Here is a 288,358-nt window from a genome sequence, read left to right as displayed (position 1 = left end):
ACCAAAATATGTTCCAATTGAGGGAAATATGTAAAAATTCATATACACAAGAACATGTGTCCACACAACACTGACACTTTCATTCCCAATGTTTAAACGCACCATACAATTGGGGTAAAACCATCATAGGCGGGGCTTAAAAATCTAAATATATATGTACCAAAGCAACAACAACTTCCTCATTGGTCTTCTTCATATCTTCCGTCTCAATGCCTGACTTAAAAGAACCAAAAACCAGTTTTCATAGGGCGTTAAAATCAAGGCCCTGTACAGCCTTTTCATTTCCATTTACTAACTGAAAGTCAAAATAGTCTGTACATAAATAATTTTCAGGACAAAAGCATATAATGTTAAGCAGCAGGTTTTATATAATCTTGTTTCCTAGAAGGATATTACATATTTATACTACAATTGCTTTATTTTATCATTCACATTGCCTTGACTGTTACAACACCTATTATCACAAGAGTTGACACACTGAAATGTCTCGCCTGTTTTAGTGTTCTCAATTGAATTTATGTTGATAGTAAACAAGTTTTTTTTTACAAGCATTTCATTAAATTAAAATTTACATGATCAATGTACACGAGTTCAAGGTAAAATAAACCTTTTCACACAGACATGTAGGAGATACAATCATTCCAAACACCAAATTTAGTTTGCCTTTTGCTAAAAGTATCTCAGAAACAAAGATAAAAAAAATGAACTTTGACCAATGAACCATGAAATGAGGTCAAGGTAAGATGACACATGCCACACAGATATTTATCAGCTGCCGGATCACTATCCCTTAGTCTGGTTTTCAGTGTGACAAAATTATGACAGTGTAATTTTTTTACTTTTAACTGCTGTCTTGGTGTTTGGTATAAGTCATATGTGTTAACATGTTTTATTGTAAATATAAAAAATCTATACATGTTGAGAATTTAAATAATGTAAATATTAAACACATACATGTAACTAAAAGGGTTACTAAAGGCCAATTGTAACCTTGCTGTGAAATTTAAATTTTACTGAAGTGTATATATACTGCTGTAAGGTGTCCAATTTTAAGAAACAATGGTTGCTCATGTCTAATAACAAATATAATTTCACAGAAAATATTATAGAATAGCTAAGCCATTGACTATGTGATTGAAAGTTACTTTTATTCCTAACTGGTTATGCCAGTTGGTGAATTGATGGGATGCAAACATTTTATCATGTTTACTCCCTCCACTTCACAACCAGCTTCTTCTAAAGGCGTCCTGCCCTTTTCCTATAATAATAAAAAAAGAAGTTTTATTATTAGTATATTGACTTGACATATGACAATAATATAAGGATGAGGCTTCAAACAGGAAAAATTTGCGGCTCAGTTGCGCATCAACTTTCTGTTAAAGGTAAAGACATTGATAGTGTATAGAGCAGTTTTTCCATGCAGTAAACAGGTATTTGCGACCATCAAAGTACCAATTGATGCCGTCGGAGCTTGAAATACAATATTGTTATCTCCATTCTAATGAAACCAACAGAAAACAACGTCAAATCATACATTTAAAATCTGTCATACTTCGTTTACGCTTACGCGTACTTTTCTTGGCATCAAAGTGTGAATTGATGCCATAAGAATTGGTGACGTTATCCAATGAAAATGAACTTTACAAACGATATTGCATTAGAATGCATGATAGTCGGGTTTCAAACTTAAAGGACCGCGGGCCCGCGATGTATAATTTTTGAGAGTGGTGCTATCGGTCTTACCGCGATGTTTAATTTTTGTCTGTTGTGCTAAGATTTTCACTGAAAAAATCGTTATCAGTTAAGTTTTGACCAGTTCAACCCAGATTATTAACACCTAGTGATCTATATACCTTATGAGATTAACCTTGTTGATTGGATTTAAATGATGTAGTTAACACTTGTTATGAGATCTTTTGTGTTTTCATTAAGAGATCATAACTATGATCATAGATAATTATCTTATGGCTTCAAACACAACCCAAGTGCTGACCTGTGACAAAGTCGGCAAATACTTTGTACACAAACAGTGTCGATATGATACTGGCAATTGTTGTACAAACGCCAGTATATTTGTTGTACATAATAAAGTTGGCTCATTACATATATAATTGACAATTATATATGTAATATATATATAATATATATAATAATAATACGTGTATCTGTACTTTAAACCTTCCGCCATTGTGTTAGTGTTCTATCATGATTTTTGCATACTTTGAACGACAAAATTATTTTATATCTCTACCTGTGTGACGTTTACATTCTGACGTCAAACACGCGACTTTAAGCCAAAGTTAATGTTAAAATTACGTTTCGGTCCCAGTGCTTAAAATCCCTCGATCCTTTATGAGCAGAAAGTTGATGAACCAGGGGTATGTCAAAGAACGTCTCGTCCTTTTTCTTAAAAAAAGTTCATCGGAAGGTACCAAGACCTTGTTGATAAATATTCCGTATCAACTTCACAAATAATACATGATGGTCTTGAAGTATAGATTCTGCATACTGACGTTGTTTATCATCTTAACAACGTGTAATATTGTTCTTTCATTTGTCTTTGTTCTATTATTAATATTACTTTTACTGTTTGGTTTGTTTTCTGTGATATCCATTTGACGTGGCTAGGTACTTATACATCCCGTCAATGTGTTTGTATTATCTTTCATTTTTACTGGTGTGTTTTGTATATGCGACTTTTTGTGTTTCTGTGGTTCTTATAACGTGACTCTGTACTTTAAAAGATCCCGTCATTATGTTATTGTTCTATTATATGTCATTATGTTATTGTTCTATTATAAATTTGAAAATACTTTGAACGACAAACGACAAATTTATTTTACTCGCGTAGTGGTATTTACCATATGTGGATTCTTAAGGGTTCTGAAGAACTTCCGGACAATTTTAAATCTCGGTCTATTTCTGAAATTAATTCTAACATAACTTTTGATTTTTTAACCCTGTATACCAACATTCCCCATGTGAAATTATAAAATTGTTTTGAATAGACATTGAATGACAAACTTTTTTCTTATGTGACGTTTACATTTTCTGACGTCAGACACGCGAAGCAATGAATGTGGTTTTTAATTTGATAGATGCTTTTGTGCTTTTTTTGTAAATAATTGTTTGTTTTGATATTGTAACACAGTGATGACTGCTGTACCCATATTTTGACTATTTTATTTATAATGTCTGTTTTGTTCACGCATCGTTGTAAATATAACGGAATTTGATAAGACTGTCGTACAAGTGAGAGGTTTAGCGCTATAAAACCAGGTTCAATCCACCATTTTCTACATTTGAAAATGCCTGTACCAAGTCAGGAATATGACAGTTGTTGTCCATTCGTTTGATGTGTTTTGTCATTTGATTTTGCCATGTGATTAGGGACTTTCCGATTGAATTTTCCTCGGAGTTCAGTATTTTAGTGATTTTACTTTTTATGGGTTGATTTGGCATACATAAATAAAATACAAAAATAAGTAAGCAATGAACGAGGTTGTTAAATGTGATATATGCTTTTTTGTGCTTCTTTGTTAAATGTTTGTTTGTTTTTGTTGTGATTAAGATTGTGACACGGTGTTGACTGTTGTACCCCTATTTTGACATTTTTACCTATTATGTCTGTTTGTTTTATTCACGCATCGTTGTCAATATAATAGAATTTGATGCGACTGTCATACAAGTGAGAGGTTTAGCGCTATAACAAAAGGTTCAATCCACCATTTTCTACATAAGAAAATGCCTCTACCAAGTCAGGAATATGACAGTTGTTGTCCATTCGTTTGATGTGTTTGTGCTTTTGATTTTGCCATTTGATTAGGAACTTTCCGTTTTGAATTTTCCTCGGAGTTCAGTATTGTGATTTAACTTTTTGTACATTTCTCAATTCTTAAATTATAGTATTATATGTCTCTGATTAAACCATGGCCAAAATTATCTATAATTATGACATAGTTATTTAGGAGATAACTGTATTGAATTTTAAGCTCAGTCGGCATCAATTGGTGATTTGGTGGTCACAAATTAAGTTTACTGGCGACGCGTAAAAGGAGCCAGTAAACGGGTATTTGCGAACATCAAATCACCAATTGATGCCGTCGGAGCTTGAAATACAATATTGTTATCTCCATTCTAATGAAACCAACAGAAAACAACGTCAAATCATACATTTAAAATCTGTCATACTTCGTTTACGCTTGCGCGTACTATTCATGGCATCAAAATGTGAATTGATGCCATGAGAATTGGTGACGTTATCCAATCAAAATGAACTTTACAAACGATGTTGCATTAGAATGCATGATAGTCGGGTTTCAAACTATAGTAACTGTCAACAAGTAATTCAAAGGGGACGGACATCTGTACATATCACATGACCCAGTAGAATATTCAAGTTTATTTACAATTAATTGCAATTTATTTAATAAATAAAATGCATGACTGTACCTTCAAACTAGATATCTTTATTCATAATTAATGAATAACAGAAGTAAAATTTTATCCATAAGCACATGACATATTAAATCTATTTCCTGTCATTTAAGCGGGAAAATAGGGAGACTTTGATGTTGACATTGAATATGGTTATTTATACATGTAGATCTTTATAGATTTAGGAATTCTTTTTAAATGGATCATGAAAAATAAAGATTTAGATTTCAGTGCAGTATTAAGTCTGTATCTATAGATATAAGAAGATGTGGTATGAGTGCCAATGAGACAACTCTCCATCCAAGTCAAAATTTATAAAAGTAAACCTTTATAGGTCAAAGTACGGTCTTTCTATGTTTGATTATTACAAAAGACAAGAAAGGTTAATGTTTACATTACATATTGCAAAATGTTCTAAAATTTATGACAAATTTCTTTTGATTAAAATTTAAGATAGAAACTGGTTCAAATAATAAAACAACATTTGTTCTTGTTAATATTATATCTCCTTATGCCAGGAATCCTTTCAAATACAACATCTTTCTTTCTAGAGTAGAAACTAGAAAGTTTTTTAAATTGAACAATGTTGTTCTCTTTTGAATGATATTGCATTTTTATAGATCATGGATTATATAAAAGATTTAACAAGTGAAACTGTGAGCTACTGCTCACTGATGCTACCCCCGCCTAAATACTTGACGATAAACAGGAAGTTGTTGAGTGATGAATCTGAAAACACATCACACGGTATAGCTGACTTATATAAACCCTGAAATCAAATTTCATAAATCCTTTTAATATAGTTCCTGAGAAAAATGTGACGAAAAATTTTCAAATTGGATGTCATTTGTACAATGATGTAAGTGTTCGGTAAACAGGAAGTTGTTGAGTGATGAATCTGAAAACGCATCACACGGTATAGCTGACTTATATAAACCCGAAAACCAAATTTCAGAAATCCTTGTCATGTAGTTCCTGAGAAAAATGTGACGAAAATTTTCAATTTGGATGCCATTTGTAAAATGGTGTAAGTGTTCGGTAAACAGGAGGTTGTTGAGTGATGAATCTGAAAACGCATCACACGGTATAGCTGACTTATATAAAGCCTAAAACCAAATTTCATAAATCCTTTTAATATAGTTCCTGAGAAAAATGTGACGAAAAATTTTCAACTTGGATGTCATTTGTACAATGATGTAAGTGTTCGGTAAACAGGAAGTTGTTGAGTGATGAATCTGAAAACGCATCACACGGTATAGCCGACTTATATAAACCCGAAAACCAAATTTCAGAAATCCTTGTAATGTAGTTCCTGAGAAAAATGCGACGAAAAATATTCATGGGACGGAGGGACAGACGGATGAACTGACGGAGGGACGGATGGACAGACAGAGGTAAAACAGTATACCCCCACTTTTTTAAAGCAGGGTATAATAATGATAATTACTTTAAATTTAGATGAATATTTTGTAATGAACCATGTTTTATTTATTTTTAAAAAATATTAAAGTATACAAACTGTTTATTGATTTACTTCTTTTTTCCCACACGTTTGTGACTTAATGTCTACATTTCACAGTACCACAGTATTAAAACAAAACAAGAGACATAAAATCTACAGTAACTAGAAATATAGCTAAGTGACGTGACGCGACACAACTGATTGTATGAATTATTTCACCAAGATGTCCACACACGTTACCCTGGTGCTATCCAAAATTCCTGGGAAGAACACTGACATGTTTCATGCCAGTTCCTTATATTGTTTTATGTCAGGTCAATACACTATTATTGTCCAATGCATGTAATTTCACCTATATTTATAAGTAAATAATAATTAAAATTTAGTGGTTTTAACAGAACGCAATAATTATATCTTGAGATCTTCATCCTCTTCCACTATCCAAGGGTAAGTGTAAAACGTACCCTTCAGATATGCAAGGTAAGGCTTCTGAAAGTAAAAAAGACATTCAAGTATAAATCTTTGTTTCAATAGGGTTAGTTCCAATGGTTGATAACACTTGTATTTCATTTGGTATTGGTGCAAAAGGTCTATCAGTATACATGAGACTATGACCTATGTAAATCTGATCGGTTCTGTTGATTTTTTGTGAATTTTGTAATACAATCTTAAGAAAAATTTGAAGAATCATGAATTTTGTCCTGTTATTGCCAAAACCCAATTTCTTTGACTGATAAGGTCAAGGTCAGATGACATCTTCCAGACAGAAATATACGCCTTACTATTGTTTATTTTAAAGGTTATTATTGTGTAAACTCGGTCGAGTAAATCACAATGAGTTTAATCCTTATAATTCTAATCCAAACATTATTATTGCTTTTAATTTAACTTTCATTTCTCCTCCGAATTCCATGTATGTTTCATGCTTAAATACATGTACATTTCAAAGTCAAATCAATCGTTCAACTTTAGGCAGTTTAATATTGTCTTAATTCTTTGTAACAATTAAATAGTTAAAGAAAATGCACAGGTCTGAATACTGGTTTAATTCACAAGAACTTACTAGTCAGTACAAATTTAAATCACAATTAATGCTTTCAGATACAAATCTTTTGCTCTTGAAGTTGAAAATTAATTTACCTTGATGCTTGAACTATCTAGATCAAGAGCAACATTATTTAGTTTTTTAATGCTGCTCTTGATCTCTGTGACGGAATTATTCATTTCGTCTACTTTCTTTACAAGGCCCTTCAGTTCCTTCACTACAGATAAAGAAAATCAATTATTTTTAATACCCTAATACACCACTGTCTCAGGTTAGGGTAAAGGTTTGTGCGCCTGTTAAAACCTGCTGCATTTTATATACACCTATCCTAAGTCAGGAGCCTGTTGTTCAGTGGTTGTCGTTTGTTGGTGTAGTAAATAGGGTTTTTTTTTCGTGTTTTGTATAGTAATTTTAATGAGAGCGTTGGTTTTCCTGTTTTAATTGTTTTACACTAGTCATTTTGGGGCCCTTTATAGCTTGTTGTTAGGTTGGAGGCCAAGGCTTTGTGTTGAAGGCTGTAGTGAAACCTATAATTGCTTTCTTTAACTCCATTGTGTCTTGGATGGAGAGTTGTCTCATTGGCACTCATACCTTATCATCTTATTCATATTAATTAAATTAGCCTTCAATGAGCATGTTAATATCTAATTAATCAACATCTTCTCTCTATTTATGCAACAAATACTCGCATTTTGGTAAAAACCGAATGAAAGATTAATGCTTCAGTCAATTTGTCAGTTATTCAAAACTTGTTTAAACCTGCTGCATTTTTACAACTGTCCAAAGTAAGAAACCTCAAGTCTTGTATGTCTTTGTTAGTCTTGTATGTTTTTAATTTTGGTCCAACTGAATGTTTCTAAGTGTAGAGTGGTGTCCATTTTGCTGAACTAGAATGTTTCATTTTCTCGATATTTGTTATACGTTATATTGATTGGCTAACAACAATCTCGCGTCATTCTTCATTTCAAAATGAATTGCACGAATTGTAACATACATGATGACACACTTTTCCACAATAAAGTCCACAGGTAAATAAAAACCAAACTTGATCATAGCGAAAAAATGTTATTATAAGTATTGAATGCTTCTTTTAGTAATTTCATAGGGTTGTAAAAGCGTTGACCGTGCGTACATGTTTAAAATGAAGCGCTTCATAAAAAATGTACTTCGGTCTACGCTTTTACATTCCAATGAGTTTACAAAAAGAAGCATTCAATTCTTAGATAAAAGAACGGAGCTTCATAATATACCCCACCTAGCACATATTTCAATAGTAAAAGGTAATATATTCCAATATTTGTTTTTAAGTAAGTCGATAGGCATTGATTTTCTAACTTGTCCGTGACATTGCTAATGTAAACCTATGATGTAAGTTTCATTAATGTCGGTCAAGATTTGTACATAGTGAGCGCTAATGATTCCATTTTTCATATAATTAATATTTCCAAGGGGCGTAACTCTTTAAAAATATATCAATGTACTCAAAAACTGTTGCTATTAAAGTACAATTTCAAACATATGTAACCTAGCTGTTCCAAAGTATTTATATTTTGCAGCTTTTCTGACATATCAATAATTAAACATGTATAGTTGTCACCGTATTTCATGATGGTTAAATGAAGTTTCATCTAATTTCAATGTGATCAGGTACACATTTTTATTTGAAAATAATTTTATATTTCTAATTGTAAAATAACATACAAACATATCATCTTGGGAAGAATATAAACCTGCCATCAACCTCTTAAAAAAGATTCTTGAAATAAACTGGAAATGTTAGAATGAAACGAAATAAGTAAAGCAAATGTTTGGCATACAGTATATCAAGCAATAAGTAATATTATAAATAGCACGAATGGCCCTGTTAGCAAAAGTCTAAAGCCTGTATCATTATTTTACTAAGAATTACCTCGATATGTAGTTATTTATGATTGTTTCACATACAACAATAATGTGTCCATAGTACACGGATGCCCCACTCGCACTATCATATTCTATGTTCAGTAGACCGTGAAATTGGTGTCAAAACTCTCATTTGGCATTACAATTAAAAAGATCATATCATAGGAAACAAGTTTCAAGTTGATTGGACTTCAACTTCATCAAAAACTACCATGACCAAAAACTTTAACCTTGAAGCAGGACAGACGGACGAACGGACGAACAGACAAACGGACGAACGAACGAACGAACGAAGGCACAGACCAGAAAACATACTGCCCCTCTACTGTCGTAGGTGGATCGTAGGTGGGGCATAAAAATTTAAAATTTTAAGATCAATATTTGAAGGTATCTAAAAGTATAAAAGTATAATTTAGTGACAAGAAAACAAATTTAGCGTAAAAAATCTAAATATCAATTATTCTAAATAAATAAATTTTGAAATATAAATTAAATTGTTTTTCTTTTTATAGACGGGTTTATCTGTAATTGACCTAGAAAACATGGGCGCATCCATTAACCTCTCACGTGACCGATCCGCCATTACAACCGTGAAAAATAACGCACGTGTATTGATCAAAACATTATCGATTTTCTGTTTACATTTGTATTTCTTTCATTTTCTGATTTATTTTAGTATGGATGCTGCCGAAAGTTATAAAAAACATGGAAGCATTTCTTGTGCAGTTGATAGTTGAACAAATAATCGTAAAAAACTTCAGGTGTGGAAAAAATCAATATGCGAATTACACAACGAGTTGCACAATGACTGCCCTCGTTTGATTCCATATACGTCTTATGTGATGCCTTCAGACGAGCCAACAAACCTGAGTGGATCAAAGCCGTATAAACATAAAAAAAACTTTGCATAAACAGGTTTTTGTATGGTCCTGACATTTTTTTTGGATGATGCGCCACTGCACACAATCCGTTTTTTTTTTTTAAATAAAACTTGTTATGAAAGTAAAATAATACTGGCCGACGAATGTTTACACGTTGTAAAACGACTGTTAAAAACTTAGATTAATCTATAAAATTTAATCTGATGACTACAGTGCATCTGCCTCTTTTTGTATAGAAGATCCACCGCGACATCAGATGCGGATCCAGTATTTTGAAAAAAAGAGGGGAGGGCGCGTGCCCCCAAACTTTTGTAGTGGAAGCGGTAAAATGTCTGGATTAACCATAAATGAAGCTAATAACAATGTAAGCTACCCCGAGGCTACATGTAGTTATAATTGCAAGCAAATCAACCCAGTGTGAAAAGACGAACTTTTTTCATTCATGACGACTTCTATAGTATCTTTATGCTGCAAAATGGACAGACATTCCGACAATATTGACTCAGACAAAAATATTGTTAACAGAGGAGTAAGGAGTTAAAAATTAAATAAAAAGGGGGGGGGGGGAACCTCATCAGCCGTTTAAGAAATATTATGAATGACAGTTACGCCTTATTGTATACTTATGTAACTAAGTTTTCTTTACTTTAGTGGAATTACTACACAATTTAATTTTCAACTACGATATTGCAGATCAGCTGATATTTGGTTATTTGGGACGGCGCTTTAATATTTCGAAAAGTAAGGCTTGTAAAATGTTTTATTCCTGGGTGCAGTTCTTGCTGAAAAACTTAAAGGTTTTATATATATATGTAGGTCTGTGTGCTTATAGTATATATTCACTTTATTTTCTTTATAAGACGTATCAAGGACGTATACTAACATGGACGTATACAGTTACTTCTTTTGATTTGAACTTTCCTCAATAGATTATTCTGTGCAATGAACTCTAAAATTTAATACATTAGAAAGGATTTTTCAAAGGGGTAACTCTTGGTAATCAAATAGTTTACTAGAACCTATGTAACGAAAGCGTAGCTATAATCCGACAACCCGAAATTCCGACAGTTCAGTAGTCCGACGGTCCGATATACCCCTAATTTTATATTGTAATACTGTATTTCACTGTATTATATACATCGGGGACTTATATAAGAGTCTAATACGGATTAAGGATGAAAATCTACGAGACCTCTGTTTTGGAGTGGTTGGGAGGGGAGTTGGCAAAACACTAAATGACGCTTCTAAAACATAACTAATCATCGCTTTGAATTTACATGTTGGAGTCACTGTCTCTGGTGGTTTAATGGCATTCATTTATATTAAGCACGGGCTGGATCATGATGTTATATACTATATATATATATATACATACTATAGTAGTTGTATGTCGAGTAATTTTCTGCAAAAGAAATTGGAATCGAACACATAATAACTATAGGAATACATGGGCCGTGAAAGTTCAAAACTTCTCAAGCCCGTATTCTAATCGCAAAGTTATATCTACATATGGCCCGACGCATCGATAGCATATAGCGCAATTCATGCGGACACCAAAGTAATACGAAAATGTCACTCAATTTTAAGCATTATACGTGAGTCAGGCAAAAAGCACAAAACTCTCGTCTCTGTAGGACCGTCTGATTAGTGGATTGTTAAATTTTAGGACTGTACATGTCTCATTATAGGTCTGACCACAGAAATTTCTATGATTTGATAAAATTGCACCCTGGTTTTTCTGATATATCACATTCGACCGGTCAAGACTATTTATCTTTTTATTTATGTATGCGTTATAATAATTAATATTATGATTACCAAAACGATTATAATAGACATGTGACCTGGGATTAGTATTCGTATAAAATTTATTATGTTCCGCGTGTAACATATCAAATACAGTTATATTTTAAGGACACGACACCTGACCTGCAATACACTTAGAATCTTTATCTAATTACTTTATTATTTATAGCACATATAATTTTGCCGAGGTCAAGTACGACTTCACATTCTTGTGTTTACATTTAATTATATGCGGTCAGGGCATATAGATCTATATCTTGTATCCATTATACTGATTTTTTCACGGTTGTAATGGCGATCGTACTACGACGACGCCTAGGAGTCGCGTCACAAACTAAGGCAGATAATCGGAAAAACCTGTCTATATGCAAGAAACAAGAGAATTTTTTTTTTCATTAATGTATCAAGGATATGTTTATTGACTCAAACATAATATACCTTCAGTTGACAGCGTAGTGTTCCAATTAATTGTAAGTTTTAAATGTCTTCCACATATATTTAGCACATACTTACAACTTCTCGTCCAATCAAATTGCTTATATTTGCCTTCTAATTTTCATAGTACATACTTTTCCCGTGTACTAAGTAACTACGCATGAATGACCACAAGGGTAAGATTTCATTGTATCGTAATCAAGATATTTAAAACAAAAATTGCCACTGGCTATTTTGAAATAAAATGCTGTGTTCCAAATTAGATTAAATAGTTTGTAATTAGTTTTCACGTTGATTTTTAAATATCCTATTAAAATCTTTGGATCTAAAAAATGTTTTTGACAATTGCAAATTTCTTTCATTTAAGTAAAGGGTAATACATATGGTTCTTTATACCTTGATTAGAGTACAACGATATCTTAAAATTATGATAATGTATCATCCATGCAATTACTTTGTACACAAAAAGTGTGTACTATGAAACCTTGTGAAGGGGAAATTAAAGCAACTTGGTGATAATTTTTTAAACTTTCTTAAGGAAGGTGATCTATTTCGTCATGAATTGATTGATTTATTGATTATCGGTTGCTTAATTTCCAGTGGCAAATATTTCATGCATGTTCAGGACGATGTCATGAATTGAAAAACTGTGATTATGTCTGAAGATAATGTGCCAATTATATATATATATATATATATATAAACATATTCTGATAAATCTTTTAGTTTTTACTTTGAAATAATAGTAAAAAAAAACACAAAAAAAAAACACAAAACCTAACCTGATCTATTGGTAGTTGCTTTTTTATGCCTATCTGCTAGACTATATCTATGGGGACAAACTATCTATATGTTTCAAATTTATTATAGCTTTAGTTTTACTGTGAAATTAAAAAATGTTTTCAAAACATGTAAAGCTTCCACTGCAATTTAATTATTGCCTGCTTTTGGTCAATTTATTTGGTCATCTTACCATGTAAGAAGAACATGCATAGTAAAACACCGCTTTATATCAATATACATACTTACACAAGCAGCTACCATCTTTTCATTCTGGAGTCAAGGGCCTTTTGAAATCACATATTTTACAATGATACTAGTGAGTAGATTTACAAAACTTCGTTAATGAGCTCCGTTTTACAAACACCTGTGATACAAGTAGTCAGCCAAAATAAACTATCAATAGACCAATTAAAAGATTACTTGAGTTGTAAATATGTGCTAAATTGGATAGTCTATGAAAAGGTATATACTATGAAATTAAGAGCTCGGGGCAAGCCCCTCGCTCTAAATTTCATAGTATATACCTTTTTATAGACTAACCTAGACATATATCACACTCTTCCATTTTAAGAATATTTATTAACTGAGAAAAACTGTTCACTTTAATACTATATAATTATTTATGAAACTTCTGAGTAGTAATCAATCTATTCACTAATTGTGATAATTTCCGTGTATATTTCACGTTTCATTCCCGATCCAATAGCATTTGTGATGTGGGGACGCGTAGCCTACGATTGCCAATTTGGCTACTTGTTCCCGCATGCAGGGTTGCGCAGACACTGCCTTAAAAAAGGGGATTCATTTCTTAAATTTTTCTCTATTCTTTATGGATCCTTAGTATAATCAGATGATTTATTTTCTATAAATCTATTGTTTTAATAGTAAATAAACTGTCTTGTCTCTATTTTTTCTTCTTGTCGCTAATGAGTGAGACCGGTGCAAGGTGACTCAAGGTTTTTTAATTGAAAAAATTATAAATAATGCTTTAAAGTCTTCTGTTCAAACATTGGACAAAAAAATCCCAAAAGGGACATAAGGGTGGAGAGGCTACTCTAATATTGTCTTTGATATTATTTTATCATCTTACAAGAGGTTCACATGGTTACAGGAATCTTGGGAGCAGGAGTAAAAGAGGGTAGCGGTAGTCATGAACTTGAGAAGAGGGGAGACAAAAATAGAAGATTGAAAAATAGGAATCATAAATGTATGTTTGCTAAAAATTAACGATTCTAAGTGGGGTTGGGAGTTTATGGGTAAATGGGAATCAGGGAGGATGGAAGTGCAATATTCCATAAGGAAAAGGAAGATTGGGGCACAGGGGTTTGTTACTATTTGTCGGGTTTACTATCCATGGGAACCCCGAAAAAATAATCCAGATTTTTTTCGGGGTTCCGATGGATAGTAAACCCGGCAAATAGTAACAAACAACTTTTTCGTGGTGATTTTTTCGGGGTTACAATGGATAGTAAATAAACTTGAAAACAATAGAAATTTCAACTGTGATATGTAAGACACAATTTATAAAATTTTTAAAATTGATTTACAACTTTCGCATTAACATTTTTAAGTACCTTACGGTTCACAAAAAGGCAAACATAATTACCACCCTTTGTAGTACGTCTGTCAACATCGGTTTGTTTTTAAAATTTTAAAAAACCAGTAATTACTCGGCTGAAATTCGTCCGCTGATTTGACTGGAAAGGTAAAAGAATATAATATATAAATTTGTCTCGGAAGTCTAATTTAGTGCCAGATTCTGTCGATTCTTTTGATTGTTAAAAGGCAACTTACAAGAGGCAAAGTTTTTGTGTATGAAAAAGTAGCTATTGTGGTATTTAAAACTATACAATGTGGTGAACGAATTTTGAAAATTCCTTTGGTCAAAATAGATGATTCTATTTTATGTCCCGTTACTGCTTACAGTAGAATGTGCCGCATGATTCCTGCTTATGAAGAATCTTCTGCATTTGTTATCAAGAGAAATGCTGGTCTTAAAACAGTAACTTACACACAGTTTCAATCTACTCTAAAGCGTATCATTTCATTGACTGGTAGAGATCAATTCAATTATTCTACACGTTCTTTTAGACGGGGAGGTGCGTCATTTGCTTTCCAGGCTAGAGTCCGTAGCGAACTTATTCAGCTTCACGGTGACTGGGCAAGTGATGCATATAAGCTGTATTTAAACTTTACAATGCAGGACAAAATATCTGTTGCAGAGTCCATGGCCAAACTTTTATGATATATTTTCAGACAAAAACAACAAGCATGTGCTGGTGTTATCACATTCAATCTGTAAACATTTGTCTGATATTTCTAACATGGACCTTCAAGTTTACAGTGGGGCTCGTATTTCTACTTTGAAGAAGAAACTGGATCAGGGAGAAATTAACTTGAGTAAATATTCTTATTGTATAATTCATGTTGGCACTAACGACGTAAGAGATTTTTCTGTGGATCGAATCATTGCTGATTTTAGAGAGTTAATTGTTAAATTTAAATCTTTGTCTCCGCATATTAAGCTGTATATCTCTTCTATTTTACCAAGACCTGTAGATTTAAGTGTGCTAATATTAATAGGCAGTTACTTGTTGTATGACAATAACGAGCAGAACGTTGGTAGTTCTCCTTTACATGACCATGAGCCGGTCAGTCTAGAAGAGATACACAATAGGTATACCGATGAACCACTCCATGTAGACAGTGATACTGGTAGTGGTACATGGGCTCCCTTGTCATCTAAGGTGGAGATGCTGTTGTATATTTTGATACACTAAAGGCTCATAAAGTGGTAGTTTTTTTTTAATTTAAATTCTTTAGCATCAACAACAATGGTTTATGGTTTCACAAGTGTGTTTGGTTTTTGGGGTATTTTTTTTTGGTGGTGGTGGAAAAAGTGGGGGGGATTATTTGAAAAATTTGAACTATTAACCACAATGATATTATGTCTAATAAACTCATAAACTCATTATCATTGTAGAAATTTATGGAATATATTAGTTATTCATTTCAATATATTATCGCTGATTATCTGTTTTTATAACTTTTTATATCTTTTGACACCAATCCTAATTAATTTTATTCATTTGTTTCAGTATAATTAAATCTACATATTGATTTCTGATTTTGAATAGTCTTGAAAGACAACTGCAAGTATGTTGTACTATTTATTTTAGCTAGTAATGCAGTATCAATCTTCTTTTTATTAATAGATTGATGAAACAGCAAAATGTATATGGTTCATCATGAAAGAATGTGGTGTAGATGTGCCACCATTCCTCATAGTAAAAAACCTTTCCTTTGGGGGAATGAATGCTGACAGTTTTGTTGAAAAGGTATGTACTAACCATGCTAACATAGTAAGGCTTTCATTATAAATACAAATTGTACAATATATTTAAAATCAGATTAAATGTTGTTACCGGTATATATTTATGTGAAAGCAATAAAAGGTACAGTCTTCTCATTTTTATTCCTGTTAGGGTATTGACATCCCCATATATGTTTTTATCAGAGTTTAATGAATTAGAAAAAAAAACTACATTTGAGCACGCTAAAATTATCTGAATCATTGCAACAACTGCAACTGCTTAGAATGGCTTTATGAATGTATAGGATGTGTTACTTACGGTAAAATAACCTTTTTAATTTCTATTTTAAAAATGTAGCTAATATTTGGTAAAAATGAAATTCATCATGTTATTTTAACCCATGTTTCTCATATGAATGTTTGTTTGTATTGCAATAACAAACATTCACAGCACTCACATTTTATATATTACGTTAAATGTTGTTGAGCAAGATAATACCAGTGTTTTTGGTCATCTTTGCAGTCAGAGTACATTGTCACAGTGAAAAGAAATACCTTAAAAGTTGTTTCACGTCAGGTGCCAAATTGTTTATATTCCTAAGTTATATTAGACTTTTCATGATGGTTGAACTGTTTAATATTTTTTTAAATGTTAAAGAATTAGATTAAACAAATGAACCATAAGAAATTATAATATGGTAAAATTTCACTAAACATTCAATTGCCTCAATGTCCCTTAACTTTTTAATTGGTTGTTATTGACAGGAGGAGCAAGTAGGCTTGTTCAAGTATGCTTTAAAGGTCTTAACAACATTAGGCCAGCAAATAGAAGTAGTGAAGATCCAAAAAAAAACAGAAAAAGACCCTACTGGTGCTAGTTTGATTGGTGTTCCATGTGAAGTAGTGTGTGCATGTCCATATTTTGTTTATGTTCCATCAGCGTCTGTATTACAAACAATTTGTCTTGTTCATGTTTGTGATAGAAGTTCCTGTAAAATGAACGATAGTGTTGTTAATGTACGTGTAGATCAAGAATTAAAACAAGTTAGGAAGAAAGTGTGGGCACATTCTAATCAGCTTATTTTTCATGTGAACAGATTTAGCTTTGTTCATAAGAAGCAAAAATAATTGCTTGAATTCTATAATGTATGAGTTTACGTCGATTGCTATGATTAATAACCTGCCAGTTTTACTAACCTCTAGCTGATTCATATTTTTTCTTGTTCTTATCCTCAATATTGGAATTAATTAAACTTTATTTATTCAGAGTTTTATGATAACGAAAAAGTACAATTAATGCAAATGAAAAGCTTTCTATGACAAATTTTCCATCCTTTGTTTCAACTGTTCCATCTTAACATTCATGTGTGGGATCATAGTATATGTAAGAGAATGATAATCCCTTTCTTCATGATTAAGTACGAGCGTTAGCGAGTACTTATCATGAAGTAAGGGATTATCATTCTCTTACAAACTTAGAATATTGAAAAGTGCTCAAGGCTTAAATGATCTCTTGATTGGTTGTATTCAAGAATTAGTTTCATTGTCAGTGCAATGTTTGTAATTAATACATGACTTCCTTTTTAGGCATGATATCATTTATGGATTAGTTTTAGTGATGTAAGGACCTTCTTATAATTTTGGAAAATATAATAAATTATGTTTTATACATTATATGACACAACAGTACAATGAAATGGTAAGAAATGTTTCCTGAATGTGAGTATAAATGTAAATCATGTAATATTTTAGCGAGGAATTATCTTTTTGTTTATTTCCATTTCAAATCAATAAATTCAAATTTTGAGTTACAAATAAATTTTATTTTACAGCCAATATTTTAGTCCAGTCCTTTACATCAAATACTACTTCAATATGTCAGGGAAATGTTCAAATACAATGCCTTTAAAATAGTTTAAAATATATTCAAAAGTTAAACTAAATTCTTTTTTTTAGAATTTTATCAGAATATTGGAAATTACTATTCTCACCAACCGCGGATCCAGTAACTAATGTTACTGCACAAGTAAACTTCATCTTATTTTGATTTTTTCTTTGTTTGTTTCAAAATTCAACTTTTAGTCAGTTTTAATCACAAATTCTTTCAAGCTAATAAATGTGCTTCAGGGCATTTGTAACTCATTTATAGAAACTCTTTGTTTTGAACTGTAAGTAGGCCTAAACAATAGGATAATCCCTTACTAAGAACATGATTTCATTCATTCTCCACAATTAAGAAACACCAAATCCTACAATTTCATTGGTCGAGAGCACTTTGCTATATTCTAAGCTTAACAGTTATATGTAGATGATAGTGGTTGATTAAATTTAGAAGTACAATCAACATTGAGTGGTTTAATGATTAGTTAAAAACATGTGTTCAATTCTTTATACAATTAGGATTAAAACAGGAGAAATTGATCACCAAAAAGATAACTACAATTCATACGAAGTTCAAGTTAGAATAAATTGGTAAAAAATGTCGGAACGATAACATTTTATGAAATTACATTAACGGTACCAATTTTACTGCACCAGATGTGCATTTTGTAAATAAATGTCTCTTCAGTGATGATTGAGGCCGAAATATTTGAAAATACAAAACCTAACATAAAAATATTGAAGAGCTGACAATCCCAAAATGACCTAACGTATATTCAAATCCGGAAAAGTTTTTAAGAACTTGAGATGAGGAAGCTATATTTCTTAATTTAAAATGATTTCCAATATTTTATAACAGCAAATTTTGATTAATTTTTATTAAAGATTATCCGTATTTTCATGCCATACCAAAGTAAAACCTACTGCCCTGGTGATATCTTCCGGTGCCGACCAAGTTGTAGTAACAATTTTATATTTTACTGCACCTGATGCGCATTTTGACCAATAATATCTCTGCAGTGATGCTCGAGAACGAAATATTTCAAATTCCAGAACCAAATTAAACCTTTGAAGATCTGATCAAACTAAAAAGAACCTGGTATAATTTCATTATGAATGATTGTTTTTGTTAGATATACGTGTTTATATAAAACATCAAGTTGTTTTTCTGCCATTGCATGTTTTTGCCGTTATTTGTCTTCGTCACAACAGATAATGATAGATGTCACGGGTCAAATATAACTTATATTATAAGTCAAATTGCGGAAAATTGAGGTGAAACATAGTAGATGTGGTAATAAATACTACCGATGTCAAACAAGTTTTTTTATTATGAGACTTCATCAAAATTATTAGGATTGTTGTTTCTTATTATTTTTGTATCCAACAAACAGCTGTAACTACTTAAGCTAGCTCATTGTAGTAGCCGGTACATTTTGGTTTCAAAATTATGTGCTGTTTAAGTTACTTTGTTCAGGTAAGTGGTCATCTTGCTGCATTGTGCATGTTTTGGTTTATGATAGAGGGCCTAAATTAGTAAAGGGAGAGATACAACTGGTTTAACCCAATCGCATTCCGTACTTGAACAATGTCAGACTATCTGGACAATGTGTTATGTGTGTTGTTTGTCTTTGTTTTTTATGTGTGTTATTTGTTTGGAGGAGGAGTCTGGCGTTGGTTGTTAGTTTCTGGGGTTTCCATATAAGGTGTTTGTACTGAAAATTACAGTAGAAATAAGACAACACGTATTTCAAAACGAGACTAGTTGATAAAAAAATATCTTTTTCTGTTTAACTCTGTTTGTTAATTGAGGAATATTAAAACCATATCTGTAAATTGTAGAACTATTGAGAGTCGTTCTATTTCCATAATGAAGTTTTCTTTCAAATCAAAATTGTTTTTACATCTATATCTGCATTAATTTATTTGCTTACCGTAAGTAGGTTCACAAAGCTTCTGTTTATTTGTTTTAAGAAAAAAATTGCATCCGTACGCTTAAAAAATTAAATTCATCAGAACAAGAAAAAAAATAGCATCTAGTGTATACTTCATGTTTAGTCTGAAAGAAGATTATTTTATGTATTCCACAAACGAGGATGTCATTTCTAAGTATAATCGTTTTGTAAACTACGCTTTAAATCAAATCAAAAGCAAAAGTCATAGTAAATAAAAAACTTATAAACATTGAAACATTATCGAGACAAGGAAAGAAAGATTTAGGTTAACCATAACATATTTCATGATACAATTGCTCTACACTCAGAATAACAATTTCATTATTACCTTAGTTAACATATGAGCTGCGTCGAATAGAAATCGACCTTACGCAAGGGCACGTATACATGTACATGTATAAAACTTTGATTGATTTTGGAACATTTAGATACGAAATGAAAGATGAATTTTGGTCTGTTTTGTAGAGTTCTTATAATAACTAAATTTTAAAACAGTTACATACTTTACGTAGAAATGTTTTCAACCCAAAATAGGTTAACAAGACGCATCGATATTCATTTGCATAAGGTCGATTTCTATCCGACGCAGCTCATATCTTAAAAAGTCAACGAAGGTTTGACTCATTATAACGAGGTCAAATCCTGCCTACATTACAATACGAATTACAACAGATGATTTCAGGTATATATGTTTATGTCAATAAAACATAAGCAAAACAAATCAAAGATATTTCAAGACATTTAGAAGTTCCGCTTCCAGAGCTCATGAGATTACCCCAGTTTTTTGTTAGGTTGCTTTTTGACTAATATTCTGTGTTTTAATGAGTTTTTGGACTGTTGTTTGTCTTTTGTCTTTTTCCTGTGTTATTGCAACGTGGTATGTTCTGTCTTTCTTTTTATTATGAGCACGTAGTATCCGTAAAGCCTGTCCTATATAGAGCAACATCCTAATCGAATGCTTCTAGTAAAATAAAACAGTTATCTTACCTTTTGAAAGAAGAAATTATTTCAATGAATTCATTTAAAAATGGAAAACAACACGTTTATTAATTTATTTCGTCCGAAGCGCTTTTCTGGATTTACCTTCATCAGGAACGCTCAAAGCCAAACATTTGAAATCCGAAGATGGATAAGTACCGAAAATCGTTGAAGAGCTATATGTCAAATATATCTAAAATAAATAGCCAAATTCATCTAAAGCCAACTTTGCCTGAGGGAGTTGAAACCTTAGTTTTATAATAATTTCAAAATTTATAAACGGACAATTTAGTAAAGCTTGTTAAATCATGTCAGTACCGAAGCACTGACTACTGAGCTGATGATACCCTCGGGGACTTATAGTCCACCAGCAGAGGTATCGACCTAGTGATGTAAAAAATGGAAAACAACACGTTTATTAATTGATTACAAATGAACAGGATATTGTAATATTTCCTCCCCATCCTCCTTTACTGTTAACAAGCTTTAGACGACGTAGTTCCTTTACTATGAATTAATTCTTGTCAAAAATACATTATTTGTCAGATGCATTTGTTATTTACAATAAAACATCTTTTAGAAATATGAAGGTGTCTAGTAAAACCTAAAGGTTATTTCCAGATTTAATGATGTCCTAATGATTGTAAAAGTCGTCTATCTTATTTGTTCTACATCTGATATGTACAAGTATATGTCACAAGAAATAAAATGTATTACATTTATAGTGAAATATCAAAACAAATACACTTTTCTTTCATATATTTATTATTCACTGCCAATATTTAATAACTCTCCTGATCATTTCTAATCAAAGCTTATCTAAAAAAGAATATCAGACGGAAACAAAAAGCTAAATTTCACTTAGGCATAAATAAGCCTAAAAAAAACACTTCGATAAATTTATGACATAAGTAACTAAATGTGTTAAACACATGATTGGTACAGATAAAGAAACTTCCTAATATATTTTACTACCTAATGAACCTTTAGACGATTTCAACAAGTAAAACGGTTTATATGATATAGGTTTTAACATAACTTTCAGAATATGAGACAAAAGAGAATTACCACAAAGAATATTCATTTTCCCCCTAAAATGATGTAAGTTTTATAAACAAAAATAAATTTCGAGTTTTCTGCAAGATGGTCTTGTTATGGTATTCACAATAAGTAGACGAAACTTTTATGCTAAATTGTGATAAGTTAAGTATAATATATATACAATATTATGTCAATATCAGCAAAATATCTACTTCTTGTATGATGCTTAGAACTAGGGAAAGATGTGATTTGATGAATTATTGAAGACAAATATAATATTGACTCCAACTCTGACATAAACATATAATTTACCAACATTTATTATAGCGATGTTTCAAGAATGGACACCGGTGTTAATATGTCTTTTGATTGAGTTAAGCCATTTCAATTGATATTTTAAAGTGTGTTTTTTCTATGTTGTGATGTTACACTATTGGTTCAGATAAGGGTGAAGGTTTGGTAACTATTTGTTTGGGTAGGGATTTATTTCATATCTGAATACTTGTGACACAATTTTTAAAAAGGTGGTTTATTCAGGGGTTTATTAAAAACAAGTAGAAGGTGAACTAAATCAATATGTAAGCAATTTAGTAATAAGTCTGTCAAAATTTAATTTATTAAAATCCTTTCCTGGAAATAAGTGTTAGATGCTCGAGACAGCTGTAGTTATATTAAGATTGCCTTTGCTGGTTTACATAAAAAGCTACTATATTCTACGAATAAGAACTCCAAATATATAACATGTATAACTTGAATACCAAAAAATAACGGTGAACTCATATGCCCAGGAAGGATCAGCAGTTTATGCTCCACTAGTGTCACCCGTCGAGTTTGTCATTGTCAATATAATTTTAAATCATTCATGCAAGCCATACATTTGTTAAGAATTTTAACATGGCTTGTTAGTGATATCCGATTTTATCCTTAAAAATAAAATAACAAAAATACCGAACTCCAAGGAAAATTCAAAACGGAAAGTCCTTTATCAAATGGCAAAATCAAGATCTCAAACACATCAAACGAATGGAAAACAACTGTCATATTCCTGACTTGGTACAGGCATTTCCTTATATAGAAAATGGTGGATTAAACCTGGTTTTATAGCTAGTAAAACCTCTCAATTGTGTGACAGTCGCATTAAAATTCCACTATATTGACAACGATAACAATGTGTGAACAAAACAAACAAACATAATAGTGTTTGTCGCGTTAATTCATGTCTGTCATATTTGGTTTTCTTTAATTGTTTTGTTATAAATTAGGCCGTTAGTTTTCTCAATTCAATTGTTTCATTTTTATCATGTCGGGGCCTTTTATAGCCAACTATACGGTATGGATTTTTCTCATTGTTGAAGGCCGTACGGTTGCCTATAAATGCTAATATCCATTTTATTTGAACTTTGGTGGATAGTTGTTTCATTGACAATCATATCTCATCTTCTTATTTTTATATAATAGGTAAAAATGTCAAAAATAGGAGTAAAGCAGTCAACATTGTATTATAATCCTAATCACTATAAAACAAACAAATATGTCAACAAGGAAAAACAAAATTGTATATAGACAAAATACATAAGCAAAAATGAAAGAGACAAGAATTCGGTGTTGACATGAATATCAATTATATGGTCATTTTTATAAATTTCCTGTTACATAACTTTGAATTTTTCGATAAACTAAGGATTTTCTTATCCCAGGAATAGATTACCTTAGCCGTATTTGGCACAACTTTATGGAATTTTAGGTCCTCAATGCTCTTCAACTTTGTATTTGTTTGGCTTTATAACTATTTTGATCTGAGCGTCACTGATGAGTCTTATGTAGACGAAACGCGCGTCTAGCGTATTAAATTATAATCCTGGTACCTTTGATAACTATTGCAAGAAATATCACTGGAAAGCTCTAGTAGGCCAATTTTGATCTGCAGCGGTGTGTGTGATCTGAATAGCTCGTGAAAGACTGAACAATTATTGATATAGTGATTTCAAGTCTTTCAGACACTTTTCGTACTTCTCAACTGCGGTAAATTAAGACAATTCGCTTGCAGTCAATCAACTAATTGTTATATCAGTTACAGATGAGCACGGATATGTACAGATTGCCCCAGCCATAATTCCATCATCTTTTCATTTATTGTGATAATGCTACTTACAATAGAAATTATAATAGGACATGCTGCTTTTGCTTTGTAAACAACAGCATAATATAATGCTTGATATCTCAATTTGGAGCAGACTTACAATGCACACAAAATGATGTATGGATGTACATATTTATGGCTGTTTCAGGTTACCTCCCTGGTAAGTGCACATGTATTGGAACCTATGTAAAAACATTATGTCGAGTTTTCTGTGCTAAATTTTGAAAACATACAGAACTGCAATGCATAACAAAAAAAATTATAGCTTGGAAAATATATAAAATTATAATAAAAATTAGTTTTTTAAGAAATTTTATGAATGATCTTTGTGCATTAATATCATGTCAAAGCATAACGTCATAAAAAAAGAAAATTCTTAAACTGAAGATTATTCCGTTCCTTGTATACTCAAAATTTTGGATAATATCTTAAAAATATAAGTCTTGATTCCCTTTTTTTTCTATTGCAATATTAGCACGTTGATTGGTTTCAGCAAGTCAACATGGCGTTTTTTTCCCAGTTTTTTAAATTATCGTTATGATTCTATTAGAATCTTCATAATTCATGCAAGTCATGTATTTGTTATCATTTTCATATTGTTTGCGTCGTTATTTTTTATTTAAGTTTAAGATGCTAAGACCTTGATGATAAATATTTTGTATCAACTTCACAAATAAAAAATAATGGTCATGAAGTATATATTCTTTGTACTGATATTGTTTATCATCCTAATTACGTGTTAAAGTGTTCTTGTATTTTTCTTTGTAACAGAGGGACGAAAGATACCAGAGGGACAGTCAAACGCATAGATCGAAAACAAACTGACAACGCCATGGCCAAAAATAAAAAGACAAATAGACAAATAATAGTACAGATGACACAACATAGAAAACTAAAGACTAAGCAACAACACGAACCCAACCAAAAACTGGGGGTGATCTCAGGTGCTCCGGAAGGGTAAGCAGATCCTGCTCCACATGTGGCACCCGTCGTGTCCCAATTGTGAACTTCCATTTCTATGTAGCAACATTCCAGCAGCGCCTGCATACGGAGTATGTATCTCCCAATTATTACGATATTTCCGGGCTTGTGTTTCCTATCATGATGTCCTTGATAGAGGATTGCTGCTCACAAGGAAGCTATTAAGCCAAGAGTTCCAAATGATGAAGTTGAAATCATCCCTTCGTAAATTTTACGGACGCCATCACGAGTTGGTTGACCGTTATGGAATAACCGTTTCACAGATGATATCGGATATTTTCCTTATGTCGTAACTACAATACCCTTCCCTTTTAACGAATGTGACCTACCGAATTAGACTATTTACCGGATTTGTAATGGGAAGGAAATATTACAATATCCTGTTCATTTGTAATCAATTAAATGAATTCATTGAAATAATTTCTTCTTCCAAAAGGTAAGATAACTGTTTTACTATACTAGAAACATTCGATTAGAATGTTGCTCTATATAGGACATGCTTTACGGATACTACCTGCTCATAATAAAAAGAAAGACAGAACATACCACGTTGCAATAACACAGGAAAATGACAAACAACAGTCCAAAAACTCATTAAAACACAGAATATTAGTCAAAAAGCAACCTAACAAAAAAAACTGGGGGTAATCTCTTGAGCTCTGGAAGTGGAACTTCTAAATGTCTTGAAATATCTTTAATTTGTTTTGCTTATGTTTTATTGACATAAACCTATATACCTGAAATCATCTGTTGTAATTCGTATCGTAATGTAGGCAGGATTTAACCTCGTTATAATGAGTCAAACCTTCGTCGACTTTTAAAGATATGTCAACTGAAGTAATAATGGAATTGTAATTCTGAGTGTTGAGTAATTGCATCATGAAATATGTTATGATTAACCTAAATCTTTCTTTCCTTGTCTCGAAAATGTTTCAATGTTTATAAGTTTTTTATTTACTATGACTTTTGCTTTTGATCTGATTTAAAGCGTAGTTTACAAAACGATTATACTTAGAAATGACATCCTCGTTTGTGGAATACATAAAATAATCTTCTTTCAGACTAAACATGAAGTATACACTAGATGTTTTTTTTTCTTGTGCTGATGAATTTCATTTTTTAAGCGTACGGATGTAATTTTTTTCTTAAAACAAATAAACAGAAGCTTTGTGAACCTACTTACGGTAAGCAAATACATTAATGCAGATCTAGATGTTAAAACAATTTTGATTTGAAAGAAAACTTCATTATGGAAATAGAACGACTCTCAATAGTTCTACAATTTACACATATGGTTTTAATTTTCCTCAATTAACAAACAGAATGAAACAAAAATAGATATTTTTTTATTAACTAGTCTCGTTTTGAAATACGTGTTGTCTTATTTCTACTGTAATTTTCAGTACAAACACCTTATATGGAAACCTCAGAAACTAACAAGCAACGCCAGACTCCTCCTCCAAACAAATAACAGACATAAAAAAACAAAGACAAACAATACATATAACACATTGTCCAGATAGTCTGACATTGTTCAAGTACGGAATGCGATTGGCTTAAACCAGTTGTATCTCTCCCTTTACTAATATAGGCCCACTATCATAAACCAAAACATAATGTATAAAAACATGCACAATGCAGAAAGATGATCACTTACCTGAACAAAGTAACGTAAACAGCACATAATTTGGAAACCAAAATTGCCGGCTACTACAATAAACTATCTAACGTAGTTACAGCTGTTTGTTGGATAAAAAATAATAAGAACAACAATCCTAATAATTTTGATGAAGTCTCATAATAAAAAAACTTGTTTGACATCGGTAGTATTTATTACCACATCTACTACGTTTCACCTCAATTTTCCGCAATTTGACTTATAATATAAGTTATATTTGATCCGTGACATCTATCATTATCTGTTGTGACGAAGACAAATAACGGCAAAAACATGCAATGGCAGAAACAAAACTTGATGTTTTATGTAAACACGTAAACCTAACGAAAACAATCATTTATAATGAAATTATACCAGGTTCTTTTTAGTTTGATCAGATCTTCAAAGGTTTAAATAGGTTCTAGAATTTGAAATATTTCGTTCTCGAGCATCACTGCAGAGATATTATTGGTCAAAATGCACATTAGGTGCACTAAAATATAAAATTGTTCTTATTAATGTCATTACTACAACTTGGTCGGTACCGGAAGATATCACCAGGGCAGTAGGTATTACTTTAATTTGGTACTGGCATGAAAATACGGATATTTTTTAATCAAAATTAATCAAAATTTGCTGTTATAAAATTTTGGAAATCATTTTAAATTAAGAAATATAGCTTCCTCATCCCAAGCTCTGAAAAACTTTTCCGGATTTGAATACAGGTTAGGTCATTTTGGGTTTGTCAGCTCTTCAATATTTTTATGTTAGGTTTTGTATTTTCAAATATTTCAGCCTCAATCATCACTGAAGAGACATTTATTTACAAAATGCACATCTGGTGCAGTAAAATTGGTACCGTTAATGTAATTTCATAAAATGGTATCATTCCGACATTTTTTACCAATTTATTCTAACTTGAACTTCGCATGAATTGTAGTTATCTTTTTGGTGATCAATTTCTCCTGTTTTAATCTTAATTGTATAAAGAATTGAACACATTTTTTTAACTAATCACTAAACCACTCAATGTTGATTGTATTTCTAAATTTAATCAACCACTATCATCTACATAAAACTGTTAATCTATGATCCCATACATGAATGTTTAGACGGAACAGTTGAAACAAAGGATGGAAAATTTGTCATAAAAAGCTTTTCATTTGCATTAATTGTACTTTTTCGTTATCATAAAACTCTGAATAAATCAGAATATTTAGTCCTGTTTAATTTTATAATGAAAAATAAGGTTAACTTATATTTCTGAGCTTTTTATTAATTCTGCTATCGCTGTCATATGTATGTGCACACAATGAATTCTTGCCGAAATCACCCGTTACCCGAGAAAAAGTCACAAGCAGGAATTTTTTTAAACAGACATCAAATTGAATACACAGTGAAAGTCACTGGGGATGATCTCAGGTTCTCCGGAAGGGTTAGTAGATCCTGCTTCATATTCTATCACTGATATTGTGATCAAATATCTAGCAAACAAATCTTTGCAGACGCAAAGTGTTTAACTCATTAAGAAACTATCAAGGTTCCAGTTACAATATTGAAGTTTGATAGTGATTTGTTACGATAAAAAGATAAGATAAAAACCATGTATTTTTAATTTCATTATTCCTATATTTGTTTTCTTCTTGTAAAATTACAGATCAAAGTGAATGATATAAGGAACCGACATTAACTAGATATTCCTAAAGACACACAAACAGCACTAGAAACGAAAAATGCTGCTTAATGTTCATCGTTATGAGCACTTAATTTGTTTAGTAACTGTAAGTTGCAGCGACTACTTTGTTATAAATGCAAAATGAATACATCACCCAAAAGTATAACTGATTTCAAATATCCGGTAATTTTCGACTTGGACGTTCCTTTGGTATCCTTTGCTTCACTTCAAATTCAACCAAATTCAAACTGCAATGTAATTCGAAAAGGTATGACATGCTACTCCGATCATTTGTTTTATTAATCAAATGCAATTGAATAGATACAGGAATATGTTGGATAAACTGGGTGAAAAAAAGTCAAACAAATCAAAACAGTTAATGTTTATATGAGCGCTGGTGAGTTCGTAACAGTTTCCGAGATTGAGAAAAGAAAAAAATACATAATGAATTCATGAATTTAATGGCACTGTGCAATATTCAAATAGCAGAATTAAGTTTTTCTGACAATCATTTTGTGTACCAGTGTCATGTAATAGAAGTTCCTACGTAATATAAGTTCCACTTCCACTGTAACAAATATTACAGCATTTGTTCCAAACTGAATAAAGGGTATAGGAGATGGACGAAAGATACCAGAGGGACAGTCAAACTCATAGATCGAAAACAAACTGACAACGCCATGGCCAAAAATAAAAAGACAAACAGACAAATAATAGTACAGATGACACAACATAGAAAACTAAAGACTAAGCAACACGAACCCCACCAAAAACTGGGGGTGATCTCAGGTGCCCAGGAAGGATAAGCAGATAATGTTCCACATGTGGCATAGTATATATTCCGACTGGAACAGACAATATGCCATTGATTATACAAAAGGTTCACAGGAACGTCTGTTAGTCGGATCAAATATGCGTTGACACCAGAATTCTTTTAGTTTAATTTTATAAATATATAAAATGACAAATATAATAGAAGTTTTTAAAACAAATACATGAAATAATTTAGAATCAAAAAGACGTAAAAAAACTGTTCAACGCTATCCAATAATACGTTTGTATATGTCGTTTTAGTTTTTGAGGCGTCGACAGACACTTGCGCATTTTGGATGATTGGTGGTACCTTCATCACTCTGTGGGTATTTAATATTTTATAAATAAACGACCTCGTAACATTTGACTAAGGTGAATTTCATTTTAATAATAGTAATATAACGATTGAGGCTAATGTTTTACCGTGTGCATCAACAGAGTATGCGTAACATGATAAGCATGCATCACCCGCCATGCAAATTCAGGATCAATAAAAATTGTATGATAAGAAATAAAATCAATTACCTCGTGAGTTGGGACACATGCACATAGCATTTGTCAACCAGTTTGCAGTGGTGACTTTGAAATGTGTATCAGGTCGAATTAATAGGTCTTCCGTATGTCATATTTAGAATATGTAAAGGAGAAATTACAGAATTAGGGAAGATATTTTGTTAACTTTAGAGGTTTTGCATGATTTGTGCTTCATATCAATACAAAACAAGTCGGCAAGTAGGAGAATACAATAAGTACAAATATAAAGTCGATCAAAAGGTCCAGCATTTTGATGATTTCATCTAGCAAAAAGTATTGTTTGGCAGCATTGTCGCACACGACTTAGTCTATCGCGATAGATACTATTGTAAAACGTCACATTCCAAAACACATGACTCATTAAACAATATATAAAAGGGGCAATTTAAAATCATAAATGGATGAAGATTTACTTACACCATTACAACACCAAGACAACAGTCCACGAAAAACAAACATGCAATTAAATATCAAAGAACGAACCCTCAAACAAAATCGAGGTTTTTAGGTATTTATTTGACTGTTTTTCGTAGACTGTTGTGTTGGTGTTGTTATGGTGCTTTTACTGTTAGAGATCTGATCGTTCCCGTTGTAGGCTAATCAAAATTTCCTCATTGGAAGCAGCTTCCAAAATTATAAGTGTTATTTTCATTCATAATTATGTTTATTGGTCCAAAATGTCGTTCCCACTCTAGAATCTAAAATTAAAAGACTTTTCGAAAGAAATGTGTCATTGTACTAAGTTTTGCAAATCAATTAAAATGCTAAAAACGAGACTCTTTTAAACTGAGTTTTACTGTGCGTATTGCTATGTGTTTCTTTATTCTACATTGGCTAGAGGTATAGGGGAGGGTTGAGATCTCACAAAACATGTTTAACCCGGCTGCATTTTTGCGCCTGTCCCAAGTCAGGAGCCTGTGGCCTTTGTTAATCTTGTATGTTTTTTAATTTCAGTTCATTTATATGTTTTGGAGTTTAGTGTGAGGTCCATTTTCACTGAACTAGTACACAATTTTATGTAGGGGCCAGCTGAGGACCACCTCCGGGTGCGGGGTTTTCTCGCTGCGTTGAAGACCCATTGGCGGACTTCGGCTGTTGTCTGCTCTTTGGTCGGGTTGTTGTCTCTTTGACATATTCCCCCATTTCCATTCTCAATTTTATTTACATACACTCACAATAATGTATGTACAATGTTAACAAATGCATACAGTAATGTCACGTAAATTATTTATATGTTACAGTGCATTTGTATAATTAGTGATTATGTATAATCCCTGAAATTGTGAGGGATTATTCATAACCACTAGTAACTTAAGCTTAATTTTTTAGGAATAATTCATACTCACTAGAAAAAATGTCAGGCATAATTCATGATAACTGGAAGGAAGAGACACTGATTAAAAATGTTAAATAGTTTATTCTATTAAACATCTTAAGAAACATAAATATTAAAAGGGTTAAGCATCATATTCATAATTCAAATCATTTCTTTTGTTCAAACTATATTTTAAACTTGATTGACATCTACTATTGGGGTTTGCTCTGCTTCTATGGATTTTTATAACAACATCTACATTAACAAAACCTTGTCCCTCACCTATTGAATCTGCTTTTTTTAGAACGTTGAAGAGAAATAAAGTGTTCATAAGAAACATCTGAAGTTGCCATAAAAGTGAATCAACCACCTTAATTTGATTTTTTGTCTAGAATCTGAGGCAAATTCCATGTTTCGTAGGCAATATCCTTTTCAGTCCTTTTATGAAGGATAGTCTTCTCCAAGTTGTATTCGATCTGTCAAACATGCCGTCTGTTTTTCTCTACGTTTGCTATGTTTGAATTTCTTGTTCATTACAACATATAGAACATAAAACTGATTTTCAACAATTGTTGTCGTCATTTGATTTACAACCTATTACATGCACTGTGCATATAGATTCAGTCCATGAATGTGCATTTGACTCTGATTTCTGGCAAACCATATGATTCATGGCATACATGCATACTGTTATTACTATCATTGAGAATGTTGGTATATTCATTTCAATTTAAAATACTTTTTTGTTTTTGAATTAATGAGGTTTAACACTGTACAATAACATATCACCGAAAAATCTGTTCAGTTTAGACAGGGAATGAAAACTGTCCCCTTAAACCTTTAAGGGGTAAGGAAACAGATGATTTATTTATCTATTTTTATCTTTTTATCAAACAATGCCCTCTGCATTACTGATAAACACTGAATCATATCAGGGAATTGTAAAAATAATTTTTAAAATTGTCAGTGATTACATAAAATCGCATGTAATTTTTAGGGATTATACATAATCACTATTGATTTTAGTGCTCATGCAAAATGCCAGAAATCAAAATTCTAAACTTTTGTTACGAAATATTAATCAAAGATAGAAAACTATTGAGATGAAACTGAACATCTTCAAGAGCTAAATAAAACTCACTCAAATGTTACTCAAACCAAGAATATACCTTGCAAATCCCGTTCAATTTTAATTCTAATGAATAGATTAATAGCAACTTTCCCTCCGGATTAAAATATAGAATACCATACATATAAATTATAAATATTCTTCATATTTTGACTAACATAAAAAAAGGTAAGCATTAAGGATTGTTTGAGAACTTAACATTGCAATCTAATTCACCTTCCCCATTGTGAAATCTCCATTCCTATGTAGCAACATTTCAGCAATTATTATCGTTTGAGAACTTATTTTGCGACAAGAGAGGTTAATTCGCATTTCCCATTGTGAACTTTTAATTTCTATATAATGATATTTAAGTAACGCTTGAAAATGGGGTCCATATATCCAAGTTAATATTATATCTTAGAGCTTGTGTATCCTATCATAATTTTTGAGATAGAGGGTTGCTGCTGTCAAACAAGCATTTGAACAAGGGCATCACTTCAATACTTCCATCATCATTTGGTTGAAACCGAATATCATCGATTTTTTTACTTGTAGCACCACAGGTTCCAACAGTGAAGCAGGATAAGCCAACCCTTCAAAAGGTAGCACTTTGTAAATACAGCTGTTTCACAAACCGCGCCCCATTTGGGAAGATATGTGATATTCATAGATATTTTGTTTTGTTTACGTAGTGGTTCCCAGATATGATCCGTATGTTCTATCTCATCGAGACATGAATTGGGATTGTAACCAGTATAAATACACATGGATAGCGGTCAAATTAAATTCTGAGGAAGACCCAAAGTGAAGAGAGGGTAGTACAGAACTAAAGTATAGGTTAAAACTCTCTCTGGGCATAAAAATATGTCACACAGCTTTATATTTTGACCTTTGAAAAAATTAGAAGTGCATATGAACTTTTCATTTTAGGATAATTTTTTTCGAAACTCCATACTAAAAGTGGCACAGTTTTTGCCGTAAAAGGAGTTCCTACGGGAAATTGCATTGTCTATATTCACAGAAGTGCAACTTGAAGCACCTGTGATCCTCTTATTTTAGCTTTTCCATAACTTTTCGTCCGTAGTCTGTCGTCCGTTAAATTTTACGAACATCTTCTCTGAAACTGTTTGGTCAATTGAAACCAAACTAAGCCGAATTCATCATTAGTGTATCTAGTTTACAAAATGTGTCCAATGACCTCGCCTGCGAACAGAGATGGCCGACATGGCTAAACGTGGAACATAGGGATGAAGTGCAAGTTTTTCAAATATTTTGAAACCCGCTATAAATAGAGAAAACCTTACTGTGGCAGAAATTTTCAGACTTTTGAGCTGTTCCTATTGTATATTAGGGTATAAACTCTCAGACGACATCTATTACTGTGGATTTATTTATTTTCATAGGTTCCAATTTTTGTAGATTGAGGAAAATTTGCATTTTTGTGGATATTTAATTTGGTGTTTTTGGCAAAGCATGCATGCATGCCTTTAGGAAATTTGTAATTCGTTGGACATTTAATTTCGTGGTTCCCCTGTACCCACGAAATGCACAAGAATTGGTATCCAACGAAAATTAATGAATCCACAGTAAGAGTTATTGCCCTTCAATGACAAAATTTAACATATTTTTAAATTTTTGCCTATAATCTTGAAACCTATTATAAATAGAAATAACTTTTTAAAGAACAAATGATCAGCAAAACAAATCTACAAACCTACAAATAAGTCAAATGATCTAAATCGTCAGACTTTCCTTATAAGAGTTGTTGTCCTTTAATGACGAGTTTACCAATGTTTGCCTTATATCTTAAATACTACAAAAGATAGATAAAAACTTAAAAATGCAAAATTTATCATGAGGACCAGATCTATAAATAAGTAGGATGACCGAATTTTTCAGTCGACTTGTTACTGGAGTTAATGCTCTTTAATGATAAAATTTGCCAATATTTAGTGTGTTCACCTATCATCTTGATATATAACTATAATATATAGAGAGATACATTAAATAGCTAAAATGATCAGCAAGATAAGGTATACAAATAAGTCAAATGGGTGAGATCGTTAGTCAACTCGTTATTAAAGTTCTTGCTTTTAATGAAGTTTTTTATTAAGTTTAGCGTTTTTGCCTATTTTCTTGAAATAATACAAGATAGATAAAAACTTTTAAAACAAAAATGATCAGCAAGACAAAATCTACAAACAACTCAAATTTTGCCGAAAAGTAAACAAAATCAACAAAATAGATATGTTTGTCTTGAATTCTAAAATTCTATTCTAGTCTACAATATTGAAGATGCACATAGACCTAGGTGAGCGACGCATGTTAAGAGCCTTTAGTTTAATGCATGAGGTTACTCAGATATTATTGTAAGACATGGTTCAGAGACGTATATAATTTAAGATGATAGTCTATATATTAAACAACATACATTAGTCAGAATAATTTATTTCAGAATAACCATGAAGCTTATACTGGTGACCATCGTTTGTGTTGTGCTGATAAATTTTATTTCCGAGGACTATGGATGTACGCGTCTTTCTATAACAGATCAAGAAAGGTTCTGTACCGCTACATTTAGTAATATCCGTATATATTTTCAGATATAAAAGAGATTTCGATTTTATGAATTCCTTAACTTTTACATATATTGAATATCTATAATTGTAAAAGACACTAGATAATAACTATTCAGTTGGGAAACGGAAATCTATAATACTTAGTTTTTCTCTTTTTAACATAAGGGTCGTCTTATACATTATGCATATTACTTGCACACTGCATCAATACAAGATGAATATTTCCTAAAACTATTGAATCACGGTATTTTGTTTTATTTCGGGACAAACCAGCAAGATTTAGATTAGATTAATTCGGCTATTCTGTTTAAGTGCTTTATGGCCATAACGCTCCTAATGTTTCATCGCATTAAAGCTTTCCTGAGTTTCAAATGTCTAGGTTTGAATATCCTGTTGACAAGCGCTTCCGAAGCACAAAATAATTTAAGTGTTTTTTGGGGTTTTTTTCATATACATTCTTTTTCACTGTTTCATCGTCAAGATATTGGTATATGGTTCTGATTTTATGAATTATGAATTATTCTAAATACTAAATATGTTTTTATCTCTGACAGAAAACCTAGCCGTATTTGGCACAACTTTTTGGAATTTTGGGTCATCAATGCTCTTCATCTTTAGGCCTGGCACCTTTGATAATTATTAGCTTGTCGTAATGTTCTATTGTAGTGTATATTTGTGTGTTTCTCTGTCCTTTATGTTCTTCCATTTATTTCTATTGTAGTCCTGTCATGTTATGTTGTCATTTTAATGTTATATTTAACATTGCCATTAAAGCGGGAGGTTTGGCTAATCACAAAACCAGGTTCAACCCACCATTTTTTTCTTAAAATGTCCCGTACCAAGTCAGGAAAATGGCCATTGTTATATTATAGTTCGTTTCTGTGTGTGTTACATTTTAATGTTGTGTTTCTCCTCTTATATTTAATGTGTTTCCCTCAGTTTTAGTTTGTAACCCGGATTTGTTTTTTTCTCAATCGATTTATGAATTTCGAACAGCGGTATACTACTGTTGCCTTTATTTATCAATGATTATGAATAATTTATTATTATATAAATCTAAATCATACAAAGCACTTAACATTTCTGCAACACTGCAAAGAATATATAGTTTATCCTGCCGTTTACACTCCATTTCAAATATTTCTTGAAATTTTTATTTGACAATGAAAATAGTAATGACAGGTTTTGATGTTTGTTTCATGTTTGTGTCAAGTAACATTCTTTGGAACAGATACCAATGCAAGAAAAAAATTGTTGATGTTTTAATGTTTTAATTTAAAAGTTTGAGCTTCCAAATCAAAATTAATAAGTCTGAAATGTACTAACTTATATCGTATTTCTCAGTAACTGCCAGTCCTCTTAGATCGGTACTTTGTGTCTTTTGTATCCTTTGTTTTGTGCGTAGATAGTACCTATTGAATTATTCAAGCCTTTTGCCATATATGTGTGTTGTTACAACACTGTTCAATATAAGGGGAAGGTTTGATCGCTCAAAAATATGTTTAACCCCACCACAAAAACCAAAAGTGGTTGTCTGTAATTGCCGTCTGTCACGATTGTTTTTCATTTTATGTTATTGCTTAAATCAGTTTTCTCTGTTGTAATGATTCCGATTTTTTCCGATTTCGATTCCTCGAAAAAAGCAGACATAAAAGGAATGTGTTAACATAAAGGGATGTGAAATCCAGTCATTTGTTTCAATTTAAAAACAGTATCTGGCAGAAATTTGTTAACTGGATTCTTAAGGTGGTACCTAACACTACAGGGAGATAACTCTGTAAAAATCAGCTAAACGTTTTAATTACGTTGTATTGTTAAAGAAATATTAAGCTTCGCAATGATCAAAATTAGCGTTTGTCAAACTGCTATATAACCAACGAAATTTTTCTGATAAAGTGGTTGGTTCAAATTTTTTGAAATTTTTATATTTTTGTCAAAGGGTCAAAGTTAACATTTTGTCAAAATTTTATGAAAATTAAACGAGCCAAATTGATATAAGTCAAGGTGTTGGGTACCACCTTAATGCACAATTGGAATCATAAGATTTATTGATTGTTGTTTGTTCTCCGTCCAGTGAAAACTTTTTATGCATATTCAGGACGACACAACATATAAAAATTCCGTTTTAACAATACACCAAAACATTTATTTATCATCTATTAATATACATGATGATATAATCCAATATGAATTAAATTATAATCTTCATTTCACCGAGTGCAGCAGATCTTTCTCTGTTATAAAACGGATGTTTCTTCAGTTTGGGAAATAAGACTTCAAAGCTGGAATGAGATTTTGTAATGCTCTTTAATAAAAAAAAAAAAAAAACTTCAAAATATAATATATTGATGGACTAACGATCGTTACGAAACATGAATTCATATTTAACCAAATAAATTACAACAGAATCCAAATAAAAATAGAATTTTGCCCCATATTTAAAAGTATTTACAGTAAGAATCAATGTCAGTTTTCTACATCATATATAAATAATGAGGTTAAATAATACAAAATTTACCCCCTGATGTTTCTGTGCAACAAGATTCGTCTTCTGTCTCTGAACTGCTGGAGTGTTCTGACGCCCGTCTGTTCAAACCATCAACATTCCGTAACCAATATGTCCTACCTGTCATTCCAGGAAAAGCGTTAAGAATTTCTCTCTGAAAGAATACTGTGATGTATATTATAAAATTGAAAACAAGTGAATTAGGTTTTACACACAGATTAATATATAGTTCATTTTTTAAAAGAAATGTTTATGCTGTAAAATATTATAGAAACCCTCAACTCGGCGAAGGAAATACCGCTGAAACTATTCATCGTTGCCTCTTCTGTTAAGCCAAAACGGGACGCTCATAAATATATGTTATTATTATATTCTATTGTATTACCAGAAAAGCGACAATGATGCACTAAATGATTCAAATAACTATGTAATTGATTCAGACAATTCAAGTTAACTTATTTATTTTTTCATTAAAGTTTTTTCAGTTGACATTTTTCCACTTATTTACTTCTCGATAAGTATAGTACACCCAATTAAAAGTAAATAAAAGTATGGACAAATAGTTAATTCTTATAAAGAACTTTTATAGCTTGCCAAGCGGTATGGGTTTTGCTCATTGTTAAAGGCCGAATGGTGACCTATAGTTTCTAACTTCTACTTCTAACGTCATTTGGTCTCTGGTGGAGATTTTTCTCATTGGCAATCATGCCAAATCTTCTTTTTATATAAAGACAGAGAATTTATAATGATTATTGTGTCCATCCGTTTGTCAATATCGATGTATAATAGGATCGGAGAGCGGGGTTTAGATTTGTGATATCTGCTGACAGTCTAATTTCATCCCTATATACTCATGTGAACTCATCTTACTTACCCTGACTACATCATTTTCTCTTTCTTCCATGTCAAATCCACCGATAGCGAGGAGTAGATCTCGTGTAGCTTGGCTTATCTGTATCCTATTTGCTTAAAAACATAAAACAATTAATTAAACTAACTGCAATATACAGATATTGGGGATTATCTGATGAAGATATTTCCTCAGAAATAAATAAAATCTTAGACCTCCACAAAACCATTATATTGTATTCTTATTCGTGACCTCTTGTTACTATAATAAATTACTTTGGAAAGACTAAAAATCAAAATTACAGATTTAAGGCATGGAAATGTATGGTGATCTAAACAGGGAAGATTTCAATAAGACTATTTTATATGAAGGTTGCGGAATATTGTATTTTCGAGTTTTTCCCTGCGAATAAAAAGCTTATCGAAATAGTGAGTTTTGATTAATTTTAGTAGTTCAGCATTTCTAGTCCGTTCCACCTATTTCACAATCCTTCTTTAACCATATATATATTTGTGTACAGACGAAGTATAATCTATTGTCAGATATCGCACATTACTCTAAGCTTGCCTAGCATGCTTTGTTTTTTTTTACATTAAAAGTTTAGTGAAGATGAGTTTAGATGAATATAAGCAGACAATATCATATATTTCGTATATATGTATACGAAAATACCGAATAAGGCAAAATCAAAAGCTCAAACACATCAAACGAATTGAAAACAACTGTCATATTCCTGACTTGGTACAGGAATTTCCTTATGTAGAAAATTGTGGATTAAACCTGGTTTTATAGCTAATTAAACCTCTCAGTTGTATGACAGTCGAATAAAATTCCATTATATTGACAATAATATTTGAGCAAAATAAACAAACATAATAGGTAAAAATGTCAAAAATTGGGGTACAGCAGTCAACATTGTGTTATAATCTTCATAACTATGAAAACAAACAACTATGTCAACAAAGAAAAACAAAATGACATGTAGACACTCCATAGAGAAAGCACATAAGTACAAATGAAAGTCAAGAATACATAAAATAACCATAGCACAATAACACAATAGCGGAATATATAGATACCGAGCCACGCGGAAAGGATATTACCAAAAATGGACTAAACAGCAAAGGTTAAAACTATACAAAGACAAATAAAAAGAACACTACAACACGTAATTAAGATGATAAACAACCTCAGTACCTGGAACCTATACTTCAAGACCATCATGTATTATTTGTGCAGTTGATACTGAATATTTATCAACAAGACCTTGTTGATACTGAATATTTATCAACAAGGTCTTGGTATCTTCCGATGAACTTTTAAAGAAAAAGGACGAGACGTTCTTTGGCATAACCCTGGTTCATCAACTTTCTGCTTAGACACTGGTGACGTTTTATAAAGTCTAAGTAGCAGCGGCTAGCTCTTGAATACCCAAAGAGTTGGGAAATGTACATCCCATATGCAGGTGAATGTGGTATGTTGTTGATAAGGTGGGGGGAATTTATAATTTCAAAATTAAACTCGTCTCGTTTTTCATAGATTCTCTTATTTTTACAATATATATTTGATGCACATACGAAATCAAAATTATTGTCAGCTACCACACACTACACTTTTAAACAGATAATGCGTTCCTACGTTATTCTATTTAAAACGAGACATACTTTCCTAATTGATTACATTTCAATCCATTCATTATTTTTAGCAAACCATATATATCCATCACGTATTTCAAAATTATATGGATCACGCGAATATTTTTTCATGTTATAACATTTTATATAAACATTTCGTACATGATTCCATAATCAATTAGACCTATATGTACCATGGGGTTCAATTGTGAAGGAGACCTAAACTTCCAACTGTTTCCATTATAAACAGAAATTAAGTTACCAAAGTGATTAGAAAACAAAAACATAAGAATCATTCCTATGTGGTTTCATTTTGAAAGAGAAATACCTATTCCAAGGGATTCCAATATAAACATTCTTTTCACACGTGTTTCCATTATAAAAGAGAAAAATATTTCCCACGTCAATTTTAAACATGACATACTTTGAAAATGATTATATTGGTATCCAAACACGTTTCAAAAGTTTTTTAGTTTTGAACGACACATACCTATCTCATGTGATTCCTTGAAAAAAGAAAATTACCTTTCCCCCATGATTTCATAATTTAAGATTGTTAACTTTCCATCTTCTAGTAAACGAAACTCTCATTTCCCAAGTGATTCCATTTTCAAAACGATACACTTCAATCGTACGGTTTAATTTTGAAGAAGACATTCCTTCCTCAAGTGAATTCATAATAAACGATACATAGCTTTCCCACATGATTACATTTTGGATGGTCCATATTTTTCCAATTTGAATCAATTTAAAACGAGGCTTACCTTTTGCCATGAGATTCCATTTAAAATGGAAGATTTTTTACCTTTCCGATGTGTTTATTGTTTAAACTCCACTTATTCCATTATAAAAGAGACATACCAATTCAGTGTTGTTCCTCTTGAAAGGAATTCACCTTTCTTTGTCACGCGTTTCAACTTAAAATGAGACATATCATACCCGCGTAATTCTATTTTAAAACGATGCAAACCCTTCACGTGATTCATTTTTAACGAATTAAATTTTCCATGTGACTCCATTAAAAATAAGACATACCTTTCCCGCGTGATTCCATCTTTGACGCAATACGGACTGTTTCCCCAAATAAACAGAACCGTGGCATTTTTGTTCCAATAACTCCAGCAACAGTAGGACCTACAAAATATATGATTGTGTTTTTAAATAATCTTAATGGACGAGTCGAGCAGTAACCTTAGTTCAAGTAGAAATTGCAAATTTGTAAACTGATTATAGAATATTTGCATTACATAAATTATATAAATCATGTCTAACAATCGATCAGTTTTATTTATGTGTCAGTTTTACTCAGAGAGGTCCTTCAGAGGATATGTAAACGTAGTGTTTTATTGATTGTTATTCCAAATCAAGACAGAACGATTTGCAGTTATGTAAACATCCCTTCGACCTTTTAATGAAGTCATTTATCGATTATATTGGATCTTAAAATGGTGCAATACCTGAATGTATGCCTATCCGTATCTTTAGTCTTATACCAGGCAGATGTGATATTTCAATTCTCTTGACATTTCTCAGAAGATCTAAAGACATTGTGGCAATTTCTGATGCGTGCCGTTTACCATTACGCTTTGGTACACCTAAATAGAAATTGAAATGATACGCATAAATTTAAAAATGATAGCATAGCCTCATTTGAAACTACTGGCTATGATTGCAATTATTTTTTGAAAACAAGTAATTAGCATAATTGGAAATGATAAATCAATGTTTTAAATAATAAGTATGTGTGTTAAATAAATACGACAATGTTCATACCAAATGCAAAAATTAAAAATGTATATTTATATATAAAAAACAAAAATGTGCATGAATATTACAGAGTACATACCAGACACAATAACTTTAAAAATGATATTTTCAATGAACTAAAACAATAAAAGGATGTTTTAGATAAATACAACAATGTTCATACCAGACACGACCATGTACGCATCTCCTATAGTTTCTACTTTGTAAACGTCATGTACGTCAATCCTCTCATCAAAGGTTGTGTAGACATTACCGAGCAGATCAATAACTTGAAGTGGTGAACTCTGTGCGCATATTGCTGTGAACCCTACAATGTCACTAAGGAATATGGTTGATTCATTGTATTGTTCGGCATCTACTTGTTCACGTCTTTTCAGCATCTCTGCTATAGACTTCGGTAACATCTGGTAAAGTAGCATGTCTGTGCGTTGTTTTTCTTTGTTAAGAGCTTTCGTGCTATATTGAATAAATGTATCAAATTTAAAGAATATATTTTTCTAAATTAATTTACGTAAATGATAATACTGATACATATAAGTAAATTCATTTCACATCGCCTATTTAAGTCAATCATTTGTTATTTAGGCACGTGTTATTGTCTAAATTGTAGAACCGAATATGTATGATTTAAAGTAACATTGTATATGTGAACGGAAAATTTGATAACATTCATAAATAAAAGCAGTCTTTTAATACGGACTAAAATGTCTAAAAAGACAATGTGTCCTTATTTTCACTATTTGGATGTTTTTTTTTAAACTGAAATGGCTCATTTAAGATCAGACTTAGAAGTTTGGTAAATTGTCTATCTTTTTCTCTAATAAAACGTTTAAATAATAGCAATAATATTACACGGCACTATTGGTTATATTTTCAAGTTCCCTTGACCATATGATACGCAAATGTTCAATTTAATAGACCAAACATATTGTCTGTATATATTACAAATTGATTCTGCCAACAGAAAATGAAAGAAATATGTTTTTTTGAAGAGTGTCAGAGAATATCCTAACCTAAAATAGAAAACTATTGTTAAACAGCAAAAATGAAATCTATAAATCATAGATAACATTGCATTTAACTGGTTTATTTTGACATCGTACATATATTGGAAAAATAACACGCATTCTTTTTATTTAGAGGAATTTATTTTTAAGCATTAATTAAGGGCATCATATTTGTCTGGTTCTATATCATGTGGTTTGCTTCAAGTTCCTTTTTGGTGGGTTTCGGGATCTTCGATCTTTAGTTGTTTGAGTAGTTTTGTGAACTGTTGTCCAGGGTGTTGTCTACTTTTTCTTCGACTTTTTAGATTGCGCCCTTGGTATTTTAGCATGGATATGAATTCATACTTGGTTGTTCAATCTTAGTATGCATGTTTTGAGGGTAAAAATGTCAATGAGAAAATAACCTTACAAAACAAAAACAAAATAAAACGCCATCTACAGATCAACATACGATCTTCGACAATCGACAATATACAAGTAGGAAGGATCTTAAAAAACCCGAGTCAAGAAAATTATTGCATAAATGATCCATTAAGAGGCTATCAAAGATCTACCATCGTTACCAAAATCTCCAGATCACTAAATTCAAATTTGACTAAAAACATTTACGAAGCCTCTGATCAAGAAATTAATTGGGAATGTAAAGGAATCGCTAATCTCAATCCGTAAAATGACGATATGTGCTTATCGGAACGTACAATAAATATTCCTTAATAAAAGCCCAAATCCTTTATAATGTCGATTAAATAAACAGTAAAAACACTGGTACATTTCAAACAATAATAAATAAAACAATATCAATGTATGTCTGCAGTCCTGATAGCTCAACGTACCATATCTGCTAACATGAAATTGCGTCATCCTAAACACTTACATCGAAAATTTCTGCATTAGTACTTGACAAACAGTAAAATAATAAAGAGTATAGCAATGAAGGATCTTATACAATGCCAAACGTAGATACAGTTTTCAATGATGATAAGATTTAAGAAATGCGTGCCTTGTATTAAAAAATAAAAAAGAGAATGAATACCTTAAAATACCAGATACAACGATTGATTTAAAAACAGATACCGATAACCTTTAACAAAAGCGTTACTATGCCCAAAAAAATCTAAAGAGCACTTCATACACTTGCTTTCTTAATATCTATCTTCGTTTTTCGATCCGGTTCTTCTCTTTAAACAAGTGTTAATATTTAAGTATTTACCTATTTGCTATGGATATGGAATACTTCTGGATATCGGACGTTAAACTGTAAACTGCAAAAACAACTAATGGGCAAACAATAAGGATTACCCCAAAGACAATACATATCGTTATAACGCTTTTAAGTTCTTCTTGGGACTCCTTTGCTAAACTTTTATCAATTGTTAGTGCCAGAGCATTTTGTGTCCGAGTTAAGACACCTTGGTAGATAGTCATGTTATCAAACCATAGCTCCGCTTCTTTGATGGACGCAGATTCTCGTGAATAGTTATTTGCCTTTATTCTGTTTCGGAATTCTTCAATACGTTCGCTTACATTTGGATTTTTTGCTAATTCTGCATTGTAAATGTCGAAGGCTATTTGCGAATAAAACCGCGCTGATTCAAAAGTTACATTAGCTCTGTCTTGATTTTCAATGAATAAAAGATACTTTTCTCGAGATGCAAATCCACCAGTGGCATAAAATGAGACACCTAAAGCGCGTTCTCTCCCAAACAACTCACTGGCTACAATGATTTCCTGATAGGCTACAACGTCTTTCCATACGGAACCTGTGCTAGATTCACTCACTGAGTCGTAAAGCCATTTAAGCAAAACAAGAATAATATTTGAGTAAAAATTCAACTCGGCTTCTACGGACTGATTGTATACGTCTAACTGATACCTGTGTTTATTTAGATACGACAGAAACCTTTCTGGTGTTTCCATATCCGATATGATGTCATCCCCCTTCGGCCAGTTGGATAAATTTTGAACTGCTAGGTCAGTATCTGGATAACGCTGAAGCAAGAAATCTTTTGTTTCTGGTTTGATGTTGCTTACATATAAAGCGCTCATATCGCGCTCAAACTGAATAGAACGCAACAATGCGCCTAACTCTATGCTAAAGACAAGTAATTGACGGACGTTAGATGAACTTATGTAATTACCGACAGCTATAGCAAATGTATTAGCTGTCATTCCTGTGATGACTAGCACGGGCAACATTACTACTGATAACATCTTTATCATCTGTTTACGCTTTCCAGCGTCCGTGATTGGATTTCCTGCAAGAACATAATCATGTTTGCATGAGTACTGCGGGATTAATAATTGCGATTTTAGTCAAATCTGCATAAAGATGTATGTATTAGATATCAAAATGCAAGTTCTTATCATTACGACGCTCGCATTAATTAAAAACCTCGCAATATTTTTTTGAATTTCCAGTATGTAAGTGTTGCAGTTGTTATGTATTTTTATGTTTAAGACGGAATGAAATCAATGTTTCAGTATAGCAATTTTTATACAAATTTGACAGAAACATATTCAAGAAATAAATAAAAAGTGTAAAATGAATTCTAGTATATATCAGCATTTAGCCTCACTGTTGATGTAATTGTTACGTTTATTTTATTCAAATTGATGATGAAAATTTAAAAAGAAGAGGTACAATTAAGACCATTTTCCAAAACTGGAATAGCAAAAAACGAAATTTCTTCAATCCATTAAAAAATATGTAGTGCGCAAATTCCTGATGTGATGTTACAATGAAATTAAAAATTGACATATTGGACTTCAAGTAGCAATTTTCACCTAGTTTGTGGAAAAGCAATGAGACACGAAAAACCCAAAAATATAGTTTACTCTCGTTAAAACGTCTTTGAATTGTACATCTTTTAGTGTAAGGTTGTGACTCATTTTTTAAATATTGATATTTCAAAAAAAAATTACGTTGGCTTGTTTTGCAGTTTTGGACCAAATGCTAGAAAAGACAAGCTGCACTTTATGCCAAATATGACCTTACATTTCAACTAAATCATAAAACTTCAAAATGTTCATAATTTGGTTCTTAAATGGATGTTTTTCAAAAGCCTTACTACTAGTCTAAACGTCTAAACAAGTTTTTTCATTAGAGAACATTCTATCTGTTTATGTAGTTCATACGTGTTTCTCGTTTCTCGTTTTTATATAGATTAGACCGTTGGTTTTTCCGTTTGAATGGTTTTACACTAGTAATTTTTATGGGCCCTTTATAGCTTGCTGTTCGGTGTGAGCCAATGCACCGTGTTGAAGGCCGTACCTTGACCTATAATGGTTTACTTTTATAAATTGTAACTTGGATATATTGTCAAAAAACGAAGATTTTGTGCATTTTTTTTACCTAAAAGCTTGAGGAAACCCATGGCCCAACCTAGCATCCAAAATGATCTGAAGCCAAAAGTAGTAAATAATGATATTGAATCCTAAGGCACAAAAACTTTGTGCATCATGGGTGGCAGCCAAAGTAAATTATATTAAAACTATTAATAATTAATGAAAATTTTACCCAAACTGACGTTACAACACAAATAATGCATACTTACGGGGTCATTTCTTCGTCATTTGTAATGTGATGTGCCACAAAGAAGTTTTTTTTGTATTAATAGTTATCTCACAACTATTTTTAAGCGACATTTGTAGTATTTTGGCCTGATTAAAAAAAAACATCAAATTCTAAGGGCCATTTTTGACCTTTCGTGAGCTTGCATATATGACAAAATTCAAAATAAAGATGCTGATGACTGGCATATTAAGTAAACTAATGAAAGACTTTATTGGATAGATTTATCATTATTTTTCATTTTATTAAATCAAGGGGCAAAAGGTGGGGTTACCATACCTTCTATATTAGGCTAAGTAAAGCAGTTATTTTGGAGTGTGGCCAATCATATATAACAAAATCATCAAATTTGGAGGAGGAGTCACGTGGAAAATATTTAACTATATTATAACATGCCAACTTACACATTATGGTATCGTTAAAAAGGTTGTGTTTTTATTTTAATCGAATCGATATTGATTCTTTACTTCAAATTCACTTTCTTTATTCATGCTTACTAAAAGAGTAAAACATATTTTATAGTGTTGCAAGTTCAGTGTGATGAATAGGAAATAAACTCAAATGTTGATTTCTACTACGAATAATTTCGTTGTTCATATGATGGTGCATTAAGAAGTATAAATTCTATACATACCTCTGCAGAGAATATCGCATTTGGTTGGTGTCTGTCTGACATTCAGCATATCCATAATGGCCACGTTCAGTTCCGACGGGGACTGTGATAGTATTGATGCCTTAGAATTTGATCTTCCAACAATGCCTTCAGCATCGGAAGGGTGAACTCTTTTACATGAATTCATTTTTTATATGGATTGGTAAATCTGGAGAAAAAAATCATTTGAGAAAAACAAAATATTTTGCTCTGTATAATTGACCTTGGAGTCGCTGTCTATAGTCTACGATGTATATTAAAATGAATGATAAATTGTATTCGTACATGCCATATATATGACCAACAGAGTATTAATAGTCTGTTTAAAATTGTAAGCCTCGTGTACATTCGATTTGTGGACTTGCAGCTAATACGTCAAAGAGCACGTGCCTAATCAAAGTAAGATATCTCATCAGCGGTAATCATTGTTTCTTCATGCTATTTTGGAAAATTCGCCTTTTCGGAATGGGCAGCATTTGGGCAATATTTGTTAGAGTGTACACCAAAACGTGATGATTGATAAACTACGTCCACCAAAATGTTATGATTATGTTTACAACATCCTCCAAGACATGATGGTAAACAAAATCAACCAGGACGTGGTGATGGGTTGACTAACATCTTTCTCAATAAGGATTTTCAGACAATTACGCAATTATTAAAAAGTTAAAATTTTGGAGTAAAAACAAAGATATTATTAGAATTCATTAAATGTTTAGATTTCGAGTAAATGTCAGTAATAAAATTTCAAAGTAATCTCTTTGATTTAAACTTTTACATAACGTGTCAGTAGATCCATCGAACTAAAGAGTCCTGACGGAAAGCGCACGGAAACTCACTAGATATAAGCGAAACAACATTTATTATTTACTAATGAAATTGAACAAACTATGACAAATTAAAATACATATAATTAATTCTAAAACGCTTGGTATAAATGAGTGATGTCTCAACATTATATATATATATATATATATATTCATTTACTAACACAGGCTCAATAATACTGCTGGTGTACTGTTAGTCCCAGATTGTATTATCAGCTCGGTGATCAGTACTTCGGTACTGGCATGATTCATAACAAATTTCCCCGTTGATGAATTACGTATATTACGAAGATACTAACGTTCCAACTCTCTCTTGAAAAGTTTAATTTAAATGAATTTGAATATTTTTGTTATATCACTTTTTGGTCATATAGCTCCTAATGTTTTACAAATGTTTAGATTTGAGCGTTCCTTGTGAAGGTAAATCTAGAAAAGCGCTTCGGACGCAATGAATTTTTAAAGTGTTGTTTTTATATTATAGATCATTTATCTTTACCTGTTTAGAATGTACTATACTTATTATGAGTCTAACTAATCAAATACAATACTTAAGTTCTGTTTTTTTTTCTCGTATTTGGTGTAGATAAATAACAACTCACCTCTTCTACCATTTAACATATACATGAAAACGGTATGATATTTCCGTATCCATGGAAACGGTTTCTATGGACATTTATTGATTGAAAAGGATGGCCTAGTAGTGTGAATTGGTGTTTGCCTCAAGACAGTATTTGACCTCTAAATGTGTTAAAATAGCAGCTGATATTTCTTTTACGTAAATTATTGTAACGGTATTAGATTGTCTTCCTGTTAAAAAATGATGAAAACGAAACAAACACTAAATTATATAAAATATTAAGGACGAGATATTATAAGAGTCAGCATTAAGGACCTGAAATAACAAAAAATAGTAACATTTTTTAATATTTTAGAAACTATGTTAATTTTATATATAAATGCAGGAGGTAATATAATCTGGACACTTCAGCTTAGAAAAGTCTGTTGTGACGAAGGTATGACCCATAAACATGTTGAAACTGACGTATTTGACACAAAAATGCCATTTCACACATAGTTCCTAGTAAAATTAGTTATGAGTGAAGGCTTTACCAAAAGAAATTAACCATATTTACTTCTCTGTATATGACTTATTTTTGCAAACCATTTATTATATAAGCATTGGCTCCTATAATTAGTGATTTGACTTCAAAATGAGGCTATGTTGGCAGATTTTGCAGTTTTGCATGAAATGCAAGAAATTTGAAGCCTAAAAGCAAACATATGATATATCACAACATATGATATACTAAAGTATTTTTAACATATGAAGGTTGTTATTTGATAGATTTGTGAAACCTTTCGATTTTTTTATTTCAACGGGCCAAAACAAAACAAGTGCCTTATCATAAATTCTTTCATATTGTAAAATCAAGTGAGGGGTGAAGCACTAATTACTGGGCTGAAAATGCCCTCGGGGAATAACAGTCCACTAGCAGCGGTATCCAACTAGTGCTTGAAATTGAAAATAACATTTTATAAATGTGGAGCATCTGAAGCGCTTTTCGTAACTTGGGCTGATGATACCCTCGAGGACTACCATTCAACATGCAGCGGTTATAGTTGCGCTTGTAGTATCAGACAACCTACTGTCACTTCACGTCGATATCAAAATTTGCACGTGCATTATGCATAATAATAATATTATTTTGTAAGAAAGTGTGAAGAAAATAAAATATGTTCAATTAGACAACAACTCAATAACACAAACAAAATATCTAGAGGTCAACATCGGTTGTTATCAATACGATACTATATAAATAACACATAGCTGAGAGGATGATAGAGCAGATTGTTACCCCGAGAAAACATTGTCAACTGAGGCGAAGCCAAGGTTGACAATGTCTTTTCGAGGGGTAACAATCTGCTCTATCACCCTCTCAGATATATGTTATTTAATTTAATTTATTATATTGAATGTTCTGTTATTACTGACTATTAAATTTCAAATTCAAAATAATAAACTATGTCGTACGTCTTGTACATAACAATCATCAGTATTTATTAAAGCGCGCACTTGAGCAAGCGTCTCCGTGAAGGGTAATAGAGTATTTTCCATGGGATAGAGTGAATTGTCTCCCTCGTATTAACCAATCAAAATCTGGCATTTTGACATGAAGTATAATAAAATTGTTTATACAATATCATCCAATGAAGAAAATTGAGGAATAAATTTAGCAGATATTAACAAATATCTGCTATAAATACAAAATTCCATAATTGGCAAAACATTAAGTTATATAACTAATTAACCCATTTCTCTGACGTCAGTCTATTGTTCTTACAGTAGATTATTTTTCAAGAATTTTTATAACTTTAAACTTTTAACTTACGATTTTTTATCCTCTCAAAAACGAGTGTCATATGAAGGGTTCGAACTCGCACGTATTTTATTCATAATCAGTAGAGTCTTCAGTCTATGCATGATACCACTATACCACGAGTGCAGCAATATTTAAATAACACTCTTAAAGCGCATAACTGCCAATACATGTCAATAAACTGTATGTCTGTCTCAGAGATAATTCGCTTTTGTTATCTAATAAAATATATATACTATGTTTGGATTTGTTCATGTTCTTTTCAAATTTATTCAAATTGTTTTATTTATGGCGTTATTTTTTAAGGAAGATTATGTTCTACATTTGAACGTTCTTGATTATAGTTATATAGCAGTATGGAAATATCTTAAAAAAGAGTTTATTCACGATGTCAGGTTTGAACATTGATCGATTTTCAACATCGTTATAATGAACCGATGGGTCTTTATACGATTGTGGCTATAACAGACTAGTTCTAAACACTAGAGAATCAATGAATTGTATACATTAGTACAATTCCTTGATAAAATAAACATTCATATGCCCATTACAATTGTCACTTTTAACGTACAAGGATTTTTCCTTTTCATCATAGCAAATACTTACTTATGGTTTTAGTCTTATAATGATATCGCACTATCTATAATATTTTCTTTGTTTGATTATAAATGGTCCAAATATACATCACGTCAACATTGAACGGACTTGAATTTGAATAAAGTGTGATATATAACTACTTCTTTGACTGTAAAACCAGAAACAAAATCATAGCCTTTAAATGAAAATGAAGTATATAATACCTCTAAGATTAAAACAATATTTTTGTAGAGAAAAAAATTACGATGAAAAATTTTCAATTCGGGTACATGGTTTGAATTTGGCACTGTTAATATCACAGTTATGTCTATCGGTACCAACGACTAGACGATCACGGCTATGAACAGCTTGAATGTAAAAGTAAAAAATTGACATACTTATACATTGTACATCTGTAGCAAGAGCAATTCTGCTGGAGATTCAGAATGCGTACCACAGATAATACTAGTTTATTGACTGGTTTACGATGGATGCCAAATGTAATAACGTTAAAAATAATCTAACTTAATGAAAGGGAAACAGTTTAAACAAAATTCATGTATAATTGTTCAAAAAAGACCTTAAGCAATTATTTTATTCATTTCGGAAAGCATCATTAACCGGAGCTTCATGATATTGCAATTATGGCAACTACGCTAATTATATGTATTTGCTTAATACGGTTAAATTGTAGACAATCCTTAATCAGCTGTAAACAATCACACATTGCTTAATACTATACATGTAAATTTCAAAGGTTTCTAAATTTTGGTAATAACAATTTTTTAACTATTCAAAAAAAGATAAATGAATTCTTTATATTTATATATGTCTTTTTGAATAAATCATAAATACCAAAATCTATATAATTTAAATATTTTGTAATGATAAAACATTAAATGAAATATAAATATACAAGTATGAAATAAAAGGGGAGCTAACAACCCATTTAAGTTATATTCAACTTATGTTAACTTAAATATAGACGTGAACCGTGTGGATATAATCATTTCCAGCTATTAAAGAATAAAAAAGACAAAATACGAAATTATTTGTATGAAATTCAGTTGATTCATTGTCAAAACATAAAACAGACAGTCTTTTTTTATTTAGAAATGGGTTAAGCTAGAGAATTGATAAGAAGTAGTGGATTCGGAAACGATAATCAACTTGCGACTAAAGTCGCTCGTTGATTATCGTTTACGAATCCACTACTTCTTATCAATTCTCTACTACATAAAGCTACTTGCAATGTTCCTGACTTGGAACAAGAACATGTATAAATGACGGGGTTAATTTTTTTATTATTATTCAATCCTCCTTCTATTGAATCCAGATCATTTGAATGGCAAATAAAAAGTAAAGCAACCGTAATACAGAAAGCTTGTAGTCACTGAAAGCAAGCTTTAAGTACTTACCCTGCTGATATAAAATCATGCCATTAAAAACTCTGATATTGGCAACTATACTTCGCAGTAGAATTCATATATCAACGTCAAGAAGATTCGTGCATTTTGAAAGGGAATAAGTTCAAATTTCAATATAGAAAAAATAAAACTTATTTTTCTTGCATTTTGGTCCACAATATATATCTTTGGTGTTGCAAGAGGGACAATATATATCTTTGGTGTTACAAGAGGGACAATATATATCTTTGGTGTTGCAAGATGGACAATATATGTCTTCTTTCCACTAAATACATTTAAACTCAACTATTTAAAATAAAACAACACAAACTTATATTTGTTGACTAGCTCGTGTACTGCATACCCAGAATATATATCTTTGGTGTTGCAAGAGGGACAATATATATCTTTGGTGTTGCAAGCCTGACTAAGGAACTAGAGATAAAGGTCAAAAGTAGATCCAAGCCTGACTAAGGAACTAGAGATAAAGGTCAAAAGTAGAACCAACCCAGACTAAGGAACTAGAAATAAAGGTCAAAAGTAGAAACAACCCAGACTAAGAAACTAGAGATAAAGGTCAAAAGTAGATCCAAGCCTGACTAAGAAACTAGAGATAAAGGTCAAAAGTAGAACCATCCCAGACTAAGGAACTAGAGATAAAGGTCAAAAGTAGATCCAAGCCTGACTAAGGAACTAGAGATAAAGGTCAAAAGTAGATCCAAGCCTGACTAAGGAACTAGAGATAAAGGTCAAAAGTAGAACCAACCCAGACTAAGGAACTAGAGATAAAGGTCAAAAGTAGAACCAACCCAGACTAAGGAACTAGAGATAAAGGTCAAAAGTAGAACCAACCCAGACTAAGGAACTAGAGATAAAGGTCAAAAGTAGATCCAACCCAGACTAAGGAACTAGTGATAAAGGTCAAAAGTAGAACCAACCCAGACTAAGGAACTAGAAATAAAGGTCAAAAGTAGAACCATCCCAGACTAAGGAACTAGAGATAAAGGTCAAAAGTAGATCCAAGCCTGACTAAGGAACTAGAGATAAAGGTCAAAAAAAGATCCAAGCCTGACTAAGGAACTAGAGATAAAGGTCAAAAGAAGATCCAATCCTGACTAAGGAACTAGAGATAAAGGTCAAAAGTAGATCCAAGCCTGACTAGGGAACTAGTGATAAAGGTCAAAAGTAGAGCACACCCAGACTAAGGAACTAGAGATAAAGGTCAAAAGTAGAACCAGCCAGACTAAGGAACTAGAGATAAAGGTCAAAAGTAGAACCAACCCAGACTAAGGAACTAGAGATAAAGGTCAAAAGTAGAACCAACCCAGACTAAGGAACTAGAGATAAAGGTCAAAAGAAGAACCAACCAGACTAAGGAACTAGAGATAAAGGTCAAAAGTAGATCCAAGCCTGACTAAGAAACTACAGATAAAGGTCAAAAGTAGAACCAACCCAGACTAAGGAACTAGAGATAAAGGTCAAAAGTAGAACCATCCCAGACTAAGGAACTAGAGATAAAGGTCAAAACTAGATCCAAGCCTGACTAAGGAACTAGAGATAAAGGACAAAAGTAGAACCAACCCAGACTTAGGAACTAGAGATAAAGGTCAAAAGTAGAACCAACCCAGACTAAGGAACTAGAGATAAAGGTCAAAAGTAGAACCAACCTAGACTAAGGAACTAGAGATAAAGGTCAAAAGTAGATCCAAGCCTGACTAAGGAACTAGAGATACAGGTCAAAAGTAGATCCAAGCCTGACTAAGGAACTAGAGATAAAGGTCAAAAGTAGATCCAAGCCTGACTAAAAAACTAGAGATAAAGGTCAAAAGTAGAACCAATCCAGACTAAGGAACTAGAGATAAAGGTCAAAAGTAGATCCAAGCCTGACAAAAGAACTAGAGATAAAGGTCAAAAGTAGATCCAAGCCTGACTAAGGAACTAGAGATAAAGGTCAAAAGAAGATCCAATCCTGACTAAGGAACTAGAGATAAAGGTCAAAAGTAGATCCAAGCCTGACTAGGGAACTAGTGATAAAGGTCAAAAGTAGAGCCAACCCAGACTAAGGAACTAGAGATAAAGGTCAAAAGTAGAACCAGCCAGACTAAGGAACTAGAGATAAAGGTCAAAAGTAGAACCAGCCCAGACTAAGGAACTAGAGATAAAGGTCAAAAGTAGAACCAACCCAGACTAAGGAACTAGAGATAAAGGTCAAAAGTAGAACCAACCAGACTAAGGAACTAGAGATAAAGGTCAAAAGTAGATCCAAGCCTGACTAAGAAACTAGAGATAAAGGTCAAAAGTAGAACCAACCCAGACTAAGGAACTAGAGATAAAGGTTAAAAGTAGAACCAACCCAGACTAAGGAACTAGAAATTAAGGTCAAAAGTAGAACCAACCCAGAAAACTAAGGAACTAGAAATAAAGGTCAAAAGTAGAACCAACCCAGACTAAGGAACTAGAAATAAAGGTCAAAAGTAGTACCAACCCAGACTAAGGAACTAGAGATAAAGGTCAAAAGTAGAACCAACCCAGACTAAGGAACCAGAACAAAGGTCAGAAGTAGAGCTTAACAAAACTAAGGAACCTGAACTAGTGGCTAAAAATTGCAATAATCATGACGAAGGATTAGAGCTAAGTCTCAATAATAGATCCCAACCAGACAACCCGACAATGCATCCCGGACTGTGAATCAAAAAGATGATGAAATTCTACAATGTGTTCACTGCATATGTCTCTTTGCTTTACGGAGCTACTTTGTCGGTAATACCCTCTGTGTTTAACAGTCCATCATCAACTAATCAGAGGGGCGGAAGGACCTTTTTCGAGACGTCGGGATTGGAACTTTATTTTTTGCGGGAATTTTGGGATTTGGCCTTTATTTTCGCGGGTATTCGGGATTTACAGCTATCGGGACTCGGGAATTAATGATTAATTTTTTGGGATCCGGGAAAGAATATTTTATTTTTTCCGGATTCGGGATGACACCCCCTCCTACCGCCACTCTAATCAGTATTAAATATAACAGTAGTATCATAGGAAACTGGTTAATGCATTAGGTGCAAATAAAGTTTCATCTGTGAGGAACGAAGTTCAAAATTTGGGTATCCGAAAATTGAGAACACACGTCAAAGGGTTGTAATAACCGAAAAGAACCAAAATTATTGATTCAACATTCGGAACAACAACAATTCGCTAGGCTGGTTCTCTCCCTTTCAACATACGGGTATCTGAGTCACCCTTGTTGTCAGAGCCAAACCGATAAAGGACGGGGAACCAGTCGACAACAATTCGTTTTAAAAGTGATGGTGTATATTGTTCAGTAGTCCTGCATTCGATGTTGTCTGTCCTTCCTGTATGTTTCTGTTCATTTTATTACAAATGGTTGTGGTCTTGTAGTGTCCTCGGAGTCTTTTCATGACTTTTTCATCAATAATGAAGATAGGAGCAATTCGATGTTACAGATCTAATTTAATGCATTCCAGATGAATATTGGTGTTTTAATCAAAGGATTACACCAAAACGTTGTGATTGATAAAACAAAGTCCTAAACAATTTTACACGAAAGATAGATGTGGTATCGTTTAAGACTATTCTAATATAGAAATTGAGCGATCGTTTTACTGGTTTTGATTGAAGAATATAAAAGAATGAAAATATTTGATTATATCTGTCAAGGTTCGGGTTCTGTCAGACACAAAGGTCAATAAAATTTATAAATAGAGGAAAGACAGACAACACTACAATCTCTGGCGCAGAATTCATATCCGTTCCATTCCATGATGCGCACTCTAGACAAATCAGTTGAAATAGGATTTTATCTATCCTGTAACTCATCAGATCGATACAAAACAGAAAAACAACTAACAAAAACACAGTCCGGACGTGGCAGGGAATTTATACATCCCTCACAAAAAAAAATGACACAAAGTACAGATCTAAGTGTACTCGCAGTTACTGACAGCTAGTTCAAAGCTAACAACAACCAATATAAAAAATCATGTCACTTAGTCTTAAATATCAATCAGCAGCCGGTTGTACGAACGTTTATGATGCATTAGGCTAATGAAGACTTAATGACTCATTAGCTGCAGTATATGTATATATTACATTCAACGGATTAAGTGTAAAGACGTCATTAACCATCAGAGAAAAACACGACCTAGTGCATTTTAAAGCCTACTTTACAATAGGGGTTTTGCTCAATGTTTAAGGCTGTATGTTGACTGTTATTGTTTTAATCTTTGTCCTCTGGGTCTTTAATGGATATCTCTATCAATCATACAACTTCTCCTTATTTTAATATTTCTGACAGAACTTTATCAAATACGTTTGAGACAAAATGCTTAGGGTGTCAAATAATTTAAACGTTTTGGAGCATTAAAACAAAGCAGAGCCTGAGCGAATCATCCGAAATTCTATGACAGTCTTTAATGTTAGGAAATGTGATATTAAAGACATTATATTTAGTATTCCAAGTGAATTTACCGTATTTTCTTTTTTGTTGTTCATGTTTGAGGGGTTCAGAATCCGCTTCTTCCATCTTATATCAGAAGCAATGCTATTAGTGAAGCTGTGTATAAAAATAATATGATGTGGTATGACTGCTAAAGAGACAACTATCCACCAAAGTTCAAATGGCTTTATGAAGCGGATGTAAGCAATCATAGGCAACCGTATGGCCTTCAACAACGAGAAAAACTCATACCGTATAGTCAACTATAAAAGGACCCGACATGAAAAATATGAAACAATTAAATTGAGAAAACTAACGGCCTAATTTATAAAAAAAAAAACAATTTACGATGAACAAATATGACAGACATGAACCAACGACAACCAATGAACTACATACAGGCTCCTGACTTGGGACAGGCACATAAAGAATGTGACAGGGTTTAACATGTTTAGTGGCGCCAAACCCTCCTCTAACCTTGAATATGGGTGTAACAGTACAATATCTATATCGTGAATGTAACCTTTATTGTTTAATGCTGCTGCTTAACTTCCAATGGCAATTATTACATGTGTGTACCCTTAATAAAACATTGGTATAGTGTTCTCTCTGTGTATATTGTTTGAAACCTTCACTGTGCAAAATAAATTTTAAAGCTCGGTGAAGATTTACCACTAATTTTATTTGACAATGCTAAAACGCAGTATGCAGATTCCTATAAAACTAGGACAGAATTGGAATAATGTAAATAAGCTATACTTATATTAAAAATAATAAACATATTTTTGTCGAGAAAAAAAAGTCTTTCAAATTCATAGATAATTGATATAGCTACAAAACAAACGTATGAATACCAATCCGTACTCAAGTCACGTGTTTCAGGAATAACATTCAAAAGGTACGCACGACATGCCTTTCTAACAAAACCTCCCAAAAGCGGTTCAAAAAGTTTGGAAATAAAAAAAAATACATAAAACATTTTAGAGCGTAAACATTCCATCAATTATCAACTCTAATCAAGGAAACTGGGACCTTATTTTTAATAAGATTACACAAGGTATTTACTGGAAATGTTTGAAAATGTAGCATTAAAATCATACTATGCAGTACCGAAGCACTAGTTCCAAGGTGGATGGTACCTTCTGGCAGCAGCAGTACCGACCAAGTCATAAAAAACGTAAGATACTGATGTCCATGTGTATTACACGTGTTTCAGGAATACTTTTAATCAGTTATGCACATGATCAAGAGTTCAGATGGCCAAAATATATACGGCTTTACGAAATGGAATAACAGAACTTTCATTGAAGGCATCGAACCGACCGTGCGGGGCCAGTATAGTCAAGGTCGTTTTAAACACAACCATCATCATCATAACCGATTCTCAGTTTAAGCCAATTAATTAGCTAAATATTGCATCTTCAGAAGAAGAAGTTTAATAACAAAAAAGATATGAACAGTAATATGAAATTCAGAACATTATATAACATACTTTTATGAATGTGTGTGCAGGTTAAGATGAAAAATACTTGTCTTGAAGTAAAATATACTTGTACAAGAGACTTAGGGTGCACTTGCATTCATAATATATTGCTATAATAATTCGTTTTGATGATATATTACATCATTAATTGTGACTATTTTTGTGCTATATTGTATATACATGTTGAATATATTAGTAAAGATAACCCACATGGGAATTTTATACTTATTTTAAATACAATACTGTTCAAAAGATACATGAGTATATGTGTGCATGTACCATAATTTTCGTAACCCAGATAGTAACAATTATATGCAATATGTCAATGTAACTACATGTATATGATTCAATTACACTCTCAACTCAGTAAGCATGAAATCCACGCTCCCCTATCTTTTCCAGAAGAAGAAAAGTAGATGCTGTGATACAATAAAAAATAATAACAACTGAGAAATCAACAGAATTTCGACATGTTTACATGTGAAGCATCAATAGCATAGACGTGCATGTGGTACTGAAATATTTCATAATCAGCCAATCGGAAACCTCAATTAAAACCTTAATGTGACTGTGTAGTTTAAATTGCTTCTATGGACTAGTCTGTTCAAAAGAATATTCATCAATGTTATTCTTTAAATAACCCCCACCTTAGAACCACTTCAGGATCATTTCGTCCAAGCATTCATATATATAAATTACAAGGCCCACCATATGTGTTTAACCTCTATAGTCGATCTTGGAAACAGAGATGGCGTTTGAGGTTATCAATCATAAGTTCAAATGGCGATTATAATTCCATCATAATATCTCTTTAAGTTTGATAACAATTTGTCCCACTTAGGATTTTTCGTCATAATTTAAAAAATATTTAGGGCGCATTTTCTATTAAGTGTAAAGATGTCGGCCATGTTTGGTGGCAGTTTAAACTACAAGTCTAAAAGAGAGTCACTAGTGATTAATTTCCCACCAGTAAAGTTTCAATTGGTTCTTCTTCATATTTTGTAAAAGATTTCTAGTAATGATGGCAACCAAGGCTGATGGTAGCTAGAGAAAATAATTTCTAGTTGAGATTAGAAATGTTAACTTTTCCCCAAAGTATTCAGAAATGTGTCCTTCGCTGGATATTTTCAAAAAGATATTGATTGTTTGTTGTTTTTTTCTATTTTAGTAAAGGTAGGCACAATTCTATATGGCGGTTGCTGTTAGCAATCATACCCTTCAAAACGATACACAAGTGGGTATAATTTTGCCTGAGCTAAATTGAAGATAGTTCTTCATAGAATTTGCAAAGACCATGCTCGGGTTCAACAGAATAAAAACCATGTATAATAGGGCTTATAAGGTTTCGATTACCATAAGGGTAGCTGCAATTAGTCATTTACCTGATTTTTCACAATGTTTATACAAGAAAGGATATGTGACATTTAAGTTATGAGGACACATAAAAAAAACATATAAGAATAAAATACTAATGCTTTAGAAAAAATGTATGTTATTGTCGGTCGTCCAAATGGTGGAAAAAAGCTGGACTGGAAGTGTTGCATTTTTTGTAAGAAAAACCTATTTACTGCAATAACAATTGTATTTTGTCTGAATTATAAAATTCCTTTGGAGTCTACAATTGACTGATATCAGCAAAAACTTTTTTAAATGGACGAAAGCTTTGTCTTTGCGTTGAAATAACTACCAATGATGATGCTTCTATATTGGAACTGAAATCTTCGTAATGTCAATAGCAGGTATGTATCATAAGTGTTGTTAGTGAGGAAAGTAGGACTTTAATCCTGAAATAAAAAAAGAATAAATATAAACGATTTAAAAATACTGTAACCACATTTAATAACACCAAAAAAACAAAAAATATGCATATTGGCAGAAGAGGTCTTACTTAACATTCTTCAAGGTGCAAGGGGGTTTAAAGTTTTAAAAAAAACTTTTAACATTTTATTTCAATTGTCCAGTTTTAACATATAAAAACTATATTTCATATAATTCATTTGTATTCAATGTTTTTTCAATATTTTATTAACAGATTTTGCGTTTATGGATGTTCGCCAGTCTTGTTTTTGACTTTGTGTCAGATATTCGGAATCATCTGGTGTTATCCATGTAGTGCCATTAAAAATGTGCCCGCTAACCCCTACTTTCCTTTTCATAATTTAATTACATATAGTTTAAAAAGCCATTTTTGAAATTCTTACAAAATCTTTGTTATTTTTTCATATTGAAAGAAAAAAGGAGCCAATGTTTAATGTATGAAAATTCTAGAGAAATCATTTCCCGCCAAATTCTTAATGGCTTATATCTCAAAAACAAGGTCATGGACCTACCCACGTGATTTTCGTTTTTGACTGATAACCGAACGCAAAATAACATTCCTTATCGCTTGTTATATATCAACTTCATCAATAAATATTCATGAAAATAATTTTTAAGAACACAGATAAATGATATAAAAATGTTTTGTCGTGAGAAATATATATATATCAATAATTAATCAAGAATACCAAAAATTTGTGTTAACGCATGCGGAAGAATATCTCAAGAACGTTTTGCGGGAAAATATGAATGCCTACTCAAATCCAATCTACTAGAAAAATCGAATTATTACAGAAGAGTGTCCACCATGCACTTGCACTGCACTATTATTACGAATAGTAGAATAGAATGCTATACAAATGGATGAAAATTATATATACATGTAACTGTTATATACAAATATTAATATTATATATAACAACAAACCAGAGTATACTGATTTGTATCGCTACAATATAATAGTTATTACGGCGAGGTTGAATTCCATGTCATTTATTCATCATCCACGCACGAACTTGTCTCAGAAAAAAATATATATAGGTACCTAAACCTCACTTTCAGGTATAGAGATGTGATTTTTTTCTGAGACAAGTGCTTGTGACCATCCACAAGAACTTGCGGTCATCCGATGTTCAGTACTTCAGTACTTTGATTAAGTTCCGTTATTCATTTCATATACTATCAATTTATAGCAGTCTTTTGAAATTATATTTATTTTGAAAGAGCATCCTTAAAAGTATTGTGATGATTACCTCCGGACTTTTCTGTCGAGATAATATCATCCTCGTTTTCAGAATTGTTCACTTCCATTCCTCCTTTATATTGAAATCCTTCCACACGATTTAACCAGTATGTTCTACCATTTGTCCCGGGAAAGGAAGTCATAAGTTCCTTCTGAAAAAAAAATCGTCGACAAACGTTATGGCATCTTATTTGTACATTACAAGCTGGATCAATTGTATTCATTAAAATGTGTTGAATACAGTTTCTTCGGGTTTCTAGAAAGTAATCGTCAACAAAAGTTACGATACCTTAGTTGTACAATACAAACTGCGTCTATTCATCAATATGTCGAAAACAGTTTCTTCGAGTTTCTAGAAAGTAATCGTCAACAAACGTCATGATATCTTATGTGTACAGTATCATTAATGTGTCGAATACAGATTCTTTGAGTTTCTAGAAAGTAATCGTCAACAAACGTCATGATATCTTATGTGTACAGTATCATTAATGGGACGAATACAGTTTCTTCGAGTTTCTAGAAAGTAATCGTCAACAAACGTCATGATATCTTATGTGTACAGTATCATTAATGTGTCGAATACAGATTCTTTGAGTTTCTAGAAAGTAATCGTCAACAAACGTCATGATATCTTATGTGTACAGTATCATTAATGTGTCGAATAAAGTTTCTTTGAGTTTCTAGAAAGTAATCATATACAAACGTCATGATATCTTATGTGTACAGTATCATTAATGTGTCGAATAAAGTTTCTTTGAGTTTCTAGAAAGTAATCGTCAACAAACGTCATGATATCCTATGTGTACAGTATCATTAATGTGTCGAATAAAGTTTCTTTGAGTTTCTAGAAAGTAATCGTCAACAAACGTCATGATATCTTATGTGTACAGTATCATTAATGTGTCGAATAAAGTTTCTTTGAGTTTCTAGAAAGTAATCGTCAACAAACGTCATGATATCTTATGTGTACAGTATCATTAATGTGTCGAATAAAGTTTCTTTGAGTTTCTAGAAAGTAATCGTCAACAAACGTCATGATATCTTATGTGTACAGTATCATTAATGTGTCGAATAAAGTTTCTTTGAGTTTCTAGAAAGTAATCATATACAAACGTCATGATATCTTATGTGTACAGTATCATTAATGTGTCGAATACAGTTTCTTTGGGTTTTCAGAAAGTAATCGTCAACAAACGTCATGATATCTTATGTGTACAGTATCATTAATATGTCGAATACAGTTTCTTCGAGTTTCTAGAAAGTAATCGTCAACAAACGTCATGATACTGGTATCATATGTGTACAGTATCATTAATGTGTCGAATACAGGTTCTTCGAGTTTCTAGAAAGTAATAGTCAACAAACGTCATGATATCTTATGTGTACAGTATCATTAATGTGTCGAATAAAGTTTCTTTGAGTTTCTGGAAAGTAATCATATACAAACGTTACGATACCTTATTTGTACATTAAAAGCTGCATCAATTTTATTCATTAATGTGTCGAATATATAAACTCACCATAGATACCAGTATTAAAATTGTATAAGCTAAAAGCGCGTTTCGTCTACAAAAGACTCAACAGACTCAATAGTGACGCTCGAATAAAAAAGTTAATAAGGCAAAATAAAGTACGTTGAAGAGCACTGAGTACAGTTTCTTTGAGTTTCTAGAAAATTGTCGAATTTTCGAAAAATGGTGTTTATTAGTTTCGGCTTTAAGATACTCAATATTAAATAATTATTGCTCATATTCCACATGTGAACGGTAAGCTACGATGGTAACACCTGAATAATAGTTTATGCTTCTGTGTTGACATATTCTTATAAAAAATAAGGAGACGTGGTATGATTGCCAATAAGACATCTAAATAAAAAAATAAGGAGTAAGACATCTATCCACAAAAGTCCAAAGGACGTTGATGTAGGTAGCTATAGGTCACCAAAAAGCATTAAACAATGAGCAAAACAAATCCCGTATAGTCAGCTATAAAAGGACCCGACATGACAATATGTTAAACAATTCAAACATTTATGACAAATCAGTAAATGAAAAACAAATCTATATTTCCAATAAACATTTACAGTTTATATAGTTTTTTTAACTGAGGTAAATTGATGTATATCTCCAAAATATATCATCCTCACTTTTTTACACCGCCTCGGTGGTCTTGTGGCAGCGTGTTTGCCTTGAGTGCGGGAGGTCGTGGGTTTAAACTCCGGCCGGGTCAAACCAAAGACGGTAAAATTGGTTATTTGCTGCGCCACTAAGCACGCTGCATTAAGGAGTAAAAGAAAAATTTAAAGACTGGTTGGTTCGGAGTAACAATAATGTGTCCTGATAGGGTGACATGTCTTCCTTCGGACTGTTACCTTATCAACTAGCACGTTTAAAATCCGACTCAGCGTGTCGGTGTAGTACAACATATCGCACAAACATGTTCTCGTCCTGCATATAAACATCAATCCATCACATTTTTACTTGCTACAAAATTTTATGAATTCCTTGATTTGCCCTTTATGATATGATTATATATGCCAATTGCAAAGCAGGATATCCTTACCCTTCTAGAGTACTGGTATCTGATATCATTTCCGAATTTATTGGATGTTTTTTTTCGTGTAATCTGTTGTTTAAAAGAGCTTGCTAGTGTCTTTTTGATTACTTGTGTTTTGCATTGCAGCCCTTTCTTATTGATCAATGATTGATTGATTGTTGGTTGCTTAATGTCCAGTGGCAAATATTTCATGCATGTTCAGGACAAGAACAAATTAACAATAAATACAGTAGGTAGTCCTGTAATAGAGACCAATGAACTGATTCCTATAAAAAGTTTCTGTTTTCTTCCTTCTGGCCAGTGACTGTCTTTGCTTGTCTGCCAACTGTTTTTGTTATGGGCGTATCTGATGTTTTTGTTATGGGCGTATCTAATGAATGGTAAGCTGCATTTTTTAAACTGTATTTTGCAGACGTGTCTATATAAAACAAAGCGCAGCATTTACGCTTCTGAATTGTAATTGATAATTGATATGAATATTTACTCTTATTTCAGCATTTTGTCTCTCCTCCATTTCAAATCCACGAATGACAAGCAGAAGATCTCTTGTCGACTGGCTAAGCTGAATCTTGTTAGCTGAAAAAAAAGTTTTATTTGCAATGGATAACCATTATGATTAGAGTGAAATGAAGTTAAAATTAATAATGAATGATTGAATATCGATTTCTATCTTTCGATTTAATACTGTGGTTAAATCTTTAAAAATTAATTCTTCATCGGTACTAACATTTATTTTGTTTGGGTTTTTTATAAATCAAAATATAACTATAAGAATATGCGTGGCTATACAGTTGGCAACACTTTTGGTTCTGCGTCCTGCCTATACATCAAGTGCACAAGTTCATGGTTTCTCAAATTGTTTATCGTCTTTGCACTAAATCCATTTGATGTTTACTGATTGACATTATAGTCTTGGAAAACCTGCTTTATTTATAGTTAGAATTGGCTTTGAACTATTTCACTAATTATGAGTATTCGAAGACTGGTAGATTGTGTTTTCATCGTGTTATTTTTTTTTTTCCTTTTAGTTGGATTTTTTTTTTGTATGATTATTGTCGATCTGATGAGTCAAGCCTTTTCCGACTGATTTTTATAGTTTATTATTGTGTTGTGCTGTGACATCACTGTAATAAAAGGTTTTAACACTCAAAAACACATGTTTAGCCCACCACTTTCTTTATGTGACCGTAACAAGCCAGGAGCCTGTAATTCAGTGGTTGTCGTTGGTTGCTGTTTATATAAAAATAAGTAGATGAGGTATGATTGCCAATGAAACAACTCTCCACCAGCGAGTCTTGTTTGTTTAACGTCTGTTGTTTGTACATGTTGCATTAAACAGGCCGTTGGTTTTCTTTTTATAATTTTATCTCGTTTTTACATTCCGGTGACTTTTTATAGCTTTCTATATTGTATGGGTTTTGCTCATTGTTGAAGGCCAATCATTGTACTTAAGTTATTCACATCCTCATGATTTTGTCTTTGGTGAATAGTTGTGTCATTGGTAATCATATAACATCTCTTTATTTTTATATACATGTAGGTATCATAATGGAATTGCTTTTATTTCGCTTAATATGAAAAAGAAACTATTCACAGAATTATGTTTAAAACATTTTAACCTTGCATAAAAAGAAGAAATTACCTTTTCCGCATGATTCCATCTTAGATGCGATGCTTACTGCCTGCCCAAACAAACAGAATCGTGGCATCTTCGTTCCCACGACACCAGCTACGACATGACCTTTGAAAAAAATCATAAAATGTATTATACCTTTATGGAATATTTCACCTTTTTCGGAAACAACAGCTCATGGAATATTAAATTTGTCGGCTAAAACAATTTTATTATTGGTTAAATGATGATTTTCCAGTATATTTATCTCTACCTTTCACGATGGTATGAGGCTGAAGGCTATTCTTCAAATTTGTAAGCACAACTGCTCCCTCCAACAATACAAACTGAAAGCAACGAAATAGCCAATAGTGCTGAAAGTGGCGTTAAATACCAATCAATCAATCAATTTTTTAATGTTATTATAAAAACTGAAACTTCTTTAAATGCGTGTATTCGTTGTACAAGCATGTTAAGTAGTGTTCTGTTCAAGATTTTAAACATTTCGAAAACACCCATCTTCAACTTAAGGAGAACTCATTACATCAGTATATAGTTGAGATGAAGATCAGATTACGGATATGGATATGGTGATCAAATAGGAAATGCCTATGATTAAGGATAGGATATATATAAACCATAGAAGCCCACCCATATCAGGGTTATACGTCCGTCAGTTGCAAATCGAACGTCCAGAAAACATAATAAAGCTTCCAATTTGATTTATATCTCTTTAGTTTTTCCATAATGGCATCTAAATAGAGGCGCGAAGCTCGAGATCGAACTCATACCATGAATTGTAACTGTCAGTAGTACAAAGTATTACAGATTACACCCAACTTAATTTAACTTGATCAACTGGTCATGTTGCAGGGAAAACAGTTCTAATCTGAATGGCACAATGTTTGCTTTAAGGGAACGACCATTTAACTTCAAGGGGGGGGGGGGGGGGGGGGGGGGGGGGGGGTTATGTTTTTTTTTCTAAAAAAATATTCTGATCCCCAATTTAATGAAAAAAATATTCTGGTTAAACAGATGGCAAAAAAAAAATATTCTGAATCCAGATTTTCCCCATACCTTATAGTGTTAAATATAAAAAAAAATGATTTGATTGATAGCGTTGAAAAACTAAATAAAAAATTTCTGACTCAGACAAAAAACCATAGCCCCCCCCCCCCCCGCCCTTGAAATTAAATGGTTGCTCCCTAAATGATTTTTAATTCTGATGGTGTTAATTATTTCTTTTTAAGTTGATTTTAAACCATTTGCAATTTCTTTTGCCTCAGTTCTGGATTAATTTTTAATCTAATTTTACCCGAGTGAATTCCAATTCGAATTTTTAGTTTGATTCCAGGAAGATGAGGCACCTCTAGACATTTAACATGGCTGAGTAAGTCCACGGCCATAGTTGCAATTTCTGAAGCATGACGTCTGCCATTACACTTTGGAACACCTATAATGTAAAGCTTAAAGTTAATCAGGTCGTCTTTCCTATTTATAAAATAGTTATTCTTATGTGTCTTTCAGTAATAGTCAGCATTCGTGGATACGGTGTTATTTGTAATTGTTAACATACTCACCCCTTTTCGTCCAATGGAACTTCTATTTTCAATGTACATGGTTTTCCATGCACTATAAAATGCTATACTTGAATGATTTTTCATTGTAGATTTATTATTACAGGGAACTCTAAATAACACAACTTACGAAGTGAACAATCCCCCCGATGCAATTTCTTTAGGAAAAGCGCATTAGAAAAAATTTCATGAGTACTGTTGTTTAGCTAATTACGCAGAGAAAAGAATCATAAAAACATTAAAGCTGAGTTTTGAAGACTGCAAACGTTATATTATGGGTTAGTTATGGAGGGGGAAACGAATAATAAACACACTGAGATTAAGAAAACATAAAAAAAAAAAACACGCACTGACAGTTATAGATAACACGTTGAGATATAGAAAAAAAACATATTGCAATAATACACACTCAGAATTAAATATTACACAATGAGAATAAACAAATATACAATGAGAATAAAACATTACACAATGAGAACGAAAAAATACACACGCTAAGTTGTAGCGTATGTTTTTAATTATTTCTTAATCTAAGAATGTGAACTTTACGAAATGTGACTTAAACATAGTTTTGACGAGAATGGTTGCCATAAAGATCATTGCCATAAAGATCAGAGCTTTTTAAAACTGTTTCTGTTGTTTTTCTTTTGTGAAACTGTTTACACTGATCGAGATTCTAATGGAAATAGGGAATGGGGAGGGGTCGGGGGTGTTAAAAAGATGGGTCAACCCCGCAATATGTTCATGTGTTGGTCAAAAGTATATGAACATGAATATCTTACTGTTTTTGTCTTTTATGGAATTTGGCGTTGATTAAAGATATGTAATAGTCTGTGTTAAATTTGTTAATTTATTCACTATTCAATTGTAAAAATATGTTCATGCCAAATTGTGGATATTATTTTTCTAGAAGTTGATTGATAAAATATGTCTACAATAAATTTATACACAGTTTTCCTAGGGTGATTAGAGCTGGACGTATTGCATAGACACGTGTCTGTTATTGAAGACCTTATATAGATATAGGAAGATGTGGTATGAGTTCAAATGAGACAACTCTCCATCCAAGTTACAATTTATAAAAGTAAACCATTATAGGTCAAGGTACGGCCTTCAACACGGAGCATTGGCTCACACCGAACAGCAAGGGCCCTAAAAAATTACTAGTGTAAAACCATTCAAACGGAAAAACCAACAGTCTAATCTATATAAAAACGAAAAACGAAAAACGAGAAACGAGAAACTTATGTTGACTTTTGATGCTTCGTTGGGTTCTGTCTCATTGACGTATATAACGTAACTCGTTTTATTCATGCTAATTATAGACCATCTTGAGGTTGCGGAGCCTTGTTGGTCTCATACAGATAAAGAGTTGTGAGGTTTTTTTTAAGTCAAACGCTGGAGGTGTAATCTAGCTTACTAGATTTGGAGTCAAGCGCTGGAGGTGTAGTCTAGCTTACTAGATTTGGAGTCAAGCGCTGGAGGTGTAGTCTAGCTTACTAGATTTGGAGTCAAGCGCTAGAGGGGTAGTCTAGCTTACTAGATTTGGAGTCAAGCGCTGGAGGTGTAGTCTAGCTTACTAGATTTGGAGTCAAGCGCTGGAGGTGTAGTCTAGCCTACTTGATTTGGAGTCAAGCGCTGGAGGTGTAGTCTAGCTTACTAGATTTGGAGTCAAGCGCTGGAGGTGTAGTCTAGCTTACTAGATTTGGAGTCAAGCGCTGGAGTTGAATAGTCTATTGGTGGATATCCAAAGTCCAGCGCTGGAGATATAAATTCCAGCGTTGTCCACCATTAGCGCTTGACTTTACATATACAGTACTAGACTTTAAATCTCCAGTCCTTGACTTAAAAAAAAGAAATCTTCGTATGTATGAGACCAATGGGGCTTCATATGATGTCATTTCCTTAGATTGGTGATAATTAAGACTTCTAACAACATTTACTTTTGAATGCCTATAACTTATAAGCAATACGATTGAAAATTCATTATATGATTACATATCCCAGCTTGTGGTTTTTATTTTTTGCCTCGCTTTCCAATTATCAGATTGTTGAAGTTCGTTGTTGATCGTACTGGATTTCCACGTGTTATGGCTAGCTGAATGTCAGTGACAGAGATCTGGTTATTAAAAGGCAAAGATGCCAAGAAAAAACTAAAGACTGGGCAACAAGACAACAACCAAACCCTGGGGGAACTCTAGGGGTATCAGAGTTTCCTACTCCACTAGTTTTATCAAAACAACCTATTTATCAAATAATTAGATGGATATGTTTTAAATCCGATATATGCATATCTTGTTGTATAATTTCATCGGAAATATGAATACGGTAATCGTCATTTAGAACCCAATGATAGTGATGTAAACATACCCGACACAACCATGTAAGCATCGCCAATGGTTTCTACTTTATATACGTCATAAATGTCTATCCTCTCATCAAAACATAAATACAATGAATTCAACATGTCGACAACTTGTAGGGGTGAACTCGCTGCAGATATGGATGTGAATCCCACTACGTCACTGAAAAACATAGTGGACTCGTTGTACTGTTCAGCATCCACTTGTTCGCCTTTCTTCAACATTTCTGCTACAGATTGTGGTAACAGTTGGTAGAGTAGCATGTCTGTTCTTTTCTTTTCTTTATTCAAAGCTTTTGTTCTATATAATAGAGAAGAAGTAATAAGTTATAATTACTTCATGTTACAAAATTCAATTAGAGAAAACTCATAAAAGGTAACTTTTTAAATGCAAACTTGTAGTTTTGATGATTGGGATATAGAAATCCTTTTCGTTTCCTTTCTTTTTAATAGAAAGATATATAAAGACTCGCGTGATTCACAAGCACGTGCTATTTCTATCTCACTTTTCAAATGCGTAATTAATCTATCTTGAGGTAATGCAATGTGCTTTCATACAATTACGGAATCAAATAATATCTAGGGGAAAAAATAAAGCTAATTTACCTATTTGCAATGGATATTGAATATTTTTGAATTTCAGATGTCAGATTGTAAACTGCAAACACAATCAACGGACAGACAATAAGGATGATCCCAAAGACAATACAAATGGTAATAACACTTTTGAGTTCTTCCTCGGACTCTTTGGCTAAGCTTTGATCAACCGTCAACGCTAGTGCGTTCTGTGTTCGCGTTAGGACTCCCTGATATATAGTCATATTGTCAAACCACATTTCTGCTTCCTGAATGGACGCAGACTCCCTGGAAAAGTTGTTTGCCTTAATTCTGTTTCTGAACTCTTCAATTCTTACACTGACATTTGGGTTCTTGGCCAACTCAGCGTTATAAATGTCAAATGCAATTTGTGAATAAAACCTTGCTGATTCGAATGTAACATTAGCTCTATCTTGGTTTTCTATAAACAGAAGATACTCTTCTCTCGATTCAAATCCACCTGTTGCATAGAACGAGACACCTAACGCACGTTCCCGTCCAAAGAGCTCACTGGCTACGATGATTTCCTGGTATGCCACGACATCTTTCCATACGGAACCAGTACTTGATTCACTCACGGAGTCGTAGAGCCATTTCAACAGAACTAGAATTATGTTCGAATAAAAATTTAATTCTCTTTCAACCGAAGGCATATGGACATCTAATTGGTACCTATGTTCGTTCAAATAAGACAAGAACCGCTCTGGAGTTTCCATGTCAGATATGATGTCATCTCCCTTAGGCCAGTTTGATAAATTTTGAATTGCTAAATCTGTATCAGGGTAACGTTGTAACAAGAAATCCTTGGTCACTGGTTTTATATTGCTGACATATAATGCGCTCATATCGCGTTCAAACTGAATTGTACGCAACAACGCCCCTAATTCTATACTAAACACGAGTAACTGCCGAACATTGGACGAGCTTATATAGTTACCAACTGCGATAGCAAATGTGTTCGCCGTCATTCCTGTGATAACCAATACTGGTATCAGCACAACAGACAACATCTTTATCATCTGTTTTCGTTTTCCAGCATCAGTTATAGGGTTTCCTGAAACAATAAATTATACTCTTGTCCAATATGTCCTTTGTATCAATTTGAAGGAATGTATGATTAAAAACTAATAAAAGCAACGAACCTTTTTTATATAATCAAAAGAATCCATTACTTTGAGTATCTTATGATCTTGGCATTGGTTATTTTCAGTTCTTTGATTTTTCAAGAATCTAAAACTGTTCTGATCCTGCAGTTGTGTATTTTTTTTTTCATAATTGCACACGTTGATTGAATTGTTGTCGTTAATTTCCGTCCAAATCTGTTCGGAATTACGGGGTTAATTTCATCCCATTTACGACATCTGTCCCCCTCAAAAGTTAAATTTTAAAATTATAAAAAAAAAATAATGCTCTATACGCCGCGGCATTGTAAAGTTTGAAAAAGTTAGTGCATGTCTTACCACACATATTTTACAACAGTTATTAAAGCATACATTGTGCCTTTAGATACGAGTTAACTTAATACATCTTGTAGGTATAGTGCGAACGAAAGATTTTCGTCCATTCTCAAAATAAGTAATTTTGACAGTTATGAGGTATTTGCATAAAACAAAACACCCAATAAATCACAAAACCACAAAAATATGAAAGTTTCATTTGTCTCATAAACCTGTTTTGTTTTAGGTCGAAAGAATGGATATGGAGTGAAAGTACAAATGATAAGAGTCTTATGAAAAGACCATGATGGTCGGTAGCTTTGAAGTACGTGTAATTTTTTAATTCATAGTATCAAAACTTACTTCTCAAAGTCCAAATTATGATGAAATTTTGATAGAAAATAGACCTACCTCTGCAAACGGCATCACATTTGGTGGCAGCTTGTCTTGCATTTATCATCTCCATAATATGGTCGTTCAGTTCAGATGGCGACAGGGATAGATTGGATGCATTAGACAATGACCTTCCGACACGAACATCACCAGGATGAATTTTCTTACAGGCATTCATAGTTTATGATTATCTGAAATATACATCAGTATACAAGTATTGTTCATCGTTTGGACGATAGTATTCAAATAGATATAAATAATTTCAAAAATATTGAGAGAATCATATGATATTTCAATAGATCTTATTTCCATTAAACAAAGTTTCCAATCTCTGGTTTTACATGTATTACATGTTTCTATGTGCGCATTTCTCGTCTGTGGTTATTAAAACTATGAATAAAATCTTAAAACGATAAAGAGGGACCAATTTTCCTGAATTTGTTTCACTCACATGGTCAAAATTTGAAAAAGAGGGGCGAAAGATGCCAAAGGGGCATTCAAAGTCATAAGTCGAAAACAAACTAAAAAAATATATACAAGTAGTATAACAAGTAATCCTTAACCATCCAACCTATTGTATTAATTGTCAATCTGTTCTCGACCTGAACATACATGAAATATTTGCCACTGGTCATAAAGCAAACAACGATCAATAAATCAATCATTAACAAAATTTTGCAGTTTCGATCGAGCCATCTTTGGGCATTTATAATTTGTTCACATGTTCGAAAATACACCAATGTCCCTGTTGTGAACTACACTCATCAAAAATTAGTCCTATCTCTTATATGTGCATCTATACTGGTGGAGAATTGGTAGAAACACTTAAAATAAAAAAAATACAATCATCTTACCTTCGTCTTTATATTAAATCTAAGGACATCTTGTTTAACAAATTGTCACCTAATAAACGTTACCATAGCAACCTAAATAACTATGAAAATCTTTGCTGAATGATTATTAACACCTTATGTCTTCACTAGCTAGCAACAACACCTGTAATCAACTTTATACAACCTGTTTCACATACTGTTCTTGGTTAAATACAAATTTTAAAAAGAGGGACCAATTTCCCCGGAATTTATTTCACACAAGGGCCATTTTCTTAAAGTCTTTCAATCTTTACTAATATTTAAACTACACGTGTATGACAGCTTCATGTATCTACTTGAGGGTCTGACACCATTGTGGAATATTGCTGGACGCGTAACCAAATGTTGCATACCTAATAATTGGCATAATTGGCAAAAAATACAATTGGGTAGATTTGGGCAATTTTTAGTAAAATTCACAAAAATGATTACGCAGGATAGTCTTAACCAACAAAGCCTTGTTTTGACTTTCATATACAAATTATTTCATGTTGGTAAAGAATGTATTACAGTTTATTCCGTTGGGGTACCATATGGAACTCTTTCCCTTTTGAACCCGCAAATATAGCATGCATGTACCAACAAATAAATTACCACAATGTTTGTAAATATATACAACACCTTTCATGTAGATATTTGTGTGGTACTTGAATGCGATCAATATTTCCCACTAATATGTGTGAAAATAAGCATATTTTGTCTTTGTTTGTAGAAAAATTGTAATTTTGCAATCTTTCGACTCTAAAATCTCCGTAAATAATTATAATTTTTCACAGTTTTAACGTTGCACATACTTAAAATCCTCTTGATTTCTAATCTTCATATTTTGTAGGCCGTAAGGGGCTCTCATCTTACCTTCTATATAAAAAAATGCAAAAATTTGCAACTTTGTATAAAGACTGTCTTTAACAAACAATTATAGCACCGACCAACGTTTATAGATATGTGTAAAAATTGTTGTAAAATCAATGTGTATTATTTAGAGTCATGAAATTGTAATCTCTGCTAAATATTCGCATCTTCTTAGACTTTGGCCGATTTAGAGCTTGACACATTGTACAAGTCATTTGAGACCGTATGTTGATTTTGAGATTTGTTTTTGTGTCATTGGTGTGCTGTCTCTTTGAGTTTATACCACATCTCATTTCATTCATAGTTGTAACAGAAGATAACAAAAAGGATTTCAAATAGGAATTTTTAACATTTTTTCAAACTTTTTCAAACCATAAAATACTTTGGAAAAGTAAATATAGGACATATCTTAGTGATCAGGAGACAGTGTGCAGGGACATTCCGACAGGAATCTCCTACCCGCCAGAAGAAAAAGAAAAAAAAAGAAGAAGAAGAGATGCAACATATAACTAAATACTAGACAACTCTTTGTAACTGATTAGTACAAAATAGAAACGTTTTGTAAAGCGTCTACGTATCATTAATCGCACAAAATATTTGGTTTTGCAGCTCAAAATATACATTATAAATTTAATTCAAGAACTAACTGTCTCTCTTGGCTATGTTGTTTGATTGGACTGAACTCGTTGAACTAAATGAGTGAACTTATATATGTTATATTAAAATTTAGTTTTTGGCAATTCGTAATTTTACTAAATTGTGATAAAGCATATATATATATATACAGGATCAAAAATGTTTCTCGTTGGATTCAATGTGATCCTATGTGGCACCATTCCCGACAGACTAAACAAGATGGCTTCTGTAAGATTTTGCTTTCCTTGAGCTTGTTGGTTTTGGGAATCGTTCTTAGCGTTGTGTGACTCTCATGGTGTGTTCTTAGTAATCATTCGTATTTAAATTTTGGATATTATATAAAGTTCTATTTCTATTTCTACGATATGAAATCTTGTTCGTCTACATCTCGAGTTATTGTGGCTGTTCGACCTTTCGTTGTCTTTACTGGATCAAATTTAATGACTGTTTTGTGGACTGAGTTTACTCTGTTTTTAGTCACTTGATTGCGGCTTTGTTAACGTATATATTCCTTCTTTTTTGTCTTAATCCAGTCTAGGCTGGTAAAATATAACAAATCATCAAAAAACTGGAAGCTAAATTAGTTATTTTAATACTTTAACATAAACAACTCACCTTTTAACTTCTTTTTAATAAAACTAAATGCGTGCGCAACTTAACTGAATGTCATCATATGTTCCCATGGAAACATTATCATAGGCATATTTGAACATATAATTCCAATCAGAAGAAAAAGACCATACCAACAACAACAGTCATTGTGTATAGATTTTCAAACCATAAAAACAGATATTACATTCCAATCTCTAAAATAAACAAGACAACCAACCATTCCAGAAACCAGCAAGCTCATCAAAATCAGATACTAGTAAGGTACTTACAGGAACAATTTTTAGTCTGATCAGATACAGTGGTCAGGCACACAAGGTGGACTTAATAGGAAAGGGGGTATTTGGTAAAATTGGAATGCATAACAACAGTTTTTGTTGATACATTTTGTTTATGAATCCCATATATCTTCGTAAAATATACTGGTCAGGAGTGAAATATCCCGGTTATTTAGTGGTTACCTTGACAGAAAATATGAGCTCATATCCCCTGTGAACAAAAACGAAGATCACATTGGTAAATACTGTTAAAGGTACTCAAGTATAATATATTTGTTATCAAGGCTTCACATGAGATGAGGGCTCATATTCCCTCTCTGTTCCCTATATCATCTTCGCCTCATGACTTGCGGGGATATAAAACACTGGCAGGGAGCCCTTATTCCCTATAAAGATCGCAAATAACATATCCATGCAAGTCACTTTATCTCTATCTACTAGTAAATGAAGCCGGTCTGGACGAATAAGTATAGTTCATGCCTTCTTACAGTCTTTCATTTCAGCTGTTGAATTTATTCACAATTTGTGTAGACTGGGAAGAATTTCGATTTTTTCATCAGGGAGCTTCACATGGTAATTAGTAACAACAATATTAACGGTTCCAATTTTTCTGAACCAGACACGCATTTCGACAGTAAATGTTTCTTTGATAATCGAGGCCAAAACCTATCAAAAATTGATAATGTTTATGGATGACTGTTTAAAGTCCAGCGGCAAATTAAATGCATATTCAGGTTGGGAACATGGTAATATAATATGAATATTAACCATGCTTTTACTAGATCGACACGCTGGGCCGTATTCTTAACGTACTAGTTTGCAGGAAGACATGTCAACCTACCCGGACACATTATTCTGCAGTCTTTGCTCTTACTCCTGAATTCCGCGTGCTTAGCGGTGAAGCAGTATATACCAATTTTAAAGTCTTCGGTATGACCTGGCCGGGGTTCGAACCCACGACCACCTGCACTTAAAGCAAACATGCTACCACGAGACCACCGAGGCGGTTTAAGAAATTGACGACCTGATAAACCAAAAAGGACAAATTATCTGGTGTTTTGTTTTTGTTTTCTTCCTTTTCTTGATAAGTAAACTTTATTTAAAGCCGACACGTTTGTTCCAATCAAGTTTTGTCAAGTTATCTGTCAATGTGAATAAAAATCAATTGTGTATTCTTTATTATTGTCAGAGATGTGTGTGAATTATTTTTTACAGTTATTTTAAACGAAAGCAATTGATATGGCAGCAAGGTTTTTTTAGACTGCAATGACATTCTCACATTATTTTTTTTTTCAATCGCAATCCGAAAGTTGTTCTAACCTTCTAGACATGCATCGGTCATCTTCGCTAGCGAAGATGTGCATCGGCATACTTTGTAAAAAAACACTCGGATTAAAAAAAAAATCTATGAGTCTGACATCATCAGTGTGCTTGTTTTTTTTTTTTATTGGCAACATATTTGTTACGTTGAGGGGAAGTGTATTTCGATAAACAATCGGCATTCTTATGGGAACTAACTGTGCCCCTTTTCTTGCTGACTTGTTCTTTTCTCAAATGAGGCAAATTTATACAGGAGCTTCCAAAAAATTAATGAGAAAAGCTAGCATTATCCATAAACTTCACGTTCCGTTATATAAATTATGTCTTGTCACTAAATAAATCAATGTTTTCGTGTATTTATATATCATTGGTTCTAAAAATTTTTGGCCTTGCGCATTTCTGATGAAGGTCAATCCAGAAAAGCTCTTCGGAAACAACAAATTTATAAAGTGTTATTTTCATTTACATCTAGAAATTGACAATCAAATGAAAACTTTACGACGAAAAGGGATGATTTCAGCTTTCCAATTGTGAACTTTTTATTTCTATGTTGCATCATTACAGCAGAGCTTGCATATGGGGAACATATTTCCCGGTTGAAACGATATTCAAGAACTTACGTTTCCTACCAAAGGTTCCAAATGGAAAAGTTGAAGTAATCTCTTAGAAAGTTTAAAAAACGCTATCACGAGTTGGTTGATAATTATGGAATAGCTGTGTTACAGATGACTACGGATATGTTCCAATTGTCGTAACCACAGTCCCATCCTTTTTTTCATTGATTGTGACATTACCGAATGAGACTCATCACCGAATGTGTACATACCATGGGTAACACGATGGGTGCCACTGGTGATGCAGGATTTGCTTACCTTTCCCGTGAAGCACCTGAGATCTCCCCAAGTCTTCGTTGAGGTTTTTGTTGCTAAGTCTTTAATTCTTGTTTGCTTTTATGAGATATCTTATTAACTATATAGGATATCTTATAAACTATATAAGATATAATATTATTAGATATCTTTAAGTTGGAATAAATAATAAAACTGCTTGCCATAATTTTTTTCTGTTAAAGTGTTTCAGCATTTTCTCTCGTTTCGCAAAAATTGATAAAAATCAATAGCCTGACTATTTCATTCAAAGTAGACAGTATGTAGATCTTGACATTCTGAACATGTTTGCACTTGTCTGGTTTTTTTCTACCTATTAGGGTATTCAAAATAATACACAATACTTGCATTTTCCCCTTAATTATGTTGATCTTCAGCCGTGGCAGCCATGTTGGTTGGCCAGTGGAACCCCAAGGATGATCGTAAATAGCTTGGTTTAATTTAGCCCAGTAGTTTGAGCGCAAATGACTTTTGTATAAGTTAATGGACGTCAAACAACTTATGCAAAGTGCTCCGAAAAAAAATAAGGAGATGTGGTTTGATTTTCAATGAGACAATTAACTATCAACCAGAGACCAAAGTATGAGGATGTAAACAACTAATGTAGGGACTACATCATGTAGCATACCCATACTGTTATTTATCAATGGCATGTGATTCAATTCAAGAGAAAGCTAATGGCATGATTCCAGGGTTTTTCCTCAAAACATTATAGTAACTATGTAATCACCATTTTAATCGGAGTCCACATAACTATAACATCTTGGAGGGTTATCTTTTATTTTTTGCTTGAATGCATCAAAGGCCTCGGCAAAAGAAAATATACGAAAAGCCTTATGGACAATTTATTTCAAATTGCTGGAATCACAAAGTTTGTCCTTCAGTCCGTTAAATGCTGCTGTATAAAAAAGGATTCCTTTCATCGAAGGAAATTTATCTACTAAAGATTGGGAATGAACTGATGTATGGCTGAAAAGAATTATTGTCTTGAAAATAGATTTCACCAACTTTTAGTGCATTTATTGCGACTTGACCTTTAACCATCTGACTAAAAAAATAGGATCTTCTTTTTTCCAAGTGGCATTCTCCAGCTAAGTTTGATGAAGGATGGACAAATGGTTCAAAAGATAACATCCAAAAACCATATTTAATAAATTTTGATAGAATTTGGACATCTGGTTCGATAGACCATAAGTGGAAACCAATATTTTCCCCAAAACTTCATTCTATCAATACTTGCCTAAACCTTCAACATGTTGGCCCTAAATTCAATAGAGATCTTCTCCAGCCCATTAGGCATTTACAAACCAATTTAAGTTATAATTGGACAATCATATGGTTAACAAGAATGTGTCCATAGTACACGGATGCCCCATTCGCACTATCATTTTCTATGTTCAGTGGACCGTGAAATTGGGGTCAAAACTCTAATTTGGCATTAAAATTAGAAAGATTATATCGTAGGAAACATGTGTACTAAGTTTCAAGTTGATTGGATTTCAACTTCATCAACAACTACCTTGACCAAAAACTTTAACCTGAAGCGGGACAGACGGACGGACGGATGAACGGACGGACGACGGAACGAACGCACAGACCAGAAATCATAATGCCCCTACTACTATAGTAGGTGGGGCATAAAAATAACATTAAGAAATCGTTCCATTCATACAAAAGGTGACCTTAAACTTTAACATGTTGACAACAAAATCAATATGAACCATCTCCAGCCAATGAGGCATTAACAAACCAATTTTAGTAATAGTTGAAAATATGATTTTTTAAAGATAACATTCAGAAACCAAAGTTGTTTTCAAATTTCATTAAATTAATAGCTGCTGTGACTTTGACATTTGAGTCAAAAATAAAAAGGTCTTCTTCACGTTATGGAGAATAATAGACCATTTTTGACTTTCAGTTCAAAGGATAACAAAATAATTTATCAATATCTGTTGTGATCTTGACTCTAACATTTGATCCAAAAATTAACAGGGGTCTTCCCTGATTGCATAGGGCATCACTGAACTAAGTTTAGTACAATTTGGATATATAACATCAGGAATATAAAATTTGCCAATATCTGATATGACCTTGACCTTTGATCTATGAACCCATATATAATAAGAGGTTTTCCACACTCAATGGGGCATTATCTAACTTACTTCGGAAAAAGTTGAACATATTGTGCAAAAACATACATCTGGAAACCAAAATTTTGCCCAAATTTTGGCCTATTAATAGCTGTGTGACCATCACTTTTGACCCATTGACATAAAATTCATTAGGGGTTTTCCTATGGGGCATTATCAAACCGCCAATTTTGGTTGATATTCCTAATGGCTAAAACATTTTTTTTCTGGAAACCAAAATTTTGACACCCTGCACACAAACTGACATTCTTCAAAATTTATTACGGGGGCCTCGGTGGTGGGCGTATTACGTTTCCGCATTTTTAGCAAAAATCCAGTTTCACGTTTCCGTATTTTCGTGCATTACTTTTCCGAGATAAATACATACAACCTTTCCACATTTTTACCTGTATTTCACCTGTAAAAATGGTAATAATGATATATAAGACTTTATTTTATTATAGTATACTTGTGTAATTTGGTCTCTTGTGGAGAGTTGGCTCATTGACATCATACCAAATCTTTGTTTTTATATCAACCCTGTCATATGCTTAACTGTGTATAATTTGACCGTTAGTTTTTTCGTTTGAATTGTTTCACACTTTTCATGTCAGGCCTTTTCTTGACGACTTTACAGTATCGGGTTTTGTCATTGTTGAATGTCTTAAAGTTGCCTATGATTGCTTACATCCACTTCACACTGATTTGAACCCCGGTGGATCACAACTCTTCGTTTTTATATTATAAACCTGACTTTTAAACTCGTGTTTGCCTGATCATGCATGAAATAGTTGTCACTGGGCATAAAAAATAGCAACAAACAATCCATCAATTTACACTTGTGTTAAATAAGAGGGAAACCATTTGACATTTGTTTCACACTTTTCATGTCGGGCCTTTTCTAGACGACTTTACAGTATCGGGTTTTGTCATTGTTGAAGGCCTTAATGTTGCCTATAATTGCTTACATCCACTTCACACCGATTTGAACTCTGGTGGATCACAACTCTTCGTTTTTATATTATAAACCTGACTTTTAAACTTGTGTTTGCCTGAACATGCATGAAATATTTGTCATTTAGCAACAAACAATCAATCAATTTACACTTGTGTCAAATAAGAGGGAAACCATTTGACAAACAGAAGTGGCATACATCAAAAATTAAAATGCGGAATCGTAAATAACCTTTAACAAAATCAATGTAAAAACAATGCGAAAAAGAGTACTATAAAAATGCGGAAACGTAGGAAATTTAATGCGGAAACGTAGTGCCAAAATGCGGAAACGTAAAACGCCGTCGGTGGTCTAATTAGTCCAACTACTGAATCGCTAGCCTATCAACACTGAGGTTATGGTTCGAACACCCCATGTGGCAGGTGCACTCAGCTCCAATCTTAATTGACAAGGATTGTCAGTTTTCCTGACGAAGGTCAAGGTTCTCTACGGCTTCCTCCGCCAATTAAAATGGACCCCCACAAAATAGCCAAAAGCATTGAAAGTGGCATTAAACACCAATCAATCCTTCAATCAATAATATTAATAGCCAAGTTTGACTTCATCTCAACTCTGCTAATAATAGTAGTTGAATTTAACCTTGAAGCAGCCTTTCTTGAAATCCAAAATGAATGGATTATAAAGGCAATTATCTTTACGACAAAATAGAAAGATAAAACTGGACTTATCGATCTGATGAGTAAAGCATGTTTCACCTGTTTTTTATACTTTGTTCTTATGTTGTGCTGTTACACTACTGTACCAGGTTAGGTAAGGTTGGGCGACTGCCAACATGTTCAACCCCGCCACATTCTGTATGTGCCTGTCCCAAGTCAGGAGCCTATAATTTAGTGGTTGTTGTATGTTGTTGTGGATCAGTTTTTTTTACATAAATCAGGCTGTTAGTTTTCATGTTTATATTGTTTTAGATTTGTCATTTTCGGGCCTTTTACAGCTTGCTGTGCTGTATGGGTTTTGCTCATTGTAAAAGGCCATTTGTAAACAATAGTTGATATGTGTACATCATTTGGACTGTGGTGTAGAGCTGTCTCATTGGTAATCATATCACATCTTATTTTAGTGTAAACAATATTTTGTTTAGAAACAGATAAATAAATACCTACATCAATACAATACATGGATTGGAAAACAAGTGACAAGTCACTTATACAAATTCCTCTCCTTTTGAACGGCAAAATTAATTACAATGGACAGAAAATGTACAATCATATAACATAATGTCATATGAAAAGAAAACAAATGTAATGGAAATTAACATCTAATGCAGATAGTATTTTTTTAATATTGGGTGACAAGAATTATTTTGTGCATCTCTTAGTTTTCAATATATAGTCTTGGACAATAAGAAAGTTGTTTTTATTGTCTTTATTTGTAATGTTCGGATCACAATAATACATCTTATTTTAATAATGATATAGAAACCATGTGTTTCAGATATTCCATGGACAGTTATCATCATTTGATTCTCGTTGTTTACAAATAGTCCCTAGTGTGGACAGTGTATAACTTGCAAATTTTTTTTATGCACCTTTCAAATTTATTTCTTTATATTCTATGCAATAAAATAATAAGTAGGGTGTGAAATTACATGTAAATAAATTTGGAACATGAATATTTGGCTAAATCAGTGATTTGGTCCAGTTAGAAAACGTCAAAAATTAGTTTGTCTGAAGCTGTCAAACTGAATTAAAGACCCCCTTAACATAAAATTGCTAATATTTTGAGTTAGAGGCGATAGACTTTTCTATAATTTTGATATAATTTGTCCAAAAAGTAGTACACTACACTGTAAATATCTTTTTCGGATAGAGCGAGTGCGATTTTTTTAATTTGCATTTTTTGCCTAAAAGAAATGCACTACGAAATAACTCGGGCCAGATGAACAGACAGATGAATGAGACTGCAATTAATTTCAGGAGAATGTTATCCATAAAAATAACAAACTTAAAAATAAAATAAAAAATATCATTTAGAAAATTTTTTATTGCATTGTATTTCGTTTGATGTCAGCAAAAGCATAAAGTGACTAAAGTCTTAAAATGTAACATATTGGGTTCAAATGCAACTACAAAACAAACAAACAAACAAACCACATTTTTAAATGAAATGCTAAGTACAATAAAAATATGCAATCTTTTTTTTGTCAGATCAAGACACAAGTTAAGTTGTCAATAATTTAAGTAAAATCTTGTTTGAAAAAAGGATTTAAATTACATATATCAATTAAAAAAAAACCTGGTATTTGATATTGTGGTTCAAATGAACAAAAATTTAAGCAAAACTTGATCCAATCACAACTTCAGATGTGTACTAAATATCTAATTGATATCTATTAAATAAATATATTATATAATTTGCTTTAAAAATCTGAATCCTTCTGATGTTTGTAAATGTGGTGATTGTGAAGCATTGCAGCAGTAGACAGAAAGATTCTTGCTGAGGAAGTCCTGTGAGACTGAAGCATTGCAGCAGTAGACAGAAAGATTCTTGCTGAGGAAGTCCTGTGAGACTGGAGCATTGCAGCAGAAGACAGAAAGATTCTTGCTGAGGAAGTCCTGTGAGACTGAAGCATTGCAGCAGTAGACAGAAAGATTCTTGCTGAGGAAGTCCTGTGAGACTGAAGCATTGCAGCAGTAGACAGAAAGATTCTTGCTAAGGAAGTCCTGTGAGACTGACACATAGGGACCTAACTTTATAACTTAACAAATTGTGGAAAATATTTTTATAATTAATTTTTTTTTGCAAAATATTAACATTGTATAGAATATAGTAAAATTATGGAAAACATTATAATGATGTAGAAAATGTCTTTTGATTTACATTTCAATAAATAATAATAGTTAAAATTGGACATTTTAAAAATCATAAATAAATACATGTAAAATGAGATCAACAAACAAAAACATGTCAGCAATTTTAAAAAGATACAGACAAGCAAACAAATAAATTAACTGTCGGATTTCACATAAATTTTAAAGCATCTCCAAAAGAAATAATCAATATATTCTTATATTTTAATTTGTTGTGATGTATTCCGATAAAAAGATTACCATATTACATAGACATTTTTTTTCTATTATGAAATCAAATATTAACTGCGTCACTGTAGTTTAACAATAACATCACCACTGTTTTAGTTTCATGTGTAGCAGTAAGTTCAAAGATAATTATGGATCAATTGACAACAGGCAAGATCTGGTATTTGAGACAACATTAAGCTTCAATCTGAACACTTAGTGTCAAAAGTTTTATTTAAAGTCAGCATGTCACAAAACAATAACATTTGAGCTTTTATAACCAACTTAAATTGTCTGCATATCCCTCTTCTGTTGAACATTAAACAAGTTTGTGAAAATTCAGTTTTTACAATGACATACCTCTCAACGGACCCATATTCTGCAGGTGAAACCCGTAAATTTCACGTCTAACTCGGGACTTTTAAAATACCCGCCAGGTTGTTAAATAAACCAGGAATTAGACATTTTACCCCTTTTCACCCATATTCTTATGCCAGGAGACTTTTTTGCGTATGAAATGATAAGTTTTCACAAGTGATTTTCCTCTGAAATACATTGTGTACTACCAAATCAAAATCTATATTATTATGTAAAAATTTAATAAATTCTATAATTGACAGGGCTCTAAGTGGGTATAAAAAATATTTTCCTTACTAATGCAGTCAATCAAATAACAGTACTTATAATAAAAATACAGACAAACTGATATAGTTAATGCTGAACAGTTACTGTATTCTAAATTTCAACTTATATGTTTTTTTGCCACCATGCCAAGAAAAAATGCCTTTTTTTAGCATAATTGTTACATATTATATATATTCACCAACAGAAAACTTTAGTCATAATCATATATGACACTCTAATCATGCTATAGTAAATATTTAAATTACCTGAAAAATACAGCCCATATACTAATATTCCAATAACCTCCATTTTCAAAATTATGAAATTATGATACATGTATACAATGAAAAAACATCAACCCAACTGTACAGCATACCATGATATGTCTATAATATGTTGGGATAACCACTTTAAAATAAAGTTCTTACGAAGATCTATGAATGCAAAGTTCATAGTTCAGGTCCTTTTGGTTATATAGCTCTTCAATAGTTTCAGTTTTTATACATCCTTGGCTTTCAAATATTCGTCTTTGAGCGTTCCTGATGAAGGTAAATCCAGAAAAACGCTTTGGACGAATGTATTTATGAAGTGTTGTTTTCATTTTTTTATTATTGATTTATGATTTAATCTTCAAATACTAAAGAAATGTTATATTCTTTTTTATGCAGTTGTTTCTGTTTTTTTATAAGATTTTTACACAAAATGTTGAAATAATATGATGTTCTTTCCCTGGGATGTTTTTTTTTTTTTTTTTTTTGTTGTTTATTTTCTTAAACATGGTCAACTTTTTTCGAGCCGTTACAATCGCAAAATCCTAAAAAAAGCCCAGAAATTTGAAGAAAAAAAAATGAGAAAGCATCCACACAAATACTGTACATAATAAACAGCTGCGCCATGAGCGCATGATACGCTGGTCGTCTTGTGTGTGAATTTTTATGCAATAAGCATAAATAGTTTCTGACATACGGCGTGACATGCGAAAACCCCCTTTTTTTTTACAAAAAACTCAATATCTCTAAAAAAAATAAAATTTTGAATCAAAACCAAAAAGTATACAGATCTTTAGATTAATATAACTAAGAAGTGTGTAAAATTTTAAGCAATAATCATAAATCGTTTTTGAGATACGGCGCGACATGTGAAAACCCCCCCTTTAAAAAAAAAAAAATCAATATCTCAAAAATAAAATTTTGAATCAAAACCAATAAACTGCTTCGCTGAGCGTAGCTGGATACGCCCGCAGAGGTCTAACCCTGAACAGTTGGGGCAAAAATGGACACAATATTCAAGCTTGATACAGGTCTGAATTTGGATTGTAATTAAATATTTGACATACATCTATTATAGGTTTCTGAATAAATGTAGTCAAAGAACTTGAAGTTGGTTATATGAATTGAATTTATATTCAATTAAAGATTTCTTGCTGTTGTGCAATACACTGTGCTGTTGCGCAATACTTAGTAAATCTGTTGTCAGACTATAAACAAATAAAATTTATAAAATTCTAAAGGGAGCTTACATCAATAGATATAAACAGTTCACCAAAGTTTCATACGAATTGCTGAAAGCATTTTTGAGTTTTTGTCTGAAAACTGGAAAATCCCCCTTTTTTAATGAATAAACCCCATAATTCGGAAATGTAAAATCTAAAATTTATAAAATTCTAAAGGGAGCTTACATCAATAGATATCAACAATTCATCAAAGTTTCATGAGAACTGCTGAAAGCATTTTTGAGTTATTATCCGAAAACTGGAAAATCCCCCTTTTTTTTATGAATAAAACCCCACAACTCGGAAACGTAAAATCTAAAATTTATAAAAATCAAAAGGGAACTCATGTCAATAGATATAAACAATTAACCAAAATTTCTTGCAAGTTGGTGAAAGCATTCTTGAGTTATTGTCCAAAAACTGGAAAATCCCCCTTTTTTTAATGAATAAAACCCCATAACTCGGAAACGTAAAATCTAAAATTTATAAAAAACGAAAGGGAGCTCACATCAATAGATATAAACAATTCACCAAAGTTTTAAGCAAATTGGTTAAAGCGTTTTTGAGTTAATGTCCGACATGTTGACAACGGACGGACAGACGGACGTACAACGGTATACCATAATACGTCCCGTAAACGGGCGTATAAAAAGTATACAGATCTTTAGATTAATATAACTAAGAAGTGTGGAAAATTTCAAGCAATAATAATAAATCGTTTTTGAGATACGGTGCGACATGTGAAAAACCCCTCCCCCTTTTTTTACAAAATACTCAATAACTCAAAAATAAAAATTTGAATCATCACCAAAAAGTATACAGATCTTAAGGTTAATATAAATAAGAAGTGTGTAAAGTTTTAAGCAATAATCATAAACTGTTTTTGAGATACGGCAGGACATGTGAAAAACCCCTCCCCCTTTTTTACAAAATACTCAATATCTCTAAAATAAAATTTTGAATCATCACCAAAAAGTATACAGATCTTAAGATTAATATAACTAAGAAGTGTGTAAAGTTTTAAGCATTAATCATAAATTGTTTTTGAGATACGGCGTGACATGTGAAAAAAAACACACACCTGTTTTAGTTACTAAGTCCCGTAACTCAAAAAGTTTTAATCTTATTTTCACCAAAAAGTATACAGACCGTTTGACCATCATAAGAAACAACTATGTTAAGTTTCATGAAATTTGGATAAGTCATTCTCAAGTTACAGTGCGACAGGTTTACGCCGGACAGACAAACGGACGGACGCCGGACATTTGTATACCATAATATGTCCCGTCAAAAATTTATCGGGCGTATAAAAATGAAGCAAACAATTGGATAAGATATAAAATGACAAAAATTCAAAGAAACAATATTAATAAAATTTAGACTTTAGCTATCGGCACATATTATAAATATATACATTACAGAATAAATAAATCAATAAATACAAACACCATTCTTCACACATAAGGCACTTCAACTACTTTGGTTTTAACTGCAAGTTGGCACTTCAAACATCGTTCAGTTACCTCCCTTTAAAAAAAAGGTTGACTAGTTTACCTTTAATAATTTTCTCTTTAACATGTTCAAAATTGATGAAGAATAATTTTGAACAAGGCATACAGAAATCTATATCTTGGCAAACTGAAAATTCAATCTGAAGAAAGTTTAAGATTTTACCTTCCAGGCATTTTTCCACCTCAGGTAATGAGAATCTTATAGTTATTTGAAAAATGCATTGAGAAATCTAAACGTTCTCAAATCTTACTGGATTTTTAATTGTAAGAATCTTTATCATATACTTATTATGTTTTCAATGGTTTTACACATTTAATTAAAATCAAGGTATATGTTGCTGTTAAAGGCATATATAAACAAGAGGCTCTCAAGGGCCTGAATCGCTCACCTGTAATTTTTTGCTTAAATCTTTCAACAATGATTATTTTTGCTTTTCAATATATATTAATGAATGGCTTAAAACTTCCATTGAAATGTTCTTTGTATCTCATATTAATTCAAAATCAAAGAAATGCATTTAACCCCTATGTTTCATTTTAGCCATAGTGGCTATGTTTCTTGACGTACAAGAAAATAAAACCCAAAATTTATACTAGATACTCTGAAACTCATTCAGTCCAAGTTTGGCTGAAATTGATTCAGCAGTTTCAAAGGAAAAGATTTTTTAAAGTAAGCAAACTAAATGAACAAATTGTGAAAAAATGATTTTAAAGGGCAATAACTCCTTAAGGGGACAATTGACGATTTTGGAAATACAAAACTTATTTGTAGATCTTACTTTGCTGAACATTTTTGCTGTTTACAATTTATCTTTATCAACTGAAAATTTCAGGGCTGATAGAACTTCACCTAATGAACACTTTAACCCCATGTCAGAATTGCTCTTAATGCTTTGGTTTTTGAGATGTAAGCCAAAAACTGCATTTTACCCCTATGTTCAATTTTTAGCCATGGCAGCCATGTTATTTGACGAAACAGTAAATAAAACATAAATTTAATCCAGATACCCTAAGCATCATTCAGCTTAAGTTTGGTTGGAATAAGTTCAGCAGTTTCAGAGGAGAAGATATTTTTCAGAACAGTGAGCTGAAAACTAGCAAATTTTCCATTCCTTTTTTATAATTTGGAATCAAAGGAGGCTGCTAACTAAAATGAATTAACCCATACAAGAAAGATAAATATATCTCTACCTCATACACAAATTTGGTGTTGTCAATGATATCCTTCTTGAACATTTTTTGGAATAAATACACATCAAAACTTGTAAAAATTGTGGTTTGGTCTATCTTCAATCTTTTATAACACAGTGATTTGATTAGAAATAACCTATACTATTGTTAGTACCGGTACACACTATGAGCTACAATACTATGAATTTAAGCACAAATTTAAAAACATTTTGAAAATGGCCCTTGTATGTTAAATTTTGTATGGCAGAAATGTTGAAAATCACTGGACCTTGTAAACAGATAGTGTCATTTCCTTAATCAGAAACAAGATATGAAAGGTTAATATGAGATTCATTTTCTAATAAAAATAACAAGTATAGGGAAGAAAACCACTATTAAACAACTAGAAGTTTCAAAGAGCCTGAATCACAAATTTTGCTAAACTACCCCTTCATTTCTGAAGAGAGTACTAACTTCAGATGAAACAAGAGGTACTGTTATTGACCCAACAAATGATATTCATTCATAATGCTTAATTATGGCAAACACCAAATGTAAATTTGATTACTAATGACACATAAACTCAATGTCTGAGATTGTATAAGATCTGTAAAGTTAACTTAAAGGGGCATTAGCTACGAGATATACAAAAAAAAAAAATTATTGAAAGTGAAATAGTCAAATAATAATTTGCTTTTAGCAGTCAGTTTGGTTCAATTTTGTCAAAATAAGCTAAGAAACATCACTAATGAATTATTCAAATGCAAGTGAATAATTCTACCTCATTGAATCCGTATTCATATGACCTTCTATTTCATCCCTTAGCTAGAGATGGGTTATGCATGAACTAGGCGTGCTCAGCTTTTAAAGGGGAAAAGAATGTCAACATTGAAAGTGAAACAACGGTAAACCATTTGGTTGACTGATTAAATCCACAAAAACTCATTCTTAAACAGGTAAAAACAATGATTAACATACTTGTTTAACCTATAATATGAAATCAAAAAGGCCTACAAAAATCCAATTGCACATTTTCGCTTTCTATTTATACATATATTTATGTTTATATCAGGTTATATGACCGTCGGCAGTCTTCTGAGGTCACCTCAATGGTTAATTAGATGACGTCTAGACTAAAATACACACGAAATCTGGATATATATTATTGAGTCCATGAATTGCTAGTTGTTCATTTTAGACTTTGTGCAAGTTGGATATACATTTAAGTAGGTTATAAATGAAATATGAAAATTTGAGTCAAATTGATGAATATGAATTTGACAGATAATGCCCCTTTAAAGCAACATGTACACTTACAATTAATGCAAGGTTGACCATTTTGCTTATATTAAGTAATACTGTAAAGTGTGTAATTCTGGCAAGGGGTTTATTTATAAAGCTCATTTCATGATTAAGATAAAAAGGTGAAAATAGCCACTAGTATATATTTTATCTTGAAGAAGATTGAAACCAGTTTGTGAGTTGTTTTTTTTTTCTCTCCTGTCTTTGGTATTCCTGAATTCTTCTGATCTTAATTCAAATCAAATTCATGCAAGAGGATATTTTCCCAATTTAATCTCTTTATACGAATAAATTCATAATTTCCAACCTTGCAATATTATAAACAAGAGATTCTCTTAAGCTTTGGATTTCAATAAGTGAAATGAATGCCTATATATAATAAAGCTAGTGCTAGCTATCCAACAAAGCAACATCATCATCAGAATTTGATTCTATTCTAAGCACCAAAGTTTTAGTTTCTTTAATATTGTCTCCCTTGTAACATTTCTTCAAGGAGGAGGAAGACTTATTAAGGCTTATTTCTGAACCGGATTCTGTATCCAATAGAAGTTCAGCAGTCTCACTTTCAGGTAAACTATCCATTCTGAGGTAACCATTAGACCTGGAGCACTCTCTACTAATGGGAGGTGGCCAATCTGGAGAGGTTTTCATTTCATGTTCAATTGTACTATATTCACTAGACCATCCTGGTAAAATCTTTTCTGCCATTGCATGTAGTTTTCGCCTGGTGTAAATATTGTCTAAGAAATATGTCTGAAAAGAGCAAATGGTACAATTTTCATAACTTTTCAGTAGAGAGTTTTTAGCAATCATACCATATCTCCTATTCTTATATTATAGAGTTTGATCAGTGGAAGATGAAATCATGTATCCTTACAGTTAAGAATTTTTAAATTAAAAATTGCTCATTCCAATTTTTTTTACTATTCAGTTTAAAGTAACAAATTAAACTAGAAATGTGAGTAGACTTACAAAAGAAAACCACCTGCTCTGAAACACTATTAGTATATTTAAGTAATTAAATTCAATCATATCCCCTTTTACATATTGGGCAGCGATTATACTCCTTAATGCATTTTCTCATGTAGAATTCAACTATGGTGTAAAGTTTCATCAATATCTGTTTTCTTTAGAAGTTGCACTGACAAGATACATGGACAGACTTTCAGACAGACAGATTGACAGGGTGAATACTATATACCCCTAAAACTATGATTCTGGAGATTCATTATTATTCATGGGATACCAATTTCATTGATTCTGTTGTTACAGGTTAACCATGAATTCAAATGTTGAACAAACAATTTTCTATAGGCTTGTATGCAGACTTTTGTAGAACCAAGAAATCAAATTTCCACAAATATATATTTTCTTTTAATCCATGAAAATGTGTACTCATGAAAATAACTGAATCCACAGTACCCCCTGAAAAACTTACTTAGCAGGGGAAAGAAAAAATGAAATACAAATATGAGGGATTGTTTGTATTACTGTGCCCCCCCCCCCCCCCCCAACACCTAAATAATGTATTTGAAATCAATCACTTTTTTACATTAATGGATGTAAATGAGGACACTAATAACCACTGTTTGAAGGGCCCTAGTTCTTGTGTCAGTCTTTGAATTTATCATGGCATTTTGTAATTTTATTTTTTTTTGTCGATTTGACATTAGAAATTAGAAATTCCAAATTATATACTTTCACTACTAGAATAAAGAAATAAATCCCAAAGAATACACATATTGGTGGATTGAGGAAACTTATCCCCAAGATCAAAATGTACTTGACAAATGGATACAAATCATCAATATTTACTAACCTCTAATGAAACACAGAGTAAAAAGTTGATACCAGCCACACCTACATACAGCAATCTGTAAGTTATCTCTGGTGGTGGTTTTAACTGTAAAAAAAAAGATATTCTTTAAACAAATGTGAAATACAACTATATCACTTATAGTCTTTATTTTCAATAGATGACCTTACACCATTTCATAGCTTTGTTTTAAAGACTAGTATGTTTTCTGTATGTTAGTAGATGTTGGCCCTCTATCTGAAACACTTCAAAACTATGACATTGTATACCCTCGAAATGTTCAACAATAATTTTTGTCATTTTGTTATTTACATTTGTTTGTACTGACTGGTTTTTTTAATGTATATTTTGTTTTACTGCTTTAGAGCATTTTATCTATTTTGTTACCAGTAATGGGACAAGTACTGTACACCCTTAGGTCACAAGGTCACATTTAAAATTGCCTCAGGTCACTTTTAAGCTAACTATAAAGTTGTCAACTGATCTGATTCTTGGTTTTGAACTTATTTAAAGATCACAGGTCCTTTTACATGAGTCATCAGGTCGCAAGGGCACCAACCAAATCAGCCCAAGGTCTCTGGTCGGATTTGACCATGTTGGAACCAAAGTAATCAAAGTTCTTCAGTGTAGTAATGATGAGCAAAAGCAATACTGCAAAAATTTGGAATGGAAAAATATTTATTCAATCCTGCCATATTGTTTCCTGCCTTAAAACAATTTTATACAAGAGGCTCTCAAGAGCCTGAATCACTCACCTGTATTTCAGAGGAGAAGATTTTTAAATGTTAGCAAACTTGATGAACAAATTGTGTAAAATGGTCTTTAAAGGGCAATAACTCCTTAAGGGGTCAATTGACAACTATGGTCATATTAACTTTTTTGTAGATCTTACTTTGCTGAACATAATTGCTGCTTACAGTTTATATATATCTATAATAATATTCAAAATAATAACAAATAAACTGCTTTGCTGAGCGCAGCTAGATACGCCCGCAGAGGTCCAACCCTGAACAGTTGGGGTAAAAATGGACACAATATTCAAGCTTGATTCAGGTCTGAATTTGGATTGTAATTAAATATTTGACATACTATAGGTTTCTGAATAAATGTAGTCAAAGAACTTGAAATTGGTTATATGAATTGAATTTATATTCAATTAAAGATTTCTTGCTGTTGTGCAATACTTAGTAAATCTGTTGTCAGACTATAAACAAATAAAGTTCAATTAATTCTCAATCTCATATTAGAAATTTATGAAAATAAAAAGGGAGCTTACATCAATAGATATAAACAATTCACCAAAGTTTCATGAGAATTTGTGACAGCATTTTTGAGTTATTGTCTGAAAACTGGAAAATCACCCCTTTTTTTAATGAATAAAACCCCATAACTCAGAAATGTAAAATGTAAAATTTATAAAATTCTAAAGGGAGCTTACATCAATACATACAAACAATTCACCAAAGTTTCATAAGAATTGCTGAAAGCATTTTTGAGTTTTTGTCTGAAAACTGGAAAATCCCCCCTTTTTTATGAATAAAACACTGTAACTCAGAAACGTAAAATCTAAAATTTATTAAAATCAAAAGGGAGCTCATGTCAATAGATATAAACAATTCACCACAATTTCTTGCAAGTTGGTGAAAGCATTCTTGACTTATAGTCCTAAAACTGGAAAATCCCCCTTTTTTAATGAATAAAACCCCATAACTCGGAAACGTAAAATCTAAATTTTATAAAAAACGAAAGGGAGCTCACGTCAATAGATATAAACAATTCACCAAAGTTTTATGCAAATTGGTTAAAGCATTTTTGAGTTAATGTTCGACATGTTGACGACGGACAGACAGACGGACGGACGGACAACGGTATACCATAATACGTCCCGTAAACGGGCGTATAAAAACTGCAAAATTTTGTTAAAACTACCAATTCGGTGGCAGCAACCCAACAATGGGTTGTTCGATTCGTCTGAAAATTTCAGAGCTGATAGATCTTGACCAATTGAACAATTTTACCATGTCATATTTGCTCTAAAAGCTTTAGTTTTTGAGATATAAGCCAAAAACTGCATTTGAACCCTATGTTCTATTTTTAGCCATGGTAGCCATGTTTGTCGATGGATCAAAACTTCAGATACAATTTATAAACTAGATACCCTAAGGAACATTTAGTTAAAGTTTGAAGGTATTTGGCCCAGTAGTTTCAGAGGAGAAGATTTTTGAAATAGTTTACGACGACAGACGACAGATGACGGACGACGACGGACGCCAAGTGATGGCATAAGCTCACATGGGGCCCTTCGGGCCCCGGTGAGCTAAAAAGTGGTGAACAATCCTTTGTTGCCATGAGGTTTTTTAATTTATGGGTAGGTTGTCATTAATATGATTATCTCTTTTCTTAAGAGCCAATCCGCCAGAAAACCATGCAATATTCAGAAAATCGTCCAAATCGACAATCACAACTTGACAAATTTTTATACATCATCTTAATCCTTGACATAAAATAAAAGAATTTGACCACTTAATTTTTCCCAGAATCGTATCTATTTTTAGCAACAGCCTCATTTGCATAATTCTGTAAATTCATAATGAAACCAAGGAAAAATCCAACTTTTTTATGCCTTTTAAGAATGACCCAGAAGCATATTAAATGGGGTAGTTGAGTTTTTAGAGTAATGTCAGCTGAAACTCATCCATTTTACTATGTTATGACCAATACAAATGAAAATTTGAACGATTTGGCACATTGCCAGGAGCAGGGAGACAAAGGCGGGGTTTTTCATACATGAATTTACGTGGTTTTTATTCGCTTCTATCTTGCAAGACCCATTCCGGATTTGTTTGCAACTTATATCGGTTTTAACTATGGGGTATGTTTTATATCAAAACAAAATATTAAGCTTGGTAAATGACTATTATATGTTAATTTATGCCTTGGAAGAATGGTGATTTTAGTCCCAAATTGACACATTTTGATTTTGATTTTAATTAAATTCTAAACACAATTGGTACTTAAATGGCTCATAAAATCATTCGAACAAGTAAAATCAATTTGTCTGAAAAATGAAATAAGACGTATTTGTACTGCAAGTCCAAAAATCAATAAATTGTCTGAAACCAGGGAGTCCATCTTTTATGCTCTTCCATTGACTTATCTCCCTTAGGTAAGATCTCAAACATGTCAGCTCCCAGTGATGGTTTGGTAGACAAATGTTTACAGTGAAGTTTGTGACTTTAAAATTCTAGGATGAGCATGTGGGCTATCCCAGCCTTATACATCTACATATTACAAACTATTTAAGATATCTGAATGCACTAAAGACCAAAATAGCATTTCTGTCAGTGTCAACAACAACTGAACTTTCACAGCAGTCAACATCAGATTGGGAGACTGATAATGCTTCTAACAGAAACAATTTCAACCAACCAAACAAGCAACAGAAACTTTCCAACTTTAAAACATCAGTTAAATCTTCCATGGGATGATGTCTCAAAAAATAACAGTTCATCATTTATGGAGATTTTAATGTTATGGTTTTTCTTTTACAAGAAAGTTAATGTACACTTGTTTTATAGTAAAACCTATAGCCGTTCAAGTTTAAAAAAACACATTCAACTTTAATGAAATTTGAAGATTCATATGACTTATTTTAATTCTGTTATCTCCGAGGATGTGATGTAGAGCATTATAGGTACAGTAATCTTAACAGCTATCCAATTTCATTCAAAATTCTTTATAAATTTTGCACTGGTAAATATAGACTAAGTAATTTGTTTTTCGTCTAGTTATGGGATTTTTTTTAGAAGCATTTATGATTTTCATGTTTGTATTGACCACATTGCAGCAACATAGATATAGGTACCTGGCAAATCTTGCCTTGTTAGCATACTAGGCTCAAAGGGGCATAAAAAAATTTCCATCAACAAGTGTCTGTTAAAATCATCTGTTTACAGTTTTCACTTTTAAACCATCATCTTAATAACTTTAGAAGAAGTGTCATACATATATATATGTATACAAATTTTAAAAACTTTTCAATATATATATATATATATATATTGATAAAAACTATCAACATGACAAGATCTAAATACCCAACATTTTTCTTAAAAATTGGACATAACATCTATGAGCTATTGTCCCTGAAATGTGTAAATTTACAAATTTTCACAGTTTTCTGCTACTATCCGACAACTATATCAATATATTATAAGAATAAATTGCAAAAGTGGTCAGAAGAAACTTTTTTTTTACAGTCTGAACTTATTCTGAATTGTTTAACTTCTAATTTAAATTGATTGCATTTGAAATATGTGTTTTTTATCGTTTTAGGTGCACAATTTGTCAATACGATCTATTTCGGCTCCTGGGAGCCTCTAGATTTATAATGAATAATTTGTATTTATGTATGATTATTTTCTTAATGTTAAAATGAAACATTAATTATTCTTTTCCATTTGTTGTTATACTTATTTATAAGTCCAGATCCTATCATATGTCAGTAGTTACAAATTAGACGGCAAAATTGAGAAAATTTGAATATGCAGGTTACCCCATTTTGTTGTGGCATATACCAGACACCAACATTATTTGCCGAGCTTGATATTTTTTTTGATTGGGTATATATAGTTATACTTTGCAAGTAGATATGTTGTTTTACAATAATAAACGGGTCTTGGAGTATTTTGGCTCTGAAAGATGACCAAAATCAGCCATTTTGGACATGTAGCTAAATAAGACATATTGAAACAGTTAGATTATACATACACATAATAGACAGCATTGTTAATTCTATGCATTCTTACACTTAAAGTGATGTATTACTAGGAACAACTATCAAAAAATTATAAATGTTACCATATTTTTTTATTTAAACCAGCGAAATATGTCAAAAAAGGCTTATTTTTGCTGTTTTCGAGCAATTTCATCTGTTAAAACATGGCGCTCAAAAAATATCCAGATCGGTTCAATATTTTCCCAAAAAAATTTGTGTGGTTATTTACATTACTAAGGTGCACCAATATGCCAAATATGAACTCATTTGGAAAAAGTGACATTCGGACGGTTTTGCATGGTTTTCTGGCAGATTGGCTCTTAAGCAGTGAAAGTGCAACATTTCTCAAATAATCAAGGTAAAAATTAATATTGAGTATAATTTAGATCTTAAAATATTAATAACCTGTTTAAACTAGAATAGATGTATCAAAATACATGTAAGGCTGTATATGAACTCTATTCGCTGCATATAATCAGTAAGCAGAAAAAACAGAACTCTGAAGTCACACAATTTTTTTTTATATAAAATTCCACATGCAAATATCATCAATCATCTGAAAATGTGTTTTATATTAATGTACCTCAATGAACTCCAGAATCGCTGGCGGTGGATAAATGGTAATCCAAAGTGTAACACCTAAACATATCACAAGGTTAGCCAGGAACCAGTCTGAAAGAATTGTAGAAAATAATTCAATTGTTCAAGTCTTCCTTTAAAAATATTAAACAGAAATAAATTCATTTATAGTTATTTACTCATTGATATTAAAATTTAAAATCTCCAAATAAACACGAAAGATTTCAACAAAATCATAATAACAAAGAAAAGGAACTGTACCATATTTAATTCATATGAAAGCATCAGTGCCCATTTTAGTTTTTTGATAATTCAACATTACTGCATATTCGTAAGCTTGCTAGTACATATGATACTAGTAAATAAATTTTAGTGTTAAACCGTTATTTCAATCTTAACATCATCTGAAAAAAATAATAATAATTCAGAATTGTTCAGTCTTTCAGTCAATTTTCAGATTTTTCCAATGCGGTTAACTAAGTACTGTTCAGACTATTTGCTTTCAATCAATTCAGTACTGTTCAGTAGCATTTCAGAAAATTCATTATGATGTAGATGTGTTTAGGTAAAAAACAACTACTGAACAGTCTAAACAGGCCTTAATTAACTGAAAGCAGTGCCAGTGGGTAAGGCTAAAAATTAACTGACTGAACATGACTTAATAAATTATTGTTCAGTCTTTTAAAAGCTGTTCAGATCAAAATAACCGTTTCATGTCAAAATGACCATTTCAGATCAAAATTGGTTTACTGGTGTAATACTTACAATTAGAAAACATAGACTTCCTATATGGAGAACCTTTGGCAAAAGTGACAGCTAATGTCATAAACTGATAGGTTGATACATAAAATACTGCTGAATTCTCATAGGAAGCGTAATTATCGTCTTCATTTGGCACATGTGGAGTGAACCTAGAAAAATTTACACATTTGTTAATTAAGTAGACATGTGATTCTTGTTCACAATAAAATCTTTGAAAGAACAGTAAATTTTCTTAAATCTTAGAGCTATTTTCCTAATGCTTGTAGTTTAAAGGTTTGGTTGGCTTGCTTGCTGTGTTGGTATTAATGTTTGCTCATGCATTGCAGATGTCAATCTTAATAACAATGCTTGAGCAAACATTTATACAAACAAAGTAAGCAAGCCAACCAAACCTTTAAAACTACAAGAATTAGGAAAAATTGCTCTAAAGGTGTCCTGTGTTTTTTATATGAAGTAAGGTATATTCCGTAAAATTTAAATGGGAGGGTATGAAGGCACTCCATATCAATAATACAAGAATAATAGGGTCGTTGCAAATAGAAACACTAAAATACAAGCTTATTTCTAATTGAAATTTGATTTGGTAATGGGTCTTTGAAAAAAGTGCCTTCTGACCCCCTTACATTGTTTTCCTAGAAAAAAAATTAAGTGACCTCCTTCCATAAATCAAAGACATTCAGTATTGTCAACAAAGCAGAGAGAAATCCAGCAATATGATAAATCCACATACAAACAAGCGTCTATACTATTTGTCAATCTTTTAGTAGTCCATATCTATACAAGTTGTGAAAGACTCAATCTGTTATAAAACGAAGTATAAAACAAGAAATGATTGTAACAGGATGCTGTTACGAAGTCTCCCAAACGAAGCTCCCATAATTCGTAATTCCCAGGGTCGCCTGACATTGGGCAAAGTCCAGTGAAAATTGGTTTGGTCCAGTAAAGTTATATGCATTAGTGATGCCTGGGGACTAACCCTGTATATCATTCAAATCATCTTGGCATGACAAACCAGAATATATATGGTTTAGGGGTGGGGATCTCGACCATTTACAAGATACTAATACATTGGGGTGGAGGGAACCCCTGGGGACTGACCCTATACGTCATTCAAATGTTTGAGACATGACGAACAGAAATATATATGGCTTAGGGGTGGGGATCTCGACCATTTACAAGATATTAGAACATTGGGGGTGGGGGGAACCCTGGGGACTGACAGTATATGTCATTCAAATGTTAGAGACATGACGAACAGGAATATATATGGTTTAGGGGTGGGGATCTCGACCATTTACAAGATATTAGAACTTTCTCAAATGGCAGGGGGTCGGGATGACCCCTGGGGACTAACCCTGTATATCATTCAAACCATCTTCACATGACAAACCAGAATATATATGGTTTAGGGGAGGGGATCTTGACCACTTACAAGATATAAGAACTTTCTTGAATGGCATGGGGTGGGGGGTGACCCCTGGGGACTAACCCTGTATTTCATTTGATGTGCTTTATCATGACAAACCAGAATATATATGGTTTAGGGGTGGGGATCTCGACCATTTACAAGATATTAGAACTTTCTCAAATGGCAGAGGGTCGGGATGACCCCTGGGGACTAACCCTGTATATCATTCAAACCATCTTAGCATGACAAACCAGAATATATATGGTTTAGGGGTGGGGATCTCGACCATTTACAAGATATTAAAACTTTCTCAAATGGCATGGGGTCGGGATGACCCCTGGGGACTAACCCTTGTATATCATTCAAACTATCTTAGCATGACAAACTAGAATATATATGGTTTAGGGGTGGGGATCTTCACCACTTACAAGGTAAATAGAACTTTCTTAAATGGCAGGGGGTGTGGGTGACCCCTGGGGACTAACCCTGTATTTCATTTAATGGGCTTTATCATTTAAAACATTTTCAATTAAAAAGATTGTGTCTATCACAAACGGTTTTCAATTTATAATCATTTGAAAATTTTAAAAAATAAAATCCCATAGGGTTTTATAGTAAAACCCTCTTTTCTTTTTGCCCCTCAAAGTACCCCTTTATAAACCCCATTGCACAAACAAAACCCTGATTGCACCACTAGACATGTTAGTCTAACATATTCTGAAAACCCTAGGTTAATCCGACAAGCGGTTTTGGAGAACGGGTGCGGACAAGTTCAAATTTAAAAGCGGCGGAAGAGGAAGAAGAAGAAGAAGAAGAAGAATAATAACTAGATTTGCCATTGCAAGCAATGGCGGATGTCACCCTTCCCCCATTGCCACTAAGCGGCGGCAATTTTGAAAATTTTAAACAGGGAATGTACATATATGCATGGCTATACATCTTTCCGTAATGTTTCAAACATTTAGAGCATTTTTGATCTTTTAAAAACTTTTGACTGTTTTGCAGTTTCCATGGCAACTGTGGCTATTTTGGAAATTCCAAAGTCGAAAGTCTCATCGAGACTTGCCAGTTAACAATCACATTAAGTTTCATTAGATTTGAAGCATTTTAAAAATTTTGAAATTTTTGACATTTTTGCTGGTTCCTATGGTAACAGAGACCATTCCCAAAATCTAATGACAGATGCCACATTGGTACATGGGAGGGAACATACCATCAAAGTTTCAATGGATTTGACCTACCATTTTAAGAAAGTAAATGCTACTCTAAGGTTTTTGAAGCATTTTGACCTTTTTTGCATTGTTTCCATGGTAACGGCAGCCATTTTGGAAATTCCAATGCCAAATTCCATATCTACAAATGTTGCTCATCGTTACTGTGAAGTTTCATAAAATATGGAGCATTTTGATATTTTTGAAATTTTTGGTGTAGTTTCCATGGCAACATAGTAGTTCCAATGATTGTCAAAATCAGCCAAAACCTGTATATAGTGGACAACTACATTGTATTAAAATTTAATAATTTTAAGTTTAAGCATTCTCAAATTATTAACCAAACTCAAAATTTTTATTTTTTCCCCTTTTTTCAGTTTCCATGGTGATGGCAGCCATTTTTTAGTTCCAAAGTTGCACTGCAACTCAGATGTCAGGGTTCCTTGTTATAGTCAACCATCATTTAGATTGGTTCCTTTGGCTCTGAGAAAACGGGCAGACAAAATTAGGTGGAAGAAAAATAATAATAATAATAATAGGGAAAAAGAAACAGAGGAAAAGCAATATGTCACCCGACATTGTCGATCGGGTGACATAATAATAATAAGAACTGAGCAAAAACAATAAGTCTTCCAAAACTTCGTTTGGGAGACTTAATAAACTGATGACAAATAAAAAATCATAGATTTGTCTTGCCGGCAATTTCAGAAGTGTGATGCAAAAGTTTCAAAGTCAATAGACTATGAAGGAGCAGGGTGCTTATAATCTTCATAGAAATTAGATGTGCCATTTGTAATACAACTGCATACTAACTATCATTGAATTGTCATTAGTGGTTTCCCTTAGACTGACCTAATCACAAACTTTGACAAATCTGACACAACAGTACATCAAAGTCTTGTATCTGTAACTTGGTTGAGGAGAGGCAATAAGTTGATATAAATAAATACAGTGCTAAACATTAAACTAAGTCAAATTCAAATTGGAAAAAAGTTATAAGAGGTGGACTGTAAAATACACAAGACAAAACCTTATGAATTACAAGGAAATAGCTAATACTCTATTACTGTCTTTCATCTGATTACTGCAAGATCTTCAATCCTGTGCTAAAAAAATCACATCTTACAGGAAGATCAAGCTGTACTCAACCACATTAAGCGAGGTCTTCTTATGAACTCATATGATTTTTTAACATAAAAGATTAGGAACCTACAACAAAATTAGATAAAATCGATGAATACATACCATGGTTGTTGCCTTACATGTACAAAACTGAATATTTGTACCGCTACTTGTATAGTCATGTGTAATACAATGGAGGTAATCGGCAGGAGACTGGTCAGACTAAAAGCTGGAGGATCCTTTGCCAACTCTGGGTATGCATCTGTCCTACCAACTATAACATAATAAGCATGGAATCTAAAATTCTGTTAAAAAGATACTAAGTCAATGTAAACATTGATATTTTAGCCCATTGTTAATTTTGCGATTCCAATGCCTAAGCTATTCTGCAGATCAATATGTTCTACCTGTACATCAATATAATTGCTTTCTACAACCATTTGTGGGAGGGATATTGTGTGCATTTTATCTGATCATGAAATAAATTAATGTAACCCTGGCACAAACATATTCGTATTTATACAGTCAATTGTTCCTGAGAGAACCTGATTTCATTATATAGATAAATCACTAATTTTAACAAATATTAGTCAAATAAATCAATCTTTTGTCTTTTATCTCTCAAAATAGCTACTCAAAGTAAAACAGTGCTCAAACTTCAGAGCTCCCAAAGCCTTCCTACAGTAATATGGTACAATTTTCTTATGAGTTTCAAATTAATAGTTAAAGCACAACTGAAGAATAAATTGAGATTGTTTGGGGAAAAAACCACATTTATAGGCATTCAAGACTCCATTAAATATTGATATATAGTATGTGCAGGCTAAATTCACGAACTCTATTTAACTCTCCCAACTCTTGCAGTCAGAGGAGAGGCTCCTCTGTGTTTCTTTTCTTTATATTCTAGGATTTTTTAGTTTAATTTATTAATAGAATAATTATTTATACTTACATGTAATATATTTATACTTACATATAATATATTTATACTTGCATGTAATATATTTATACTTACATGTAATACTGAGGGAAGCCAATAAAAATAAATCCACATATAAGAACTCAAAGTCGGTCAGGTTTATTCCAATCTGAAGAAAAAAATGATTGAAGTAATGAGTACAAAGTTCAACCACAATGGATCAGTCTTCCAAGGAAGATGCAGGGTTCGACATTTACTTTTATACCAACTTGTCCAGTTGGGCAAGTGCCCTATTACTTTTACTTGTCCGAAAGTGAAATCTACATGCTATTTTTGTGGTTGTAATGTAATACATGCAGACTGGGAGTCAGATTTCCTTTTTTGAGGAATTCCACTGAAAAAACTTGCCAGGGTTGATTATTGTGCCATGATGGCAGCAACTAGACTTGACCACTGAGATACTATGAGGCATGCATATATGAGCCGAGGAGGGAAGGAAAAGATCGACGAATATACGGGAATTGGATCATTTACATAGAGATACTCATTTCATAATAATTTATCTAAGAAATGCCATTTCAAAAAACCCATTTTGATAAACTGACAAATTTGTAAAAGTTTAATTTCATTTTCTCTTTCAAGCTTTTACGTTTTTCATCTTAGGGAAATACACATCCGATGTCAAATTCTAAAGTTAGAACAACGAAAATAGACCTCCGCTTTCCATTGGTCAGTGGGAATAACACGTGCGTCGGAAACGCCCGAGTGGTGTCCCGATTGATAACGATAATGATGAAGCAACGCCGCGGTCGCCTGATTGGCCAATATTTTTAAACGTGATCTATTTTTGCGAACAAATGACGAAATATACGCATTGAAGGGGGGTTAAGACCACTTTACTCTACCGTGCGGTGTTATTACTGAGTAATCTTTGGACAAAACAACAGACATTATTGATTTTGTGAAATTTTAATCATATAACACTTTTTTCTTCACTTGCCCAATCGGACAACCAAGATGATGTTTTTACTTGTCCGAATACAACATTAACTTGCCCCGGGCAATCGGACAACCGTAAGTGTCGGACCCTGCGATGCTTGGTGTCTGCTTTCAAATAATATAAGCAGAATGGGCAATGATCATGTTTTGGTATGGGAAACCCCAAAATTCACACATTTCACAAATTAAAACTAGAGGCTCTAAAGAGCCTGTGTCGCTCACCTTGGTCTATGTGCATATCAAACAAAGGACACAGATGGATTCATGACAAAATTGTGTTTTGGTGATGGTGATGTGTTTGTAGATCTTACTTTACTGAACATTCTTGCTCCTTACTATTATCTCTATCTATAATGAACTTGGCCCGGTAGTTACAGTGGAAAATATTTTGTAAAAATTTACAAAAATTTATAAAATTTATGAAAATTGTTAAAAATTGACTATAAAGGGCAATTACTCCTTAAGGGGTCAATTGAAAATTTTGGTCATGTTGGCTTATTTGTAGATCTAACTTTGCTGTACATTATTGCTGTTTACAGTTTATCTCTATCTATAATAATATTCAAGACTAGAGGCTCTAAAGAGCCTGTGTCGCTCACCTTGGTCTATGTGCATATTAAACAAAGGACACAGATGGATTCATGACAAAATTGTGTTTTGGTGAAGGTGATGTGTTTGTAGATCTTACTTTACTGAACATTCTTGCTCCTTACTATTATCTCTATCTATAATGAACTTGGCCCAGTAGTTACAGTGGAAAATATTTTGTAAAAATTTACAAAAATTTACAAAATTTATGAAAATTATAAAAAATTGACTATAAAGGGCAATAACTCCTTTAGGGGTCAATTGACAATTTTGGTCATGTTGACTTATTTGTATATCTTACTTTGCTGTACATTATTGCTGTTTACAGTTTATCTCTATCTATAATAATATTCAAGATAATAACCAAAAGCTGCAAAATTTTCTTAAAATTACCAATTCAGGCGCAGCAACCCAACAACGTGTTGCCTGATTGGTCTGAAAATTTCAGGGCAGATAGATCTTGACCTAATGAACAATTTTATTCTTGCCAGATTTGCTCTAAATGCTTTGGTTTCAGAGATACGAGCCAAAAACTGCATTTTACCCTATGTACTATTTTTTAGCCATGTCAGCCATCTTGGTTTGCAGGCGGGGTCATCGGACACATTTTTTAAACTAGATACCCTAATGATGATTGTGGACAAGTTTGGTTAAATTTGTCTAAGTAGTTTCAGAGGAGAAGATTTTTTTAAAAGATTACAAAAATTTACGAAAAATGGTTAAAAATTGACTATAAAGGGCAATAACTCCTTCAGGGGTCAACTGACCATTTTGGTCAAGTTGACTTATTTGTAGATCTTACTTTGCTGAACATTATTGCTGTTTACAATTAATCTCTATCTATAATAATATTCAAGATAATTACCAAAAACGGCAAAATTTCCTTAAAATTACCAATTCAGGGGCAGCAACCCAACAACGGGTTGTCCGATTCATCTGAAAATTTCAGGGCAGATAGATCTTGGCCTGATAAACAATTTAACCCCATGTCAGATTTGCTCTAAATGCTTTGGTTTCAGAGATATAAGCCAAAATCTACATTTTACCCCTATGTTCTATTTTTAGCCATGGCGGCCATCTTGGTTGGTTGGCCGGGTCACCGGACACATTTTTTAAACTAGATACCCCAATGATGATTGTGGCCAAGTTTGGTCAAATTTGGCCCAGTAGTTTCAGAGGAGAAGATTTTTGTAAAAGTTTACGGACGACGGACGCAAAGTGATGAGAAAAGCTCACTTGACCTTTCAGGTCAGGTGAGCTAATAATATGTTTTAGAAAGTTGAATTATGTCCAGCTGTTTTCAAGGAGTTGCAGATGATCAAACTGTGAATCAGATAAGCAGACACAGGAAGTCAGAAGTGATCCCTATGTGTTTCCCCAGCTGAAAGTTTAAGGGACACCATTTTAAACTAGTTTGTGTTTAATGGGATTCTTCATAAAACATGAATTTTATTGTATGTTCTTTTATGTAGCTTTAGTTCACTGATCAAGATTAAAATGGAGAGGGTTGAGATATCATAGAACTGGTTCTTAAACTATTAAATCCCATCACATGCTCATGTGCCTATCTCAAGACTGGAACCTAAACATTGGTTGTCTTGTGTCATATCTTTATGTTTTAGTGATCTTAAATATGTGTTGATGTCAGGAAATTTGGAAGTTACTGCTTAATTTATTTAAAATTTTTATACACATATGATGAATTAAAGTTCAACTATTGTATCTGACAACACATGTCAAAGATTGAAACTTTTTATTTGGTTGCCGTATTATTTGTAACAGACAAACATCAGGTATAAAAATTGTTGACACACAGATATGTTTTCGCCAGCGTAATATTTGAACTGTGCAAAAAAGTTTCAAAGTCAATGGATCCCGACTAAGGAGAGGGGTCAAATAATCTCTATTGTGATGAGATGTGTAAATGCATGGTTAAACATCTGTAAAATAACACTTTTTTTTTATATAACTAACAATATTGAAATGAAATGTGAAACAAAATGATTATCAATGTTTAAATTATGTAAAGTAAAATACATACCCAGTATAAGATACAGACAGATGTAAACTGTGTCAAACTGTAACAGGCCATGTATTTGAATATTCCAAATGATGTAACTAAGGCAGCTCTTCCTTGTCTGAAATATATCACAAATCAAATTCAGATCCTGGTGTGTTGCAAAGAATGATGATCAGGAAAAAATAAAATCTGATGACTTTTTTTTTAACTTTTCTACAAGGCACACATGTTTTTCATTCTCAAATTACTAGTTTACAACACAAGGATGATGATGCTACCTTAGATGAATAAATACTTACTTGCATGTTGTAATTTCCAAGCATTCTAAGGGAGAAAACAATTTGTATTTATTTGACGATTAAACTGATTGGAGTAAGGTTATCCCAAAACGTTTCTAATGCAAATTCTTATAAATGTGCGAGGCATTGTTCGTTGTATCATGCGGCTTGACAGGTACAAAATGCCAATCCGATTAAACATTTTGCAAAAAAACCCTCCACATGAAAGAAATAAACTTTGAAGTCTAATGCAGTTTTGAAAGGTCACATTAAAACTTACTTGATTATGTTGGAACATATGTGATATTTGGTGTCTTTGTGGTGAATGGTGAGGCTACTTACTTGATAAAGTTAGGAACACATGTAATATTTGGTGTCTTTGATGTGAATGGTGAGGCTACTTACTTGATTAAGTTAGGAACATATATGATATTTGGTGTCTTTGATGTAAATGGTGATGATACTTACTTGATTAAGTTAGGAACACATGTGATATTTGGTGTCTTTGATGTGAATGGTGAGGCTACTTACTTGATTAAGTTAGGAACAAATGTAATATTTGGTGGCTTTGATGTAAATGGTGAGGCTACTTACTTGATGAAGTTAGGAACACGTGATATTTGGTGTCTTTGATGTGAATGGTGAAGAAACTTACTTAAGATAGGAACACATGTGATATTTAGTGTCTTTGATGTAAATGGTGAGGCTACTTACTTAATTAAGAAAGGAACACATGTAATATTTGGTGTCTTTGATGTGAATGGTGATGCTACTTACTTGATTAAGTTAGGAACACATTTAATATTTGGTGTCTTTGATGTGAATGGTGATGCTACTTACTTGATTAAGTTAGGAACGCATTTAATATTTGGTGTCTTTGATGTGAATGGTGAGGCTACTTACTTGATTAAAATAGGAACACATGTAATATTTGGTGGCTTTGATGTGAATGGTGATGCTACTTACTTGATTAAGTTAGGAACACATGTAATATTTGGTGTCTTTGATGTGAATGGTGAGGCTACTTACTTGATTAAGTTAGGAACACATGTAATATTTGGTGTCTTTGATGTGAATGGTGATGCTACAGAGGCCTCAGCTTCTGACAATGATACACCAGAATGTGCCATCTTCAATGCTCCACAATCATTAGCACCATCTCCACACATAGCCACATAATATCTGTTAATAATATTATAACAATTTAATAGCATGGTCTTACATTACATTACATTACATTACATTACATTACATTACATTACATTACATTACATTACATTACATTACATTACATTACATTACATTACATTACATTACATTACATTACATTACATTACATTACATTACATTACATTACATTACATTACATTACATTACATTACATTACATTACATTACATTACATTACATTACATTACATTACATTACATTACATTACATTACATTACATTACATTACATTACATTACATTACATTACATTACATTACATTACATTACATATTACATTACATTACATTACATTACATTACATTACATTACATTACATTACATTACATTACATTACATATTACATTACATTACATTACATTACATTACATTACATTACATTACATTACATTACATTACATTACATTACATTACATTACATATTACATTACATTACATTACATATTACATTACATTACATTACATTACATTACATTACATTACATTACATTACATTACATTACATTACATTACATTACTATTTGTGGGATACCAACTTTTGGAGGATTTTGTGGGTAAAGGTGAACCATTAATTTAAATGTTCAACGAAGCACAAATGTTCTGAAGGCTTGTGTGCAGACTTTTACAGAACCAAGAAATCAAATATTCACATAAATACATGTTTTTCCTCAATCCATGAAAATTGATACCCACGAAAAATATATGAATCTACAGTATATGTCCTTTAATTTTTGTATTGACAATTTAAATAATCAATAACTACCATTCTTGAAAACTGCAAAATTACACTTTAATACCAGAGTAATTTCAAAGTCATCAAGCGAACAAATTAGTTCAATCTAATATATATACAATTTAAAATCAAAATAACAGTTTTTAAATTTGGTGTGTCCAAAGCACTTTTCTGGATTTACCTTCATTAGGAATGCTCAAACCCAGGGAATAAGATTAACAGGGCCCAGTAGCCAATGCTACTGGAAATTTGGCTGGGCCCTAACTTTTTAACAGAATATTCCCATATGGTCAATACAAAATTTTCACATTTTGTCAGTTGGGCCCCTGGAGTGAAATTTTAAAGCTTATTCCCTGAAACCCAAAATAAAATATAAAGCCAAGGATGTATAAATACCTGAATATGATATGATCGAAAAAACCTAAAAGAATAAGACTATTAAATTGTTCTAAGGTCAACTTGTCTGAGGGAGTTGGAACCTTAGTTTCTTAATCATTTTTTAATTTAAATAATGTCAGTATCTGTAAGTTTCTTTTCAAGGGAAAACAAACCTTTTTTTATTTCATCTGGGACATTATACAGATTGATCACTTAAAGTACAGGTGCCATATTCAAAATGTTGGTAAATATGCTTACCCTATTTGCTGAAGGATCTCCACTAACTGAGCTTTCTGGTCTGGTGACATTCTAGCAAAGACTGTACCTCTAACAACAATCTGTTAAAATATGCACACAATACTATAATACGTGATTTAAAGTAGAAGTATTCAATTTCATTTCTTTCAAACTTTTTTTTTATTGAGCATTACAACAGTTTTAAAGAAACACTTATCATTTCAAGTTTTGACATTCAATAAAAACCATATCTTAATCTAATTTGTCCATACAAACAAACTGACATTTTAATGGATTATTTAATATTTTTCTGCAAACAAATTTGATTTTTGTAATTGATAAGTCCCTGGAACAAACCTTGGACAAAGTATCTGGGAAATGTTGTCTGAGAATTGAAAATGATTTTCCTGTGACAGCAAAATGGAACATTTCACCTCCAACTTCCTCTATCTGGATCTTCATGTCCTGGAAAGCATAAATATATATATTCTAATCTCCTTTGGAGAGCCTAGTATTTTATATTAACTCTTGAAACAAAATCTAACTTTGATATTTATTTTAGGCAATATATTGAATCTGTGGTTCTTCATGTATCTCATTTAGCTTTAACATAAAGATTTGTCTGAAAAACATGTCTTTCTTCAATTGTATATAATGGTAATAAACAAAGTTGAACTATGCCAATTTTATCCTAATCTTCGGTTTACCCAAATTCAAATGCTTTTTCAAGTAGGGATTAAGAAAAGAATGTTCTTGGTGGCTTGAAATATAACTAATCATAATAACTTCTTACGTGCAACAAACCCTATCTATTGCTGATATCTTTTATATATCAACCATGTACTTGTATGGAATTCTATAGATTCTAAAATAACCCTTCATACTACAGAAGTTCTTGCAAGGCAGATAATTTGTTGCTGAAACTTAAGCACCTATCAGCATGTAATGATACCCTGTTTTAAGGATGAAGTAACCAGGAAGTTGATAATCAATGAATCTGAAAATGCATCATTCAGTAAAGCATGTTCACATGAAGCCAGATAAAAAATTTTAAGAAGCGCTTGTTGTGAATATTGTGGATTCATTATTATTCAGTGGATACCAATTTTCGTTGGTTTCATGGAAACAGGTGAACCACGAATTCAAATGTCCACTAATAACAAATTTTCTATAGGCTTTTTGTATGCAGAAATTGGCAAAACCACAAAATCAAATATTTACGAAAATGAAAATTTTCCTCAATCCACGAAAATTGACACCCATGAAAATAAACGAATCTACAGTAATTTATTTATAATTTGTGATTTTATGCATTTCCAAACATGTGCAAATCCAAAATAGTTTTCAATTTTCTTGGGGCAAAAAAGCAGGCCCTAATGCCCTTACTATTTCCAAAAGCTTGGTTTCCTAGCAAATGAAGACATACCAAATCAGTAGATATTTCTTCAACAGGTTTATTCCTATCTTCAGCATAAACAAATTCCATTGCTGGCTGACTTTCTTCAGCCAGACCAGAGTTCATAAAACATTCCACCATAATAATATGATCTGGTTTGTTCACCATTCCACACTCCCTAGCCACACTTAGGGCCGTTAACATGTTGTCACCTGTAAAAGAAGGTAAAAAATGTCGGTTAGGTATTTATACATTTTAATATACAGCAATTTCAGAAATTATTGCAAGGTTTTTAGTAATCCGAAAAATGCGACTACTTAAGTATCTCAATAATGAGAACTCGCATTCTGCTATCTGATACACATATCTGTATGCAGCTTTTCTGAAAATTGCAATTATTAAACTCACATTTTTGTTCATTCTTAAAAAATCGCATTAATAAATGCATGCAATAATTTCTGAATTTACAGTAATTAAATCACTGTAAGGTAGGCATAGATAAGACAGCAACTAAAAAGAGATCAAAATGAGATAAAATTACTAATTAATTGTGATTAGCTGATCATCCAATTGGACAGAACAGACATCTAGAAGTCAACATATGGTCTTAAACAACAGATAAAGGTCAATACCATAATAAATCATTTTAACAAGCAAATAAAACTGTACATTGTTAAGTTTTGTTCGTCTGAAAGGTCATTTAAGAAATTTTCTACTAAACTTCAATGTCAACATTACCTTCTTCAGCTTTTTACACTAAAGCAAATTCTTCTGTTTTAAGGAGTTTTTGTTAAGACAAGTTTTATTGTGCCATTATGCAATCAAGATAGTAAACCAGCCTGCTTCTTTCCTCTTTTGACATTACCTGTTACCATTATGGTCCTCATGTCTGCATCTCTAAGTTCCTGAATGACAGCTGTTGTTTCTGGTTTAAGTTTATTCTCCATTACCAGAAATCCAAGGAATGTTAGGTCTCTTTCTACTTGTTCCCTATAAACAAATTTGCGAGAAAGACTCTTTAAAAGCTAGTAATATAAAAAAAAAGTGTTCCAATGTCCCCTGTAGTTGCACATATTTTATTGAAAATTTAAAACTAAAATTTGGCAAATAGAATGCAGACTAGCAAAAAATCTGAAAATTAGTCACATTGCATAGCTTTCCCATTAAAAATCAAGAAACTAAACAGTTGGTGAGAAAAATGCCACAGTTGGTAGCACAGACAGACAATAAATCTCTAAGTACAGAATAGAGCTGAGGTATAAATAAATGCTCTGTGTCACCATTGATGTATAAACATTTTCTAATAACTTTAATCTTTAACCAAAAGTGTCAGGATCTACAAATCGACATTAACTCACAAGCCTTATTTAGTTCAAGGGAAACAGTTATAATTTAAAATCAAAGAAAAACTTAGTAATAAGGACAAACAAGATACTAAGAAAAATTGCAATGAAACTTAAATGATGACAATAATACCTTAATAAAACATCCTACTTTGCATTTGTATACAAATATTCTATATCTTATAAGAGATGTGGGATACATATCTCTCTATTCATGTCAATAAACACTAAAATATTTGGTGATATCTTTACCTTTGAACTCGTTGAACCTTGACAAAGTTCATTTTACTAGATAATGGTTTCCATCCCATAGCAATGACTCTATAACCATGCTGGGTGTAGGATGATAGTTTCGACTGAAAGTCTTCTGGAACTGAAAGTCAATGGTAGAATAATTTATAAAGATTTCAGCTGTGGTTTTATATATTTCTGTATGTTACTTTTTTAGATTACTTTATTCCTGTTTTGCATATATAAGGTGTTATTAAGGGGATATACCTAGGTTAGGGGAGATTACTCTATTAATCAGAACAAGTTTGTATATTTGCTTTTTTTTTTAAGTATTCTAATGATACAGATTTTAATAATGTGTATTACTTAAAAGCATAAGATATATTTATGAAAATGATTGAAACAAACATACCAATAATTATAGGTTTCATTACGCTAGAGAATTGGATATCACTTGATATCAACTTGAGTTGTTTAATTTCAATATAAAAAATAAACGAGCCTTTGGCTCGTTTATTATTACTATTTAAATTAAATAACGAGAGTTGATATCAAGCCATATCCAATTCTCACGAGTTGTTAAACCTATTTCTCTTATAGTCAACACTTTTATTGAGTTGAATTAAAAATTCTGTGAATCGTTGATCAAATCTTTCGCACATACCAGCATGACATCATATGTCCTGTTCTGGCATCAAACTTCAACATCAGACATTTTATAACTTTTTGTACGCTTCAGAATGTAATAAATTTGTTAAAAAGAAGATTTCAAAGTGAAAAGTGTGAGTGTTTTGCATATTATTAAAGAAATCCTTTATGCCCATTGCCATGGACGAAATGTACATCGTCTTAACCTCTAAAAGTTATCAATGACTTAAAGAATAGCCAATGGAAATGTCGTAATATCGTCTCATGATGCTGGATAGGCCAATCAAATTAATGCAGTTTTTGTATCACTTTTTCGTATCACACTATGCAGTGTGATACAAGAAATATCTCTTCATTCAAGAAATAGATAACATGCCACACCTATAAGAGAATTCTAAGATTTATGTCCCTTGACGTAGGTCAACCTCCTTCAATAGTTGTTAGCATGAAACTGTCCTAAATTGGATTTACTTTTTCTCTCTCTCTGTTTTTCTGTCTTTTTACAATAGTGCCAAAATGTATCTGTTGGATGTGTACTGATTGATACTTTTTTAATTTTGTATTTTAATTTTGTATAATTTATTTTTTGTTATTTGTTCTGTCAAAAATCAGGCTGTTGGTTTTTCACCAGGGTATTTTATAGCAAACTATACAGCATGGGTTTTGCTCATTGTTGAAGCTGTTCAGTGACTATAATTGCTTAATTCTACACCATTTTGACTCTTTTTGACAGTTGTGCAATCAGACCACAACTCCCCTTTCTATATACATATAATTGAAAACTAACATTTTTAATTTTATTTTGAAAAATGTATTTTAATATCAACATTGTCATAAAATTCATAGATTTCTACATGTCAGTTGTTTATTTAACCATAGTCCTTAGATCCATAACCAGAACAAATCTGTTTGGATCAAAGAATTTTTGAGTGTACATTATACAAGAGAGCTGATTTTAGTGTTAGTTATAATCTTAAAAGTGTATTTTAATTCTCAAGAAGGAAACATCATTCTACAACAGAGATTCTGTTATTTGTTCTCATTATGAAACTTATATCAAAATTTCCAGATAAGCTGGACTAAAATATTTGGTTTGAATTGAATAACCAAAACTGATAATTATATACCTGTTTGTGGATTACATAAAGATGCAATCATTTCTGGAGCACCTTTACAGTACAATTCAAAATGGTCATCTATAAGATTTCTGACGATAACAGACATTCTCTGTAGGGAGGACGTGAAGGTGAATTGTCTAACTACACCTATTTGTACATTGTTACTACCCTGTAAAAGAAAACATATGGCTATAACAGACTATTTCTGAAGAGCTGACTTAAATCACCTCAGGCTTTCTTTACAATTTTGGGTATTGAGTTAAATTTGCTCGGAATTACCCTATATCTAGCTCTGAATAACCTTCTGATGTCATACAACGATCAGTTTTTAACTATGCATTAAATGTTTAATTTGTGATGCTTATTTTGCAGGGAAATATGTGACTTGGAGTAATGGCAGACAAATTTGCAAACAAGTGTAATGTAATACATCTATACTTTCTCTAGACCAGAATTTCTTTTTTGTTGGTTTGTTTATTTGGTTTCATTAATGCTTTACAAAACTTAAAGAATGCCATGTTTCCTTATTATCAAAGCAGCAGATCTTCTTCAAGAAACGAAGGTACTTTTTTGTTTTAACTTAGGTGTGAAAGTATATTCATTTAAGAATAAGTTGTAGTTTTCTTGAACTTATCATATAAATACTGAAATGATTTCATCTGCCTGTTTGAAATGATCAAAATTCTAGCAAAGATGTTGTTCTGCATTGCTCCTATTGACATTAACATTAAATTCAACTTCCCTTTGCTTTTCTTTGAGCCCTGTGATGGGACAGTAGAATTTCCTTAAGCAAAGGAAAATTTGACATAAATAAGAACTTACAAATTTGTAGTTTTTTTCAGCTTACAAAATGCATAATGAATACTGGAAATTCAGATATTTTTGTGCCCTTTTTATCATAGTGATCATTGCGGAAAAGGTTTTGCAAAAATAGAAAATTTGCATTTAAAATTTTGATTTGTATGCAGCATTTCAAGAAATCGCAATCATAAATGCAGGCAAAAATTGGAATTTATAGTAACTTATTTATGTTTAATGATATCTTTTTCAATTTGAAAAACAAAAGTCAAATCTAATGCACTGTTTTAAATGTAACATACAGGATGATGTTGAGATGAAGGGAAAACCACAGTAGGAACCATCATATCAAATCTACATAATGATTTCAATGTAACTTACAGGGTGATGTTTAGAGGATGGGAAAACCACAGTAGGAACCATCATATCAAATCTACACTCTTCCTGTCCTGGCTCTTCTAAGTCCTACAAATTATAAAGCATAGAAAAATTAAAATATTTTCTTGAGCTCTATAGTCTTTTTCAATACTTCTGACTTTAAATGATAGTATATGGACTCTTCATTATTCAAGGGATATCAATTTTTGTGGATTTCTTTGGTACAGGTTTGCCACAAATTTAAATGTTAAATGAAATAAAAATTATCTATAGGCTTGTATGCAGGCTTTGGCAAAGTCATGAAACCAAATGTCCACAAAAATGCAAGTTTTCCTCAATCCACGAAAACTGGTACCCATGAAAATAAAGGAATCAACATTACTATTGTTTACATTAGAAAAAAAACAAACAAAAAAACACAGATCTTGATTTTCCAGTGTTGAAGTTAAGAAACAATAAAGACTCTGTGTATATATCTTTAAATCATAATTTAAAATCAACAATTTATTTACTGAAATAGCTACACTGCAGGAGTAAACCTTGATTTCTTTATTGACAAATTTGACATAAAAAAAGGAGAGAAAAAAGTAATAAAAAAAACGACCTACCCATCCAATGGCCTCAAACATGATAAGATCCAAAGGATCACCACTGAGGTTCCCATCAATTATGGTCAGAGAATGACAAGTGGCCATATTATATACTAATGGTCCATTTCTCAATAACATAGCATCCTCATCTTCCTGAAATCTACAGTAGTAGTTATCGTATATAATTTGGTGAAAATACATTTCAAGAGATCCGTTTCAATGTCCTCCATGTTGCACATATTTTATCTGTCCAGGGGCAATAACTAGAAATCTTACAGAAATGAAGGCTTGAGAGAGAGCAAATGCAATGCAATTTCTGATATAATCAATATTTCCAAGGGGCATAACTCTTTTAAATATAATTGAATGGCAACTTATTTTCCAACTTGTCCAAGCAATTGCTGCTATAAACATACAATAAAAGTTTCATAAAAATCAGGCAAGAATTGTTCACATGAGAGCAATGCAATTTTCCATATAATTAATATTCCCAAGGGGCATGACTCTTTAAAAAAAATAGTTGATCGGCACTGATTTTTGAACTTGTCTGAGACATTGCTGATATATATAATTTTAGATAAGATCGAACAGACAGACACCGGGTATTTCTATGTACCCAGCAATGTGTGGCGCCTGGGACAAAAATCATTAATTTTTTTGTATTTAAGTACATGTAATTCTGCCTAAAATGGGCCATTCTTGGAAATAAATACTTTATTATTTCATTTTTAAGGTGAATATCTGATAATTATTCTAAACTCTGTCTTACTGCTTATTTTCAGCTTGAACAACACATTTCATCATTAATCCATCTTCTGTTAATGTTCCAGTCTAAAAAAAAATCATATATTAAAAATCAACATGGCAATATTGAAATTGATACTTTAGAAATCTTAAAATTTGACTTTCATAATTTTTTGGGTCATGTTTTCATTCTAGAGGGTATAAAAATGTAACACTCTGGCATAAAGTTCATCTTTCTTTCATTAAGAAATTTCAAACATCTTTATAAATACCCTTCTACATGACATCTTTTTTATTTTATGTTGTGTATCTCTTATTATTTTTGTACCAATGAAAGATTGACGCTTTTCTCGTTAATTTTTTTTTCTAATCTGCAATTTATAATATATGTTGAATTTTTTAATATTTTTTTTGCATTTAGTACAGCATAACTTAAATTCATGTCTTTTCTGAATTTTTTGTATTATTGTGTTGCTGTATCATTGACATTTTTTTTTTCAAAACAAAAGTTCATATATCTAACCGGACACCTGTGCATCAATTCCTGTCAGGGAATCATACCTTGTCAAAACAAACAGCATTAATACTGCCGCATACATTTATGGCTTTGGGACTGATACAGTATATTTTTAATGTTTTAAGTCTGTGTTGGGCAAAAACAATGCCCACAGCCAGGGCAGCCGGTAAGGCAGGAGGCACAGTTATAGTAATTAGATCTAGGCAGCGTAATATCATCTGGCTTGCTGTCTTCCCATTTCTGATCTAAAGAGAACAAAAAAATCAGAAGTTAAAATGTTTAAATTTTTTTTTAGATTAAACTTGGTGCATGCATTAAAACAATAAAATAATTTGTAAAGTTTCTGCCTTTTGTTTATGTAATATTAATAAACTGAGGTTGTGTACAATGCTTATTTTGTGTTTTTGAAGTTTTGCAATATTATTTTTTTTTCCTTTCCTGCAACAATATTTTGTTGATAAGGGTTATTGCATAAAGATAAGTTAAAGGGTAGCAAGAAGTGATATTTTTACATGGTTGTAGGTAATTTGTATTTGTACATGTATGTCTATTTGTTTTATGCAAAATTACCCAAGAAAGTATGTTGGCTGGAGCATGATTATGAAATCCATTTCTATACTCCAACATCTATTTTAATGGTATAGCCCTAATCCAAATCGTAAATAACAATTAATTTTTTAAATTGCATTGTTTAAAGTTACACATTTTGAATATAAATAGACAGAGCAACATTAATTCTATAATTTTTTCCCTGCACTAACCTCCATTATAACTGTATATATAAATCCTAAGCAAGCAATCAATGCCAGTACACCCACAAATTTGTATGTATCTCTCTCAAACTTAAAGTCCACTGGTTTTGGGAATAATATAGATTTGACTAATTCTCCTTTAGCTGTGTAAAATCCTGTTTAAATAAAGAAATAAGTTATTGCAAAAAAAATAAAACCTTTCCCCACATGTTGGTGTTTACCTGGCCATTTAAATTTTTGTAAATTGAACTGTTTAATTGAATAAATACAACAGATATAGTTTTCTGTGGAGTTCATTTAATGGGAACTTTAAAATTCTCCTTGAAAAATCAATCATTACCAAATATCATTGACTTGCCATAATTGATTCCCCTTGAATTCATCTAATCACAAAATTTAATTATTGTTGACACCACAGATGCCAGAAACAGCATACCAAAGTATGGCCTCTGAAACTTTGTTGAGGCAAGACAAACACTTGAGCTTTATTGATGCTCTTTTCCATTATTAATAAAACAAACCTGTTCTAACAACGACAGCTTTCACTTTTTGTGTTCCATAGTAACGTGTCTGTATAACATGTGTACCACAAAACAGAGTATGTCTGGCATGGTCTTTAATATCATACTGGATGTCTTTACTACCATCGTTTGTTTGAAGTTTAGGATTAGGTAATGGGGTCTTTGTTACTGGAACACTTTCACCTACAAACCAATTAATAGAATATTTATATTTATAGGTGAAAATGTGAGAATTTAAGATAAACTGGAGATTTGTTTTCTAAACCAACCATATAAAGTTTACAATATTTGATGTGCCTATCTGAAGTCAAGAACTGAGTGAGTGGTTGTCTTTTGTCATATCTTAATGTTTTTGTCATTTGGTGAATATTGTGTTGATGACAGATCTCTAATGGTCTGTTAAATTTAGTCCAAAGTTTTTAGAATTTGGATGCTTTCAAGCCTGACATATTTTATAACCACTAGGAAATGTCTGTACCAAGTCAGGAATTTGAATTGTTTTCCATTTGTTTGATGTGTTTGAGTTTTTGATTTTGCCATTTAATTAGGGACTTTCCGTTTTGAATTTTCCTTGGAGTTTGGTATTTTTGTAATTTGACTTTTTTCTATTGTTTACCTCTAGATCTTTTGGTGATTTGTATCTTTGGGTTGCTATCTCACTGATGAAATTTCAGAAATCTTTGCAATGTTTTATTTTTTACAAGCATACAAAATAAACAGATAGGTATCATACTTTTTATTATAATTTCAACTAAAAGTTATACATAAGAAGACTGTAATTAAATACACTTTACCAGTAAGCATGCTTTCATTAACAATACAATTTCCAGTAACAAGGACAGCATCACACTGCATAAAACATCCACGTCTTGGTATTTCTATGACATCTCCTGGTACTAAATCTTCTGATGGAATGTCTTCATATTCTACAATCGTCATTAATATAAGTTTTAAATAGATGAATTTATAATCTGTTTATAACATAAAAGACCTAAAATTTGAGGAAATATTTTATCTACTGTTTAACTGATCCCTGAAAAGTTGTTTTCATTTAACTTTCTGTACTGTAAACAAGTAGGAATAAAAATGTGTAATGAACCTTTAAAAATTTCCAAGTCTTAAATAGTTATTATAATCTGTGAATTTGTAAAGCTGTATATAAACTGTACATTTATTGAGATGCATATAAACTGTACATCTATTGAGATGCATATAAACTGTACATCTATTGAGATGTATATAAACTGTACATCTATTGAGATGCATATAAATTTATTGTACATCTATAACCTTCAGATGTATATAATATGTACATCTGTAAAGATATATATTAAATGTTTAAATATAAAAATAATAAGATGTGGTATGATTGCTAATGGGACAACTCTCCATCAGAGACCAAATGATGTAGAAATTTTCAACACAAGGTCACTGTACATGTATATACATATATATGCATCTTTACAGATATACAGTTTATATATATTTTCACCAATGTACAGTTTATATGCATCTGAAACAGCATACAGTTTATAAATGTTCATTAAGATTGCTTATACATACTAGAGTAGCTGTTTAAGAATACACCTTATCGCTATTTGTCCGCCATTACTGGACATCACAAAAGTTCCTGTAAAATTTTGACGTCATAATAGAAAATATCTGACGCCACAATGGAAAAGTGATTGTTGTATGACGTCAAAAGTTCAAACGGGACGGATTCTCGGGTCAAGCGGGACAGATTTCCAAATAGCGATAAGGTGTATTGAATTCAGTTTTTTTAATATTCATTTGAAATGAATGCAAGTAACAAATCGAATATTGCATGAAGCATAGGGATTCAATTCATACATTTCCACTACTGATCTATACAATACATACTTTCATCTCCTTTACACACAGTGACCACTGTAGATGACTGAATTGTATTCCTTAATGCTCGCTGTGCCTGAAAATTAAAAAATAAACTTCAAATCTGTGATCATTTTAACTATTTTTTGCATGCATAAGCCCCATTTTTACTCCTAAATTCAAACTGCTAGGAGTGCGAATTAAAAAGTATTTCAAGCAAAAAATAAGACAAAAACTTGATTTTGCGATTCCGCCATGTTTGTTCTTGAAATAGTTGAGGGAGCCCTTATTCCTTTTCAAATTCCAATTACTTTCTGAAAAATATAAAAATATAATGCTTCACTACAAATTTCTTCTTTTTATTCATAGCATTGCATAACCATATAGAAACTGCAAAATGTATCCAATTATTCATTGGATTTGGTGTTTCAGACTGCTGCCACTGTTTTGTTTTGTTTTGGCTAAAGGTCCTAGACACAAGTGATCAATTAATTTAACAGTATTTTACTAAATGCCAGCATGGTTTTACTTTCAAAGTCATATTCTTTTGTAATTTCCATTAAGTACTGGATTTCTGCACACTCTCAGCGAATTTGTTTGCAATTTACACATACTTTTCCAATTTCCAGTTAATGACAAACACAAATTTTCCCAATTTTTTTTGGGGGGGTCATTTTGGCTTCCATTAATGTTTTTTACATTTTATAAAATTGTAAACCAATCTCAAGAAAAATTAAAAGTCTTTAGCAATTATATGTTACTGAATGTTGATAATTTAGCCTATATGTTAAGGAACATGATCATTAAAATTGAATTTAAATAGCTTATCATCAATTGCGACATAAAGATATCACTGTATTTACATACTTACCTTTCTAATTTGATAAATTGTCATGGCAAGGGAGCCTACTGAGATTACAATGATACAAGCAGCATATATCTCATACTCATCAGAGAACCATACTGATACACTGAATGCTTGGAACACATAAAATGGAGATAATGCCTGAAATTATACAAGCAGCATATATCTCATACTCATCAGAGAACCATACTGATACATTGAATGCTTAGAACACATAAAATGGAGATAATGCCTGAAATTATACAAGCAGTATATATCTCATACTCATCAGAGAACCATACTGATACACTGAATGCTTGGAACACATAAAATGGAGATGATGCCTGAAATTATACAAGCAGCATATATCTCATACTCATCAGAGAACCATACTGATACACTGAATGCTTGGAACACATAAAATGGAGATAATGCCTGAAATTATACAAGCAGTATATATCTCATACTCATCAGAGAACCATACCGATACACTGAATGCTTGGAACACATAAAATGGAGATAATGCCTGAAATTATACAAGCAGCACATATCTCATACTCAGTGTTCTCCCCAGGGCCTTAAAGGACTACGGGCCCGCGATGTATAATTTTTTACCGTGGTGGTATCGTTCTTACCGCGATGTATTATATTTCTCCGTGGTGCTAAAATTTTTAGTTAAAAAATTGAAAATCGGTAAAGTTTTAAACGACTTGTTAAATCTTTTCCGTGCGGTATGAAATTCCAGGTGAAATTTTACCAGTTCAACCCAGTTCAGATTGTTTACACCACGTGATCGATTTACCTTTATGAAGTTAACCTTTGTTGATTGGATTAAATCGATGTAATTAACACTTGGAAAATGATTCTTTTGTGTTTTAATTAAGAGATCATAACTTTATGATCGTTGATAACTATTTTATGGCTCCACTCACCACCTGACAAGTCGGCAAATACTTTGTTCACAAACCGTGTTGACCTGATAGTTGTACACACGACGGTACACATTTTGTACATTATAAAGTTGGCTCATTATGTATAATTGACCATTATACACTTCTCAATACTTATATAATAGTATTATATGTCTCTGATTAAATCATAGCCAAATTATCTTTAATTTTGACATAGTTTATATTGCATGATATTCCGATAGTATCTGTCAACAAGTAGTTCAAAGGGGACGGATCACATGACCCAGTTAGTTCACATAGAATACCCAAGATTATTTACAATTAACTGCAATCTATTCTATTTTATAAATAAAATGCATGACCGTACCTTCAAACTGGATATCTATATCCATATGATAATTAATGAATAACAGAAGTAATTTGCAAATTTTATCCATAAGCACATGTTAAATCTATTTATATCTACTTCCTGTCATTTAGGCGGGAAAATAGGGAGACTTAGTTGTTGACATTGAATAGGGTTACTTATAGATCTATAGAACTAGGATAAATTTATAGATTAAGGAATTCTTTTTAAATGGATCATGACAAAAAAAGATTTAGATTTCAGTGCAGTATTAAGTCTGTATCTATGTTTGATTATCACTAAAGACAAGAAAAGTTAATATTTACATGAAATCTAAGGCAAAATGTTTTGAAATTTATGAAAAATTTCTTTTTATTAAAATTTAAGATAGAAACTGGTTCAAATAATAATACAATATTTATTCTTGTTAATTTTATATCTCCTTATGACAGGAATCCTTTCACAATACAACATCTTTCATTCTAGAAATAAGAAAGTTTTTTAAATTGAACATTTTTGTTTTCTTTTGAATGATATTTTATTCTTATTGATCATTGATTTTATAAAAGATTTAATAACTTTAAATTTAGATGAATATTTTGTAATGTATCATGTTTTATTTATTTTTAAAAAATATTAAAGTATACATGTCAAACTGTTTATTAATTTACTTCTTTTTTACCAATAGTTTTCAATGTCTACATAACACAGTACCACAGCATTAAAACAAAACAGGAGACATAAAAACTAGTTACTAGAAATATAGCTAAGCAATGCGACGCGACGCGACACAACTGATTGTATGAATCATTTCACCAAGCAGCCACACGCATTACCCTGGTGCTATCCAAAAATCCTGGGGAGAACACTGATACTCATCAGAGAACCATACTGATACACTGAATGCTTGGAACACATAAAATGGAGATAATGCCTGAAACTATACAAGCAGCATATATCTTATTTCATAAGAAAACTTGTTGCATAAAACACAAAAAATTCAGACAATACCTGAAATGATACAAGTTCTTTATTTCATTATTTCATAAGAAAACTTGTTTTTTGGAGCACAAAAATTGGGACAATGCCTGAAATTATACAAACAGCATGTATCTCATTTCATTAGAAAACCTGAAATTGAGACAAACATCTCATGATAAAAATTGGAACACAAAAAAATGGAGTAAATGCCTGAAACTATAACAGCATAAATCTCATTTCATAAGAAAACATGAACACTTAGAACACATAAAATGGTACAATGCTTGAAATGATACAAATAGCATATAGCTCATATTCTTAAAGGACCAATACTAAAACACTGAACGTTTGGAGAAATGAAGACAATGGTGAAAATTATAAAATCAAGATTTTACTTCAATATCTTCAAGTAAAGTTTTCTGTTTATGTGTTGAAATGGAAAGTCTGCAACATACAATTACATTTAGGTTCTTTTTAGAATACAATTTAGAAGCTGGTAGTTAATCAACCAATAACTAACTTAATAGTCTGCTTTCTTCAAAACAATTTCTTTCTTTCTGGTATAAATAATTAACTATTACATGATGCATTAGCAACTGTTTGCTTATTTAGTTTAAGCACTCACCTCTTTAAATAGTAAAACAACAATTGGACTAACATGTATAGCAATGGAATTAGTTCCATAAACTACCCTCCTGAAAAAATACATTTCTTTAAGTAGTTAAAATCTTATTTCTTTCAAAACAGTTGTTTTCAAATATGTTGCTCTCACTTATTTTTTCTTCATTTTGCTTGGAAATAAAAGAACACAATTTTGGTTGAGATTGTCGGTTTTTTCTTTTGCTTCTGCAAAATGACCAGGAGTGACCATTGTTGAAGACCACACTGTGACCAATAGTTGCTTACATCTATGTCATTGGACTCTGGTGGATAGTTGTCTCAATGGCAATTATACCACATCTCCTTATTTTTATTTATATATATTTTTTTTTTAATTCTATTTTTGAAAAATTGATTTTAATTGAACAAAGCATTGCTATTTCATTGCATCAATTTCCATAATGATGGCATTTAATTATATTGCATGTGTCTGTCATTATTTCCAGTAAGCGAAAAATAGCTCTACTGTATTAAACTCTTAAGTTGATTAAAAAAATCTCTAACATAACAAAAATCATCTTTTGACTATTTTTTAATTAAATTGGTCTTATAATTATATAAAATGAAATATCATTCCTGTAGCATTGCAAGTGCATCTAAGTTTTGTCTCCTATTCAATTTGTTGGCAGTCCTTTATAAATGAATTTTACAATGTGTTAAGATATGCAAGACAATGCAAAAAATAAGTTCAAATTTATATTTCCATATACATTAATTTTAATATTGTGCAAAAATAATTGTCATCTTTACATGTACTGTTTGTAACTGGAGAAGATGGTGGAATAGAATCTAATATAAGCCAACCAAATGTAGATAGCTAAATTATTGTCTCTTTCTTATTTTAACAGTCTTTAGATATAGTGCAGCTATTTTATTTCTCATCTATAGGTCTTGGATTAATAGTTGTATAAATGGCAATCATAACACATCTAATTTCATGGATGATTTTCCTCACAAAAATATAAAGTGGAAACAGCTGAAAAGAAGCCCATCACTTTGTATAATCAAAAAATCTTTTAATTCTTGTCCTGTTGTCACTTTTGGATAGTTGTTTCGTTGGCAAACACACCCCATCTCCCTATTTTATATAATAAATAAATCCCTATTGACCATAGCAGAAAGCAGAATAGAATCATCCTTGTTATTTATAAACAGAACTTTTATTATTTCCCACAACTACAGAAGTAAGAATAAAATCATTTCCCACTCAGACCTCCAGGCTTTCCTACCACAACCTGTGAAAAGATTTAAGCTAGTAATAATAACTTACCTTTTGATTTGGTCAGTATAACTGAGTCCCTGAGATTCATGGAAGAATGAACACATATTTTCATCTAGTCCTCTATAATTAATACAAAATATTTTAGTTAAATACGAAGACATTTATCTTTCAACATTACTTTTGTTACCACAATAGTCAAAACAGATATTCATCCTGCAACTGTGCTATTTGCTTGGGCCAAATGCATTGACCATATAAACTTCTGCTTTTTACAGTCACTGATTGTTTAAAGCCTTGTTTATAATAAGTTTCTGTAGAGTTTTATCTACATGTATAATGCCATGAAAGAATGCAGGTTCATTTAATTTTTTTCATCCTTTGATTCAAATTCAAAATTGATTTCTACACAAAATATTTTATTTGGAACAATTTAAAAATTGCAGTATAAATATCAATCGTACATTGTCTAAAAACAATAATATTTGCACATGTTGTCATGTTGTACTTGGATTGAAACAGGATAGAAATGCTTGGCAATAATTTTATATCTTGAGAAAATGTAAAGTTATTCTATATGCCAAAGTTATAAAGGAATGAAAGGTTTTTGCAATTCAACTACCAATGTGTTTTAGACATATGCTTTGATATTATTGAACCACATAATCTGAAATCTCATTGATAATAGACATTTTCCCCTATAGCTTATAAGGGATATTTAAAAAAAAACTTGCACCTAAGAAATATGGTTGAAAACAATACTTTTGTAGAATTCTTCATGTCTCCTTAATTTTAGGGAAACAATATTATTTACTTCAATTTTACTAAAATAATAATTTGAAGGAATTTTCAAATTTCATTCCCGATTCAATTACTACAAAACAGTACAGAAATTTATGATAACTTGATACTAAAAAAGAAACAAAAATTTTAACTAACATTTTCTTTATATAGTTATAATTGTCCTTCTTGAAAATTATGTTATTTAGGAGATACCCATTGTATTTATAAGTTTTTTTGATGTTCAATCAGAATTAAAAAAAAAATTGAAGACTTTGGCACACAAACATTCAGAAACTGCATGATAATTCATAAATATTCAGTGTAAAATGTATAACTCTGACCAAAGATGTTGTTTGCCTTCATGTATGCTTCAGATAGGGACAATATCATGAAAAAGAGTATAGAGGGTTGACGTTTTTTCTAATTTGTCTTCTATTGGACATATCTGGTATTTTCAAATATGGAGAATATAATAGGGTTCCATAATATTGTTCAGAGAAACATGAAATATTCTTAACCAAATCTCTACTTAGTTTCTTTAATGATTTTTATAAATACACTTGCACAAAAAAACCTTCACAGGTTAAAGTTTTATATTTAAAAAAATATAGCCTTAAACTCCATATTACAAAACCAGTGTTGGTAAACATTCTATGAATATATACTTACTTTAACTTTAAAAAATCTGATTTCTCGGTATTCCAGACATATTTGACCTTCTTAACCATAAAATATTTCACTAAACTATCATCCTTCTGAAAACAAATATAGAAATATAAATTTTGCATAAAGTAAAAATTCAAGAAATGAAATATATACGGTAGAACTTCAATCTCAATGCATCATATATAGATAAATATTTGTTCACACTGTGTTCTTTAGTAAATGTATTTCAGATAAGCACTTGAAAAGTGAACAGAATTCCTCCAGGAGGTTGCTAGAATTCAGTTAAGCTGTTTCGAAGGAATTGCAGATAAACTTTAAATGTCAAGCCATACTAAAATGTCCCTATACTACCATAAATTCACAACAATTAATATTGTTATATCTATTATAAATTTGAAATTTCTACGATCACAGATAAAGTTAGATACAGGCTGCCAATAAAGAACACACTTCACATTTTACCTAGCATACATCAATAAAATTGCATTAGGGCTATGTCAAAATCATATGTATAGGGTTTGGGGTGGGCGTAGAAAGGTATTTCTCTCCCCAACCCATACAATTTTATATAAGGTGCCTTTCAACCAAACCCTGCATACAGTAAATTCTGGAATAGCCATTATCATAGGATTGAACGTCTTTTTAAAGGAATTTGTTGGTGTATAAACTGGAACAAGTCACTCACAAACATATCATAAAAGCCCTTCGAACTGGACAAAGTCACTCACAAACACATAAAAGGCTGAAGGACTTTAATGATATATTTGTGAGTGACTTGTTCCAGTTTATACACCAATATATTTCTTTAAAAATGTGTTTAATCCTTACAGTTCTTTAAAATCGGAGATACGGAATTTAGTTTACTCACTCGCAACCTTTATCACACTTAACTTGTATACTAGTGTCATTGAATTGGCCTGGCGCATGCATATTTATTGGTTAACGCAAAAAAATGTACTCCATGAAATTTGCGATCTGATAAAAAATTAACTACAAAAATGTCTTATTATCATTCAAATGAATGTTTTGTGTTTATCATTTTTAACATGTTAACGATGTACACAAAGTGAAAATAATAATTTTTTAACATCGAGCCGGTTTGTGTTATTATCACCGCCATATTGTTCGGTTGCAAAAACTAGTTCTGTCAACGTCCTCTATCCAAAAATAAATAACTTCAAGAGCCACTACAGAAAGCCCTCTCAACCAATCATATAAATGTGTTCCCAAATATGCAAATCATATAAGAATTATTTAATATTTAAAATACTTCAGTAAAATTAGGATACACATTTCCAAACTTATTTCGTTGTTTTTGTTTGTTACACTAATATATGTTCCCTGTCTAACTATACTCACAGAACTGTAATTACAAGAGTTCTCATAAGTTTCTGTTGTTTCCTGAAAATAACAATAAAACACAATCAAAGAGCTGAAAGCTCTGAGGAAAAATGACGCCACTGTCTCTAATATTGTGATATTTTTTATGCAAGTCTTGATTTTCACATACCGTAATTAGTTTAACATTCCAACATGTCTCATAAGCATATAATTGATATTCGTATATGTGTGTGTTATGTGAAGATGACAACTGGCTGTTTTTTTAGTACAAATGTATAGGTCAAGACTACCTGAATGATCTACAGTATCCAATGACTACTGGCTGTTTTTTTCTATAAATAAATAGGTCAAGACTACCACAATGATCTACAATATCCAATGACTACTGGCTGTTCTTTTGTACTAATAAATAGGTCAAGACTATTTGAATGATCTACAATATCCAATGACTACTGGCTGTTCTTTTGTACATATAAATAAAGACTACCTGAATGATCTAAAGTATTCTAAGTAATGTGATTTTTGTCTTGCAATTACATTTTTCTAAATCAAGAATATAGACTATAGTATCCTTTTCAAACCAAATGATTATGAAGAGCCTGTTGTTATCAAGCTCTTATACCCCACATACTCATTAAATAAGTTACTAGTGACCTAGTTATTTCTGTTACTTGAAGCAAATTATATTTCTGTAGATTTAGACAATAGTATAATATTGTATTACTAGTTTTATTTCACCTTGAAGATTAGACAAATAGGGATTCTCCTTTGATTTTTTATTTCATGTCAGTCAGGTCGCTTTATATGAAACTTGAAACCACTTCTCTGCCATATTGTTATTTCATAACAACTCTGCCCTTGACCATGTTGACCCATGTAATTGATATTCATTCTTTAACCATATATTATAGTCAGTTAGTTTTTGATTTCGCACTCCCACACCACCTTTCAGGTCAAATGTCTGTCTCCATTTAAGTTAATGACATTGAACAATCATGGTATTAAACACAATTCCAATAGTGATAATGCTGTTCTAGTAGGTCACCATATATTCAACTCGGGTAGCATTCCAGTTATTGAAATTTGTGTCAGATTAGAACAATGATCTAGACCTTTAGGAATGGATCTTACAATTTAATATGGAGCCATAGTATGGGACCCCTACACGGTAACAAAAAAAAAAAACAAGCTTGAAAAGATACAACGTCAAGCGGCAAAATCTATCACCAGAAATTACAAGTCAAGAGAGGATGGATGGGATACGTCTCTAAAATGCTTGCCCAATTGGAACTACAACAAGATCTCCAGACAAGACGAACAAGGAGTTGAAGCCAGAAGTTAATATTTATGTAAAAAGTAGTTGAGGGGCTGATTCCCGCTATTGAACCATACTGTCATTCTATAATATTATTGCGTAAGTATTTCTGTATTGTCCTTGTTATTGGTCCATGTCTTGGTGTATTGGTCCGAGGCGAAGCCGAAGGCCAATACTGCTGGCCGAGGACCAACAATAAGGCCAATACAGAAATACATGTAATAGTATCTTTATTAATTAACTACAGTGTTACAATATTTTTTTATTTCATTTCACAAGAGATAAACATTTTTACCTTGAAGTGGAACTATCCAAATCTCAGTTTCTTTTTATAAGATGCAATATCTAATGATTTGGTGCCATTTCCATGCATCTTCAGCCTTTTCTCATCTGATGAATTTTTCTACCCTTTCCAGTCACTATAAAGTGTTACAACTTTAATTTAGACACAACACATAAATAGTAATTGGAAAGGTACTGCCATTGCATGTGTTATGCAAATATATTTAAAAAAAAAATAATGTAAGAGTTGAAATTGATACAACTATCCATAAGCCAATTGACCAAAGAACGAAGATTTGCGCAATTACAGAATGCATATGCCTGGTTCGGGTTTAAAAATAAAAGACCGTTTACAAAACATGAGAAGCGAAAGTGAACAGTAAAAATCGACATGATGAAATTATGAGGTCGTCAAGAAATGAACTTTGTGATAATTTACTCGTTCCCTAAACCTGAAATATTTCCATCGTCTACTTTCAAAATGCTTTTCAAATGAATGGGACCGTCTTTAACCTAAAATATATGCCATACTGAACGTTTCAGCTTGTTTATGGTGAGTAAATAAAAACTGCGTCGTACAAACAACTGTTTACTTTCAGTTTGAGTTTATCGTGACTTACGATCTAAAAACTAGAGACGTTCCGAAATCCAGTTTTGGCCGGATCAGAACTCGGCCAATACGGAAAAAAAATCTGTATTGGCCGAGTTGACATCTTATATTGCATATGCAGTTTTCATCATTTTAAGTACAATAACAGTGTAGTTAATTAATAATGATACAGTTACAGACTCTGCTGCTATAACTTTGTGAACAAAGATTCATACGCACCGCGTGGGTATAACCGTATTACCAGAGACATATAATACGTCTCTGGTATTACTAATTTCCGATTATTAAAATCTTCGTAAATCTTGATAAAGACCAGTTTCTATCCAATGGATATCAAAATGATTCCGATTATTACTTTTTAAACTTTTTAAAACAAGTTGAAATGGCACGAATAAATATATATGAAAAATATAACAAAGGGATAGCTCCAAATACCATTTAATAACAAAAAACATATGGACAGGTCAAGATATCTTTTTGGTAAATAAAATAACATATGTAAACTGGTTCCCGTCCGACTACAACACTTTAACAAAGACTTTGTTCGAGTGTAGCGTAATACAAGCAGATTCCAGTTAGTATGTAAAATAGTAAATATGAAACCGAGTGCGGTAGGCGGAGGCATAATCAACTTCCGTTAGTTCTGGTCAATGGTATCGGAAACATGCCGCTGATAGCGTCATTTTCCAAAAATGTTACAAATAATGTGTTGAAATAAGCTAAAACTTGGTGTGAATAAATTCAGGAGTAGAAGAAAATGTCAATGAGACAGAAACCTAAATACACAAACTGATCAAAGATAAATACCAAGAGATCATAACATTGCCTCAATAAGTAGATGAGCATACTGACTGCTGGAAAGCTCCAACTTGCCAAAAATATCTAGCAAGTTTTTTACAATAGTGTTCTCCCAAGGGCCTAATAATACTAACTATGGTACCATGAGGCTATATATTTTTCTTTGGTCTATCTGAATAGATTTTATATTAGAATGCTTTATAAATATTGTGATATAATCTTAAGGAAACAGTACTTTTTCTAATCCTATAGTGTCAGTGATATCTGAAATTACTTTGGACAACATAGCACATTCAGTATATTTTCTGCATCTCGGTGCGGTCATAAGATCATATATATTTTTGTATTAGTTTTATGGTTTGTTTTTTTAGGATATAAAAATAATGTGATGTGGTACTTTTGCCAATGAGACAACTCTCCACCAGAAACCAAATGACATATAAGTTTAAAAATAGTAAAGGCCTTCAACAATGAGCAAAACCCATACCACATGTTTCTTTCTGATAATCACTGAAAAGATTGAGATCATATGTATAAAATTAAATGAAAATATTTAACTAATTTATCAAGCCTAAATTCCTATTTATTGGCCTAAGGAATATGATTCTTCAGTCAACTGTATTATTTTGATTTTCTAAATAAACTTTAAGGTAATATGTATATATGGCTGTTCTTATTGTATTCTTTCATATACTGACCTATAATACATGTAATATATTATAATAAATTTTTGATATCTTTAATTCTATTTAGGGTATGTAGGGCCAAAAACTTCAGTATTAAAGTGGTCTTTCTGATTTGGAAATGAACAGCCCAAAATATGACATTTTGAACTTTGAATTATATTTGATATTTTAAGACTGGTGTATATTATGGAGAAAGGTTACCTTGTATTGCCCAAATAGAAAAGTTTTCTCTGAAGTGTATTGGATCATGTTGATACTTTGCATATTGATTGGTGTATTTTGAAGAGATATGTTACCTTATTAGAACCAAGCATTAAAATGTTCACTCATAAAATGAGAACAACACTTAATAAATTTGCTAAGAAGTGCTTTTCTGGATTTACTTTCATCATGAAGCTCAAACCCCAAAATTTAAAAGCCATGTGTGTGCAAGTATCTGAATAGGTCAGAAGTTATTTAATTAAAGGGGACCTAAAAAGATATTTAAATCCATCTAAGGTTAGCTTTGTCTGATTGAGTTGTAACCTTAGTTTCTTTAAAATTATTTCAAAATTCATCAAACGAGAATTTTAGGAATGAATGTTATAAGTGACTTGATCATGTTGAAACATTTTACTAGTGTATGTTGATTAGATAAACTACCTTGTATCTTGACATGTTTTCTAATTCCCTGTCTCTTTGTTTAGGTCTAAAGATTAGGGATGCTGATGGCTTGACAATCTTAACACAGGTTCCATCTTTTGTTGTGATGATAACTCTAGAAACAAACCACTGTAAATATTGGTCCTGCAAAAAAGAATCATTATTGTTTTAAATTATAACACAATTTCTATCAGTAACAGCTGATGTAATAGCCTTTTTTAACAATTAGTGTTAACATCATATAAATGAGCATTTAAAATTATATGTCAAATATGTGTATAATTCGTCACCAAACCAATAAAACATATGGGTACATTTTTATCCATCCACAAATGTTTTATGATCAGTTGAATATACTGCTACATATAATATTGATAACCAGACTATATCTGATATTCTGGCAATAGCAATCTGTTTTCAGCATTTAAGTCAGCATCATGATCAGCAAAATGTTATGTGTTGTAAAAAAAAAATAGCTATATCTGAAATAAGTTTGTAAAAGTAGTTGTTTTTCATTTGTTTCATATTTTTGTTCGCTTTGTAAAATTAAATTTTGTCACCTAGAAAGGAAACAATCAAACCAGAAACTTAGATCAGATTTTTCGGATAATTCTTCTAGTTCCTTTGTACATGTAAAGATGTCAATTGTTAATTTTCTCTTTTTTCAAAACAAGAAAATCTATAATATGAGCATATCAAATTTGCCAAATTTGATTTATAGGTAATCACAGACAGAAGACTTGTATTTCTGATCATAAACTAAGTATAATGAGTTGGCAATTGTTTTGTCCATTTCCTGACATGACCTAGATATAATACCTACCTGTAATAATACAGAGTCTGCCTGATGTAGGAAGCACTTGTCATGAGTAAATTTAAGTAACCAGTGCGGTAACCAGTAGAAAACCAGTCGTAACAATCCACCAGTCAGTATGTATAAAAAGTATGCAATAGCTAGTTTCCATCTATTCTTTTTGTACCCCTCTATTGACTGAAAATATATTTAAAAAGAATGGTGTAAATAATATGTACATTGTATCTAGTAACACAACTTTCATTTTGTTCATCATATTGATCATAAGTTGGTAAGGGAGATAATTCAATTGAAAAGTATAAAAAAAAAAAATTGTGACATGGTTATCTCCAATTTTACTATTTAACAGAAACAGCACCCTTAAGCCCTGCTTTTTTACTCTGTCAAAGTGAGACAATAAGATAGATCTTTATCTTATAGAAAGGAGAAATATGTCCTGTCTGTAGACAAAATTCATAGAAAAATGAATAAGAGTTTGAACTGAGTTTATTCTACAACTATTCATACAAAAATTAAAAAAAACTTTAAACCATAAGAAATGAAATTGAAAATACTTTCTAATAAATTAAAGTTTTAGTTTTTCTAACTATGCTTTTAATTGAATGAGAACATTTGAAACACGCCAAATACAAAAGAGAGTAGGCAAAATCTTGACAAAATCAATATTTTCAGAAGGATTTTGATGCCAACAATGATACATTTAACAATATTTTTATTGCAATATGCTTCAGTTATGGGAAATGAAATTGCTGCAAGTTGAGCTAAAAATGTTAGTGAAGGAAAGCTCTGTCTCATGCATCTTTTCCTATAAAGATAGTAAAGGAGTAGGTCTGGTAAGGGCCGTTTTTGGCCTCAAAATTCAGGTTCATCTGATGAAAGATTTTGGACACTTTTTAAACACTTAAGTGTCTACTTCAGTCGATTCGATTAGTTTATGTGAAAGATTTGAACTGATTTAGTCATTAACGACGCTCAAATTCAAGCTTAAATATGAAAAATCTATCAAGTATGCCATAATATGTCACTTTTCAGATGGTTTTTGTCAAAAATGAAAGTGGCCGCATCCGTGTTCATTCTCAACCTTTATATATGTTATGTATTATCATCAAATACAACTTGCATTTAAATATTAAGAATGAACACAAATGCGGCCACTTCCATTTAAGACGGAAACCGTCTAAAAATTAACCAAAATGCTAAAATTTCAAAGATTTCAGTAATTTAGCATGACTTAATGATGCTAATACCCGATACATGTGCATTGTATTGTCAAAAACAGCCCATATTTAAGTAACAGAAGTATTCTTCTTTCCAATAAATAGCTAAAAATTTACATTTTAACAATTTTGTAAAACTGCTATATTTTGGGGCCAAAAAGGGGTCTTACTGGGCCTTCTCCTTTATGATATTATTCTAAAAACTGCTCAAAGACAGTAATCAAAGTGCTTGTAAGCACTGAAGGGTAAAGATTGCTTTAATTTATCAGTGGGAAGTAAAATTAAATATAGCATTGTATAAAGCATCGGTTGTAGTTGATTCAACTACAATTCTGGACAATGAAGATAACTCCAATTTTTAAGGATGACTTTAACAATGACATCAATGATATTTTTAGAAAAGATATTAGATTCCTGCACCTTGCAAAAGTTAAGTAATTTTCTTGACAAGTATAACTTCATTTTGTGACTTGAATATCTGAGCATATATTTCATTGATACATTTCTGGATAGGATGTATAGAATGTTATGATCAATGCACTATATTTTGTGTATCTCAAAGGTAGTGATAAACCTTGGAAGATTTAGATATCAGTCAGTACTATAGGGTTTTGATTGCAATTTCATGCAATCTTAACCCAAAAATGTATGTAATTTTCATATATTATCATCATTTGTGTGTCATAAAATGACATTACCATTTGTCTGTAATAAACTTAAATTAATACCCCTTGTGAAACACCCTTTGGGCATCTGATTGTGATATAGCTAATAGAAAAGCATATTCCCTTGATATTTTTAGGTAACCCTTTACAATTTAGGAAACACTTTACAGGCAGCAATAGTAATCATGGCATTGGCTAATGATAATCAAATGTATGTCAATTAAGTACTGGTACAATCAAAGCAAATATGACCTAATCAGACAAGTTTTAAGGGAAACAAGTCATATGATTACTTTTCATGCTTTTCAAGACCAATGAGAAAGGAAATTTTACAAAATGTGAAAATCAACAAAGAAGATTTATATTTCATATTTTTCATTGTTTCCCCATCAAGTTTCACTGGTTTTTTTTGTTATACAGGTAACTTATTTTCCATTCGTTCTGTTGGTTGATATAAGTCCAACGTTCCATTTTGTCAGTTTTTATGGACTTCCCCTTTTTGAATTTACCTTGGAGTACGGTATTTTTGTTAGTCTTTTTTGTTAATACAGGTTCTACTTTTTTCAAGAGAAAGTAACAGCAGTAATTCAGTGTAAGCTTTATCATAAAAAACAAACATTTTCTTCATCATTACACCAGATGCACATTTCAATAATTAATATTTTTTCAGTCATGCTCGAGGTCAAAATTTTTGAAAATATTTTTTACTACCTGCACTATTTTATTTGTTTTATCTTCATAATAAGTGTAAAACTTATGTTGTCATTTCGGAAACCATGCAAATAGCTATAGATAGTAAACAGGAAGAATACAAACCACAAGAATGTAACTTATAAATCTCATTATGATCATAATAACATGTACATCTTAAATCCATGTATCATGTGTATACAACCATTTTATTCATATTACAAATGTGCTAATAAGTAATGATTAAATGTAGATCAGTTCTTTCAACAAATGTCATCAAGGTCATTATATTCGAAGGTCATTATACTTCATCTTATGTATTTATATAGATATCAACATTTCTTATTACTTAGAATTCTGAGCACAATACTCAATTTGTACATAACATCTAAAATCTTTGTATTCAACCATTTTATTCATATTACAAATACACTGATGTGCAAAAGATCAATTCTTTGAACAAAACGTCATCAAATTCCATCTTAATATATGTATTTAAATATATCAACAATCTTTCTTACTAAGAAATCTCAGCACAGTACTCAATTGTTTTCCCTTTGGAAAAGAAAAAAAATAACATTTTAATGACAATGGGACTCCTGCTTGTGTTGAGAGATTCAATGTGAATTAAGGTTCCAACTCCCTATTGTCCTAATTGACCTTAGATGACTTTGGCTGTTCCTCTTACATTGAAGGTCCTTTTTGGTCATAAATGTAGCTACTAAAGTTTCTACATATTTCTACATTTTGTAAATCCCAGGCTTTCAAATTTTTGGGATTGAGCGTTCCTTATGGAGGTTGATCATCTTCAGATGCACAGAATTTATAAAGCGTTATTTTTAATTGATATATACTTACCATCTGGTCTTCGGTTCCAGGGTTGACATATCTCTTGGAAGGATTCATTGGAGGGGGACCTGTGACCCATGCTGATCTCTTTACCATTGCTGAAAACATGGAGATTTATATATTTTAAAAGAAGACAAATATGGAAAGTACAATGAAGCACACAAGATAGTATCTTCTGGAAAACATAATATCTATATACAGAAACAAGAAGTGAATATCCCCCTCTTTTTGCTAAGCGTGGTGATCTCTGCATGTTCATTATACATGTACATGATACATGTATAAGGGGGGGGGGGGGGGGGGGGGGGTGGAATACTTGTAAAAGTTTCTGTTGGTATATACATTGTATCTTATCAACATAAGGGATAAATGAGTGAGGCAACATGTTATGATGTCCATAATTTTAACACTTTTTGTAATCAAACAAGCTTAGAAAAATCACAACATATAGGGCCATATAAATTGCAATACACATCTATAGAGTTAACTCTACAGTGATTTTGTTTGCCTTATTTTATACCCAATTTAATGACTTTTCCCCTTGAAAAACTGACGTATGTTTTTAAAAAAAATCAATCAATGTAAAGTTTAAGGATATCTTATATGAACAACAAATTGTTATCTCAGAAGGTCTTTAATCAACATGATCAATATAAATCTAATTTACAACATCTGGTGTATTATCTGTCAACAATCAATTCAGACTGATAAAAGTACTTAAAATAAATTTCGAGGGCAAATCTGAGATTCAAATCTTTGCTTATTACTTAATCCATGTTAGCAGGACTGATATCTATTTAGACTCTAAATAAAATTTACTTACTGCATTTGTACTTAACTGATGGTCCTTTAGTGAGTAAACTTCATTTGTACTTCAAAACAGTTAATAAAAAGAAGAGAAAAGAAAAAATCCATTTCCAGACTGAAAAGCTTCTGCAGATTTGTGGCTCAGCAATACATGTAGCTACAATATTTTTGGCTGCTAGAATTGCCTTACTTTACGTTTACAATCTTTTTGGCAGGGTTAGGGGAAACAAACAATCTCTTTAGCATGACCTTAGCAGCAAGCCATAGGCTGTATGCAAATTTTTTTGGAAAATTTTATAAACATAATGCTTTTGGCCTGTAGTAAAAATTCTTACAGGCCTATAAGAATTTTTACAAGCCTGGGCTGGTGGGCCTGTGTCCAACCTTGAAGCCTCAGTTTATAGATTTTTGTACCAACCATCATGTTTATGGTTCATGTGTACAAACATTTAGGTTTACCGGGTCACCATGAGGTATTGACTATGGCTGTGTTAATAAATGTGTTTATACCACAAAATTTACAATGAAATCAAACAAACCTTGTTTGAAAATTTTCTAGGGTGCAGGTTTGCCTGTACTCTCATTGAATAAATATTAATCAAAATGATTATTTAAAATCAGCAAGACCAAGAAAAACCATCACAGCTAAAATGTTAATTACTTTCAATCATCCAAAGTTTTTATTTTTATCACTGAAAAGCGATACCTCTTTTAGGGTATAATTCATATACCTTGGGGTAATACCCATTCATGAGGATTTAATCCAACGGTTGAACCTACATAACAGTTAATACTGGAAATAAAACTCGAAATAAATTATAAGAGAGTTAAACTTATCCGTTGTGCGACCAACAAGAATAGAGAGCTTTAAATCTGCTCTCGCGGACCGTCAATAAATTGACAGCGCCTTCATCTCGTTTTATTTAAGCCAGTTTTGGTTACTACGACGTATTCATAAAAATACTGATATACGGCCATATTTGTCAAATAAAATTCTTCATTTACGCGCTTTGACGTTTGGGTATGGTGGATATGAAAATAAATTTCTGAAACTGTTTTTGAGGGCCTCAAACTAATTCTAACTTCTTTTTTTCGATAACCTTTCATTCCATATATTTGTAATCACCTTGAATTTACAAAATACGATGTTTCTTTACAAGATTTTTTAAAAGTTCATGTTACACATGTTATTGTATTTCCGGAAGTTGTCAAATACAGAGAATGACAAAACCCCAAAATGTTGCAAAGCACAACGACGTCCTCCAATAAAACTGTCCCAAAATTTATCTGTTGACTCTGGTGTATTTCCAGATCGACGAAAGGAGGCACAAGTCACCCCACTTCATAAGAAAAATGACATAACCAGAAATTAGTAGTACTTTTGCTAATTAATATTCATAATATGTAAATGAAAATTGTACCACGTGATAATAGTTTGAACGGGACTGGCTTGATATCATTAAAATGGAAGCAAGACAACTCGCCCCACTGCCAAATCGCTTCACCAAATCGCCCCACTGCCAAATCGCTTCACCAAATCGCCCCACTTTTTAAAAAATCGCCCCTCTTGTTTACCAACTCGCCCCACTTTCTATAAATATTCTGAAAAACTAGAATTTTAGTCTTGTTTGTATTTACACTCAACTGCCATTTAATGCAATATTTATTAGTGTGTCTAACGCATTTTGAAGCCCCTGGTGTGTCTCAGACAGTAACACTAAATCATCTGCGTAACTGAGAGTTTGGATACTTGAAGTATCAAGAACTGGAGGGTTTATACAAGTTTCATCAAAAATTGAATGTAAACCATTAATATAACAATTAAACAAAGTAGGACTTAAACTGTCCCCTTGTCTTACACCTTTAATAAGATCAAGGATTTGTATGGTCTTACTATACAAATCCTTGATAAGATATAATGACAAAAAAAGTATATATAATTATAGCCCAGTTAGTGTTCTACTTTTCCCAAGTTTTATGAATAGGTATTAGAAACTCAACTGTCTGATTTATTTTTTATCAAATCTTTAATCCATATGTGTGTGCATTTAGAGGAGGTCATGTACGTCAGACCATACTACTTAGTCGTTTAGAGGATTGGAAAGAGGCCCATGATAATAATCATTACATAGCCGCAGTTTTTACTGGGCCGTGCCTCTCCAAATCTTTTGATTGCATTTCTAATGTTATTTTACTTGACAAACTTTCCTTTTGCAGTGTTTATTCTCATTCAATGTTCCTTTTAAGTTCATATCTATCAAATAAAATAGAACAAATAAAAGTGCCCGGGCAACATTCCGCTAAATTGTTGGAACGGTTTTATAAACAATAGTTTTTTTTATTTTATTAAACAGAGGACATTGTCATGAAAACTACCGCAGATGCCAACACATAATCGTTATATAGTCCTGATTTTGACAAGCTAATATCTACACTAGACGATACGAAAGTTTTATTTTGATTCGTTTCACATATATCATTACGAATCTAAGCTCTTGAGAGCTTTTTACCGAATATAAATAACACATGCATAAATTAACATTTATTCAAAAGCAGAAAGCATGCAGATAAGATATATAAAGATATATATAAGAATATATATCCTAACAATTAATTGACTGGTTTGGATTTAATAAAATGCAAGCTAATCTTGACAAATTCCATTTGGATATTTATTTCACCACTTTTCCCTTGAGCTGAACCATTTAACGAATCTAACTTAAGCTTGAGCCTCGGTATTTTGGACCGACCATATAAAGTAATTTAGATCTTAAAACAATCAGATCAGTGAAGTCTATACTATATGTTTGGTTAATATATAATATTGGTTGATTGATTGTTGGTGTTTAACGCCACTTTTAGCACACTTGGCTAAATCATAGTGACCAGTTTTAATAGGCTGAGGAAGTCGGCCAGTACACGGAGAGAACTGTTACAACCGACCTTCAATAAGAAAACTGGCAATCATAGTCAATGAAATTGGAAGCGAACGCACCTTGCCAGGAACGGGATTCGAGTTCACATAAGTGCTTACAAGCTAGTGTAGATGAACTACTTATACATGTACCACTCGGGCACCGTTTATTTTGTAGGTTATACTATTGTACGTTTTCATTTTCAATATTAAGTGAAAATTAATCTTTTATGTTATAAAAACAAAGGATATGGGGTATCAATCCAAGACACACAATCACTACATGCACAGCAAGAAACACACAAACGGCAATAAAGGAACAGCGCTTTTTTTGCTGTTCTTCATGTCTAAGTCACAATGAGGCCTTCAACACGGAGCAAAAAACCTCTCACCTCACTGCAAGTTTGAAGTCGGCCCCTTGCACCTGCTTGAGCGGAATTCTTTTCAAAAATAATTCGGATAGATTTTTCAGTGGCGGATCCAGAACTTTTCATAAGGGGGGGGGGGGGGGCGCTGACTGACCTAAGGGGGGCCGCTCCAGTCATGTTTCAGTGATTCCCTATATAATCAACCAAATTTTTCCCACGAAGGGGGGGGGGGGGGGAGGCGTGCCCCCAGATCCCCCCTGGGTCCGCCTATGTTTTGTAAGACGTAACACCAACAAATCAGGCCCGGTCAAAAAGAACATACTGGAAAGCAGTATATATTTAAAAAAAAATGGTTCAGGCCTACGCATAGGTGTTAATATCAAACTATGTATCTATCTTACCTTTTAGAACAAATGCCATCTTCAACTAATCTAAATCAACAATATTTATAGATTATTAATCCTATATTTCAAAATACTTCATTTATTCCATTTTCACCACTTCTTCGTCGACATTCTACACAATGTCAAATAATTTTAAAATATATATATTCAATCTATCACGTTTACTGATTACAGCACATATTCGTATGTTTTTGACCATTTATTACATTCACACTTTTACATATACATTTGTATGATATTTTTATTCGTCAACAACACACATATATCATATCAATATTCATTTTTCGTGCTTTAAACATCACATGTATATTGGGGATATCGCATCGTTCAGATGTATCATATATAATATGCTCAACAGTAACGTCTTAACATGCATGTATTTGAGGGATAAATCCTTTCCGGGAAGGAAATGTTACTTTCACTTTAATCCATTTATTTCTGTAATATATTTATTGTAATACGATAGTGGTATTTTGTGATCTGCTTTTGAAAAGAGATTTGGAACAGTAGCAAAAATTAGTCTACAATTAGTCGTTATGAATTCTTAATAACTTACAAATATTTTTTCTCGAAAGATTTGTTTGTGATATTCACTGTCGTATTCACTATTGTACAATGGCATGACAAATTTAACCCATAAAAGTGTTATTGTCTGTCAATGCATAAGCCAGAGTATCTTTCTGTAACATTGTGAGAGTTGATTGTCATTGTATATGCATTAAAACCCGCCACATTCTATGTGTGCCTGTGACACGTCAAACAACAGTCCACAAAACAATACACAAGACTTAAGTCAGAAGCCTGTATAATTCCAATCACATCACATTCCTCCGCTTGCCGTCGTCGAGTTCGCCTCGTTCGTGCCGATATCAAGCTAATACAGGAGAAGATTACGGTCTGTTGAGTTTAATTGTTTAATTAGCACATAAATAATTTTTGATTTATATAATTTATCTTTCTTTTTAGTAAGTTTATAATTTTCTGTTAGTTTAATTAAATAGGTGTTTATTTTAAGTTAAACAACAATAAGTAGCTACATGCTTTGATACAATATCTGCCCTTGAATTTATACTTGATAACATTTTTGTTCGCTTTGGAGATTCCGTATATCGTCAAGTTATCGGAATTCCAATGGGGACTAACTGTGCACCACTTATTGCGGACCTGTTTTTGTATTGTTATGAGTTACAATTTATGACTAAAATCAGCAAAGACCCATCGAAACAACATCTGATACAAAAAATTAACAATACTTTTAGATATTTGGATGATATATTGGCTCTCAATAATGACGACTTCAGTATGTATACTACAGAAATTTATCCTGTCGAACTTACTTTGAATAAAGCTAATACTAACAATGACCACTGTCCTTTCCTCGATCTTGATATCTATATCATTAACGGGAAGCTTAATACAAAAAATTATGATAAAAGAGATGATTTTTCATTTCCTATCGTTAATTATCCATTTTTAGATGGTGACGTTCCCTTGTCACCATCTTATGGTGTTTATATATCTCAACTTGTACGATTCGCTCGTGTATATAACAACGTATTAGATTTTAGCGAGAGAAATTTATGTACTACTGAAAAATTATTACACCAGGGTTTTCGATATCATAAACTAGTCAAAACATTTACTAAATTTTATCATCGGTATAAGGACATCATTCGTAAATATAACTCAACATGCAGACATCTTATACGTTCGGGTACTTCACATCCAATCTTTTATGGTAATATTTTTTACAAAGCACAAACATGTCAGTATTCACCTCAAAAGCTAACAATACCTTTAAACAGACTTATTAAGAAGGGATATAGTTACGATACTGTTGTCAGGTCATTAAAGATTGCATATTTTGGCTTTAATATTGATTCACTTATAGGGTCTTTGCATCGGAATTAAACATATTTATTCTAAAACCAGTTGCTGGCATTACACGGGTTATGTTCTTCTCATATATTTTATGATGGTATAATACTAAACCCCTAACAGGAGGGATTGTGCAGGATATTCATATGATGAAGACATAATCTTTCGATCGGTTTAATTGAGGTCTGGAGCTGGCATGTCAGTAACTGCTAGTAGTCTGTTGTTATTTATGTATTATTGTCATTTTGTTTATTTTCTTGTTTCCTATTCTGAACTCGGACTTCTCTTAAACTGAGTTTTACTGTGCGTACTGTTGTACGTTTTTTTTTCTACATTGGCTAGAGGTATAGGGGGAGGGTTGAGATCTCAAAAAACATGTTTAGCCCCGCCGAATTTTTGCGCCTGTCCCAAGTCAGGAGCCTCTGGCCTTTGTTAGTCTTGTATCATTTTTAATTTTAGTTTCTTGTGTATAATTTGGTGTTTAGTATGACGTCCATTATCACTGAACTAGTATACATATTTGTTTAGGGGCCAGCTGAAGGACGCCTCCGGGTGCGGTAGTTTCTCGCTGCATTGAAGACCCATTGGTGGCCTTCGGCTGTTGTCTGCTCTATGGTCGGGTTGTTGTCTCTTTGACACATTCCCCATTTCCATTCTCAATTTTAAATCTTAATTCGCGTTTTAAACATAATAAATAAAAAAAAGTAATATAATTATTACCATGAACAAAATGGGTAATAACAAAAGGAAAATTGACTCAAGAAGTCCACAACAAGGGGAATCGCCTGATTCCAAAGCGTACAAACCAAGTCAAGGTACTTCACCTCCAAAACAACAACTGTACGCAAAAAAAGCAAGGGCAAGGGCTTAGCCCAAATACAACTAAAGTAAAAAGCCCGGAATCATCAAATGATTTTCAAACAAAAGGTGTTTCCTCCTAATGAAACACTTATTATCAAATCAAGGGCAAAACAGTTTCTGTTGCTGACACTAAATTCGCTACACTATCTGTTAATAACAATGATAGGTAGTGTCAATAACCAAGCCATAGAGATCAAACCACTTAAGAACAGTGTGCTGGTTTACGCTCCATCAGAATCAATTAGACGCAAAATGTTAGGCTTAAATAAACTTGGTAAATTCCAAATAAATGTGACTAAATTTGATACGGAACATAAAAGAAAAAAACAAGTCAAGCAGCAAATAATAAAGAAAAAACTGAAAATAAGGCCAATGAGGTTAATAAAATTAGAGTCTATAAAGTTATACCTAAACCTGTTGATACGGAAATCATAAACATTAAAAAGCTTCAAATCTTCAGTGTTCAGACAACAGCTAGGTTGTTCAGAAGGAGAACTAATGGTGAGTTCAAATATTATATATATTTTATGTGTCTTAACATGCTCCTTAATTTTGTCCCCTTAACTTTTATTTCAATTAAAAAAAACACACGATGAAATCAGTTTTGAAATTTTCCTTAAGTTTAACAGTTGTATTCCTTTCTTTAAGTATAGATAGGTAGATCAGATAAGATAAGGTAAGATATATTTAGGGCCCACAAGTGCTAAAGATAATACAAGTATAAGGAAAAAGAAGATAAATTAGAATAGATACATAGAATATACATACATAATTACGATACAATTAGACCCTTGGTTTATAGTATATAATGTATTTATATGAGAAATAAATATATATCTAACTCATATTGGTTTGAATAAATAAAGCAGCCTTAAGAACTTGATTGTCTTCACAGCTTAATAAATATATGAGTTTTTGCTGATTGTATAGTAAAGTAAAGTTAGGTATTTTATGGCAAACGAAGTCAAAGAGAGCATCTCTATCCGATTTAAATTTTTCACATGAAATTAAAAAAAGAAGGATACATGACGAACATTCTCATGGTTATATTTCGGGGGTGCCTATATCACGTGGTGGTGCTGTAAAGTGTATAAAAGTACAAATACTTTATGTTTGTAAATAGTTTATACCTTTTGTCTGGCAAATTTCCTATGTATTTAAAACAAAGGATTTTACATGAGGATCTTCCTTATTAATTCAATGGAAATAAAATTATAAAAAATACTATTCATTTTAGGGCATGTAATTGTAAGAGATAAATTTGTCCCACTAAAATATGTCCGGGCGGACACATATTACTAGTATATTTAGTTCATGGTTACAGAATTTACTAGTATATTTAGTTCATGGTTACAGAATTTACTAGTATATTTAGTCCCATGTTAGTAATTCATGTCCACAGACAAATTTTCCTAGGAATTCAAGTCCATGTCATTAATATTCCTAGGTAAAAACGTCCATGTCGTTTTTTTATAGGAAAATATTAATGAATCAAATCATTTAAATTTAAACAATGGAAATTGAAATGGTAAGTTTTATTATTGTTTAAGAGTTGTGTATTTATATCTTTAATAAAAGGTATGTCCCCAAAAAAATGTCCTATTAAAACATGTCCATGTCCTTTATTTTAAAAGGAAAATTTTAACGAAATAATTTATTTACATGTAAGCAATGGAAATTCATTTTTAGCTCACCGTTCAAAAGGAACGGTGAGCTTTAGCCATCACTTGGCGTCCGTCGTCGTCGTCCGTCTGGTGTAAACTATTTCAAACATCTTCTCCTCTGAAACTACTGAACGAATTCCAACCGGCCAAACTAAAGCTGAATGATCCTTAGGGTATCTAGAATAAAGTTTGTGTTTTATTTTCTGTTTCGTCAAAAAAACATGGCCGCCATGGCTAAAAATAGAACATAGGGGTAAAATGCAGTTTTTGGCTTATATCTCAAAAACCAAAGCAGTTGGAGCAAATCTGACAGGGGTTAAAGTGTTCATAAGGTAAAGTTCTATCAGCCCTGAAATTTTCAGATGAATCTAATCACCCATTGTTGGGTTGCTGCCACTAAATTGGTAATTTTAAGGAAATTTTGTAGTTTTTGGTTATTATCTTGAATTTTTTTGGTCTATTGCTCTCTATTATTATATATTTTTTCTTTTATTCTGTATCTATTGCTCAATATTCTCTATTTGGTAAACCCCATCCAGACCTTCATATACACCTGTGACAATTATTTTTGGTTTTTCAGCTTTTTTTCGCTTTTCAATTGTGCGAGGAAATCGTCTTTTTCATCACTTCAGAACTTTATACCACTGTATGATAAATAACAAAACCAGAAAAAATGTAACCTATAGAATTGATGGCTCGCCTCGGTCAAACTTCATACACAGAACAACGATACAAAGATGTTATGTAACACAATTTAAAGTCCTCTTACCTTTCAGGAAATGGTGAACAATGCATGTCAAAGAACTTTGGTAAATACTCCATTTTCCTTTTATAGAATCAACTGAATGAAATTCTTCCATTATAGCGGGGCTTGAATAATTCTATATTCAATTAATACATGAAGTACAAGTCACTATATACGATGTATATAACCAGCCGGCCACTTCTCTTAGATAAAGGTCGTGTTGGTTGTAAGAAGTAAGATTACATTAAGGTGAACATGCAACACATATTTAACCAGGTGTTTGTCAACTTTATTTGGAAGACTATTTCGGTATGTGCTATCATTCGCTCTTCATCTAAACACAGCTTTGTGACTGTTCTGCAAATTATGGATAGTGTAGTGTGAATGATGTTTGGTAAAAAGTGTTGATCAATTTGCCTTTATAGAAACAGTAGTCGTAAGGACAAAATTTAGGAAAATAAGGACGTAAAGAAAAGGGGACAGATTTCCTATGACACTCTTACGCAATCAACTGTAATGTATGTTTTATTGGGGTTTTTATGTAGCTATAGGTTTGGGCTAAAATCTTTTCGGCAAAAAGTGCACTTAACATTAATTCGTTTCCTTACTTATGTTAGTTTACGTAGACACCAAATAGACTCATATAACTTTTATGAAAGGCGACCCTTTACATTTAAGACATTTTTTTCCATGAAAAATTCTATTAAGAATAGAAGAAGTAGTGATAGGCGAGCAGTACGACCCTCAAACCTCGGACGCCGGAAGCCGACGACATATTTGGGCCTGGACGCCGACGCCATATCTGGGCCTGTACGCCGACGCCATATTTGGGCCTGGACGCGGACGCCATATTTGGACCTGAAATCGGGACGCGAACCTAAGGTTGGACCATGTGACTCGGACCTGGATGCGGACGCCATATTTGGACCTGAAATCGGGACGCGAACCTAGGGTTGGACCATGTGACTCGGACCTAGACGCCGACGCCATATTTGGGCTTAAACCCTGGACCCCATACCCTAGTGTTGAATCAGGCTACCCTCCAAGGTGGACACTATTAGTGACTCTAGAAAGTGGTTTTCGGATAAATCTCTCTCAAACTACCAGATACAAGATCTGGTTCAGGACTTGAGACTTGCTACACAACCATGTAGGTGGCTTAAGATTTTTTTCTTTTCTTTTTTGTTAATTCTTATTTTTTATCATTATTTTTGTTTAACCAAATATGGCTACGAGTTTGCTGTCATTCTTAATCAAGTCACTTGGTGAAAAGTTGTGTATAATGTCCTTCATCTCGAGTCCCCGACATCTCAATTTGACGTAATAAATACAATACAGGCCACAGGTATCTGAATCATCGGTTTAAATGATTGCCGACAACACAGTATTCCGGTCCATTCAAGATGAGTACATTTCTAAAATAGCGTTGGTACGTTTCCGGTAATCGTCCTAAGGAGTCGAAAAATTCGGGTGGACCCGATGCGGAAAAATAAAAAGCAACCCAATGACTATCCTTTTGATCACAGTTGTCCGTATTGACCACAAACGTTCTAGGCCTGTCGCTCACATAGCTAGGCAAGTCTTCTGCACGGCAAACGGTCACAGGCAGTCCGCTTAAAGCATCCTCTACATCCTTCCCGGTCATCGGAAGAGCAATGGCGTTTTTCTTCCCACACCCTTGCTGACTATGGGCTTCCAATCCACGAATGTGAGCAAACACTACTCCACAATCCCGACAGGCTATGATATCTTCTCGTCTCTCATCATCTTCCGACGATGCGTTGGTTGTCTCGTCGGTAATGTCTTCTTCTGACGATACCGATATATTGTCTTCAAATGTATCGGAGAGACGGTTATCCTCCCTCTTTCCGTTATGTGTCGCGGAAATTGCATCGACAGATCTGCAAGACCTCTGTCCGCAATCTGGATGGTTCTAGCTTTCAGGTCAACAAGAAGGTATCCGAAAGGTTTCCTCGTTGCCTCTTCGAATTTCCGGATAAAGAAGTCCGCTCGAAAAGGATACATCTGTCGGCCAAGAGTCATGATTGGCTGTCGATCAATTGGGTTATTAAGGAGAACGAGATAATGACACTTTCGTCTCTGGCTTGGGTCTTTGCCAAAATATAAATTCTGGTTTAAAACGACTACCGATAAATTTCTATGATGACTCCCTTCCGTAAACAAATCATTTATTCTCGAGTCTTTGGCCGATGTCGACATGAGGTCATCTAATAGGATCATGTTTCGAATGTTGTGATAGAAAAAAATCATCACTTTCGAGATCAAAAGGAATTCCACGAATGAATTCAACGCGTGGAAGCACTGTTCATTGTATTTCCTCGTAGAGAGGTTGCCACCTTTTATACAACCAAACGATCCTTTCTGGACAAGGACTACACAGCCTTTTTATATGTTGAAGCATAGTTTTCATAAAATGAGTTTTCCGCAACAAGTTGGACCAGACGCAATCATGGTAAAAGGGTGTCTAAACACGAAAGCCTCCTGCTTTTGCTGCTGCTGCTGTTGCTGCTGCTGCTGGGTTAGATCTGGGTGGTATAGTTGCTCACCTGAAGAATGCTTACTTCTTATATGTCTTCGAAGATCGTGCAGCCACACATACTCTTTACGACAAAGATTGCAGTTATACATATTCATAATGTCCCTAATGAGAGTGTGTAGTTGTCTCTTATAGATTTTTGACTTTCCTTCGAAAGTTGAGCAAGAGAAATACGTGGTCATCTTTTAGACTACATATTTGCAGATGATCGTCTCTTAAAACAGATTCGATGTGATACAATTCGTTCCTGGTTACCGTAAAATAGATTGGTTTATCAAACGTCACGTCCGTAATATTTTCATTTAATAATCTTATCGACTGGAGAATAGGGAGAGCCGTTTCCCTAACGTACGACTGTGCACGAAATCTGAACAGAAGTAAAAGCGTCTCGTTGAGGCTTCTAATTCCGGTATGAACGACACCTCCAATACTACACATTCCCACGATCCATCCAAAGTATACCGTTTTGACAGGCGCACTTTGAAATTGCCACCTACGTTATTTGCAAACGTTGAAAGTGAGTCTTATCTATTAATAAATAAGCAAAACTCGTTCATAGTGTTCATTCCAGCTTAACCTTTAGTTTTCTCTTATAGCTTTATTATACAAAACCGTATCTAAGAAATAAACGTTAATAGTAATTGATTGATTGATTGCTTAACGTCCAGTGGCTAATATTTCAACTATTTGAACTACCACTGGAAAATGAGGGTATATTGCATAGGGACATTGCCTTGCAACAGGCTAAATAGTGTTGTGTATAAATCTATTAGTACAGTAGACGAAATAGTCTTCTGTACGGCTCGGTTGAAATAATTATTATAACTCAATTTGTGGTCAATACAACTTTTGTCGTTTCTGTATAATGAATGAATCTTTCTGAACTATCTCTGTCCCTTAAGAGTTTAGTTAGGTTCATAGTTGTTCAACTATATAAGCCTATCATGTTGACTTTTGAAGAATTATTTTATGTATAGGAATATATATAGACAAACAAACTTGTATGCTATTATCACGGCTAAGAGCCGCCCACATACCGAGTCAGTATCGTCTCATTTAAACCGGTTCTTGTTTTTCTACACAGAAATAATTCCTTCACGTGCAAAACAATTAAATAAACGGAGGATTAAAAAAAAATAATGTTATTGCAATTATATATATTTATATTTGTTTGTATTCCTCTATTTTTTATAGTATAGCAGCCCATAGTTCTTTATTCTTTATATAAAAGAAGCCTATATATATATATGTTTGTGCTGTATTTAGACCCCTCTAACAGGAAATTTGTTTTGCATGCACACGTATAAAAATTGCGGTTTTTATCCAACGCAATCATAGGTTTGAACGTTGTTTTCAATTTAGACTTGTTTATATTTTTTCGTTTGGGCTTGTATTGTATTTGCCTTCGGGTTTATATGATCCGTTCATCCTATTTTGACTCCTCAAAATTCAAGAGTCTATCCTAAATTGAGGTAAATTGTATGGCTTTCCAAATACCGTTTCGATTCCTAACATCACTGAAGAGACATTAATTGTCGAAATCCGGATATGGTGTGCAAAAACCTTTGCACCTTTTGTTTGCGGTATACCATCTTTTCCGCAAGTTTATTGTTTTCTGTTTATTATTAAATTTATAATTAAGATCCATTTATTACATCGGTGATCCGTTTATTTGGCAATCGCCAATGGCAGTCAGCAGGGTTTAAGAACATTTGTTGTTCGACCTGTTAGTCAAATGCGTTTTGTTAAAATATACTTTTTCACTTTTTTGGTCTTTTGGAAAATGTTGTTTGTGCTGTATTTAGACCCCTCTACCAAGAAATTTGTTTTGCATGCACACGTATAAAAATTGCGGTTTTTATCCAACGCAATCATAGGTTTGAACGTTGTTTTCAATTTAGAATTGTTTATATTTATATATAGACTTCTAATATAAAGAATAAAGAACTATGGGCTGCTAAACTATAAGAAAATAGAGGAATACAAACAAATATGAATATATATAATTGATCATAATTGCAATAACATTATTTTTGTTTCAATCCTCAGTTTATTTAATTGTTTTGCACGTGAAGGAATTATTTCTGTGTAGAGAAACAAGAACCGGTTTAAATGAGACGATACTGACTCGGTATGTGGGCGGCTCTTAGCCGTGATAGTATCATACAGTCCAATCAAACAAGTTTTTTTGTCTATATATATTCCTATAGATAAAATAATTCTTCAAAAGTCAACATGATAGGCTTATATAGTTGAACAACTGTGAACCTAACTAAACGCTTAAGGGACAGAGATAGTTCAGAAAGATTCATTCATTATACAGAAACGACAAAAGTTGTATTGACCACAAATTGAGTTATAATAATTATTTCAACCGAGCCGTACAGAAGATCATTTCGTCTACTGTACTAATAGATTTATACACAACACTATTTAGCCTGTTGCAAGGCAATGTTCCTATGCAATATACCCTCATTTTCCAGTGGTAGTTCAAATAGTTGAAATATTAGCCACTGGACGTTAAGTAATCAATCAATCAATTACTATTTACGCTTATTTTTTAGATACGGTTTTGTATAATAAAGCTATAAGAGAAAAATAAATGTTAAGCTGGAATGAACACTATGGACGAGTTTTGCCCATTAATTAATAGCGAAGACTCACTTTTAACGTTTGCAAATAACGTAGGTGGCAATTTCAAAGTGCGCCTGCCAAAACCGTCCAAGTGAGCTTTTCTCATCAGTTGGCGTCTGTCGTCCGTCGACGTCTGTTAACTTTTACAAAAATCTTCTCCTCCGAAACTACTGGGCCAAATTTAACCAAACTTGGTCATAATCATTATTAGGGTGGTATCTAGTGTTAAAAATGTGTCCGTTGACTTCGCCTGTCAACCAAGATGGCCTACATGGCTAAAAATAGAACACAGGGGTAAAATGCAAGTTTTGCCTATTATTTCGAAAACCGCTATATATAGAGAAAATCTGACAGGAACAAAAACATTCAAAATGTTGATCTCTCTTATTGTTCATTTACGTCAAAACTGTCAGATAACATCTTATTGGAGTTATTGTCCTCACATAACGAATTTTTACCATTTTAAAAACAATTTTCCTCTTATCTTGAAAATAATAATAGACGGACAGAAACTTTAAAAAGCAAAAATGATCAGCAAGACAAGATCAACAAATGAATCAGACGACTCCTTATTTCTTTAAAACTATAATAGATAGATACAATTTAAAAAGAGCAAAAATGAGCAGCCTATAAGAATGCACCTAGTGTAAAGGTATAAGAATGTACCTAGTGAAATGCTATAGGAATGTATCTAGTGTAAAGCTATAAGAATGTACCCAGTGTAATGGTATAAGAATGTAAATCATGTAATGTTTTAAGAATGCACCTAGTGTAAAAGTATAAGAATGCACCTAGTGTAAAGGTATAAGAATGTACCTAGTGAAACGCTATAGGAATGTACCTAGTGTAAAGCTATAAGAATGTGCCCAGTGTAATGGTATAAGAATGTAAATAGTGTAATGCTTTAAGAATGTACCTAGTGTAAAAGTATTAGAATGTACCTAGTGTAAAGGTATTAGAATGTCTTTGTACCTAGAGTAATGCTATAAGAATGTACCCAGTGTAAAGCTATAAGAAAATGCACCTAGTGTAACAGTATAAGACTGTACCTAGTGTGATGCTATAAGAATACACCTAGTGTAAAGCTATAAGAATGTGCCTAGTGTAAAGCTATAAGAATGTGCCTAGTGTAATGCTATAAGAATTTACCTAGAGTAATGCTGTAAGAATGCATCTAGTGTAAGGCTATAAGAATACACCTAGTGTCTTGCTGTCATAATGTACCTAGTATTTTGCTATATGAATGTATCTACATCTTGATGAAATAATCTACCTAGTGAAATACTATAAAAATATACTTATTGAAATGCCATGAAAATGAATCTGGTGAAATGCTATAAGAATGAACCTAATATAATTTTATAAGAATGTACAAAGTTAAATGCTATAAAAATTGAAAAAAAATATGTTCATGATTTGTATTCTTGTATTTATTGCCTTTTTAATAATATGAATGGTATTTGGATATCTGGTTAGGATCATAATTTTTTTAATAAGGAATGATCACCCTTTTTTATAAAAATCAGTAACTTATTTTTTTTTTTGTATTTTCAGTTCACTTTTCGGAGAACTATGAATCCAAATTCAATAAAACAATGATGCACTAAACCGGTGTTTGACCATAAATGGCAGAATAATCAGAAATGACGGCGGCTACTAAACGGCAGCGAAAGACAGAAGGCAGTACTACGTCACCGTTTGAAGTATCAATTTCCCAGCTTGATAAAAAAAAATCATAATGGCAAATTGCCATGAAATAGAAGATTTAGAAACAAGACAACTTCTAAAACTAAAATACTTGCACTGAAATTGAAAAATTCTCCAACTTAAGATACCAGAATAACAACTTTATAATAAGGGTATGGAAATAAAAATGACTCCATGTCGCCCTACACCCATTCAATTCAATGTCATATATATTTTTTTCTACATCTCAGAGGAGTCGCGATCGGAAAAGTAGTAAAGCCATGTTTGAACAGAGAAATACACCCAAAACAGCCATCTACATTTAACTTTGGAGAGACAATGATATTGAAAAATAATCTTGGTTTCATGTCCCTGTAGCGGTCCCAAATAAGACGAGGACTTATGAACTGTATAGCGGATAAACGCTGCAACTATCTTTTAATGGAGGCTAAAAAAAGGTGAAGCTTTGTCAAAAAAAGGTCTCCACATGATTCATTGTGACACATACATGTGTGTTCAATGATTTGGATCTTCTTTCATTTTGTATGTATATTAGGTAATTGTCTCTCTTGACAAAAGTGCAAAAGTTGTGTCCTCATCGCTGAAAACTTATCCCAGTAAAAATGAATATGTTGTTTTATATTGCAGTTTGTTCTACTAGTTACGTTCGTCTTCTTCTTTTTTATAATTCAGCATTTCATCAGCATACTGATGATAACGTGCCGGGCACTGGTGTTATTATGCCGCACGAGCGTTGGATCTAATTTCTATTTGCTGTTAGATATGGTCCGTTAAATATATACAAAATAAAGTAAACAGTTCAACATAATGGTCTTAAAGACCAATATAAAACACATGTTTGTACAGTTTCAGTTTCATGTTTATTATATTTAATACAAATGTATTATTATTATTATTATTATTATTATTATTATTTTCAGGTATGAAATCGGATAGTTGGCCATAAGATTTTTTTTTCAAATTGACTTACTTCAAGGCATAATGCAATCTTGTCCTTTTGTCATTCTCCTCAGTAGTTTTAAATTATCCACAATGAAATGTGATGATTCTACTTCACTGATTTCAGATACAGAAAACCATTTAACTTCCATATAAATGACCAGCATTACAAAAACTATTATTATGATTAAAATGTCAATTTGTAACTTTCCTTGTCTTACAAGAACTTGAAACACCATAAAGTTTTAAATGTAAATTTCAATTATTTCTTTATTTCTTTTATTTAATCGCACCAGAGACCGTGGTTATGTTCGAAAAGGACTAGGCCTAATACGTAAGAATTTTTTTTACTCAGGACTATAGTTCTTCAGAAAATAAAGCATGAGTTATCTCGCATTACACAATAAAAAGAAGAATACAATTCAATATTCTCTCCTTCTATTAATTTATTTATTCTTTTATTTGTTTTGTTGAATCAAAGTCAAATATATATCTAGATCCTGGAAGTAAATTTTAGCGGACCGGAAGACCATTTTAGCGGGAACAAATCTGACATTTTAGCGCCTTTGTATAACTTGTTTTTAGCTCCAGATTTGTTCAGTAAGAAGTCAGAAAAGACCAGAAGTAGTGCGATGAACATATCATCGGATTATTGGCTTGTTTAAAAATATCGTAAAATATTAACCGCACGACACAATGTAAAGCTTTTTTGCTCGTTCGCTGCGCTTGCTCGACAAAAAAAGGTTCACATTGTGGCTCGCGGCTGATAATTTAAGATATCGATATGACAACACGATAATCTATACTGAAATGACGCCATTCAATGTTCCAAGCATGGTACTAATAGTAAGCTACTGTCAAGGGTCGACATAGAAAATATATACTTTTATAACATTGGTTATAATGATATACTGTGATTTCCCAGTGAAATGAAAACCGGTAATTTCACATGTGACACAATGTATGTTGTCAAGACGAAAAATATATAGTTTCTTGCATTTTCTACTTATTTCCATAAAAATTCATGGTATTAAAATAAGTATTTTTTATATATCTAAAAACTGAGTGAGCAACAGCTTAACCCGTCAATAGTCATCATTGTTTGAAAGAACAACATCTAAACCATTCGATATTCATCATTGCCTGAGTGAACAATCTAATAGGTATACCCGTCTATAGTCTTCATTGTCTGAGTGAACCACAGCTTAATCATTCTATAGTTATCATTGTCGAAGTGAGCAACAGCTTAATCCGTCTATAGTTATCATTGCCTGAGTGAGCAACATCTAAATCTGTCTATAGTTATTATTGCCTGAGTGAGCAGCAGCTAAACCCGTCAATAGTTATCATTGCCAGAGTGAACAACAGCTTAATCCGCTATAGTTATCATTGCCTGAGTGAGCAACATCTAAACCTGTCTAAAGTCATCATTGCCTGAGTGAGTAACAGTTAAACCCATCTATAGTTATCATTGCCTGATTGAACAACTAAACCCGTCCATAGTTATCATTGCCTGAGTGAGCAACAGCTTAACCTGTATATAGTAATCATTGCCTACTTGAGCAACAGCTAAACCCGTATATAGTCATTATTGGCTGCAGGAGCAACAGCTAAAATCGTCTATAGCTATCATCACCTGTGAGTAACAACTAAACCCGTCTATAGTCATCATTGTCTGAGTGAACAACAACTTAACCGCCGTCTATAGTCATCGTTGTCAGAGTGAGCAACTAATCCCGTCTATAGTTATCATTATCTGACTGAGTAACAGCTTAACCCATCTATAGTTCTCGTTGCCTGAGTGTGCAACAGCTAAACCCTTCTAAAGTTTTCTTTTCTTGAGTAAGCAACAGCTAAACCCGTCTATAGTTATCATTGCCTGAGTGAACAACAGCTTAATCCGTCTATAGTTATCATTGTCGGAGTGAGCAACAGCTTAATCCGTCTATAGTTATCATTGCCTGAGTGAGCAACATCTAAACCTGTCTATAGTCATCATTACCTGAGTGAGTAACAGCTTGGTCCGTCTATAGTCATCATTGCTTGAGTGAACAACAACTAAACCCGTCTATAGTCATCGCTGTCAGAGTGAGCAGCACTTTAACCCGTCTCTAGACCATTGTCTGACTGAGTACTAGTAACAGCTAAACCCATCTATAGTCCTTGTTGCCTGAGTGCAACAGCTAAACCCATCTGTAGTCATCATTGCCGGATTGAGCAACAGCATTGTTGCTGGAGTGAGCTACAGCTAAACCAGTCTACAGTCACCATTGTGCAAGTGAGCAAAAGCAAAACCTGTATATAATCATTATTGCCTGAGTAATAGCTAAACCAGTATATAGTCATCTTTGATTTGCTTGAGTGAGTTACAGCTAAACCCATCTATAACTATCATTGACAGAGTGAGTAACAACTCAACCCATCTATAGCCATCATTGACCTAGTAAGTCCCTTAATGAGTAACAGCTAAACCAGTCTATAATCACCATTGTGCAAGTGAGCAAAAGTTAAACCTGTATATAATCACCATTGCTTGAGTGCACAACAGCTAAACCTGTCTTTAATCATCATTGCCTGAGTGAGCAACAACTAAACCCGTCTATAGTCATCGCTGTTAGAGTGAGCAGCACTTTAACCCGTCTATAGACCATTGTCTGACTGAGTACTAGTAACAGCTAAACCCATCTATAGTCCTTGTTGCCTGAGTGCAACAGCTAAATCCATCTGAATCATCTTCGCACAGTTAGTAACAGCTAAACCCAACTATAGGTGCCATTGCCTGAGAGAGCAAAATATAAACCCGTATTTAGTCATCTTTGTCAGAGTGAGCTACAACTAAACCCGTCTATAGTCATCATTGTTTGAGTGAGTCACAGCTTAACCCTTTGATGGTCATCATTGCTGGATCGAGTTACAGCTGAACCCGTCCATATCTATCATTGACTTAGTAAGTAGCTTAACCCGTCTATAGCCATCATTGACTTAGTGAGTCCTTGTATGAGTGAGAAACATCTTAAACAGTCTATAGTCACCATTGTCTGAGTGAGTAACAGCTAAACCTGTATATAATCACCATTGCATGAGTAAACAGCAATTAAATCCATCTATAGTCATCATTGCCTAAGTGAGCAACAGCTAAACCCGTCTATGGTTGTCATTGCCTGAGTGAGTAACAGCTAAACCCGTATATAGTAATTATTACCCGAGTGAGTGACAGCTTAACCCGTCTATAGTCACCATTGCCTGAGTGAGTAACAGCTAAACCGTCTATAGTCACAATTGCCTGAGTGAGTAACAGCTAAACCCGTATATAGTTATTATTACCTGAGTGAGCAACAGCATAACCCGTCTATAGTCACTATTGCTGGAGTGAGTTTCAGCTGAACCCGTCCATAATTATCATTGTTAAAATGAGTCACAACTTAACCTGTGTATAGCCATCATTGACTAAGTGAGTCCCTACATGAGTGCGTAACATCTAAACCAGTCTATAGTCACAATTCTCTGAGTGAGTAACTGCTTAACCTGTATATAATCACCATTGCCTGAGTGAACAACAGCTTAACCCATCTATAGTCATCATTGCCTGAGTGAGCAACAAACAGCTAAACCCATCTTTAGTCATCATTGCCTGAGTGAGCAACAGCTAAACCCATATATAGGCATCATTGCCGGAGTGATCAACAGCTAAACCCATCTATAGTCATCATTGCCTGAGTGAGCAACAGCTAAACCCATCTATAGTCATCATTGCCGGAGTGAGCAACAGCTTAACCCATCTATAGTCATCATTGCCTGAGTGAGCAACAGCTTAACCCATATATAGTCATCATTGCCGGATAGAGCAACAGCTTAACCCATCTATAGTCATTGTTGCTGGAGTGAGCTACAACTAAACCAGTCTACAGTTACCATTGTGAAAGTGAGCAAAAGCTAAACCTGTATATAATCATCATTGCCTGAGTAATAGCTAAACCAGTATATAGTCATCTTTGCCTGAGTGAGTTACAGCTAAACCCATCTATAACTATCATTGACTGAGTGAGTAACAACTCAACCCATCTATAGCCATCATTGACCTAGTAAATCCCTTAATGAGTAACAGCTAAACCAGTATATAATCACCATTGCCTGAGTGAACATTATTACCTGAGTGAGCAACAGCATAACCCGTCTATAGTCATTCTATTGCTGGAGTGAGTTTCAGCTGAACCCGTCCATAATTATCATTGTTAAAATGAGTCACAACTCAACCTGTCTATAGCCATCATTGACTAGTGAGTCCCTGCATGAGTGAGTTACATCTAAACCAGTCTATAGCCATCATTGACCTAGTCAGTCCCTTAATGAGTAACAGCTAAACCAGTCTATAATCACCATTGCCTGAGGGAATAACAGCTCAACCTGTATATAATCACCGTTGCCTGAGTGCACAACAGCTAAACCTGTCTTTAATCATCATTGCCCGAGTGAGCAAAAAATAAACCCGTATTTAGTCATCTTTGTCAGAGTGAGCAACAACTAAAACCGTCTATAGTCATCATTGTTTGAGTGAGTCACAGCTAAACCCTTTGATGGTCATCATTGCTGGATCGAGTTACAGCTGAACCCGTCCATATCTATCATTGACTAAGTAAGTAGCTTAACCCGTCTATAGCCATCATTGACTTAGTGAGTCCTTGTATGAGTGAGAAACATCTAAAACAGTCTATAGTCACCATTGTCTGAGTGAGTAACAGCTAAACCTGTATATAATCACCATTGCATGAGTAAACAGCAATTAAATCCATCTATAGTCATCATTGCCTAAGTGAGCAACAGCTAAACCCGTCTATGGTTGTCATTGCCTGAGTGAGTAACAGCTAAACCCGTATATAGTAATTATTACCCGAGTGAGTGACAGCTAAACCCGTCTATAGTCACTATTGCCTGAGTGAGTAACAGCTAAACCGTCTATAGTCACAATTGCCTGAGTGAGTAACAGCTAAACCCGTATATAGTAATTATTACCTGAGTGAGCAACAGCATAACCCGTCTATAGTCACTCTATTGCTGGAGTGAGTTTCAGCTAAACCCGTCCATAATTATCATAGTTAAAATGAGTCACAACTTAACCTGTCTATATCCATCATTGACTGAGTCCCTGCATGAGTGAGTAACATCTAAACCAGTCTATAGCCATCATTGACCTAGTCAGTCCCTTAATGAGTAACAGCTAAACCAGTCTATAATCACCATTGCCTGAGGGAATAACAGCTCAACCTGTATTTAATCACCATTGCCTGAGTGAACAACAGCTAAACCTGTCTTTAATCATCATTGCCTGAGTGAGCAACAGCTAAACCCGTCTATTGTTGTCATTGTCCGAGTGAGTAACAGCTTAACCTGTCTAGTCATCATTGCCCCTCATTTATATTTGCTATGCATGTTTTTTAGAATTTGTACAGGCGATTTTTAAGGCACATGCTGCCTCACCTGCTCTGTTATGGTTCATGGATTAAAATATTTTACACAGTTTTACAGATAAATATTTTTTGTGGTTCTTAGTTAACATTTATTTCATTTTGTCTGGTCTTGTGATTGTCTCCATTGTGTAAATGCTTATGAATTTTTATGTTTTCATTTTCTTTATAACATATGCAATTCAGATTTGTTTTATCTCTACTTTCTTGACAAAACTTTCCTTTTATTTGACTTCAATTTGTTCACCTGTTCTAAGGATGATTCAAAATTACAACTAATAAAAGATTCATGTCTCCCATTACTCAATCAAAAACATATACATATAACATAACATTTTACTACTACCAAATATAGAATTTTAGGGAATTTGGGGTCAAGTGAAAGTTACTGGGAGTATGAGATACTTGATTGATTGATTGATTGATTGGGGATTAACACCTCTTTCAGCCTTATTGGCAATTTCATGGCAGCCAGTTTTCAATGGTGGAGGAAGATGGAGTGCCAGGAGAGACCTTCGGTAGGAAAACGTACAATCCTAGTCAATTTAGATTGGAGTCGAAAGCACCTGCAAAGTGCAGACTCAAACTCACAACCTCACTGTTGACAGGCTAGTGATACAGTAGTTAAACTGTTTAGATCACTTAGCAACTGAGGTCCCATGAGATACTTAAGATTAACATTGGATTCAAATGCAATGGGTATGATGAGGTCAATTTTCAGCTCCTAAAAGTAAGGAGATTAGTTATTCACTGCAATTTGTTGTTTTAATTACAGATTTCCCTTTATGTCTGAACCAAATTTGACATTATCAAAGATTGAAAACATATAATTCGAAATAAAATTAAGAGGACTTCACAAAAAATCCTCATATAAGAATTATAAGAGTATTAGTAGATTTTTGCAGCTCATCACTAATCAGTGTTTATTTATTAGAAAACAAAGACCGATGTGAAATCAGCTAGTTCAACCCCTCCACATTCTGTATGTGCCTGTCCCAAGTCAGGAACCGGTAAATCAGTGATTCTTGTTTGTTGCTGAATATCATATTTGTTTTTCGTTTATTTTTTTTGTATATAAATCAGGCTGTTATTTTTTTCATTTGAATTGTTTGACATTTGTTATTTCAGGGCCATTAATAGCTTTCTATGTGGTATGGGTTTTGATCATTCTTGAAGACCGTACAGTGACCTATAGTTCCTTACTTCTACATCATTTGGTCTCTGGTGGAGAGTTGTCTCATTGTCAATCATACATTTTTCTTATTATATAGATAATAAGCTTTTGATGCATCAACTTCTCTCAAGAGAAGAAATACCTTTCTGACCTATCATTATTTAATAAGGCAAATTCTTTTTGATATTTTATTTTTTCTTCTCTCCATGTGTCAATATTCCTGAAAATGTTGGTTTTAATGCATCCGATAGTCCACTTTCTTCATTTCTTTGTTTGGCAAATGTAGTTAAGCTCTGAAAAAATATATTGAAAGGAGTTTCAATCTTAGGTTCTTAGGATGTGTACTTATATAATGACTACAGATGTCTCAATTCATGTTTGGTAGTCCAATATTTGGACCATGCTTAGAATCATTTTAACAGCCCCTTTGCATATTCATCAATGTTCAACGTGCATTCAACTCTACAAAGTAGTTTCATTTACCCCAAAATATGATTTCAGAGAATATTAAAGAACCTTTGTGAGCACGCTCACATACCCCACACCCCCACATTGTCACTGGGCAATAAAAAATCTCACCAGATTCCTAAGTTTAAAGACTCAAACCTCCTACAGAAGTCAACTGATAAAAATTTCTTGTGGATATGCACATCTACATATTATGTCTTTATTATCTACAAAGTTTCATGAAATTCTGTTGTGTGGAGACAGAGGAGTTGCGATGACTAACTCTTACAGTCGTATATTTAGGCAAAAATTCTAAGTTCAAAGGAGCACAACTACTAGAATAAAAATTGAATCGTAATTTCCAGTCGATATACATATCTTCAAAATATGTCCTAGCTATCTACAAAGTTTCATGAAATTCTGTTGTGTGGTGACAGAGGAGTTGTGATGACAAACTGTTGCAGTAGTATATTAAGGCCAAAATTCTAAGATCAAAGGGCATAACTCCTAGAATAAAAATTGAATAGTAATTTCCTGTCGATATGCACATCTACATAGTATTTCCTTATTATCTACAAAGTTTCATGAAATTCTGTTGTGTGGTTTCAGAGGAGTTGAGACGACAAAAATAGGAATGACAGATGGATGGACAGACAGACAGACTGGCAGACAGCTCAAAAACATTATACCCTATAGAACATTGTTCCGTGGGGTATAATTACAGAGAGGATTTTGTTTGCCATGAAAAGGAGAAGTATGATAAGAGCTATTACTTGGAACCTGAAATTGAAAACAGTTATATTCTTCAATCCTTTTAAAATCATGTTAATTCTGCTTATGAATGAATAGTGATATAATCAGGGCACTTCAGTTCAGAAAAACAAGTTATGATATCACTATGTTGTTATAAACATGTTGAAATTGACGTATTTTACAAGACCATTTTACACATATATTTTGGTAAAATTAGTGATGATCCATAGCCTTAACCAAAAAAGATCATTTTACACACATTAACATCTTTGTATCAGACATCTTGTAGCAAAATATATTTTAGGGTAAACCCTTGGCCCATATCTAAATATATTTGTAATTTACAGAAATATCAGTGATATCTGATCCTCATGTTGAGCATGACAAAGGTTATCTCCATTTCATATCAAGTGTTTAACAAGTTTCATAAAGTTTATGATTTAAGTTTTCACATCAAAGTCATAAAGAATTGTGCCTGATATTCATTTTTTTTCAAACTTATAACAGAAAGTCTACCATTGGTATTGGATGGTAAGAATATTTTCTTGAAATTGCACTTGTGGCATACTAACAACCTTATTCTAGCTATGATCTGAAATTTTAACAGTGAACAGTTTGAAAAGATAAATTTGAACTGTAGCTTGCTATTCAATTTGGCTCATTGGAAAATTTACAGAGCAACCATTTAAAAAAACTTACCTGAAATGATCTTGGTTCATATATACTTAAATCTGTCAGTACTTTTCTGTTTAATGGGATATTGGCCTGAAATGAACATTTCAAAATAACTGATATTTGGAACACATTTTGGGTTACATATATATACAACAGAATATATGAAAATGAGGTCAAGGACAGATGATACTTGCAAGTCAGACATATACACCTTAAAATCATTCCATACACCAAATATTGTTGACCTATTGCTTAGAGTATCTGAGATACAGACTTAACCACAAAAACTTAACCTTGATCACTGATCCCTGAAATGAGGTCGAGGTCAAGTGAACCATGTCTGATGGACATGCAGACCTTGCAAGGATCCCATATACTAAATATAGTTATCCTATTACTCATAATAATTGAGAATTTTACATGACAAAAAAACTATAATTTTTTTTTTTAAACAGTCAAGGACAATGGACATATGACAGAGGGAAACTTCATAACATAAGGCATGTGCATACAAATCTTCTACCTTCTGAAATACAGAGCTTCAAACAAAAATTTACGTCGTTGCCATGAGATAGTAAGCCTTATGTGTTGCATTAAGTGACAAAAGTCAAGGAGAGAAGAAAACCAGTCAATTATTTGAACAAATGATTTTAATTAAAACGACAAAGTGTGCCGTCGCCCAGGTTTTCCTCTGAGTTCAGTATTTTTGTGATTTAACTTTTTATTATACTCCTTTTTCAGCATTTTTACATTTTATACATTTTTTTTTAAATGAATTAAGGCTTTTTTTTAAATGCTTAACCCAAGTTCATAAGATTTTTCCTACCAAAACCAGTATTTTTTTCTGAACACTAACATTTCAGGTTTCAGATTATGCAATAACAAAGTAGTGTTCTCTGTATCAAGGTTAGTGTTTTCAGGTGGTAGAAATAGAACGGTCAGCTGGAAAAATAATATAAAAGTAGAAAATGACCTAACTACTCAAACAAGTGATTTTTACATAAAGATAACACTAAATGTTTTACATGTGTAATGATATTATCAGATTATTACATGGCATTTTTCATATCAGATTTATTATCAGTCCAAGAGCCAAAGGCTTAAGGGCTGATAATACATCTGATATGAAAAATGACATGTTATGATCTTTTTATCATATGCTTCAACAATGGAGAAAAATAACAGTTAAATATATTGATTCTTTTAAGTTGGTTCTCAAGTAGAAGTTCAAAAAGTGAAAAGTTTACGGACGACGGACGCCAAATGTAATACATCAGATATGAAATCTTTCTATCATATGCCTCAACAGGGGAGAAAAACAACACTATAATATATTTTTATATGGACGATAAAAAAAAATAAATAGGGAATGTGTCCATGGGACACAGATGATGCCCCCGCTTGCATATAACATTATAAAGTGACGCTACTCAAATTTGTACTTGATCTGAGTTTTGTGGAAATAAGCATTGTTTATAAGTTTCATAACATTTCTTTGGGGCAAACTAAAGTTAGAGAACTGATACGAAAAATTCAGCAATTTTTCCATTTGTAAAGGGGCATAATTCTAGAACGGTAAAAGTGACACCACCAAAATTCGAACTTGAACTGTGTTTTGTGGTAATTAGCATTGTGCATAAGTTTCATAACATTTGGTTGAGGCAAACTAAAGTAAGAGAACAGAAACGATATTTCAGCAACTTTTCCATTTGTAATGGGGCATAACTCTAGAATGGTAAAAGTGACACCACCAAAATTCAAACTGGATCTGTTTTTTGTGGTAATTAGCATCATGTATAAGTTTCATATCATTTGGTTGAGGCAAACTAAAGTTAGAGAATGGAAACGAAAAATTCAGCAATTTTTCCATTTTTAAAGGGGCATAACTCTAGAACAGTAAAAGTGACGCCACCAAAATTCAAACTCGATCTATGTTTTGTGGTAATAAGCATTGTGTATAAGTTTCATATCATTTGGTTGAGGCAAACTAAAGTTAGAGAACAGAAACCAATTTTGGGACGTATGGACGTACGGACGTACGGACATATGTACAGACGGACAAGGGTAAAACTTAATGCCCCTCCGCTAAGACGGGGGCATAACAACAAAACATAATGAACATTGTTTGGAAAAGTCAACATTTGTAAAGTAACTTGCTACATTATGCTGGAAACTTTGAAAAATGCATTAATTGTATCATTTGTTTTGCATAATATATTTTCCTGTTTCCTTATATTTGTTTTGTACCGTACTTTTTAATGTTTTTCACTAAAAACATATCATTGAGGTGTAATTTCTGGAATTTGCGGAGTAACGTCGGAATGCCATGCAATTGCACTACAGAAAGGCGATTATAGCCGGAAGCAGTTCATAAGTTTTTCATGTCAGCCCGCTAAGCACCATTTCCGAAAATATGGAATACATGTAAATTTAATGCTATTATTATAAGTTATTTACTCTTAAGTATATGATAAATATAGAATAGATGACTTTTTGTTTTTGATACTGACTTTATCACAGTAAAATATCAGGTGAGCCCGAAGGTACTCACAGTGATAAAGTCAGTATCAAAAACAAAAATTCCTTTATTCTTTTTATCGGTAATTATGAAAAAATAAAAATCACTGTAATAATAGAGAAAATAATAAACGAACTACTTTATCGCGTCGAATCATGTCGAATCATGTATGACATCACAGTCTGCATTACATCATTTGAAATTTTGTCACAGTGCAGTAAACATGACGTTCTCTTGCACAAAGTATTGCAAATGAATTATTGCTTTTGCGTTTCATTATTTATGCTTAGAACAAGCCTTAAACAATGCAGAATATCATGGTAACATACCGGTAAGTCAAATTTCTTTATTTTTCATATAGCATGGTATGATTATACGATTGTCATTGTTTTAGAAGTTTTAAAAAGTAAAATCTTTGACTTTATCCTTGCTTATTTATATTGGATTAATTGCTTAAAATCACATTTATCTTGTCGTTGTATGCTTAGCTTTCATCCAGAAGACTTGGTTGTTTTTAGGAAAGCACTGTGTAAGCAAACACTTTAAAAACAATATTCAGGTGTGAGCAACGAGTAGCCTGACTAAATCATTTTGAAAGCTCAATTCTTGTCGACCTCATAATTATTTCAGACATTTCAATAAATGTAACTCAACTTTGATCTATTTACTTTCGCTTTTTGTGGTTTTTTCAGTCATGTCATTTATTTTTCAACCCGGACAGAAATATGAAACGTTCAAGGCCCTGCGGTAACCTGTAATGTGTTCGCTTATTTATTCTGTGGTCTATGAATAGCTGTCTTTACATTGGCAATGAAACCACATCTCCCTAATTGTATACATGTATGATGGTCCAACAAAAAAAGTCAAAAGTGTGTATATTTTATTTGTTTTTTTTTCAGATTCTCTCATGCGATAGCGGTACCTTTTTTGTCACTGTTTATGTGTTGCGTCCAAATATAAATTGTAACACTTAATAGTGACTGCACAGGTTGAACAAATCCTTCTAAAGAAACAGAAAAGAAGACACCTTGGAACAACACATGCAGACTATTTAACATTCAGATCAGAATAGTCAGTAAGGCTATCAATGATACTGCAGAAAACACAAATATTTAAAGTTTATCTGTTTTTTCGTACACATTTTCTGTTCAAATTTTCACTCAATTTAGACAAAATCATTCAAAAAAGCTAAACTAATTTTACTGAAACAATGACAAGTGGTTCATTCACAAAAAAACTTGTGCGTTTCTGTGAAAAAAAATGTGCACGATTTTCAAAATAAAAGGGAAAGTAGATCCTTGCGAGGTGCACTCGCACATGTCAATTGATAACTGACCCAATAATTTTTTTTATCACGACCAGTCCACTGATACTGACATTATCAGCGAGTACACATCAAAGGAAAAATGTACAAATTACCAATAGAAGAGTTTATTTACTCAGTTTATACATGTTATAAGATAATTTCAGTTATATTATTTAAGAGCATCACAATACTCTGAGTCTGGAGAAAAGGTAACAAAATCTTAAATCACTTATGTAAACTTATAAGACTAATCGATATGCATGTAGGCTCTTCTGGGTAACTCATGTACTTGATACCATTTAGTTTAATCTGTATACCCCGGTACTGTAATTTATGATATTTGCCTCTGTCTTGCTTTAGTATAATAACCTTTGTATGTCTGTACATATACATTATGTAATATTTCTTGTGTGTATCTCTATAGTATACCAATGTAATTTGGTTTGTAGAGAAATAAAGATACATACAGTTGAAAGAGAGGAAAGGCATTTGCAATTGCTTATGCTGTTGACACTATTGCTAATGGCAAAATACTACCTATGTACCAGTAAGGCCAATTTCAATTCAGGTATCTGAAAAAGACTGTAGTTTATAATACACCTACCTCTGTAAGTGATGATAAAAATTCATCTTCTTCTATACCGTGTTGATTACATGCTGCACCTAACCTCATAGTCCACATCTAAAAAATTACATCACAAAATAAAAAAAATACTGACATAAAAATAAATGTCTTTCATAATAATGATACATTCTAAAGTTACAATAATAATAAACAATAAATGACACTCACTGCTTGGCATAGCAATGGACATGAAATATAATTTTACTTGATTGATGCAGAAAAATATAGTTCTTGCAATAAAGCATCCCTTATAAAATACAACCATCACCATGGGCTCCAACTTGTGTAATTAGATTTATTATTGCTTAATGTTTCAATTGTTATGTACATTTAATATACAACTTTCTGTGTATGCCAATTTTTCTTTCAACTTATAATTAACCTTGTAGAAAGTGGGAGAAGACACTAAGTGGGTAATAACAAAAAATAAGTTGAAGAAAAACAGACAAAACATTGCCCAAAATGAAACTTTAAAATGCAAGGTTTACCAGCTGGCATTTCAAAATTTGAAAATATAAATATCAAGAGTGGATAAATATATTGTAGTCAAGAGGAAAAAGAGGAAGAATTTGCTTCTCTAATGATTTACTGGAAAATGCTGAGTTAGATGTTCCTAATCGATATGGTGGGGAATGACACTGTAAGACAAATTATATCAACATGCAGTTTATCAAACTGGTCAGCAACACATTTCACAAAAAAAATTTAAGAGAAAAAGTATTTGTATGTCATCATGGTCTTGTACATTTCAGTATAACTTGCAATAATTTTTTTTGGTAAATTATTTTGTGAAAAGAGCACCAGAACCTATTTAAATGCATACAAAATTAGAGAAAAATATACAAACATTGTAAATAAAAATAAGAAGATGTGGTATGATTGCCAATGAGAAACTTTCCAATGAACAAAACCTTTATGGCATGTATTGACATAGAAATTTACAACTATAAGTCACATTCAGCCTTAGCCAATGAACAAAACCTTTAAGTAGATATAAGAAGATGTGGTATGAGTGCCAATGAGACAACTCTCCATCCAAATCCAAATTTATATAAGTAAACCATTATAGGCCAAAGAACGGTCTTCAACACAGAGCCTTGGTTCACATCGAACAGCAAGCTATAAAGGGCCCCAAAAATTACTAGTGTAAAACCATTCAAACGGGAAAACCAACGGTCTGATCTATATAAAAAATGAGAAACGAGAAACACTTAAGAACCACACACAACAAACGACAACTACTGAACATCAGATTCCTGACTGACTTTATGGCATGTATTGATACAGAAATTAACAACTATAGGTCACATTCAGCCTTAGCCAATGAACAATACCTTTATGGCATGTATTGACATAGAAATTAACAACTATAGGTCACATACAGGCTTAGCCAATGAACAAAACCTTTATGGCATGTATTTATATACGTTGACATTAATCACCTCTCGCATGTATTTTTTCTTCAATCCTGTACTGTGTGTGGAATAACGAAGTGCTCTGTGTACAGTACGTGCACCAAGTGAATATATGTGCTGTCTTCTACCATAATATTTCTGAAAATAAAAAATGGAATAAATGAAGTGAAAAATGTGTTTTCATCTGTAGCAATATTGCTGAGTGTCATATTGAAGCATAATATTTCTTAGAAGTTAAAAGAACATTTAGAGAATTGGACATGTATATGTTTGAAATGATAGCATTACAATTCAGTAGCATATTAAGACACTTAACATTACTATTGGACATAAGGGACGTTACATTGTAATTAAAGAAGTTCAAAACACTTTTACTTTTAAGCAAAGTATCAAGAAGTACTTAACACAGTCCTGATAAGATTCTGTTTTTCTACAATGTATTTGTATATTTTTATTTTTTTATTTTTTACTACATGTCTTGAACAGCTTTATATATTATCATGTTAAAAATAATACATTGAACTACTTGACTGTAAACTAATTCTGTGTAAATATCTGTTTTTGATTGTATTGTAATTTGTATGTGAGGGCCTCAGGGAAGATTAGTTTATTGTAACTAACTGTGTTTACCCTACTTTTAAAAAATAAAGAATTTATTATTATTATTATTAAAATTTAACTTGATAGCAGAATCGTAAGAGTTTTTTGTTTATTTGATTATATTTTTGTTGTGGAGCGTTTTCGTTTTATGATGATATATAAACAAGTATTTTTTTTGGTTCATAAACATGATAAATCTGTTATTTATTTCAACCAAATAAAATTGTAAAAAGATATTATACGTGTTCATATCAAGAGAAAACAAAAACAATTGACGACAAAACTATGACCAAATAAACAAATATACTTAAGACAATAGACCACTTCAAGATCGTTGCATTTTCCGTAAAAAATTTTGGTTGTAGGGAACATCATTCGTGTGTTAAGGGGCATTGTCACTTCCTTCCCATGTTGAGCAAGTGGTTGAAAAAATATGATTCTATATTGCACGAATTATTCGGCAAATTAAATTCTTATAATTGATAATCAGCACTGCTGTCATTAGGGAATTGTGATTAAGTATACTAAGGAACAAACATTATTTCTAGTTTATCCTGCATAATGACGATCAGAAAGACACCTGATGAACTTTAATAGTGCAAGGATACAGGGGTCCCCTCTATCTGGTAAATGACATCATAAAGGCGTGCATAATTGAACTTTTCTGGTGAAGGACATTACTCGAAAGTGGCCTATTCTGTGTCTTACTCTTTTTTATGAATTGAAAAATAAAAAAATGAATGGCTTCAAAATATTTTTTTGAAAAAATGTGTTTTCATATGAAATATATATATAGTTGAAGTTTATTATATGAATGTCATGTAAAATACTGTATGTTGTATCAATTATATATGTTATGTGTATATGCCCCCCTGGGGACCTAATTTGGAAAATAAAACTTATCTTATGCAAAAAAAGAAAGGTGACAAATACTTTTGGCCATGCACGGTAGCTCTCACAATATTCACCCAGTAATGCATACTGTATGTTATATAAAGCAATGTCAAGCTTTATAAAATAATAAGAAATATAGAGTACAAATAATAGACCTTATGGCTATTTTTTTAATCTTTGACCCCATATTTTGCGACAGTTGAACTATTGACTTCATACAATAATCACTTCTGCATTGTCAGTCAGGGGTACTACTTGTACAAGTAATCTTTATTTACTTGAAGAAGTAAAAAAAATTTACTTATGTAAGTTAATTATAATGTTTGAATAATCTCCCCTTTATTTTCTCAAAATTTACTTGTATAAGTAAATTTTTTTTACAATCCCACAAAAATTCTCAAGGTTTGAGATGTAAAAACATGCCTTTAATGATTTTTCCCAGGTTAGCTCATAATTTTTGATTAGAGTTCAATGTTTCATCTCATTAATTCAACAAAGAAACTGATTGCACAAAGATCTTAAGTATTGATTTGCACAAGGCCTTCAAAAATTGCCCCTTGGGGGCTTGTAAATGAGCAGTATTCTGAAGATAACAGACAAATGAGATTTTCATTGTGCATGAAATTACACTTACATGATTAGTAAAGACATCTGCAAAGGACAGACAATTGAAAATTCTATTAGAGCAAAGAAGTCCTAAGAATGCAAGAAAAGAAGATAGGATTACTTTTTTACTTATATAAGTAAAAAATTCTGAATGTCAAAGGGACATAACTAAGTAAAAAAATTATTTACCTATACAAGTAAATAAAATACACTTGTATAAGTATCCTACAAATTTACTTATATAAGTATATTAATATTACTTCTTCAAGTAAATAAAAATTACTTGTACAAGTAGTACCCCTGACTGATTGTGAGGCTAATTGTTTTAAGAAGTTCAACTACTGTATCACGAGCCTGTCAACACTGGGGTTGTGAGTTTGAGTCCCGCAGATGGTAGGTGCATTTGACTCCAATCTTAATTTACTAGGAGTGTCAGTTTTCCTAAAGACAGTCAGGGGGTCTCTACGGCTTCCCCCAGCTCAACCAATTTTTACCCAACAGTGCTGAAAGTAGTGTTAAACACCAATCAATCAATTTTTTATCTGCATTGTTATGTCCAACATTTTCTCTCATGACTTCAAAATTTACAGGAACCTCTGCAATGGCCTGCAATTGCGACCAATAACGATAGGGTGTATTTTGACATTAAGGATTAACACTTGTAAAGTTTGCTGCGGAACTGTAACTCTTGTGGTCATTATATTTTTTTGATTTTTGCGAACGATGGTCCGCAAAAATTAAAAAAAATATAATAAGAACCTAAGAGCTACGGTTCCGCAGCTATAGCCTATAGTAAAGTGAACCCCCCTTTTACTAACTCTTGAAAAAATAAACTAACCCACATCATTCTGAAATACATGCTTCTCTTCCAGTATTTATCTGGCTTTGGGCATCTCCCAACTGTTTTTCGTGTGTACATGGTGCTTGCATTTCTGAATATTGACAGAAAAACCATTTTGTCCTTGCAGGTTTATTTATGGTCTTGATCCTTCCAATAGAAAATAATTTTGTAAACCAGTCGAAGATACTGGTTACATCCTGCAATCTATTTTTCGTGTACTCAGGTAAACTTCTAACCGGCTCATGGGATCAGTTTAAAGGGGAGCTAAATCCACAAATATCACAGGAAAAGTCCCAAATATTGACAAGAGGGCAATCATTCCTCATCCGGCTTGTAGATTGTCCATTATTGCAAGTCACTTTTGTGGAAATCTGCAGACTTATAATCATAAGATGTCTGAAAAGTAAGTATTTTTCTATTATAATGTTAGTATTTATATTAAAAAGACAAACATAAGAACTTGACATTTGTTTATTTATCTCCTCTTCAGGCTCTTGCTATAGATTCAATTTAGTTCTTTATTTTACTTCCAGGTTGAATTTGAAAAAAAAAAATGCTGAAATTAACAAATGAGACTTAATAAAAAGGTTATCAATGACTTTTACAGCTTTTTAGCAAATTGGGAATAACATGACAAATCACCCAAAAAGAATATATTTTTGGAAATATATATACAGTACACACAGAGAGTTTATAATCCCAAACTCCCTACACCACGATTATTCTAGGTGTGACACCAGGAAACTCCGATATCTCTCCCTAAATTCTCGGAGAAATTTGGGAGTATTCCCTCCGACTTCCGCGTAAATCCGCTACCTTTTGTTTATTGTATTAGCGACTTCTCTCCTAGCACAGTGTCACACCGTGTCACACCAGGTAATTAAATGCCCTAATCCTTCTGATCTATGCCGACACCCTACAGTCAAGGTATGTGAAATTTCTTATGTAAATAAACAATTGTATTTCCTGTTTATCTATAATCAGGTTATATACATTTGTATCTAATTGCTTGAAACAAATAAAAGATTTAAAAGCAAAATGTTGTTAATTCTTTCAATTGCATTAAATAGTTTTATAAAACAAAATATACTTGATTTTGACCTCGTTTTTTTTTCACCGTCCGGTAAATTCATATTTTATTTACTAAAGAGATATACATGTACTAGTGTAAAAATAAACATAAACTGTAACCTCTGAATAAATGTGAGCAGTTTAAAGAAAATTACGTGTCTCAAAAATTTGTATATGCAAGTAAAAAAAGAAAATATTATTCACCATCGTTACGCTTATATAGATAAGTCGACGGCATTTCCTTTTTACGATTATCTAATTGCTTGAAAAAAATGTACATGTTCAATATTGTATAAACCAAAACAGGATAGAACTGTAGTAGTTAAACAAGATATACATCCATAGCATAGAAAGCTATATTTGTGTGTTTGTTTGCAATTATATATGTCAATTTGTTTGTGTGTAATGTATTATAATGTCGATTTTAAAAGCTCACTAGAGCTTGTGTTACTTTATTTGCAATGTATCAACAATAAATAAAACTTTGATTTGATTTGATTTGATAATGATTTGAAAATCGTAACCCCTTGTCTGCTACTTATAATAGCTAGATATGATAATGAATCTTTTTTCCGCTACCTTCAGTGTTACAATGTATGCATTGTTACAATAGGCGATTTCTGCAATGACGTCTTTCACGCCTGTATCCCTGCTCTATTAAAGTTTAAAGCACTTTCAGAATCGTCATTCTGCAGGGTAGTCTAGAAATAATTTATGTTCCGTAAGTACGTAATCTTAATTCCCATACGACTGAAGGGAGGGTGACCAACTTATTACATTTTGATTTCCCAAATATTTTGTGCAGTATAAGATCAAACTTTTTCACCCGTTCACTCAACAAGTGTTAGAAGTGATGATGCCTACATTTTGGTCACGTGGTGATGGAAGTCACATGACAGATTTAACTAACTACCGTATCCTGGAACTGGCGTATTCCACTCTTTACTTGCAATGGAGCAGCACCAGAATGATTCACTCCTGACACACTTAATGCATTAATCTGTAAAAACTTGGTAGTTTACAAACATGATAATCTATATAATATGTACATGAACTAGTTTGATGATAACAAATCAATTTTATAAGACAATTTGAAAGGAAGCAGCAGAAATCAAGAAAACATCATTTTGTAGGGAAAATTTAAAAAAACATTTGTATATAGATCAAGATTTTCTTTTGACAGAAGTGTTTAAATTATGATACTTGAATGAATTGAATTATTTTGACATGAATGTGAGAGAAAATTATTTCGGAAATTTGTTACATAAAGGTATGAAGGGCAGCATTTTACATAAGTATTTAATTAAGGTTTGCTCCATTGGAAGTACAGAGTAATGCTGTGGAACTTAGAAAAATACATTTCATTTAAAAACTTTTCTAACTATTGAATATAACAAATACTGGAGACCGTGGTTCTCCATTATAGACTTAATAATAAATGGTTGGTTTTTTTTCTTTTCATTTTTTCTCTTAATAATATTTTATCTAAATCGCCATAATCTTTGGCTATTGGAATACTATTTATGTTTTACCTGATATCATACAATAGTATATTCCATTGTTGTTTTAATTTAAAATTTCCTTGTTGTGAATATGTCATTATGTATATCTTTGTTCATATATATATGTTGTGCCAGGCTATTTGTCAAGCAAATTCATTATAAAAACTATTTAATTAAATGTTAGTTACAACTAAGGTTTGCTCCATTACGAGTAATCGGGATGCAATAGTAACCCTGATGGTACTCAAGGGGAGAGTAACTGACACAGAGTTACTTCATCCTATCTAAGATAACATTGTGTACAATACAAACTTAGCTTAAGGAGTACTCTATTAATGCAGTTTAATTGAGTTAATAAAGGATGGATCTAGGTCACTGCTACACTTCTCTCTTTCTCAAGTTATTTTACCATAATGATATTTACAAAAAATTGCAATCCATAGGCGGATCCAGGGGGGCCCCACCCTTTGGTGGGAAAAATTTGGTTGATTATATAGGGAATCACTGAAGCATGACTGGAGCGGGCCCCCCCTTAGGTCAGTCAGCAGCCCCCTCCTTATTAAAAGTTCTGGATCCGCCACTGCAACCTAAAACCTTCTTAGTGGATTTTTCAGTTTGAGTACTGTGAATTCATTATTATTCGTGGGCTGCCAATTTTAGTTGATTTCATTGGTATAGGTGAACCACAAATTTCAATGTTCGACGAATTACAAAATTTCATATACTTGTATTCAGACTTTGGTAATACCATGAAATCAAATATCCACGAAAATATAATTTTTACTCAATCCACGAAAATTGGTACCCACGAAAATAAATGAATCCACAGTATCCAACAAAAAATTGCAAGCTAAAACATTTCCAGTTACATGATTTTCCTCAGATAAAAATTTCACTGTATCGGGTGGTGCTTTACCTCTGAATTTAATGGAGGCTGTAGGAGAGTTAATTAAAATCCACTAGGTGACTAAGTACATAAGGTTTCCTTACCAATATTTTCATTGCAGTGTAACAAAATAGTAACTTTTAATACAGGAATCATTAAGTGTCAATATTTTCAGGCAAATGTCCTTTAAGGAACAGTTACATTCACAAGTGTTCCATGTAAAGAAAGTATGCCCTTTGCACGTTAAGAACCCTTGCAACAACTCTCTTTGAGGGGTCCGTAGGTGACCTGTTGCAAGGCTAAATTTCTGTCCATATCCTATATACCCTCATTTCCTGTGGCAGTCTAAATTTCTCCGACCTTAATCCCGGACGCCTTTATTACAGAATCTACCTATTGTATTTATTGTTAATTTGTTCTCGTCCTGAATATGGATGAAATATTTGCCACTGGACATTAAGCAACCACCAATCAATCAATCACAAGTGTTCCATATTTCCAGCCTTTAGTTAAAGGTTTAAATTTTATAAAAACATGCTTCTAGATGGTATTGTTTTATATTTTATTATCAGCAAATTGTGCATGTTGTGAGACTGAAATGAGGGACAAGGATTATAACCCAGCAATTAATATGCAAGTCAAAATGTAATTGATAAACAATGTGACTGAAAAAAATCTGTGAAAGAGAATATTCTTTTTCATGACTATACAGATATACATAACTACTTTTTATACGACCGCAAAAAAATTTTTGTGGTCGTATATTGGTATGACGTTGGCGTCGTCGTCGTCGTCGTCGTCGTCCGGCGTCGTCTGGCGTCGTCCGAAGACACATTGGTTTTCGCACTCTAACTTTAGTTTAAGTGAATGGATCTTTATGAAATTTTACCACAAGGTTCAATACCACAAAAGGAAGGTTGGGATTGATTTTGGGGGTTATGGTAATAACAGTAAAGGAATTAGGGGCCAAAAAGGGGCCAAAAATAAGCATTTTTGTAACTTCCAGACATAACTTGTGTGTTAGTGTATGGATCTCTCTGACATTGTACCACAAGGTTCCATATCACTAAAGGAATGCTGGGATTGATTTTGGGGGTAATTGCCTCCAAATTTTAGGAATTAGGGGCCAAAAAAGGGGCAAAAAACAAGCATTTTTCTAGTTTCATGACAATAACTTGTGTGTAAGTGTATGGATCTTTCTGAAATTGTACTACAAGGTTCCATATCACAAAGGGAAAGCTGGGTTTGAGTTTGGGGGTAATTGCCCTAAACGTTTAGGAATTTGGGGCCAAAAAGGGGCCAAAAAACACATTTTTTTCTAGTTTCCAGACAATAACTTGTGTTCAAGTGTATGGATCTCTCTGAAATTGTACTGCAAGGTACCATACCACAAAGGGAAGGCTGGGATTGAGTTTGGGGGTGATGAATCATAATGGGGGTTCAAAAAATTTTGGGGGGGGATTTATTTTTTTTTCCTTTTTTTTCTTTTTTTCCTTTTTTTTCTTTTTTTCCTTTTTTGTTTCTTTTAAAATTTTCCATTTTAAGTTGGTTATTTCTGATTTATATTTAAAATCAAATAATAATGATATGGTAGGAGATACACACCAAACAGGATGTGTAAATTATTATATAATAAGTATTGTGCAATAGCAAGAAATTTTCAATTGCACAGTATTGCACAATAGCAAGAAATCTTCAATTGCACAGTATTGCGCAATAGCAAGAAATCTTCAATTGCACAGTATTGCGCAATAGCAAGAAATATCCAATAGCACAATATTGCGCAATAGCAAGAAATTGTCAATTGTACAGTATTGCGCAATAGCAAGAAATATTTAATAGCACAGGATTGTGCAAAAGAAGATACTTCCTATAAATTGCTTATTTCTTGACCAATTTCAATGGGGTTTTATTCTTGATTTCATGGGGTTCTTTAATATGCTGAATCTAACCGTGTATTTATTTTTGGATTTTGGGCCCCGTTTTTAAATTGGTCCACATTGAGGTCCAAAGGGTCCAAAATTAAACTTTGTTTGATTTCATCAAAAATTGAATTATTGGGGTTCTTTGATATGCCGAATCTAACTGTGTATTTAGATTCTTAAATTTTGGTTCCGTTTTCAAATTGGTCTACATTAAGGTCCAAAGGGTCCAAAATTAAACTTAGTTTGATTTTAACAAAAATTGAATTCTTAGGGTTCTTTGATATGCTGAATCTAAACATGTATTTAGATTTTTGATTATGGGCCCAGTTTTCAAGTTGGTCCAAATCGGGGTCCAAAATTAAACTTTGTTTGATTTCAACAAAAATTGAATATATGGGGTTCTTTGATATGCTGAATCTAACCATGTATTTAGATTTTTGATTTTTGGGCCCCGTTATCAACTTTGTCCACATTGAGGTCAAAAGGGTCCAAAATTAAACTTTGTTTGATTTCATCAAAAATTGAATTATTGGGGTTCTTTGATATGCCGAATCTAACCGTGTATTTAGATTCTTAATTTTTGGTTCCGTTTTCAAATTGGTCTACATTCAGGTCCAAAGGGTCCAAAATTAGACTTAGTTTGATTTTAACAAAAATTGAATTCTTAGGGTTCTTTGATATGCTGAATCTAAACATGTATTTAGATTTTTGATTATGGGCCCAGTTTTCAAGTTGGTCCAAATCGGGGTCCAAAATTAAACTTTTTTGATTTCAACAAAAATTGAATATATGGGGTTCTTTGATATGCTGAATCTAACCATGTATTTAGATTTTTGATTTTTGGGCCCTGTTATCAACTTTGTCCACATTGAGGTCAAAAGGGTCCAAAATTAAACTTTGTTTGATTTCATCAAAAATTGAATTATTGGGGTTCTTTGATATGCCGAATCTAACCGTTTATTTAGATTCTTAATTTTTGGTTCCGTTTTCAAATTGGTCTACATTAAGGTCCAAAGGGTCCAAAATTAAACTTAGTTTGATTTTAACAAAAATTGAATTCTTAGGGTTCTTTGATATGCTGAATCTAAACATGTATTTAGATTTTTGATTATGGGCCCAGTTTTCAAGTTGGTCCAAATCGGGGTCCAAAATTAAACTTTGTTTGATTTCAACAAAAATTGAATATATGGGGTTCTTTGATATGCTGAATCTAACCATGTTTTTAGATTTTTGATTTTTGGGCCCCGTTATCAACTTTGTCCACATTGAGGTCAAAAGGGTCCAAAATTAAACTTTGTTTGATTTCATCAAAAATTGAATTATTGGGGTTCTTTGATATGCCGAATCTAACTGTGTATTTAGATTCTTAATTTTTGGTTCCGTTTTCAAATTGGTCTACATTAAGGTCCAAAGGGTCCAAAATTAAACTTAGTTTGATTTTAACAAAAATTGAATTCTTAGGGTTCTTTGATATGCTGAATCTAAACATGTATTTAGATTTTTGATTATGGGCCCAGTTTTCAAGTTGGTCCAAATCGGGGTCCAAAATTAAACTTTGTTTGATTTCAACAAAAATTGAATATATGGGGTTCTTTGATATGCTGAATCTAACCATGTTTTTAGATTTTTGATTTTTGGGCCCCGTTATCAACTTTGTCCACATTGAGGTCAAAAGGGTCCAAAATTAAACTTTGTTTGATCAAATTGGTCTACATTAAGGTCCAAAGGGTCCAAAATTAAACTTAGTTTGATTTTAACAAAAATTGAATTCTTAGGGTTCTTTGATATGCTGAATCTAAACATGTATTTAGATTTTTGATTATGGGCCCAGTTTTCAAGTTGGTCCAAATCGGGGTCCAAAATTAAACTTTGTTTGATTTCAACAAAAATTGAATATATGGGGTTCTTTGATATGCTGAATCTAACCATGTTTTTAGATTTTTGATTTTTGGGCCCCGTTATCAACTTTGTCCACATTGAGGTCAAAAGGGTCCAAAATTAAACTTTGTTTGATCAAATTGGTCTACATTAAGGTCCAAAGGGTCCAAAATTAAACTTAGTTTGATTTTAACAAAAATTGAATTCTTAGGGTTCTTTGATATGCTGAATCTAAACATGTATTTAGATTTTTGATTATGGGCCCAGTTTTCAAGTTGGTCCAAATCGGGGTCCAAAATTAAACTTTGTTTGATTTCAACAAAAATTGAATATATGGGGTTCTTTGATATGCTGAATCTAACCATGTTTTTAGATTTTTGATTTTTGGGCCCCGTTATCAACTTTGTCCACATTGAGGTCAAAAGGGTCCAAAATTAAACTTTGTTTGATTTCATCAAAAATTGAATTATTGGGGTTCTTTGATATGCCGAATCTAACCGTTTATTTAGATTCTTAATTTTTGGTTCCGTTTTCAAATTGGTCTACATTAAGGTCCAAAGGGTCCAAAATTAAACTTAGTTTGATTTTAACAAAAATTGAATTCTTAGGGTTCTTTGATATGCTGAATCTAAACATGTATTTAGATTTTTGATTATGGGCCCAGTTTTCAAGTTGGTCCAAATCGGGGTCCAAAATTAAACTTTGTTTGATTTCAACAAAAATTGAATATATGGGGTTCTTTGATATGCTGAATCTAACTATGTTTTTAGATTTTTGATTTTTGGGCCCCGTTATCAACTTTGTCCACATTGAGGTCAAAAGGGTCCAAAATTAAACTTTGTTTGATTTCATCAAAAATTGAATTATTGGGGTTCTTTGATATGCCGAATCTAACTGTGTATTTAGATTCTTAATTTTTGGTTCCGTTTTCAAATTGGTCTACATTAAGGTCCAAAGGGTCCAAAATTAAACTTAGTTTGATTTTAACAAAAATTGAATTCTTAGGGTTCTTTGATATGCTGAATCTAAACATGTATTTAGATTTTTGATTATGGGCCCAGTTTTCAAGTTGGTCCAAATCGGGGTCCAAAATTAAACTTTGTTTGATTTCAACAAAAATTGAATATATGGGGTTCTTTGATATGCTGAATCTAACCATGTATTTAGATTTTTGATTTTTGGGCCCCGTTATCAACTTTGTCCACATTGAGGTCAAAAGGGTCCAAAATTAAACTTTGTTTGATTTCATCAAAAATTGAATTCTTGGGGTTCTTTGATATGCTGAATCTAACCATGTATTTAGATTTTGGATATTGGACCATAATAGGTGAATGTCCAATTTAAAATTTTTAAGTTCTTAGACCACATTCAATCTGTGTTAGAAACCTATGCTGTGTCAAATATTTAATCACAATCCAAATCCAAAGCTGTATCAAGCTTGAATGTTGTGTCCATACTTTCCCCAACTGTTCAGGGTTCGACCTCTGCGGTCGTATGAAGCTGCGCCCTGCGGAGCATTTTATTTGTATATATATACATATATATATACAAGTCTAAATTGAAAACAACATTCAAACCTATGATTGCGTTGGATAAAAACCGCAATTTTTATACGTGTGCATGCAAAACAAATTTCTTCTTAGAGGGGTCTAAATACAGCACAAACAACATTTTCCAAAAGACCAAAAAAGTGAAAAAGTATATTTTAACAAAACGCATTTGACTAACAGGTCGAACAACAAATGTTCTTAAACCCTGCTGACTGCCATTGGCGATTGCCAAATAAACGGATCACCGATGTAATAAATGGATCTTAATAAAAAATTTAATACTAAACAGAAAACAATAAACTTGCGGGAAAGATGATATACCGCAAACAAAAGGTGCAAAGGTTTTTGTACACCATATCCGGATTTCGACAATTAATGTCTCTTCAGTGATGTTAGGAATCGAAACGGTATTTGGAAAGCCATACAATTTACCTCAATTTAGGATAGACTCTTGAATTTTGAGGAGTCAAAATAGGATGAACGGATCATATAAACCCAAAGGCAAATATAATACAAGCCCAAACGAAAAAATATAAACAAGTCTAAATTGAAAACAACGTTCAAACCCATGATTGCGTTGGATAAAAACTTCAATTTTTATACGTGTGCATGCAAAACAAATTTCTTCTTAGAGGGGTCTAAATACAGCACAAACAACATTTTCCAAAAGACCAAAAATGTGAAAAAGTATATTTTAACAAAACGCATTTGACTAACAGGTCGAACAACAAATGTTCTTAAACCCTGCTGACTGCCATTGGCGATTGCCAAATAAACGGATCACCGATGTAATAAATGGATCTTAATAAAAAATTTAATACTAAACAGAAAACAATAAACTTGCGGGAAAGATGATATACCGCAAACAAAAGGTGCAAAGGTTTTTGTACACCATATCCGGATTTCGACAATTAATGTCTCTTCAGTGAAGTTAGGAATCGAAACGGTATTTGGAAAGCCATACAATTTACCTCAATTAAGGATAGACTCTTGAATTTTGAGGAGTCAAAATAGGATGAACGGATCATATAAACCCGAAGGCAAATATAATACAAGCCCAAACGAAAAAAAATAAACAAGTCTAAATTGAAAACAACATTCAAACCTATGATTGCGTTGGATAAAAACATATATATATATATATATATATATATATAAATGTTACTTATACATGTTATAGATAAAATCCAGTTTGTCTTCATTTTTGTGGAAATACTAAGATGTGTTATGATTTGTAAAATTAATATTTACAAGACCTGCCAACTTTATCAATTTTAATATAGAGGATTTCCTCAATGAGAGGACTCTTGAAATTCTTCATTTTTATGCCCCTGCCGCAGCATTCTCTAACTTAAGTTTGCTTAAACCAAATGTTATCAAACTTATACACAATGCTTATTACCACAAAACTCAGATCAAGTTCGAATTTGGGTGGTGTCACTTTTACCGTTTTTGAGTTATGTCCATTTATTACGTTATATGTAAGCGGGGGCATCATCTGTGTCCCATGGACCATTCTCCATTAATTTTCTATTTTGATTTAAACTGAAACCTCAAAAATTGCATTCAATGGTGTTAAAATGTAATTTATGCACATTTATACTTATTCAAAATCTTAAGATATGTACTATAAGAGACCGACTAGGTCCTCTTGTGCTTATAATCCCACATGGAGACAATGAGAAGTTGAGAATGAGAATGTTTCCAGTTGTAACTTTTCAGAGAATGCAATTGTGGGATTCCGGGTGCGGGGTTTTCTCGCTGTGTTGAAGACCCATTGGTGGCTTTCGGCTGTTTTCTGCTCTTTGGTTGGGTTGTTGTCTCTTTGACACATTCCCCATTTCCATTCTCATTTTTAATTTGTATGGAATTTATATATGTCTAAATAATGAGGTTTTTTTTCAGTACAAATTGTATTAATATCAATGATATATTATTGTATTAAAGACTGTACATTTTAAGTGTGTAATTGCACTTGGTTTTTATAAAATGATTTTAAACAGGATGTATATAAAAAAAATGTGCTTAACTAAATGACTTCTGAAATAGATTATCATTGATTATTTACATAGAAAAGAAGGGATATTCACAAGATTAGTGTGTTAATTTGGGGATTGATATGGGGTGTAAAATAGGAAACAGTCTCAAAATATTGAAGAGAGAACAATGACTCACATCCCCTTCTGAAAAAAATAAAGTTCATACATGTACAATAGTTATATCTAAAATGTTTTAAGAAGTGAGAATTTAAGCTGACCTCAAGATGAATGGGTACAGATTGATTGTGCAAAATTTTGTTGAATACAGGATACATTTTGTAGGTGTTTGATCTATCATCAAGACCCTCATAATTGAAACCTGATTCACTGTTTTTGATAATGCTCAGATACAGAAATATTTTAAGAAATTAAAATTTAAAAGTCTCTGTTTGCCAATGTTTGTATTTTGTCCCTAGAAAAACTTTGGTCATGTAAAACATTTTTATTAACTTATTCTCATTATGAATTATAACACAGTGAACTTACGAATTGATATGCATAAAGTTGTATTTGATGTTTAGAATTAGTCATTTTACAATAACTTATTGACATAAAAATCGATGTATATTTGACAGCAATTTTATTTTATGTGGATCTGACAATTTTATAAGTGAGTCACATCCACTCTAAATTCTCCTTGTTATTTATAATTTTACATGTAGCTTGATAAGACTTATATAATGTGACATTCTGATTTTTTTAAACCACTTTGCATCCATCAAAATGTTTTGATTACAAGAACTTTTCTGAAATCACAAGTACAAATATGGAATCAACTTGACTGCTAAAACTATTGTCATTGAAATATTCTTATAAAAAGAAAAAAATATCTTATTTTTTTTTAAATAACATTGGTTTTTATTCATGCCCTTTTGACATTGACAGTTCAATTCATTTGGAGACTCATGAAAAATTGTACATGATATGTTTTTATAACACTGTACGTGATTGTAGCCATAAAAATTAATGAACCCTCATGTACATCCTATCTCAACCATTTTAAAAGATATAACATTTGTGTTAAACATAGGAATATGGTATTTAGACATGAATATTTAAACTTTTAATCATGCAATATTGATGAAATAGTCACTCAATGGTTAAATCTTAAACCTCAAGTTAAAATAATATGGTTCAAAATTATCACATTTTCTTTAATATTTGTAATCTGATATAAATTTAAAGGATATTAAACTGTCAAATTTTTTTTTCATGTTTCTTTTATACACTAAAGTAAAAAATGTCTTGTGTAAATAGATTACCTAAGTAGTGTGAGGTTTTTAAAGTGAAAATCTAGGTTCTTTGCTCATTTTAAAGTATTTTTCTCAAGAATAACACAAATCATTGCTTGTCATGCAGACAGTAAAGAAACTTTTACCCCTATTAAAATGAATTTTGGTGTATTTTCCAACATTTTTTTTTGTATAAATATTCATTCTTGAGGTTTTATACATTTATAGGAAAGTTGCTTGTGTGTGAATTTGTGTCTATTTTGTAGATAAAAAAGAACAAAAAGGTGGAAGGGTGGGGTGGGGTGAGGGAGAAATTGCATTTAGCCTTCCAATCCTGTATCAACCACAAAATTAAACTATGAAGAAAAATGTAAAAGAAGAGGCATATCTTTTTACAGAAAATATATTGTAATTTTGTAGATTTTTTCATGTCATGATAATTGTTTCTTTTATTAATTTCTCTGTCTGAAAAAAAAAGGGAAATGGTTTCTTTTCTTTTTCTCTTTTTTTTCATTGAAATATACAATTTTGTTTTGAAATTGTCCCTTCCATCATCCGGATTTGATATGAGGACCATAGCATAAAAAGCCACTATACTCTACCAGCTGATCAAATGGCATTCAATAGTACTCTAATCCCAGAATGGGGGCCATGGTGGCCAAGCGATCCTAGTTGTTCATCTTCAGTGATCATTAGCCTGTTAGCTTTGAGGTTGTGAGTTCAAACCCAAATCGTGGTGAGATGCTTTTGACTGATGTTGATTGACAAGGAATGCCAGTTTTCCTGCTGAAGGTTGGTGGTTCTCCCTGGGTTCTCTGGCTTCTTCCACAAATAAAAACTGACCACCATGATATAGAGAGCTGACAGGTAGGTTAAACACCAACAATCAAATCTAAGAGTGCTTCTTTTAACTCATTTTATAGGAAAGAGGCTTGCTATTCAATGTTTCCTTTGTTCTGTTTTAAGTTTCAAATGTATAGTTGATAGTTTTAGAAAAATAGAGAGCATTGTCAATTCTACCAATCAACCTAATAACACATTTTTAGCCAGATTATGTTAGGATCTTAGATGACAAATTACAACTTACAAAAAAGCTGTATATTTGAAGTGCTTGAATTTTCATTAAGTATGTGAAGTGCTTAAATTATCATCAAATATGATTTTTTAAGGCAACTGGCCCAAAATATTTAAACATCAAGGATGCCAAACCACCGAGTGTTAACTTTAATTAGAGGAGTTATAACATTATATTACTTAATGGGTCAGTTATTTTTAAAATGTTTGTGTTAATTTTAGCATGTATATAGTCTAAAACACAGAATTGTCCAACTCGTGAATAATATAATGTAATTCCTATTAACTCATTGTAAACTCCATGCAAGAAATGCATTTTCATTTAAAACAATAATATAAGGATTGATAAAACAAACACATTTTATAGCAATGACATTGATTTAAACTAATGTTTATTTTTCAGAGGAGATATTGCCCTGATTGGGCTTGCCGTGATGGGACAGAATCTCATTCTAAATATGAATGATCATGGATTTACTGTAAGTCAATACTGTAGTTTAAGGAATATTATTTCACTGTAAATCTCCTTATTTGTTTTTTGTATTGTTACCTTTTGGTAGATTTTTACATATCCTTTCTACAAAAATGTAATTAGAACTACTCATTTCACAATTTAACCATTATATATTTTGTATACATACTGTCTTGAAACGAAATACTATATACAATATAGTTTAAAATGTCAAAGTGTTTTTGTAGCAGACCTTTCTCACTTTTTTCTTCCTCAAACTTCATGGAAGATGAATTTATCTAGCTAAAAGTTACCAATATATTCATTATAGATATATTTGTTTGTTGGAAGACTGTTTTGTGTTTTTCAGGTTGTAGCCTTCAACAGAACTGTGTCTAAAGTAGAGGAATTTATGAAAAATGAAGCTAAAGGAACAAAAGTTATTGGTGCCAAGTCGATGGAAAACATGGTTTCTCTGTTGAAAAAACCACGAAGAGTTATGTTACTTGTCAAAGCAGGACAAGCTGTTGATGACTTTATTGCCAAATTGGTAAATTTATTACAGAAATAGTTTGAAATTGGACAGGGTTCTATCTTGTACTTCTTCTGAATTAAATACAACATTTCTAAGTTTAAATCTATTGTTTACATCCATCAAAAATCAATTTCCAAATTAAACTGAACCACATACTAGTACATGAAGTAAAGTATACCGGTAGTCACTTTGTATTTTCTATGAAATTACTTCAAATTTGAACTATCTGAGTATATGAGTAGAAACCTGGTGTGAAATAGGTTGAACAGTTGTGCTACTTCCAATATAATGCATAGGAGAAGTGTGCCATTAAAGGGTTTTTGTCGAGCCTGCGACATTTGTCGCAGAAAGCTCGACATAGGGATAGTGATGGTGTATGGAAGGACTGTAAGGTGTACATGTCCAACTGGCAGGTGTCATCTGACCTTGACCTCATTTTCATGGTTCAGTGGTTATAGTTAAGTTTTTGTGTTTTGGTCTGTTTTCCTTATACTGTATGCAATAGGTTTACTATATTTGGTGTATGGAATGATTGTAAGGTGTACATGTCTAGCTGGCAGGTGTCATTTGACCTTGACCTCATTTTCATGGTTCAGTGGTCAAAGTTAAGATTTTGAGTTTTGGTCTTTTTTTCTAATACTATTTGCAATAGATCAACTATATTTGGTGTATGGAAATATTTTATGATCTATATGTCAGTCGCGCAGGTTTTATTTGACCTTGACCTCATTTTCACAGTTCATTGGTCAGTGTTAAGTTTTTGTGTTTTGGTCTGTTTTTCTTGAACTATAAGCAATAGATCAACTATATTTGTTGTATGGAAGAATTGTCAGCTGTACATGCCTGCTTGGCATGGTTCATCTGACCTTGACCTCATTTTCATGGTTCATTGGTCAATGTTTAGTTTTCTTGGTTAATGTTAAGTTTATGTGACAGTTGTAATCAAGCTTTTTATTTAGGACTATCAACATAATATCAGTGATTAGTTAAGAAGGCGAGACATTTCAGCGTGTGCACTCTTGTGATTAACAGGAATGATTTTTTGCTGAACAATCTTGCAAAAATTGGAAGGAAAAGCATCTTTAAAAAGAAGTCTAATCTATTAAAATTATTACAAAAAGTATTATTACAAAAACCGTCATTTGTTGCCTGATAGTGGAAATTATGATATTAAGTTAACCTATATGTTTTTCAGGTACCTCTTTTAGAGAAAGGTGACATAATCATTGATGGAGGAAACTCAGAATATGGAGATACTAATGTAAGCAAAGAATCTGGTATAAATATGAGAATTTTAGAATATTTTTATCCTTGCTTTTCCATTCACTCAGTTAATAGATTAGTGTTTAACACCACTTTCAGCACTATTGGCTATTTCATTGCGGTCAGTTTTCATTGGTTGAAAAAGCCAGAGTGTCCTCAGAGAACCACCAACCTTCAGTAAGAAAACTGACAAACCTAGTCAATTAGGATTCGAGTTGAACATACCTGCCTAGTGCGGGATTCCAACTCACAACCTAAGTGTTGACAGACTAGTGATACAGTAGTTGGACTACTTAGACCACTTGGCCACCGAGCCTTTTTGTTAAATTATCAATATTTCAAACTGTATGTGATTAATTTCTTCTCTGATTTTATATGAAAGAAAGCTGTTTTCTGCAATATGAATTAGAACTTGCAATTGGATAACAACAAATAAGATGTGCACACTTTGCAAAAACCTGTCACATGTCAATGTACTTTTATCAAGTCATGAGTTTCATCAGTGGTTGTCCTAATCTATATCACAGTATTTTTTGTCCATTAAGGAATTTGGTCATGACTACATTCTCTGTTAAATGTTTCAAAACTTGTCTATTCTCTTAGCAATTTAAAAGACCTTAGAGCTTGATTAATAAGTTTATTGTATACCACTGTATGACTACCATTTGTTTCTTCTCTTTTTTTGGTGGGGGGATATTGTGTTTCACATTGTCTTTAAACATGTTTAGAATGTCTTGATTTAATACAGAATTCCTTTTTCAGAGAAGATGCAAGGAATTAGCAGCTAAGGGGTTACTGTATGTAGGAAGTGGTGTTAGTGGAGGAGAAGATGGTGCTAGATATGGTCCATCTTTGATGCCTGGAGGTTCTCCAGAGGCATGGTAAGTAGGAAGTAATGTTAGAGGAAGGAAAGATGGTACACAATATTACTTTTTTATCTAAATTATTAAGTTCTTTGAGTTATGTCACAAATTTTAGATATATTTGTAAAGTTTGAATACTATTGTATTGTCTTCTGCACTTGAATTAAAAAAAAGAATTTGAAATTGTTAACATGAGAAGTTAATATTCTGTTTATTATATTCCAGGCCTCATGTAAAAGACATTTTCCAGTCTATATCTGCTAAGGTTGGAAAAGAACCATGTTGTGATTGGGTAAGAAGTAAAAGGATGTTATATTAAATGTTGCTATATATAACGTCTGATAAATTATATACTAGATATACAGATACTTTTAGCTCTCTTGGCCAAAGAAGAGCATGTAGTTTATGGAAGGAGACATTTGTGAAACTTTTTATGTCCCACCAAGGGGCATTATGTTTTTCAGTCTGTGCATCCGTCCTTTTGTCCGTCTGTCCCGCTTCAGGTTAAAGTTTTTGGTCAAGGTAGTTTTTGATGAAGTTGAAGTCCAATCAACTTGAAAATTAGTACACATGTTCCTAATGATATGATCTTTCTAATTTTAATGCTAAATTAGAGATTTGGCCCCAATTTCATGGTCCACTGAACATAGAAAATGATAGTGCGAGTGGGACATCTGTGTACTATGGACACATTCTTGTTCCATTTTGTCTTGATTGGATAAAATAATGGTAGCAACAGTTACATATGATTTTATTTCACACTTTGAGAAAAAAAGAGGCAGAAGATTCTAAGAGGACATTCAATACTCATATAAGTCAAAGAGAAACCGACAACACAATGGCAAAAAATGGAAGACAAAAAAATACAACATAAAAAACTAAAGACAGAGCAACATGAACCTCACCAAAAACTGGGGTCAATCCCTGGTGCTCAGGAAGGGTAATTTGAGGTGCATTAGGGATATTAACCCAGATGATGAATTTCTGTTATTATTCTAGGTTGGACCAGAAGGAGCAGGCCATTTTGTAAAGATGGTACATAATGGTATTGAGTATGGAGACATGCAGTTGATATGTGAAGCCTACCATTTGATGAAGGATGTTTTAGGAATGACACAAGATGAGATGGCAGATGTAGGTTTCTTTAAGAACTTTATAACATGTAACTGTTCAAAACATGAAAATTCTTAATTAGACACTGTAAAACAAAAAAAAAGGAAACAAAAGAAGACAGTGTTTTAACTTATTAAAAAAATTCAATTCATTAATTTGGCAGAACAAGAAATTTTTTTAAGTTGCTTTCATTTTAAAATTTATAAAAAATGATTTAATATTTTTTTCTTCAAATTCTCGAATATAGTCAAATATGGGAGATAACCCATGACTAAAAATTTGGTAGCAATTTAATAATTTAAATTTAAAGAGTAAGGAAGTCAATTTTAGTAACAATTTTCTGTTATTTGACTGAAAAACATTTGTATAAAAAGATGTATATCATAAAGTCCTTGCATATTGGAGGTTCAAATTTTTGACAGTCTGTTTTGTTAAATTTATGCGTACAGCTTGGTCAAATTCTGCAATTGGCTGTAAATTCAGATACAAACAATTTCAATTAATGTTGTGTCCATTTTTCTTTAAAAAATTAAATGTTCAATATTAGATCAATATTATTTTGCTAAACTTAACTTTGTAGTAATGTACATATTGTCCATAACCTAGTATAATTTAATTGAAAAAAATAAGGGGAGATAATTCCAAACAAATTATATATAAAGTATGTTCTTCCCAACAGCTATTTAATTGATAGTTAAAAAAACAAGTGACCTATACTGCTTTTGATTGCTAAAGGATTACACTAGAGATTTCTATATATTTTAAGTAATTTTATTAGTTTTTTACTATCAAAGTTCCAGTCAAATTAAAAAAATGGAGTTTGATAATGACTGTATTTAACCGTACTTGAGAACTATACTTTGTCACTGAGAGGCTTGCAGTGCTGTAAAACATGATTCAGCTCACCACCTACATTTGAATTTATCATTACTTGTCAATTGTTTGTGTGAGAATTGAAAAGACTTCTTCAAAAAAAGATAGGCAGAATATTGTGCATTTATTATTCTTTGTTGGTACCAATGTTCTTTGATTTTGTGGTTATAGGCCTAGGGAAACCACTAATTTAGATGTTCTAAGAAGTATAAATTTTATGTAGCTTTGTATACAATCTTTTGCAAAACTGCGAAATCAAGTATCCACGAAATTTGTTTTCCTTTATGTATGAAAACTGGTAAATAAATGACTCCACAGTATATGGACATTGTGGAATATAGCTCATAGCACATTTGTTTTGTTTTTACAGGTATTTGATGATTGGAACAAAGGAGAACTGGAATCATTCCTGATAGAGATCTCAAGAGATATACTTAGATTTAAAGATACTGATGGGAAATATTTACTGGAGAAAATCAGAGATACTGCTGGACAGGTATAAATACAGATTAAATCATGATTCTCATTCATTTAAGTTTGTAGATCCTCTTCTACCTCTGACAAAACATTTTGCATATGAGAGTATACATTAAAGTTGTTTGTTCAGGATTTCATGGATCAACTATGTTTGCAAGGTTTTAATTGTGCATTCTTTTGAGTCTTATCTTCCTTAACATTACATTTATGTGAGGGGTTAATTGGCAAATTAGGGAAAATGAGACACTCACAAAAAAATGTCTTCTTTACAGTAATTTGATTTTTTCCCATATTTTTATGTCAGTTTATTAACAATTATTTGTTCCTGAAATGGCAGTCCTGTACATTCTAAAGCAACAAATGCAATTGTCTTTTATTGTTGCATTTTTATGTAGAAAATATCTTTTTTACACAGAAGTTCTAATGCATGATAGCTGATTTCTGGAACAATCTTCAGTTTATAAACTGTAAACATAAGTTTGGTCTCATTATTGAATTTGAAAATCTTCAGAATGTTTCATTCATTTCTCAGGTTTCTAGGAACCAAGCATCATAAATGAATATAATTACTTTTTTAATAGTAAAAATATTAGTTTTTAAGCCCCTGCCATAGCGGAGGGGGCATAAAGTTTTACCCTTGTCCGTCTGTACGTCCGTCCATATGTCCCGAAATTGGTTTTCATTCTCTAATTTTAGTTTGCCTCAACCAAATGTTATCAAACTTATACACAATGCTTATTACAACAAAACACAGATCTAGTTTTAATGTAGGTGGCGTCACTTTTACAGTTCGAGAGTTATGCCCCTTTACAAATGGAAAAAGTTATGCCCCTTTACAAATGGAAATATTGCTGAAATTTTTGTTTCTGTTCACTTTACTTAAGTTTGCCTCAACCAAATGTTATGAAACTTTTACACAATGCTTATTACCACAAAACTAAGATCATGTACAAATGTTGGTAGGGTCACTTTTACTGTTCTTGAATTATGTCCCTTTATTAGGTTATATGCAAGCGGGGTCATCATCGGTGTCCCATGGACACATTCCCCATTTATTTACACAATGCTTATTACCACAAAACACAGATCAAGTTTGAATTTTGGTGGCATCACCTTTACCGTTCTATAGTTATGCCCCTTTACAAATGGAAAAATTGATGAATTTTTCGCTCCATTCTCTAACACAAGTTTGCCTCAACCAAATGCTTATTACCACAAACCAAGTTCCAATTTGGGTAGCGTCACTTTTACCGTTCTTGAGTTATGTCCCTTTAAAACATTATATATGCAAGCGGGGCATCATCTGTGTCCCATGGACACATTCCCCATTTGTTTTATGATCTGTTTGTTTATGAAGAGGACGCATTAATAATCAACATTCTTAATTTTGAGCATTTTTTAATTTCAAGATTAGAATCAGTAGACTTTAATTTGGTGTAAGATTTATATATCTTATATACATTATTTATCTAATACAGTTTTATGTAATTTAAATATTAATAACTTCATCAGAAATTACATCATAGTACTAATGTATAATTTCAGAAAGGAACAGGAAAATGGACAGCGATCTCAGCATTGGAGTATGGTGTACCTGTATCATTAATAGGTTTGTCTCAAACTTCAATGTCTTGGACATCTTATTTGTTTTAAAACCTGATATATGGACAATTGTTTATCCTGGGGAAAAAAACCAACTAGAAGCAACTTTTATGCTAGTCCTCTTCCCTGGAGTAACTGCAATATAAATTAGAAGTATTTTAGTTGAAACAAATTGAAAGGCATATACATTTGCGCCAATTTTGAAAATATAATTTTTTTCATTTGCGCCAAAACAAAGTTTTCATTTGTGCCAATTCAATTTGAACAGTTAAGATCTGATACATTTTAGATAATTACCGTTAACTACTTAGGTTAACCCAACGTATGGTACAGATTACAAGGAAAGGTCAAGTGAAACTGGGAAAGAGATTAGATAATGGAAACCAGGAAAATTGTCAAAGAGACAACAACCTGACCAAAGAGCATAAAACAGCCTAAGGTCACCAATGGGTCTTCAAGGCAGCAAGAAAATCCCACACTCGGAGGCGGACTTCAGCTGGCCTCTAAACAATTAGCTGTTATAGTTCAGCGAAATAGACGCCACACTAAACTCTGATACATACAAATGAACCAAAATTTAAAAAAAAACCACACAAGACTAACAAAGGCTAGAGGTTCCTGACTTGGGTCAGGCACAAAAGTTCAGTTGGTTAACATGTTTTGTTAGATCTCCTCCCTCCCCCTATACCTTAAGCCAATGAGGAATAAACAAACACACAGCAAACGCACAGTTAAACTCAGTCTGATATTAGAACAGGTAACAGAAGAAACTATCAAAATGACAATGATAAACATTAATTAACAAAGGACTACTAGCAGTTACTGACATGCCAGCTCCAGACTTCAATTAAACTGAAATATTATGTCTTCATCATATGAAAATCAACCACAATTCCTCCCTTCAGGGGTTCAGTTTCATGCCATTATAAACCTTTACAGTAAACTTATCCTGTTCCAAATCCCACTTCCATCTTCCAGTGGTGAGCAGGGGCAGATGGCAGTTGGAAGCGGTATTTTTGTTATAAAATAAATAAATTATGTACAACTTATACACCTATTGACTGGTATTACCTGTAAATTGGCGCAAATGAAAAAAAAAAATTGGCACAAATGAAGTGCAGATTGACACAAATGCAAAACGCTGAATTTGACAAGAAAATTTTTTCGATTCAGTTCCTGTAAATTTGATGTGATTTGGTAAAAAATTTGATTGCTGTAAAAATATGAGGTTTATTAATCAAAATACCTAAGAAAAGTTTTGTTTACCAAGTTAACAATGTAGCCTACTGATCATTACTTGTTTCTATCTATTACAATAGTATATATAAAGTAGATTTGCAAAATTTCAGATCGGTACACTATCTACTTGCAAGTATACATCATGTACTGTGTAATAACCCTAGATAAAGTCGACAAGGAAAGGCATTACTGAACTAAAGAAAGCTATATTTTATATAGCCTAGTTTGTTGAGTGGTCTATGGCATTGAACACGGTGCAGGTTATGTTGCCACAATGTCACAGAAGCAATTGTTTGAATCCCACTGAGGGAAGAACAAAAAAAGTTTATTATACATGTCAGTTTAATATAATAACATGTATTATTTCACAAAAACTTCATTCACATGTTGAGGATGAATAGATAGTACCTGGAAAGTATTGCACACAAGAAATGATCTAAATAATGTTTTTGTAGCTTTACATGCCTATCTAGTCAAACAAAAATATTACAAGATGAAGAATAGTAATCAAATTGCTGTTCCAATCAAAAATTGGGGAATTTGTTTAATGGACCTGAACATTGAAATGTGTTTTTTGAATGTTTTTTTCAATCTTTCAGCTGAGGCTGTATTTGCCAGATGTCTATCAGCCATGCAAGGGGAGAGAATTGATGCTAGTAAACAAATCAAAGGACCAGCAACTACCAAATATACTGGTGATAAAAAAGAATTTATTAATGATATCAAATATGTAAGTTACTGTGTTGTTGAAGATATCAAAAACATCATAATAATTTGACCCAACATTATCCAAGTAAGGTTCGAAAACATTAAAAGAGCTGAATTACACTCAAATCAAAACCATAAATGGATAGTAATTTTTCAACATATAAATATTGTAACATACCTGTTGCTCAATATACAATATACACATTTTTTCAAATCAATATTGAGACACATGGTAGATATTTTATGATATCTCTATTCTGAAAAACTGATAATATCTATGCCTCAACATTTTTTGCATTAATTACTGCATTTTAATACTCCAAATTTTGAATTAACAATTTGGTATTTTTATTTTAAGGCATTATATGCTTCCAAGATAGTATCATATGCCCAGGGTTTTATGTTGTTGAGAGAGGCAGCTAAAGAATTGAATTGGAAACTTAACATGGGAGGTATAGCCTTAATGTGGAGAGGCGGATGTATTATCAGAAGGTGGGTTATCGGCTATCTTATTTTATCAATTAAAAAAAAAACATTTTCATAAATTAAGCTTTTTGCAAGAAAGATTTTTTTAATATATTGTAAATCTAAATTAACAATTAGATAGACATATCAGTTCGCTCGTTCTTGCTCTAGCATTTGAAAAATTAAGATTTTTTTGTGGGCAAAGGTTGTCTTCTTTTTTCACATTAAATGTATGGGAAAAAACTTTTATTCAGCTGTATGAAAAATATAGAAGAAATAATTAAGAATTTTAAATCTAATTTGCCAAAAGTCTGAGATGTTTTTTTTTTGATAGTATTGAGAAATGAAGTCATTAGAGGGTAAAAAAAATTAATGTTTTGTGTAAAAGAAAGTGAAATGGGTTACAATTGTAAGAAAGGCACATCATTAACAGTCATCACTTGCCTTACTTTGTTACTATCCTGAGAAAGATAAACAACATATGATCCTCTTGTCCATGGTTCTTCATAGGTTTAAATTTGAAATCTTATTTTCTTGCCATGCTATGATTTTGACATTCTGTTAGCACAAAAAATGATGACCTTTATGTACTCTATCCAATGATATGATCTCTATTTGCGAAAAAATCTTAAATTTTTTACACCAAAAGTTCACAAAAATATGATAAGGAAGATGTGATTACAAATTATGTTGGACTTAGATTTTTGACTTGTAAAAATAGTGGTACGTATACTCCAACAGATATTTATCTGAAAAAACCCATATTTAAAACCTTTGATTTGCTTTCCATCACCTTTGTTCACACCAATCTTGTGGTAATTTTAGTAGTGAGAAACATAATAATTATAAAAAAGAAGATGTGGTATGATTGCCAATGAGACAACTCTCCACAAGAGACCAAATGACACAGAAATTAACAACGGCCTAATTTATGTACAAAAAATGAACGAAAAACAAATATGTAACACATAAACGATAACCACTGAATTACAGGCTCCTGACTTGGGACAGGCACATACATACAGAATGTGGCGGGGTTAAACATGTTAGCGGGATCCCAACCCTCCCCTTACCTGGGACAGTGGTGTAACAGTATAACATAAGAACAAACTATAAAAATCAGTTGAAAGAGGCTTAACTCATCAGATGGATAAAAATACAAATACTACAAATACAAGTGGACGTGGATATTTATCACTAATAAAAAAAAATTATAGGGGAAAGAACATTTGTAAAGTAATTGTACAATACAAAATCTTCATAATTGAAACAAGATACAGCATGTTAAGACTTTGAAACATTGCTTTGTGGGAAGAAAACATGTTACATAAGGGAGATAATTTAAATCTTTTGTCAGTCCATTAAAGGTTATTTATTATCTCCCCTTTGTAACTTACATCATTATAATCTCATAGATTAAGCCCTCACCAAAATATAAATTCAAGTTTTACTGATACACAATTGATAAATGCATTAGAAACGATTTACTCAAAGGTATAGTTTTTACAAGTACAATACCTCCAATATCTCCAATACCTCCAATACCTTCAATACCTTCAATACCTTCAATACCTCTAATACCTTCAATACCTTCAATACCTTCAATACCTCTAATACCTCCAATACCTTCAATACCTCTAATACCTTCAATACCTCTAATACCTCCAATACCTTCAATACCTCTAATACCTCCAATACCTTCAATACCTTCAATACCTTCAATACCTCTAATACCTCCAATACCTTCAATACCTCTAATACCTCCAATACCTTCAATACCTCCAATACCTTCAATACCTCTAATACCTCCAACACCTTCAATACCTCTAATACCTCCCAATACCTTCAATACCTTCAATACCTTCAATATCTCCAATACCTTCAATACCTCCAATACCTTCAATACCTTCAATACCTCTAATACCTCCAATACCTTCAATACCTTCAATATCTTCAATACCTTCAATACCTTCAAAACCTCTAATACCTCCAATACCTTCAATACCTCTAATACCTCCAATACCTTCAATACCTCTAATACCTCCAATACCTTCAATACCTTCAATACCTTCAATACCTCCAATACCTTCAATACCTTCAATACCTTCAATACCTCTAATACCTCTAATACCTTCAATACCTTCAATACCTTCAATACCTCTAATACCTCTAATACCTCCAATACCTCCAATACCTTCAATACCTCCAATACCTTCAATACCTCTAATACCTCCAATACCTTCAATACCTTCAAAACCCTTCAATACCTTCAATACCTCTAATACCTCCAATACCTCCAATACCTTCAATACCTCCAATACCTTCAATACCTTCAATACCTTCAATATCTCCAATACCTCCAATACCTTCAATACCTCTAATACCTCCAATACCTTCAATACCTCTAATACCTCCAATACCTTCAATACCTCCAATACCTTCAATACCTCTTATACCTCCAATACCTTCAATACCTTCAATACCTTCAATATCTCCAATACCTTCAATACCTCCAATACCTTCAATACCTCTAATACCTCCAATACCTCCAATACCTTCAATACCTTCAATACCTTCAATACCTTCAATATCTTCAATACCTTCAATACCTTCAATACCTCCAATACCTTCAATACCTTCAATACCTCTAATACCTCCAATACCTTCAATACCTTCAATACCTTCAATACCTCTAATACCTCCAATACCTTCAATACCTCTAATACCTCCAATACCTTCAATACCTCTAATACCTCCAATACCTTCAATACCTCTAATACCTTCAATACCTCTAATACCTCCAATACCTTCAATACCTTCAATACCTCCAATACCTTCAATATCTTCAATACCTTCAATACCTTCAATACCTCTAATACCTCCAATATCTCCAATACCTTCAATACCTCCAATAACTTCAATACCTTCAATACCTTCAATACATCTAATACCTTCAATACCTCTAATACCTCTATTACCTCCAATACCTTCAATACCTCCAATACCTCCAATACCTTCAATACCTCCAATACCTCCAATACCTTCAATACCTCCAATACCTTCAATACCTCTAATACCTCTAATACCTCTAATACCTTCAATACCTTCAATACCTTCAATACCTTCAATATCTTCAATACCTTCAATACCTTCAATACCTCCAATACCTTCAATACCTCTAATACCTTCAATACCTTCAATACCTCTAATACCTCCAATACCTTCAATACCTCCAATACCTTCAATACCTTCAATACCTCTAATACCTTCAATACCTTCAATACCTTCAATATCTTCAATACCTTCAATACCTCTAATACCTTCAATACCTCTAATACCTCTATTACCTCTAATACCTCCAATACCTTCAATACCTTCAATATCTCCAATACCTCCAATACCTTCAATACCTTCAATACCTCCAATATCTCCAATACCTCTAATACCTTCAATATCTCCAATACCTCCAATACCTTCAATACCTCCAATACCTTCAATACCTTCAATACCTCCAATACCTTCAATACCTCCAATACGTTCAATACAAAAGAACTATTTTTTATTGTGCAGATGTGTGTGTTTAATGTCGCACCATTTTTGGAGAATGCTCTCTTTTGGATAACAATTAAACAATTAGTTCAGACTTTTTGACAAAGTGATATTTTCATTTTTCTATTTAATTACATTTATTTAGCCTAAGATTTACGATTTGATATTTCTCAGAAATAAGAACAGTATTTTATATGATTATTAAATGAATGTTGATTAAAATTGGCCATAGTAGAACATTTAACTGCACAAGATTACAAGTAATTGATGTATTTACTAGAGACATTAGTCACAATATTTGTGCATTAACCCTTTAATGGCAATTCAAGGCTTTTAAAATGACAAAGAATATGAAAATGTGGAGATGTGGTATGATTGCAAATGAGAAAACTATCCACCAGAGACCAAGCATCTATAGATCACCTTATGGCCTTCAACATAGAGCAAAACTCATACCACATTAAAAGGCTCTGACGGAACAAAGTGTAAACCAATTCAAACAAGGAAACCAACAGCCTGATTTATGTACAAAACAACAAGCAAAAAACAAATATGATATACTGCAACAAATGACCAAAGAAACCTTATTTGGGGGAAAGTAACCTTTGGTTGTGTTCTGTATGGAATATGTTGCTATATATAAATAAAAAGGGCTAGATTTTTATGCCCCCGCCATCACTGGAGGGGGCATTAAGTGTTACCTTATCCGTACGTCCCTCTTACCATATGTAGTAAAATTTATACACAATGCTTATTACCACAATACACAGATCAAGTTCGAATTTGGGTGGTGTCACTTCTACCTTTTTGGAGTTGTGCCCCTTTATATGTAAAAAACGCTGAATTTTTCGTTTTCGTTTGTTCTCTAACTTTAGTTTGCTTCAACCAAATGTTATGAAACTTATACATGATGCTAATTACCACAAAACTCAGATCATGTTTGAATTTTGGTGGTTTCACTTTTACCATTCTCAAGTTATGCCTCTATATAATGTTATATGCAAGCGGGGGCATCATCTTTGTCCCCTGGACACATTCTCCATTTATTTTATTTCTGAAAATTGTCTGAATATGAGCTATTTTGTTTGTAGTGTGTTCTTAGGGAATATCAAGCAAGCCTTTGACAAGAAGCCAGATCTGAGTAACTTATTGTTAGATGATTTCTTTAAAGGAGAAATTCAGAAATGTCAGGTAAGGCCAAGCAATAGAAATATTGTTTGAGGTAAGGCCATGCAATAAAAATATTCTGTTTGAAGTAAGGCCATGCAATAAAAATATTGTTTGAGGTAAGGCCATGCAATAAAAATATTCTGTTTGAAGTAAGACCATGCAATAAAAATATTCTGTTTGAAGTAAGACCATGCAATAAAAATATTATTTGAGGTAAGGCCGTACAATAGAAATGTTCTGTTATTCATGTTATTTGGAACTCTCTTTATGGCTGAAAAGAGCAAAGCCAAGATTTTTTAGTAAATCAGATTATAATATTTATTTTTTGTTGGAATTTTATTTTTCACAGTTTTGGAATGGTTGGATTTATATCCATGTGCCACAAATTCTTTGTTCAAGATATTCCATCTCTGAATAAGATTTTAACTTTGCTCTTTCGTTTGTCAAAAAAGGACCTTAGACTTGCTAAAAGTCCTTGACCTTTCACCTTTGAAAATAGTTTTGATCCCTTGATGAGAAAGCAAAATTCATTAATATTATGCAGTTATTAATTTTGATTTGAGATCTTTATTGGTAGATAAATTAATTCTTGGCAGTTATAATATTACATAAAAATGTTTTTATGATTAAAAAAAATTGGTTTCAATGTACTTATTTCTTTAAAAAAAATTAAGATTTCTTTACAGAAATGTGAGATTCAGTATTGCATATCTATGAAGGATAAAAAGGAACATTAACAGATGCAGAGAAAAAAACTGACAAGAAATCAAAAAGATTCTCTGAAAAATCCAAATTTTAACATGTTAGCAATTTTAGGTTAGCAGTATCCTGTATTTGATAAATTTATTGCACATTTGCTCATTGCAATGAACAATAGTATGTTTCGAAACTAAGACAACATGGAAGAAAATATCTTAAAATTTTGCTGTCAAAGTTAACGTGATGGGTTTTTGATGAAAAAAGTTAGGGCTGTTCCAAAAATGAATGAATGGATGTTGGGGGAATGAAAAGCTCATTATGCTTTATCCCACTTTTTAGAAAATTAAATTTGTTATTTCCTTTTCTTCGTAAACTCTTATGAAGCAACCATCACCCATCAGATATTATTATAAAGTGAGTTCTGTCCCCCATTTCAATTATTTTTACAATATTCTCATAAGCAATAGGATTGTAGACTTATTAATGTTGATGTTCATTGATATTCATATTTTAGACTTCATGGCGTAAAGTTGTAGCAACAGCTGTTACATTAGGAGTTCCTACTCCAGCCTTCAGTACAGCATTAGCTTTCTTTGATGGATATAGATCTGCAAGACTGCCAGCCAACCTATTACAGGTATTGTTTTATTATAATGAAATTGATTTGTATCACTTTTTTCATTGGTTACTAGTTATAAACAAATTCACAGTTGAAATGTCGTTACTAATGAATGAACCGCAATGTTGGTTTACATATCAGTAAAAACTGCATTTGCGACTGTCAAATACTCAATTGACGGCAGCACCTTTTGTTAAACATGTTATCCTTCCACTAAAAGTAGGTTACTTTGAACTACAATTCTGTATTTCTAACTTATGTTTGACCTACATTCATACAATTTTGTTTAAGGACTCATCTAGGATATAGAAACCTCTGACCAAAAGAAGGTCACTGTGACTTATATTTGTGCTTCAGTAACCTTTTTAAATTTTATGTCATAGCTCAGTTCACAGATATGTTAAATTAAATTATGTTTAAGCCACATATATTATGAGACACATATTTTAATTGCATACATAAAGATATATATTAAGAACATATGTCAAAAATGTAACAAATATGAACATTTTATAGAAAATTACATATGTGTTACCCATATGTAAAGGATAATTTTTGTAAATGTTAACAAACAAAGCAATAATTTATTTACGTTTTTAGGCACAAAGAGATTATTTTGGTGCCCACACCTATGAGTTACTGGACAGCCCAGGGAAGTTCATACACACCAACTGGACTGGACATGGAGGAAATGTATCGTCAACCACATACCAAGTTTGAATAACATCATTCCATTTACCAATGTTATTATTTAGACTTGTGATAGTATTAGACTATTTTTATTAAGTTTTTCTCTATCTGTTAATGCATAATTTATGACTGGTGTTTTAAAGTGCTATTTCTATGAGAACTTTATTATATTTGTTATTTAACATTGATTGATAGTGGTCGAACATTGAAAATTTGGAAAAATTATTATAAATATTTTGAACTTTGATATCTAATTCAATTTAGTAATGATAACTTTTGAAATATATAAAATGAAAGAATCCAAATTTAATCAAGTAGTAAATCAATTTTGGACTAAGTCAATGCTTTTCATTGACTTACTGTTTCAGGCACAGGTTATTGCTTGAAACAAATTTCAATTCAGCATTTTGTATCATTTTGCTCTGTTGTATCATGGTTTTCATAATGAAGTTAAATATAATAGGGTTCATTAGGTTTAAATAAAGAGAAACAACTAAAATCAGACAGAAAAAAATTGTTATATGAGATGTATATAATTGTTATATAAGTCATAATGTTTACTAATTAACATGGATAAATAAAGATGACATAAAAAACTTGCTATATTTACCAAATACCAAATATGTTTTTGATATAGCCATTTCATGTCATGCTTATTTGTTCCAGTTCTCTTCAGTTTCAGCATTGATTTTGACTTCCAACAGTCCTTAATTCGAATGCTGCTAATGAGTCTCACATAGATGAAATGTGTGTCTGGGGTACTAAATAAACTCATCATAGATACCAGGATTAAAATTTGTACAAAAGGCATGGGTTTCGTCTACAAAAGAATCAGTGACGCTCAAATAAAAAAGTTAAATAGACCAAATAAAGTACCAAGTTGAAGAGCATAAAAACCCAAAATTCCAAAAGGTTTTGCCAAATAAAGCTAAGGTATACTATTCCTGGGGTAGAAAAATTAAAAGTTTAGTAAACAGTTTATTTATGATTATGACCATATTCTTGCTACTTTTGATGAATTTTAACATATGAATTTCCAACAGTTTTAATGAAAGAAATATAAGTATTATGTATATTGACATGGCCTAATGATGGCATTACTCAATTACCAAATCAAAATATGTGGATTACTTGAAATTTAAGATAACAATTCTTTGAATCATTTGACAAACTTATAAATAAATAACAAAGGTAAAAACCAAGGCAGTCTGGATTGGGAGGATATTTTTATTACTTAAAAGTTTACCTGAATTATTTATTTTATTAGTTTGAGCCAGGGATTCCAGCAGGAGTACGCTCTTTGCAATGCTTTATTATTTACAATATTGTACCAAATCATTTTTGAAAGCTATCATTTCATAAATTATGTAATTGATAAATGTTAACGCATCAATTTATAATATAATGTACATAAGTGTATGATCATGTGCCATCTATTTTTGTACAATCAAAAGTTTATAAATCTATCTTCACAAATGAAAGGGGGATAACTAGTCTTTTTGTTTCCTAATTCTTAAAATACTTTGCAAAGCTATTGTGTTGCTTCTTCCAAGCTTTAATTATTCATTAGCAAGGTCTAAATTTTAATTTCTGTACTAGATTTTTGGTGTGATTATTTTTTTAATCAAGAGGATCACTTATATTGAATGTACAATGTCTCTTATAACTGTGATCCATTTCAGAGTATAATTTTGTGGTTTTTACACATGGATATATAATGAATTAATTTTAATTTTGTGTCAAATTTACATAACCAAACTGAAAATGAATGATCTCAATTTAAATGTTATATGATATGTTTTGCTGAGTTCACCTTTTTTGAGATTGTCTGCCATGAAAGAGATCTAATGTGTTACATCTAACGTTTTAAAATCTTGTATGTTTTAAGCAGTTGTCAATGTAATTTTTTAGTAATTTCAAAGTCCCATCATTCATCACCAAATATTTGACATCACAGATCCAAAAGTGATTTTTTCCCCCTTTAATGTCATTAGGTCAACTGCCACAAAAATGAGGTCAGTTGTTGCAAAGAACTTACTTGAAACTAATTGGTTTATTTGTCTTTACAAGTATGTATGCGTCTGCAATAGACAATTGCCTAATGACTGAATATAAGTTATACACAGCAATGATAGATCTGCTATAATTTTTGTCATTTTCTTATTTTAATTATTTGAAATACTGTAAATTAGAAAATGTTTGTGTCAGTTTAATGTTTGCATGTTTTTATCCATAATGATTTAAATATTTTGAGACAATCCAATTTGTTAAATGCATTTTAAAACTTACAAAATGTTATAAGGCAAATAAAATACTTCAGACAACCAAGGAATTTAATTTTCAGGAAAATAAGACTGCAAAATTTTTTTTGGTGTACAGTATACTTGTTACAAATATCTAATGAATATAACATCTATATGATATATTTCTAGCCATAATTTGCAATAAAATATAGATTTGAATGTATGCAGGAATTGAAGTTTATTGGAGCAATTCATTAGTTAGCCAAGGATACTGTGGATTCATTATTATTCGTAGGATATTAATTTTCTTGAATACGTTGGTTTAAGTGAACCACAAATTTCAATGTTAGACATCTTCTGTAGTTTTGTTTGCAGACTTTTCCACACCACAAACATCAAATTTTCCTCAATCCATGAAAATTGGTACCCTCTAAAATAAATGAATCCACAGTAAGTTAATTATTAGGCTAAAGTTTTTTTTCCTTTACTGATTTTTATTGTTCATTTTCTAATGCACCTTTTGTGATTCCACTGAGCCAAATTTAAAACGGGGAAGGTTGAGAACTAAAAAAATTAGTTTAACCCCACCACATATATTCATGTTGCTATTTTAAGTCAGTGATGATTTTTTAGGTATAGATTGCATGAAATGCAATCAAAACCCTATGGTACTGACTTGAAATATATCTTCCAAGGTTTATTACTACCTTTGATAGTTCAAACAAAATAGTGCAGTGAAGTGATCATTATTTAGATCCTATCCAGTCAATGTCATACAATTTATTGATGATATGTTATACTCTGATATTTAAGTTACAATATGATGTGTATTTGAATTACCATACTTGTCAAGAAAACATTTTTTATTAAAAATTACATAAGTAATGCATGGTGTATGAACCTGTTATACGAATACTACACATGCACAATCATGAACAAAGAAAAATAACTCCCAACTCAAATTTTCAATTTGCCTAGCAAAATGCAATTAAATGTTTTATTAAGAAATACACAAAATTGCAAAATGAAAGCAACCTTCACCCTTAAGTCCTCACAAGCATTTTGATTGTTATATTTAATGCTTTTTGTCCTTCAGGGAATTTGATATGGATAGCATATTTTTGAGTCTCTGTTACATTTTTCACAGTGTTTTCTAAAATTGGGGAATTTCAGTATTGGCATGTTGTATAGACACACATGTGTTTTTGAGACCATTGAGGAGAAGAAGACCTCCATTGATTTTAAGGTCACTATGTCGAAGGTCAAGGACTCAACAGCAATTGATAGATTGAAGTTGGTGTAAAATATTGTTTTGTTGATGACATCTTTCAAACCACCATATCAACTGCTTAACTTGAAAATGCATCTAGTTAAGAACGAGATTCTATTGATCTTTCGGATCGTAGGTCATAGGTCAAGTCTGACTAAAATTTTGGGGAAGTTTTTTCTTCCAAGCAATATCTATTAAGTCATAAATCAGATCTTTACCAATACTTGGTAGATAATGGATGACTGGGTGAAGAAGAAAACAACACATTGATCTTGATCATGATGGTACTGGGTCAAGGTCAAGGACACATCTGCAATAAATAGACTTAAATATGGGCAAGTTTGATATAGATTTTTTATGCCCCTGTCGTAGCGGAGGTGGCATTAAGTTTTACCCTTGTCTGTCCGTACGTCCCAAAGTTGGTTTCTGTTCTCTAACTTTAGTTTGCCTCATCCAAATGTTATGAAACTTATACACAATACTTATTACCACAAAACTCAGATCAAGTACAAATTTGGGTAGCGTCACTTTTACTGTTCTTCAGTTATGTCCCTTGATAACTTTATATGATATGCAAGCGGGGGCATCATCTGTGTCCCATGGACACATTCCCCATTTATTTTGAATATTTTTCAAACCTTACATCCAATCATTACCAAACTGAGTTGGATAATATCCCTTGAAATGACCCTTGTGGAATTTAAGGTCACAAGATCAAAGGTAAAGGTTGCAGCATCAATTGAAAGACTGAAATTAGTACAAACTTTTTGATTTTCGGATTATGTGCATAGAACCATTTGTCCTTCACATATCCTGGCTTGAATATTCATATTGGACAGGACATTTGCTTTATTTAGGTCAGTAGGTTAAAGGCCAAGGTAACAGTACCTATATAGACTGAAATTTTGTGAAAAGTGTTGTTTCCCTATCAATAACTTAATAATTGGGATGTTTACTCTTTTTATACGACCGCAAAATTTATTTGCGGTCGTATATTGGTATGAAGTTGGCGTCGTCGTTGTCGTCATCTGAAGACACATTGGTTTTCACTCTCTAACTTTAGTTTAAGTGGATGGATCTCTATGAAATTTTACCATAAGGTTCAATACCACAAAAGGAAGGTTAGGATTGATTTTGGGGGTTATGGTACCAACAGTTAAGGAATTAGGGGCCAAAAATAAGCATTTTTGTAACTTCCAGACATAACTTGTGTGTTAGTGTATGGATCTCTCTGAGATTGTACCACAAGGTTCCATATCACAAAGGAAATGCTGGGATTGATTTTGGGGGTAATTGCCTCAAAATTTTAGGAATTAGGGGCAAAAAAAGGGGCAAAAAACAAGCATAGTATTTTTCTAGTTTCATGACAATAACTTGTGTGTAAGTGTATGGATCTTTCTGAAATTGTACTTCAAGGTTCCATATCACAAAGGGAAAGCTGGGTTTGAGTTTGGGGGTAATTGCCCAAAGCATTTAGGAAAAAGGGCCAAAAATAAGCATTTTTTTAGTTTCCAGACAATAACTTGTGTTCAAGTGTATGGATCTCTCTGAAATTGTACTGCAAGGTACCATACCCAAAAGGGAAGACTGGGATTGATTTTGGGGGTAATTGCCTCAAAATTTTAGGAATGAGGTGTCAAAAATGGGCAAAAAACAAGCATTTTTCTAGTTCAGGACAATAACTTGTGTGTTAATGTATGGATCTTTATGAAATTGTACTACAAGGTTCCATATCACAAAGGTAAAGCTGGGTTTGAGTTTGGGGGTAATTGCCCTAAATGTTTAGGAATTTGGAGCCAAAAAGGGGCCAAAAAAACAAGCATTTTTCTAGTTTCCAGACAATAACTTCAAGTGTATGGATCTCTCTGAAATTGTACTGCAAGGTACCATACCACAAAGGGAAGGCTGGGATTGAGTTTGGGGGTGATGAATCAAAAGGGGGTTCAAAAAATTGGGGGGGGGGGGGGGGTTTGTTTTTCCTTTTTTTCCTTTTTGTTTCTTTAAAATTTTACATTTTAAATTGGTTATTTCTGATTAAGATGTCTTCATGAAGACTGTTACTGCCTCATTGTGTCTTCATATTCATATTCATATCACATCAATTTGTTCTCGCCTTTATATTCATGTGATATTTGCCACTGGACAATAAACATCAATTCTTCATTTATGAGGATACAATAAACAATAATGGAAATTATCATTATCGGTTCTCTTAAAATTTAGTTTGGTGCACAAAACAGATTTGCAACCTTTTACTCTACTACAAACAAGTTACCTGTTTTCGATTTTGAAACGGGATTATACCTGTTGTCCAGTCAGTAACCTGTGAGTATGGTAGAAATCAAAGCATTTGTACAGCTGTCATGGCATACCCTTGAGTCTTGGCAGGAACATTGGTGCATGGTAGAAATCAACGCCTCCGTGCACCTTTCATGCATACCCTTGTGTCCTGTCAGTAACCTTTGTGTATGATAGAAATCAACGCCTGTGGTCGGCTTTCATATATATCCTTGTCTCCAGCCAATTACTTTTTAGTATGGCAGGAATCAACGCCTTTGTACAGTTTTTATGCATAACCTTGTGTCCTGTCAGTAATCTGGGTGTACGGTAGAAATCGACGTCTCTGTACAACTTTCATTTATACCTTGTGTCCTGTTTGTAACCTGTGTGTATGGTAGAAATCAACGCCTTTGTAAAGCTGTCATGCATACCCTTGTGTCCTGCTAATAACTTGTGTGTATGGTAGAAATCAACACCTGTGTACAGCTGGCATGCTTACCCTTGTGTCCTGTCAGTAACCTGTGAGTATGGTAGAAATCAACGCCTGTGTACAGCTTTCATGCATACCCTTGTGTCCTGTTTGTAACCTGTGTGTATGGTAGAAATCAACGCCTTTGTAAAGCTGTCATGCATACCCTTGTGTCTTGCTAATAACCTGTGTGTATGGTAGAAATCAACACCTGTGTACAGCTGGCATGCTTACCCTTGTGTCCTGTCAGTAACCTGTGAGTATGGTAGAAATCAACGCCTTTGTACAGCTTTCATGCATATCTTTGTTTCCTAACAGTAACCTGTGGTTATAGTAGAAATAAACACATTTGTACAGCTGTCATGCATATTATAGTGTTCTGTCAGTAACCTATGTGTATGGTAGGAGTCAATGCCTGTGTACAGCTTTCATGCATACCCTTGTGTCCTGTTTGTAACCTGTGTGTATGGTAGAAATCAACGCCTGTGTACAGCTGTCATGCATAGCTTTGTGTCCTAACAGTAACCTGTGAGTATGGTAGAAATCAACGCCTTTGTACAGCTGGCATGCATACCCTTGTGTCCTGTCAGTAACATGTGAGTATAGTAGAAATCAACAGCTGTCATTCAAACCTTCGTTTATATACCTATAAGTATGACAGAAATCAACGCCTGTGCGCAGCTTGCATGCATCGGCGGAGGACATTTTAGCTCATTGAGAGGACATTTTAAATTGGTTATTTCTGATTAAGATGTCTTCATGAAGACTGTTACTGCCTCAGTGTGTCTTCATATTCATATTCATATCACATCAATTTGTTCTCGCCTTTATATTCATGTGATATTTGCCACTGGACAATAAACATCAATTCTTCATTTATGAGGATACAATAAACAATAATGGAAATTATCATTATCGGTTCTCTTAAAATTTAGTTTGGTGCACAAAACAGATTTGCAACCTTTTACTCTACTACAAACAAGTTACCTGTTTTCGATTTTGAAACGGGATTATACCTGTTGTCCAGTCAGTAACCTGTGAGTATGGTAGAAATCAAAGCATTTGTACAGCTGTCATGGCATACCCTTGAGTCTTGGCAGGAACATTGGTGCATGGTAGAAATCAACGCCTCCGTGCACCTTTCATGCATACCCTTGTGTCCTGTCAGTAACCTTTGTGTATGATAGAAATCAACGCCTGTGGTCGGCTTTCATATATATCCTTGTCTCCAGCCAATTACTTTTTAGTATGGCAGGAATCAACGCCTTTGTACAGTTTTTAAGCATAACCTTGTGTCCTGTCAGTAATCTGGGTGTACGGTAGAAATCGACGTCTCTGTACAACTTTCATTTATACCTTGTGTCCTGTTTGTAACCTGTGTGTATGGTAGAAATCAACGCCTTTGTACAGCTGGCATGCATACCCTTGTGTCCTGTCAGTAACATGTGAGTATAGTAGAAATCAACAGCTGTCATTCAAACCTTCGTTTATATACCTATAAGTATGACAGAAATCAACGCCTGTGCGCAGCTTGCATGCATCGGCGGAGGACATTTTAGCTCATTGAGAGGACATTTTTGCGCGAATAAAAAATAGTACGTGTTAGCGCTAAAGTAAAACCCATTTTAGCGCCAGATTTTTAACCTATTATAGCGACGGAAATGAATTCATAGTAGAATGATGAAATAATATAATATCAAGAAAGCACAATACACACAATATCATGTCCATTTAAATACATCATTAATGTCTAAAAAGTTAATACGAATTGGACAAGTCCGTTCTAGCCTGGGATTTATATCCAAGTGAACGTACGAAATGGGCTTTTAATATACATCCTATAAAATAATGTCCATAAAATTGCGATATGAACTGTTCTTACTCTATTTTTGTCTAGAGTAAGGTGCGGAGTCATCGATACTTCATGTTTTAATATATGTTATTGTTTGTAATTTGATGATAGTACCCAGAAAAAAAGAAACTTGAAAAAAAAACATCACAATATTGCACTTTTATTTCCTGTTTGGTTCAACACCATGTATTTCCATTTTCAGTTAAATTGAAAATGCAAATAACTTATTAAAATATTATGCCAGTTTAAATTACTGTTTATGGTTTCAGTATGATGGGTATTATTGAACGGATTCATCTGGCGCTAAAATAGGCTATAGCATCAGCGCTAAAATGTCCCCTAGGAGTTTTATTAGGCGTCGGATTTTCAAATATTTTGACCTTGCGCATCGCTGATGAGACATTAATTGTCAAAATGCGAATCTGGCGGGGGAAAATTGGTACCGTTTATATTTTCCTTTGTTCCTGCACATCATCATCTTTCATGTCTTATACACGAAATCATTTGTATTGTCTTGTTAATTTTGAGTTACAAAGCCAATAGAAAATTGTATGAACAGACGCTGCAGATATTTTTAATGCACCCGATCATGATCCGGATGTAATTATGCGATTCCCTCAGTTTCTCTATATTATCTTAATTTGTATATCCTAAATGGATTCACGAGTTTTGATCATCGATAAAATACCATTGCCACTAATTTAATAGGTGCAAGTCGAATTATTACTGCAGTAAATCAAAAGGGTGTAAGAAACATTCATTCACTTAATAAATCTTTCATTATGCAAAAGAAAAACTTTTCATGATTTCTTAAGAAAATTTAGTAAAACTTTCTGTTTTACGACCTATAAAAATCTATCTCGAAGAGAGATGTGTATTATAATTATCTACAGCGTCAAGAAAATACTGTTCTCTAGCTATTTTCAAAATTAACGAGACACTAAAAATGTTTCTCTTGTAAAAGTCATGAAAGATGAATATTTGACGGAATTTAAAACATTTATTTGAGAAAAATAGTTTACCTGACCGATTGATATTTTTATCTATTTGGATTACCGTGGAATGTTATTGTGAAAAACAATCACCAGTCAATAAATATTTTCTTAACTTTAAAGATTTGCTAACTTGTTTTTCTTTATGCAGTAAAAATAACTTTTCAAATACTTATCAAAAGTTTGTCTTTTCATATTCAACAGTGTTACATACTAACTTCTATTGAAATCTGTATATGACATTGCACAAAAATGGATAATGCTGGCTTAGTACAATGTAGAGTTTTTACATCAATGTATTGGACGGGTTTGTTGAAGTACTGTGAAGATTCTTTGCAGGAGTCCAACCGTGAGAACATGTCGTCTGCTTATGTATTGTCATTTTGCGGTTATTTCTGTAGAAGCAACGTGTTGGTCTTGCAGTGTCCTCTTGAAGTTATAGATATGACAAATTATGTTTACTTATGACATAATACCAACACCCCCACTTTGACTGACGTATTTTGATCTATTTTGTTGGTCGTAATAGGTTCTTTTTAAAAAGATCTCAATAGTAGATACATTAAAAAAAGTGATCAAAGATACCAAGTATATGATTTTATACGCCAGACGCGCGTTTCATCTACAAAAGACTCATTAGTGAATCTCGAATCCAAAAAATTAAAGGCCAAATAAAATACGAAGCTGAAGATCATTGAGGATCCGCAATTCTGAAAGGTTTTGCCAAATACAGCTAAAGTACTCTATTCAGAACTTACATTCTATAAAAGAACCTTGATAATGCATTTAATATATATATTTAACTTAAAATTTAGTACTGATCAGTATAATGGTATAATTACGACCTGGTGTCGGAGTTTAGAATTTCAGATTAAAAAAAATGCCGGTTTCTGATGAGTCGTAAATGCGTCATGCATATGCCAAATCTATGTTAACTCTCCAAGAAATAGTGAAATATAGCTAAAGGTCTATTTTTTTTCGTAAAAATATATGGTAGAGTATGTATTTTTGATTATTCAAAATATGTGAATAGGGTGGGGGTACTGAGCACTGCGTATATCAAATCAAATCAAATATTTTTTATTGCAACTAAAGTAAAAAATCTGGACTATGTTCAGTGGTTGTCGTTTGTTGATGTGGTTCATAAGTGTTTCTCTTTTCTCGTTTTTTATATAGATTAGACCGTTGGTTTTCCTGTTTGAATGGTTTTACACTAGTCATTTTTGGGGCCCTTTATAGCTTGCTGTTCGGTGTGAGCCAAGGCTCCGTGTTGAAGGCTGTACTTTGACCTATAATGGTTTACTTTTACAAATTGTGACTTGGATGGAGAGTTGTCTCATTGGCACTCATACCACATCTTCTTTTATCTATCATCAATATCAAACACATAAGTAACACGCCAACAAACAACAACATATCGGTGGACTGTTTGTTTCTTCCGCTCAGAACTTCGGTATTTGAATGGAAATACGGATATTGTTTTTATTAAAATTTCAGTGATCCAACACAGGATATCATTTGATGTCTATATATATATATATCTCATGCATAGCTCCGATTCCTTGTCGGGTTTTGGCTACACTTTTGGTACTTTCTCAGTTACTAGTATATAATTAGGGCCCCGCCGAATGGCGGACGCCCTATAGTGATCAGTCTGTCCGTCCGTCTGTACGTCTGTCCGTCTGTCCGTCTGTCCGTCCGTCCGTAACAAATTGTGTCCACTCTATATCTAGAGAACCGTTATGATTTCAAAGTTTATACTTGGCATTTATATTAACCAACACCAGAGGGTGTGTCATAATTTATGGACAACTTCCTAGGTCAAAGGTCAAGGTCAAAAACTTTGGTTTTAGTTGACAACCCCATGTCCTATGGTAAAGATCGTGTCCGCTCTATATCTTGAGAACCGTTATGATTTCAAAGTATATACTTGGCATTTATATTAACCAACACCAGAGGGTGTGTCATAATTTATGTACAACTTCCTAGGTCAAAGGTCAAGGTCAAAAACTTTGGTTTCAGATGACAACCCCATGTCCTATGGTAAAGATCGTGTCCGCTCTATATCTTGAGAACCGTTATGATTTCAAAGTTTATACTTGACATGTAAATAAACCAACACCAGAGGCTGTGTCATAATTTATGTACAACTTTTAGGTCAAAGTTCAAGGTCAAAAACTTTGGTTTCAGTTGACAACCCCATGTCCTATGGTAAAGATACAAATTTTTTAACGCACATTATTCAGAGCGGGGCCCACAGAGATGGCTGCAATCTCAATGATATCTAGTTTCCTCAATGTTTATTAGGTGTTGATTTACGAATATTTTTACCTTAAACAACATTTTCGAAATGCCGATTTGGTGTAATAAAATTGTTAACGTTTATGTTATTATTTATACAATTTACATTGGTTTGGAGTTTGTACATGTGTAATAGCAGTAAGATAGTCATCAAATCAAGTACAATAGATTAATTTTCTTCGACCATTATCATAACTATGCCAAAAGGTCAAATAAAACCGCTATGTGTGTTAACGCGTCATCTTGAACTGTTGCAATATATTTGTCTAGCTTAGGGTGCATTTAATGACAGAAATGCAAGTACAACGCAAAGCATTATACTATTTCATTATTCATTATAGAATTTTGAATTTTGAATTTTGAAAAATGAATAATAAACGTACTTCAGCGTTACTTTGCGTTGCATCCAGTAACTAAATGTTACAAGAGGCATTTGTTTTATTGTAGTGGAGTACCTGAACCGATTGTGGAGATAACGGATTGGTAATCCGAAATAACGGACTACTTAACTTGGAGAAACCGAGTTAACGGATAAACAAACAGTGAAAATGGATTGATATATATCGATATCATGGATAAGGAAACTGAGATCACGGATTGGAAACCGAGATGACGGATTATTAATCCTAGAGCACGGATTTTATGGCTTTTCTGTACTAAAACCTGCGCAAAGATCATGGAATAAAAATATACACGCATATTTATCCAGTCGAAAACATTATATGAAGGTTGGAATTCTTATATTAGTGAATGTACATTAAAAGATATATAAAGGGAGTACACTAAAAATCTATGTTGTGGCCGATACATTTTAATATTTTCTTAAATGACATTTCTAACCTTTGTATAATACTGTGAACTGTATAATTCTATACTGACGACATATCACTAAGTCATGCTTCCACAATGACTGTAAAAAGGTTGTGGGAGTTTTTAAAACAGAAAGATTCTAAAATTTAATTAATTGGGTTATTAATTCATACATATTTTGTAATTTTAAGTATTTTCCTGTAGTCTGGGATTTTTGTGGAGAGAACAACACACAGAAAATTGAAAAAAAAATAGATAGAGCGCTGAGATTTATATTGACGATCACTAAAGAATATATGATAAACTAATTAAAAACCTAGTTTGCCATTATTTAAAATTCGAAGACGTTGGGCTTTGGCAGTAGTAGATTCTAAAACTATTAATAGTAATAGTCCTCTACATTTACATGACCTCGTTTTTGAAAATGGTTCTAATACTTACTACATTTTTCTTCAAAACACTACAAATACCTCGAGTGAGAACAACCTGTCTTGCCTTTCCTTCCTTCCTATATGCGATATGCAACAATCTGAAATGAGTTACCTAATGAATGTCCAGTTTGAACTAGTTAAGCAACTGGAATAGTAACCCATTGTGATGTGGTACATGCAGGTCATGGATCCTAGGGATTTATGTGTATGTTCTTTTGTTCATCATTGTGCAGTATACTTATATGTATTATATATGTTTATTTTCATTGTTTAGCTTTTATATGCTATTTGCTTATTTCATCAGTGTTTACAAATTTGCTGTATGCATGTCTGCTCTGCTTACTATTGCTTGCATATTGATATGGGTGTTTTTTGTTTTGTTTTGCATGTCTTTGACATTTTGCATGTATTATATATGTTTATTTGTATGTCGGAAAAGTTCTATAGAGCTTATATGTCATACGAATATGATTTATGATGCACCTACTTTAAATACAACTTTCATGCATAGGTTTAGTTAATTAGGTTGTCATGTTTTGAATAAACGACAATGTTACCAGTGACAGTGTTTATGAATCTCTGTTATATTCCTGAAGCTGGTCGAGTTTTTTTTAATATTTGAAAATCTTCTCTCTAATTTGGGATACAAAAGCATTGATTAAGACGATTGGTTTCGTTTTCCTGGAAACGATTGAGCAACACATTATTGGTTGTTTTCATCATTGTTTTGCTTGTTTCTTTCTTTCTATTCTAACTGTTGTTGTCTTGTTTGTCCAAACTTCTCCTGCTATTTCTTCCGTAAGTCATTCGACAATAAAAGTATAAAAATAAACCATTATCTATATGAATAAAAGGAGGCGTGGGCGTATACGTAAAATGGACAGCAACCTCACAACCCAAATTTTAAAACAAAGACAACTGGATCAACACATGACCTCAATAATTGACGGTTAAGCAGCAACCTCTTGAGTAGCTATATACAAGACAAGAAGTGAATGAATTTAACCGAGAAGGCTCAAGATTTAACCATAATACCAATTACCTACACGGACAATAACCATAACACCGACAAATGACAGGATCCCAGCTATACGAGGGGCATATGTAGTGCTGTTATGAGTACCATACCCTTCTACGTTATAGTTCACTCGACCTGCAAAAGAACAAACACAATATAGTTATATAAATTAAAAATCGTCATATTTACTACTAATGATATATTAAACCCTGAACAGTAGTTGAAAACGTTCCTGGACTATTGCTCCCCCCCCCTCATCTACAGATGACAAACCACAGCTACATGAGAAAAAATCTAAATAATACGACATCAAAGAATTTGCAGTTGATAAAAGCAAAATCAAAGCACTGTATTGTCAATAATGATTTCTTTCAAAAATCAAGTTTTACATACATTTGTGCAGTGACATAATATCTGCTTCTTATTCATTACTTTCACAGAACACACATTTCAAATACTGCAAGAAAGCTCTCATTCATCAATTTAATAACAACACGTAGTAGGTAAAGTATATAGGATTGACTTTTCAATTCTGCTTTTAATTAGGTATATTAATCATGCAAAATTATTAAATTTACATCCTTGCACTGAAAAAAATATCGATTTCAAAGCCTCTAGACTCATCATTAAATCAAATGGTTAGAGCTAGTCAAATAAACAGACAGTTTGTTTGTCTATGGTGTAATCAATTGACTCGTCTGCGCCTCTGACAAATTTGATTTAGAAACATTGGCAACTTGTTTACCATGTGATCTGTAGGATATACATTGAAGTGATCATAGGTGATCACGTTGTATTTTCTTAACTGCCAAATCGGCACCATTCAGGCGGCGCGGCGGTACTAATTAACACTAGAAATGTCGGACAGATTTGCACGATGACCGACACCACTATGTTAAGGTGATTTCAAAGTTTCCTAGTTCAGAAAAGAGTTCATCTAGTGCAAGATGATCATGCAAACCTCTAGATAAATGAATAGTACATGAATGGGACAAGCAGTCTTTTCTTGATATATTATATCGATATCTTTCCATAATTAATCGTTTATTCTCGTAAAGTATAGGTCTACTGTCATAAACCAAATGGTTACTATTGAATAGCAATATTACAGGACATGATAATTCAAGATAAAACATATCATCAACATCATCCACTGATACAGAAAGATACACATACATGTACTTAAAATTTTGTGTCAAATATGTTGAATTACTCCCAAGACGTGAGGAAATGCATGTACGCGGAAAGAGAAATATTCGTAAAATATAAATTATCAAATTCAAGGTGAATTAAGAGTAATTCCTGAAGAATATAAAATTCATATACTATGTAATTTATCTATAATTAATTTATATTTGCTATAGTAAACAAAATTCACACATGCAAGATGCGTTGAAAAGCAATAGGGGGAAAGAGGGGGGATCACATTAATTACAAACAACTCATACTCAAAATATTTAAAATACACGTTACAATATGTAAGGAAAGAACTCGTCACTTTTATAATGGGTGCACACTATGCTCTCTTTGGAAATCTAAAACATAATACATGTGACTGTCGTTTTTTCTGCTATTTTTAAGTAGCTGTTGAAAAAGATTTACTGTTTTGATCTTTTGTACCTTAAGTATACAATCTCTGGACATTCTAGTAATACGTTCTATTCAAATGTCGAAAAAATATGTCATTATTGGTAAATACAATTTATATATGAAATATTTTTATGATATAACTGTGGATTGAGTAAAAAACCGAAAGAAGACATGCTTGAAAATGTACTCGTTTTTAGTATCTCTTTCCTAAATACAAATAAACTAACGTTTTATCATGCATATGACAAAAGTTTGTGAGTGCTTTACAATCTTATTTGAATGGAACAAAATTTGACAAACATGCTCCATATTATGTATAGAAACAAAACATTGCATGCTTTATTATAAAAAAAAGGGGGCGGACTATACCATTTGTTGGAGCTAGGGAGAAGACAAAATCATGGCAAAAAACGAGTAAAGACAAACAGCAATCTACAAAACACTACATAGAGAGCCGGTGGTTATTTCAGGCCATGCTCCGAATGAGTAAGCTCTTCCTACTCGACAGGTGACACTCGTCGTGATGCTCATGATAAGTACTAATTCGGAGTGAAGTCTCATTTTGTTATGTAATAATCGAGGAAAAGTGAATGTGATTTTGGCCACAAGTGGAACATATACGTGGTTGTGACACAGAATATTAGATGAGTATTAGGGTTTCACATTACAAAACTAAAAATTAACCGTTACGTACTTACCCGCTGTTAGTAAAAAAAGTAAATCGCGAGTTTGCATTTATGGAATCGTCTTCGCGGAATGGCTTTTTACCAGTTTTAAGTCTCGTCACTCTTTGTAAAAGAGACTAGAAGAAAGGAGGAGATATGCGTGTCAAAAACTAGTTACACCATGTTTCTGACTAAATAAAAAGGTTGAAATCATTATGAAAAAATTACTGTATACTTTTTATGACAAAATATATTATTATACATTTTTGTCAGCCATTTTAACATTGATAAACCAGCGAACACAAACTTTTTTAAACAGAATCTATCAGAAATAACATGTTTTCGGGAAATACTTGTCGGAAGTCTTATATAATATAAAAATAAGAGATCAAATGACACAAAACTAACAACTATAGGTCACCGTACGGCCTTCAACAATGAGCAATGCTCATACCGCATAGTAAGCTATAAAAGTCCCCGAAATGACAAATGTAAAACAATTCAAACGAGAAAACTAACGGCCTAATTTATGTGCAAAATAATGAACGAAAACCAATATGTTACACAGCAACAAACGACAACCACTGAATTACAGGCTCCTGACTTGGGACAGGCACATACAGAATGTGGCGGGGTTAAACTAGTTTGAAGGCGCCAACCCTCCCCTAACCTGGGACACCATGCAAGAGCATAATACTACAAAATCTAACCAGTAATTAAAAAAAAAGTCAATAGTGACCCCTGCTTGGAAATTGTCGTACTACCCCTATTGTCTATAGGGGTTATGAAGGTATATTGAACGTCCATGCTGATTCACAATAATGTTAACACGATCTATGTCTATCATTTCAATACTGTGTTGAGCTAATTCTAAGACATTCACTTTAAAACATATTACAACGTGTCAGCTTTACACTTGACGTGCTCAACTCTCGCAACATGCATTTCTCTCAATTGCTTAGCGAGATTTTCTTTACAAATGGAACGCCCAAATTGGCTTGCGCTGACAAGACTCAAAATCAATTTTGTGTAGTCAATATGACGATTGATGTTTGAAGAAAACCTACATGAATTTAAAAAAAAATCAATAAACGATATATCTTGCGATATCAAATTATTACCAATCATTAATGAACCCTCTGACCCCATTTTGATGTTGAAAATATCCAATTAATTTAGGAAAAAGTAAAATAATATGAGATCTGTATCATACAAGATAGCATGCATCGTTTACAAGAATTTAGATGAGGCAGGTGTCAAATTCTGAAATGTAACAGATTGAAAATGTAGTAAATTTTCATATCTGATAAATATTAAAATTTTTGAGAAATGTGAAATCATTTTCATTAGGTGTCATATGGTTCGAATGTGCTTTTATATTTTTCATTTTAGCTATCATAACAAAAATATATTCACTAATGACGTATGCATACCAGTTATATATAATAAATTATAAATATTGGGCTGTTCTTAGTCAAGGCTATGTTTAATTTCTACGTGATATCTTAAAAACACACGACACAGAAAAAAAACAAAAATTAAGAAAACCAATGTAAATTAAGTTCTCATTCTAATGACAAAATTCACTTGTAACTACTAGTAGGAATAACTCTCGTTGAGAATTTAATTAGCATGTTTAGCATGTTTAGCATCGCCTTAGATTTTAGTATTGTTTTGAGGTTCATCCGAGTCCTTGCTTTTATGATTACAAAGTATACATTCATGTTGTCTGTTTTTATAAGAAAAGTGCAGTACATATTGCCTTATTTATGGCTGAGGGAGTTTATCGGTGATGGGTATTTTGTATTAAGTGTTGTTTCTTTGTTTGGCTTGTTCGGGTATTGATTCGTGAATTATAAAGACAAGAAGTTTGGAAATTTTGTAAAACAATTGTCTCCTGCATTAATCTCCCGTGTTTGATAGGGTTTATGTTGTTAAACCTTTAGTTTGGTATCATGTGATGTAGATAGTTGTTGCCCTTTTTTGGTTTATTTTATGTTGGCCGTGGTGGCGTTTGTCTTTCTTTGACATATGGTTTTTGTTTGACTCTTTGATTTCTAATCAAGCTTTTCATTTTCACCATCATTAAAACGACTGTCGAGATATATTTGTTTTAAATAACAGTGAACAGTTTTTTTTTATGAAAATCCACGATGTATTTACTTTTATTCTTGACAGTTTAACAAATTACTCCTAGATTCCAAGCAATAAAATATTTAAAATTCTTCTTCCTCAAACCACAAAAACACAGAAAGAACATGAGAGCACAGTCATACCAACTTTAAAATTTAAGATCACAATTCAATGAAAACCAAATTTGGCAACAATACATATTGGCCCTATTGATTGAAAGATTGTCCTTAAAAGTGTGGAAGAATAGTAAGAAAGTTTGACTGGATGATGGGGGCATTTTGGATAGGATAGGAAATTTTGCCTTGCTACTTGCAAGGCGCCCTTACATACTTAATAAATAAATAGAATATTAGCGTTTCTCATGGTGTGGGATTGCCCAAAAGTTACAGTTCTGACTGGTCCTGCTTGTGTATTAGTACATTTCACACAACCAAACAGGGAGGCCCTTCATGGGGGTTTCTAAGTTATCACATGATCACAATTTTTTTGCCAATATAATCACATAATCATTAATTACATTTTTAAACAAGATAATCAAATAATCAAAAATACAGTCCTAGATTATCAAATAATCAAATATTCATGAAATATTTGGTCTGGTAATCAAATAATCACTATAAAAACGACCAAGTAACCACATAGTCAAAAACCCCATGAGGAGGCCCAACAGGCAATCCCCTTCAATCCCACTTGGCAATAAAGCTACTACTTTCATAAGGGGAAAAATTTTTGATGTAAGAAGATGTACTAAATCTGATAATTAGTCCATGACGAAATAAACTTGTTCAAATTCGCTGGAAAAATCCTTCTTCAAAGATTCAAAATTAGATATCTCGTCCATTTAAAATAATCAAGGTAAATAGGACTTCTAGAAGGTCACCATTGGTTGTTGCTATCCAGGCTTTATAATCAAATATAGATAAAACAAAAACAAGTCGAACTTGAATACAGAAATAAGGAGATGTGATATGATTGCCAAAGAGAAAACCTATCCATTGAGACCATAGGGCAAAGCTGTGAACAAAAAAATTACCGGTCATCGTATGGCCTTCAACAAACAGCAAACCCTATCCGTATAGTAAGCTTTAAAAAGTCCTGCGATGACAAAATGTTCTCTTTAGGGTTTTTGCTCCTACTTAAAAGAGAACCATACATATGTCTTGATATCTTAACAATTTTTTTACCGGATGATGCCCTAAACTTATCGATTAAGTGATTAGTTGGTTGCTGAAGCCCAAATATGCTATGTATGCATATTCAGAAAATATGTTCTAATAGAAATTTTATAGCTTACTATGCGGTATGAGTCTTGGTCATTGTTGAAGGCCGTACATAACCGACCTATAGTTGTTTACATTCTAAATCAGTTGGTCTCTTGTGGATAGTTGTCGCATTGTCAATCATAGCACAGCTTCTTATTTCTATATTGAAAAAAACCCTAGTAGGTTAAGTAAAGATATATAGTGACGGTAGTGGGAAACATTGGATTGCCACAATAAAGGGTATATTGGATAGGTTGCCTTACAACAGGTTATCTTGCAGACCCATCATAGAATTGCTACAGGGATTCCTTAGCGTGAAGCGAGCGTGTCATTCTCCCTACACCGAAAACAGTAGTATTTCGTTTTCCTTGCATTAGGTTGGCATTTTGTTAACCCAAGGAAGATGAAGGAAGTCAACTTTGGATCGTTGAGATTGGATGTTAGGGTATAAAGTATTTTTCTTTTTTTATTTTATTAAGGAATAACCGCAGTGTGTATATTTACAATTTAAATTTTGATATCGACGACACATGGAAATTTTCTTGAGAAGTATTCGAAAAGGCTTCCAAATTTTCATAAATTTTATGTAAAATGACGGTTGCTCTCTTGGAAGATGGCAATGCCACCATTTGACATCAATTTCCAATACAGGATAATGAATTATTAATATTAAGAATAACACTGTTTTGTCCAGATTTATAAATTTTAGTAAGTGCCATGGCTAATTTTTCTAATGTTGGTATCATCGAGGAAAAAAATACTACAGTTTTCTCTACACGGAAAATCACATTTAATTTCCCTCATTTCCACCGGATGTTGCTGACGGTATTTGTTGTACATCCTACTCAGTCGAAAAGACGAAATCAAACAACAAGCCCATAAATTGCCAGAAACAATTCTCATGAAATATGCTTTGATTGGTCAATAATTTATGGTCTTTTCACATATTGAGCTATTTTAATTTACAAAATGTGTAACATACTCCTGTATTTTGCTTGTTTGTCGTAAATGCACATATTTATAGATTGCATTTAAGTTCATCCAATATAAGTTGAACAATAATTGTACGTTAACGGGCGAAATCCTTTTTAAAATTAGCAGATTTAAATATAAAACTTGAGCATTAATTGCAAAATATGTAACTGTACCTTTAATTAATGAGGTATTTGTTTAGAAATAGAAATGACAGTCTCGATTTGGAATTATAAAATGTTAAACAATACGCAATATACATGTTTTGTTTCCGTTTAGTCAGCATCAAGTTACCTTTAATGGATATAATTATCTACACAATATTCTGAAATAAAATTGTAATGCCAACTCAAATACAGTTGATTGAATTCATTGTGCCGAGAATTGTTTTCTATACATTCTGAAAGTTCTTTCTTTTTAAATGAAAGTTGGGATGGTCCAACATTAAAAAGTTACCTTTGTAACACACTTTAAGGCGTTTATAATTGACAAAAAACACTTTATTAACATGATTAAGTTGTTTGTTTAATGATTAACAATAAGAATAAATCATTTCCTGAAAATGATTTAAATATAACATATGTGTGACTATCTGATTGATTGATGGATTGATTATTTGTTGTTTGCGATACGTCCAGTGGCAAATGTTACATGCATGTTCAGGGCGAGAAGAAAATACAACACATAACAAGGTAGTTTATGCGAGGTATATGGGGTCAAACGGATGAAGGGCGGTATATTTGAACTGCCACTGGCCGGAGAATGAGGGCATGTTGGCTAGGGACAGAAATATTTGCTTGCTTGCATCAGGACACTGACCTACAATCCCTCAAGATGAGTTGTTACAATGGTTCTTAAACATGCAGAGAGCGCGCACTCTCTCTCTCTCTCTCTCTCTCTCTACACAAGACATCGAATTCTGTAAACTTCCCCATTCTCTCCTGACGTGACTGCGTATTCATACATCCCGCACAGCCAAACGGACGCACCACTTTAGCAAGGGTTTTACTGCCGGAACGGGAGAAGTCCAAGTGAAAACAGTATTTCTACATATATTTCAACCCTTGTGGTGTGTGCACATCTGACAAATGAAGAACGTTATGAAGACTAATTCACTGGAAATAAAATAAAAACACATTTGATTACGATATTTGATTTTGTTTAATGACATAACTCTAAAACTAAGCGATGTCATACCTAAATTTGGTTTTTAACGAAATATTGTAAGCATTAAAAGGAGTCGGATTTGTATATATTGTATTTTTAATGTTATTTAAACGAGCATCATAATACCATATCGCTTAATTTGTCTGAGATGTCGGAAATTCGTCATTGAAACATCAACTCAATGACACAAAATATTAAAAGACATTTAGAGGTCAACTTATGAGATTCAACAATATAGATTATTTTAACTAAAAACGTTAAGCGCTAAATTCCCGTAGGCTAGACAATTTAAAAGAGGCTATCAAAGATCTGTCAGCAACACCAAATTCCTCAAAAATAGATCAAAATAAAAAGTCAAAATGATAGTTGGCTACAAGGTATATTGTCATTTAGTTTCTTAGCAAAGAGATAAGGTCAATTTCCACTTTCTTATTCGTACTCACAGGGTCAAAATCAACAAAAGATGTTAAAAACTACTTACAAACGAATACATTGCATAAGAATCTATTTATTATTCTCACACTAATTAGCAACATTTTTCAATTAAATATAATTGTTATTTAGCCATACATATTGCTGATGACGACACTATTGTTTACTACATGTTTTTGCATTCGATGACGTCTCTGACCAAAATGGATTATTTATTATTATTATGTATTCTAAAAAAGTAGATAGGTTTACTTCGCAGAATTTTTGGCTTTGCTTAAAGATGTCCCTCTTATACATTTTTTGGATAGATATTCAAAATTTGCCAAAATGTCAAAATTGCAGGTTTGTGCCGTCTTTGGGCATTTATAAATCGATCACATGTTCGAAAATACCCCCAAAGTGTTCAGTGTTAAAAACTTAAAGTACACATTTGAATCTATGACACAGAGAATTTTAGAAAAGATTGAAGGACTCTAAGAAAAAGGCATTGTTCAAGACAAATTCAGTAGAAACCGGCTTTATGTCTGTGTTCTCACATATTTATGCTCATGATTTCAGTATCAATATACAAGGTGCTTACAATACACGGGGAGTGGGGGGGGGGGGGGGGGGGAGGTCTCCAATACCGTCTGTCGTCAAATGACGTTTTGGTTACCACCGACATTTAACAGTTAAAAATCAATCGTTATCCCGATCATGATGTGTTTGATGCTGAAAAAATGACGAGTAACCACTAGGAAAGATACCCCAAGGGTGATTATGGCCAAGTAGTTTCAGAGGAGAAAAAAGTCAACGGACTACGACCACCTAGATATATAAATACGTAGCAACGTCAGGGCTATAACCAAAAGAAGAAACGTAAGCCTTCAGTATAACTACAATTTGATTGAAATACAAACGATGTGTCCGCCTTTCGTTTACAAAAAAATTACAACGTTCCGTTCTGTTTTCTGTTCTAGTTATTCTTCCGTCATCCAAAGAGATTTTTGTCATTTACACCTAACAACAAACACGTTAAGATATACCAGAAGACAGCCACTTGCGAGGATCCAAAGTACTGGCATGAAAATACGGATATTGTTAGATAGAAATTTTGAAATCAATCATTTTAAATTAAGGAATATATCTCTCTCATGCAAAGCTCTGATTCCTTGTACTGATTTAGCTATACTTTAGGTCCTGTTAGCTCTTCCAGCGTTTTTAGGTTTTGGATTATCAGATATTCCGGCCTCGAGCATCACTGAAGAGACATTAATTATCGAAATGCGCATCTGGTGCATAAAAATTGGTACCGTTTATGTTATTGAGACAGGCACATGAACATGCTACGAGTTTAAACAATGCCTTTACTATCTTTTTACATTTGTTGGGCTAAATTTGTGCAGTGTAGTATAAGTTAACTGGTGTAGTAACCCTAAGGCTTTATATCCCTAGTTTATCAGATGGAGAACGTATGTCGTCTAAAGTTATCACATATTGGTGCGACTGCTTGTTTTAAGTATTATCATCATTTGCGACAAGCAAAATAAAGACCTGTATAATAAAATAATATTGGTGCGACTGCTTGTTTTAAGTATTATCATCATTTGCGACAAGAAAAATAAAGCTAATCTGCTAGGTCATGCCACAATACATCATGTACGAAGAAAGACATTACTCCACACACGAAAGTAATATTTTTCACATGGTCTATATGACCGAGTTGTCTAGAGCGCTTAACACAAAGAGGAGGTGTTGCCACAATGTTACAGAAGCACAGATTCAAATCAAATTGAAGAAAGTCACTATTTGTTACCGTTTATTTGCAGCTGTTACATTGTTGGGATAAACTTGTAACGAATTATTTGTAATTTGTAGTGTTAGCCTTGTATAACTCTAAATTCTTAGTTATTCGATAGAGATCGTCTGTCGTTTAGTTGTCACTTATTTAGACGTATATCCTCCTGAAATTATAGCAAAACATGTAAAGAATAAAAAAAAAGAGTTAGAAGGGATGAGAAAGGAATATCTCTTTATCATAATTCTTAGGTGATTAAATAAGATTGTGTTCATTTAAATAAACGTATAAAGATACAATACATTCCAGTGTGAATTGATTGAGTTAATAAGAATATTGTTTATTCTTAACTGTCATATCGGCCCCCACTTAGTCTTCGCTAATCTTCAAATACTAACATACAAACAACTATAAAATATCGTTTCTTTTGAATTTTCTTCTATTATAATCCACCTTTACAAATCAATTGCAACCGTATATAAAACACCGATAAATAACACAATCTGAAAGTTTATATTGAAATATTTTGACAAACAATTTTCGCCAATTTTTGATTAAATACCTACTATTAATATTGATGAGAGATCAAGGCTTTGAAGAATTTTTCTTTTACATCAACTGCTCAATAAATAAAACTCAAATTTCTCTAAATAGATACTGTTTGTTTGGGTTAGTTTACTTTAAATGTGAAAAAGGCGTAAATGACTTTTTGTTTGTATGTGAAATTGATTCCTTTTGTAATTGTATTTCATTCTGTCTTAAAAACGTTTATTTGCATCATTCCTTAATCTTATAGGTACACAACAATACAACTCCTATGTAAACAGGCGAGCAAAATGAAGAGTTGATTGACTACAAAGAAAGACCGTTGTTATAATTGGACAAGGGCAAGAGAGGTGCGATTTTTCTGATTGGCGAATTGACGATTGAATACAAAGATTTCAAGAGATTCATGTGCATTGAACGTTTACTTCTTTACAGAATAATCATTCTAGTTATTAAGTGTGTCGCTGTGGTACTAGATAGTCAAGTATCAATTATTTCAATTTAAATATTTAATTCTGGATGTTTTTCAGTTAAATACTAGTGAAGATTCTGAAATAGAAACAAAATTGGACAAAATGGATAATTATAAATTACCAATACAAACAATTGATTTTGGATGATAATAAAACACAGAAAAAGAACGATTAATTTATTATAAAGTTGATTTTTATACTGTAGTTATGGTGTCGATGAGCAATGTAACGTTTGTGATTTTTGTGACATTTTTGACAATTGGATGTATTGCAAAAAATAAAAATAACGATTACAAGGAGCAGACGGCAGATAGTTTCTCTAATTTAAGCGCCAACGATGAGGTAAGATTGTCCATACCTTAATTAAAGTAGTGTCATTAACTAATTATAAAATTAGCGAAAGTATTTTTTTTACTCAGGACATACGCGACCCTTTTTTATTCTTACGAAATTTGAAATTTGAACTTTTGAAAAAACGAATAATGAATTAAAAAAGATATTTTTGTCTATAATAGTAGACCTCTATGTAATGAATATAAAGATAGATTTTTTTGTCTAGTATGTGCTATATCTCAACTGTTGATTTATATGTTTAATGATACATCTTTTTTGTTTGATGTTTGTGTGGTATCATAATCAGTTACAGAGTTACACATTTATTGTTTCTGTAACATTGAACCGAATATTTGTATTCGAATTCTATTTCATCCTTAGTTTCTCACTTCTTAATTGAAACCGCTTGTACTGATAGTTATACATCTCCGTCAAGATTTATACACTATATTTCATTCATAATGTCTTGTGTGTTAATGAAACAGATCATATATTTAAATCGCTGGTATGAAGGTTCATGTTATCTTAACATCCTATATACCTTTTCAATCAAGAATTATATAATCATTTAATTCATAATGTAACAAGTGGTGAATATCTTTCATATGGCTCTGACACTAAATAAAAGTTAGTAAGCTTATACATTATGCAAACTGCCCTGCAGGAATATCAACTAAATCCATACTGGGTCTTCTATCAACACCAATTCTTTGAATAGCATGAACCTTCAAGATAGTACCGAAGACAACTCTAATGAGGTACCATAACGTTTGGTTGGGTCAACTTATTTTTTTAAAAGAGAGGCTAAAGATACCAAATGGACATCCAAACTGGCAACTCCGTGGGAAAAAACGAAAAACATCAAAAAGACAAACAACAGTACACAAAATTCAACATAGATAACCCAAAACTGAGCAACATGAACCCCACAAATAACCGGGGAGATTTCAGGTGCTCTTTCTCAACCACCCTTTTAATCTCGGTCAGTGTTGTAACAATAGGTGTTTTAAAACTCCTTGTGAAATCAAAATTGGATCTTTATAAGTGTACTTTGGTTTTGTATTCAGTGTTTTGAATTGTTTTCATTGTTTTGAGTTGTTTTGAGCGTTTTGAATTGCTTTCAGTGTTTTGAGTTGTTTTGAGCGTTTTGAATTGCGTTCAGTGTTTTGAGCGTTTTGAATTGCTTTCAGTGTTTTGAGCGTGCTTTGAGCGTTTTGAATTGCTTTCAGTGTTTTGAGTTGTTTTCAGTGTTTTGAATTGTTTTCAGTGTTTTGAGTTGTTTTGAGTGTTTTGAATTGTTTTCAGTGTTTTGAGTTGTTTTCAGTGTTTGAATTGTTTTCAGTGTTTTGAATTGTCTGTACGTGATTTTTGCTTATCATAATCTCAATGAAATCAAACGACGTGACGTGAAGGACATTTTTTTTATTAATGTCAATATTCTTTCATTTTTTTTTTTGCATTCATTATTCAAAATAAATTGCCTTAATATAAATTGGTAAATTACATGAGTCTGTAATTCTGTGGTTGTCGCTTGTTGCTATATATCATATTTGATTTTCGTTCATTGTTTTTTTTACATATATTCGTTTTCTCGTTTGAATTGTTTTACATTTGTTATGTCGGAGCCTTTTAATCCTTGCTATCCGGTATGAGTTTTGCTCATTGTTGAAGGCCGTACGGTGACACATAGTTTCGAACGCCTATACCAATTGGTTTCTGGTGGAAAGAAAGTTATCTCATTGGCCATCACACCACATATTCTTATTTTTATATTCATTGAAAAAGGAAATCGATACATTATAATAGGCACCAGACGAATCATGATCGCGACTACGATTTACATAGTGGATTAACGTCTGTGGGAATCAAATAGTCATTGACAGCTAACGGTAAATAATATCACAAACGTGTTTAACATTGGAATTGTTGATAACATGATCAGAAAGCAAAGAATACAAGACAGGTCTCAAAATGATGGAATATTGGTCTTTTACGAAATTAAACATTAAACAATTAAATTACACAAGTAAAATCTGGATCCAACTCCGGAGGAGCCATGATAATCCTCCGCTTGATATCAGTTTTAGATTTAACCTACCCACCGTTCGTATTTTTAGTGTAATTGCTCCTCGTGATTCGGATCCCTCCGCGGATTTCGGATCGTGATACCTGTTGTGATAATAGTAACGAGAAAGGACGAGGTGCGCTAAGCTAGGGTTCTATTTAACCTAGAAAATTAAAGTATATATGATTACAAAATTAGGTAATTTTAGTGTAAAGATAATTGATAAGTATTGGCAAACTGTAAATTTTAACATCTCTGAAAAAGTATGAATATTCACTGAGATTTGACGGTAGAAAGATAGCATAATTCAAATTATTTTTCCAAAAATGACAAAATCTTCAAACTGGGCATATTTGTGAGTGGGAAACATTAAGCACATGCAAGCACCAAAACATAAGTTATATGAAAAGTGTTGTTCATATAAACAAACAATATGGTATTTTTTGAAGTTGAAACATACATGTTCTCTATATTACCACTTCGAAAAACTGTCTGTAAATTGACCAAAAGCAATGTATTTTTCACGAAGACGCGTAGATTGGTATTTTCCGTGACTTCCTCGATCTAAAACTACCTGATTCAATTTTGTAGTACCTCAACTTTAAAACAGACATCAATGGAAATCTTAAATCAAAAAGTTCGAATTTCAGTACATTATTAGGCCAAATAAGGTCCGTAATTAATCGCACCTTGTCCAAAATTTGAAATTGAAATGTCGATCATGACATCTGTATTTCAGTTGATGCTAATGCTTAAAGTAAAATAAAAGTAAACTTTAAATTCAGTATAAATTGGCATGTTCACACATAGATATGAACCAGTATTCTTTCATCATCATAACAATTCATCATACTTGATTATTGTTTCATTTTGAAATTGATACCCATTTTACTGCATACAATTATATAACATTGGAGAGGTACGTATATTATTTTAAGTAATTGAAAGAAGAAATGTCTGAATATTTTAAAACAACGATTACTATTATTATTTTGATCGATATAAGCGGACAAAATGGCCATAATTCATCCTTTTACTGACAATTTAACTGTTTCCTTCTTGCAAAGGATAATTACGTTTTCTTCTTAATTAACAAACAAACAACAAATTATTACAAATGTTTTCTATCCGCTGTTTTTAATAATCATCCTTACTTCAACAACTGGCGTTTTCATACTGAAACTTTCGTAACATTGCACGAATTTTTAGGATTATCAGTTCTTCAAGCAGCGAGTTAAGTTATCTAATTAACAAAGATTACTTTTACCAAATTATCTTTTCACTCGGACAATTTAACCTTCTCAGTACTGGATTCTTTTGTAGAAATAAATAAAAAAAAGCCTCAAATACGAAGAAAAACTTGCTATCTTTTTTCAACACACGAATTGATGGTCCATATCGGAAATGATATCTCGTATATCACTACCCCACGCGCAATATGACAGTATTATATGTACACGTGATAAAATTTGTAAAAACTAACGAGCTGTTATCTCATCTTATCTGCTTAATTTACTAAATACAACTTACTACAAATACACAATCAATCTCTGGATCAGTGTGTTTGTCAATGGATATACGATTTGAGATTGCAAAGATTCTTTCCGGCTGCCTGTCGCCATCTTCTCTGTTGGCGCGTAGATTTTGCCGCCATTTCTTGATCTGTTGCTCTTCGTTCTGGCATCCGAAAAGACATTCATTTATAAAGAGTCGTTCTTATTGTATTGTTGTATCAAGATATGATTTATCATTATCATTCTATTGTATCTTACCGACATTTTGAATACTCTGAAGAAAGGAAACATCAATAAAAATGTCACTATAGTATTATAATGCTATAAAACCTCTGGGATGCTAATGAATGATGCATGTTTATCGTTACTTACATTCTTGTGATAACTCTTACATCACAAACAACAAAAATTATCAAACAACTTGTTGCTTACTGAAGATCTCTATCATTATGGTATGATTTCCAAGACAAGGATGCCAAACATGTAACATACATTCGACTCATAAACCTACTAGACTATAAAATAATGGTAGAAAGTCACAAATATTAGTAGATGGAGACGGTTCTTATATGCGTCGATATAAAGACCTGCAAATCCTTATTAAAAAATAAGGAGAAGTGGTTTGATTGCTAATAAGACAACTATCCATGTTTACTAAAAACTTGAAATTCCGTTTTTTTCCTTGTCACTAGAATAAAGTATTACTAGAGTAGACGATTTAGAGCTTCTTTTAGGAGTGTAAGATAGCATCATTATTATCTTAATTTTTGGAGGATTATATAAAGAGCCATTTCTTCTATGAAATCCAACATTTCTAGTCAAACACATACGTGGTATAAGAGCTAACAGAAAAGAGGACGGAAGTCACGTACTACGTATTTGATTGGACAATTAATCGAGTCACAATGGTATTACGACTTCCGGGCGAGGTGTTAGTACCATGCAGAGGTTTATATGACTTCAACGTACATGTGTAATAAATGTTTCCTTTGGATGTATTTTTCTATTTTATTGAGTTGGATTGCTGTCCGCTTTTATTCATTTTTATAAGTACTGTTCCCTTTTCAAGAAAAATGAATAATAAGATTAAAAAATCGAAAAAAATTCCGTATTAATGATATTACCCTATAATTTAATTTTGGATGTAACGCGTCTTCTGATTGGCTGACGTTGTTTTGTTTATCAGCTCATAGACATAATTTTGTCATGTGACCTTGACGTCATCAACGTTTTTTAATGGTTTACTCAGGTTTAAAATGGAATTTAGAATTAAATTATAAGAAATGACTGTAATATTTTTTCTGTCTATTCGAAATAACATAAAAAATGTGGTGCACACTTTAAAATAAACGGCTACGCGGGTTATTCAGTGTGCACCACATTTTTGATGTTAATATTTCTTCTTAGACAGAAAAAATATTACAGTCATTCCTTAAATGTACTTAGAGAAATTTAGCCATTAAGGGAAGGAGTCTGCCGTAATATAGATATCTCAAATTAAAGAAAGTTTTAAATCGACACACTGTAGTTTATTAGTAACATTAATGTCTCGTATAAGTAGTAACTATTAACGTGGTAAGCAGTTCAACGTGTAATGTGTTACTAAGTGTTGTCTAAAGTACAACGTTAATTGACGAAACACACCCATGCAACAATAAAAGACAATATTTTCACGAAATTTCACAAATTTGGTTATTTTTTAAGTGTTATTTCAACCATTCAAATGAAATTCTATGGAATAAACGAGCTCTTCAAAATAAAGCGTGGGCGGTCTTCGGCATTAAATTGAAATGTATTTTTTGAGGTAACAATCATATTTATTTCAGCCCCTCATTAGACCAAGGTACTGTAACAATTAATCGTATGCAAGGACAAGCGTTGAAAAGAAAAATAGTCAAATACATGCCATGCACCGATTATAATTGGATAAGTTTATCAACTGCTCAAACTATATCTTTATAAAAGCACTACAAAATAATGAAAATTAATATGGCATGATTTATGCTAATGTGAAAGTCATAAATTGTCACATGTATGAGTAAGAATATAACTTTTATTGTATTTCAAAGACCATGAAAAACCCTGTGTGTTGAATAGAATGACTTGTTGATACTATATTGTACAATTAGATACACTTGCGATACTTTGTTGAACACGTTCATAATAGAGGGTTAGTAGTTTTATCAGATGAACCGTTTAATTAGAGTCTGTCTACCTCGAAGTTTAACGCGTGTAATTACTATTATTGAATTATATACTTGTTCTCAAGGAAGTTCAATAATTCTTACAACTCATGAATTATAACCGAAATTTGGTATACATTTACGATGATTCTGCATTTTATGTCTTTCTATTTGTTTATACATAACCAATGTGGTTTGTCACAAACTTTCATGATTACATATATTGATACCTGGTAAAAATAGGAAAATATCGTAGTTTATTCTATTGATTCGGCGTTTAAATAACGTTTCTGCATATTGGCAATACTTTTCCATAAACTTTATATACGTTTCTGCAACATATGATGTTTATCAAGTTCACATTCACAAAGTATTGGATCGGACTACGACGACGTTTCAAACATTTTGTGGCTGTCCCAAGTCAGGAATATGACAGTTGTTTTTGTGCCTGTCCCAAGTCAGGAATATGACAGTTGTTTCTGTGCCTGTCCCCAGTCTGGAATATGACAGTTGTTTCTGTGCCTGTCCCAAGTCAGGAATATGACAGTTGTTTTTGTGCCTGTCCCCAGTCTGGAATATGACAGTTGTTTTTGTGCCTGTCCCAAGTCAGGAATATGACAGTTGTTTTTGTGCCTGTCCCAAGTCAGGAATATGACAGTTGTTTTTGTGCCTGTCCCCAGTCTGGAATATGACAGTTGTTTTTGTGCCTGTCCCCAGTCTGGAATATGACAGTTGTTTTTGTGCCTGTCCCAAGTCAGGAATATGACAGTTGTTTTTGTGCCTGTCCCCAGTCTGGAATATGACAGTTGTTTCTGTGCCTGTCCCCAGTCTGGAATATGACAGTTGTTTTTGTGCCTGTCCCCAGTCTGGAATATGACAGTTGTTTTTGTGCCTGTCCCCGAGTCTGGAATATGTCAGTTGTTTTTGTGCCTGTCCCAAGTCAGGAATATGACAGTTGTTTTTGTGCCTGTCCCCAGTCTGGAATATGACAGTTGTTTTTGTGCCTGTCCCCAGTCAGGAATATGACAGTTGTTTTTGTGCCTGTCCCCAGTCAGGAAGATGTCAGTTGTTTTTGTGCCTGTCCCCAGTCTTGACAGTTGTTTTTGTGCCTGTCCCCAGTCTTGACAGTTGTTTTCCATTAGTTCCGTTGGTTGATAACGTCTGATTTTGTCAACTTGTATGGACTTTCCCTTTTTGAATTTACCATGGAGTTCTGTATTTTGTTATACTTTTTAACTGTAAATATGTATATTTTTTTTTTTTTACTTTTTTAGTGTAAATATGTATTTTGTTTTACTTTTTTAGTGTAAATATAAGAATTGAATGCAGGTTTGCAAGTTTTAAGCGTCACGAAAGCAAATGACGTACTGAACACTTTTTTTTAACCAGAAGCGCTTCATGCGCAATTGACTGTGCGGCTGTTTTCTGCTCTTCGGTCGGGTTGTTGTCTTTTTGACACATTCCCCATTTCCATTCTCAATTTTATTCATACCATTAACACTTACAAAATCTTTGATTAGCAGAAAATTGATAACATTTGTCCAAAAATGTTCATCAATTGCAACCATTTTTTCACCCTGCAACATTCATTGGCCTATCTTAATGTATTACACGGATGATAATAACTGTTCAGTTACGACGATTTATTTCGACGTCCAAAAGCAACTTCTTGAAAGATTAAAACGTTAAAAAGCATTTACATTTATGTAGAACATTATGAAACTCATAACTGTACATAATTTCTATCGAGTGTTTTTTTTTTATTGACGATGTCGATACCATTTGTGCTATGGTGGACTGAGTACTTCCGGTTTATTATTTGGCTCAGCTGTAAACTTCAAAACTGTCACGATCCTTTGTTGTTTTATACTATTTGCAAAAGTTAACAAACTTCATACCCGTCGAATCTGCTGGTCATAAACATGTTTGGCGACATTTCAACAAAACATTAAAATTGGAGGTTGGATAGGTAGTAATTATATTGACAATGACCACATTGAAAAATGTACACACACACCGATGACCAAATCAAACGGTTAGCTTTAAAAGCCATTGAATAATATTTACAAATACTGTATTACCTTTTAATTTTCCATGATATTGACCATTGGTCAGTTTAGAAAGGGGTTAAAGGAATGATTTGAACGTGCTGGCAATTATTATAGGTTGCTGATTGTGACCATTAATTTATTATCTTTGACTCACTGATATGGGAACGTTAAACCCGATGCCCTTGCAACATTTTCTTGAATAGTCCGTAGGTTATTATGTCCCACCCTTCATCCCTGTCGACCCTCTATTGTATTAATTGTTAAAGTTTCTCGTCCTGAATATGTATAAACAATTTTCACTGTACGTTAAGCAATTACAATCAATCATGTATATGCTTGTAATATTTGTAATATTTCTACTGAGCCTCATTTATGCAAATTAAATTAATTAACTACAATATCCATAGATGTCCAAGCAAAATTTCAGGAAAATGAATGAATATTTAAACATAAAATCAATAATAGAATCGAGAGCAAATTCTATGTTTTACTACATTAGTAATGTGGCAAGTCGCAGTACTTATAAAGAAGATATCCGGGGGCCTCGGTGGCCGAGTGGTCTAAGTAGTCCAACTACAGTAACTGTATCACTAGCCTGTCAATACTGAGGTTGTGATTTCGAATAATCTTAATTGACAATAATTGTCAGTTTTCCTACCGAAGGTCGGTTGTTATCTCAGGGCACTTCGCTTCTTCAACCAATAAAAACTGCCCGCCACGAAATAACACAATAGTTCTGAAAGTGGAGTTAAACACCAATTAATCAATCAACTTTTAAAAAGATATCCAGAATAACCAGGTATAAGGTTTTCAGTTTTTTTTATATAACTTGTATATATAATTGTGTAGTTGTTACCTCATTGACTAAAACTTCACACCACCTTTTAGCCATAAAAATACAATTTTCCTTCTAAAATCATCTTTCTACAGCCGAAGATTGAACAAGGAATACTGGCACTGTAAGTCAGCATTGTACCAACTGACTTAAGGAATACTTATCGGCATAAATAAGACCGTTAAATTTTCTCTATTGAATTGTTACCTTTAATAGCTTCGTATTTTACGGTATTGGCTATTCTCATTGTTGGAGGTCATATAGTGCCCTATAATTGTTTCCATCCTCGTCATTTGGTCTCTGGTGGGTATTAGTCTAATTGGCACACACCACATCTCTTAATTTTTAAAATTATAAATCATTTGTTGTATTTCCTTCAGTATTTGTTTTAGTTTTTCTATCGTTCATTTTTTTCTTCAATATATTCTATTTCCAGGGATTAAACAAGTACTCTTTTTCAATATAGAAAAAAGATTTTACATAACATTTTGTCTGCTTACTATAAAACACTATTATGATGAAGAGAGTATACATTCGCCTTATAGTCGTTTATTCTACATTTTATTTATTGTATATTATATCAAATTTAAGGACATAAACTCTGCATAAAGCATCTTAATGTTCATTGTTAACAGTTAAATCGTTAGATCATTTCTTAATCTTTATTTAGTAGTTTTATAATTGACTTATTATGTGACTGAAGCGTCTTTTCTAACCCAGCAAATATATATTTAAGTCAAATGGCGCCTCTAGAAGTTTGCACACTCGTATTACTGAATGGAAACTCACGTAATTTTATTTTCATATTTACCGTTGCTTTCCATTAATCTTTGAATAAACTATTATTATAAAATGAGATTTGAATAATATGATCCTCTGGTGTGAAAATAATATAACGATCGTATATAATGAGACGACAGAGTTGTACAAAACCCATTTAACCGTTATTTTGAGAAACTTATTACATAAGTATAGCATTGTCTACCACGTTTATTGACCAATTACTTTAAATTATTTTCATCTACGTTGAAAAGAGAGTCATTCCTCACTAGACGTGCCCTTATCTTCAAAAGATTAATATTTTTATAGCACTTAGTCTTTGTAATATTGTATCCAGCATAAGTAGATACTTGGGTAGGAGTATTATTGTGTTACCTGTGTGGAAACCATCTTTCCATAAAGTCCTCAAACAAATTGACTTCATAAAACGGCTTCCTTTCAGCTGTTCGTCTGTAATTCATCTATATATACTGTATCCTACCATGCTTCAAGTCTAGGGCGTAAAAGTGCTGCCAACTTTGTGAAATATCATTGTAAAGCCAACAATATCATTTAGTAAATGATGCACTTTTTCATTTTAAATAATCATAATTATATATTTTTTTCGTCTTCGTAGTCCGATTCTTCTGCGTTGTCTAGGTCAATTTTTTTTATCCCGCAACTCCTTTAAAACGGCTAAAAATAATTCATCCAATCTTGTACAGATTTTTCTACAGAACAACGTTGTGCACCTGACATTTTAGTCGTAATTTATGTGATTTTTGGAGTTTCCATACCAAGACATTTTCCAATTTCTGCTTATATTATATGGAGACGACAGGACACACACATCTTCTTATCTTCTTGAAAAACTCAACCATTGTTAATCATATTTATCGCGGCAAATGATTCCATGAGAAGTTAAAGCGCAAATCTCAGCAGTCTCAAAAACACAACACGGAAAACTAAAGACCGAGCACCACAGCAACATGTACACGAACATCACATATAACTTTTGGTGATAAAACGTATTGATTTTACGAACAATTACTAACATATCAGACAATTGTTTATTGTTGAAGAATGTATGTAGACCCGAAGATGTCTTTTTGCTGTGGTTGTCTCATTGACGTTTTCCCAACCTCTGCTTTAAACCACTATAACAAACGAATTTCTACTGCATGTGATAATACAAGCGGTATGTGTGCGAAACCGACTTAAACTTATAGTATGAAAAGATATCGGGTATTTCATCCCCTCTCAGCAATTTTCATCTTCATCTTGTGGCTTTTGAATGCAATCTAATAAGCTATGCCAGATAAGTGGTTAAACACCAATGCGACATAGCTAGTCAAAATTCTAAGTGAGATGTCCTTGTAGAGTAAATAATTATTCAAAATATCGACGAAAAAAGTGCTTCCAATCCCACAGAAAAAAAAAATCAGATTCAAGTTAACAAAACCGAGAATGAAAAGAATTTCTAGAGAACTAATGGGTTTTGAGGGGATAACGGTAAAATATCCAACGATAGTTTTCGCAATATTGGAAGTGCTAAATCGGTTGACTTTAGATTTTCACAAGAACGTATACTAGTTTAGTAGAAGAGAGACCGAGAAAAGATTGACAAGTGTAGGATTAATTGCTGCACACAGTTATAATGAGAAACATAAGACTACACTTTTAGTTTTATATAAAACAAGAAAAATATCTTTCATGGTTGCCAAGCAGATAAATTTCTATCAAAGGTTCACGGGACAATTTTAATCGTCACAAAATATCTTGTATCTTGGACTAATGCTTTTATTTGGGACATAAAGGTCCCGCCACTTATACATGATTAATTGGTCCCATTTTGCATAATATATCCCATAAATAGATAAAATATTACACATACAAATCGGTATCAAACGACGTGCATGTTAGAAGAAAGAAAGAAAAGCGAAGCATTATGCCTGGCTTTGCGATTGAATAGAGACAGTATTGTTATATTTAAACGCTTTTGGAGGGAAATCATACACAATTGTACTATAAATATAGCAAATACTTTTGCTAAATGAAAATATGTCAAGATTGCCTCGGTACTTGACGAATCCCTTACAGTTTTTAGATTTCAGTCGGACTACTACCCTATTATGCAGATATTTCTTTCGTTAATGTACCCTTTTCAAATTGAAACAGTAAAAAATAAGGTATTGAATTCACGCAATGAGCTTTTAAGGTGTAAATCGCGTGTACTAACAAAAAATAAAATGTAAATCGCGTGTATTAAAAAATTATGACAGTATGAACGGAAGTTGTTATCGCTTACCAATCAGATACAATTTAACACTTTAAATAGTTATCAGTAAAGCTATTTATCATTGGTTCGATCTAAAACGTCGTTTAAGGAACAATGGATCCTTTTGATGCAGTTGAAAAATAAATTTTAGCCAGTTGTTGTAATTGTTCTTCCATTAAATATATTTAAATGGACAAAAAGATGTAAAAGACGTAGTATGTGATTTGTATCAATTTAAGAAACAATTCACCCACAAAGACATCTTTCATATCAACAGAAACGCCCACTCAGTATTGTTAGGCCTATCATGATTTAAAAAAAGATATTTTTGATTGAATTTATCCATTGATGATCTTGGTAAACAATAATTTAAGAATTTAGTTCAACGCAAAAATACTATAAAATACAATTAAACAAGAACACACTACTACAAAAGAGGGGCGAAAGATACCAAAGGGACATTAAAACTCACAAGTCGAAAATAAACTGACAACGCCATGGCCAAAAAAGAAAAAGACAAACAGACAAACAATAGTACACAAAACACAACAAAGTAAACTAAAGACTAAGCAACACGAACCCCACCAAAAACTGGGGGTGATCTCAGATGCTCCGGAAGGGTAAGCAGATCCTGTTCCACATGTGGCACTCGTCGTGTTGCTCATGTTAGTACAAACCCGGTAATAAGTCTAATTCGGTAGGTCACATTCGGGAAAAGGGGACGGGATTGTAGTTACGACATTAGGAACATATCCGCTATCATCTGTGAAACGGATATTCCGTAACGGTCAACCAACTCGTGATGGTGTCCGTAAAATTTACGAAGGGATGATTTCAACTTCACCACTTGGAACTCTTGGTTTAATAGCTTCCTTGTGAGCAGCAACCCTCCATCAAGGAAATCATGATAGGAAATACAAGTCCTTGAGTATCGTATCAACTGGGAGATATAAACTCCGTATGCAGGCGCTGCTGGAATGTTGCTACATAAAAATGGAAAATTCACAATTGGGAACTCTCTTTTGTCATAAAGCTTTGTTTTCGACCGACCCTCATTGTCAATTTCTAGATGTAAGTCAAGATATGAGGCAGACTTAACTATCTGTTTTATCCTTTATTCCTAAGAAGTTCCTGAATGAAGTTAGCCTTATATGAATAAAGGAACAAATCGGCAAGAAGAGAGACACAGTTGGTTCCCATGGGAAATGCCGATTGTACAAACTCTTACGACTTTAGGCGAATTCACCATTTATAGTTTACATCAAATTTAATATTTTATAACATAAGTTCCAGTGAAATACCCTGATATTCTAATCAAACGACATTCAATAATTACAAATGGATGAGGTATTTACATTTGAAAAATAGGTATTTTATTGAGCCCTGCAAAGAGTTTTTTTCAAAAGTAAATAATAAAACACATCAATAGAATAGCATGCGTACGATACTAAGACACGACTCTTTATTTCTGAACAACTTTTATCGGGGTGTCTCAAGACAAAACTCTTGGAAGAAAAATACGTAAAAGCATCAATGCTTTAAATCTGAACAGCCTAAAAGGTCATAGGTCAATTTTACCTATATATTTGCAAAAGTTTAATTATTCAATACATATTTATGTTCGATCTGAATATTTAATCGTTTTTAATGTGTTTTTTTTTTCTCTACTGGATAACATTTCTGCTAGAATTACTAAATCAAGTACACCATAGATACGAAACCGCAGACGAAAAAGAAGATTTTACGTACCAAAATAATGCATTTTTCTTGTTTAATATACTATAGCTTCCGTCTTTTGGCTCACTCGAAACAGAAAGGATATCCTATTGTCCAGGTAGTAATAGGTTCTTCTATCAAACAGCTGTGGTGTATAATGAGCTGACAAAATATTAATTGTACCTAACAACACAGAATGAAAATTACATTAATAAGCTAATAGCAAATTAAACTGTAACATATGTTTAGTAAATTCTTTTTTACACATTTTATACCATCTGTTAATTGCATAGTGGTATATAATAATGTACCTCGCAAAATCATAATAGTTTTAAGTCTAATTTCAATGCAACGTGCACTCTCAGATCGACATGTCAGCAAATTTATTCTTGTTTTCCATTTTTCATCTTTCTCAAGTAAATTTGCAAAATTATATTTGACAATACTTTGGACCGATTGATATAAGAATCAGGGGCGGATTCGGGATTAATAAAACTGAAGAAATACTGCCGAGCGTAGCGATGCGAAAACAATTTTGGACGATGTCATGCTAAAAAAATATATATTTTCAAATCAAAGGGGGGCGTAAGTCCTTTACACCCACCATCCTTAATCCGCCGCTGAGTATTCCAGCTCGATTATGACTCTCTGAAATTCAATATCTGGACAGTAACAACAACAATGAATTATGGCATGACAAAAGCTACTATAGACATTTTAAATTTATTCTGTGACATATCAAGTCTCTGTATACGACTAGAGTTTCTGTCTTAAATTTTCACTAATGACGGTAGGGTCTTGGAGTAGGAAATGTTTCAAAGTATGATGCAACCGAAGAAGGTTAAACAACTCCATCATCATATACAAACAAACAAAGCATTAAAGACAAATTACTATCCATAAACTGAACGGCAAATATAAACAAGAAGATGTGGTATGAGTGTCAATGAGACACCTCTCCATCCAAGTCACAATGTGTAAAAAGTAAACAATTATAGGTCAAAGTACGGCCTTCAACACGGAGCCTTGGCTCACACCGAACAGCAAGCTATGAAGGGCCCCAAAATGACTAGTGTAAAACAATTCAAACAGGAAAACCAACGGTTTAATCTATATAAAAAACGAAAAACGAGAAGGCTATTTCATCGAATACATATGTCCTGGTTGAACAACTGTCTCCTAACCATAAACCTACAATCTGACCGTATACTTTTCTCCTAATCGGGCAATTGTCTCCTGATCGTACTTTTATCCGGAACGTATACAATAACATGACACCTGGGCATCTGACAACTATCTTCTAGCCGTATACATGCCTTCTGCTCGTATACCAAGCATGTATACATGTCCCATGATGGTACACCTTGCTAGTTGTTTTTTATTTGTATTGTGTGCGTGCCTGTTGTTTTTGATTTTTTTATTCCCGATTAGCAAAGTTGGTTTGGTATCTCATGCAATGTATTTGTACGGTTTTAAGATACATACCCGATATGCTGATTATGTGAATTATTAATATATAATAACGTATACATACGACATTTGCTTGTTTCAAATTCATCATCATTTACTCTCGAGACCGACCCTGAGAAGCCAGATATAGAGACAATCTGTTGAAATAAAATTGATAAAGCTTTGGATGGCTTTGACTTGGTTGGAGAAACTGTCGTCTCTGCTTTTTGTGATATTTTGAAATAATACTACAATTAGTTTTTATATTGACGTGTTCTATAAGAGAATACTCGCTATGGATTTGAATAAAGGATTCGATTGATTCATTGATGTTTGTCTAACGCCCATAGGAAAATATTCCATGCATATTCAGAAAGGAAATGAATTAACAATAAATCCAATATCTAATGTTTTGCGAAGCATGTCGATATGTATGAAAGGCTGGCATTTTTGCTGTTACTGGAAAATAAGAGTATATTGGATAGGGCCAGAAATTTTGTTTTGCAACAGGCCACCTACTGACCTTCCCGAAGAGTTTTCCAGTTTTTGACTATTTAACGTGCAGGTAGTTTGGCATTCTTCCTACGCGAGGCATCGGATTTGTCGTCCCCTTTCCGACTGAACGTGGCTGCGTATTTATAAATCCCAACATTCATACAGGCGCCCTCTTGCATGGATTTATCTGCCGGCGAATTGAAGAGTCCGGAGATGACCATATTTATATACCCTAGTAAACGCTTTGGGATGTAGATAGATAAGAATAAACGTCAATTAGCTATTGAGTCTAGAAAAAAAGGTGAACAAATTTAACAGGAACCAATGTGGATCTGCCATCAACACTAATTCCCGGAATTGGTTTACATGTCCAGTACAAAGCTTTAACACTATATTGAGTAGTCACATGCGGTTTATAACTCTCACGTAAGGCAAAATGTTTAATGATCTCACACATCGTTATATTCATAAAATTGTATGTGTTATATTGTGACAGTTGACACATAATTCACTAAAATAAGTAATAATGTTTGTATAAACTGTCGTGCCAAAATAAATGTAAATATACCTTTTAATTTGGGAAAAATAAAATTGTTCATTTAAATTAAAAGGCGGGTTTCTACATACCGTCCCAGACGGTAGATGTTTCATTGTAGTCAATATGGGGCTTGAAATAATACTATGACATACAGGAAAGCAAATAAATTTATTTTGGTAGGAGACGCTAAAACGTGGAATGATTCCATTAAATTATTAACACAATACCGTTGACAGTAATTAGGGGTAGTGAATCTTTAATTTTTTTCTTAAAACGGTGGCGGGTAAAGCAGTGTTTAATTATGCTTTTTAAAGTGTACTTTAATTATTATTTACACAGCAGATTATTTTTTTGAAATACAACAATGTCGCCCATTGTGACAATAATTATATGTAATGGTTATTTATGCTATTGAAATTTTAAATGTTTTCACTGACTTAATTATTTTTAAAACAATTTAGGATCACTGAAAACAATACGTTTTTGTTGTTTTATCTATTTTTTTCTGATTTATGTTGCTACTCATTCATATTTTTTCTTTCTTCAGAAAGTTAGTCTGAAACACTCAAATCAAAAATACTCAATTTTATATTTATCAATGAAAAGGATGATAGCTTTTTATAACATTACAATTCAAAAGTAATTCAATGTCCAGTAGTTTTTGGCAGCTTTTAGATTTTGACCCTCTGAGTGAAACAGTTATAGGGGAAATTGGCCTTAACTCAAATTTATTCTCCAGCTATAAAAAAAAGAGTCGTTTAATACCGGGTGGAAGTTCGGAATATATTGTTCACCATTAAAATCATGTGTTACAGTAATGTTTCATTTTTCCTATTTTGTATTTAGAGATTTGTGGTTCAAGAAACAACTTTCTGATAAATTATGCCAAAATTTCATTTACAAGATCGTTTAAATTCCAAGGAATTAACTGTTACTGCTTTGAATATGTAATGATTAATAAAGGTATTAGTTTTATTTCATATGGGATCCGATTCGTTTGGTTTATTAATTTAGTGCAGTGCTTAAGCGATGTGTGGCAATAAACCTAACTGGTTTCGTATACTGAAGTAAGCAATATTTTGGATTGCCAAGAAAATCTGCAAATTTACTACCGGATATAACTAAAATATCTTGAAAAATTAAAAAATAAATCGTAATTTTCTCTGTAAATTGGAAAAGATTGATTTATTTGTGAGTCGTCGCGTAGAAAAATCAAATAAATCATATAAAGGCGCCTATATATGATATATAGATTGACAAGTTTAGACCATTTAGCCATATTAACGCTGTTTGAATGAAAATTTTTCAGGGACGAACAAAACCACATTGACTCAGTTTTATAAATGTGTCGGTAATTGAAAATCTCTTTAGAGTTTCAGAAATGTGAAATATGCAGATTGATATAGTTGTAAGAAAACATAACCATTCAAGTTCAAAATGTCAATTTCTTGTTAGTGTTTAATTAGATTGTAATCGCACGGGTGAAAATAATCAACAGAGTTCACTGAAACTTTGTAAGCTTTTAATCTTTCAAGTATCTTTTGTTACGGAACTTTAAATCGTGCAAACTGGGTACTCAAAGACACCATCAAAACGTACTTATTAGTTCAATTGTTTGCTACGGTGTACTTCTCAACACTTTTAACTCCATGATATAGCCACCATAAACGCCCTTAATGAACATATTAACATTTCTACCCATCATGCAACACAGAATGATTGAAACGTTTATAGCGAGTTATTCAATTTTGTACAGTTTTAGCGTAGATAAATAGTTGGAATTGTTAATACATGCGATCATCTGATTTGGAGATGACTTGGCCTTTGTAAAAGTAAAATGTCTGTCGTGGAACCAATCTAAATTACCATTTGTCAGTATTGCGATGGCTTGCCCCAAAAGGGTATATTGTGTTGTATGAAGAAATGTTATTAATATAAAAATAAGGAGATGAGGTATTATTGTCATTGAGACAATTATCCAAAGTACAAATGAAGTGGATGTAAGCAACATTAACCGGCGTCTATATCTTAGGGAGCTACCGTTTGATTTTTATGGGGGGGGGGGGGGGGGGACTAGGATGAAAAATTTCGTCCTGCATGTTGTTTTAGTTGTAATCTCTGTCCTGCCTTTTTAGTTTTCACTCTATTCGGTCCTGCCTTTTTTTTTATTATTTTTTTACATTAAATTGTCATCCTGCCTTTTTTCCCCAAGTTGCTCATCCTGCCTTTTTTTTACTCAAAACTCCGGTCATGCCTTTTTTTTAAATTTCATCCTAGCCCCTCCATAAAAATCAAATGGTAGCTCCCTTATGACTGTTTTGTCAACAGTTTTAGGACTTTCGATACCTTTTTATTATGAAATGTTATCCTGAGTCTTTCTTAATGACCGCTTTATCTACATTGCTATTGCTTTCTATACCCTTCCCCCCTTTATCCCTTATCATAAAATCTTGACCGAGGTCAAAATGACTGGTTTGTCTACATTGTTATAACTTTCGCTACTCCTTTATCTTGAATTTTTGGCTGATGTCACTCTAAACGACTGTTTTTCTATGTTACTCTAGCTCTTTAAATCCCTTTTATGATTAAATATGGACCGAGGTCCTTATCAATGGCTGTCTTGTCTACATTGCTATGGCTTGCTATACCCTTTCGCGATAAAATAACGATCGAGGTACCTCTTAATGGATGTTTTATGTCACCGCCGTAGCGATGGGGGCATTAAGTTTTACCCTTGTCCGTCTGTACGTCCGTCCGTACATCCCGAAATTGGTTTCCGTTCTCTAACTTTAGTTTGCCTCAACCAAATGTTATGAAACTTATACTCAATGCTTATTACCACAAAACACAGATCAAGTTTGAATTTGGGTGGCGTCACTTTTACTTTTCTAGAGTTATGCCCCTTTATAAATGGAAAAATTGCCGAAGTTTTTCGTTTCCGTTCTCTAACTTTAGTTTGCCTCAACCATATGTTATGAATCTTATACACAATGCTTATTACCACAGAACACAGATCAAGTTTGAATTTTGGTAGCGTCACTTTTACAGTTATAGAGTAACTGAGTTATGCCCTTTACAAATTGAAAAATTTCTGAATTTTTCGTTTCCGTTCTCTACCTTAAGTTTGCCTAAACCAAATATTATGAAACTTATACATGTAATGCTTATTACTACAGACCTCAGATCAAATATGAATTTGGGTAGCGTCATTTTTACCTTTCTTGAGTTATTCGGTCCTGCCTTTTTTTCTTAGTTTATCCTGACTTTTTTACATTAAATTGTCATCCTGCCTTTTTTTCCCCAAGTTGCTCATCCTGCCTTTTTTTACTCAAAACTCCTGTCATGCCTTTTTTGTTTGTCTTTGTCTACATTGATCGTTCTTTTGAACGTATATGACAAATTGTAAGTGGCCTAGACTTGTCTCAAATTCTTCAATTTCTTCTTCCAAAGGTTCTGACTTAACGACATTGTTTCAACCATTTATGAATAAACAAAGTTAGAACTATATGTATAATTGTTAACAATAGGCGGAATTCACTTATCGTGATAGTAGTTTTTAAATATTGCGGAAGTGGCTTGCAAGATAGTATTTCTGTAGTTGATCTGTTCGTTCTGTAAATATGATTCCTTCACAGGAACTGGATACTGTGCGGCGGAAGACTGTAGATGCTCAGGATAGCTGGTTTACCTTCGTTAGACATTCCAAAAGACCACAGAATAACAAACAGCCAAGGAAACGCAAAGAAAAGAAAAGCAAAAGACTGGCATGTGCACACGTAAATATAATACCTTTACTTTGCTTGTTTAGAAGCAAATAGAACGAACTTCTCACATGTTATGAATTGAAAAAAACAAAACAACACAAAGAAAATAAAAATACCAGTATGTTTTAAAAACACTAACACACAGAATGTTAAAATATATTGTAAAAACACAAACACACACAGAAAATGAACTTAAACAAATAAAGACTAATATTTTAGACCCACACAGAGTGATACATGGCAATCTCTAACAAGAAATGCATTTTGATTTTTTGATTTCAGGGGTGTGTTCCAGGACCTGCCGGACCAAGAGGTCCACCAGGGCCACCCGGGCCTGCAGGCGCTGTAATTACTAAAGAGATTTTGATGCAAGAATTTAAAGAATTAGTGAAAGGTAATACATGATAATGAATAAGAGAAAGGATAGTTTTAAGTATCGTAAAGTGTTATTTTCATTAAAAAAGGAGAAAATATGAAAACATATTAAAAGATAAAATAATAAACTCAATTTACGAACAATTCAAGGTTATAATATCTTGTTTGTGTCCATATGGAATGCAGTCGAATGTGGTATTTAAAATTGAAAATTCAAATCGAGTTTTCACTACCCATTTTTGCAGACAACAAGTCATTATTTAAATCTGAAAACATTACATGCCAAATGTGTTTATAAAAGTTCTCAACTTTTACATTCGAATCCAAAATTTACTGTCAGACAATATCACAATCTATTTCATTTGTTGTATACGCTGCGTGAAAAAAAGTACCAAAAACCATGGTTCTTTTTCTACGGTTTATTTTGAAACACTTAAATTTAAATTGACCTATAGGTTTTAAAAAGATCTTTTATCTGTTCAACACCCGCCTTCCTATCTGATAATGTAACCACAAGAATAGTTAAAGTACTCAAAAGCTATCAGGTAGGTCAGGTAAAGTATTTATTTTTATCTAAGCATCGCTATACGTGATTTCGTTATTTCGGTATGGGTATACGTGGTTTCCGGAAATGACACTGTTTTTCAATCTTAATTGTAACACTCAATATTTTGACATCTCTAGTATGTTAATGACTAGGACGTTATTTGAAACCTAAGATATCAATAGTAAATGTAATGTACATGTCATGCGCAATAGGATATATGTGTCACAAGATGACCGTGCATATTTGCCAGTAGGTGTATCCGCTTAAATATACGTCCTCTTTTCTGTGTAGTATCAAAAATGTGAACTGTTGTTTGCCTTTTTCTCTTTTGGCCAATGATTTGTCTGTTCTTTGACCTGTGTGTTTTTATGGACGGTTAATTTTTATTGGACAGTACTGACATCATTTGAGTTTTCTTGTTCCTTAGTAAATGCAAAATATTATAAGAAAAATATTCTCATCTCACAATTCCAGACAAATATGACAAATTTTGGTATCGTTTGAAAACTTAAACAAAAACAATTGACCGTTTTGCAGCACCTGTGTCATTTGCTGTTTCATTATCAGAGTTAATACCATCTTTTAAAATGAGCGTGCATTTTTTCATTATTTCTGTATAGACTTAATTACCAAATACACAAGAATATAGACATTTTAGTATTGGATGAAATAAAAGATAGATTTGCGACATGTAAATTCGCCTATCCTTAAATTAGGAAACTATCAGTATCTTGAATTGGAGTCCTTAAAAAGAATTTGACATCTATAGAATATCTTTGCTAAGAACTGTCAACACTTTACCGATACTTGCGGCTATCTAAAGCGTGGCATATGATATAGACATGGTGAAAACCGTTGTTGACCTCTTTAAGTTCTTTCTTTTTGCATTATTACATTGATGGGTGTCATAGATGTATAAACCCATTATTAGGTATTACATCTATGTTATAATTGACGCAAACCTCACACCTCCTTTTTCATTTTGATATACCACGCAGTAATGTCATATTAAAAATGATAGTTTTTTTACAATGTTATGTATAAATGACTAAAACCGATAAAACTGTCATAAAGCCATTCATGAAATTATTAAGTTCGATATTATTCATAATGACCACGAAGAATTCGAACCTTTCATAAATCATTTTTACACATGTAGTAAATGGTTTATCCATCTCGTCTTATATCATCATAGCAGATGTAAATATTTCATTAGTCTTTCAAAGGGATTTCTCGGTGTCAATTATTTACTAACAAGATCGGATACATTTTCAATTTTTATTTGTTTTGCATGCTAACATTGCTTCCCTGTCAGTTTTGATGATAACATGTCTAACAATATTGTCTAATATTTCCGTTAAAGTCTCTCAAAATAGATATTTTTATACAAAAACTTCTTTCTCTATACGCACCTTCATCATTTGATAGATAGTGGAGTTGAATATTTCTAATTGATTTGTCCGAAGAAATGGATGGTGTGGATGACTTTAAAAGTATGATTAATATCCACAGAAACAACACACAGAGGCCAAAAATACAAAAATTCTAAGATATCTTTACGTTCTTTTAATGATTTATTACCGATTTGATAATATAGTGTTCACGCGACTTGTGCCGATATTGATAAGTCAATCTTTCTATATTTTATTTAAATTTAATTTTAACACACATTCCACTTCTGACAACTTAATAAAAAATGCGTCAACGGTAAACCATTCTTTTAACTTTTAGTATGCAATTACCTGACTCGACTCAATTGACAGGTAATTCCAGTACAGTTTTAAGTAACACAAATACAATTATATCTTATTCTTGCTTTCGTAGAAATGAATTTAAAACAGGAACTTTGTGTCTCCGAAGTACAAATGTCATTTCGACTATGATAATAAACACTATAAATGATTGAAAAATGAAACAAAAGAAAAGTAGCAAGCAATTAAGAAAGAAAGAAAGGTCGAAAGAAGGACACACAGCGATTTCTCCAAAAGTGATAGGTTGCAATAATGTTTCACCTAGGTTCCATTGGTTAACACTTTTTCATACATTGCCTTCCAGCAATTTAACTACAAATTTTGAAATTGAGAATTCATCGTCTTCGAATTCTTTCTGTGTTTAAATTGCTCAGTATTTATTATTCTGGGTAATGTTTTATGGTCTATTGTCATTTTTATATTTATGTCATGGCGTTTGTCTGTCCTTTGATTAAAACTTTTTGAATGGTCCATTGTTTCATCCTTTTTCACACCTGCACCCGCAAAATATTTAAATATGCTTAGAGAATCTCGGTATTTAGTAACATTGTGCACACTTTTAATTTTTTTCTGGGGTGAGCGTTTTGTTATATTAGTTTGAGGTATATACTAACAGGATAAGACACCAGATTTCCAAAGTATTTAGCACACTTTCTAAAACACATGCTTTGAGGTTGAACCAATAATGAAGATGATAACTGTGTTAGTTATTAGAGACAACAGAAAAATGATGAGCGGTGGTGATACACGGGTCGTTTCACTTTGCTAGTACTGTATCTCTACCGCGCGTTGATGTTTTTACATATGTCTTCTGGTAATAACAGAACAGATAAGAGATACTTTAATGAAGTAAACGAGCTAAACGTACTTGTATAAATCTCCTTTGATTACATTTAATACAGCAGGAATTTTATTATGCCTAAACTATTTACACATTCTCTATTGCGTTTGGGAGATGAAAGTATATGAAATTTATAAGTACTATATAATGAAGGAGATATTCCAATGAATGCAACGCTTTTTCTTTTGTATAAAAGTTGGCTATTTTAGTGAAATATCGTTTCAAATTTTGTCATAATTATAGAAAAGGTAAAATACGTAGAAAGTTAAAGTTATTTGAGTTATATGACCAAAATGGATCTAAAATGAATATCCCAGTGCAGCTGAGGTCAACTTTGCCTGAGGTTTTTGAACCTCATTTTTTTTTATTTCTTAAATTTATCAACGGGGAATTTAAGAAAAATATGTTATAAATCATGTTAGGAAGGAAACACTGACAACTAAGCTGATCATCTTAATTCTACTGCACGTGTTGTCTCCCTTACATTTATTACTTTTGCAACAGTATGTATGAAGGATAATACTGTCTTCAACAATAGACAACCATTTGTGTCGAAACTGCATGTCTAGCTCTACATCGCACCGTGTCTAGAAATTTTTTTGAATATAGCAAATATCAAAATGAAATTCCCTAAAGGACAAAAACATTAAAATAAAAGTAAGATTGTCAGTGTGGTCTTTCGAGTACTCAACCCTCTACTTTTTTCTTCTTTTCTTTTTCTTTTTTTTTTTTTATCTCGAACGCTTAAATAACATCAGTTAATCAGAATAAAATTCAGTACAGACAGCTCTGACATATAGAAAACAATACTGAATTATACCGTACTGACAGTAACTAGAATCAATATGACAGTACTTCACAGTAGAGTTCATACGGCAATGTAATAAACAGTGTAGGAAGACTAGATCTTGTGTGAAATGCCCAAAACTAATCTGAACAATAACGTCTTGTTAGTAAACGGGGATAATGACAAACTATCAGTATAACTGGGTCTATAGGTCTTTTATTGTTTTGCAGAGGCAGCAGAACGTAGAGCGCTTGAATTACTTGCAGAAAAGGTAAGAGACATTGTCCTGGTTGGGGTACTCAATGTTTCCTCTTAAGTATGTAGATTTTAAAAAATGTCCTGTTGTTACTGAAAAGGATTTATATATATATGCAGTTCACCATGAATTCGTGTGAATTATAAAGTTTTATGACTTTTACAAATACAGACGAGACAATCGAGAAACACAAACACTCAATAGAAATAAGAACGCATCAAGTATTATTATTGTTCTTCATCATTAAAGCCTTAAATGATGTGGCACATTTATATCCTGAAAACGTGTACAAATGGGAATAAAACCAAAATTACAGTACATTCATGACGACATTAACTAGTGGTTGATTACTAATTAAAAAACGTGAAATGTACCAAGTGGGTGATAAGAAACCACCAGTCGTAGAAGGACAACAACATCATGTTCAAACGAAAAAAACCCAGGTTAAAAAATATTGAACAAACCATACACACAAAAATAATTCGAAACAATGAACAACAGGAGCTAACTAAAACCAGGATAAAATCACGTGCTCTGCAAATGTAAGCAGGTCCTGTTCCACTTCAAACGAGGCTCATTATAAGTAAATATTCCATAATAAGTCGCATTCCATGACGTCATAAATGAGGTAAAGATGGTTGTCTGATAAGTACAACACATATCAAGAAATTCTGAAATATCAACTGGGAGACATATTCATTTTTACTCTGAGTCCATATGCAGGTGCCGCTTGGATGTTGCTTCAAAAGGAGGGAAAACTCACGGTCGGAAATTGAAATCATCTCACTTGTAGTTAAGTTTAGTTTTCAATATGCCTTCACTTGCATTTTATTAGTGTAAGTCAAGATATGAGGCTACAATGTGTGGTATGTATATAGTGGAACTTGAAATTGAACGAATAATGCTATTTCTTTGCATTTTACTTTAGAAGGACCTATATAAAGCCTGCCTCATACGAATAAAGTCGAAAAGAAGAGGTGTTGAAAAAATTCAAAAGCATAAAGAAAGCTATAAAAGATATATTAAGATTTTAATGTTAAATTTATAACCAAATAACTGAACTGTATAATTGTATTTGCATCTTTTTTCAGTGCCCAAGTTGCACTGACAATCTAAATATTACAAGTAGCATACCAGTTTCCACAAAGAACAATGTGTTCGATTCTGTAGCTAGAATAACAATAGGCTTCAATATGCGATTGCGGAGAAATGTTGCCATTTCAGGAAGAACATTTATGGAACTCGGGGCATTCCATCAGGTATAAATTAGATATATTATATAAAAAAAATAGTATTAAATGAAAGCAACTACCGATTTAATTCAATTTGAAATACTGCTTTAAAATAATCTCATTGATTTTCCTTGCAAAGTGTCAATGAATATAGGACAAACAAAAAAACCAACATAATGTTGTGTTATTTTATTTCATTTAGAATATAGGATTGTGTCAAAGAGGCAACAACGCTACAAAAGAGTAGAAAACAGCCCAAGGCCAGCGATTGGGTTTCAACGCAGCCCGAAAATCCCGCACCCGCAGGCGGGCTTCAGCTGACCCCTAAACAATAATGTATACTAGTTCACTGATATATTCTCCACACTAAACTCCAAAACATACAAATGAACTAAATTGAAAAAGAAACACACACGCTTTTAACATAGACTAAAGGTTCCTGACTTGGGACAGGCGCAAACATGCGTCAGGGTTAATTGTTTGTTTTTGTATTGTGTTCCACCAAAAGATCTGTATGAAACTTGCAAGGAAAGAAAACACTGAAGATAAAAAAAAAATGAACGAACACATACAACATCATTTAAGAAACTTAAGCAGCGCAATTTCATTTTATTTTTAACATTTCTTTTTCAGCCTTTTGCTGCAGGATCATTCAATAGAGGTGAAAACTTTAATATAAAAAATGGACGCTTTGGTGCACCTAAAAGCGGAATATATCAGTTTTCAGTAAATCTTCACATGAGAATAAAACGTAATGGCCGAAGATTAAAACTCAGGAAACAAGATAATATTAGAGCACAGATTTGCATTGATTCATTGTGTCAAAAATATGCGTGAGTACAACATATCAGTGCACATATTAGTTTAGTTAATAATTCCAAGGATTGAACTAGTAAATCTCCCGTAAGGAGTAAAAAAAATGTATATGAATGCAAAGCACATTGTAAATGATATTGAATTAATACAGTACAAGTATGGGGTTTTCTCATTGTTGAAGATCGTACGGTTACTTATAATTGTTTATATCATCGTCATTTGAACTCTGGGTCGATAGTTGTCACATTGGCAATCATACCACATCTCCTTATTTTCATGTAGATAGTATTATTAAATTAAAAGTTGGGGCCACTCAAATTGGGGCTATATTGCACCCTGTGTCCGTTTGTTCGTATAACAAATACTTTCGTCACATTTTCTTAAGTATTACTGAACAGAGTGGCCTCATATCTGGTCAGCTGCTTGACAAACATGAGTTGTAAATTGTAGGGACATTACTGATCTTTCGGACACCTCAGTACTTCCAGTTTTTCGATATTCTGAGTGACTGGCCAGATATGTTTGGCACGGCAACGCGTTTATTGTAGTTGTTTTCAGATTTCATTTCCAAGAGTTTTTAATTTTAAAAGCATAATTATTTATCATACAATGTATGTTTACTATTCGGATTTGTGTTGGGGTCGTCCGATTTTGTGCTATCAGATTACCAAAAAATGGCCATTAAAATTTAATATCATCAACAACAACAACAACAACAATAACAAAGCCTGCATCTAAAAGTAGAAGTGGAGAAGTTAGAGCATTCCCATATAAAAAGATCACTACATCATACAGTTAGCTGTACACAAATATTGTGGAGGTAACCGACACAGGTTACTGAATTGAGATAAGCAAATTAACTTTTTATACCAATACGTCAAATTGTGAAATTATTGTGCATGAACATGAATGATATAAAATATTTCATGATTTCAGATCAATGCAGCATATATCAGGGTTAGAAAGCAATAGCAAATTTTTCACAGTCAGTTTTATGGGTTTCTTGGAGCTAACGGTAATTATGTTTAAAAACAGAGATTTCATGATTAATTCATTGCTTGTACTTCTGAAGGCTTGGAAAATGCAGAAAGCATATCTGAAGAATTTTCAATATGATGAATAATCATAATTATTTATGCTTACATGACAAGTTTGGAAAGATATCATAGCAATGTTATGACCAGACCAGTTGATAAGCAAATTGTTTAAAGTTGCTATGGCTATAAAGTCTTGTCGAAGAACGAATAATAGAATTGATAGGAAAATTTCTTTAACTTAGCTTAGTGATATTAATAATTCGGAACAATTAATGGGATTTTTATCTATTCGATATTCTTTCTTAATTATACTAGGGTACCAAAACCCACACTTAAAATTGTGTATAATTCTTGTTTACTTTCTTTTAATTTGACTCAACAAATAGGAAGATGTGTTTGTTTTCTATTTCTATTTATGTAAATTTACATTTATTTTGAATTATTATTTGCAATCTGAAGATTCATGAAATATTTGCCACTGGTGTTTAGCAAACAACAATCATTCAATTGATAATTATACATGATAGAAAAAAAACAAAAATAACACTTTGTAAATTTAATGCGTCTGAAGCGATTTTCTGGATTAACCTTCATCAGGAATGCTCGAAGCCGAATCTATGAAAGCCAAGGATGTATAAAAACCGAAACATTTTAAGAGCTTTATGACCAAAAGGGACATAAGAAATAGACAAATCAATCTAAGGCCAAGAATGAGACATTTAAAGTATATTTCGCATATTTTGTTTCCTCAATATTGATTGTAGAACCTCTCTGTTGTAGGCTGGACAATATGCTTCAGTGTATGTAGACAATGCCTCTAGAGTAAATATTATTGTTCAAACGACATCAGATTTTAGTGGAATATTGGTAGGATTATGAAAAATATACAGGAGTGTACGAGAAGCATATACTCTGTGTGTTTGAAATAAATAAATCTGAATGTTAAATGACGAAAGAGATCTCTCTGAGTCAGTAAATCTGAATGTTAAATGACGAAAGAGATCTCTCTGAGTCAGTAAATCTGAATGTTAAATGACGAAAGAGATCTCTCTGAGTCAGTAAATCGAACATTTTCGGCAAAAGTTTTTAGGAATAGAAATCCTGTTTTTATTTTCATTTTACTGTTTTATGTTCTGTATGAAATTAACATGTGTAAAATGAAAATTTTAAAAAAGCACAAAGGAACGGTATGATAAGCATACATAATTCAGTCGATTAACACCCTTCATAAAGTTACAATACATTTGTCTATCTGATATATTGTTTATAATATATCATTTGACACATTTGCTTTTGTCGTCCATCTCTGTTCGTTTCGTCCAAACTACAAAACTTTTCCTCGATCTGACATGTTGTCAATGATATCGACTGATGGGCATGTATGTAAATTATAAGTTTGTGACATAATGGTATCTTCATAGCTATGTAGTCTTACTTATTATATTTGTATGAAAACAACTTGAACTATTTCAACTACAAAGTATTTCATTGTATTAGTTTGTTAAATTTTCTTAACAAACTCTTGGTATAATTTTAGAGATTTGAAATTTTCAGTAATTTATGCCATTTTACTGTTTTTAACACACCTTTCTTATAAACAAACGCTGATTTGGAGAGGTTAAGCTCGTTGCATACTTGAGATTCTCAAGGATGCATACAACTGTAACCGGAGAGCATGAATTTCATTACAAAATTGCTTGTCTCCACCGGGACTCGAACCCGGGACCTCTGTGTTACAAGGCAGCGCGTATACCGACTGAGCTAAAGAAGTACTTCCTTAGCTCAACCGCTTACGGCTGACTAAGTATCTACCACATTTACCAAGGGAGGCAATCCCGTCACACTGCAGATGAAAGACTTACCTAAAAAATAATATATTATATATTGGTATTTAGTTTTAAAGTCCAATCAAATGAATTGATGTGTAACTGTTGGTGTTTTTGTTGTTCAAGTTTGCAAAGAATCATCTTTACATCATGTAATAATATTTTTATAGGAAGCTTTCATATGTAAAAAAAAAATGAAACAGACAACTAGCTGTCTCAAATTTTATGACAAAAAAAATCATGTTATTTTTTTTTTGAATAGACGAATTTTTATATAATTTATTTATTTTTGTTGTAAGTTCATTATTTTGTGTTCGGATAAACGGAGTTAACATGAAACTGGATATGTTTTATCAGTTCATCGACATTATTTTAATTATGCTCATAATACTGATCAACATGTACAAATATACCCTTCCTTGCATGCTCATATATTGTAAAGATGTTATTCACCAATTCTTACGCCTTGTTAAATTAAACAAGAAACAAAGTCACGCATATGGACGTATCTTGTTATCGAGGTTTAAGCATATTTATCAAGGTGTAAACATAGCTAAATATGTTGTTGTGAGGTATATTTTTTTCAGATTGATGTGACAAGTTTCGTCTCATCACAAAGAATTGTAATATGCAAATAGAAGCTGTATATATGATGTGATGTTATCTAAGGATATTATTTTACATTATCTATTTCAACAATTAAACAAACCACAAAGGATCCTTTCTGATAACGTTTATCGGAGTGAACAATTAATTTTTTTACACAATGATATCATTTAATGAATGCAAAAAGAATTAAGCTCCCACAATAAATCTGTTAGTTATTTTTGTTACAAAATTTAGTAAAGTTTTGATTAGCTCATGTGTTCATTGCCTTGACTCTTTAATAACTCAACTCTAATGGAAAATGACTATACCTCTGTTGTCGAATCGCAATTTATTGGCATTTCGTACCAAATTTTATTTTGCTTTTCCATGCCATGTGATTTTCAGAGTTGTGGTTCTGTACATCGACTGCCAGTATGAAAAATTGGGCTACTCTTCAGTCAAAAGTCCAAGGGTGTTATGTTTTAACGTTCGCACGACAGAGCCTTTTCACATCCATATATTATGTTTCAAAAAATCTGTAGAAAACAAATTTCTATAATGTTTATTTTATTAATATTTGAAGCAAATGTGTATCATGTTTCTGATATTCTATTAAAACAATTCTTCATTTCATGTCATTAACAATTTGTATATAAACCATTGTATGTCTGTGATACGTTTCAATAAATCAATACAGTTACAAATGTTGCATATCTATATATATATATATATATATATATATAAATATATGAACAAGTCTAAATTGAAAACAACGTTCAAACCTATGATTGCGTTGGATAAAAACCGCAATTTTTATGCGTGTGCATGCAAAACAAATTTCTTGGTAGAGGGGTCTAAATATAGCACAAACAACATTTTCAAAAAGACCAAATGAGTGAAAAAGTATATTTTAACAAAACGCATTTGACTAGCAGGTCGAACAACTGATGTTCTTAAACCCTGCTGACTGCCATTGGCGATTGCCAAATAAACGGATCACAAGATGTAACAAAACAGATCTTATTATTAAATTATTACCAAACAGAAAACAATAAACTTGCGGAAAAGATGGTATACCGCAAACATGAGGTGCAAAAATTTGTACACCATATCTGGATTTCGAATATTTATGTCTCTTCAGCGATGTTAGGAATCGAAACGGTATTTGGAAGGCCATATAATTTACCTCAATTTAGGATAGACTCTTGAATTTTGAAAGAGTCAAAATAGAAAGAACGGATCATATAAACCCGAAGGCAAATATAAAACAAGCCCAAACGAAAAAATATAAACAAGTCTAAATTGAAAACAACGTTCAAACCTATGATTGCGTTGGATAAAAACCGCAATTTTTATGCGTGTGCATGCAAAACAAATTTCTTGGTAGAGGGGTCTAAATACAACACAAACAACATTTTCAAAAAGACCAAATGAGTGAAAAAGTATATTTTAACAAAACGCATTTGACTAGCAGGTCGAACAACTGATGTTCTTAAACCCTGCTGACTGCCATTGGCGATTGCCAAATAAACGGATCACAAGATGTAACAAAACAGATTTTATTATTAAATTATTACCAAACAGAAAACAATAAACTTGCGGAAAAGATGGTATACCGCAAACATGAGGTGCAAAAATTTGTACACCATATCCGGATTTCGACAATTAATGTCTCTTCAGTGATGTTAGGAATCGAAACGGTATTTGGAAGGCCATATAATTTACCTCAATTTAGGATATATTATATGGCCTTCCAAATACCGTTTCGATCCCTAAGATCACTGAAGAGACATTAATTGTCGAAATCCGGATATGGTGTACAAATTTTTGCACCTCATGTTTACGGTATACCATCTTCTCCGCAAGTTTATTGTTTTCTGTTCGGTATTAAATTAATAATTAAGATCAATGTTACATCTCGTGATCAATTTATTTGGCAATCGTCAATGGCAGTCAGCAGGGTTTAAGAACATCAGTTGTTCGACCTGCTAGTCAAATGCGATTTGTTAAAATATACTTTTCACTTTTTTTGGTCTTTTGGAAAATGTTGTTTGTGCTGTATTTAGACCCCTCTACCAAGAAATTTGTTTTACATGCACACGTATAAAAATTGCGGTTTTTATCCAACGCAATCATAGGTTTGTACGTTGTTTTCAATTTAGACTTGTTTATATTTTTTCGTTTGGGCTTTTATTATATTTTCCTTCGGGTTTATATGATCCGTTCATCCTATTTCGACTCTTTAAAATTCAAGAGTCTATCCTAAATTGAAGTAAATTATATGGCCTTCCAAATACCGTTCCGATCCCTACCATCACTGAAGAGACATTTATTGTCGAAATCCGGATATGGTGTACAAATTTTTGCACCTCATGTTTGCGGTATACCATCTTCTCCGCTAGTTTATTGTTTTCTGTTTGGTATTAAATTAATAATTAAGATCCATGTTACATCTCGTGATCAATTTATTTGGCAATCGTCAATGGCAGTCAGCAGGGTTTAAGAACATCAGTTGTTCGACCTGTTAGTCAAATGCGATTTGTTAAAATATATTTTTCACTTTTTTGGTTTTTTGGAAAATGTTGTTTGTGCTGTATTTAGACCCCTCTACCAAGAAATTTGTTTTACATGCACACGTATAAAAATTGCGGTTTATATCCAACGCAATCATAAGTATGAACGTTGTTTTCAATTTAGACTTGTTTATATATATATATATTGATTTCAATTTAGACTTGTTTATATTTTTTCGTTTGGGCTTGTATTATATTTGCCTTCGGATTTATATGATCCGTTCATCCTATTTTGACTCTTCAAAATTCAAGTGTCAATCCCAAATTGAGGTAAATTATATGGCCTTCCAAATACCGTTTCGATTCCTAACATCACTGAAGAGACATTAATTGTCGAAATCCAGATATGGTGTACAAATTTTTGCACCTCATGCTTGCGGTATACCATCTTTTCCGCAAGTTTATTGTTTTCTGTTTGATATTAAATTAATAAATTAAGATCCATTTTTACATCTGGTGATCCGTTTATTTGGCAATCGCCATGGCAGTCAGCAGGGTTTAAGAACATCCGTTGTTCGACCTGCTAGTCAAATGCGTTTTGTTAGAATATACTTTTTCACTTTTTTTGGTCTTTTGGAAAATGTTGTTTGTGCTGTATTTAGACCCCTCTACCAAGAAATTTTTTTTATATGCACACGTATAAAAATTGCCGTTTTTACCCAACGCAATCATAGGTTTGAACGTTGTTTTCAATTTAGACTTGTTTATATTTTTTCGTTTGGGCTTGTATTATATTTGCCTTCGGGTTTATATGATCCGTTCATCCTATTTTGACTCTCCAAAATTCAAGTGTCAATCCCGAATTGAGGTAAATTATATGGCCTTCCAAATACCGTTTCGATTCCTAACATCACTGAAGAGACATTAATTGTCGAAATCCAGATATGGTGTACAAATTTTGCACCTCATGCTTGCGGTATACCATCTTTTCCGCAAGTTAATTGTTTTCTGTTTGATATTAAATTAATAAATTAAGATCCATTTTTACATCTGGTGATCCGTTTATTTGGCAATCGCCATGGCAGTCAGCAGGGTTTAAGAACATCCGTTGTTCGACCTGCTAGTCAAATGCGTTTTGTTAACATATATTTTTTTTCACTTTTTTGGTCTTTTGGAAAATGTTGTTTGTGCTGTATTTAGACCACTCTACCAAGAAATTTGTTTTACATGCACACGTATAAAAATTGCGGTTTTTATCCAACGCAATCATAGGTTTGAACGTTGTTTTCAATTTAGACTTGTTTATATTTTTCGTTTGGGATTGTATTATATTTGCCTTCGGGTTTATATGATCCGTTCATCCTATTTTGACTCTTCAAAATTTAAGTGTCAATCCCAAATTGAGGAAAATTATATGGCCTTCCAAATACCGTTTCGATTCCTAAAATCACTAAAGAGACATTAATTGTCGAAATCCAGATATGGTGTACAAATTTTTGCAAACAATAAACTTGCGGTATACCATCTTTTCCGCAAGATTATTGTTTTCTGTTTGATATTAAATTAATAAATTAAGATCCATTTTTACATCTGGTGATCCGTTTATTTGGCAATCGCCATGGCAGTCAGCAGGGTTTAAAAACATCCGTTGTTCGACCTGTTAGTCAAATGCGTTTTGTTAAAATATATTTTTTCACTTTTTTGGTCTTTTGGAAAATGTTGTTTGTGCTGTATTTAGACCCCTCTACCAAGAAATTTGTTTTGCATGCACACGTATAAAAATTGCGGTTTTTATCCAACGCAATCATAGGTTTGAACGTTGTTTTCAATTTAGACTTGTTTATACATATATATATATATATATATATATAAACAAGTCTAAATTGAAAACAACGTATATATGTGTGTGTGTGTGTGTGTGTGCGTTCGTGGTTTATTAACACACAATGCTTTGAGTCATTACAATAAGAACAACAAATTTCTCGAATAGTACTTTAAAAGGAGCGAAAAATACCAAAGGGGCACTGAAAACAAAGCACAAAGTACTTAACCTTCCTGATGCAAAATCACATTTTTCTACACTAATATATATATATATGTTGCTGTATTTCAAAGTAGATGTCATACAGACATAAATACACAATCTTGTAAAACGCCGTGAACAAACTTGTACATAATGTTTATGCATAAGAGTAAAGAGCTATTTTATTCTTACTCCAAACTGTATGACAGCGCTTTTATACGACATCTGTTTTCCTCTTGTTGAACTTTACTTAATCCTGTAATTGCGAAATAAGATACATATCTAAATAAGGCGATCGGTAAAGTTTCATCTTTTGTAGGTTGTCATATTGTACAAACATTTGTCTGTTATTAAAGACACTATGTTGCCCTCTAGATGTCTTTGTTTTGTTGTGCCTTTGGGTTGGTGTGTATATCACACGTCTATTTTTTGTGGACTTGTATATTTTTCGGTTTTACCACACCGTTGTCATTTGTCTCGACTAGAGAGCTTTAATGCCCCCTTGGTATTTTCTGCCTCTTTATTTGGAATGGTGGCGTTTTATTCGAAGAATTGGAGACTTTTAAATTCGTTGGATAGATTTTCCAACAAATGTTGACTTTCCGATGGTCACCAATAGTGCACTCCTCTTTGTAAATGTAGTTGTAAACTCGTATGATTAAGAAATTTATCAAAGCATTATTACAAAAAGAAGAAAGGTTAAAAGAAGTTATGTCCTTTTAAATTAGTCATATTCAAATGAGCTAAAAATCAAAATCGGTACAAAAATAAAATATTTTGCTTTTAAACTTGACTTTAACCTAGCAAACGACACCAGTGAAAACGAAACTAATAATCGATTCTTCTCTTAACCAGCAATATCACCTGTGTAAGGTAAATATATGGAGCTGTTTCGCTTCTAACGAAATTATGTTAATTGCCTATAGACAATTGTGCTTTACATTTTAATTACCGAATTTCATCATTAATGAATTTAACTTATTACTAGCATTGGTCACTAAGAGAAACTATGGATGTCTCACGACTAGCAAGATGTTGTTATCCTTTCGATATCCTCGTATCTTATATCACTCTTTTTTACCCGTCTCGTTGCTTTTTTATTGGTCCCAATCGTCCACTGGCCTCTAGATTCCGATTTTCTGATTCCCCATTTCACATAGTTGGTTTGGTTTCTTCAACCTGTTATTCATTGTTCATTAAAATATTACTTTTTGTATAAGCGGAGTTCAGTCATTGTGTTTTGTTGTGCACCCACTTGAATTAAATCCACCTGTGGTTTTGTGCCTCAGTCACACAATCAGGATTTTAAGGAACCGTCCTTGAAAGGACCATTCCCGATTTAAATGTATCAAACGTCTTACCAAGATCCTGTGATTCGTGACTGCAAAATTCAAACGTTTTACTAAAATTTGTAAAAATCTTTATTTAATCACGACAACAAGCAAATAACTATCAGGAAGAGTCCCGATTCAGCCGTTTCCAGCTGATTTCGTCTCGATTATCCCGTCCTCAATGCGATTCTGTACTGGCTTGTATCTTTCGCATGGTATGAAAACTGCAGCGTCCCAATTTTCTAGGATGCGGGACGACAGAGAACAGACAGTAAACAGACAGTGAACCTAGATGACGGTTCAAATTCAGAAGGATCAATGTGGACTGAATCGGTAAAAATGGTAAAAAAAATTTCTCCAGTCCAAACATTGTTCACACAGCACAGGACATTGTAACGATTTTGATTCAGTAAAGCAGAATCTGACACAGGTAGTCACGATTGTAATCTGTGTCAGTTTCCCGAATGTTACAGGACGCACCAAACTGTCGGAAGAGATTTGCCGACCACTCCGGACCAATGCCGATCCATAGAACTCTGTTACGCATTCAGGCATTAATAGGGCATTCCAGATCATTGAGGATGATAATGTACTTTTTTTAATTTTTCATGTCGTGGACAAAGAAAGGTAATTCAACATTTTTCTTTTAATTTTGAAAATGTGATAACCTTTTAATCATATATATTTTTACTGAAATTTTGAAACACAGCATGATTATTAACAAAAATGCAGTTCGTAAATGATGTTGTTATAATCAATTTTTTTCAAATTAATATTAATGTTTCTTCTTTGGTGCTTCCTAAGTTGGCAACCTGTATTTAAAAAAATACGATAAAACATATCCTTTTTTTTATTTTCCTTTTGTAGGCGTATAAATAATCTGCAAGATCGTAAATAGTGTTTTTTGACCTTTTCTTGCACAGCATTCCGTTTATACGATGACTGTTTATCATGACAGCATTAACCACCACGAGCAACTGCGGTTTTGGATAATTGTTGGAGATAATATGCTTATAAACTTGAAAGTTTGCAGCTAGAAGCTGCTAGAATAGTTACTGGTTTGCCTATATTTACATGAACTTAAAGTCTGTATGAAGAAGTTGGGTGGGAAATTTTAGCTGACAGGAGAAGAAGACGAAAAGTACAAATGTTTTATAGCATTCAATATAAACAAGCTCTGGATTATCAATGCAATATCTTTTTGTAGATTATCCCTTATTAAAGAATTTTTATACTATCAACTATAAGACTATGGAATCCTTTAAAAACCAGATTGTATCTCAAAATTTAAAATCCAATTAAAAAGGCTAAATACTATAAATAAAGATGGACCGAGGAAACTAAATATAATTCCTACCAATTAAGATGCTCCTCATCTTTCTTGAATTATGAATTGTTCAGAGTTAATATAATTGCTGATCCATCTTGTCTTAGTGGGTGCAACATAAAGACTACACCACTTCCCTTTAGCTGCTCTTCATATACAGACCAGAGAGAAGTTCTGATTAACAATCTAAGATGACTTCCTGAAGACCTTGTATGTCATTAAATCATCAAATCTCCGATTTTTTTAAGAAAAATACAAACGCAGTTAAAAGAAAGAACGTAACTTTAAAATGAAAATAACACTCAAGCTTTGGCTCTACTATTTGTCCTTTTCGGTTTTATCAAATATTTTGACCTCGAGCATCACTGAAGAGACATAAATTGTCGAAATGCTCAACTGGTGCAGTAAAATTGGTACCGTTAATGTTATTCATAAATTTCTTGAATCCGAAGCTCTCAAACCAAAACATTTGAAAGCCAGCGATAAATAAAATACAAAATAACATTAGATGTATGAACAAAAGGTATTTCAACATGTAGGTGTTATAAACGAAAAACAATCATTTACAGAAAACAATACTAAAAATATGGTACCAGTATCTAATAATACCGGTATTTACCAGTTCGAACAGTAAAGCGGAAAATATTGTATTGTTGTGTCGCTTATCATAATTATTCAAGAGGCAAAACAAAATCGACCAATCAGGAAGTAGAAATTCGTATTACGATATACTTGGTGTTTTTCAAGTGCTTTACTGTTTAGCCGTCGTTTAACATAGTAAACTGAATGGACGCCCATATTCAACAAACAATGTATGCCGAAGTGCACAATGCAGCTCAAAATATTTAAGAACAGTTATTGAACAAGATGACAACTTAACTGGACTCTCGTTTAGATGGTTTCCTGAGAAAAACTCAGGAGAACCAGAAATCAATATGCGACACACAGATAGCCAAGATAGATGAAAGTGTGTTGGACACCTATAAATTTCACAAGAGAGGAAACGAAGAACAGTACAAACATAATCATAAAGTGTTTTTAAAGATGAGGGAGGCCAGTACTAAGATGGAAGTAGATAACATAAGTCAGACGAATATCAATAACTTAAACGCAAGATACCTGAAGATAACCTTTTCAAGAACAGTTAAAAGTTGATAAAATTAGCTGACTCGTCAGACGCAGGGTGGCGTGTAGTAATTGAATACATTGTTAATCCTTTTGGCTGAGGATTGCGATGACGGAAGGAAAATGTATAAGACACAGTCAAGGGCAGGAAACAAGATAAAAAAAAAACAGAAAAACAGAACAAAAAAACATACTAGAGGACAACACCATAAAATAAATCAGATCAGGTGGTACCACAGTGGCTGTTAACGCGGACGTTAGCGACAGGTGTTTGAATAAACACGGTCGATTGAAAATGTGACTTGAGCAAGGATGGTTCTATCGTAGACTCTACCGTTAATGTTAATCATAAATAACCCACATGTATCACATTTCAATATTTAATACTAGTATGTTAAATCATGTGCTCTTTGTTTCATTCCCCTATACGTAGTTTTAATCCAGAACTTTCACCCAAAAAAATCGATTTTGTTTGCATATTTCGTATGTTGAATTAACGCTTTATATAAGAAGTCCGATAGAAAAATAATCATTCTTTTCACTGTATCATATGTAAGTGTACCAATTTCAAAAGCTTTTCGTAATGAAATGATGGAATCTAAATTTGATGGCTAATATGGCCCTCTATCTATCTAGTCCTTTTTATATTGTTCAATAAAATAAACGGACTGTATCATAAAATATATCTATTCACATGATTACTGTACCTATCTATGAAATGTGTCTGTATCTATAGATACTTGACACCCTAAAAGTATTCGTTTCAATAAGTTTTATTCAGAAAGGCGTTCTAATCCCAAATAATCATGCAAATCCTTGTTATAAAACTATACACCTGGACCGGTAATAACTTGACATCATTATGATTGACATTCGTATTTGCAAGGATGTATTTATTCCAATTCAACTGCTAAAGTAATTAATTTTTTGTTTACTTGGATAATCCCAAGATCTGATTACTGACGAATCTCGAATAGATTGTTGTATTAGTATTAGTTGCTTACCGTTCGGAAGCAAATATTTCTTTCATGTTCAGAATTAACGATACATCAAATAGATATGTCAACTGGTCATGGGGCTATGTGCAAATAATCAAAACGGTCAATGGAAGAAGTGGATACTCGTATGTTGGATGAGAGAAATTTGTTTGGACCCCGAATGACTTGTGACGGGTGTACCCATTATTAATTTGGTAGATTGCCGATCAATCGAAAGATACAAGTTAAAAAGAGGATAAATACAAATACATTGCCTTAAACCAAGACGCCATAGACCAAAGAAGTTTTACGTACAGAGTATGCAGCATTCTTCAAACACAGTATATGCATATTAAATTAAATTAATGTCCATATTTTGATGGGACGAGACTGTCTATAAAAACAGCAACATATACACACTCCCTTATAATGCGCCTTTCCTAGGGAGTGGAGGAAATCAGATTGGCATATTTCTATAATCATGCCACTCTTGCTATTATTAACAATATGATTTTAACTTACCATTTTATTTCTCTGTAAATCAATAGCGTAGGTCTAGTACACATTTTTATTTAGGTGTCAGCTGAAAACCACCTCCAGATGCGGGATTTTCTCGCTGCGTTAAAGACCCATTGGTGGCCTTCGGCAGTTATCTGCTCTTTGGCCGGGTTGTTGTCTCTTTCACATATTCCCCATTTCCATTTCCATTCTCAATTTTACTTTCTTATTTTCAAGAATGTCTTGTATTTGCGTTTGCTAAGTTTTTGATATGTATTCATATTAAAACAAGACTATTGCCCAATATAAAGTATTAAATTCATAAAATCATACAAAGTTTATAATGACATTTGTCGTAGTGGTCTGAATAACTTATTTTATTGGTTTTACTGTAGACGTTAATCAAAATATGAAGCAAACATAACTATATCTGTCGTAACCTTTTTTTCTAGTTCAAAAGGAAATACTCGATCTGGATCATCATATCCACCACACTTCTTCACTGAAAGGACTGTATCTATTTAGTGGATCGTGGTGTTAAAGGATAATGTCAGCTTCCTTTATTTCTCCTAAATAAATTCATGTGACATGTGAATAATTTGTGCTTCTTACGAATGACGGCAAAGGTTGGCAAGAGTAGAAAGTTGTTCGTGTAGAAATTCCGACAGAATGTAGAAAACACGTCCCCCAAACATAACAGACAACACGAAAAAATTTTCAATACAATAGGTCCAGTAACTTGATGATGTCTCAGAGAACGTTTTATTTTAATCATATTGATTTCTATTGAGTATCTCACGAATTGCAGGTCAATGGTTTAAATTTTCTATCAACACCTAAACCCAAATGTTCGCCATTTTCAAGGGTTCAGGTTGTCGAATTTACATTTTGTTATTTAATTTTACCAATTCGCACAGTTTGCAATTTGTAGATTTCTTTGCAGATTCCATTTGAACTGCAGTTAGTTGTAAATTACATATTTGAATTTCGAATATTTTTTTTATTTTGATTTTGGTACAACATGTTTACACCTGCCTAGAAGAAACGTACATATACAAACAAAGCCACAACACATATTTGAAAAATAATGTTCTCATTTGATGGGTACAACAATTATTAAAAGTATAAATACGGTGATTTTCGTATGAATGATTCGACTTTATATATTAATTCCATAAAGTGTTTAATAATTTATAAACATTCCTCTCAAATGAAAATATTCTCTTTTTTACTTTCCCATTCATAAAACTATGCAAATATGCCAATGCCGAGGCAACTTCCACAGTCAAAGTTGACCTGAGGCGATTTTTCTGTTCTTTTAAAGCCTTTTTGGATTAAAAGCTCTAAAACATTAAGTTGCTAAATTTTTGATTTAACAAACTCTTGGTCTTGACATTACTTGATAAGGTTATTCCATAAACGAGTGTTATACGCCCAATAATTTTCACACTCTTTTTCAACTTATCAGTATGAATAAAAAGAGCTGTGAGATATTTAGCAATGTAGAAAATGTAATAACAATATTACAGAACATTTCTTTGGACTCATGAAATTTAACCAGGCCTCAAAGTAGCTACCTACTCTAGGGGAGGTATGAATCAGATGTGGATACTCAAAACATCCAAATATCTGTTGCAATAGTATGAAATATTCGACTTTTCTACCCTTTTCACAAAATATTCCCCATTTAAAACCAAAAGACACATTACAAAAATTGGTCATTCTTTAATTTGTTTCATAATGAATGGCCGGCGAAGATACAAGTATTTTGTTTCAGTTAGAGATAAATCGTACTTACTAAATTAAACAGTCTGATTCAAACAAAAAATTCTTTTAAACTGACATTCTCGCGATGTTTCATTTCTTGATTGACAACAAGTTTGTTACGTTAGGGGGACGTTTTTTCAACAAACAATCTGCATTCCTTTGGGAACCAACTGTTATCTTCTTTTTGCCGACTTGTTCCTTTATTCATATAAGACAGATCTTCTTCAGAGAAATGACAAGAAGTAGCATTATCTTTTAACTTCACGTTTCGCTATATAGGTAATGTCCTCTAACAAAATGATTTAATGTTTCGTGACTATGTTGAATGCAACTATCCCCTCGAACTTGAAACAAAAGATACACCTGGTACAGTTACTAAGTAAATCTGCCTGATAACCTGACTTACATCTAGAAATTGATAATGCGTGTTGATTGAGAACAAACATTTACGACAAGAGAGATGATTTAAGCTTCCCTATTGTGAACTTTAAGCAGCGTCTGCATATGGAGTATATATCTCCCAGTTGATGGGAATGCATGTAAAATATAAGAGAAACTGTTTCTCCATGGATGAAAATTTAACGATGGAGGAACTTTCTCAATGACCATAACCGCGTCTAAGGCGTGGCGCGATCGAAAGTATTTCATTCCTCCATTTCCATTTAAAGAATGGTGAACAGACTGATATATTGCTTATTATGTTTATTTCATTATATAATAACCAATATAATAAAAATTTTCATTAATTGCCATTTGCAACAATTCCAATGCCAAGTTTGCATGACTGCCCCTTGTTTTTAACAAATACACATCCCTCTATCGTTTCACTGAGCTCGTCACATGACATTTGAGGTGGTCATGTTGCCAGAACGTCTTTTCTGGAGTTAAGATTCCATTAAATGTTAACTGGCGGTTTGGTAATATTTTTGCAAATGTTTTTCGTCCATATTAGGCGATGGATTATATCGATGAATGACCAGATATGCCTATCCCGACACTGTGGCGTCAAACGTTGAATACTATTCGGGTGTTTGGCCATATAGACTGCCTACCTTAAATGACTTATCAATCTTGATATCTGCATATTATAATAAACTAAACCTACTGCGTGTTTTGTTTCCCTTGCACAAATACGTGCCATCACTTTACATGTATCCTTTAAAGGTTTCGAAATGGCAAAATGATACTTATTTGATCTTAAAACCTGTTTGTGTAAAGGTGTATTCGATATATTAGCGTTATCTACGTCAAGCCTTTAACTCGACGTAAAGTAATAGGAAATAAACGATTAAAGCACAAAATTAAAGTATTTCTATATATAAACGATATAACCTTTTCAAATGGTGATTAGTTTATGAAAAGAGAGAAGTATAGCACATATTGATTATATCACTCACATATCTCCATAGGAAAACTGTTGCCGTGTACGAAAAGAAGACGCCTTCTAATATATTGATTTTTGTTTGAAGCTGAAATAAGCGGATAATTGGTTTGTTTATGACCAAATCTTTCAATCTATTTAAGATAGAGCTACAGTTACATGGCAAAAAGGAAAAATAGGGAAATGTCAACATTGAATGTTTTTTTCCTATGCATAATTTTCAGATTGGATTGTTCATTCACGTTTGGCACTGTACACGGTAATTCAGAAGTTCTAGACGCAGACAAGCCATTTTATATTGCTCAATTGTTGGTGGATAACATAAATCTTACAAGACAGTTGTGGAATTGTGGAGAATCTGCCGTGGCTTTGACGAGCAGTGTAGGTGCTAATAGTTCTTTTAGTTCAGTGAATCAGCAGACCAAAAACATAATATATAACTATTTGCTTGACACTATACCAGAATTGTTTACAAATGAGGTGTTCCAAAATATAACACAAGCTGTTTTTGACGAGTTGTCAGCTGCCTTCTTTAAATCGGACCTAACTTCAAATTTTACAGCCTTCGTAGATGAGAATGGAAAATTAACTAATGATGCCGCCTTTGAAGTTTTCAAAAATATTGATTTTATTTTACTATTACAAAGCATTATTAAAAGTGGCAAACCAATAATCGAATATTACCTGAGAAATGATTCATCTATTAACATCCTAAACTTCCTTATTGAGATTTCACCTATCATATGGAGGGATCCTTCCTTTGAATCTATTAAAATCATTGTAATGGAAAATCTTAAATTTGGCTACAGTGCCTTCTCAAAGATGAATATATTCTGCAAATTTTCGTCAAGTCGGTAGAAGCAGCATTATCAATGACTGACAATATCCTAAACTATCTGACTCTGATGAAACGGGATGTTTGGAAAGGTTCATACTTCCCAAATATCACTACAAAAATCATAGACGAATTAGCACTTGGTTTAAATGCATACATAAGAGAACAAAATGTGACAGGAATCTCTATTGCAGAGCAAAATGTTACGATGCTTCTGATGGGTATTCTACGGCACACGAATTTAGATAGAATGCAGTCCAAGTGGACACAGGCAGTGAAGCTTGTCATTGATAATCTTAGAGAACAAAAATCTGAATGTGGTAAGGTTTTTTACTAATATTTTGTAGATGACTTTATGGTTTTAATATAATTTTGAAACCTGTACTTTTTAATGCAGTTCAAAATATGCAAACAATATCTTACATTGTCATATTTTCTTTTATATATAGTTCAGTGTTCAATGTTTGAAATGGTGATACGTTTTCGTTCATAAGTATTAAAATAATGTTAAAAACATTTACCAAATAAGTTCCGTTTATAACAACGAACTCGTACTTTCCAATATAATTCTCAATACTGTATAATGATCCATCGCAAATTTTGAAAATCCGTAAAGGAGACAATTTTAATGTTCGATTAATTCTATAATTTATATATATTATAAGTATTCAATAGATAGTTATATATCATGTGTGTATATTCAATAGCTTAGAGCTTTATTAACGGCTTGAAAAATATATTCAGCTTATATCAGCATGTCTTTTATAAAGTGCAAAACTATTGTGCTTGTTTTTCTAGCAATGTATCTTTCTTTTATTGTATATGTTTTTATCAAATTTTCAAATATAAGCAACTTAAACCTTATTTGTTCTAAGAATTATAATGAAAATGATGGAGATAGAATATCAACTTGTACAATTTTATTCATAAAGAAATGTATGTTCCTATATTCTTTACTCAAATTAATTTTATGAGAATTAAATTTATGTAAAGGCATGTAACTTTTTATACTAGTTTTACTGTTGGCTTGATATGACATATTTTGACCTTGCTTTTTAACTGTTGATTTTTAAGATAACAGATCACACCAGTGTTTACATCGTTCTGAATGAATTGTTTATAGACATAAAATGTATGTATGTTATTTATATAGGTTATTGTGAACTATCCCTATACAAAAGGATCAAACGTCAGCGGGGTGCTGGCATCAACATCGTACAATAACAGAAAAAGCAGGATATATCATGGTTTACTGCAATATATCCTTAAATCTTAAATTTGCCATTTTACTAAATACAAGTGTACATGTTCAAATTAACTTATAAGATATTGCTTTAATTTACACATATCGTCGCCAAGCATCCAACTAGTCTTTTTGAGTGAATGAATCTAAAAATTTGTGTTTTTTTGTCAAAGTTCATTTTTTATAACTTCTCATGGTTTGAATTTCAGTAATATCAGTTTGAAAACAAAAGCCAAATACGACGTCTTAGAAATGAAGGACTAAACGTTTAAACGCCAATATGATAATGCAGGATGACAAAAAAATACTAACATTGTCAAAAATATGTGATTCGTTGGTAGAAACGTAAAGTAAAGTTCGGCACACTTATGTTCCTGTTTCTAGAGCTGCAGTACAAATGAATGTAAAATTTTCTTGCAATATACGTATTATTACTAGTACTGTAAATATTAATACTGATTTGAATATTTAGCAATCACAGTAATATTAGCATAATCGTATAGGTTTTATACCATTTGTCCTTTCTTTTAGAATACCCCATGTCTTTTCTATTTTATGTCAAAGTTTATTACAACAAGCGCACAGCTTTAGTATATTATTACCATCGAAATTCATTACAAGAAGCATGCTTGACAAACAATGTTAGGCATAAAAATCAATATATTTGCCCAATGTTCAAAATATTATAAATTTTATTGTTTATTTTGTAAAAATGTATTCAAAATTACATTTTAAATCAATCAACAAAACAGTTAAGCTAAACACAAAACTTAATATTCTACTTGTAACAATGAATTCAGCAGTGGATAAACATTCAAAGATCAATTTAATGAATTGTTCATTTCTATTTTTAAGAAAAGATGTGGGATAGCTTTTGTAACACAATAGTAATTGCATGAGTGGTAAGTAACAAAGATTTGTTTTGTTTTGTTTTTATTGTTGTAGACACAATTTTGGCAAAGCTACTTCCGTCTTATAGAAATCGACATAACAATCATTTTTATAAACATCGATCACCACACGTCCCCAATATCGACAAAACATTTACTCCGATAAACATTGATCACTGCACGTCTCAAAAATGGACAATAAATCGACTGTGAAAAACATCGATCATCGCAAATACATGACATATTTGAACAAAAACATATTTGAAATAACTTATAATAGGTAAAGTGTAAACTTCCAAATAAACCTGGTGAAAGCTTCCTAAAATTCTATCATTCATCTGCCAAAAATAGTAATCAAGATAACTAAAAACGAATAAATAACAATATTGGCATATCATTATGACTTTTATAGTAAATTCGTGAAAGACCTAGGCAATACACTTAAATAATTTTAAAATGCAACGATACTTAAAATAAGTAAAAAAAAAGGATACCAAATTTCATTGAGTATAAATACAGATATAATTATCAATTTGTAATTGAAGGACTATTGGAAATTTGTAATTGGAGCCAATAACAGCTAGAAGTAAAAAGTGATCAGTATGTTTCAAAAGAAAATAATCATAAAATATCAGGTATACGAAAATAGATATACTACTGTATGCACCGACATGAATATTGGTCTTACAAAGTTGTGAATTACATAAAAAAATATACAAAGAACAAGAAAATGATTTAGTAAAATGACTTAGTAAAAAAATAAGATACTGTTATCTTAAAGGTGCTTGAATTTACTATTGAAAACATATTTATCACATTTGGTGAATTGTTTTACAAACAGACACACGACAACCTTATGGAAACCAACTGTACTCCTCTTCTTTTTGAATTGTTCCTTTATTTTTTTTGGCAGATTTAATGCATGAGCTTCTCAATGAAAATGAATAGAAGTTAGTATTATCATTTGATTTCATGTTTAGGTATCGATAATGTCCTATCGGTGAAAGTCTGCTATGTTAATCGCATATTTCAAATTAAACTTGAAATACAAGATATCATCTTGGTTTCCATCAATGACTGGCAGTGAGACTTGGTAGATAACATAAATGTATGGCAAAATAGATGATAGTTTTCAAATTGTGAACTGTACAATTTTTGTTGCATCATTTCAGTGACTGCTTCATTAGGTAGGAGTGTACAATTCGGAGTCGGTACGATATGATCAGATGTCCGTTTAAGATGTTGCTGCTAAAAATGAAGCTACATGTGTATTGAAACCTGTGTTCTCAAAGGTAACTTTCAAATCATCCCTTCAAAAATTTAAATGTTGCAAACGTAATTTTGTTAACCGTTATCTGGTTATGCAATGTCAGTGTCATGCATGACCAAAATATGTTCCATTTGTTTAAGCCACATTTCGCTTCTCCTTTTTACGGTTATGACTGCAACGAATGCGGGGAAGTAAAAAACAAATATAACAATATTCTATCATGTGACCCCTGAAAATAATTCAAAAAGAGAAAAAAAAATATAAAAAAAAAGTTTGAAATGAATATGGCGATATACATTAGTTTAGCAGATTATACTACATAATGTTTGCATATATATATACTCAAGAATTTTTCTATTGTATTTATTCATAGTAGAGACAAATGTCAATTGTTGCACACTGTTTGTCACAATAGGGATTTTTTTTATATCTGTGTCTTTTTTGAAGAGAGGCGAAGGATACCAAAGGGACATTCAAACTCATAAGTCTAAAATAAACTGACAACGTCATGGCTAAGAAAGAAAAAAGACAAACAGACAAACAAAAGTACACAAAACACGTCATAGAAAACCAAAGACTGAGCAACACGAACCTCATCAAACACAGGGGGTGATCTCAGGTGTTCCGAAAGGGTAAGCAGATCCTGCTCCAGATGCGACACCCGTCATGTAGCTCATGTAAGTACAAACCAGGTGATAAGTCTAATTCGGTAGGTCGCATTCGAGTAATTGCTGTCTTATTATTGACGTATACCACAAATTTTCTTTACACTGAAAAAAAGCATGTCCTTCATAAAAACAAAAAAAACAACAAATCAATCTAATTCATTTCATATTACATTATCAAATTAATATATAGTAATTAATGATAAATGAATAAAATATTCTATATTTTCAGAGATGATCTGAATCGGTTCTTGGTATTGAAAATGTGTCTTAGTATCGAGACTTCAAGAGAATATGTCAGGATTGACCTCGATTAGAAAGCAACCTTATCAATTGGAAACTACTCGAAATAGATGCAATATATACATTATTAAGTGTTCATTTGTTCAACTACAACTCTTTCATAATTATATTTAATTTATTCTTTCTAAAGAAATTTTGTAGTTAACATAGCATGACATTTTATAAATTTGTAATAGTAAGCTTGAGTTATCTTTCTTTATCTTAAAAAAATAATATTCAACATTATAAAACTCTTTGAAGAGATTAATGAAAGTAATGTAAATAATGGATACTTTGTAATCAACTACAGCTAAATAAGAAAAATCCAAATCTATGCATGCATCCAAATATTTAAGTTATGTTCATCTACTGCATAGAAGCAATATTCTGGTTAATACAGCTAAGTCACCGTGCTTATACGGAAACATTGCTATAAATTTGGAAATTAATCATATAAAAAATACAAAAGAGATGATTTCAGTTTCCCAATTGTAAACTTTCCATTTCTGTGTTGCAAAATTCCAGCATCGCCTGCATACGGAGTATATATTTCCCAGCTGATTCGATATTCCAGGGCTTGTATTTCCTATCATGATTTTCTTTATAGAGGATTACTGCTTACAAGGAAGCTATTAAACCAAGAGGTTCAAGTGGTGAAGTGGTGATGTTTAAATCATCCCTTCGTAAATTTTACGGACACCATCACGAGTTGGTTGACCGTTATGGAATAACTATAGTCTTGTCCCCTTTACCCCGAATGTGACCTTTCGAATTAGACTTATCACCGGGTTTGTACTAACATGAGCAACACGACGGGTGCCACATGTGGAGCAAGATCGGTTCAACCTTCCAGAGCACCTGAGATCACCCCCTGTTTTGGTGGGGTTAGTGTTGCGCAGTCTTTGGTTTTCTATGTTGCGTTTAGTGTACTGTTGTTTATCTGTTTGTCTGTTTGTCTATTTCTTTTTTAACGAAGGTGTTGTCAGTATATTTTCGACTTATGAGGTTGAATGTACCTTTGGTATCTTTCGCCTATCTTATTCATTGGTAACATTTCAGCTAATGGTTTTATAAGATTATATTGCACATCAAATTAAGCTTTGCTTTTCATCATTTAATATGTCTCAAAGACATTCTGATTCTTGTGCTTGGCTTTGAATAGTTTAATTTTGCTATATTGTGGTATTACTGCCTATGCCAAAAAAGAACATTTCTAAAAATTAAAGACTACTTTTCTGCACTTCGAATTTTACTTAACAAGAAAACAATGAGATTTTAAGTATGTACGCGTTTTTACTAACACGAGCATAGTAAATATATTCATGCAAATCTTATGACAACAAATTACAGATGTAACATAATTATATAAACACATCGTTGTATTATGGCAACGTAAAAGGTCACAGAGACAAAAGCACAAGCACAACAATAATAAACAATTTTCGTACTTACTGGAAATCATGTTTGTATGGAGACTTATATCCGTGATATTTTTTATTAATTGTAAAAAGTAAAATAACAAAAATACCGAACTCCAAGGAAAATTCAAAACGGAAAGTCCCTTATCAAATGGCAAAATCAAAAGCTCAAAATCAAAATTCTTGATTGTTATTTTTCTTTAATTTTTCCTTATATCAAACCCATTTTTTATACGGGTGTGTTCGCACTGCAAGAGCTTTTTTTGATCTGATGGGTCGTTTAAGGCAAACATAAATCAATCAATGTTGAAAGTCTTTGTACAAATTGTATGACAATAATCCAGCAAAAAATATAATTTCAAACATTACTGTTGACCTTTATAGAGGATAGGTCTAGTAGAGACAGGTATTTAGCCTTATAATAGAATACAATCGATCCCTCGAAAAGCGTTCTCATTCCGACCTGACGCGGTTGTGTATCGGTGCACCCCTAACAATCAAATGTGCGCTCCATTATCATGAGATTTTCTACCGGACTTGCGACGGTCATATGGCAATATTTCTTCACTCCAATCAACCCTTTTGAAGTAAACATAACGAATGTCCAGTAACAAAACTAATGTTCATTATGAGGAACCAGGCACTGAGAAGATTGTATACTAATGTCATATTAATGACATTTACGGTACCAATATTATTGCACCAGAAGAGCATTTTAACAAACGATGTCGCTTTAGTAATGATCGAAGCCAAAAATATTTGAAAATCCAAAATCTAATAAAAACGGTGAAGAGCTCTTCAAACAGATTAGGACCTACAGTATAGACAGATCTGGACAAGGAATCAGAGCTTTTTATGAGGGGGATATATTCCTTAATTTATAATGATTTCATAAATTTAGTTGTAGTTGTCTCATTGGCAATCATACCACATCTCCTTTTTTATATTGTATAGAGATTTATATCCGTGATGTATTCTGAACATCCGGGGCTTTCAAATGTTTAGGTTTGAGTGTTCCTGATAAAGGCAAATCCTTCAGACGCAAGGCATTTATTAATTTTTCTTTTGCCGAGTAAAAAAATCCATATTTTTCATCTTTGCTAGATATATTTGTAAGAACATAACATAGATATATTATTGTGAAGACTGTCCTCTTTAATAAGAGTCATTTGGTGAGCTTGTGTATACAGTAATGATATAGCAATCATATGGCAAAAACAAAATGTGGAGAATAAAACATTTTAAGGACAAGTATCACTAAAAACGATGAACGGCACAGCAAACCACATTAGCTATCAACACATTACTCTAGCGAAAAAAACACACAGCCGAAATAGCCACATTTGGCGTTTTTCTTAGGTTTATTTTGTTTCCAATGATCTTCAAATACGTAATGGATTTTAGAGTTCAACTGTTTAGAAAACTGATGAGTCTAGTGTCGACAGTACGCACGTCTGGCAAAATAAATCATAAGCCTGGTATCTTTGATGAGTTTTACATAAACATGGACATGTTTAAGTTAGGGCTACTCTATATTTTTCATCTCGATCATCTGAATAACCTCAGTTACATAAGTAACGTACATAGTTCATAGTTCCATTATCAGAAGTTAGCAAATCCCCTTTCCCAATATATTAATGCATTATGTTTTCCAGTTTAACATGTGCAAAATGTCTAAGAAAATGTCAAGATGGACATCGTAGTATAAAAAGTGAATCTGATAGAGAACGTTTTTGATATTGGTTGAAAAATTTTCAGTTTCGACAATTCCTTAAGCATGTTAAAGCAACGTATACGTTTTAATGAGGTATTTTGAATTTTTATGAAAAGTGGAATCAATTAAAAACTCGTTCAACTGCATTGGAATGTCGAAAAATCAGATAGAACTTGTATAATAGATCGAATTATATATTCAATGTACGCAAAAACCGGTCAAAAAAGGAAAATTATTTCACTTTGAATTACGATTTTGTCCACAATTTTTTTTAAATATTATGTTATTGCAATGACCATTTTTGTTCTAATGATATGCCTATACACATTTTTGTTTAGGGGCCAGCTGAAGCCCGCTTCCGTGTGCGGGATTTCTCGCTGTGTTGAAGACCCATTGGTGGCCTTGGGCTGTTTTATGCTCTTTGGTCGGGTTGTCGTCTCTTTGACACACTCCCAATTTCCATTCTCAAGTTTAATGTATACGTTGGTCAGTGGAATCTTTTTTTTTCTTTTCAAATCTATAAGTCTCGAATTGTAGATTGAAAAAAGGCGTGAAGAGGCATCTATTGAAAGTAATTTCGTTGGAAACATTTACAGCAATAAATATATACTTCTAAATACAAAAATCGATTCAGAAGGTCCGAGGACACAATTATCGGCCTTTGATTTTCGTTGTCTTACAAATACCCCTAGTGTGGACAGTGTATAACTTGCAAATTTTTTTCAAACACTTTCGAAATTTCTTTCTTTTTATTTTATGCATAAAATATTAAGAAGGGTGATGAAATTACATGTTAAAAACATTTGGATGATGAATTAAGGTAAAGTAGTGATTTGGTCCATTTGAAAAAGGTTTAAAATTAGTATGTCTGAAGTTGTCAAACTGAATTATAGACCCCCTTATCATAGAGTTGTCAATATTTTGAGTAAGAGCTCGTAGAGTTTTCTATAATTTTGATATAATTTGTCCCAAAGGTAGTATACTTTACTGTAAAAATCTCTTTGAGATAGAGCAGGTGCGATTTTTTTGTATTTGAATTTATTGTCTTAAAGAAATGCACTACAAAATAACTGTTCTTAGGCCAGAAGATAAAAATCAATGTAACAAACAAAAAATGATGAAATCTTCAAACTGAAAAGAGAGATTGTAGAAAGATTCACAATGCTATATTGTTCTTGTACCCTTTGCACTTATATATAATGGTGTTTTCACATATCACTAAATTCAATGTTAGTTATTATATATAACATTAGATCGTAAGGACTGCCTGTAAAAACCACAATCAACATTGGTATTGGGGAGATCAGTCAATGCAGGTCTCAAAGTCGAATGCATAGCCTACTTATTATTTTGAAAGAATCTACAATCTTTACAACAAATTTGTGCAATCTATCGATTTTCATGCTTTTAACATATAGTTATTTAGATTTGCGTAGTGGGCACAAAGTCCATTAACTAGTGACATGTTTTATTCAAACGTATCACAATCTATAGAAAGAAGAAAACACAATATTGCCATACTACCAAAGAGCTATAGATAAATTCAGAATACGCAGGTATTCAATACACGTATCAAAGTTCAAGAAAGGAATTTAATATCTAGATAACAAATTTACGGAAGCTATAAGTTCCATTTTGAATTCATATATTTCCTTAGCTCTGCGTGCTCGGTTCAAAGTCCATTAACAAGAAACATTATGAAATACCAGCGTAAGATGATTCATGATAAAAATTTCACGAGTCTCAGAATCATTTTCAATTTAAGTAGTCTGCTATGAATTTCAGTTAAGAAAATACAGAGGAGTAAAAAATGTTTTTTTTTTTAATCAGAAACATTTAAATGAAGACAACATAAGTTATACAACAAATTAAAACATTGGATAAATGAACATGTATTTGTCACAAATCTCAAGTCATGATTAAGTTTGAAAAGAGCTTTTTATATGATTTTGTATTGTGATTGGTAATGATTTAAGTGTAATTAGAAAAAAAATAGATGTACAAATTTACAATTTTTAAAAGTTTTTCAATATAATCCTTGTGAACAGCAAATAAAATGTCATCAGAAACATAATACCGTGTTTACACTATGAAATATGTTCCGGTCGAACTCGGGTAAATAATCCGAATTTAATTCTCTAGTTCTCATTTCTTTACCCCAATTTACGGTTTTATTTCTTTACATAGATAAATAAGTATGCACAAAAAAGTTACTAGTGCTCGAACCTGTCCACTTGAACCTCGATTTCGAATGACGAAATCAAGTTTTTACTATTGCACGTGAAGAGTGACTTTAATTGTATCTTCTCTAATCCACATTTACATTGCCCCCATGTTGCATTGGTCTTTTCAGGGTAATGTCGAAGCGCAGTCTGATTACTTATAAAAGTTGGAAGGAATAGGAGTGATTAGCAGACCAAACAATTAAAATTCAAGAATGGAAACTTTGTCATTTTGGTATAGAGTAGAGTGAAGGAAGATCATGTTGATCATCTTTTGTTGAATTTTTTAAAACCGATATAACAAGTCTATAAACGTACAATACTTCTTCTTTTGTTAGTGTTGTTTGGGTAAATATTGAGTTCTAATTGAAATGTCAACATTTAGGATTTCATATACTGTGAATATTTAATTGGTTTATAAACAAAACCGCGTTGGTTGTGGATGTATCTGCAAGTTCAATAACATATTTGTCCCGTAGGTAAGAAACGTGTCTAGCAACAATTAAGACCCTGCACATTTTATGCTTGATTGTTGATAGAACTAATAGTCAAATATTCCTCGTTATATTCATGAATTATTTAATGAGCTTAAGTGTGTAATTCTGATATTCAAGAGAAGACTGTTATTTTCCAAAATGATTTATAAAGGGTCAAGATGAATGTGTTAGTACCTTATTGTGCGAATCTGACAGAAAGTTGTTGATTGTGGCAAAATTAAGCGGACAGAAAGTCGCAGGACAAAAAGTCACAGGACAGAAAATCACAAATTTAATAGGACAAAAAAATCACAGCACAAAAAGTCACAAATAATTTGTTGACAATTGTTTGAATATATAAGAGAAAGATCTTGAGATATTTACTTTTTATTGCATATATTCATTTTACAGTTTAGAAAATTGTTCATTCGACTTGATAATAAAAGGTTCATTAAATTTTAATCATGCAAAGGGTATATGTTTTTGGTACCATGAAGCCATTTAAGTACAAAGCCACTCGAGATTTTGTTTCCTCAAGAATTATTTGATCATTATTGATATTTTTTTAATAAATTTTATATACAATAGTTCAAGGAAAATATAAAAATATTTTTTTTAAATAATTGTTTTCTTATTCATAGAAAATAATCTCAAAAACTAAATTGTTACTTTTTGTCCTGTAACTTTTTGTCCGTGACTTTTTGTCTGTTAATTTTTGTCCTGTGACTTTCTGTCCTACATTCGTGGCAACATATTGTGAATATCGGAGATTCGGCATTTTGAAGAACAGAGATGCAAAATACTGCTAAATAAAACAAAATTTCATGAATACTCTTTGCACAGATTTGTGCGTAGTTGAAATCTCTCATAAACCTTAGGAATTACATAACACGAGATCGCAAGGCTGCTAGCAAAAAGGACAACTATCATTGTATATGATAGATAATACAAAAGTCTCTAACGAACCTTAACAGATTGGTTTCGGCATTACATAAACATACAAGAAGAACAACTTTTTTCTCGCACACCAATAGAGACATGAATAGTTAAATCATATTCTGGTATATAATACACATTTCAAAGTCCAAGGAAAAGTTTAAGCCTATCAATAAAAACAAGTTTAAATAATAAATTAGATAACAAATTTACGGAAACTATCGGATTCTATTCAGGGTACATATAGTTATCTAGATCATCGTGATCGGTTCAAAGTCCATTAACAAGTGAAATGGTGCTACACCAGCTATGATTCTTAAGTTTCTACGAGTCTATACTTTCCTTAGTTAATATTCTGGTACCAATTTAAGGTCAGAAGAAGAAGAAACATCTTTAGGATGTATTTAATTTTTCGTCATCTTAAAAAGGTTACATGTATCTACAATATATAAGCTCAAATACGTTTTGTAGCAAAAGAAAATCAGATTGTACATATTAACTTTTTTTTAAATGGTCATTGCTGCAATGTAAACAAAATTACTCTTAAACAGTTATAATTTTTTTTTCCGACGTAAGTGTGGGTTTTCAACCTCATTAGTAAAAGAACAGTTCTGTGGGAAAAAACAGCCAGATTTAAACGAACGGGTAAATCTTATTACTTAAACAGGGATATAATAAGCACATCTATAGCTCACTGTACGGAATGTTTTTTGCAACATGTATTTTATTTCTGGTGTAAAGTTGTCTCATTGGCAATCATGTTATATCTTCTTATTTTTATACATCAATTACAACACGTTTTTTTAAGTTTATTTTTTATATTGCACGATTGAGCAAAACACATTGTAATTGTGATATCCAATCTATTCAACGAAATGATGTGTGATAAATTAAAATAGTATACTGAAACTTTTTGATAAATTCAGTGCAACTGAAAAAATTCAGTCCAAAGTCCAATAAAACTTGCAACGCCTGAAATATATGATGTTGAGTCATTAAATGTATACAAAGCATTTCAATAATGTACGTATATTAACCTGATATTGCAAACTTTTATTGATACAACATCAATGACTTTTATCATGCTGTTAAGCAACTATGTTTTAACTACTCAAAAGTATATGCATCACTTATAACATTCATGTATATTCATTGCTGTTTCGTAAAACAATTTACACTTCCCGAATTTATAAGTCTCTATACCTTATTGTTTTGGTTATATTCTGAGTATTTAAACATACACAACAAAAACTAATGAATGAACATGCAAGGTTTGAGAAAGATAGAGCATTTTCTTCTTTATGTGTGGCATATGTCGAATACTATGGTACCAATCCGGAAATAAATTTTATATGTTGATAAGTCAAAAAAAAGTCAGGGAGAAATACCACTGATTATTTTTGTGAAATCACAAAACAAATATTCTCGGACAATTAGTCACTCAAGAAATGTGGCACTTTTTGTTTCAAATAAATCTTTTTAGAATAAGATTTTGGCTGACCTATTGGGTAACGTCACTAGCGTCAATCGTCGATCGTCGGTGTTGTCCGTCAACTTAATTTGTTCCTAAAAAATTCCCCTGAAACCACAACGTTTTTTTAATGATGTTTGCCTTTTCGTGGGTTTCATATTTAAATGATGTTTGCCTTTTCGTGGGTTTTCATTATTTTACTGATGTTTGCCTTTTCGTGGGTTTTCATTTTTATTTATTGATGTTTCCTTTTCGTTTTCTTTTGACCTTGGTGCTGTTTTTCTTTGACATATGGTTTTTGATTGCTCCATGGTTTCACTCTTCAATCTTGTTTCTTGATAGCAACTAGTATGATAGCTAGGGACAAATTATTGCCAAAACAAGATTTACAAATAAATTAACATAGTTGAAAATGACATTTGACGCCTTGTAAGAATTATTGCCCTTATCTGTTGATGTTTACCCTTTCCGCTCTTTGACTATAATCTTGAAGATTATTATTAGATAAACATTTACTAATAAGTGAAGTGATTGCAGTTGTCAATGGAATATTTATGATAGTTCTTGGCCTGATTGAAACAAAAATCAAATGTTTGTGGGCTTTTTATAATTATTTTAAAACTGTAATACATAATGAGAAAATCTAAACAGCAAATAATCAGGAGGGCATAACACTAAGCATGCAAAAATATTTAATGGACTTACTCATGGAGTAAGTTCCCTTAAATTACTAGTTTTATTTTTTTTCAATTTTGCTTTTACCTTTTAAACTATAAAAGACAAACAGAATAAAATATTCTACAATAATATGGAGAGATGGTTATTATCAATTAACTCCTTATAGGGATTTCTATCCTGAATAGATTTTTCAAATGTTCTCCGATATTTCTTTTTTAATATCCTCCCTTGTTTTATTTAACGTTCTCCGATTAAATTTTGATGAAACCTGGCACAATATTACTTAGTATGTGCAAAATGACTTATACCGTTGCAAAAGGTTTTTCAAATGTTGCATATGTTGCTTGTTTGGCCAGGGGACCTAGATACGTAAATAATGTTATGCTAATTGACTAAAATGCAATTTGTGTTAGTACTTTAATGAGACAACAAAAACTTTACAGGCTAGAAATTTAAGAATTGTTGATAGTTGTGGACCTTATCATTAGTGGCAGTTCATACAGAGGTCATTATATTTCTATGTTTTCATTGTTGGAGTACTGTCGTACAATTTTTAAAAAACGACCTTGCGCCGATAGATTTTAGTATAAGTGTCTTGAATTGGCTTTGATTGTTTATATCAAGATCATAAATGTGCTGCTTAATAAAACGTGATTAATAAATAATTTAGATGTTATAAGTACAATAAAATAAAAGAGATGAAGTATGATTGTCAATGAGACAACTTTCTGCAGAGACCAACTGACGTAGCTATAAGCAATTATATAGATGTCAGCAACTATATGTCACCATATATCCTTCAAAATTAAGCAAAACCAAAACTGTATAGTTATCTATAAAAGACCCCGAGATATTTAAAACAATTCAAGCGTTCTCATTTATGTACAATTGAATAAATGAAGAATGTTTGTACTAACATGAGCAAAATGACGGGTGCCACATGTGGAGCAGGATCTGCTTACTATTCCGGAGCACCTGAGATCACCCCAAGTTTTGGTGGGGTTCGTGTTGCTAAGTCTTTAGTTTTCTATATTGTGTTTTGTGTACTATTGTTTGTCTTTTTCGTTTTTAGCCATGGCGTAGTCAGTTTATTTTCGAGTTATGAGTTTGAATGTCCCTCTGGTATCTTTCGCCCCTCTTTTATTAAGTTATCAACACCCCTCTTCTTTAATCTTTCAATTTTGGTTACATTTCGTCTGATAAATTATAAATCTTTGGCTTTTTTAACCTTAGCTCTGGCAGTATTAGTCCAGAAAAGAGATTTCAAACGCAAAACTTCGTTATCTTTGATTTACATCACAACAAATAAATGTTTCCTTTTTTATAAAACTACTTAATTGTAAAAACTAATTATTCTTTTTATCAAAAGTGTGTTTTCTTCAAAAAAAATCTATATACGGACGCCTATTTAAGACCTCACAAAAATATAATTTGAATTCGATATCATGAACACCACTGGACTCCAGTATCTATTTGCTGAGCGAATGAATGTATCATTTATTGTACAACTAAATAAAAAAAAATGATAAAGTACATATTTATTTCAAGTATTATTGAAAAAAGAAACGGATCTAGCGTTGACAAGGAAACAAAAATAAGTTATCTATAGTTCTTAGTGATAGTTAGGTGATCGTTTTTGTGATTATCTGAATATTTGTACTAATTTTGAATCAAGAAATTTTCAATATCATTCAAATATCTTTGTTGTGGAGATGTTACCTTGTAACGATGTCAACCACAAAACAAAGTCCATACTTGCTGACCTGCGCAATGGACGGTCCGAATTGCTTTGTCATTTTTATCTGTTTATAAACAAATCTTACACAGTTTCATTACCATACCATTTGACAGCTAACAGCTGAACGTTATTTACCTGTAGAAAAAGTATGCGAAAGCTTGAAAATTTTCGAATGCTGTAAATTTGTAAAAAGAAATGAATAGTTTAGTTCATGAATTTTAATTTTTCATTGTGAAAAGTTATTACGGTGTTTCATACAGGCTTTTATTCGAACAAAAACAAAATAAAGCCAGAAATGGCAAAGTGTAATGCCTTTTTGTTGTGTATATTTCTTTCTTTGGCTGTAACAGTTTCGGTCACGTCTGCTGGTGTTCACGGGGATTCTGAAGTAAAGGACGAAGAGAAGCCGTACTACATTGCTAATGTCTTAGTGAAAAATCCGAATCTGACAAGACAACTATGGAAAATAGGAGAAGCCGCAGCCGCACTGGCAAGTAGTGGGAACGGTACTAGTACGGGAATCTCTATTGATCAGCAGACCAAAAACAGTATGTATAATTACATTCTTGACAATATTCCGGTTTTGATGAGAAATGAAGTTTTCCAAAATATAACGCATGACATCACTGATGAAGTTTCTGTTGCTTACAACAAATCCGACTTTTCGAAAAATGTAACTGCTTATAAAAATAAAAATGGATCATTAACAAACAAAGCCGCTATGGATGTGCTGAAGCATCTCGACGTTGTCAGACTGTTACAACGTAGCATTGAAAGCGGAAAACCAGTCATTGACGAAGTTCGTGGAAATGATTCTACAGAGTTTATCGCTGTGGTGAAATATCTTATTGGAATGGCTTCTATCGTATGGAAAGATCCTTCCTTTCTAAAAATTAAAGGCATTGTCACGCAAGAGCTTACTTTAGGCTATAATACAATTTTAATGTTCGATTAATTGTATAGTTTATATATATTATGTGTATTTGATAGATAGTTATATCTGATGTGTATATATTCAATAGTTTAGAGCTTCATTAACGGCTTGATAAATATAATCAGCTTATATCAGCATGTCTTAAATAAAGTGCAAAATTATTGTGTTTGTTTTATAGCAATGTATCTTTCTTTTTCACCCTATTTTTGACTTTTTTTTACCTATTATGTCTTTTTGTATTGTTTACACATTGTTGTCAATATAATGGAATTTTATGCGACTGTCATACAAGTGAGAGGTTAAGCAAGCTATAAAACCAGTTTTTATCCACCATTTTCTACACAAGAAAATGCCAGTACAAGTCAGGAATATGACAGTTGTTTTCCATTCGTTTGATGTGTTTGAGCTTTTGATTTTGCCATTTGATAAGGGACTTTCCGATTTGAATTTTCCTTGGAGTGCGGTATTTTTGTTATTTTACTTTTTATTGTTTGTTTTGTTATAAAATTTTCAAAAATAAGCAACTTAAATTTTAAATGTTCTGAGAATTATAATGAAAATAATGAAGATATAATATTAACTTGCACAATTTTATTCATAAAGACATGTATATTCCTATATTCTTTACTCAAGATTAAATCTATGTAAAGGCATGTAACTCTTTATACTAGTTTTACTGTTGGCTCGACATGACATATTTTGACCTTGCTTTTTTACTTTTGATTTTTAACAGATCACACCATTGTTTACAACGTTCCGAATGAATTTTTTTTATAGACAAATAATGTATGTATGTTATTTATATAGTTTATTGTGAACTACTCCTATACAAAAGGGTAAAACGTCAGCGGGGTGCTGGCATCTGCGTCTTTAAAACTACAATCAGCATCGTACAATAACAGAAAAAGCAGGATATGTTATGGTTTACTGTAATCTATCCTTTATGTTAAATGTGCCATTTTACTATTCAAATGCAAGTGTACTTGTTCAATTGACTTATGATATATTGCTTTAGTTTACACATATCGTCTTCAAGTATCCAACTCTTTTTTTGAGTGATTGAATCTAAAAATAAGTATTTTGTGGTCAAAATTATTTTTTCATTAGTGCGCATGGTTTGAATTACAGTAATATCAATTTGAAATAAAAATTAAAGACGACGACTTGGAAATAAAGAACTAATTGATTACATCCACTTCATTTGAACTTTGGTGAATAGTTGTCTCATTGGTTATCATACCACATCTCCTTATTTTTATATAAAGGTTTAAACGCCAATATAGTGATGCAGGATGAAAAAATATACTAACATTGTCAAAAATATATGATTCATTTGTAGAAACATAGAGTAAAGTTCGGACACTTTTGTTCCTGTTTCTAGAGCTGCAGTACAAATGAATGTAAAATTTTCCTGCAATGTACGTATTATTATTGTAAATATTAATACTAATTTCAATATCTAGCAATCACAGAAATATTACCATAATCGTGTAAGCTTTATACCTTATGTCCTTTCTTTCAGTATACTCCATGTCCTGTCTTTTCTATTTGTCAAACTTTACGTTTATTACAACAAGCGCACATCTTTAGCATATTATTACCATTGAAATTCATTACAAGAAGAATGCTTGACATACAACGTTAGGCATGAAAATCAATATGGATTGCCTACAGTTCAAAATATTATAGATTTTAGTGTTTATCTTGTAAAAATGTATGCATAATTACATTTTAAAACAATCAACAAAACGGTTAACCTATACACATAACTTAATATTCTAATTGTAACAATGAATCCATCAGTTGAAAACATACAAAGCTCAATTAAATGAATTGTTCATTTCTATTCTTAAGAAAAGATGTGGGATATCTTTTGTAACACAGTGGTAATAAAGAGATAAGTAAAAAAGATTTATTCTTAAACATTTTTTTTTATCGTGTAGACCGATGCTGGAAGGACACAATTTTTGGCAAAGCTTCTTCCGTCTTATATATAAATTGACATAAAATTAACTTTTATGAACATCGATCACCACACGTCCCCAAAATCGACAAAATAACTTCTCCGATAAACATCGATCACCGCACGTCTTAAAAATGGACATTAATTGCCAACCTGCCTAAGAATGAGGCAGCGGTGAAAACATGACAAAGAAAACCCCACTCAAGTTTATATTGCTTTAAGTTCAAAATGTATATTGGTGCACGAATATAACGTTCGTTTCCTTTTCCTGTTCTGGTATTTCAAGATATAATTTGGTTGAAATGCACTAGAAATTACCAATTAAGGGAAGCTAACTCCGTAATTTGCTATCATTCCAACCAAAAGTTATCTAGAGATTTCTCAAATTTATAGACGCACAGAAACGAAAGATCTACCATTTCTAACTCAGGAAGAGATTAACTTCAAAATATAATGGTTAGTTCAGTGGGTTTTTTTCGGTCAAGTTTTGGAACTCTTCTAAATTTTCTGATTCTTACAAAGACTGTACTTAAATCCACTGCGATAAACATCGATCATCGCACATAAATTACATATTTAAACATAATACATATTTAAAATAACTCATAATAGTTAAAGTGTAAAATTCCACATAAACCTGATACAAATTCTATCTTTCAAATTCCAATAAAAGTAATCAAAATCACTACAAAAGAATACAAAACGACATTGGCATCCCTATGACGTTTATAGTAAACTTGTGAAAGACCTAGGCAATGTACATAAATATTTTTAAAATGCAACGATACTTAAAATGAATAAAACAATGAATACCAAATTTTATTTAGTATAGATACATATATAATTATCAAGTTGAAATTGAAGGACTATTAGATATTTGTAATTGGAGCTAGAAGTCAGAAGAGATCAGTATGTTGCAAACGAAAATAATCATCAAATATAAGGTACGACAATAAATATACTACTGTGTACAATGACATGAATATTGTTGTTATAAAAAAGTAAAATCACAAAAATACTGAACTCCGAGGAAAATTCAAAAAGGAAAGTCCCTAATCAAATGGCAAAATCAAAAGCTCAAACATATCAAACGAATGGATAATAACTGTCATATTTCTGACTTGGTACAGGCATTTTCTTATGTAGAAAATAGTGGATTGAGCCTGGTTTTATAGCTAGCTAAACCTCTCACTTGTATGACAGTCGCATCAAATTCCATTATATTGACAACGATGCGTGAACAAAACAAACAGACACAATTAGTAAAAATGTCAAAAATAGGGGTACAGCAGTCAACATTGTTATATCATCTTAATCACTATAAAAACAAAAAAATGTAACAAAGAAGCACAAAAAGGCATACATCAAATTTAACATACTCATTTTTTATAAAGTTGTGAATTACATAAAAGAAAAAAAAAAAAAAAAACAAAGAACTAGAAAATGACTTAGTAAAATGACTTATTAAACATTTAGAAACTTATATCTTAAAGGTGCTTGAATTTACCCTTGAAAACATATTTGTTACATTTGGTGAAATGTTTTTCAAACAAACACACGATAACCTTAAGAAAACCAACTGTACTCCTCTTCTTTTTGAATTGTTTCCTTATTCTTTTTATGCAGACGTTATGCATGGTCTTCTCAAAGAGAATGAAGTTATCGTTATCATTTGATCTTATGTTTAGGTATCGATAATGTCCTATCGGTGAAAGTCTGCTATGTTAATCGCATATTTCTCATTAAAGTTGAAATAAAAGATACAAATTAGGTTTGCATAAATATTTGGCAGTGAGACTAGGTTGATAACTTAAATCTATGACAAGATAGATGATAATTTTCAAATTGTGAACTGTACAATTTTTGTAGCCGTGACCCCTTCATTAGGAGTATACAGCTCGAAGTTGGTACCATATGATCAGGTGTCCTGTTACGATGTTGCTGCTAAAAATGAAGCTACATGTGTATTGAAACCTGGTTTCTTAAAGGTAACTTTCAAATCATCCTTCCAAAAAATTTAATGCTGCAAACGTAAGTTTGTTAACCATTATGCAATATCAGTGTCACGCATGACATGTTCCATTTGTCTTAGTTTTCTGTGTTGTGTATTTTTATGTTTATATTTTCGATATTTTCGCTGTTTCTACCAATATTGAAACTTTATAGATTTGGTCATGTAAACATTTAAACCAGAATTTACTAATCTTCTATTGTGAGAAGTAATTTCATAGGTTTAGACTTATCATTCAGTTGAGACCTCCAAACAAATGTGAAACAATTCAGAGAAGACATA

At 32.4% G+C, this 288,358-nt stretch overlaps 6 protein-coding genes and 1 long non-coding RNA gene across 8 annotated transcripts; 2 read left to right on the top strand and 5 right to left on the bottom strand.

Moving 5' to 3' along the window:
* Positions 1 to 5,910: 5,910 nt before the first annotated feature.
* LOC127719839 (uncharacterized) lies at positions 5,911 to 12,017 on the bottom strand. Its single transcript, XR_007990503.1, has 3 exons — positions 11,972 to 12,017; positions 7,040 to 7,161; positions 5,911 to 6,388 (listed from the first exon to the last, which is right to left on the bottom strand). It is a non-coding gene; the product is annotated as an uncharacterized LOC127719839 (long non-coding RNA).
* Positions 12,018 to 35,844: 23,827 nt separating this feature from the next.
* Positions 35,845 to 48,149, bottom strand: LOC127720849 (atrial natriuretic peptide receptor 1-like). Its single transcript, XM_052227598.1, has 7 exons — positions 48,138 to 48,149; positions 41,645 to 41,978; positions 41,172 to 41,309; positions 40,750 to 40,848; positions 38,105 to 38,196; positions 37,243 to 37,384; positions 35,845 to 37,006 (listed from the first exon to the last, which is right to left on the bottom strand). Exons 1-7 carry the CDS (start codon positions 48,147 to 48,149, stop codon positions 36,981 to 36,983), a joined length of 843 nt encoding a protein of 280 aa, XP_052083558.1. The 3' UTR covers positions 35,845 to 36,980.
* An 11,349-nt stretch (positions 48,150 to 59,498) lies between these two features.
* Positions 59,499 to 71,606, bottom strand: LOC127720848 (uncharacterized). The gene is made up of 8 exons (XM_052227597.1): positions 71,447 to 71,606; positions 69,609 to 70,653; positions 69,011 to 69,303; positions 66,379 to 66,516; positions 65,094 to 65,192; positions 63,936 to 64,027; positions 60,906 to 61,047; positions 59,499 to 59,618 (listed from the first exon to the last, which is right to left on the bottom strand). The coding sequence occupies exons 1-8, from the start codon at positions 71,604 to 71,606 to the stop codon at positions 59,593 to 59,595; spliced, it is 1,995 nt and encodes a 664-aa protein (XP_052083557.1). The 3' UTR covers positions 59,499 to 59,592.
* Positions 71,607 to 81,991: 10,385 nt separating this feature from the next.
* LOC127719796 (polyamine-transporting ATPase 13A3-like) lies at positions 81,992 to 140,050 on the bottom strand. Of its 2 annotated transcripts, none has more exons than XM_052226067.1 (31): positions 139,893 to 140,050; positions 135,412 to 135,500; positions 131,991 to 132,158; positions 131,168 to 131,311; positions 126,853 to 126,894; positions 125,497 to 125,582; positions 124,096 to 124,167; positions 122,791 to 122,860; positions 119,955 to 120,089; positions 119,114 to 119,180; positions 118,027 to 118,158; positions 117,233 to 117,415; positions 116,721 to 116,866; positions 116,004 to 116,204; positions 115,468 to 115,529; positions 114,717 to 114,858; positions 114,112 to 114,195; positions 112,942 to 113,101; positions 111,188 to 111,308; positions 110,458 to 110,582; positions 109,623 to 109,804; positions 108,554 to 108,661; positions 108,218 to 108,297; positions 106,651 to 106,803; positions 105,365 to 105,461; positions 101,833 to 101,905; positions 100,941 to 101,091; positions 97,080 to 97,225; positions 96,319 to 96,407; positions 90,962 to 91,045; positions 81,992 to 89,895 (listed from the first exon to the last, which is right to left on the bottom strand). In XM_052226067.1, the coding sequence occupies exons 1-31, from the start codon at positions 139,909 to 139,911 to the stop codon at positions 89,533 to 89,535; spliced, it is 3,774 nt and encodes a 1,257-aa protein (XP_052082027.1). In that variant the 5' UTR covers positions 139,912 to 140,050; the 3' UTR covers positions 81,992 to 89,532. The 2 variants fall into 2 exon arrangements, with proteins under 2 accessions (XP_052082027.1, XP_052082028.1); XM_052226068.1 differs by lacking the exon at positions 139,893 to 140,050 and adding an exon at positions 137,293 to 137,396.
* A 19,640-nt stretch (positions 140,051 to 159,690) lies between these two features.
* LOC127719824 (39S ribosomal protein L20, mitochondrial-like) lies at positions 159,691 to 170,376 on the bottom strand. The gene is made up of 5 exons (XM_052226133.1): positions 170,194 to 170,376; positions 167,283 to 167,393; positions 165,820 to 165,897; positions 161,416 to 161,481; positions 159,691 to 159,809 (listed from the first exon to the last, which is right to left on the bottom strand). Exons 1-5 carry the CDS (start codon positions 170,308 to 170,310, stop codon positions 159,705 to 159,707), a joined length of 477 nt encoding a protein of 158 aa, XP_052082093.1. The 5' UTR covers positions 170,311 to 170,376; the 3' UTR covers positions 159,691 to 159,704.
* Positions 170,377 to 170,464: 88 nt separating this feature from the next.
* LOC127719806 (6-phosphogluconate dehydrogenase, decarboxylating-like) lies at positions 170,465 to 202,135 on the top strand. The gene is made up of 14 exons (XM_052226110.1): positions 170,465 to 170,599; positions 183,757 to 183,832; positions 184,175 to 184,354; positions 185,535 to 185,600; positions 186,365 to 186,483; positions 186,691 to 186,757; positions 187,465 to 187,599; positions 188,822 to 188,947; positions 190,474 to 190,537; positions 192,369 to 192,499; positions 192,836 to 192,969; positions 197,583 to 197,682; positions 198,875 to 198,997; positions 199,580 to 202,135. The coding sequence occupies exons 1-14, from the start codon at positions 170,589 to 170,591 to the stop codon at positions 199,697 to 199,699; spliced, it is 1,452 nt and encodes a 483-aa protein (XP_052082070.1). The 5' UTR covers positions 170,465 to 170,588; the 3' UTR covers positions 199,700 to 202,135.
* A 22,025-nt stretch (positions 202,136 to 224,160) lies between these two features.
* On the top strand, positions 224,161 to 255,092 carry LOC127719816 (adipolin-like). Its single transcript, XM_052226123.1, has 8 exons — positions 224,161 to 224,694; positions 244,204 to 244,344; positions 244,615 to 244,726; positions 248,864 to 248,904; positions 249,981 to 250,148; positions 250,755 to 250,954; positions 251,874 to 251,952; positions 252,755 to 255,092. The coding sequence occupies exons 1-8, from the start codon at positions 224,560 to 224,562 to the stop codon at positions 252,851 to 252,853; spliced, it is 975 nt and encodes a 324-aa protein (XP_052082083.1). The 5' UTR covers positions 224,161 to 224,559; the 3' UTR covers positions 252,854 to 255,092.
* Positions 255,093 to 288,358: the final 33,266 nt, after the last annotated feature.

The sequence above is a fragment of the Mytilus californianus genome, unplaced genomic scaffold (assembly GCF_021869535.1).
Source record: "Mytilus californianus isolate M0D057914Y unplaced genomic scaffold, xbMytCali1.0.p SCAF_11, whole genome shotgun sequence".
In the NCBI taxonomy this organism is placed as follows: Eukaryota; Metazoa; Mollusca; class Bivalvia; order Mytilida; family Mytilidae; genus Mytilus; species Mytilus californianus.
The sequence above is the reverse complement of the archived record's forward strand: the minus strand, read 5'-3'. Positions and strand labels throughout refer to the sequence as shown.

What these genes read in the sequence shown, in the direction of transcription:
- LOC127719816 (XM_052226123.1), top strand. Translation starts at nt 224,560, where the DNA reads ATGGTGTCGATGAGCAATGTAACGTTTGTGATTTTTGTGACATTTTTG. An exon ending in AAAGACTGGCATGTGCACAC is followed by an intron (nt 244,345 to 244,614) that starts GTAAATATAATA and finishes TTTTGATTTCAG; the next exon opens with GGGTGTGTTCCAGGACCTGC. An exon ending in ATTTAAAGAATTAGTGAAAG is followed by an intron (nt 244,727 to 248,863) that starts GTAATACATGAT and finishes ATTGTTTTGCAG; the next exon opens with AGGCAGCAGAACGTAGAGCG.
- LOC127719796 (XM_052226067.1), bottom strand. An exon ending in TTGTTTTACTATTTAAAGAG is followed by an intron (nt 120,090 to 122,790) that starts GTGAGTGCTTAA and finishes GTATAATTTCAG; the next exon opens with GCATTATCTCCATTTTATGT. An exon ending in CATGTAAGGCAACAACCATG is followed by an intron (nt 97,226 to 100,940) that starts GTATGTATTCAT and finishes AAATTTTTCTAG; the next exon opens with GTTCACTCCACATGTGCCAA.
- LOC127719806 (XM_052226110.1), top strand. An exon ending in CACAAGATGAGATGGCAGAT is followed by an intron (nt 187,600 to 188,821) that starts GTAGGTTTCTTT and finishes TTGTTTTTACAG; the next exon opens with GTATTTGATGATTGGAACAA. An exon ending in TTATTAATGATATCAAATAT is followed by an intron (nt 192,500 to 192,835) that starts GTAAGTTACTGT and finishes TTTTATTTTAAG; the next exon opens with GCATTATATGCTTCCAAGAT.
- LOC127720848 (XM_052227597.1), bottom strand. Translation starts at nt 71,606, where the DNA reads ATGAATGCCTGTAAGAAAATTCATCCTGGTGATGTTCGTGTCGGAAGG. An exon ending in ATGTGATGCCGTTTGCAGAG is followed by an intron (nt 70,654 to 71,446) that starts GTAGGTCTATTT and finishes TTATTGTTTCAG; the next exon opens with GAAACCCTATAACTGATGCT. An exon ending in GATGGAATCATGCGGAAAAG is followed by an intron (nt 64,028 to 65,093) that starts GTAATTTCTTCT and finishes CTTTTTTTTCAG; the next exon opens with CTAACAAGATTCAGCTTAGC.
- LOC127720849 (XM_052227598.1), bottom strand. An exon ending in TGCGTACATGGTCGTGTCTG is followed by an intron (nt 41,310 to 41,644) that starts GTATGAACATTG and finishes ATTTCTATTTAG; the next exon opens with GTGTACCAAAGCGTAATGGT. An exon ending in TTGCACAGAAACATCAGGGG is followed by an intron (nt 37,007 to 37,242) that starts GTAAATTTTGTA and finishes ATCTCATTCCAG; the next exon opens with CTTTGAAGTCTTATTTCCCA.
- LOC127719824 (XM_052226133.1), bottom strand. Translation starts at nt 170,310, where the DNA reads ATGGTTTTTCTGTCAATATTCAGAAATGCAAGCACCATGTACACACGA. An exon ending in AGAAAAAATACATGCGAGAG is followed by an intron (nt 165,898 to 167,282) that starts GTGATTAATGTC and finishes GTAATTTTTTAG; the next exon opens with ATGTGGACTATGAGGTTAGG. An exon ending in ATGAACCAAGATCATTTCAG is followed by an intron (nt 159,810 to 161,415) that starts GTAAGTTTTTTT and finishes ATATTTTTTCAG; the next exon opens with AGCTTAACTACATTTGCCAA.